Consider the following 288,358-nt stretch of genomic DNA (forward strand, 5'->3'; position numbering starts at 1 on the left):
TTGTACACGCCAGCATACGGGCAAGCGCGTGTTTGCTCAACGATAAGGCACGATTAGCGGCGAAATGATAAGAAACGATCCATCCGCTCGTCCCCGCGCGAATTTCGTGCGCGATGAAGTACTCCGTGGCGCAGTTTGATTTAGGGCAGCACATTATCGCGGTATCCGACGGCACACGAGTCGCAACGATAAAAAGCGACGCGAACAGTTCGAAAAATTGCCCCGTCTCTCCGATTTTCATTTTGACACACGGCGCTCCGTCATTAGCGCCGTTAATGACGGTCAATTAAAAAAACGTGGATCGATTCCACCTCGATAAATATTTCATGTCGTGAAAAAGAGGGACCGTTATCTCTCGCGAGCTTCTCTCTACCGGCCATATCCCTTTACATCCGTCCGACTTATAAAACGAGATTTCATCTTCATTTTCTTCATGAAATAAGCATCATTAATTTCGCGCGTACTATTCCGTGATTTGACTTCGTGAAATTTTTAGTGAGATCATTCCGATATTCACCACGGAATTTATTATTAAAAGGAGCGACAGTAATGGATTCGATCGGAACTACGGACGGTGTACATCTGTTTTTCCTTTTGCCTCTCCTTGTCTCACCCCCTGTCCGACACTTCGTCTCCCGTTGATTCGCCGCTTGTGTCGAGCGGTTATCGATTTTTCGTTACGCCACGCGCAACCTTGGATTGTCGCGTTTTTCGACTTCGTACCGAGCGTAATCGTGAGATTATTTTTGCGTCATGGACGAGCGTGCTACCTGGGAAAAAATGGACACGAAAGTGCAGCGAGGCTGCGCGATCGTTTCGAAATTAACGCGCGAATCTCGCGTGTGTGACGAACGATCGACGTCGCATTTTGGTGATTACATCGACCCCGTAATTTTACCGTCGTTAATATTCCTGATGGACAAGCGCCGACCGAACGGCGCTTTAACGAAGGAGGCGGCATTGATCCAAGTTACATCGGTCGGCCAGACACAGCGTCTCCCGGCCCGGATTTCGAATTCATCCCCTTCCCCCCCCCCCCGCGCCGTCGCGCCCCCGATGCCCGGCTGCGTGACGATTGTACGCGGTATTATCCGCGGCTTATCCTGAAATTAGCCTGCTGGGTATCATTCCCGGAGCTCGAGCGGGCGGTTATATCCACCCGCCTGCGGACAGAAGCCGGACTCTGTATGGGGGCAAGTAAGGCAAGGGTTCGCGAAACAACAACCCTGCCGGGAATGGCCGCTTGTTGCGGTGGGGCACGCAATCATATAACGTACGACATTTTCCCGTGCTCCATAATTTAAAGGGCATTCTGGAGTCGCGTCGACGAGCGGCGTATGACCGAGACTTGTAGGGGGTGCCGTTAGACTTTTTAATCAGATCGGGGGCTCGGCTACATATATTAACCATGCCTTTCCCGGTGATCACCGCACGCGGCTAGGAAACCCGGATATTACTGCAACTGAAACGACTGCGTATTGCGAATACTATTGACATATTGCGCAAGTAAAACACAACAATGGACATGTATCCACGTAAACGCGTGTGCTAACAATCCCTCTTACATGCAAGCTATGTTTCAGTTATATAACACGAGCCATACATCAGACATGTACTTTTCCTTCACGAGGCTTGTAGCGTCAAAAAACAAAGGCTTTAAAGAACGACACGCCCTGTTCCTCCCTGTTCCTCCTAATCCTTCTAATTTTACATTGTAATTTTACATTGCGATGTTCGAGCGAGTCACACGCATATTTACAAAATATGTCTAATTCCAGAATGCGAAGAAAAAGAAGTGTAACTTCGAATAAAATCAGATATAAAATTGTCGAATCCCATTACAGTTTATTACATCTTTGAAAGAATTGTATGGAATCCAGGCTACAGGATACAACGGCTTTCCGAGCGTATTTCCGCTCCCAATATTCTGTAAATGTTTCCGAAGAACGCGCCGGATTTAATAAAGTCGCAAAACAACAGTACGCCAAACCGAAATTTTGCTTGTCTTATTTCTTGTCTCTATTACTGGCGAGATTGGAGAGGGGCCGGGGGCCTTTGTATCCCCTGGCGAACAATGTTGCGCGGATGTGCTGTTATGTTATTTAGAAGGTATACCGCGCGCACGACGATGCTCGTGCATCGCTCGATGATTCGAAAGAGGTAGCGACGCTCGCTCGGCTCGGTCAACGCTGCGTTAACGGGGCCGCACCGCCCCCCTCCCCTCCCCCCCCCTCGCCCACTTGCCGTCTCTCGGTGCGGGAAGCGACGAGCGAGGGTGCGCGAGGGGTTCCACGCGAGGGTGGCGTGGAAACCGTGGTGGCGAGGGAGAGGCGGCGAGAAGTAGAGAAGAACACGGGGGAGGGTAACGATACTGACGCGTTTCGTCTCGACGTCAGCGTCGAAACGTCGATCAGAAATTGCCGTACGTCTGCGACGCGCTCGAAAAACGACGACGAGCCGACAGTTGCTCATTGCGTATTAATGGATCCATCCTGAATAGACATTATTTATATAATCGTAGCGATTTCGACGCCTCGACCCCTCGATACCGAGACAGATAAGACGCGCCGACGTAGGCGGATATTTTCGTGTATATTCGAAAGGTTTATATTCGAAAGGTTCGGGTTCGTTAATTCGTTTAATCGTGATTTTTCCTTCATTGGGATCAATGAGGTTTGTCGTAAGTCGTGGCAGTAATCGTCTCAATCACGTATTCGCAAGCGAAGCTTATTGAGACTCCGGATAAAGAGACATTACAAGGGGTTGCGCTTTTTGTTAAGCGACGATCATAATACGCATAAAATGCGTCGCGACGCTACACTCGTACACTCGGCTATCTTTTGTCCCTTTCTCTCATTCTCCTCGCAAAGTATCGGCGACGTCGGCGCTACGACGAGTGAAAGAACCGTCCGGATCGATCGCGTCGCGATTTTATGATAAACCGACGATTCGCCGTATTATAGCGGGCGCGGTTATCATGCGGCGCTAACTCCACGAATTCCCAAATGGAATTCGCAATTAAGATGTTAAACAGATGCCGAGCGCCGATGGGTATATTAATTAGCCGCTATTCATTCGTACGATCGCGCACCTATGAATCCGAAATGAGATCCGTTGTTTTTCTTTGTCCCTCCCTCCGCGACCGTCGCTTCCCCCGTCGCTCGGCTGGCGGGTGCGGAATGAAAGTTGGCCGCGAACTTTTCCTCGCGATTAGCCGCTCCTCCGTCCTTTCCTCGACGAGTTTTCTTTTAACCGTCCGTCGCTCACAATCAGGTGTATTTCAGCGCGCGACCGGCCCGTCGCCTCGCGTTGAAACGCACCATCCATCTTCTCGCGTCTCATCGGGAACCTTTCAGGTTTATTGCGGCGTAAACGAGACCCGAATGCGAAAGGATCGCACGCTTACCGCACACCGCATAAAGGTGCACGGCTATCGACTATCTTTGCTCTCGGCGATGCATTTTCGATGCATTTTCGCCGTGCTATTCATTCACGATGAGCGAAAACGAGTCGACGCGTTCGTTGCGTTTCGCGTGCGAAAATTTTCACTAGTTTGACACATCGCGGGACTCGATGCGATCGGGAGGCGAGACGCGGATGTGTAATTAGTATTACTCGGAAACGGATTGGATATATGTATATACGAAGTTGTCCGGCATGAATTTAAATTCCCCGACGTAAATGTGCCGCCCGGCAACCGCACCGAGTATTCGTTTGTCGATGTGCTATTTAATGGACATGCAGGTACGTAGACGCGATGATGATTAAAGTTATTTATATTCCCGACGAGGAGTCGGAATATAAATTGGGAACGTGGCGAATGACGAGGATTTACGGTCGAGTTCATTTCGCGAAGAACGTGCGAATGATGGGTGATAAGGCCGATGAAAGGCCGCTGAACCGAGGTGGCGAAAAGTTTTTAAGATTATTTCGAATTAGTTTTAATTCGCGGTAATTGGCCGCGCGAACGCCCGGCCGGAAGTGCGGGGGAGGGGGACGGGAGGGGGAACGAAAATTCGTTTTAATTAAAATTGATAATCCCGAGAGAGAATGGAATATTACGTAAGTCGCCCGGCTGCCATCGGGAATCGAACGAGAATCTCCCCCTCCCCCCCTCCCTCCCTTCGAAAGTTGCTTGGAATTGCGAGTTACGTCCGGCACCGTCGGAGCCTTCTATATTCTATGGCGACGTCCTGCACAATCGACAACACACAAACACACGTCAGCCACGCCAACGCACTTACGCAAGCTGCACAATCGCACGCCGTTAGGATACGACCCTGTTCATCCTATTTTCTTGTACATCGGGGTGGGCGATAAATAATCGAGGATATCTGTACTCCTCGTACATGATACTCTTCATGTAAGTTATGTTCACACATATTTCTGGAGGATAAAAGCTGAACAATATCTATGCCGTAGACAAGTCTCGTTCATTGTGTCACCAGCGTTAACTGTTGTTACGAGAAATAGTAGGAATAGTAGAAAGACAATACCTCTAAGCAAACGGATGAACAAACATTCCAAATTGATTGTACCCTTTTATTTGAACTTTTATTTTTATCGTTCGTTTTATTTATTAATTCTTATTTTTATTTGTCTCTTAAAATAGAGTATACAGAGATATGTAACAGGTAAAAAGCTGTAACAAGTGCGGATGTAAATATTTGAGAATGAAAAAATAGATACAGTATCGATATTGAGATCGATGAAAAAATAATTCAATTACAAAATAAAAATATTACAAAATTAAACGCGATTAATTACAAAGTTAAGGCAAAGACTCGAGGTAAAGGAGACGAGGTAAAGGATATTCCGAATAAGCGGAGCGCTATTGTCTCAATCGAATAGTTACCCAAGTAAAACACAGCGATACAGGATAGTCACGGACCTGCAAATAGACAAACGGATATCCCGATAGGCGGTCTGATAGAATATCGATAGCGGTATCTCTCGAAAAAGGAGGAAGGGAACACATCGCGACAAGACCGCCCGTTTCGTAGCAGGAGTGCGTTCATCCTGTGCGAGTGCATACACACGCAAAGCGTGTACACACAGGGCGGTAAAGGGATGGCGGGGAGGGAAGGAGAGGGAAACGAACATGCCCCGACGCGGGGCCGGGGGGGGGGGGGGGTCGAGGGGCATTAGAAGGCAAGGGGAGATTGGCCTATCGGGGCCGACTCGGGGTTGTTCGGAATCTATCGGTGGACCAGATTTTACTCGTACGTACGCACATTCACCCCCGCGACGCGACGCCGTCGGGGATGCGTGTCGCTCGGCCCGGCGCACGTGTGTGCGCGCCTTTCCTACGTACGTACACCCGTCGCTAAGACACATTTAACGACGCAGGCGCGGTTTCGCGCGGTCACGCGCGCGCACTCGCGGCGCGCGTCGCCGGCGCCGTCGTCGTCGTTTCGCGAGGAAATTGATTCTGCGCGAAACGCAACGGGGGGGTTCCAGCAGCGACGGAGTCAGCGGTGCACCACCAGAGAGAAGCCGGGCTCGGTGTGGGCCGCGCATACTCTGCCGCCGGGGAACAATTTCCATAATCGGGCTGCGTAGGGCTCCGTGTTCGTACACGTAAACGTTCAGCCGACTACCCCAGATCGCGACGTATTACGTAAGGGGAATGTTGCCGCCGTCGTCACCCTCTTACTATTCTCTTACACGCGCGCCGTATTAGCTGCTGCTGCTGCTGCTGCTGCTGCTGCTGAAGAGCTGCACGGTGAAAAGAGAGGGAGGGGGAGAGAGAGAGAGAGAGAGAGAGAGAGAGAGAGAGAGAGAGGGAGAGAGAGAGAGAGAGAGAGAGAGAGCGAGAGGTCGAGCGGAGAGGTGTCTCTCCGACGACATGCGAAGAGACGCGTCCGACGCGACGACGACGGACGACGAGAGAGGATCGCAAGCAGTCCTGGTGAGACCCGTCGACGACGACGACGACCGACAGAAGCATCCATGGAACTGAAAATCTTGCTGTGGGTTCACATCGTGGGTGAGTTGCCTTCTCGACGCGACGCTTTCCGTACCGCCCTGCGGTACTTCCTTACGTATATATGTGTATTACGTGCGCATATACACGTCGTCGGCACGCGTAACACGCAGAATCTCCCTCTGGTTGCGTCTGATAATGATGCTCGCTGTGGTCGACGGCATGCATGCGCTCCAAGATATCCCTCCTTGAATGCTTCCGCTCGCCTTGATTCGCGTGTCTTCTCGCTATGCGACGTCTTCCCACTTCTGACTAGCTGTCTCGCATGTTCGTTGCTCCGATGGATAGTATCCGGTATAGATCCATCCTTGCAAGTTCGTTCCTGTCTGCCGAAGCGATTACCATATCGCTGATGACTATCGGACAACGTGGATCGGCCACTGCGTCGAGAAACGTTCCATCCCCCATCGCGAACAAGATGGACCGTTTACGCGTGGCCAGAGCGACGGCAGGAGCTTGCAGCTGCAAAACATGAAAGTAAACCGAGTTAGCTTAGTAAACAAATGTTTTGTTGAAAAAAAACGTACGTTCGCATAGAACGCAAATTTCAGCGAACCTATATGCCACCACGTACGTGTGCAAAACCGATGTTAAATTTTCTATGCGCGCGTATATTCGACTTTTCGGTCAAGCTATTACATTAAATCCAATGAATTTATTATGTTAACGTGGATTAAATTAAATTGCCGATATTAAGCGAGATTAAATTATCGCATTATCGCATCGGAGCACTACGCATCCGCGCCAAATTATAAAAATTTCAAGTCGGACGTGCGACTGTACGTTACCATTGTTAATTTAGTACCACCATAAAATTCATGCCCGAGTGCTCCCCGAGTCAGACACTTTTTCACGATATCAGAAACTTTCTCCATTACGGTTATTAGCATAAAGTACATGCATACGCGATGCGGTACGCGCGAGGCGATTGCGAAAGCGTCGTAAGGATATGACGCGATACGCGAACGTCGTCGGAGGGAACGTCGGATTGTCGGGATTTCCCTGGCTCGCGAAATGGATTTCGTCTCGGCGTATGAAACGCGGTGGGCGTTGCTACGCGGGGGGGAAACAAAGCGCAAAAACTGTTAGCGGAGAAAGAGACGGGAGACGAGAGTTCTCGTCTCGGGATGAGGAAGAGGATCCTTTTCGCCACGAGCGCTGAACCAGCGGGAGGGCCGGCGTTATATCCGACGATGTATGTTCGTCGGGGACGTTGACGTCGGGTCGTTGCCCGTTTGTCATAAAACGTGCGGGCGTTCCCCGTAATAGGGCATTAACAAAATTTAACGAATTCCCATCACGGTGGTGTATAATCGCATTAATGACTTTCCGGCGAATGCGATTTTACGACGCGCGCTGGAGAGTCCTCCTCGCGCTGGCTGAATTCGCGCTCTGCACCGCGCTAGCAATTTATTCTCGCCAGCCTCCCGTTTGATGTCTCTCTCTTTCTCTCTTTCTCTCTCTCTCTCTCTCTCTCTCTCTCTCTCTCTCTCTCCTCTAACGTTAGCGATCGTCGGCGAGCGAATCGAGTATCTGATTATCTTGACGCTTTGCGACACACTTCGATCGCTACTCGCGACGACTCTTTCGTCTGCAAATGAAGATTGCGTGTCCGCCGTCAATCCCGCGTCAATTTTTCTCTTCTTTTAAAAATACATTTATTCCGGAACAGCTTTTCCAGATTAGTTCTTTTAGTGAGAATATTTTCTTGATACCCAAGAGAGGGTATCATAATCTGTACGTGATAGACAGACATCGATGAAACATCTCTCTTCGGCTTTCAATGTAATAAAAATTATCGAATGAATTTTTTCAAGTCAATAAATCAACAGATTCGAGAATTACCGAAAAATCATTATACTGATATATCGGTAACAAATTTTCGTCTATCGTAAGGCAAATTATATATCGAAATCGTTATGTCGACGCACTGATAAGAAACTCTCTTCTCTCATACGCAGCATATATATATATATATATATAAAATTACATCAAAAGACTCCGATTCTAAATAAATTATCTCAACGCTTCTTCGTTGCGATAAAAATGAATGCCAGGGATAGCATTGGGAGATGAATTCACTGGAATTACGCTAGTTTCAATCTCTAACAAATAATGACGTTTGATAAATGAAGTGTTAAAATGTACACTCCATGCGATCGTCTACGTCATGGAAACCCGCGCATCTGACGTTAACAAACATCTCGCTCGAAAACGAGCACCGTGCTTCAAATCGAACGGACTTCGAAACCCGATATTAAGCGAGAGATATCCCGTCTGCATTAGCGCGATATTTTTACCAGCGGGAATCCATTGTATGAAAAGCGAGTTACATTCTTCCTCTTTCTTTTTCGAAAAAAAAAAAACAAAAAAAAAAAAACAAAAAACGACAGAACTTTACGTACGCGTTACCATTTATAACATAGATAACGATGCGCGGCGGTGTGGCGGCGATTGTTCCGTTATTACGGTATCTCGTTTTATCGGTTTGCGCCAAAAATAGCAGAATACCAGATAACATGTCTGTTCGCGGAATCTCGAATCAGTCTCACGACGCGTGTGTTCTTCCTCGTAATTTTCGTGTGTGAGGGAAATATCTTGCCGGGCGTACAAAAGATAAGCTTCCCTATTCGAGCGTATAGGGAAGCGTCGAAGCGCACGACGATACGGGTCTTCTCTCTTTGTCTTTCCCTCCCTCCCCCTCCTTCTCTCTCTCTCTCTCTTTCTTTCATTGTAAATGCGATTCGTCGCTTCGCTCGGCAGCTAATTAAGCTGATCGCTCTACCGAACGTCATATCCGTTCTGCAGATCCGTTTCACGCGATTGTCCGATCGGACGAAATCGCATTCATTGCGCGAGAGCTGTCCGTTAAACCGAGCGTATCGCCATTAATGTAAGCGAATTAAGCCGAACTCGCTCTCGTATCGGCGTCGAATATTCCGAATCGAGCCGCAGTCGCTCGAGCAGATTGATATTACCCACTTTGCCGGTGAGTACACCGGACGAATGGAAATTATTGCGAGAAGCGCTGTTTGCACATCCACTTCCATTTCTTCTCTCTCTCTCTCTCTCTCTCTCTTTGCGTAGAATACGTAACATGACATCCCTCGCCGCGAAAAACTCGGATGGCTCGAGTGAACTCGACTCGTTAACGTCCTGGCTTTAATCGTCGTCGCCCGAAAAGTGCCACACGAGTGCGTTACGGCGCCGTGCGTGCTTATCTGTTTCCTTCGCACAACGGCACGTTCGCTACTTCCACAGCACGATGCGACATTCTCGAGAAGGGTGGGTCGTCACCTTACCCACCCCTCCCTCCTCCTCCTCCTTTTCTTTTCTTCTTCTTTTTCATCAACCGTCGCTTTGCTTGCCACAAATCCACTTTTTATTAACGACTAACGACCGGCCGCGAGAGAGTGCCCTCGTGGTTTTGTAACTAAATACCGGTAAGCTCCGTAAAGCGCCCCTAAACGGGGTAGGGGAAACATTACGCCCGGATCGTCACACCCTTTAATGCGCTAGGGCAATATTTCCCTACGATACTCCCCGAAACTTTCGTCCAATCCGTGAAACTGCGAGTCGGATTATATCGATCCTGTGGAAAGAAACGCCAAGAATTTCCACCCTGATGCGGAAACTTCGGCGAAAACGTCGCGTTGAAATTGTTGCGTACTGCAAGAATCATTTACACGGAAACTTTTTAATACGCGGACTTTCTTTACATAAACAGAATCACCAACTCGAGTTTGCTGACCATGAGTTTGCCGCCTGATTAAATACGGTAACGAGTCACGACGTTGTGTTATGTGATTCTAAGTTTTAGATTTCTCTCTCTGTCTCTCTCTCTCTCTCTCTCTCTCTCTCTCTCTCTCTCCCTTTTTCTTTCTCTCTCTTTCTCTCGCTCGCTCCATCTTCTTCACCCTCGAGATATATTGTACGTCTAGAAAAGCTAGAATTAATAAACCATCGCCAATAATGAATGGAATTTTTACTCTCGCCGACCGATTCACAGATTTACTGCATAATCCTTTATGTGAAACGCGCGAAACGTAAATAATTGGGAGAATCATTTCGGAGAGGAGAACGCGATCCTTGAATATACGTCGGCACGTGGAAATTCCGCGAAGGGCGTCGCGCGGCGACGAAATCCGTTTCGGGAACGCATAAGTTCTGTTTCTCGCGTGAGATCGATTCCATTCCTCGTGAATGAGAAAATTTGGTCGGCGGGTCGAGGCCCAGGGGGGAGAGGGGAAACGGGGCATAACGCGGGAAGGATTCTATTCGCGATCGATAGAGAATTCCAGCGGCCGGCATGGGATTCGCCGAATAATTTTGAGAGGCGAGCGCGTTGCGCGCGGTCGTTATTATAAGAAACTATTTCTTGCGAGCTCCGTATTATATTCGCGGATGCTTTTCATTACGAGAACTTCCGCGTAATGACGATGTCACTCCGATAACTAGTCGTGGCTGTGTATCTGCCTGCGAAGCCCAGTGGTTCCCAAGCTCACGGCGCAGGATCATTTGATCTAATTAAAAGATGAGGCTTCTTTATGACATTCGCGCAGAAAGGTCCAAGGAAATATAATCTTTAATTAACGTAATATATCTCTCATTGGTTTTTTTCGTTTCGTCGATGAACGTTGGTGGCGATGTAAAGGACGATGTAAAAGAGGGACGTGATATTTCTACAAAAGATCGAATAATTACAATGGTGACAAATTATTATCTTCGTCTGTCATTATTATCTTTTCATGTGTACACCTCGTCAAAAATAGCGAGATGATATTTAGCCCGGGAGATTAAATCACGAAAGAGTGTGGCCCATGTGGAATACCAAATCAAAGTAGAGCATCGCTTGAACTTTAAAATCGATAGCTACAGAATATTATGTGACGTGGCGCCTTTATTCGGAGCGGGCTCTTCCAGATGTAAAAGTCCGTCGTCACTTTGCCTATTTGGGAAACACTGTCCGTGAACGTAATCGATGAGGTATGCATCGCCGGGCGATATTCAGCCGCCTCTCATGACATGACACGGCAGAAATTCACCTTCGGCTTTCATTTCCTCTTTTTCCCCCGGGGGCATGAGTCGAGATTCGAATCCGTACGCGAGTCTCCGCGTTCTCTGCACGTGCCCTAATAACTTCGCCAAGATCACCCGTTCCGATAGCAGGCAACGCGAACCGGACTGCCGTTTCAACGACAAATGGGTGTATAATAGGGTGTACCCTCTCCACCCCCTCCCTCTTCCCTCTTCTCCTCCTCCGACGTTGATGATATTGATAAAATATAATTAACGAACCTTTCTTTCTTTTTCTCTTTCACAGGAATTTGCTCGGGTCTGAGGGGAGTACGCGTCCAGATACCGACGGCCGTGAAGAAGGGCGAGTCGGCGACGTTGAAATGTTGGTATGACACCGAGGGCGACCCGTTGTACACCGTCAAGTGGTACAAAGGGGGTCGAGAGTTTTATCGCTACGCCCCGAACGAGAGCCCACCCGTCAAGACTTTCCCCATCGGCAACCTGACGGTGAAGGTGAGTTCCAGCCCCATCCCCAACCCGAAGAGACGGACGAGCTTGCAAACCTCCGTTGTCCCGCGGGCCATCGCGAAATCTCGAGATCCTTCCGTGTCCCGGTGGGACCACGTGGAAAAAAAAGCGGTGCCAAAAGCAAGAGGGAGGAGAGAGAGAGAGAGAGAGAGAGAGAGAGAGAGAGAGAGAGAGAGAGAATGAGTGAGAAGGGACGAGGATTTATTGCGGTCGAGAAGTTGCGAATAGAACACGATAACACCGAACGCGCCGGAACGTACAGTTCCTGCTTGCTGTATAGCGTGCCGTTCTACATATCGGCTGATCGAAGTTTTTGAATTCGAGCTGTCTCTCTACGAGAGGGGTAACTGATGGCCCTCGTCGATGTGTGCCGCTCGTCCCTCGTGTGGGTGTCGCGTTTTCCCTCCATTAAATTCTGTGTACTATTTTTTTCTTTTAATTTTTTAACTGTACAAGAGTTTTATCACGTTTTTGTTTTCGCTGTAGTCTTATATTCAATTTATAGTATCGCAAATTTTAATTTAAAAAAAAAAGTTTTTTGTGATTTACTAACTGGAAAGAATCGATGACGCATTCCGTTATTTACGTCAGAGAGTTTTTTTCGTGTATATCTATATATATATATATATATATATATAATATTATACGATGTTGAATCGTGCAATTTTTACTGTTTTCAAAGTATTCTCTTTAAATGACATACATTCAACTTCACTCTATTTTACTCCGTGAGCGTTTCGTCGTTTACACGCTTCAACCCAGTTGCTTAAAACGCTGTTAAATATAATTTTATGTGCGGTATATGCGGTCCAGCGGAGTCCAATTTAGAATCGCCGCGTTTCGGGACGCGACAGCTCCGATTACGATCTAATGACGGTTGTTTAACAAATGTCCGCAGAACGAGACTGCATTTACGCTCGGCGAACAGATCATTTTGCATTATTATGCTCGCACGCGCGTTTTTTAACATCCAGGCCGCGTCCTGTCGGCCGCGCATCGCGCATTTTTGCAACACGCACGGTCGCCGAGCCGCGGGCGCTTTTCGGGCTGCAATTCGAAACGCAATTCGGACCTTGCTGCGATATTCATTTACTTTTAACATCGCCGATAACGACTCTCGGCAATCGGTGAAAAAAAAAAACAGAAGAGAGGGGAAAAAAAGCAGATCTCCTTCCCCTCCTCGGTCCGGAGTGCATCGTGAACTATTTAACTCAGATGAACCGCGGGGGAAACGCGAGTCGGAGATCCCGTTTGGGAATAAACTCAGGGTCGGGGATATCGAGTAACCGATCGAGGTCGATCCGCGTGTGTCGCGCGATTTGCGGAAGCACATTGGTCATTAATGGATTGGACGGATTCCTTTCGTAAGCATGCCCATTACGTTACAACATGCCGCGCGTATCATCCTGAGGAAGAGAGAGAGAGAGAGAGAGAGAGAGAGAGAGAGAGAGAGAGAGAGAGAGAATTCCCGAAGTTTTCTCTCTCTCTCTCTCTCTCTCTCTCTCTCTCTCTCTCTCGGTGTCCCCGATAATCATCACGACGAGCGAAGACGACGAATGAAGACGCCCTCCTCCCCCTACCCCTCCTTTCCCCTCGCTCCGTGCCGAGGGCGTACGATCGTAATGAATTACCGTTGTTCCGCAGAAAACGGAGAGCAACGCGACGCAAGTCGTGCTGACAAAGTTGGAATTGGAGGCGGCGGGCTCATACAGCTGCGAGGTATCAGCCGATGCACCTTCCTTCCACACGGCTCTGGTTTACGCGACGATGAACGTCGTCGGTAAGTGTCTCTTGTCTCCTCGCAGCTCTTTCTTCGCTCCGTACGTTAATAACTTAGGACGCCGGTGTCGACTGTGTAAAAACACGTTAGAGCGCTTATTGCCAGCGGGGCGATTTAACGCGCCGCTTTACGGCGCCCGTCGACCGTCTCGTGACATCGAGTTTTTGATAAGGGGGGAATGATAATAAGCGCGCTATTTTAAATCGCATTCTCGCCGTCAATAAAACTTTTACGATAATTCATCGTAAGATCGACGAACCGAAGCGCTTCGCGAAAAGAAAGAAAAAAAAAAGGAAAGGAAAAAGAAAAGGGAAACATGAAAGGAGAAAAACGAAGAGGGGACGCGCCTTGCGAGGCGACGTCTCGCGCAATTTACAGGGGTTGCGCATCGAGTAATATATTTTAACAACGTAAATTGCATGTCGCTATTTTCGAGATTCTTTCATTAAAACATGGCATCTGATAAATCCAGCATCGACAATGACGTTTCGCCCTGGGGGGGGGGGGTTTCTTTTTCGATACACTGTCGTCTATTCCGATTATTTACGGTACGAGAGTCACCCTCGCCCCGATGAGAATTAAATATCTTTCTTAATTACTCGCGTCTCGCGACGGAGAAATGAACAATACGCGTCCGCGTATGAGTTCGTGAAATTTTAGAGATGCGACGCAAATCTTCCGCGGGGTTTGTTCAATTCATGCGTCAGAGGCGCGACATTTTTATTCGTTGCGTTCGCCCGCGTCGTCGTAAAGGCGCGACGAGGCGCGCGAATTTACGTCCACCGTAAAAAGTGAAAAAGTAATATTTCACAAGCCCGGGGCTGCCGGGGCGACACGTGCAGGTGCCTATAACGACTCTCTCGCGCGCGCGCGCGCGTGCGTATTCGGGGCGACGCGTGCCGATAGCGAAACGGCTGGGCGCGCGAATCGCTTCGTCTATCGTAAGAGAAGAATTTTTCGCACGAGGGACGAGAGTCACGAGGGGGATGTTCGCCCGCTCGTATCGACCGACTGTCACCGAAACTTTCGACTGCGTCGGGCTTTGGCGAACGACGACGGGTCCGGTCAAGCCCGGTCAAAGCGACTCGACTCGACTCGACTGCACGCGATTCTCACGCGATGTTTGGTTGCGTGCGTATATACAGGGTGGCCCGGATCTAAAGAGTGACTTTTCACATGCGTGTTCTTTGTCCGATGGCCGCGCGGCGTTTATCCCCTTATAAAAAAATGTCGAGAGATTAGTATAGCTGTTAAATTGCGTGCGATTGAAAAAAGGATTTTCCCCCCCTCTGAGGATTTTCTTATCGTTAGTTTTAATCTCACGCGAGCGAGAACTTTGTTTATGTGCGATTTTTGAAGAATTCTATCACAACCGTAATTTTTTAGAAAATCGAACATTTTCTTTCTATATCGAAAGGAGGCGATATAGCTTTCCTTGATATTTTTGCGGGGCGAAAATCTACTGTCGGCACTGCCGAAATAGTATCTATGCATGGGTGGCTTACCGCTAGGCCAGGGGCTAGATCTGGAGTACCACTCTATGTATGTGGGATATATATATTACCTTCACAGAATTGCCCTCTGAGATGCCGTCGATACAGGGACTAAAGAGGAAATACCGCGTCGACGATCCGCTACGTTTGAACTGCACATCCGGCCGGAGCAAACCCGCAGCGAATCTCACTTGGTATATCAACGATCGACAGGTATGCTCTAACTGCTAATGATAGTAATGCGCGCGCGGTTAGACGAGAGGATAGATGGACGGAAAGGAACGGGAGAGGAGGATCAGATACCTCTATTTAGTTTACCCCGGCTTTGATCCATTATCCCTGATCAAACGTCAGAGACAAGGGAGCTTATGGGATACGTTCCTCCTCGAGATGTTCTTCCAAAGTTAAAGAGAACAGTATTCTCGCAGTGTAGAAAATAATTTGGCACCCCGGTCCGCGATTAATAGAAAATATTATAATGTAAATTAAGTTCTTAATATTTCTCAATTAAGATCAAGCTTAAAAGAATTTATTTATAAATCTCCTTGCATATCTATGTATAATTAAATTTGCTTTTAAATACTTATGCAAATAATTAAAATTTACTATCTATATTTTAATAAGTATCACAAATTAAATGAGAGAGGTTTAATTAACTCTGGAAAAATTTGTCGGCGGCTGGATGTGTTTCTAAAGCTTCAGGTGTTTTTACAAAGTAAATCGTTTTGCAATGTTCAAAATAGATTCCTCATCTTACATCAACGCATCTCTACATAAATAATTTCGCGTGCTAGGCACAAACGCATGATCCTCGGAAAATTGAAATGACCGTACTACCGAGAATTTATATAATAGTAACATTAACGACATGACGACAACGCGAAGCAATACAAATATATAGTTTTTCATTCTTATACCGCAATATGTTTATTTTATCTCGTAACGCCGTCGTCAAACTCATCCCGGCCATCAAATTAATTAACGAAACCTAATTAACTTTAATTTTTTAAGTTAATTACTTAATTAAATATATTCAAGAACATTTATTTCCACGTTACGCGAAATATGTATACACGCTTCTAGTATGAATACGATTATAAATTAATAATCTTTTATTAATCCACGTTCATTTCACGCGCTATATGTAAATATCGTTAGAGTGATGCAAGTCCATTTAGGGAAACTTTGCGTAATCCCATTGACTAATTTACGCTTTTCGTTTTCTCTCTCCGCTCAGCCTCTTAAATCGCACGTCCGCACATACAGCCCGCTCGACACGAACGAATCCGAGTGGCAGATCTCGCAGATTGGGCTCCAGTTCCTGGTTACGTACGACCACTTTGTGAGCGGCAAGCTGAAGATACGCTGCAGCGCGTCGATATACGACATTTATTGGCAGAGCACGGAAGTCAGCGCCGAGGAGGATCGGCCAAGGGTGATACATTACGAGCCGGCTGCGACTATCGTCGGCATCAACTACCTCCAGCCACCGCCAAATTTTCAAACCGGCCAGAAGAAGCCCGACGGTCAGGTCGGAGTGAAAGGTAAAGTTTCTTCACTTCTTTACGCCCCTCGGATCGGCGCGTAGTTTCGTTATCCCGAGGGATTGGTCCTCGATTATTTATTGAAATTCGAGATACCCCGGAAAGTTAAACGCGTGACCCGGACAAGTCCATTTGTTCGGAGAGGGAGAGGAAGAGAGAGAGAGAGAGAGAGAGAGAGAGAGGGAGGGAGTTTTATTTTTTTCGAGTTTAAACAACATCCGGCGAATGCTGGAGTTCTACGAGCTCTTCGGGCTCCTTAACGTTTGCTTTGAAACACAGTCGGGGCATTCAGAAAGCCGCACAGTCGTTGAGTCGCGATCTAAATTCTACCGCTCGCGCGCGACTTAATCTCTCGAGAAAGAAAAGTAAAAACAGAGAGGCAAAGAGAGATCGTATTACCCAGAGCGTCTCGTTCGATAATTTTTCAGTGCTGGGGTCCTCCACGGTGAGCCTGCGGCCGTCGATGAAGATCATTTTGGAATTGTTTGCGCTTCTTCTGATCGTCATTCGTTAAAGGCATATAGTGCATCGTTCGAGAAACGCGCTTTGGAACACTTTGCGTATGTTGGATGTGCTTGTAAGTGGAGGAGATGAAGGCGGAGAAGGAGAAGGCAGAGGAGGGCTCGAGAGGCGCTTTGTGCGATGATGACGTTTCCTCTATGGGATCGCCTCGGATCACCACGCAGCAGCAATATACGACCGGAGCGAATACGGGGAGCGCCTTGGGTCACGTCACGGCGATGAAACCTGAAAGGCTTGTTCGAATGGCGGAGGGATGGAAGTGACGGGGCGCGATCGAGAGCTCGATCAGCCCCGGACGGTGCAGAAAGGGCCGAAAAAAATCGTGGACGAGGACGAACTCCCGTGAGATGATTTATCCGACGACGTTCACTCATCCGACGATCAACGAATGTCCAAAAAGCACTACAGCGACAGACACGGCTGGATATATATATGTATGTATGTATGTATATATATATATATATATACATACATACATACATACTCGCGATATATACTCGGGAGTTATTTTATTATTATTAGACCATGTACTCTTGCTTCCTTCCAGCGGGATAATGTGTTTGCAATGTGTAGGTATACGTACACATACATATAGTACGTTTCGTCGCATCGTATGAGAAGAATAGTTTTTTTTTCGTACTTTTATAATTCAGAAGGAGACTATAACGTAGCATGAATGTACGTAATTCCTTGACAAACCACGCATAAAAAAAAACACATACATATATATATACAGCAATATATGAAAGACATATATATGAACAAATGTATATGTACACGACAAATATGAGTAATGTAAAATCATTCGATACACACACACACACACACACACACACACACACACACACACACACACACACACACACACACACACACACTTGCATACACTGATACGCATACAGATAGACACACATACATACTTTCTCTCTGTACGAATAATTGATAAGTAAAAGTGTTCGAAAAAATATATATTGCGGTCCGCCTAAGTATTTTACAGTGTGCGAGATGATGTACCTGAATCGGATATTCGCGCGAACTTCTTTTTTGTGTTGCTATTTAGGAATTATGTATTACATAATAAGCGAGGAAAAGATGTGCTATATATCGAGTTATATGATACGATTTATGTATCTCGGTCATTCCATTTCATATTAAAGGGTAATTAATTTATTAACGAGGCTGATTTGATTGATGTACAGTACGACTTATGGAGTTTATTATAAATTCATTAAGTAAACCGTCATTGTGTTCCTTTTTTTGAACGTCACCTCTATTTCTTGCATCTTGCCGTAATTCAAATCGCATAATCTAATACCTTTCTGCACAATGCAAATATGCAAATATAATCTACTGTCTGCGCCTACATATACCGTTCATCAAATATCGGCTGATAACATCATAAATTATATTGCGCGCAGTTTGCGCTTATCGATGTTCGATATCATTCGTTTTTATTCTAAATGCATTTTCGATGAATATTTCGATATTCCTATAAGAGCCGTATTCAAACTAACTATTCCATCAAACTGTGTTAATGTATAAGAATAGAATATCTAAAAAAAATATTACTACCAAAATAATTCTTTCATCTTTTTTTTTTTTACTATATTATTAGAAAAATGTCATCCAAATGAATGTAATTGTTTGATCTCTCGTGCGATACTTCAAAAATATATTTGTTATAACAATATAGCGTAACGATGTGAGAGCCAAACAACTATTCCTGTTTAAAGACAAAAGTTTATTGTGTACTAGTTATTTTATTTAACGCGCTGTATCAACGGCGTAATTTCATTTCCTACATTACCAAAATATCTCTATCCATTTTAAACGATCTGGATCGGCGTTAAAACAATGCCGCATAAATAATAGACGAATCCAAAGAAGAGCCTGGCTGGCCGCCGACTATTGATGAAAACACCTGATTCCCGTGAATATTAAATAAAATATCATTCGACAAAAGCGCGCGTTAATTCATCTGGCGAATCGAGGAACGCCGCTTTGTGGATTATTATATTTATTTATGCATGACCGCCGTGTGTGTACGTCGTTAATGTGATAACTCAATTATTGCACGCCATAATGTTTACTCTGTGCCACTATGCGAAATATGTAACCACACGTATTTTTGATACTTATGCACTGCATGTTTGTAATTGCATGCCAGAGGAACCGAATTAATATCCTAAAATACCAAATTTACCGACCATATCTTTTTCTATCTCTCAAAATGCTATTATAATTATTATCATGTTCTAATAGCTTTTTAACATTTCTAAATATTTAATTTTTACGGCTTGCATCTTTGCATTAATTTTGTATTAATTTTTTAAAATATAACAAACTGTGTTAAATGTTTTTTAGAATAATATTTTAATATAATTTTTTAAGAGAAAAATATTGACAATTAAGTTGAGAATTTATCTTTTAACAAAACTTTGTATGCATGCGAATCTACTAAAGATACTTACGACTTCGAAAGTCTTCAATATGCTTTTATCTCAGAAGAATCTTGTTGAATAACTGAAGTATTCGCAAGATGCGACGGTAACAATTCGTAAATATGATTGTTCATTGTACTGTTCTTGTCGTAAGAATAGAAGAATTGTAGTTTTTCAAGAATTTATGGAAATATGACATTCGACGACTAAATTTTACATTTATTTAAAATTGAATAAATAAATTCACGAAACTAAATTTAAGAAATAATAAGATCTTACAAATTATAAAAATACATATGTACGTAAATTTCATGTAAAAATTTCAGCACTCAAATTACGTGATAAATAATCTAGATGCAAAAAATGAGATCACAACTAATACGTTCAGATAGCACATAAAGACGCAGGAATGACATTTAATATAACTATATGTCGACATATAACTATAATGTCGCCGAGTTTAAATCCCAGACGCTGCTCAAGATACACAATAGCTGCCGTATCTATTTACAATGGAATATCGCAAAATTTTTTAGCTATTTACTAGATCGGTACACAAAATTCTCTTTTCCATACTTATCGCACGCGGGGGAAGTTATGCTCAACGAGATATTGCCTCATTCCGATCCTCGGATATGGTCCACGATGCTAGGGGCGGCTGGCAATCGATGGCGCCAGACCGTGGGTGTGTGGGCATACGTCAGGCGCTCACGGATATTGGCGAACGGGATACCGCAGCCCAGTACGCGGGTACTCGCACACGAACGCGGGTTTCGTTGCTTGGCGACGGGGAAAACCGGAGGCGGCGGCGTTCACGATTCGAGAAAGAATGAGGGTCGCCGCCGTACAGTCCGGGCGATCCTTCCCTCAGGGTGGCGAGCGGAGAAATTCGCGTCGCGGCCGAAATTTTCGACGCGGCTCGTCGAGTGCGTAACGCGGAGAAATTCGCGAAAATCCCATTCCAGGATTACGTCGACGTGAACCCCCGGCGTGAAACGTCTCTCGCGTGATACGCGAGAACCCCTCCCCCGCGCGTCAAGCGGTTTAAAGTCTCGTTCGCGAATTTTCGAAATAATTCGACGCAAATTCAATAGTTGACTAACTCGCGAGAAGCCCTCGACCGGCACGGATCCGACGAGAGTAAAATTTCCCATCGGGTTGTCCGTCCTCTCCGAGGTTTGTCGACGTTCGTCCCGGGTGGTATCCGACGTGTTGTCGCTACGACCGAACGCGCGAGCACGCACACAATTTATGTACGCCTCGCGCTCGTTCGCGCTAATTACCGTGCTCTAGAGCTGTAGAAATGTAAAACGGTGCGCCGCCCGAAGACGAACTTCAACAACCGGCGATCTTAATGCAAACGCATTAATGCGGGTAATGTATTCCGTATCCGATCTTCCGAGGGAAATTGCTTTTCGCTCCGGCGTCGCTCTCCTGCGAGTGCATACCCGGGTGTGTATGTGTGCGTGCGTGACGTACCGTGGAATTATACGCACCAGCAGCACGAATCCAATAACCGAGTCGCGGAGTTACTCCTCGTGTGTTTCTTCCCTCTTTGACCTTTGACTCTTGGTCCGATATTAATAAATTTCCCGCGATTGCGGATAAAACGGTATCTTGATATTTCATAGAGGTCGCGATAGATTTCAATCGTGATCGATGAGCATTGAGCGGAATACGTACGCAAAATACTCTTGAATTAGCGAAATACTCGCACTCGACTTGTCTTAGAAAAAAATTTCGCAAAAACTCGTCGGACCTCCGGCCGAGAGATCCCGCTATGGAGTCACTGTTGGAAGAGGGTAAGTTCCGGGGATGCATGCCGCCCCTGCGTGACGCACCTGCCGACTCCTCCCTCGGGACTCTTGGCGTATTTGTAAGATGTACATCGTGCAAAGCGATTGGACACTGTTAATAAATACGCGAACGGAGTTCGCCAATTTCTATGCATAGCAAAGCACTGCGCCGGATGCATTATTCAACATTTATTTTCAGAAATAGGAATCTTCTCCTCTGGAATCTCTATTTTTTTGTTTCTAATTCTACATTTTCCACGAGAAAAGCTCGCAGATCGTATTTATTGACCACATTTACAGTCGGAATTATCGGAAACTATTATTTACAGGTACCTTCTGTCTTTTGATATAAATATAACGCGATAAAAATACAACGTCACAGAAAGAGAAACACACGATACACGAAATTTTATTCTTTCAAATTGTGACACAAAAGCGTTCAACACACGATCGAGTGTGTTGAAGACGTCTATGTATATTCTATATATTTCTCGTCACATTTACGCTTCTGTTCTCGGCATGCGCCGAGGAGAACTGGCTGAGCAGGTCATCAGCGGGGCAACGAGAAAACCGTGTTCGTGATAAATTGCCCAAGCAACATCCGAATTTCGTGTCTGGACAGCACCATCCGCGCTCATCTGGCACTGCGGATAATGCCGACATCTTTCCAGGAATACACACAACCGAATGGAAATATCGCGTCTCGATAGTTCCGTCGCTACGGGTGCCGACGCGAACAGATCGAACTCGCGAGCCGGAGATAATCGTTCCGTAATTTGCGCCGCGACAGGAACGTGACCGCTTTCCCCTCGCTCCCCGCTCGTCTTCCCGGTCGATACGGCATTTGATTAATTGCGATAATGTCCTTCCGGTGTCGTCCGTTCCCTCCCCCCGGAAAAATGCCGCTAAAGAAAAATAAGGGCCGACGATTCGCCGAACGTTCAGATCAAGCCGAGCTGACACGCGCGAAAAAAACACTCGTGAATATTCATTTCCCGATCATCTTCCAGTTGCGACGGCGCAAAAGTGACAAATCAGAGTCAAGCTCGCGCCTATAACATTGCCATGAATAAGTTACGCTCAATTATTGTGCACACGAAATATACGCCGAGCTAATAAAGCGTCGAGCGCAGCATTTCCAGCTGCATTTTACATGACCGACGTAAAATTCATCTATAAATGTGCGCATACACATCGCTCAGCAATCGCGACGATCAAACGTTTTTCGCTCCTGTTTCATATCGAGAACGTTCTAGAACTTCTAGAACTTCCATCTGCTACGTCGAGAGGGGACATCCCGCGCGCGTCTTTAGTCCTCTGGCGCTGAATATCGTCGGACGAGATGTGATCTTTTACCGTGTCATTTCTGCGAAATATATTAACTTTCAGTCGGGTGGAATTATTCGCTGTATATACGTCACCGTTTTGAAAAGTTGATAATTTTCCCGACGTATCGGAATCTGTGATCGTCACCACGAATATCATCTTAACGAAACGCGCACGAATAGACAAATGCGATTTCCGAGGCGTATTCGATATTCCATGTGGAAGAGGTAACGAGACTCCGGAAAATAACAATTCGAGAAGTTCGCACGTTGCAACGATGAAATTACACGCGGAATACGCACAAGTTACATTCGAAATAAAAGTTACACGTTCGTGCGAGATTACGTTAACTCTGGCCGCTTTAGACGATGCGCAAACTCGCGGGAGAAATATAATTTCTAAATATAATTTGATACGAGCGTGCAACATACGGAAAATATTACTTGACGAATTAGAGTTATGCCCATGAAATATGCAACGTATATTACTTTTAATACGCTCGCGTTATATGACAAATTTAATAACTTGTAATTCATAATAAACTTGAGTTACGCGCGCATTTGCATAGATAACAAAGGCTGACTCCGAGAACAGGTGTGAGACTTAAATAATATTTATTCAGATACATCTCCTCTTATTTATACAAGGACGTATATAATTCAAAAATAATTACAATCAAAACTAAAAAAGAACAGATTCGAAATAAGAACTCGATGAAGATATAATTTGATTATATATATGCGTTCGTATAAAATGTATATATCTCATTTCTAGAATTATAATTATATTTCCACATTTAATAATATTTAAAATTACGAACATTCTAGCCCTGCAATTTTCTTTTTCTTTTTCTGAGTCGCGATATACAGTTAAATTTTTAATCACAAAATCACACCTACAATTAAACATTGCAAATGTAGCTTGACTCGCACTTGTAATGACATACTCATTCATTAAATGCTTATCTAAATGAATGATAAAATAAAAATTATTTTCACTTCACATGATTTAAATGTCATGAATGTACATTTGATTTTCTTTTTGCACCTTTTGACTCATCTTTTAAAAAAAAATTTATCTTTTTATTTAAAAAAAAATTTTAATTATATATGTATTTTTAAAATCGCATTTACGATTCAAAACCACGCACGATTTAAAAGTATATCCACCACGTTCACTACGAAGAAAAGATTGCAATTGCGAAATTTAAAATTTTGTAAATCGTTCGCGTGTCTCTGTCGTCCGGACTTCGGTCATCGGCGGAGCGGAGAACGGAAGATGAAAGCGTGTCCGCGCGAGCGCGCGTTATGCCTCTTCATTATTATGTCGCGACACGCATCGCCAAAGGGCGCATCCCCAAAAGAGCGTATCTCGCGGCGGTCTCTAATTGAACGGCTTAATTCGTCACCGGAGGGACGTGTTCCAGCAGGAATTTCAAGGGTTTATAGAGCCGGACGCGATGACGCCGCCGTGCGACGCGACGCGCGCGCGGCCTCCTTAATTTAATGCGGCCTTAAATTTTTCACGAGTCCCATCCGTGGTGAATTATCTCGCGGGCGTGCGTCTGTGTTGGGGGGAGGGGGGGCCTCTATATCAGCGCCGGCACCGCGCGCGGCTGGCTTAACATCGTTTTTGGGGTGCTCGTCCGGAGCCGTTACGCGTGCGTGCTCAGAAGTACGACCTCGTACCTGGCGAACACACCATCGTCGGGGTCACTCGGGTTCGCCTAGGCCACGCCGCGTTTAACGCTAAATGCGGTCATGCGATTCTAATTACGTTTCCCGAAGGCTAATAGCGAATTACGGTCAATTATGATGATTGCCACGGCAGTCTTTGGGAGTAAGGATACGTGTGATTTGAGGGCGGGAAGTGTCTCTCCTCTTCCCTCCTCAGGTGTGTCTTTTTCTCTCTGTCTTTCATTTTACGCGCGAACGTCGCGCGCGCGATTTCAACGTGAGACAAGCGAGCTCGCCAGGCGGTGGGATACATGCAAGACGAGACAGGCGAAATTCACATCTGGCGTGCCATAAATACATACGTATATTCGAGATTAATACGCAAAATACATTCGGTAGCGTATAAACGCGTGATATGAATGCGGGCCCCGAAGTCTGGATTCTAGACGGACGTATTTCGCCTCCGCGGGGACGCAAGTTCCGCTCTCGTTCTACGAGTTCGTCAAGAACAATTTCTGCCGGGTCAACGGACAGCGAGAAACTTAACTCAACGTTTCGGGAATAAATATTTAGGTGGACCCGAGCGAAGGGAAATGACGCCTCTCAGAGAAATGTATTTTTCGATGAATTATAAAATGCTCGGGTGGGAAAGAAGATATGGAGTTAGCGCCTCTTTCGCTAAAAGTTACAATATCATATCTTGAAATTGCACTCGCTTCAGTCCTCTTTTTTATAAAATAAAACTTATCAGGGTATTACTCATCGAAATAGTGAAATTTATTATGTATAGCATCGATAAATGATATTGGATTAAATATTTAGTACTTCAATCTTTGACGTCTGCAGTTTTAGAAAAAATGTGCTCTATATATACATATATATTTCGTTTCCACTATAAAAACAAGTCTCGGAATAAAAAATAAAAAATAATTTATTAAGCTTTTAATAAATACGCGCTAATACGCGTTTCAAATGTATACGGAGACGCGAATAAAAAACATTATTAATTTAGATAATCAAATATAAATCCATAGAAAAATAGAGAAAAAGGAGAAAATAGTTTACGACACAAAGCCTTTGTCATGGTACATGTCATTTAGCGGTTTTTTTTTTTTTTTTTTCTCGTAAATGCAAATTGGTAGCAGGCCATTTTACAAAGCGAATATTCCTCATAATTGCAACGCGATTGCAGAGAACCGGCGATAAATGACGCGGTCCGATGACAGGAGGTAATGTCATTATTAGTTGGACATAGCTGACCGTATATACTCGCGATCGCGAATACGCGAGCACGAGTGAGCGGATTCTGTCGCGAGCGTAATTGCGCTCCCTGCCGTCTATCATGATGTCGCAATTAACCGGTGTCATTACTAATACAAATTACATTCCGATAGGGGAGCGTTTCTCGCGACGTAAACGCAAAGCTTTCGGAATCGAAGCTCAAGGCTCCTCCGGAGGGGGAGGAGCAGCTATTATTTAGCGTTCGGTAGTACATGTTATACGAATTATCCGTAACGCATCGCCCCCGACATGTCGCGTGCCGGCTCGTCCGCGTCGTATAAAAAATTCACGGTGCAACGACCGCTATTTTTCAACTGGCCGCCACCGGTAGACGCGCGTATTGTCTAACGGGAACGGACGCGAAACGGAAAAGTGTCGGCCGGTAAGGTAATCAGCCCCGACGGGAGAGAGGGTGCAAGGCCGATAAAAATTATGGAGGGCTGATTATCGTCGCGCGTACAAGCACGCGCTTGTCTCTTTCTCTCGGCATCCCACTATCGATCGAGCGTGCCTCCGGCATGTCGGGAAATTTCATTTTGCTAATAACATGACATCACAATTTTTCTTTTTTTTTTTTTTTCTGAGATATTTGGAGGAATTGCTCCGCCGAGGGTAGAAGCGGCGGCACTTTTTGGAAAGGACAATTAGATTTTCAATAGATTTATCTCGCGAGATATTCAACGTGGCCTAATTACGTCGCCCTTCCATAGAGCGTCCCTGAAATATTCACCTGGGGCACCTGGTCCCTTTCTTCCTTCTTTTTTTTTTTTTTTTTTTTAACGCGAACAATTTCGCGTGTCTGCGTTCAAAGGCTTTGGTTGGCGTATCCGACGCGCGATGATACAGCGCGGTCTGTTTCTTACAGCGAGTTCGAGTACAGGGCGGTCAAATCCCGTTATGTTTTATTAGCGTGTGCAAAGAGCTGCTCGCTGGAGCGCTTTGCTGAAACGCACTCGACAGTCTCGTTTAACTGATATTAGACGAAAGGGAAGCGCGCGTTGTCTCAATTTCAGGCCGCGACAGCGCTGAATAACGTCGGTATATTCATACAATCTAGACGGCATGATTGCAACACAATATCCGACAATAAAACGCGTATTAAATAGGGGAAAAAAAATAATAATAAAGCCGTGCTTATCCATGTTTTTTTATTACGGCTCTTGTTGTTTCAATTATGTATGTTTACGTGTCCTACATGGACCGCGCGCAGTTAGCACGCATGCAAATCAAAAAGCCCGGTTGACACGTTCGACATGTTTAATGTGTAATGTTATAACGTTCCGTCCATGCCGGATATGCTATAAAATTTTAATGACAAGTTCCACGAGGCTAGCTCACGGAAATTGATTTTTCCTCAACGGGAAATCAAATGATGCATCGAATGCTCGTTGCAATTTTAAAATGTTTAACATCGGATACTTCCGCCGCGTTAAGTCTCCCAGAATTTCCGTTCGAATGAAACCCACTTAAAATCAACCAAAAGATAAACCTCTGTTATCTATTTACATTTCCAAAGAGTAGGAAACTTTTGATTTCTCGAGAGGTAAATAGCTTCATAATTAACAAGTTCTTTGTAATTTTTGCCGAGGAAGAGTCGTCTCAAGTTTCCTCAAAAGGGGGGGAGGAGGGTCTGTCATTAAAATCTCATAAAGGAAATCTCAAAAAGGAATGACGAGTTGCTTCGTGCCGTTGCACGAGATCTTATCAAACCACTTTAAATCATTGCAAAGTGTAATTCAGCGGAGATGGTATTTGTACCGTGCGAAAGTGGCGCGTATCTTATCAAGACACTTGTCAAAGGGAGAAAGAGAGAAAGGGGAGCGTAGAGACGGGGAGAGCGATTCTCGCGAAAATTGTTTCGCCACATTAATTTCATAGCAATGACGTAAAATTATAGCGCAAACTATTAACTAAACTGCGCGCAACTGCTAGCGTAAGACGTTTACGTCGCGCGGATGAGATTGATAAGGTATCGCGCGATGCCCGAAATTGCCACCGACAAGTTGACTAACAAAGTTATCGCTACGATTAGCGTACGTACTCATTAGCGTTCAACGCGAGAGGACCTTGATGGAGCCGGCTCCGGGCGGGTCGCGGATAATTCGTGGACTCGATCGGGGGGAGATACCGTGAGAGATCCAGAGGACGACGCGGGGGAAGAGTCTACGTTTAAAGAGCGAAGCGAGAGAGAAGTAGAGAGGAAAAGACAGAAAGGTCAGTAGTCGAGCTGGAAACCCCGAGAGAGGGACGGAGTGCGTGCGTGACCGACAGACAAGGAGAGTGATTCAGATAGGGAGAGAGAGGAAGAGATAAAGTGAGAGAAGGAGACGGAGAGACAGGGGAGCGGAAGAGGGGGGGGGGGAGGACAGAGGCATGCGGGAGAGGTGGGAGGAGAGCGAGAGGAGCGTCCGCGTGAGAGGAGGACGTGAAAGAGGAGGACGGCGAACGGAGCATGGACTGCACGGAGGAGTATCGTTAACCGGCGGACATACAAGAGAGCCCGTTCTCCAGACCCCGCTGGTAATCACATGAGTCGGCGACTGTTAGTATTGTGCCCGAGCCCGAGTGCGAGCGGACTCGTCGCGAGTCACGCGACGTAACAAAAGCGAAGTGACGTCGCGATCTCTCCGCGCCGTCCGACTCGCGCGGACATTTCCGTTTTGCGAGATCGAGCCACGTGCTCGAGCCGCGGCGTTCCGTCGTCATTGTTGTTGTCGTTCTCGTCGGTTAAACGTTGCTTTCTCTCTAGCTAGAGGATACAGACGATCTAGAAGACTGGTTTGAGAGGTACGTTCACGATTCGAGGGAGGCCGAGGACGATTTGAGCGCGAGGAGAGTCGATCTACGATAAAAGGATCCAACACAGATAATCGCGTGATAATCGGAATAGTCCGTAGATCACATCGCGATCGCGAGTGGACGTTCGTCAAAACATTGGAGCGCGGGAAATGGCGAGCCGATCCGCCTCAGGTGGCACGATTTCTGCAAGCTCGCTCGCCTGGTCTTCTCGTTGGAATGCTAACGGTTTGCCGACTCTCGCCATACTCGTTGCAATCTAAACGAGATAGGCCAGCTTTTCTCGGATGACTCAGTCGTACATGTTTAATTTCGTCACGGCGATAAGACGACGCTTGATACCGTCGAACGGGAAAAAGAGTTTGACCTCGAACGACATTCGTCGGTATTGTTGTCGTCTTCACGCTTAATCCTCGCGCGCTCTTTCTTCCCCGTTGTCCGCTTTAAGTTTACGCCCACAGGTGTGTCACGATCATTACAGCAGATCGTGACACGGTTCACGATTTCGCGCCCGTTGCGTGGCGATGAAAAGAGCCTGCTGCTTTTTGCGAATGCGCGCGTGTCGTTGTTTCGGTGCTTTTCGAACTGGCAATTGTCCACTTTTCAGAGTCGACAAATGACCGACGTTTATTTTTCCGATTATTCATCGTCGGTATGTATGTGTGCTTGATAAATGAGTGTTAATTTCTAAATATTTATTGTTACTCGGTTTACGTCGGTGAGATGCGCGGCCCCGAGAAAGTTTGTTCAACCATTTCATCATATGTGAAAATGTGACCTACATTGTGTCAATATTTATCGACAACACGCGGAATATGTTGTTATCCATAAAGTTATCTCTGTCACTTCTAATATTGACAATTCTTCAATATTTGTCAGCGTCCGTTTGATAATTTATCAGACGACTAATGATAAATATTAATAATTTTTCAGTATTTTTTTTCTATTTTGAGCATGTGCTTCTTATATTTTCAAGCGAATATCGCTGGAACGAATTTTTTCCCTTCTTTTTAGTAATTTTCGCATCCGCAGGTGCGAATTATAGTGCGCAGGTGCATGCGTACGCGCGAGTCCTTGAATGCATGTGAGTGATGTAAGATGAATGAGGCGATACGCGCTCGTCGCGATGACAAATCTGTCGTGACGTATTCAATAAGAAAAATCGAATAGTGTGACGATAATGCTTAATAACAATATTTTCTATTCGCATTAATATTAAAAAAAAATTATTTCAATATTAATGCGCGCCTTATAAATGGATGGAGACAATAATGATTCAACATAAAAATAAAATAAACGAATCACAGATGTCATGAATTACGTAATGCGACATAAAATCGTGAATATATATATCCAAGTTAAAAATACAGTAATGTGTTTTGTTATATCTTTAAACGTGCTTTACATAAGCGGCACTATATCCTCCGGATTTCAACTTCGCTCGCGAGAGCTAATAATCGCATGCAAAATCGTTTAACTTACGCCGATCAATTATGTATGCATATTAACTCTGGTTAACGTTACGTTGCACATGCAAACATTAACTTAACTTAGAGAGCGTATAACTTGTTGCCCGTCCTGCATTTTAATCCTAGGAGCCTACCACATTCGATGAACGCAGACAATGCACCGAAAAACCAAGGAATTCCCCGTGAAGGTTAAATGAATCATATAAGAAACAAATCATATAAGAAAACAAAGAGCCTTGAGCGGAAGCGGAGCAATCTCTCTTCGATTTTCTCTTCGATTTAATCTCCACTTTTCTTTGTTATTCGCGCTAAAATTTTGTTGTCCTATTTCGCAATCCTGTTCGCCGTAATGTTTAATTTATAACACAATAGATTATAAATTTAATATGAATTATTGCTGGTTTAGTATGAATTAATGGCGTGGAACTCCGTGTGTTACATAAAATGTAATGCCGTCGCGGATCTCATAAGATAATATTTTAATGTCTTTGGGGAATTTTCCTTTGGGGACGAAATACCGTGTTTCTTTTTCATCTCTTCATCCTTTCCTTGCGAAAAACGTGTAGCGCAGATACGTACGATACAAATCGAGCAAATGCAAAATGCAAACACATGCCATAAGCCTACCTTCAGACAGTTGTGTTGATAGTGCATCGATCGATAGTGACCCAAGGGTTACGTGAGTTCGAACGACGAGGATGAGCGTAAGTTGCATACGAGGATATTCGTTGTCAGAAATCCAGAAACGCGTGTAAGCTTCGAGGACGGATTGAAAGCTCTGTTTCCGCGAAGAGAAGCCTAAACAGGAAAGTTAGAGCGAGCTTCATGAATAATTGAAGAACGGAGAACACGGGATTATCATAATGCGTGAATGACGCCGAGAGAAATCCTCATCAAGGTACGACCTACATCCGTTTACGTTGCTATAATCCTTATATACTACCATTATCTCTGTCGAGGTTAAGCTTGATACTGAGTAAGACAGAGATTGTCTTCCAACGTATGCCCTTAATAAAATACATTTCCTGGAAATATATCACGAAAAATTGGGAATGATAATATTTTACTTTAAACCGTTTAAAATAGTATCCATATATAAAAATAAAATGAATTGTTATTTATTCAGGAAATATAGAAATTGTGTTATGTAAATTTAGTAAATATGTAACATTATTATTTTTTTTAGCAAATAAAAAATGTAAAAGTAAAATAATGTAAAGTATAATTATGATAAAGTATAATTATAGAAAGTATAATTATGCTAAAAAGTATGTTTTTTTATCTTTTTATAAATAGCAAGTTAATTGTCCAAATAATTAACAATAATATTATTTTTATCTTCCATTATCGAGCTTATTAGCCACGTTTATGAAATTCCCAATGTTACTAAGATAAATTATATCATCATATCTAAAGATTAATCAATCTGATCCGCTATTCGATTATTTGCTCCGTTCGAAGTGTTATACACATGCGGCAGAGCGATTTAACTTTTAAGCCTAATATATCGTTAGTGAGCAACGAGCTTCTTGCGCAATTCCGGGAGCGATAATTTTGCACCTACACGAGAATTCCGGACGTGGCTGAGCGTTATTATTTCATTGAGATAGTTCGTTACGAAAGACTGCTCCGACGAGATTGGTAAAAATTAGTACGGAAACAAATACTAGATTTGAAATCAAAAGGTGCATTGAATATTCGACGAGTCGATGAATCATTATGAAAAATATGATATATCTATTATCATTATTAACGATTGACGTAGGTATGTAATGATTTTCACGTTGAATAATGATGAGTTTGCGTTAGCAAAAGTTATGTCATCGAGATGAGATTAGCGGAAATATCTTATTATGATACATTATATTGACTTAACGTCAATAATATCAGTGATATTTTTTATATGCATAATTTTAATACTATTGAATTTTTTTTATTATCATAATTTTAATAATATTGAAACTCACGTTAGAAATCACAAGTTTAAATCCTTCGGAAATTGGAAACTAAAAATATATCTGAACGTGGAATACCTCTGTCAATTCGAGCAGGTGTGGGATGCAACGAAATCGGGGACAAAGAGGGGCTACAAAGCAAATCGGGTTTTCTCGGTTCTATTCCTCGCAAAACATTCCGTCCAGATGTTTCTTTGGACCGTGAAAACTGGAATCAAGCACATCTTTCTACCTGAATTTACGCATTTCAAGCGTGTTCCATCTTTATGTTCAACCACCATGGTTTACTGGATTTGAAATTACTTTTCTTTTAGTGTAGTGTTGAGATTGTATGTCTCTCTCTAATTTTATGCGTATAATTTGTTTTTCAGTTTTATTTTCATTGTTTGCATATCGGCTCGATAATATCTAATTTTGAACGCGAATACGACGCCGGGTGTAAAGAACGTTCTAAGAATATTACAAAGGATGCAGTTGTAGACATAGCCGAATTGTTATCTATCAGATATCGCTATGTTCAGTTGACGTTATCAGATAGTGTATTATTACGATTGCGATTAAATTTAGACTTATGTAATAATATTGCTCGAAAGATTTGTCATCGAAGTCAAAACTGTGCGGCTTGGAGAGGGGGCAAATTTGTTGAATGCGAAGGAACTAGAAATGCCATCCATTTGGAGCCTAGCGTGTCGTCTGTGTAGTCGGTTTTTGACGCTCGTGACGCACATGTGATTCGATTTAACAAGAAAAAGGTGCGATACTGATTATTAATGTGAAAGGATTAATTGATAGCGCGAGTTTAAATTTTAATAAACATAATTTATCAGTTTTTAAATCTAATTACTTGATAAATCTGATTACTTGAGAAGTGACGTTGAAAACATAGTTATTAATTTGATATACAAAGATAGAGTGACATCGAGTAATAATAGATAAAAGACAAATGTGTGATTTCTGAGTGTAAATGTGTGAGTTGTGCCGTTACACGTGCATTCGCGCGCGCGCGCGCGTGTGTGTGTGTGTGTGTGTGTGTGTGTGTGATGCAGAAGCGTGACTCATAATTCTTAATTTCTCGTATGAGTGTATAATTAGCACAAGGATCGGTTTAAGTTGTCGTTTAGTTATTTTTCCATTGTGCACATTGTCTCTCGCGATCTCCATTGCGAGCGTGTGAAAGATTCGTAGCGACGCGACGGTGTGTTCAATGTGACATCTGTCCCTCTCTTTCCCTCTCTCTCTCTCTCTCTCTCTCTCTCTCTCTTTCTCTCTCCTTTTTTCCCGCATGCATCTTTCGTCCCACGCGTTACTCACACCAACAGACGAGATTACGTGCCTAGCTCGCCAGCTGACGAGAAGCGCCGGTTGATCCGCAAGAAAAATCCTGCAACTTTGTGCCTCGGAATTTTTCCCCCGGAATGCGTACAGCCGCCTCCCTCTCTCTCTCTCTCTCTCTCTCTCTCTCTCTCTCTCTCTCTCTCTCAAGCATCTTTTCACCAAAGTTTCATTGAAAAGATGTATACTTGATGCCTGGTTTAAGTTTTCGAGAAATACGTCTTTCATAACTTTATGCGAACTCCGCTTGAAATCTACGGGCGATGCCTTCGGATACGCGAAAATAGATCCCAGGCTGGCAGACCACCAGCGCGAAAATAATTCGCGATGCCGACGGCTAACGACGAGAATTACCTCTATCGGTGCTCCCCGATTACCGTAGCCTCGCGGGTGTGCATACACAGCGTAATTTCATTGAGGTATGTAAGATAGCGAGGCGTACCGCTGGCCAAACTGTATGTAATACGCGCGACAAGCTGAGCCGTCCAATATTAGCTTAAATCCCCGGCTAAATCTAAGTCAAATAGAAGAGCGTCCGAAACTGCAAACCCGAAATGTCCCATACCGGATTACGATGTGCTCTGTAAACATTTACAGGTTCTTGCGCGCGGTCCGCGCGCAAGAAACGATGCGGTAGCCGATAAACCGCCGGTTTTCCACGAAGAAAGGTGTCCCGGAATAATCAGGCTGGGAGTCGTTGCGCTATTCACGTACGCACTTGTACGAAAAATAGATTTAAATCGATGTCATTAAACTGATCGTCGATTTATTAGGGATATGTAGTTTTGGCCTTGGCTAGCTAGGTTGCCTGTTAAAAAGTAATAGCATGTGGCGGAATGGCAGAAATAAAACCTATTGACTATATGTGTGTGTGTGTGTGTGTGTGTGTGTGTGTGTGTGTGTGTGTGTGTGTGTGTGTGTGTGTGTGTGTGTGTGTGTGTGTGTGTGTGTGTGTTATATATATATATATATATAAATGCAGAAAGTAATTATCAGGCATTAATATAAAAAGGCTCTCTTCCTAGTAAAATCATCGATTTTTAAATAATTATATATCCGGAAAGAAAGATTATTTTATAATATTTATAATAGAAATTTGAAAATATTAAAAAGTAATAAAAATAGATTATTCGCTCGTATAATATAATTTGTACGTGTACGTAATTGTCTAACTTATTGCCGTGATAATTAATCGTTAAATGCATTGCGAAATACATTGTGATGATGATGATTAGGTATTATTATTTGTTTTGAATAGAGAGCTGCGAACAGAATATGTCAGCGATGTGCTGACTTATATATATATCGATATTGGCCAGATCAGGAAAGCGTTAATCTGTCTTACATCTACGTTTTAATGAGTATTCTCTAGTACGACATGATATACATACATGGTGGATAATTTCGTTATCGTGACTCGGATACCGGATTAAAGTTTAATTTCGTGTCGATTATTGATTGATAGTATCTTGATGGTGATCGTAAATTTAACGAGGTGAGATGCCGAGGATGAAACTTCTACGCCATAGCCATAGAAGTAGATAAAAAAATGGGGGAAAAAAAAATAGTACAGTTCCTTTTAATATGTCTTTCGCAGAGATATAATAAGAAACTTATACATGTGGCCATGGGCGTATCCAGCATTTTTTTCGGGGGGCTCATCAATTCTTCAATAGCAATTTTTGCATTTTTAATCAATTGTTTTTTTTTAGATATTTTAGAACTTAGAATATCTCGTTGTTTTTGATTTTGAATGAAAAAATATTAGGTTTTGTAAATCATAACTTTAATTTTTTTTTATATTTCGGGGAGGATTTAACCTCTTCCTCTATATACTCATGTATGTTTCAGCATTCAGTAGAAATATTTTAAATAAGATAGATTAACGATAGATTACATCAACAATAAAGGCCGAAAATAATGACGTAAATGTAACTGTCTTCGAAATGCAATATCCACGACTGTCATTCAATATCGCCGCGTAACTAAAGTTCTCTTTCGCTTTCGTGTTGTGCCTGGTAAAAACTTCTCTCGTGTTTCTTTCGTGACTGAAACACAGAAGTAACATTAACCTACTGCACCCAATATATATTCGGTGTGACTTTTACAGTGTGTATAACTTTAGTGATACATCCTCCGTCGTTGGTAGTTTTTCGCTAAATAAATAACATACATCATGTCATTAGAGAATACGTGTGTTATAATGGACAGTTAATAGATTTATGAACCGTAAACATATTAAATATTCCTATGTAAATATTCCTATTAATATCAATCATTCGACTTGAAATAAATCAAAAATTCTGACCTGATGCGGAATTTGTTATAAATGTAATTCACCTATCAACAGTACGCATGTTTGTTTGCATATAATCATAATAATTTTCGTTCGCCATCACTTTACTTTTTCATCATCTCATAATTTGATAAGAATTAATTGCCAAAGTGTCCATTTCTCACGGAATCTCTTAGAGCACTCGACATATTTCAATCAAAATCCTCTGAAGTTTCATTTCTAAACAATCATGACTATGTTTCGCGCGTGTTACCATGGATGATGCGTGATTCTGATCGGCGTTGTGACAACAATATCCAAGCATGCAACTTTCCCCGGTGTATTGATCGATATCGACATGACCCAAGCTTCGTTCAAGGAACGTGTCCCGGAAAATAACAAAGGCTACCGGCATCGGGTTGCATTTATATCGAAATTATTCGCTTATTTACATTCTATGCATAAGTCGAATCGCGTGTTCACAATTAAATTCTCAATCTGAGAATTAAATTTAGGAGAGAAAATTCTAATTCTATTAATTAAATTAAAATTTTTTTAATCTCAATTTTCTCGAGTAAATTTTGACGACTTGATATAACTCGACCGTCGAAGGTTCTCGCCTCAAGGTTTTCAAGGTTTTCAATTCAAAAGAATGTTGCGCGATGATATTTTTAATCTAGAATTTTGAGTATTTTAATATATATTGGGATTCGATAAAATCATGAGCGCCAAGCGTAAAAAGCATGATTATCTTGCTCACTGACATCTTTATCTTTATCGCATGTGTTGCAAGCAATTAGCGTCCTCGAAGATTCGATTAAATGCCGTGACAAACTGATAACCATATTGTGTTTTTGAAGCTGCTACGTGTTCGGAAGCGGTAGAGTTATCAAAGGACGATCAGAAGGAGAACGAGCAGGGTTTGAAAGAGCCAGTCGCCCCGGTGAGTGTCGAGATGGGTTGCTGCGGTTGTGCGGACGAGCCTTCGTCCAAAGTGGAACCCACGGTAAACATTTTCCCTACACGCATGTTAAAAAAAAAAGTTTTGCGAATATAGCATCGTTGAAACTAATAATAACGCACGTTACGCGTGATTCACCGCGTGAAGTTTAAAATGTCCAAGTTTCTAGTTCGTACGCGCAGCTCAAATTTTTCTGACTGAATTCTCATGATTCGTTACGGTAATCAATCTAATTTTTGTGATAAAAAATCGATTTGCGCTTTCATTTCTTCATAAATCTTTATTGTTATATTTTTAATTCGTTAACAAAATTCTTTGACTTTGCCAAATATTTATTTTAAGAATTTTAGTTTACTCTGTATCAGTTTAATTTTCTTTGTGTGATAAAAAATTTATAATTATCATATATATGTTTTATATGTCTAATAAATTTTTATATCTTCATAAGTGCTTATTGTTGATAAAAATCATAAACAAAAGTAGAAAATGTCGACACAAGTTTATTCTTTGACAACTATATACTTGAACAAATTAAGTAAATGTATTATGTTACAAGTCTTGTGAATTTGTATCTAATATGTAACAATTTTGCAATGTTAACAATTTATGACAAAGCATCAAATCTTGGTTTTATTACTGAAGATGGTCTAATAGCGGGATCGAAACGTCTACAATTCTCACATTATATATTGACTTATTAAAAATATATTCACAAATATAATCACACATTAACAACTTGTGTCATCTCTCTACTTTTACGATTTATTTACAGAAGCTTATTCTATTTAATTTCTTATTGTTAAATTTTTTTATACGTAAGCAAAAAAATCTCTGGCGACTAAATATTTATTTTAAGAATTTTGATTTACATTGTATAATTGTGTCTTTTTTAGACACCTGAAAGTCGAGGCTCGCCATCGAATTATTCAGAGCAGATTTTTGTGAAGGACCGATCATGTACCGATATTCTGGCCTTGATCATTATACTCGCTCTCGTGGGTGGTTTCGTAAGTGATATTTACTTTCTCATTCGCGTCACAATGACGCCAATATATTTGCCGAATGTTAATTTACATATGCAGGCCTTTATGATGACGAACGTGGTGAAGAAGGGTGACATTTACCGCGTGATATATGGATACGACAATTGCGGAAACGTCTGCGGCCGCGTAACCTCGTATGAGCCGAATGACCCGAAATTCCAATGCAAGGGTGGCGACTACACCAAAAAACCGTGAGTGCGCTTTAAATCATTTGTACTAATTGGAAATAAATTGCGATTCGATAATACAATTCACATATTGAGGTCGAGGTTTGTGCAAAAAAATCTGACAATTAATTTTCTTAAACAAATAACGTACGAATTAACGGACGCATTCGCAAATTAATTGATGATAATTAGAGATCTCTCTATTCGAATAAACAAATACAATCTAAAATTAGCAAAAATACTAAAATATCCAAAAGTAAAATATACGTACAATAAAATAAATATACAATCATTGATTTGATCTTGTTTGCTGCGCTATTGTCAAAGGCTCGTAAAACTTGTCCATATTGATTGTGGATTTATATTGTAAATTTATATTCTGTGTCTATTCAGGTATCTCGAAATTAATATCCAACCGAACGGAGTGAAGGACCGACAGTGTGTGGCAAACTGCACGGTGGATGACTCCAAGTTAGTATCAAGACGTAAAATCATCAAGACTCATTACACAGTGTTTCTGATTTCACGTTAAACGGCTATCAGACTCACGATCGTAAGATTCATGCGTTGAATACAAACTCGATCGATTTTTTTTTTTTTTTCGGTTTCTTTAATGTCAATTTTTCTGTTTCGCAGAATGTTATTTCTGAATCGCTGTGTGCATAAGAAGGTGACCGAAACCATTAACTCTATAATAAGAACCCTTCGTTTGGACAGCGTTTACAACGTAAGTGACGATTTATAAAAACTTTTTCTAAAATTATCCTTATTACTTTACGAAAAATTACAAAATTTCGTTCTGAAATTAATATCTTATTTATACACACATACATATATATCTATATTAATAAAACATTAATAAAACATTTTATTTTATTTTCTTGAAACTTCATGCTATCTTAATTCTTTTTCTCGTAATAGAAAGCTATAAATTCCTTTTCTAATATCGATTTAAAGTAGAAGAAAAATATATTTGTTTTACCAAGAAAAGTAATCTGCTTTTCATAAAACTGAGCAACCATTGAACTTTATTTTAAAAATACTTCAGCTAGCCTATTTTAATTGAATTTTATACTGACCTCGTAACATACAATATTACATTTTAAATCGAGTTTCAAATCAAATTACCCCAAATTTCTTTCTTGAAATATATACTTGTTCTTATATATCATTGCATCACATTTATGTGTGAGATGTCCATTATATATACCACTTGAATAATATCCATTATATATACTACTTGAATAATAGAATAGAATCAAATTAATTTAGATTAATCAATCAATCAATAAACGGATGCAGTGAAATAATTGTCAAGTATAATATAGCTCATGTGACACGGAATTATTTTTTAATTAGTTAAAGTAAGTAATTTGTGAATAATCAATATTATATTATTTCAGGAGGCTGTTACTGATCTAGGAATCGCATGGCGCGAATTGATTTATCTTTTACTGATAGCATTGGGTAAGTATTTCAGAAAAAATATGTATCGTATGTTACTTTAGATTTATGTTATTTTAGATTTATATTATTTATTCCAATTTATTACAATTTCCAATTTCTCTTTCTGTTTCTCCATGTGTATAAGAAATCTCGAGCATTTTATTAAATTTAAAAATATTCCAAACAATGTGCACAATGCAATAAAAATTTCGGATAATATTTCTTTTCACGTCAGCAGTATAATTTTTTCATGCTATCGGGAATATGATTTTCTCGTATTAAATTTGGAAGTTTAAATTCTTATATCACATCTCCCGCTGTGCGCGACACAAAACAGGAACTTTGAGTGATTGATTGCGACTGACGATTTTTCAGCACTTTCCCTTGGTATTCTGGTGGCCTTCCGCTATATGGTACAATATGTCATTTATATCGTATTGATCGGCGCAGTTGTTGCTTGCATCGGTGGCACGACGTATCTCTGGTAAAGAAAATTATCCCAATTTTGGAAAATTAAGGCAACACACTAAAGATCACATTTTAAATTGATAGTTCGATCTCGAAGGTTTCACCGAATAAATAGAATTATCTATTTTTTATTTATCTAAATGTAGCAACGCAGATTTAATCCCTTTCTCCTACAGGATAGCATGGTATCAAGAAAAGCAGAGTCTGAGTAAAGGTGACATTTATGAGGAGGATTCTAGCGTGGAGCCCTATTTCGTATACTCTATTATTATGTCGATCGTTACTGTAAGAAAAATTGCCGTATCTGATATTATACGTACGCGCAAACTTTGTGAACATATACATATACGTACATACATGTCGCAGGTTATCGTACTCCTAGTGATTCTGGTGATGAGGAAGAGAATCGAGTTGGTCATGCAGCTTTTCCGAGAGGCGGGTAAAGCTGTGTACTCGATGCCGGCACTACTATTCCAGCCGATCTATGTGAGCATATCTCGTTTCAATTACACGAGCCCGGTTCACTTTACATCGGGTTGTATGTTGACCTCCCGCTAACGCAAGAGTCCTCTATTTTCAGACATACCTGCTTATTGGCGGCACAGTAGTGGCATGGGTTTATTGTATGTTATGGATTGAGAGTGCTGGTGACATTTACTTAAATAGAAAAAATCACATTCATTTCAAAAAAGACGCATTAATCATTGTACGTAAGCATATTTCTTTGCCAATTGATCATATGAAGATCATATTTTTACTGATTAAATAAATATTGATCAAGTGTCAATCGTTGAGCGAGATTTTATATCGAATAAAAATTTATATGAATTTTATATAATTTACCTTAACGAACTGATGAATGTTGGATATATGTGAAATTTATTTAAAAAAATCATTATTAACCATATGTTTAAAATATCAAAATATCAATATTTATTTATTCTATTATATACATATTAGTCGCTACGTTATATTTTTTTGTTTATTTTTATAACAAATGGAATTGATTTAGGCGACTAGATGGTATAATTTGTTTTTATTCTTCGTGGCATGTGAATTCTATTTGGGCTGCCAACATATGGTCGTTGCGTGTGCCGTTGCTCGATGGTTTTTCACGAGGTGAGTATCTTAGCAAATATAAAAATAAAGTGGCGGAGCAGATCAACTTGCAGCTGTATTTAGAAAAAGGATATGAATATTTTTTAAAATCGTATATGAATATTTTTTAATTTACGTTAATTTTTATTGTATTTAATATATTAACTGCTAATTTTTGTGTCTAGGAATTTTTCATGAAATATTAAGTTTTTTTATTTGATCTACTTGATATTGTATAACATTGCAACAAATTTTACATGAAAATAAAACAATTCTTTTCAACAGGGATAAAAAACGTCTTTCCTTACCAGTAGCAAAAGGTTTCGGATATCTTCTAAAATATCATATGGGTACTGTTGCCTTCGGAGCGTTGATAATAGGCATTGTTCGACTAGTTAGAGCCATGATATCCTTCGTTCAAAAGCATTTAAAACGTTACGACAATAGTTTCGTGAAAGGAATACTATGGTGTTGTCAATGTTGTCTCTGGTGTTTCGAATGTGCTTTAAAATTCCTCAGTAGAAATGCTTATATTGAAACAGGTAACTGTGATATATTTTATTCAAATAGCGATTCTTCATCAATATTTTTTAAAAACTTTTTCCAATTTTTTGAATACGCGACATATAACAATTACAAAATAAAAATTAAAAAAACTTATTTATCGATGTCCTAAAGAAACAACATGTTCTGTTTTTTTCAGCCATATACGGATGCAATTTTTGCACAGGTGGGAAAAAGGCATTCCAAGCTTTGTCCAGCAACATTTTACGAGTAGCGGCGATTAACAGCGTCGGTGATTTCGTCCTATTTCTGGGTAAAGTCCTCGTCGTCACTCTTACGGTTGTTTCGGGAATCTATTTGATGCAGGTACAGGTAAATTAATCACTCTGTATTCTTGTATTTTGAGGGCTTTACTAAGCACTTTAGTTTTGCCTCTTTGCAGAAAAAAGATGGTCTTAATCATCCTTGGATACCAATTACCCTCGCGGGGATATTTGCATTCCTAGTCGCGCATTGTTTCATATCCATTTACGAGGTGAGTGACACATGAAGAAGAGATACACATAAGAAATCTGATAGATGACATGTTATTAAACAAATAATGTATTCTCTATGGAAATGATTCTATTTTTTGCAGATGATTATTGACACGATATTCATATGCTTCTGCGAGGACTGCGAAAAGAATGATGGCATCAGTCGACCTTATTTCATGAGCCGCGGCTTAATGGTTCGTATTAGCTATGACGTACTCATTAGTAAGTTTTTTAATAGAGCCATTTGTGAAAAATAATCTTGTCTTGTTCAGGAATTCGTGGAGAATAGTAAGAAAGCTTTAAGACAACTGGAAGAACAAGGTGCTGCGGCTACATAACAAGTATTAAAAATAGCTCTTCCTATTTTGAAATCGTGAATTCTTTCAGAAATTCGACCGATATAACAAGCAGCGTAAAAATTTTACGCTAAAATTTTTCATAAAATATTGGATATTCTTATTATATATGGATCTTCGGAAGATAATCATAAAATTGCGGAAATTCCATTCAGAATTTCCGCAATTTTCAATATACGTACAATCCGTCTTCTCTTAGCATGATAATCGAAGATGTTCCATACCAATGAAGTGTGACGATGCACAATCGGTCGTTTCGATCTATCCAACAGACTGACTATGATTGCGAAGAATGTTAGGAATCATTCTATTTTCGAAGTTCCTATTTCTAAAAATATTTTTTATATGACAAGATAGCTTTTCTATATAAATTTAGTCGAGATAAATGCAACATTCGTACAATAGCTGTTGCGAATACGTTGATTTGGCAGCCTGGACTTACGTGTATCGTCTTGATCGACAAGTAAGTGATGATTAGCGAACAAATTAATTTGTAAGATGATTATTCTACATTCTTAGAGCATAAGTTTACATATAATAATTATATCGTTATGAACACACTTGTTTTCTATCGCTGTAAATATCTTTTTTATGAACATGTATCCATAATAGATAATTTTTCATTTTGATACAAATGCCTTGTAAGATATAATTAGCTCTATTAACAGTTAGATACAGTTGTGCTCTTTCAAAAGAATTGTATATATATATATATACATACATATATATATATATATATACACACACACACACACATATATATAAGATTAATATTATATTACATGTTATAAATGAAACAAAATTTAGGAATACAAAAATTTATGACATATAAATCTACATATTGATTTGTCATTTCTTTTTATCATTTCCATAAAAAGTAAGAAAGATGTTAGGAAAGATAATATTGAAAGAAAGAAGACGACAACGACAAGGAAAGAATACGAGATTTTCATGGACAAATGTTAACTTTATCATTTCAATTTATTTTTTCTGGGCACACAGTGCATGAACGCTCATGCTTGGCGGTTTACAGATCTCATATTATGCCGGTTTAGCAAAGTGGTGTGTCATTAACACTGAGCTGGCAGTAAATCGGGATGAGTCGGACGCTACGTGGATGACGGAGGGGAGGGTGGGGAGGGGCTTTGGTTTATTCAGGCCGGATAGACGTTTTGAGACGAGTGAAAAGAGTAGACCGTTTAGAAAATTCTCTCTCGTAGTTTTGTAGCGGTGCAGCGCATTCGAAACAGCGGCTTTATTCGCTATAATGAAGGGGATAGGAAACGACTAACGAGCAGCGCAACAACAATGAAGCCGGCAGATTCGCAATGGAATTACATGCGTTCGATGTGATACGTCAACTTGTAGTTCTGTTTCGCGACATACATATATGCTTACATACATACATACACATTTGTGTGTGTGTGTGTGTGTGTGTGTGTGTGTGTGTGTGTGTGTGTGTGTGGTGCGTGTATGTATCGCATTTTAGGAAATCCCAGTTCGGTGAATCGACGTTCCGTATTATAGCACGAAAATATCTCATTTTCTCTCTCTTTTTCCCCTTCTTATCATATAATAGTTCTAGGATAAATCAGTTTTCCCAGGATACAGGAAAATGCCGAAGATATGTACATGTGGAAGAGACACTTTGCTCTACTTCTGCAGCTTCAGAATATACATTGTATCGGATTACGCGAGAGACGCCTTCATTTTATTATATAAATATAGGACCGAAACAAGCCGCGCCTGCGAGGAAATCTTTCCCGAGCTTTGCGCTAAATGATTCTCTCGTCGTCGATTACAGCGATAACAATCTTCGCTCGATTGTTCGTAGCATAGAGGCTCTTATACCCTTAAGTCCTATCGTTCCCGAGATAATATTTTCATACACCAAAATAACGTTAATGCCCATGTGTACACCGCGATTGTTAGCTCCGAGTTTCGAAAGTAGATCCCGAGTCGCAATACGCTACAATATAGAGGGTGAAAAAGATAAAATCGAGTCGGATCCTTAAAATCAACGACTACATCGACGCAAGGTACTTGGCTTTGTACGACTTTGTATTGCACTTTGTAGCTAGCGCAAACTTAGGTCTGTGAATCTTACGAATTATTATTTTTGGTCTCGTTTAGGTCATCGTCATCGTGCGACGCATAGATAATTAAGATATAAATCATCAAAGTCATTGCGAAATTCTCAGTCTTTATCAAAGAAGGTCTTTATAATCGATGGATATTGTAGAGACAGTCGCGAACCTAATAACGAAAATATAAAAAGGAGCAAAGGGATTCAACGGTCGTCATAATGGCGATTAAAACAAACCGTCTCATTCGCGACGAATTAGTAATTGCCTCATATTGATATCATATCTTACAATCATGTGTCATTCTCGAGCTTACATCTTTTTTTTTTTATGCCTTATGCTTTCACGTTAATCGAATAACATTAAATGTGATGCATACGTTTCAAACCGAGAAGTTGAAAAGCGCGAGTGAACTCGTGAGAAATCATCTCGATATTCGAGTGTCCAGCACTCCCATCGTCGAGATTCGCAAATCGATAAGGAAACGCAATGAAAGAGGACAGAGATGATATGATACAATATTTTAAAAAAGCGTGTATATCACAACAGAAGGAACAAAGTGCGAAATTCGAAGTTTCCGCTACTGCATTACAAGAAACGCTCATTACATTCGTAATTGAAACGCACTTTTAAGTAGCAGATAGCGATGATGATGATGATGATGATGATGATTGGAAAGAGACGATAACGATAACGATGACGATGACGATGACGATATCCGTTCAAACGACCATCAATACGTGATGCGAACATTCGTGTGAACGTCGCAACGTGCTTTACCGGCAAGCACGCTCAACAGATCTTACATCTTTTGTCCGCTGCCGATCATTTAGATCTACAAAAATGGATCGATAAATGACGATTATTATTATCGCCTTACCCTTAAGCTTCTAATATCTGCGCACAGTATTACGTACTCGGTGGGCTTTACGTCGCGCGCGATGCTTGCTCAAGAACACTTCTACTCCCGCATTGGGTTTAACGTGTACAAACACCACGGAGCAAGCTTCTTCCCCTTAATCCTTTCATTTCTTTCGCTTGAACGTAACTCAGGCTTGTACCGTGCTTGTAGAACACTCGCATTTCTCTGTTGGATGTTAATTTGCGTTAATATATATAATATATATTTATATATATATAAATATAGTCAACCGCCATTTGGAAACTATTTGTTCTTCGCCTTAATAAGTTAGGAAGCTTTGTGAAGGCAATGATGTGTCGTATAAAGAAAGAGAGAAGGATGAAGGGATCACGTTAAAGAAAAAAGGGAAAAATCGAAAAAAAAAAAAAAATATGGGACAAGGAAGACACTTTTTGCATCGCACGATTCCACATCGATCAACCGCAAATTTTAATCACAATGTGAAATTATTTTATCGTTTGCGACGCATTATGCATCATATCGTGCTAGATTTTTGCGTTTAGAGAGGAAAGACGGCGAAAGCAACGATAACGGATAATCGCAATGATAATAATGATAATGATAGCATGAAGATGATAATGATCTCTCGCAATAATAATAGCGACTGTAATAGTAATAGTAGCAGTAGTTGTAATAGTAGTAGTAGTAGAGTAATAATGATAATATAATTATTAATAATAATATAATAATAATCGTCATAAACTCTGTAATATTTAATACATTGTTTGTTCATATGGACTAGATACAGCTCTCTCTTCTCTCTCTCTCTCTCTCTCTCTCTCTCTCTCTCTCTCTCTCTCTCTCTCTCAGAGCGATCGACACGCTCTAGCTTTCTTTCTCTTATTGTTGTCTTGATCCCTGTGCTCTAAAATTAGCGGGGATATGATGTGATCAGTCAAGTACATCGACAAACCAGAGCCACGTATTTTTAATATCGTGATGAGCAAACACCATATAATGCAAATATCAATCGCGTTGCGCATTCTTAATTTAACGTAACTTCGGCATCAGCGAGAAATAGATCATATTTTTTGGAAATACTAATTATGAGAGCAACACATTGCACCCTGAATTGCTTGCGAAACGATTGCTAAGCAGATCTGACTTCAATTTTGCAGAAACTGTTAATTGTTAACTATTGTTCTTTTTAAGGTACGTCACATCTATATCATATTAAAACGCAACGGTTTTCCAAAGAAAAAAAATCAGATCTCTCAAATCGTAAGAAAATTTTTGTGTATCAATAAAATAATTAGCTAGAAATAATACATAGTATAGAAAAAAAGTTTGTCGAAAAACAAGTTCCATGCGCACATGTCGCCTAGCTGCGCCACTACGACCACCAGAACGGATTTGGTTTTATCTGCCCGCGTTTGTACGTCTCATCTTGCGTATATAAACGCATCTTGAATTCCCTGCCTCTTTCGAGCGGTAGCGATTTATCAACAAAGGCTACAACACTTGGAAGCGTCTCCGAGATGAATGTGGCACACGGTAGGCATACCAGTGCAACCCTTTCCGACGATGCTCTCCTGCACAAGATGTGCGAGGCCTAGATTCTGATTGATATCACCGTCGCTACCGCGATGCTGCTTCGTTGCGTCACACCATTGACGACGTTCCCGCCACTTGTCTTCGGCCAGCAACATCGATTTAGGCGACGGTGGACTTACGCGATCGCGAGTGATATTGCCGCACGAGCGAGCTTTATAGAGGCGCCCTTTGCCAAAGATACCTGGCAGTGGTACGCAAAGCTTCTTGTGTACAGCGAAATAACGGCTCAATAACCGTATCTTCCTATTCTTACATTCATTTCGATTCATCGAGCCATTACCGCGATTCTCCTTGTCGTTGCATGTCGCTTGATTCGTGCACTTATAATCACCGCGCCGCTCATCGCTGGCACCGCTGACTGTCTGACAATCGTCCGATTGCCATTGGCAGCCATTACCTTTCCCATCAGGACTGCGAGCGGATTGCTTCGAGCCTTGCGATATCAAGGATTTTCCGGCGCTGAGCGACCAGCTCTGCAGCAATCTCGCTCCAAGACCTTTCGCTTTCTGCACCGTAGTGGTTGCCACTTGAGACACAGGTGGAACAACATTGTGCTGAGAAGCCATACTATTCTGTGATACCGATGACGATGACGACGATGATGAAACATTCTGTGTGCCAATTACAGTCGAATTGCGTGACACGTGATAATGATTGTGACAGGATGAGGGTGCTTCAGCCTCCTGGACCTCGGTAATACGATTCAACGATTGGCTCTCACGTAATCGCGTTTCGCCGGTTCTTCTCCTACAGGCACGATGTCTCCTGCCAAACATTACCTGGTTCTCGGTGCACCGATGCTGCCCTCCTCCATTCGTTGTACTCGTATTTGTCGTATTAGTGCCGCTACCACTGCCGTTTCGATTGCTCTCGGTTGTCGTCGGCCTGTCCGTTGTCGTATGCTCACCGTTGCTCACTCCGCTTCCCCCACCGCTGACTCCACCTCGTCCGCCACCACTTCCTCCTGGATCTTGTGAATCGCTCGAGTCGTCATGACTATCGCGTCTCGGAGGTAAGGGTTTCCCTGTGGACGCGCCGAGTTTATGCGCTCTTTTCTTTCTGCTCTCATTGTCATCATCACTGGCGTCGGAACTTGAGCAGGAGGTTGTGCGCGTCTTGTGGAACTTACTTCTCCGTTGCTCATACGTTGTTCGCCTAACGACGCGACATTTAGTCGAACTCCCACATTCTGTGGAATTTACCGATGCCTGTATGCCATCGCCATCCTCTAGGATTTCATTGAGCGTTAATGGCGTTGTGGATGAGTTACCGCTAGGTGACGGCATCGTCTTGTACTTAGGTGTCAGCGTCACTTGATTGTCACTGATCGGATGAAGAGGTATCGAGATGGTCGACGATTCGTGTAGAATTGTAGTAGTAGTCGTCGTCGTTGTCGTAGATACATCGGACGGTTTGGAAGGAACCGACTGGGATTCCGTGAGCGGTATACTAAACCGATGATGCTGAGAACCCATTCTCCATTTGTTCGCTGGTATCGGTCCAGCAGATTTTAGACACTCCGTCACAGATTTAGGTCTGGCTTCCGTGCTTGTAGCTTTTCTAGCTGCCCATCCGACGGTCGACGAAGAGGTCGTGTTGCTCAATCGGTTTTTTATATTTTCGTCGCACGTCATGGTGATCCGCGGCGATGCTGGCAATTTTTCCTGTGCCTTATCCATTTGAATTTTATCTGATCTTTTCTGTGCTAGTGATGTTTTGTTATCCTTTTCGTTTCTTGAAATCTGTTTCAGTCTTTCTCCCCTGTGCGATGATTCGGCGACGGAATCCTCTTTTTGGTGCGGATGCCGTTGACTCGGCACGGGCTTCGTGCCACTGTGTTTTTCTGGAAGTTGTGATAGCCGCTCCTGCAGAATATGCGAGAGCTTCCCTTCGGAACGGGAACCGCGACGGTTAAAGGAATTTAGCGCTGAATTACTACCGTGCTCGTCTCGGCCAGAGCATATATCATCCTCGTCTTCCTCTTCTTGAACAATGCTGCACTTGCGAGTGCGCACGTTCTGCAATAAGAATAAACATTTTTGTTTCTTATTTAACGGTAAACGATATTTTATGTATTTATTTTAATGTTACATTCGGTCACGTCGATATTTTTTTTAAGCACTGAACATGTAATACATACTTGCGGTACATCACCAGGTGTACGTGGCACGGTCAATAGAGACTGGTTTGTAGTACTCAGAGAATTCTCATTTGTGCATAGATTTGTTGTCAGATTATCCTGTCGGCTGTATAAAATTAACACATATTGGTACGTTAGTGATTTCATTAAAGATGTTGTAGCATAAACATTTGGATTTAGCATATCTCATAAGTGAGTCATGTACAACAGCAGTAATAGATGATTCAGTATATAAAACATACCTTGAAGAAACATTTAAAGCTTCCGGCCGAGTTTTCTGCATCTCTTCTTGTCGATGAACGCGCAAATTTCTCTCAGCTAGCAGGAAATACGTCGCGGTGATATGATTATATTCATTTTTGTCGAGTGCGCTGTAAGAAGAACCATGATGAAAATCGCCAGTCAAACGTCGCGCCAATGACGCATATTTAAAGTATACTAACACGCAAACAGGCACGATCAAAAGGGTCAAATATCTTCTTAATGTCTACTCACTCCAATATTTCTTCCTTGGTGGCGATTTTACCGTTAACCATTTTGGTAATTATGAAATTGTGATGCTCATCGGAGACTTGTTGACGGGATACGAGCGGCAGCGTCTCCGTCGTGTCCAAGTCGGAACCAATCGCCAACCACGGATCCGCGGCAATCTCCTCGAGAGACGCTCTTCCTTCGGGTTCTCGTACGAGCATCTTTGCGATCAGTCGCTTGCAACCGTCGGACACATGCGACGGAATCGAATACTTACAGTCCATAATCATCGTTAACGTTTCGCTGTCATTCGCCTCTTGAAATGGCGCTTGACCGCATACTAACATGTACAGTATTACACCTAAGGACCAGACATCTACAACAAATTGAAGCGACAAACGTAGTCAAAGTGAGTATAAAAATTTCACTTTCACATCTTAAGCGAGAACTCTTTCTCTCAGGTTTATAGAGTTCATTGCTTCTTAGCGGAACTTTTAACAAAGATCGTTAACTTTAAAGTTAACTCTCTATTATTATAGTTAGAATTTAGAGCTCATTAAATAGATAATAGATTCTTAATAACTTGGGTCATCTTTACTCTTAATCGCAATTAATTAATGGAGCTTACCTACTGCGGGGGCATCATAACTATCGCCCAGAAGTATCTCTGGAGCGGAGTACGCTAATGAACCGCACGAAGTCTCAAGTTTCTGACCAGGACAGAATCTATTGCTAAACCCAAAGTCCGTAAGTTTCACCGTACCGAGCTTTTCGAAGAACACAACATTCTCGGGTTTTAAATCCCTGTGGACTACATGTAAACGATGACAGTACGATATGGCCCGAACTATCTGTCGAAAGTAAGTCCTGGCCACCTAACAAATAAGAAGTCAAGCATTACGACATATCATGTTTGTCTGTGCGCCTTTCGTAAGTGATAGTTATAACACAAGACATTAAATCAACGTGTATACTTAGTACAAAAATATAGTATTTAAAAATGCCTGTCCAATTAATATTATTCTTATCAGCCTTATTTAGCCAAATTAATATTATTATTATTATATTTTTTGCATATTATTTTTTTTATATGTATATGTAATTTATATTAGTGCTAAATTCGATATAACGGAAGCTTTTCTCCGAAAAGTTTCGGAGCTTTTCGTAAAATTCATAATAAATTTATGACAGTTTGCAAGAAAATTTACATTCAACAAACATTAACTTTAGTATTAGGGAGCTAAATCGGCGTCCTTTGTTCACGTTGTAATTGCGAGCCGATGGCATAATAAAAACGACAATAGCCGCGCAGCACACAATACCTCTTCGCTGAGGCCGCTGTCGTGGCGCATGATGTAATCGTAGAGATCCCCGCCATCGCCGAACTCTAGAATTAGGTATAGCTTGGTCTGCGTGTCTATCACCTCGTATAGCCGGACTACATTGGGATGTTGCACCAGCTTCATGCACCGCACCTGCGACACAAACGACATGCGATAATAACGATTCTCAGTAACTCAGAGAAATTCGTTTCGCTCAAGCGGACCTGAATCCGCAGGGGTCAACGATTCTGTCCGTCACATCCATTTGCTCATCATTATCTCTCTACCTTAACGAGATGCACCGCTATGATGTCTATCATGCGATGTAACTACGCGCGACTATTCGATCTGCCGGTTACTATCGAACCGGCCATCAAAATGACATTACGCGAAATCGGGATATCATCAATGGCTCTATCAGTTCCATTAGAACATCAAAGAGGCAGAAAGTAACTCTGGCCTGACGCGATTGCACGAGCCATGCAAGATGGAAACAAACAACGGTAGGAATGCCATTAGAGTTCTATCTGTTACATCGAATATCGCGAAATTGCGTTTGAGACAAGAAATAAATTTAAAACTAAGCGATTTAGCGTTTTATGTTGGAAGGCTCTATAGGAAAGAAAAAGGGAAAGAAGGGGGGGGGGAAAGATACAAGACACAATTTGAATTCAGATGCCTTTTATGGACTTTTTTGCGGTTTCCTTTTTCCAATGTTCATTCAAGTCACCTTCGGTAAAGAAATGTTTTCTTTTATTCCTTTGAAAATGACTAAACGATTAAAATGGGTCGCCGAGGAATTTCGGGTATATCGCGATCGACGGAAATCGATCATTTGGTGAAAAGACCATTTGGCTATTTTCCTCACCTCCTGGCAGAGATGAGCCCTCGAGACCTCATCGAGCTTGCTCTTGTCGATCACCTTCACTGCGACCTTCTCACCGGTGAAAACATGCCGTGCCAGCTTCACCACGGCGAAGTGGCCGCGGCCAAGGGTCTCCTCCAGGTCGTAAAGCCCGGCGATCTTGCCATCGTAATTGCTGTATCCCACTCTTCGATTCATCTCGTGCAACTGCAAACACATTGCAAGCTTTCTCTTTATACGCAGCAGTGGAAAAAGACGTAATTCGTCACTTATTTATAACAATTATTAGGCACGATCAAGAAACAACCTAGAAATCTACGAATCAAACTTGATGTATTTAAGAGAAGAAGGGCCTGTTATCTCAGATGAAATTTCATTTTTTGGACGGATCATTTTCGAAAGAAATAGTTTTTATTAAAGTATTTAAAAATTTGATCGGAAAATAATATCGTTGAGCCATCAAAATAATTACGTGGCACGTTCAAATTGATTGTCAGAATATCAAATATTTTTGTATTATTATTATTCTGTTTAAAGCGTTCTACACAATTACTTTGATTTGGCCGAACAATATTTTCAAATTTATATCTGGCCAAATTTGTAGATACATATCTCAACAAAACCGTTTCTCCTGTATATAATAAATGTTTACCTTTCACTTACAATCTTCACCAATTTCTCGTAGCGTAAAATTACATACATTTAAGAAAGATTATCAAGCTGTATAAATAAAATAAGTAGCTTGATGTAGTTTCATCAAGATAGATCTACTATTAACTGAACGCTTTTTCATATTTGCGAGTACTATGACCTGAAAATGTTCATCCATTTTTTTTTTTAGAGCGCTCTTTCCGCATACTCGCGACTATGAAGATAACGTTGAATGAACGGGGTTTGAAATGTGATTGATCGTTTAGAAATATTCAACAACAGTCGCGTGAATCGCCGTTCGGTCCACCCCGCGCGAGAAAGAGGTCACTATTATTTTTAGCGCTTAGTAGAAGCGATAATTAATCGCTTCGCCGTCCGTGCAGATGCGATCGGCAACGGTAAAAAAAAGGTAGACTCGGTAGAATGACAGCGAGAGGAATTATCGCTTCGGAAAAATACGTGGCGGGAAGCTAATGGACCGTGCGCGATGCACGTATGACGCTAAATATAGTTATCCGATTCAAACTTTTACTCGCAAGCGGACGAAGTAGTTACCAGTCGCATCCAGAGTGCATGGCGGCGCGTAGAAATCGTGAAATAATCCCCGACGGATTGATTTTTCCGCGGTGAATATCGGATTAGAAACTCCGGAGTAACTAGAGCGCGAGAATCTGTCGTTGTCCATCGATCGTATCGAGACACGGCCCGGCGAGATCGTTTATCGCTCACGATCGCTTCACTTTCCGAGAGATCGATGACCTTAAAAAAAAAAGAAAAAAAAAAGAGAAGAAAAAAAAGAAAAAAAAAAGAAACACGAACGCGCGCGATCTCGCTTCGGAGCGCTCACCTGCCCGCGCTCCTCTAGCTAGAATGAGGTAGCGCGATAATGCGGACGCGGGAGGAAGGGGGAAGAGGGGGAGAGGGGACGAGAATTACACGATCAAATTTAGCGCCGGATGGGAATAGGAGCCAATGTTGCTGCCGAGGGAACGCATTGTCTTCGCCGGAACGTAATTGCGAAACGCGCCGCTTACGACGCGTCGCGACACGAGGCGATTTGTCAGCGCGCGGATCTCGGACGATGCATTCCGCCTCCCCTTCCTCCACCTCGAGCCTTGCTCCTTTTCTTATCGACTGTATGCGCCATGCGCGATTTTGTCTCCCCGTGATTATTTTGATAAATATTTATCTTTACACATGTGTCTTATCTCGGCGATACCCGAAGGGATTCCCTCTCCGGGATAAATTAATAATGCTCTCGTTCCCTTCTCTGTACATATACGGCATATGAGGATACAATAATGCGACACCGAGTTGCGAAAATCTGGAGACATCCACGATTTTCCTTTGGGACCCCCCCCCCCCCCCACAAAGGAGTCTCTCACTTCCGTCGTCCGCCGTGCGGAACGCGGCCACGCGCGTGCTGCGAATCATTTCCTCGCCGCGCGTGCTTCGGATACTCTTAACGAGGATTACGAAGAACGCAAAAATAAACGCTTCTCGAGCGACGCGGGGAAGGTACCAATAAGGAGACGAACCGCTTCGGGTCGAGTTCGCAAGTTACGTCAAAATTTCTTCTCGGAAAACGCCACGCCGAAAGTCCTCTCCGGTCAGCTCTATGAAAACAGATCGGATTAATGCCTTAACGATCGAATCGTCCGCGCTTGCCGTGCAATTTATAGCGAACGCTGACGCAAGACTGACATTCACTCGCCGAGGTTTACGGCTTTTATTTCACGCAAACGCGTCCATTGCCTATGTCGCGATATAAATAAGACACGAGTATTCTCTCCCATTCTCGCCGGCGTTATTATTATCGACGAGCGATTCCCTGCACCGCCGTCCATTGTTAAGATAATAAATTATCTGGCGCAACGTATTAATCCATTAAGGCAAATCGACGCGCTCGTCTCGTGCGTGCCGATTTATTGATAGATATCAAAAAATCCATGCGACAACAAACGTTTGTCGTGCGCCGAGATAACGCGTGATCGATCGCACGCCTTTCGGAAGCGGATTCAATTAAAATAAATCACAAGCGCGGACGTCACGCCGACGTGTTTGATTTTTTTACGTCGATACGTGAAAAATTAATCGCCGTTACGTAATCGTAATTGGTGTCATTACGGCCCGGAAAGTAACGCGATTACCGCGAGCGCGTGAAGGTTCCACGAATTTTATCTCCTCTACTTATCGCATAATGCAATTAACAAGCAATTTGACTGACACGATTATCTCAATTTCATCACTTCATATCTGTAGATCGTCGAATATCTAAATAATAAATAACAAATATTAGAATTTGCTAAGTCAGGGATTCTTAAAATATCACCTGTGCTTTGGAGAATTACGCTGATCCTGGGAAAATACAGATGTTTTGCACAGAACGACACAAATAATATAGAAAAATGATACCGAGCGAAAAGAAAACAAGTAAAACGTTACACTATCAAATAACGCTACGCAAGGCTTGAAATATAAAAGTGTAATAAAATGTGATATAATTTATTTACAATGTATAATTTATTTACAATTATAATATATAATTAAAATATATAAATTCATAATTGTCATATTTTCTCTACTCGTAGATTAATTTTTAATATTTTTTATTTTTTTAATATCCGCGTTAATAAGATCTCTTTATTTATAAATATTAATTGCATTTCGCATTTTTCCCGGTATTACGGATCCCGGATCGTTTTTTATAATTGTTATCTCGCTACTCGAGCGGCGATATATCGATTCTGGATATTCAGGGCGTTTGACTATCCGCGGTAATTTTCCACATGATGATTTTCCACAAAAAAAACGGGGGGGGGGGAGGAGCTTCACGAATCATCCTTTATCCATCCGGATCCATCACGTCCCGGCGAATTGAATTTGACATTTAACCGATAACGACGCTCGTCCTCTGTTATCAAGATCTACCTGTGCGCGGGCACGTCCCATAATGTCGACTTGACCTGCTTTTACTGCACGTGTCCGTGTAATAATGAGATGCAGGAGCGTCAGTTACACGTAATAAGTTTAACGATTCCTTGAGATGAGCGTCTGAGAGACGCGCTTCACATCAATCGGCGAAATGTCAAGCGACATATCGCCGTCGCCAATTTTTATACCTCGCGACGAGTCCCCTTAAAAAGTGCGAAAGTTATCGGATCCCGTTATCGGGATCCGTCAGACCAGCCAACAAGAAAATTACACCGAGCCGAGATGGCAAAATGAATATCTCACGCAAGATCGCTTTCTTAATATCAGAGTCAATATTTTAAGCTGCTCGCGTAATACGTAATTTTGCGCGGAATAACGCGCGGAGAGACGCGCGGAGAGAATTTTCCGCGACGATGGGATTTTCCCGAAGATATATACGTACGTAGTCCACGAGCAGCCGGAGTCCCGTCGAACGGAAACTTCGCGCTTAGAAAGTATAATTCGTTTCGATGAGCGTAGCGCCGTGTGGACCCGCATTTGAAATTTAGATCGCGCCGCGCGTTCTCCGCGCGTGAACTGCGTTTCCCGGATGTTAGATCGTAAACGGAGCGTCGGAACACTTTCGGAACACTTTCGCGCTCGCGCGAACGCGGAAGTCGCGAATTAGCTTCGAGACTTTGGGCGCGTGCATACGACGCCGGTCGAATTTTCAAGATCCGCAATGAAGTGGATCGGGGAGACCGGGAGGGGGGGGGTGGAAGGGGAGAATAAATCGTCGGTATTAGCCGTTAGTAGGAAATGATAGGCGTATCGTATTTGAAACTTGATGTTACAGAAAGGTCAACAACGTGCCAACGCGGCCAACGACTGTCGACTGACCACTATCCGGGAAATCGAGTACCGATATAGTTGTGTCGGTGCATTCTTTACTCGAATACGTGAACGAAATGTGTTCATCGATATGTTCATCGATTACAACCCTTGCACCTTTCTTTCGTTCAATAAATCAATTAATCTGCCCGATGAGGCATGCATTTTGTGGAAAATCTACTGTCTATTGGAAAATGTATGTTTTCATGTGTATGTGTGTGTGTGTGTGTGTGTGTGTGTGTGTGTGTTTCGTGTGTGTAACATTTAAAACACCTTCGCATCCATTCTTATTTTTAAACATGCATAGATAAGATTAATAATAATAAAATGATTTGATAAGACAAGTTATTAAACCGATGCAACAATGTATAATACTTAATAAATTCATAATGTCATGTAGCAAATCTAAAATACAAAAATATTTAAATCTCGTTAAGTCTTCTACTGATATATTTCTGTTTTTATATAATTATTCTTATTCTAAAGTATTTAATATAAAGTATAATATAAAGTTTTTAATATATATTAGTGTAAGGCACGCTTTAATAAATTTATTATAAGCTTTTTGCAATTAGTAAAGAGAAACTTTTCAGATTTATTCTTTCGATGATATAAATACGATACAAAGATTACAAGAAAATAAGATTACCTTTCAATTTAAATATTATTTTCATAAATCAAAACTTTTTTAAAGAGATATTCCTAGAATTCATAAAAATCATCGAGAAAAATATGTGATGTAATGTAAAATCTGCAAATAGTAATAAATGAGTTTAAGTAGAAATTTTATTGAACTAGAAATATTAATACGTCAAGTTCATTGGAAATGATCATCCATTATAAAAATTTAAATTACATTGATGAATTAAATTTCGCCGAAAGATTTTCAGAAAAAGTTTCTTTAGTATACTTTAATATCACTTTTAATATTAACATCGCTTTAATGATATTTTAGATTACAATTACAACATGGAGTCACGTACATCTGCAGATTATTTCTAAAATATCTCATTATTCCCTGTTGGAAAAAAGATAAATCCTCGGAATTTGACTTTAATATTTTTTGTTATACCTTGAAGAAAATAGGGAAATGCGGAAAAAGTATTTTCCTTCTCTTCAGTCCCTTTGTAATATTTATTAAATGCGGGTCAAAAAGACAAAGATGATCGCAAATTATTAAGGAAGAACTTATATTACGATTTCGTCCTCGCATATTTTCCATCTACGTGATTACTAAATAAAACGCTTCGATTTACACGACATACATTCTTATATTTGAAACTCGTCTGAAAGTTTCATCTCGAGGGGAAAAAAAAAAAAAAAAAAAACATCGTCGAGTCTTTTTAGGGAATCCGTTATTATGATTGCACTCGAGACTTCTAAGAACACTCGGAGTAATAATAAAACATTTCCTTCGCGCCGCGAGCAAAGTATAAAAATTGCGCGGAGGATAATCGGTTTAAGAGTGATACGTACGTTTCGGAGAGGGAGAAAAGGGAAAAGGAGCATCGGACTGAGAAACAGCCGGGGGTGTCTCGCGCGCACGCGTTTTCCCGATAAGATCGCTCGTTTTGCGTAACGAAAAGTACCGGCGGCGGCCAGTAACGGTAATTGATGCGCGCGGATTCGCGATCGAAGCGACGATAATATGGCCCCGTGACGATAATGCGTAACGTAAACGTACCGTGAGCACGTAACAGGTAATGCTCGCGTACCGTTATCGAGATTCCACGGCGTCACCGCGCGCGCCGCCAAGAAATATCCCGCGATGATATCCCGAGGGGCACAAATCCGCGCCCGCAGCCGCCACCGTCGGTGGGAACAACGATTGCGTTCATCCTCACGAGGATGATAATTACAGCCGATTAGAGCGTTTGCGTTGCCGCGCCGAGCGTGCGTGCGTGGAGTAACTATGCGAACGGCCGCGTATAAAGGCGAAATTAACTGTGGTTTCGCCTCGGAAAAGTATTCGAGAAAGAACTTCCAGGAGAATGAGGAATATCAGCTGAATACTTGGACTCGAGTGTCTTTTTTTTCTCTCTTGGGAGGGAGAGATAGCTTTGTATATTAAAGAAAAAAATGTCGACGTCAGAGGAAACCGAAGAAGCGTCATCGGAGAGAATCGATTTATTATTTACGAACGCCGAGAATTCAATCAAACTTTCGCCGAGGAAAACGTCGTCGAAGATCACGCTCTTAAGCATGACAGAAGTTACGAAAAGCATTCCTTGTTTATACGTATCGCCGACAGTTTCGTAAGCTTAATCCGCATTCGCATTGATATCCTTGCTCGATGACATATTGATACTGTCAGATGATGTCAGTAAATATAGTTGCAGACAGGCGGTATCGATAAACTATCGGAAATATGGAGATCTCTCGTACGGATTTAATAGAAATGATATTTTCGCAGGCGCATTCGAATTTCGCGGTGCGTGATGTTTAACAATAGAAAATGAAAAAAGGAAAAAAAAAAAAGACGAGATGTTACATCTTATGATGGAGACGAGTCTATGCATGAAGCGCACCATTCTTAGCTCCTCTGTGTGCGAGCGTGCGTGCGTGCGTGCGTGCGTGCGTGCGTGCGTGCGTGCGTGCGTGCGTGCGTGCGTGCGTGCGTGCGTGCGTGCGTGCGTGCGTGCGTGCGTGCGTGCGTGCGTGCGTGCGTGCGTGCGTGCGTGCGTGCGTGCGTGCGTGCGTGCATGCGTGCGTGCGTGCGTGCGTGCGTGCGTGCGTGCGTGCGTGCGTGCGTGCGTGCGTGCGTGCGCGCGTGCGTGCGTGCGTGCGCGCGTGCGTGCGTGCGTGCGTGTGTGTGTGCTTTGACTACTTTTCTTCATACATTTTATAGACACAGCAGTGCGACGAGAAGCAAGTATTTTTTATATATCGATGTTTCTTTTCTCTCTCTTTCTCGTTCTCTCATCGCAGATGCAACGCGTAGGCAAGTGTCATTTCTACACAGAGTTTCTATAGCGCGAGCTGGCACGGATTACTTTGACGCGACCGGATCTGTGTAATTCGAGATAATGCACTCGACGAGCAGATTGATCTCCACTTCCGAACGGCGTTGTGCTAACATCGCTGGCCGTCTGGCGGTAAACAACAATAGTTAACATGTCGATGAAAGAAAACATAGTTGAGATTGATCTATTATTCGAAAACAAATTAAAAATTTCTTTCGTCTTATCTCGAGCGAAAACAATATAGCAAATAGATAAGAACTATTATTACAAACGATTTAACTTATAAATTACAATATATAAATACAATATATAAATTACATGAAGATATAATTTTCTGTAATTTAAGTTCTTTGTCATACTAAATAAATGTTTAATATAAAAAAAAAAAAAAAAAAAAAAAAACATTTGATTTATATGCACACGATTATAATTAACATCACAACATAGAGCTGCGATGATATTATTCTTATTGATTATTGTTATGGCATTTTTTTTTGGCATTGACAATAATATTCAAGAATTGTATTACATATAACGTTTTTTCATTTAGATATTTCTCCTGATATTTCTCGTTCAACTTGATCATTTATGCTGACGCAAGTTCACAAGAAAATTGCTCTATAATATATTAATAATATATTAATAAATAAATTGTATATGTACTTTATGACAAGCTCTTGTATATTCTGTTCCCATTAAGTATTCCATTCCAACTCTTGAAATGCCAAAAGTCTTGATAATCCCACATGCTTAAACACAGATGAAACATATGAATAGGCATAGAGCATTCCAAGAATATCATATATTACACACAGTGTCCCACTTCTATTTCCTGTCTTTTTAACCTTTACATATTTCTTGAGTATCTTAAGGATAAATCTTTTTTCGCAGCAAAAGCATGTGTTAATAGTCTTTTTCTTTGAAATAAACGGATCAATTATCAAAGATGCAGACAGAAATGTAACTCTTTACTTAATTTCGCTTCAATAAAATTTTAATAGTCAAAGATGTAGAAAGTGTTTCAGTAAAAATATTAGTGAAGGGAAATCCCTTAAATCCATTTAAAAAGCTTGGTAAGATAAATATGCGAAAAGCCCCGAACGGAATTAGCGAGCAGAAACGATCGACGTGGTAGCTTCGCTGAATTTTTTTCAAATGCCTCAGGCTCGACGTACAGGAATGCCAAACCATTCATCTGGGAATGATCGGTTTTTTTTTCTGTCTGTGGAGTCTCTGGATACAATCTGTCTTAACATTTCCGTTTTGTCGCGACGAGAGAAATATCTCTGAGCGCCGCCAATAACGAGAACTTTATTAGCTTCATTATACAATTAATTATATAATGTCTAACTATTTAGTCTGAAATTTCCGACTTGATCTGGTCTGACACTTTGAAGTTTTAACTTTGTAAGGTGAAACGTCCTCTTCCATTAAAGATAATACACAACACTTCTTGTGAAAATATCCATTTCGTGCAAACTTTATAAATGCCTCGTCTAAACTTATAAAAATATGTAAGCTTACGTAATCCTTTATGTGAACTTTGTTGAGATGAAGTTCCATTGATATAATAAATGTGAAATGAAGAAATATCGAATAGCAATGAATTAAGAATAATGCCATCCGGTTAACAAATTTATTCATTATTCACTTTAGTTTTAAAAATCTTGAAATTTAAATTTAAATTTATAATTATAATTTATTAAATTAAATTTATTAAATTAAAGACATTCCATGAAAGCAAAAAATTATTCTTCGCGAATCATTCGCCCAATGACAAATATTGATGTCCGTAGGATAAAACAATAAAAGAAGACAAATCTTATACTGTATGAGAAAAGATGTATTATGTTGATTATCATAATGCAATAATTGATAAATTATATATATATATATATATATATATATAAAAAAATTTATATATATATAAAAAATAGTTCATGGATCGATAATCGTAAATCTTAAATATTAATCGTAAATATTAATTTTTTTACGCATGATATTCGCAGAAAAACTCGAAAGAAATAAAATTTGCGTGACGCAAATCGTTTTTCCTTATTTTTACAACATCGCATCACTTATCTAAAATACTTTTGCAAAAAGTTATTGCAAAAACTCTCATGACGGGAAAAAACATCAAGAGTTATATTTTCATGGTTCGAAATCGTTTCTAACTTCGGTTAATTTTAATTAATCAAACATTAATTTTCCTAGTACATCTGTTTCATTTATATTCGATATTAAGCATTGGAAACAACGTTATTAAATTTCAGATTGTTGTGCGCCACCTACTGGCTTTCAAGCAAATTCAAATCATATTTCTGTTAAAGGTAATTAATGTTTTATATGTTCAATTTTATTGAGTTATTCAAAAGCAAGATATTAATTTACGTGAAAGAGTGTAAATGGTAAACACTTCTGTAGAAACAGAGAACTTATAAAGGGAAATGGGAAGGATTTCACACAATGTTCGTAAAATCCTTTTATATTTTATCAGCATTCTCTGATCCTAATAAAATTCACCCAACTTGCATATACATTAAACAGAATATGCGACTTGTTTATTAATGATAGCCGGCTATACATCAATCGTTATTATAATAATAGCTCCAATAATTATTACCATTGATTATTATTGAATCAAATTAAAAATAAAGCACAATTTATTTATCTCTAGGAATGAATATTTTACTTAAAATCCCTTCCTCCCAGCTTTATTATCGCGATATTGCGCAACGTGATCGCATCCCGGAAAACAAAAGTATAAAATATTCATATCAGCATTATTTCGCAAACGATAAACGCAATCATAGCTCCTCTAGCCTGCTCGGAATTAAATCATCCGCATTCGGAACGTTTCGTACAAATTTTCCCCGTCGCGGTCGTGATAACGAACGCGATTCGCGCAACATCCTTTATAAAGAATCTCGCTAGGATCTACGATCCTCCAGAGATGCCGAGAGTTTCTAGAATTTCCAAGATAATCGATTAGTTCTTATTGTTATGAAAACTTATTGTTTCCTCGTGAACCTCTCCACAATGTACACAGAGCACAGAGCGATCCGAGAATACGTATTCGAGGTTCCCAGGGGGAGGAGAGAAAGGGAGGGGGGGGAGGGACTCTTTGCGGGGATCGTGTTACATTGCGTTCGTGCTGTGTTTACCCATCCGAATGTGCGCGAGAGATCGCTGGACCACCGTACGAGAGACGTTGCGAATTTATCGGATACACGACGGACCCACCCGAATATCTCTCATGGAAGACGACAGGTTCTCCGCGCGATCGATATTATCGCATACGATACCGTCGTAAATAGCGCCCATATTAACAACTGGCGCGCTATTTATTGGTAAATATACTGACGACATATTACGATGTGACCGTTATGCAATCGATGTGCATCGTCGCGAAGTTTTTTTTTTTTTTTTTTTTTTTTTTTCGAAGATGCGCCTGGGAACGTCATCGTCGCAGGCGGGAATCGCCCGACTTGGAGGAATACCAGACGTTTACCTTGAACTGTTTTTTTTTCCTTCTCTTTTCGTAAGGAAATTCAAAGGTAGAAATTCAAAGCGCGATGTCGCATTGATAACGTGCCATTTTTGGCTACCGCCAAGGCGAAATGTATAAACGGTATCATCCTCCCACAAATAATTTAAGGTAAAATATGATCGATACGTTTGCTCTTTTTAACCGTGCTCTCGGCATAATTAATGAATGTAAATTGATTTTTTTAAGAAAAAAGAGATACAAAAATTGGAAAAAATTAAAAAATATTCATTAAAAAATATTTAATATTCTTAATTAAGACGTTGAGAAAATTAAAAAAAATGCTCAGCGTCATTCGATTTCATGTCAGAAATGTCAAATCCAGTAACTGCGATATATCAAGTCTATCGTATAGAAATGGTAAGGCGTTGGTCACTACATTTCGTATCGAATTCTCGGCGCGATCGAAGTTAGCCTAAAAACAAATTAATCCGTTCGTAAATTAACGCTGAGTGTCACACAATTTCGACAAGACGTTGCGATGAAAACTCTAACGAATTATCGCGATGTGACCATTCAGGAAACTGTCATTGATGACGCGCTCGCTATCGGTGTTAACGCATAATCATACCGGAATTATCTTATCGGGAATAAAATCATATACATCATATACGTCGGTGCAACAACCGCTTAGGGACAATAAAACAATTCGCGAACGGCGAATGTCCGAAGCCATTTTTACAGAAGAGTCCACTAGAGACTGTAGAGGAGAGAATTAAGGCGTACAACTCACGAGAGACGGGAGGAGGGGAAGAAAGAAGAAGAAAGGGATGAAGGAGAAAGACACTCACCTCTTTGTCCGTTAAACCGAAGAAGTCGTCGACAACGACGATGACGACGATGACGACGATGACGACGACGACGACGACGACGACGACGACGGCGACGACGACGACGAGTCGAGCCAGCAGCACCTAGCTAGTCCGCCCACCGTCATTTGTAATGTGGATTCATTTACTCGTGTCTGCCGTGCCGGCGGCGACGATGATCGATGCCACGGGTCCTCCTGGTGCTCCTCCCGCACGAGTTCCACGACGCGAACCGTGGAACGGGGCTGCCGTGTGACGGGAAAGCCAACGACATCGAACGTCACTGATGGCTTGAGCCGCTTCGGTTCACTCGAGACGCGTGTTTACACGGCACCGCTCGGTCACTCCTCGCATTCCTCCGTCCGCGACGCAATCCTCTCGCTCCCCCCCTCTTTCTCTCTCTCTCTCTCTCTCTCTCCCCCCCTCTTCCTCTGTATTCTCCCGGTTACCGTTCTCCGTCTCGCGGATGCGTCGTCTCGTGCGCCTGCTGATGGATCACCTCTCCTCTTTCTTGACGCAATCGTCTTCCTCCACTTCGTGGCACTCCGCGTTCTGGTCTCGTCTTTCCCCCTATCTCTCTTTCTCTATCTTTTTTACTCCCTCCTACGTCGGGCTACCTCGCCCACCCGCGGTCACCCTCTCTCCCCTCTTTGTCTATTTGTCTATCCGCCGCCGCAGATACTCGCGCGTGCAGAAGGCGACTTCCGGGCACCTTCCTCGCCGATGACGACGGTGCGTCGCCGTCGCGCGAGCGCGCGACACACTTTTCCCACCTTTTTTCTCTCACCTTCTACTCTCCTTCTCCTCTCCTCCGTGACTCTCCGTGCGCTCCTCTCCGTCAATTCGCCACCGCCTCTCTCGCTTTCTCACGTACGGCTGCGCGCGCGCGCAACACACGCATGGGCGCACGCGAGTGACTCGCTCCGCGCGCGAATACACGCATACATACGCGCAGGAGTGCGCGTACTTCTACATGCGGTCGTCCGTTTCTCCGTTATTTTCTCGCTCTCTCGAATCCGGACGAGCCCGTCGCTCTTACGATCTCGCGCGAGATCCGGGATTGCGGATTTCTCGTAACCGACGCACAACACTAAATCACCAGAGTTCCTTCTTGAATGACGGCGTGAACGGCGCCAAGAGACGACGGCGACGGTGGCGGCGATCACGACGACGACGACGACGACGACGACGACGACACAACGATGACGATGGACGCGCGCACACACATTCACAACGCGGTGACACACGAGAAAGCTGGTGGAACGTACTCCGCGCAGTCGACGACACTCTCGGGACGCGCTCCGAGCGCCAGCCGGTCGCCCGCCGGCGCGACTGCCATCTCGCGGCGAGTTCGTGCACCACCGCATACCACAATGGCGCGAAGTACAAAGGGTTATGCGTTTACGAGTAAAATATAAATTACGCGTAAGCTATGTAAACTATGTAAATTACGCACAAAATGTTATCTAAAATAAAAAATGTAAAATTTCCTCTATGTAAACTGTAATCTAAGGATCATAAAAGATTCATATATTTCATTTATATAATTTATATTTATATATTTTATTTAGACAAATTAATATATGATATACACACACACACACACACACACACACACACACACACACACACACACACACACATAACATGTATAATATGTGATAAATGCATGTGATATAAAATTAGTTAGAAAATAAATTGATATTTTTATTTGAACGTGTAATGATAATTTAATCATTGTTTACTATAACATTTTAATTTTTAATATAATATAATGTATTTAATATAATGTATTTTTATTAATACAATAAAATCAGATATATTAACAATTAAAATTTGACTATTTTTTTCTTGGGTTTTCTATATTGGGTTCTGTATTATCCTATCTATAATAATCTAATATGTTTGTATAGTCTCTGTGAAAATGATTCGTAAACATGACGTAGACAATGTGTAAAAAATCCGTATAGACGTAATCTTAAAATATACGTCACAACTGTACTATGAAGCCTCCGGTTTAGGATTTGGGCCAAAATCCTAATGATTAGATCCTAATACTATTATTAATAAATTGCAAATGCGAATGTGTATTTTGATCCAGAAAACGCAAAAGAGGGATTAATTTAAAATGAAAATATGTAAAATTTAATTTTTTTTACAAAAATACTTTTACAAAATTTTCTATAGAACGCGTTCGATTTTGCGATAAATACTTTCGTACTGATGGGAGAATACTTTAATACGTGGTGGGAGAATTCTTGAATCATACCGAGGATTTTTAAGAATTTTGTTTGTTTTTTACGCTTTTTTTCATGAAAATAAATGCTACTGTATCTAAATAATGTAATAATATCATCCGTACTGGATTCTCGCTGTAGCTACAATATTAATCCGAGAGGGCACTACTGCACGACAGTCTTTTTTTAGAGAAAACTTTGCGCTAATCTTATCAATTCTTGGCGGTTGCTTTTTATATATATTTAATTACATATTGTGCACATATTGCACAATATGTAATTAAGTATAAATAAATTTATTATTAACATTTTTATTAAGATTAAAATTTATTGTGGATAGAGGATATGCGGTTGATTAGTTGAATTTTTCTATATTTATCGTCATGTGATAGATAATTTCAAGAGAAAAAAGGGGATAAAAACGAGAGATACGTAATATTGTAGTTCTCTGAAAATAAACGTTCGGCAAAAAACTTGTTATATTCTCGGTCGGTTAATCTTATTAATGATGTTCTGTGAATCTCCGCATGATGTCGTAAGATGGTATCCAATATGGTGGAGGCATGTGATGCGGATTTGAACCGATCTAAATACGCAGTGACGTATGATGTTTCTTCGAGAAACTTCGAAATTCGTTTATACATATATCTTTAACACATACATCTTTTGTGCATTCTATACATAAAAATAAATAAAAATAAAATATTTAAATATTTTTACTGATTTAAAAAATAAAAATAATTTTTGTAGGTAATAAACTCATAAATTTTCGAGAAGTGTTTAATATTGCTGTGCTATCCGTTAAAAAAAAATCGAAGAAATAGTTTTGCAATAATAACCAGCGTTGATGTATTCAGTGAAACCGGATTTTACCGATTCGATGAATATTACAAATCCTTCCATGTTGATTTTGGAGTTACGCAGCGTCGTACATTTCAGCCGACGTGATGAATGTTTAATTTTATTGCTCGCTCGCATAAATTCGTACTATACGCGTATGCAATGTAAAATAAATAGACCGATCATATAAAAATGTACAAACTATACATAAACGATGGAACAATTCTTTGTGCACACAAATACCACATGAAATTTTTTGGCGAATAATAAAAATTTCTGTGCGTTAGAATTATAAAATTATTAATTTTTTACAATTGCAATTGTTGGTACATTTTGCAATGATAAAGAAAATTCTTTAAATGATACTGTGCCAAAAAAGACTCCCACTTTCATTGCATTTTTCCATTTCGGACATACACGCATGATTATTTTCGCGTATAAATAAAACATAAGTCATTGCTCGTAAATTTTCGGATGGGTCATCAAGAATACCGTTTTATCATTTATTATTATTACACTGTAAACGTCTTGTATCCATAATTTAGAAGTTATGAGTTTTTTAACATTAATTACTTTAACATAAAATTTTTAACATTAACTAGCAGAATTTAAAATTTATTTCAATTAAATTCTTTTCCATTCAAACAGTAAAAAGTTTTAAATAAATTTTAAATTCTAAATGAATTTTTGTCCAGAATAGAAATTAACTATTTGAAATCCCTTCTGTCCAGTGGGCATGTCCGAATCCCGGTTGGCATGAGGTTTAGGTTCACCAATGACCGCAACATGGTGCGCGCCCTTAGGAAGAGGTGGTGGGTGCACGGGCAAACCGGCAAGGCGCCAAGATCAGCTCGCCAACCGCGCTTTCCGGTTAGCGTTTTATAAATACTGCAGACACAGGCAAACAGTGCACCGAACACGGCAGACCAGTCGTGAGATCATTCGAGGTGCGTGGCCGCGCAGCTCGATTTCCGAAAGAGAGAGAAGGATATCTCGTCGTGCATCTCTCAACGTGGAGTCTCCAGACGCGTGTTCCCGCGGCGGATTTTATTCCACAGATGTGCCCCAACCCCCACCCTCGGGGGGAGAGAGACGCGCGCGCCTTCTCGGTGGTGTTAATTGTGCCCCTTCGTGCCTCCAAGTGCTTCCTCGAATCCGGGTGTGCGGACGGATTACGAAAGCGGAGAGGTGCACGCGATCCGTAAATTTGCATGGACAGCCTCGTGCCGTGCGTGCTCGCGTTTCCGTGAATCGCGAACGGCGCTTACATAAATAACGACGGGGGACCGATCCGCCGTGAGCTCCATCAACCGTAAGTTGCGGCGTCGCCGATACAGATGGGATTTGAATAAAATGCATTTGTCGGGTGTTTGCGGATGTTTTCTCGATTTTCGTGTAGCGGTGCTTCTCAACAAGGGACGGGAAGACCCTTGTGCAATAATGCCCTGCAATAATCGCACAGGTCGAGTCAAAAGGACCGATTTAATAAAACAGATTTAATTAAACTGCTACATCTCTTCAAGTTTTAATTGGACTTTTCGAGTTTTATAACATCGCAATTCTCTCGTGCGTAATGTGTATTATCTGTATATATCTTGCGAGATGAAAGAGAGAGAGAGAGAGAGACACGTGCGCGCGCTGATCTTCATTAGGCGAATGGAAAAAAAAGGAAATGAAAATTCTCGCTTAAACTCATTATTCGCGAATGTTGCAATGGCTTTACGTCATAGAATCGGATAAACACGCTCGCTTTCCAGTGGTTAGAAATGTTTCGGAAATATTCATCTTGTATCTATTGTCGATGAGCGCGATCTGCCAAATTATATGTATATGGCATTCCTCGTGAAATTTGCAGCCTCTCTCGCCCCAATTGCGCAACAATTGTACACGGCACAAAAATACTAGCCGGCGTTTCGACGTACAAAATACACTCGCGGAATTGCGATTTCAGGCTGTTAACAGTTTACCGTCGGAAATAAAATGTCGCGTCGTTACGGAGAAAGAGAGAGAGAGAGAGAGAGAGAGAGAGAGAGAGAGAGAGAGAGAGAGAGAGAGAGAGAGGGAGATTCTCCATTTTACAACAGAATACATACCCGTCTGATTTCCATCGCGTCCTACTTCTCGCTACACCGCCACTGTCATAAACAGTTGGAATCCTATTCGTCTTGTTTATCATGCACGCGCGTCGATGCGTGTAATTCGTACAATGCGGATATTCGCCGTGCGATAACTCGATTATTCGTGCGTCAGCTCGCTCCCGGCGATCGTCGTAACGTTAATCTCATACGTCGATCAAAATGTGTTTTGCAGAATCGGCGGGTGTGTTTCGAAGAGAGCGAGAAAGACTTCTTCTCTCTTTGAGAAAGGGGACGATGACCGGCGGACGCTGTGAGATTCATGAGACCGCCAGAATGTAACGTCTAGCAAATTGAATCCGCGCGTCGAACCATAAAACCTATTCTCGGTAATAAAAAGCGACGGATTATCGAGATGAGCGGAATGAAGAAGGCGATCGGAGGGTCCATTCACAGAATACGGGAGTTCGAGCTCGAGAAGGTAACACCGCCCGTACACTTTTCCGCGTTCTTCCGTTCTTGGTCCTCCTCGTTCACGAGCGGTCGCAATTGGATTTACCTTTGTCAGCGTGGCATTTCCCCAAAGTCCCCGACGTTTCCCTCGAGAATAAAGCCTAAACAACGGCGGCGGTAGCGAAGCTTTTCCAGTTTCGAGACATTGAGATCCCGAAATAGGATTCGCAGCATTTCATTATACTCGCTCGACTAACGGCCATTCTCCTGCCTGGCAATGCCCCAATGTTTCCACAGTTTAACAGAGGATCCGTGACGACGACGACGACGACGACGACGACGACGACGTTTGCGACCGTGACTCGTCGTCGTTGTTGGATCACTCCGTGACTTTGTATCTAACTAATTGAATCACACAGACTCATACCTCTGTGATTACATTCTTGATAATGACACAGAATCTAAATGGCATCTGAGACTCAATCGAAGGAGTGAAATATTTTAATTAAATACATCTGCAGATGGCTATTTTATGTTCTCCATATTTCGCTAATAGTAATTTATTCATTTTATGCATGTATATTAAAATACGGGAAAATTTATATATTATCCGTGAGATATTTGAAAATAAATTAAATTTCTCTTGATTGACTTTAATTATTATTGTCCATTTAATTAATTGTGTTTGTAGACACAGTTCATAACGCTAAATAAATGAAGATTCGGCGAATCTTGTCTCGTTTCTCTTATGCCAACACACATTTAAAAATTTCTTCTATTGCATTAGGTATAAAAAAATAATAAAAAATAATAATTTTACTTTTTTAAGCAATTCGCAGTTTACGCTTTTGCCCCATCTAGTCGAAAAACTCGTGGACGCTCGCTCCGCAATAAGATATACGGTTCGACGAAAAACGGTGTTAAGGGAGAACCGTCTTGTGTGTCGAGTTGCGCTCGCATTGGGATCGAAACGTGCGTTCGAAGCGTGCGTCGGTGTAAAAATAGACGTCGCGCAGAGATCGGCGTCAGGCGTCGGCGTCGTATTCAGCGTACGGCGGATAACGGCACCGTTGTCGTGGTTCGGTAGTGTCTAGATCTCTACACACGTTTTCCCTTCCACGTTTTCCCTTGCATTGCATTTCCCTCGTGCGTGACACCGCGTGCGTTCGCGCCGCGTCCTTTGTCCCCGAAGCCCGCGAAGTCTCTCTCGAGCTCCGAGCGCCATTACTGTGATCTGACGCGGGCCTAGGCACTCGATCCGGCTCCGGAAAGTAGCGACGTCGCGATCCTCGATCGATCACGACGTGCACGTCATGTGCGAGAGCGCGTCGAGAGCTAACTGTTCTCTGGGACAGGTGAACCTGATCGACGAGTTCGACATCCTGCAGATCGTCGGCGAGGGATGGTTCGGCAAAATCCTGCTGACCGAGCACCGCAGCACGCAGACCGAGATGGTGCTGAAGGCACTGCCAAAGGCGTACACCGGCCTCTCGGACTTCTTTCGGGAATTTCATTATGGGTTACATCTGTCGGCGCACCGAAATATTATAACCACCTACGACGTGGCATTCGAGACGGCCGGTTTCTACGTTTTTAGTCAGGAATACGCCCCGCTCGGTGAGTGATTTTTTTTTTTTTTTTTTTCTCATGACGCTCGTGCTCGCACGTGCACGTGCCGGTTTTTTATATCTCTTATCCTAAATCAGGCGCGTTCGTTAACTTTTTAATTCTGGATTCCGTTGCGTAATTTAGTTTGTTTTTTTTTATTCGTGTAGAATTCGAGTAGAACGATATTTTATTTCAAAAAATAAAAAGTTATGACTAATTGTTAAAATAAAACAAATGATAACTTATTGTTCGTATAATATTTTACACATTTTACACATTTTACACATTTTTTTTACAATGAAAAATGAGACTAAGGTATAAATATTTTTCGAGACGCGAGATCATTTACAAGATGAGTGTCGAGTGTTGTAAAAAACATGACGTTCATATTGTCACGGGAATACGTCTCAGTTACGATGCCATTGATTTTCAGGTGATCTCACGTCAAATGTGACGGAGACGGGGTTGGGTGAGTTACACGCAAAGAGGGTGGCTAGGCAACTCGCCGCCGCGGTGCATCACATACACAGCCGCGAGCTGGTGCATCGTGACATCAAGCTCGACAACATACTCGTGTTTCGCAGCGATTTTTCGCGCATCAAGCTCTGCGATTTCGGCGAGACCAGGCGAGTTAACACCATCGTGCGAAGGCACAACGAGTGGCTGCCATACTCGCCGCCCGAGGTATTGCAGATCGACACTGACGAGACGTACAAGTAATTATACGCTGTAATTAATATTATAGCTTAGCATTGTTAACGATGCGTGATATTTATGTATACAAACGATTGAAAAAAAGGATTCTAGGAAAATAGGATAAAATTGGATAAAATCTTATTTTCCAGGAATTATTAATCTACTTTTACGTTTATTTCTACCAATATCTATTAATTTCAATCTCGGTTTAATTTTTCCTTTCAATACTTTGAATTGAAAAGTCATAAAAAGTAAGTTAAATCAAGATTAAAGTTAATTTATGTTATGATAAGGAAATATAAATTTACGATTATCTTGGTTCCATCGGTCATAACTGCATCTATCATGGGAGCGAAAATGTATTGCGAAAATGAGTATTCGATTTTACTCTATTTTCTTCGCGCTTCTAAAGTTTCAGAGTTCTATGTTTTTAACATTCCATAGTTCCAGAGGAACGAAACTTTAATTGACCGTAAAACAAAACGCGACGACAAAAACGACAAGATGCGCATGAATGATACTCGAGATGTAGCTTGGACGTTGAAGATATACATTCTAACGACGATGGATGGCTGACTTTCAGAGCCCGCACGTCGCACGACGTCTGGCAATTCGGCATTGTCCTATTTGTCTGCCTGACCGGATGCCTGCCATGGCAGAAGGCGGCGATGGACGATCCGCGCTACACCAGATATCAAAACTGGCACAACGCGACGCTCAACATCGCCAAGAAGCCGAAATTATTTCAGCTGATCAGCTCGCGGGCGCAGAGGTGGGTTTCTACTCGGGAATCCGAGAATGCGAGATTAAGCGCCGCAAACATCTCGAATACGAGACGCGTAATACGATATAGTTGGCTGTTATTCATTCAGAATTCGTTATTGGTTTATCATCAGATTTTCAAGAATATTGTTATTCAAGCAGTGAGAATTTATTAATAAAAAATTATAACAATTTTATGACAAAATGTATAAATAAATAAATAAAAAAACTCAGTTCGTTTCTTATATATTTTTAACATTTTTTTTAAAGAATGTTCAAGAGATTATTGGACCCGAAGGCTGAAAAACGACCAGTCAGCGTGTTGGAAGTAAATAAATATTTAGAAGACAGATGGCTGGCAAAACTCGGAGTCGAAAAAACGTTAAACGGTCAGTTGACATCGCATCGATAGTATCGGCGATATGTCACGATATCTTAGCGACATTCCTTTTTACATCCCGTAGGCGGCGCCGACGAGAAGGACGAGCTTTGTCCGTCTATGTACAGCTTCCACAGTTCCTTGGAGGAGAAGAACCAACTCCTCCACACTCTTACGACGTACGGCATCGAGACGACGGTGGATCGTTCGAAGAAGAAGGACCGTATCAGAGAGTGGATACAAGCTAGCGCGATCGTCGAAGAGAATGAGGGGGACGAGTCGGATATTTACGAAGACTCGGAGTTCTATGAAGATGAAGACAGGGACAACGACGGGAATGGTGGAAGCGAGGAGACCGAGTCGACCTCCATGAGAGGCAGGCATTTCCCGGAGAGGCGTCCGAGCGTCGCGACGAACGATCGTAGAAAGAGAAGAGGCAGCGGTAGGGTCGCGACGGGTCGGGTCGCGTCGAAAAACAGAGTGCCCGTAAAACCCGTCGAAAGGAAAATACCCTTCGCGCCTCAAGTGGCCGAAGAGCGAGAAACGATCGCGCGCTTCGCCAGCTTTCCCAACGGCGATCCGAACCTCGCCGTTGTGAGTAACGGCAGCGATCGGGCAGCTCACGATCTTTCCGCAGCCTCGACGAACGTCGCGACCGACGTATCGTCGATGACGAATAATTTCTCCTCGAGCGATCTTCCATTCTCCGTGCCTAACGTTAATGATCGGTACGTCAAGGATTCCGGGAGGACTAGCGCTAACAACTCCCGGGACGAATCACCTCTTTCCGCGTTGCCGGTTACTGCTTTTTTCCCCGTCAAACAATCGCCACCGAAAACGACGTCGAACATTTTAGACAACGGAAATAGAGCTGCACCGATGAGTCCGCAAATCCCGGCTAGAAAAAATCGCGCTCACACGGCGCCGTTTTCGGATACGCGATCGGCCGAGGTTAATCGTGCCGATTCGGCGAGGAAAGCACAATCCGCGACAGTTTTACGGACCTCGGAAACGGAGGATCCGCGCGTTTCGGGAAAAACGTCCGTCTCCTCGCATTCGATGGCAGCGGATAATTCGTTATCGACCTCACGAGCGACGAAGCCGGTCGCTTCATCGGTCACTCGAGTTGACAGAGCGATACCGGCGATGCCAACGATAAGCGGTGCATCTCCAACCGAGTCTCAGTCTCCTAACAGCCCTCTTCCTGGTCGAGTTGAAGGCTCATCACCAATCTATACGCAAATCACGACGCCGATTGCTCCCGCTAAGACGGCCGCTTCTCACTTAGCAATGCAGAGCTTCAACACACTGCAAAATATCGCGGGCACATCCTCGGTCGCTTCGCCGACAAGCACATCGTTAAACATAAGCAAGACGACCGATCAATGGGTCGAGGAGAACATGAACATGGCTTATGGCAAAGATGCATATGAACACTACGGCATCGCCCAAGGTGTCATACTGCCGATGAGAGTAAACATCGTTAGGCAGGATTCCGCTGGTAGCGGTAGCCGATCTGTGAGCAATTGAGATACAAACTTGAAGGGTGTGTTGGATTTTCCTTGAGAAAAACTGGAAGTCGGGTATATTTAAGCAAGTAAGCGGAACCAATCAATCTTACCGTCAATATACTTGAAAGTACACGTTTGACGGAACATATGAAGTACATGTTACTTTTTCCAAAAGAGATTTAAAGCGAATGAAAGATTCTCAAAGGTACTGAAGCGCGAAATACGCGCATTCGCGAATGCTACATTTATTTGTAATATATATTTAATAACGTCGATATTGCTTCGGTCAAAGATTACGAAGAGTTCCTTCGGCATCACGGCGTGTTCAACGTGTACGAAGTAATGTCGTCGCGAAAATAACGTTATACTAGAACGCCGTAGATGGAGACGTCACGTTACGTACATTATACTTCATTAGTTTCAAGAGATACTTATATCGCCACGTGTCGCTCGCTTCACCAAACATAACGGGATAAAATTAGCGCGACGTCTCGGAAGAATTGCACTGTGCAAGAATGTTCCCGAGGCTGTTAGCGGTCGATCGTTTCCGACCGTGAGAAACGGTAAAAATTTTTATTCGAATGTGATGCGAGCCTGCGCGCGCCTCGTTAACATTTCAATTTTTTAATTACGGATCCTTAACCAATCTTATACTAAGTATCTCTTCGAGCATTGTTTAGAAGTTGTGGTTGCGAATTGTAAGTTAATTAAATATACACGCTGTTGTGATACTAGAGATCCTGTCTAGAATTATCTGACTAATATAAACATAACAGATTTTGATAGATACGAAAGAGAAAAATGTAAAACGTACATAAATGTAATGATTTGTACATTAGTATACACTTTAAAGGCATATTACCTTGAGAGATAATATTTGTTGTTTTAATAATATACTATTTTATTTTTCTTATTAAAAAAATTAAAATATCACCGACTAGAAAAGTATTTAAAGTAATAGTTTGATTTTGGGAAATTGTATGGATTTTTGGAAAGCGCTTGTATAAGACTTGCGATGTAGATAACTTTTGGTCCCGAATGCATTGGTTTGCATTGACTCAGAGTTTATTTTAGGGACCACTTTTGGATTTGATCTAAAAAGCTCTTGTACAGGTTCTTGAGATTTCATTTCTCAAAATCAAACTACCACTCTAGATATTTTCCTAGTGAGTGAGAAATTATTGTAATCTTGATGCGATTTGTGGCTATCGAGAGTTCGTTCAAATACAGAAGAGACAGACGTAACGTTTTCCCACAGGGACGCGACGTTTTGAATAAACCATCCGATACTATTTCAGACACACGCTCGCACCCACAAACATATCGAACATATGTAAACATCGAATATCGGATTGCCCGTGCTAGCTGGGTACGTCATACGGGCCATTTAGATGCAAAAATACCGCATATAATTATTCTACATCATTTTGCACGACGGAATAACAAAAGCGATCAATTTAACGTTACATATTGAAAACCACCATTGCAAAATATACGCGAAATGCGGTCGTTTATGATTAACGACATAATTTCTGCTGATACGTGATTGTCTGGTAAAGACTAAAGACATGCAAGCGCTGCGAAGTTGCTAATTAGTTATCGGATGTTCGATATTACCTGATTTACGTGCGGAGGCGGAGACGTGACTATTAGATAAGCTTCCTTCGACGGCGAGCTGCTGCTTAAACGCCGACGTCGGGAGCAAGGACGACGTGAGGGTGACGAAAACGGAAGGGGGCGAAGAGGATGGCGGGGCGCTCCGACGAAGAGCCACGGAAACCGGGAAGGGGGAGGAGGGGAGGGGGGGGAGGACGACGAGAGTGCGCGAGTTTGACGATGTGGAAATAATTCCCGGGCGGGTCGTGGCACGAATTAATTAAGAGATACGTAAGTAACGCATATTGCGCAGGAGGGGCAATTACCATCGTCTTTGAGGAATAACGCGGTAACGTGCGAAAGATATGGAGGACCGCTGCCTGAAGGTAGTTTGTTGTTTATCGTCGGGAACTAACTGCATGACGATATATTGCGACGCAGGCTGCGGCGGCTCGAAACTTCTTCGACGTGCGCGTTAATTAGTGCCTAAGTCGACGTGATTCGCGGAATCACTAATTAACATTTCTGATATCGTGATATCATTATAGATCCGCTCGTCCTCGCATCGTCAATGTAATAATAAGTTTCTACAATTACGACATATAATACATTTTCGCGTTTATATATGTTTATAATATATGGTTTCGCAGATGCTTGTTGATCTTCGTTGTTGATAAATTAATTCTGGCCAATTAGTTAATTAATATCGGTGCTAAGTGACTGCCATTGGTCATTATCGATTTTGTATGCGACAAATGTGCAGGGTATATATATATACATATGTATGTATATGTATGCACGTGCCATATATTCTGTTCTGGTAACACGCAGTTTCGACGTAGTCAATCTTGGCGCTATAAGAGCCAACGTTCGGGACCACACGAAGCTGCAGAATAATTATTGACTCTACCGCACGCATCCGCTCACGAAATAATCGTGACTGTCCTTGATACGATGGAGCGCAGCTGGTAAACGTGGCTGACCGACGAAAATCGTCGCTTTGCCGAGCGTCACGCTTGACACCTTTGCTGTCCGGTACCGATCCAAAAGCCGCGTGAATGAAAATTGATGAAACCACAATTGGTGTTAATGGTGTGCCACAACTTCCCCCTCGTTGGTACCGTTTAGCAACCTTCTGCATCCTCGTTACGTCGCCGAAAGCGACAGTTATTTCGATCGGGTCTGTTTCCCGAGTTGAAGATCTACGTGAGATCTCGTGCACGACGTACAAGTTTGTAATCGCTAATGATATTGTTAAAATAAATAAAACAGATTTCTTACGGTCTCTGTTTATGTTTTTTCAAACGAGAGATATCTTGCATCTTGACGATCCTCCGAATAAAGAAAATACTATTAGATATTTGATATTTTCAGATTTTCAACTTATTTGAGACGCACTTGAAATGTATGTTTGTAAGTGGAATTATATACATAAAAAAATAAAAAATAATTAAACCATACAACTCATAATTATTTAGCACTATCAAGGACTTTAAATAACCGTTTTAAATTACATCAAATACATGCACTTTCCAAGTAAAAAAAAAAATTGGAAACTAGCTAGTATCTGGTCAGTTTTATTGGTTACTGGATAGTTTGTTTAGATAACAACTAGAGAGTAAATCAATTTCTAACTAGTTTTTAGAAATTATTAACTAATTTTTATATAATCTGTTCCTATTTTTAAAAAATCTGAAAAAATTAAATTTGTATTTAGAATATGATTTTATGTACATGTACATGATGATTACTTTTTATTTAAAAGCATTATACTTTTGTAAATAAAAAAATCTTGAATTTATAGAAAAAGTATTTTTTTCAAAATTAAACTCATTTTATTTATGATTTTAAAATAAAAAATAGAATTTCAGTATTCCTTATATTAATATAAATATTTGTGAGTATAAAATAATTTATAAATTTACAAAATATTTCTTTAAATATAATATAATATATAATATAATATAATATTTGAACAAATACACTTAATAGAAAATTATATCGGTGTACTTAATCAGTTTTTGAACAATTCTCAATTATTTTTTTAACTAAGTTTGACCAGCTTTTTCTAAACATTTTTCTACTTGGGTTATTTTCTACTTGGTTATTTATACATGATTTTTTTTATTTTGTGTATTTTGTATGTCTTATTTTTTTCGTAATGTGATTTCTCTCGCTTAATGGTATTATAAATTGGCTAAAGAGGTCGTAACGTCTGACACGCACTTACACTCTCTCACGTTATGTTTTTTAAATAAAATAATTAATTTGATTACATATAATGCATGTACAAACCTCCTTAATAAATATGGAAATCATAGGTGTGATAACCATCGGGTATCCATAGTCAATGAGTGTGTCACGGCCGAGAATGAGCCGCACGATATTCGCACGGGAATACTTTGAGCGAAGCTTTGACGGGAGGGGGAGAGGAAAGGATCTTTCTGTCGCGGAGAGAGAGAGAGAGAGCATTTCTCGCGCGGGGAATGTATGTGCTCGCGCCGTCATCCGACACGTGGGACGTGACGAGAGAGCGTATTAATCGTTTATGGAGCGTGCAAATGCAACTGCCCGACCTCGCTGCCCTTCCCCCTCGCTGCCCTCCAGCCTTGCTCGCCGTTCGAAATCGGATCAAATCGAAAGCAATCATCGCTCGCCGATTAACCGGGGGGAGGAGGAGGGGGGAGGGGAGGAGGGTACGTCGTGTCGTACCGATTCGAGCGCGATTTCAGCCCGCTAATTCGAAACGCACTATTCGATTTGCCCGGTCGGTCGGGATCATGAAATAAAACGTATTCCACCACGAGAGCATTAACGTCGGCCGCGACAGCACTCCCGAGATGGCAGCGATCCGATGTGTCGACGTCGATCATTATAATACGTCGTAAAATAGAGCGGAAAATGTCTGGCTTTCTTTTTGTGTTTTTTTTGTTTTTTTTTTTTTTTCATAATCCGCGCGACAATAAAATATATCGACGAGCAAATTCCGGACGTGATACTCGTACGGTGCGACGAACTATATCGCTCGTCGCTCTCCCTGCTCCCGCGCGCCCGTTTCTTCTCCTCCTCTTCCTCCTCGTCCTCCTCCCCCGGCTTGTTTCCTGCCGAGTTGACAACCGGGTGTCGGATTACCGTCTTCCATTTCTACGTAGGTGTTCAAAGGGCTGAATTAATCCCGGCCGGTGCTGACTTTCGACGTCGAGTTGCAGTCGGCCGAGTCACAGTCGAAGGTCAGCGTACCAAAAACGGGACGAAAAACGACGATATCGAGAAACTGACCCTGGTCGAAGCTTTCGTGTAAATTTTGTAGAATTATTTCTTGTCATCATACCATTTTTCTTTATTTACGACATCTCAAAATTATATTATGTAAGTTAGTTAATAGAGTTATCGCATTAGTCTTCAATTATGTGATATATCATAATTTATAACGAATTTTTTTAATTATAAAACGAGAGAGAGAGAGAGAGAGAGAGAGAGAGAGAGAGAGAGAGAGAGGGAGAGAATTAGAATGTATTGTGCAGTTTTATCTTTGTGAATGAACGGAAACGGATGCATGAGTTTCATTTTGTATATTTTGGCGAAGTCGTGGAGTTGATGAAAGCATTTCAAACACGTGCGTGCAACCCCTAATCGCTAACTCTCTTCGTCTTTCTGTCACGAAAAAAAAGAAAAGACTGCTCATCCCAAGTAGAAAACAAATCAGAAACTAGTCAGAAACTGGCCAAGAATTATTAGCCAGTATCTGACCAATTTGACTGTTAGACTCTGATTGGTGACTAGATTCTGATCAATTTGGGTGACGTCTGTTTGGTTAGTACTAACTGGATAAGTAAATTTCATCAATTTTTAGTCAATTATTAACCAGTTTCTGGTCTTTTTCTGGCCAATTTTTAGCCAATTATTAATCAATTTTGTATTAATTCCTAGCCAATTATTAATCAGTTATTAATCCAATTATTAATCCAATTATTAATCAGTTTATTGGTCAGAAAAAGCAGGAAAATCTAAGTTTTACTTGATATAAATTAATATTTACTGACCAGCTTAATCTGGTTAGTTTCTAGCTAACTGTTAGATAAAAAATACTAGTCAGAATATTCAGAGTTTTACTGGTCAAAAGCTAATTAGTATTTACTGACCAGTTATGTCTGACTAATTTCTAACTATGATAATTTCTGAATTATTAATCAGAAAATACTAATTAAAATATTCCGAGTTTTCCTGGCAAAAACTCACTAGCATTTACTGGTTAGTTTGTCTTAGCTAGTTTCTTAGATAGTTTCTAATTAGTTGCTGATTTAAATAATAGTATTATCTAACAAAAATTTTCTGATTTAGTTATTGAATAGTTACTGTCCAGTAAATTCAAAAGAATAAAAACTAGCCAATTTCTAATGAGTAGCCAGTTTTTCTTGTATATTTTTGTACTTGAAATAGTATAGAGTATATTACCGAAAATCAAGGGTTACCCTGCAAAATGATCAATTATTTATAGCTTTCGGATGTGAATAAAGGTAATTATTGACAAAGTGGATTGAAAATAAACGTATTGTAAAGTTTCATTGTCATTCAATTAAATATTCAAACACATCAAAATGTAATATTGATTTAAATGGTACTGATATCATGGCAACAAAACGAATATCGATTCTTTCGCAAGTACTAATAGCTAACAATAACAGATAAATGTATAATGCGCAAATCAACAAAGCAAACTAACAAATTTTCACATAGAACAGAATTAAATTTGTGATATTATTATATTGTGATAATTAAATATTATTAAATTGAATGATTAAAAATTTGTTACGTGTCAACTGTCATAAGAATTAAATATTCCAAAGCCAAAAATGAAAATAAAAAGATAAATAAAATATTGCAGAAATAAATTATCATAGTCACTTGAACCTTTTTACCAAATTATTCATAATGAATATTCTAGTGAAAAGGCCTTGAAGGTAACAAAAATATTTTCACAGTTTTCACAATTAAAGGATTAATTTTATTCGCGAGATATCACCGCCTCTATCGCCTCACATACGCTCGATATATTTTGTAATTAGCCTTGGCTGTTCTGTAATTAGCTTAGCCGAAAGCTCGTTAAAGCCGAACTATGTACAATACCACCGGCTTTCAGATTTATTTGGAAAAAGGGGGGGGGGTGGTCGCGCGCGTACATCGAGATACCGGCTAAAATCGTACTCGCCGTGTGTGGGCGCCGTAACTACGTTCCGCACTAACAGGTTCATTATGGTCCGAGTGCGAAGTGCGGATCGCCAAACGACGTTGTAAATTCATCTCGATAATGCGATCGCGCGAGTAACGCGCGTGGCGTCTTACTAAGGCACCAATGAACAACCGCGTGTGAATAGTACGCTTTATACCGTTTCTCGCTGTCTGTCCGAGGTCTTAATAAGCGCAACGCGAAACGAAGGAATTTAAGCTCGGATTTTGGCAACGAGAATGTTTCTTTTTCTAGTGAAATCGAATTCTTCTTGTAATTCCTTGTTTATTTTCAGATTTCACTACGGTAACTACAGTCCCACACACACACACACACACACACACACACACACACACACACACACACACACACACACACACAAAATTCACGTCTCATTAATGCGATAATTTTTGAAACTCCTATCTATCATGTTTTAAGACAAATATTTTTTTCTAAACAAACAAATAAAAATATAGAAGTTTCGTAACACGTAATCCAATGGCGTAGGTATAATATTATGAAAATGTAAAGATATCTGCAAAGTAATAATTATAAATTTTATGTGTGAAGAAAATAGAAACTTGCGATGGCACTTGAAAACAATAATGTCGTTTCTAAACGTTTCCTTTTATTTCAAGAGAAATATATCTCTTTCCTTATTGTATGCAACAAAAAAGTATATACCAAGTATATCAAGCTTTGAAACATTTTTTTTAATAATATCTGCTTATCTATATGTAACGTGCAGTTGCATTTCATGTAATGTTTGCGATACTTCTTCTATTATGCGTCATCGAAATAGGTTCCGAAGAAAGAAATTAGCATACTTAACGGAGATAAATATCTGAAGCACGGAAGGGGTTACAGCGTTCAACTGTCGCCACCCTCATTTGTGTAATCGTGCACGAATGTGTGGTGTAGCACGCGATAAAATATCGCCCACGGGACGCATGCATATGCGAACACGCATCGTTACTATCGCTTTATTTTCCTTCGCTTCACCAGGAAATCGACAGACATTATTGTACCTCGAAATTATTGTACTTCTAAATAAACACGAACACATATGCGGAGAGGATACTTTGCATAACTGTAACATTACACCTGAAATTATACGCTGATCGCGCATTTAGCGCACGGTACTCCTCTGTAGTTTCTGGTTTAAATGTTTCATGCCGCTCTACCAGAACACGAGATCTGGCGCATTTACCTCCCGCAAATCGATCCACGAGATGTCGGTGACCGAAGCACATCGGGACGTTCCGGGGGGGGGGCGAGGGGGGGTGGCGATGAGATGGCTGGTCGAAAAACAGCGATATTGTAGCTGCCGGATTCTGGGTTACGACGCGACGGACAGACGCCCTTGTAAAAATATTGTTTCAACACGTCAACGTGGACAGGCTGATATTATTTCAGGGCCGAAATAACGGCGCTATCTCTCCCCCCTCCTCTCTCCTTTTCCTCTCTTTTTTGTTGGTGTTAACATCGCGGCGATATCTGGCCTAAACGATATTCAGAACCGACCGATGCGAACATTTGATAATAAAATTACAAAACGAAAGTGTTTTATTAAGGGGACCATGTACAAAAAAAATAGCTGATAGCTCTAATTTATTTACTTTTCATATTGACTTTTGCTTTAGGAATTTTTATGTAAAAAAGAATTTTCAATTATTTTTTTTTTTTAATGTTTGTATTATATTTTGAAAAACTATATTTAAAATTGGGAAATTGTAAATTTATATTTATAATAAATAATTACATTTATTTATGATGATATTAATTATTTTTTTTATAAATATACTGCTTCCTCCACAACGTTCTAAGTAATTTTTATTTCTCTGCTGCGTTGCATGAAATAAATGGAAATAATTATTTAATTGATGCGATCTTATGGTAATACGGAGAAGTTGTTCGCCGTCGTACGTCCAAGAACAGACGGAGGACTGTCCTCCCCGTTTAATCACTTCCAGAATGAATTAATCATGAGGGATCAGCGGCTGCCAATCCTTTCTCGCAATTGCAGCGGGGATTAATGTTCGCTTGATCTAATTTAGAGGGATTTTTCGCCGGAAGGCGTACATCGACGTATATCGTTTTTCAGTTAATCTGGTTTCCGCGAACGGTATCAGCGGGTGAACGCGACGTCGTTTCGTTCAATCGATCGCCGATTCGGGTCAACGTGAGGTCGGATCTTTAAAGAATCATATTGTACAGTCTAGTTGTATTATCGTTGCTCGTTATATATTATTACCGCGGCGATTGATTTCTCGGAGAAAAACAAATCGAAAATCGCCGCTATCGCGGCACCCATTCGCGACCTTTGACATGGAGACAAGGATTGCTTGTGCGCTTAAGAGCAATGTACAGGATGTTTCAGTCGTACGCTATAAAATCTTTTTCAAGGTTAAAGGAACCTCTTTGATAAAAATTATATGTAAAATATGTAATTCTAATTGTCATAACTTTACAAAAAATATCGCGGTTAAATTAAATTCCACTATAAATATTGATATTGATTGAAGAATATCATTTAATACGTTATTCTAGATAACGTTGGTTGTATTATTTTCAATATATTTAATTCACAATGTTCCGCAATTTTATTTCGTTTTGTATCTCCAAAACGATTACGCGGATTCTCTTTGCTTTGCGAGAAAGATACATCCAACTGATTAAAGGATTTGTGAAACGCGAGGGACACAATGGTTCTGGACACCCTATATATATATATATATATATATATATATATATATATATATATGCATATGTGCATAATGAATGTACGAATGCAAACGTAACGGCTGGCCGATATCCGATACCGCTAATGAAACTGGGATTTTATGACTCTGCAGAGTCAATATAGCGCTATTATGCGACGCCTTTCTCTCTTGGACAACAATAATTCGCGTCCTGCTGGGTCGAGATTACGACGACGCGAGTTTATTTCAATAACGAGACGAGATGAACGTTCGTCCCGCGACTCGCAATTCAGATTAATTATTGACGGAGGAGCGAGCTATCGAAAGAAACGGCAAACATTTCAAAGTCGCGCCAAGTGACGCGAATCGTGCTTAAAATAGCTGCGTTGTCGATTACTAATATTCTGTCATATAATCAGTTGTAAAAGTTTTATAATACATTTTATTTATATTCTCTATCATAAAACTAATGTGCAAAATGTATTTTTTATTGTTTTTAATTCCCACTCTCAATCCATGTGGCAGCTCGGAGTTCAGATCATTATAAATGTATAATTGTCAATTGCTTATGATTAATTTTCAGACTCCGTTGAAGTATTAATAAATAAATTAATAAATCTTAAATGTTCCCGTAAATAAGCAAACTGGATTATTAATTCAACCAGACGTAGGTCGCGACAATTTTATAAATTGTATGAAGGCTATAATTCTGGATTACCGTCACCGTCGTTGATTTAAAAAGGTCATTGAATAATTTGTATCAATAATTTTATATAAATAGCGAATATTTCGAATCGTTTCACGTGAGTGCGATATTAATTGTGTATTTGATTTTGACGTAAGGAGCGTTTTCGTTCGGAATTTTTGTGATGTCGTGATGACGGTCGATATTTCATCGCAGCGACGTTTTTCGCCTATGTCGTGATGTGTTTTCGACGACGTTGTGACGATCCAATTAGAAGCAACGTGTAACTCGACCGGTTGATCCGACAATTACGAGAGACAACGAGAGACAGATTCTTATCTTTGCCCAAGTAGCCAGACTACAAACGCATAACTCTCGGGGCGAATCATAAATTCGAACCGCACCCCTTCTGCCAGTCGTCTCCTTCCTCTTCAACCCCATTACACGATGACTCACGTTACGGAGGGGGTGGTTCGTCCTCCTCCTCCGACTGGCGATGTGCCCGATGCAGTCGTTGTCTTCTTATCGCCAAGGTTGCTCGAGGAATATGAAACTTTGTAGCAGCGGCGCGACGTAACTTCGCAAATTGAAATAAAAGAACCTAAACATTTTCTTCCTAATGGTTTTCTCAACACAAATTACGTTGGATAGATCAAATTTATTTAAATTTTTAATGCCGTGAGTTAAATAAACAATTTTACATGTGATTGTCAGAATAATCTCGATAGTTGTAACATAGGAGGGATGTTTATAAATTTATTTAAACAAAATGTTTCAAGAAACAATTGAAAAAAATAAAAGAAATGTTTCGAATGTTATGTATATACAGAGATTGTACGTAAAAAAAAGTAATGTCTAATAGACTAAAAATAGATGAAAAATCGTTGGTTTCGCGACATCCAATAAAGATGACAACGTAGATTTATCCGCGAGATGTCAGTAACGTCACGCCTTCTGGCGTCGCGCCGAGAAGAGCACGAGTAAGAAAACTGGAGTAAAAAAAAAAAAAACGAACGAGAAAGGAAGGAAGAAAAGAAAGATCGCGCGCGACGTCGACAGGGGGATAGGAGAAACACAACTGACGCAGGAAAATTAAATAATAATAAAATGTATTAAAAGTCGTATACATTTTGGATATATACGCGTTATATATGTACACGCGGCCATGTGCACATCTATATATACACATATACGTACTTATACTTTTTATACTTTTGCAACCGACAGCGGTTAATTACACCTACGGTTACTATGGCAACGTAAAAATTGTACAAAGCGGTCGACGTTTTGACCGCGTGTAAAACTCGTTGTGCGATCCAGAACATAAATGCTTGAACGAGAAACGGAAAACGCACGAGTGAAAAAAAAAAAAATAATAATAATAATAAAGAAGGGAAACAAAGAGACACTCCGATATCGCGCTTCGGCCGTGCGCGAGGAACGAGCGAAGCAGCAACTCCGTAACACCGGTCTCGAAACACATTCGTTATACACACAGTATTCTCTTTTTTTATTGACAATTAGTGTGACAAAAAGTGGCTTATACAAATACTAAAGACCCATTCTCTTAATGATTTCTTTACGCCACTCTTCGATATCGCAACCGTCGAATACTCTCAAATATCTCCGCGCCAAAGAAACCTTCGTATTTCTAATAATTGCACACCGAACTCACATTCCGCACTCTCTTTTCTCACCCTCTTTCTTCGAGCCGACCTCTCTTTCCGTCGCCTCCGTTCGAACGCGATATCGATCATTTCCTCCCCTCTTTTCGGTTTGGCGTGATATGTGGACACTAATCGTAAGACATCTTTACTCCTCTAATTTACAACGTTACGTGTGTATATTCTTCGTTTTGGCAAAGGTTTCTAAACCGTCTAAGACACACGGTTAACGAATTTAACACATTGACCGTCACGACCGTCTCACACAGCATTTTAATTTTGAAAACTTGATATCATTCATGCGAATCAAGCTTAATATCAAGCTTTTATAAAAAAAAATGCTGCATTTTTCAATTACGTTTGATGAAAGAAAACAAGTCAATTATGAAAGAAACGTTTAGTTTCTTGGTGCTTCTTCATGAAATTGAGTATCATTCATACATGAATCCAGTGGCAGTCAATATGTCAAGTCGGGTGAGGCAGTTTTCGTTTTTCAGTCCTTTTGCTTGTGCTCTGCGCTCGCAACATCTCGTAAAGAAATACAGTGGGCAGTGATCGAAAGTTGCCATACACTCTGTTCCCATCTTTATATTTTAGCTCGAAATCAGATTTCGCGATTATTGCGATTACGATATTCTTACAGGGCTGGATCCCTGAGTCACGGTAAGTGTGTTATCTAAAATTTGCTCAAATTCAGCTATATGTATAATTAAAATTTTATGCGTCCGACCGTAACTCTCTTACGAGATGCTGTAAAATTCTCCGATTCATTTTCTGTTCCTCTACAATTTCACAGTTTCCGGTATTAGAAAAGGGTTCTGGATTAACGATATTGCTAGTGACTGACAACGTCACGCGTATAATACGTACTTAAGGGCTGTTACTTCCGTTATATCACGCGCGTAATCTCGCTCGGGGACTATTTCTAGATCATCGGGATTTACATGAGAATTACATATATATACGCGCGCGTGCATAATTTTTCCTCTACGCACTATGCCTCGGGATGCATGTAGATTTCCTTCCGCGCTCCTTTGCCCCCGTGGAAGGGCGGGTCGCGTTCCTTTCACGTTCTTACGCTATCGCGTCGACCACCCCTCGCGACACGTGGCGCGAAGGAGTCGGCAATCACGGGAAGTATAGTAAAAATAAAAAAAAAAAAATGTCGCGTCTTTTACTCTCCGTTATTATCGATTCCGCATTTGAACATTGCGACTTGGGTGAACTACGACAAGAGAATACGACGCGCCCTTACTTACGAGTATAAAAAGATTCGAACTAGTACACCAACGTATGTGTTAAATTACGTGTAATCTCTCTTCGCGAGGCAGACCTATATATATATAACATATTTGAATTACGCATTCTGAGGACACATATGGATCTAGTTTCGTTGACGATTGTTCTGCTTGTGGCTCGATCCTATTATTGCGAAACCAGATCAAAATCTGTCGAAATTTATCGATTACTTCAAATCGTGTTATGCAATCTGGAATTATAAATTATATTATTTATTTACCGTAAACTAAAAAAATATATATAACCTTTTATGTATATGATTCGATATGATTTATTATATTTATAAATTAAAATCAACGAAATAACATATAGATATATATTGTTAGAGATCTAATCAATCTATATTAAACTTTCATTAGAAAGGATTAAATTTGCCGAGTTTTAACACCCCAACTTTAAGTCGGAAGTAACTCAGCGAATTCTAATTAAACGAAATAAATATTTGATTAAATCTTTCAACAAATTGTCACAAATTGGATATTATCTCGAGGAAAGTTGGCGAAAGTGGCGTGTTCCAACTCGACATTGCATAACGCGGACTAATTAACGGATTTTTCCGTTCGATATATCGAGTGCGACAAGTTTTGGCTGATAATTGCTTGTGAAAGGAAACGACGTAACACTCGCCACAAGCGCAATCGTCTTTCGCGCCCCCATGTCCTATAACGATTCTGGCGACCGTTTTATTTACAGCGTCGAACTAACATCTAAGAACGATATTTACAATTATCCATTCTGCCTACATCGTTACTTTAGTGTTTGTCCTGTACACTCGCTTTCCTTTTATTGCGCCTTTCCTTCCGCGAGCGAGCGGCCTGTTTTCAATCGGAATTACTTTCAAAATTTCGCGATCGAGAAATCGCGGCAGTGGCAAGGGGTTGACACGAGAAGAGAGCCCGGAGCAAGGTATCGAAAACGTTGTGGCAGTTTGCTCTCTTCCGGGAAAGGGGAGGAAGGAAACAGGCTGCCGCTTTTCGCGTACACGTCGCATCCGTATGTGCATCCCCAACGTGGCCCTTTAATAGCTAGATTAGATAAATAGACGAGACGATACACGTTAGACGGACACGGTAGCGGGCTTTATGAGCGCCGCTTTTACGAGAATGTAAGAAAGATTAGAGAAAGAGACAGAGATAGATAGATACGGATAAAGATAGAGAAATCAATCGACACCGTTTACCGTTATGCACGCACGCACGTTTCTCAGTGCCATTCACACTGAATCTTTCTTCTAAATCACAATCTCACTATACCCCGCGACACTCGAGTCACCCTCCCTGCCGATAATATCAAAACGCTTTGTTCTAATCGTCTCCCGGACTCATTCTCCATTACGGTTTTCTCTGAATTGATCGATAAGATAAAGAGACGAGCTAAAAAAATCGCCGAGTGATTCGAGCTGGAGAGAAGATTCCTCGAGGTTCCCGCGGGAGAAGACACGTATACAGGCTAATACGTATATCGGGTAATCGAGAAGCACCGCGGCCGCTCGTCGTCCATCGCGCGAAGGATGACACCGAGCCGATGACGCCGACGTCGGGGCCGCTGAATCGTCTAAATCTTCACGTGTGCGCCTCCACGTGATCCCTTTCCTCACACCTCGGTGGCCTGCGTGTAGGAGGGCGCGATCCCGTGCGCCGGTGTTAACGGGCCCGTCGTGGACGCGAGCGACCTCCTGGAGTAGATGGTCGCCGCCGAGTGAGGCGTATGCGGCGCCGTATGCGGCGCCGTGTGCGGCGTCGCGTTATGCCTGCGCGAGGCCGAGGCGAAGGGCTAGATGGGCCCGTAATTGCTGAGGGCGGAAGGCCTCTCCTGCTGTGGCTGCTGCTCGCCGCATCCAGCGGTGTTCATGTCGCCCCCCGCAGACTGGTGACGTCATACGTGCGAGAGCGGTGGTTGCTTGAGTACATGATGGTGCAGGTGATGCTGAGACGCGCTCGCGACGCTACCCGGGGGTAACAGAGCACTGCCGGGACCGGGCGCCGAGGGATAGGGCATCGCGATTCCCCGACCCACGACGCCTTTGATGCCAACGCTGCCGAGACCGCCGCTGACGCCGGTCACGCCGGCCACCATCCCGGCACCGGCGCCCATGTGGCCGCGATCACGACCGAACAAACGCCTCCATAGCCGTTTCCAAGAATCGACCGTCTTGCCGCTCCAAATCCAGACACCCGACGTAATGCCGACCGCGAGAGCCATGAAGTACTTAAGCATCAGGATGGAGTAGAGCGGTCTCGCCCGTGGGCGGCAGGGACACGCCAACGAGCTGAGCCACTCATCTCGCAGAGACGACTCGTAGATGTGACAGGCCAAGACCACGCTGGCCGGTAGCGTATAGAGTACGCTGAACACGCCGATTCGTATCATCAACTTTTCTAACTTGTCGGCCTTCGCGCCAGGTTGACGTTTGATCACCGATCGAATTCGGAAGAGGCTTACGAAACCAGCCAGAAGAAACGTCGTGCCTAGCAGAAGGTAGACAAATAAAGGAGCGAGGATGAAATTACGCACTCCCTCGGGAGCGACCGTGCAAACTCCAGCTACCGGGTCACCGGCGACGCCACCCGCGACATACGCCCAGACCGTTTGCACAGTCGGAGCCAGCCATGCCACCATGTGGAAATATTGCGAGTACGATGCTATCGCCTCGTTGCCCCACTTCAAGCCCGCCGCGAGAAACCACGTGAATGCCAAGATCACCCACCACACGGAGGAAGCCATGCCGAAGAAGTAGATCATGAGGAAAACTGTGACACAGGCGCCCGGGCCCTGGGCACCCGATTTCAAAGCCAGACCGTCGCAGGCGATTTCCTCGTGGCCGAACACGTTGCGCGACAGATAGCCCACGGAGACGACGAAGTAGCAGGCTGACAGGAAGACGATCGGTCGCTCAGGATACTTGAAACGCTGGGTGTCGATTAAGAATGTGATTACGGTTACGAGAGTGCTGGCGGCGCACAGGCCGCTCCAAAGCGCCAGCCAGACGGCCGCGAACTCGCGCTCTTCGTTGGTGAGGAACGCGCCGCGGCACGGTAGGGCACAGTCCGGCACCTCCTGGATGATGCTTCGGCCGATATTTCCCATCGATGGCGGTGCCGGTATCCCACTTACGGCCATGCCGGCCAGACCAGCCCCCGCGTTGCTGGCCCCGGTGCTGCTGCCGGTCCCGATGCCGCTGCCGCTGACGCCGCTTATCGCTCCTGATATTCCCGTGCCCCCCGCCCCCAGGGGCACGAGGGGCGCCCTGCATCTGCACATGCAGTCCCTCGTCCTCTCCCCCGGGGGGTGCTGGCAGTTTTTTTGATTCTTGCCCGGCTTGCAGCGGGCCGGCTGCGAAGTCTTGCTGGGTCGCGTGGGCCGCGCCGGTTGTCCCGGTGCTGGGACGCCGCTACTCGCCGCGCCGCCGTTACCGCCAGGACCTGTGCTGGTGCTGGTATGATTGTCCTGTTCCATGCATAGGTTCTCCGGGTCGCCGTGATACGGCAGACGCTCGCATGCCATTCTCTCCGGCCACGAGAAGCCGTACTGTTGCATCAAGGGCGCGCAACCCGTTCGCGCTCTCTCGCACACGCTGCGACAGGCCGGCAGCGGTTTCGTATATTCCGGTAGGCAGATCGGCGCGTACATGGAGCACAGGAAGAACTTGAGGTCGGACGAGCATTTTATCTCCACCAACGGCCAAAACTGATGCACTTCCAAGCCGGCCTCGTCCTGCGTGTCGTGGTTCAATTCGTTCGGCATGGAGGTGAGATTGTAGCCGATACCGCGGCACATGGGAATCGTGATTTCTTCGCATCGGCCCTTCCCGTTCCCGAGACCGGAATGGCCACCGCCGACCCCATTTATACCGGAATGGCCGCTGCTGACGCTACCGCTGATACTTCCAACGCCATTACCATTTCCAACACCGCCGTTGCCGTTAGAACTGGAACTGTCGGACACCACGCCGATCACCGACGACGACGAGGATGAGGAGCTGCCGGACGAGGACGAGACTCCCGAGCCCGATCCGACGATGCTGCCTACCGGATTTATCGCCGATTCTGGTAGTACATTTGTAAATGTCGTTGCGAACACTAGTAACGTTAGCAGACTCGTCATTGTTCGCGTAGGAAATAATTTCGTCCGTCGCGCGGGTCTCGTGCTCAAGGACGTTCGACTCATGGCTGCATAGCTCGCATAACTGCAACAAAAAGTGAAAAAAAAAACATCCTTTTATTGTTAACGTTTTTAACAGCGGTGCTGTTTGCGTCGTGAGGAATACAAGAATGTGGCACGATATATGCTAAGCGCTTTTGTTTCTCTACAGAGTTTCAATTCATAGATCAATTAAGACGAAAAGCTGAGAAAATGAAACGTTGCGTTTCTCTCTTAATAGTTATAATCGCCGACCACATGAATTCGCATGAAAGAAAAAAATTTTCTACGTTTTATATAAAAGCGTTAAAAGCATTTATTTCCATATCTATTGACTATTTAAAATTATATTTGTAACACTAATAAAATTTTCTTAAAACTCCAGCCTTTTCTCCCTCTTGCGTACAATTCATCATATTGACTCGAGCCATTCAATATTCCAATAACTGGTTCTCAGCATCAAGAGAGCCAACATCAATTCTGGCTAATAACCCGTTTCTGTATTCGTCCATAGGACGAGGGAGTATTTATCGGAGATAGAGTATTCATCGCGTTTCGGGGAGACTCGGGGGTATCGAGAGTAGGTTCGAATTTAATCCCTCGACGCGAGGACTACCGGCCGATCTGCCGACGGAACGAACGAACGAACGTACGAGTCTCGCTTCGTTTGCAATTCGGACTATCAAAGCAGCACAATGCCATTTTGGTAACCCAGCCGGGTAACTCCGGGGCGAGCCGCACCGTGCGTGTATCCGCTCTTTCGTAAAAGTCCGAGCCGGCGATCGATGCCTAAATAGCCAGTCGGCGCGGGATGCGTCTGGCCGCTCGTTCGACCTTAACGAGCAAGGGCGTAGCGTTCGAATGTCTCGTACATAAATCAACGTCGATGCTTCGATCGTTCGCTAGATACACCGAAACCGGTATGCCTCTCGCGGAGCCGTGGGGCGTCGGCTCGAGAAGATAAATTCACGAATAACAAATAACCAATGAGGAATATAGAATCTCATTCTGAATAGAGATTAACTTTATTCGAATAAGAGCTTACTGTGAATTGCAAATAAATATCGCATTTAAATAAAATTTTATTCAAATGACATGTTTAAGTAGGATCCTAATAGTTGGGATATAAAGATCCTTTTTTTTTTTAGTTTAAGAGTGAATAATCATTGATTTTCATAAATTAAATTTCATTTCGTTTTAGCCAATTTGAATTTTATACCTCTCCGAAATAGATTACGTAAATGTTAATACATATTGTTCATTATTATTTTATTTATACGTAATGCAAATAAAATTTTTCCAAATAAAATAGATAAAAAAATATTATTCGAAAATGCAAATCACGTCACGATGGAGCAGTCGAGGGCTGTCGAGAGAAAGGAAAACGCTAAAAGATACAGAGAGAAAGGACGGAAAGAAAGATGTGAGAAAGAGAAGAAAGAAAGATCGCGGGGAAAGATCGCGGGGATCGAAGCAGTTACGGATCTTATAATAGTCGACCCGCGGAAAACACGTGACCGGAGCGAAATGTTATTGTAGGAGGGCGGGGTGTTAGTTTTACCGTTTGTTAACCGCTAGCGCCCCCGCCCCTCCCTCGACGCGGGCGTCGCTATTTATAAGACGCCGTCGCGCGGTAGACGTGCGTGTAACCCCAGCGTTGGAGTATCAAGGGAGAAGAGAGAGAGAGAGAGGCCCGGCTACGTGTGTGGCTCGAATCCCCGATACGGCCGATTGGCGTGCGCGCGGTATAACGAAATGCACCGGCGAGATGCATCCGCCGCAGCTGCGCGGAAGCGAGGCCCCGCGCCGATGCCTCGCCAATAGAGACGTATGCGCTTTTGATTTTCGCTTCGTTACGGGTTGCCCGCTTCGGAGCATCGTTGAATCCGTCAATGACGCATTATCGCGATCTCTCTTCGACACGACCCCGCTCCGCCCGGCAATATTACAGAGAATGCGTTATTATGAATCGCTCGCGCTCGCGCGCGCGCGCAACGATTGCGCCGTCGTAATGAACACGCGCATCGATCGTATAATCGTCTACGCTTTTCATCCGTCGCATTTAGAGGCTTCGCGCGTATCCAGGATCTCGTTCAGCGATGCAGCAATCGTATCTCGCCTCGTCTCGCAAATAGTTATACCTGATGATCACTTTGCCGATTTGGTGGCGTGGTCACGGAAATCTTTATCCTCACGTCATCCATCTTTCGTCTTTCTATTTTTTTTAAGAAAAGAGTTGCGTGATACCGCGTGAGAAAGATCGTGATATGATTGATCGAAATTGATCCCGCTGTTACATCCGTTACGAGGAACTATATTATATATAAAAAACTTATTCGACGAAACGAATATCCATTAATGTATTGCATAAAGCAGAAGTAACGGTGAGGGAAATAGAAGGGACTCGGCAATGAATCACTTTTAAAGCTTCGCCCCTGTTGCCTAGGATATGCGGGCTGCTGGCCGATGTTGTTTGGGTTACGATACCACTCGTCTTTTATGGAAATTTCGTGCTCTTTTTGCTTCCCGTCTATCCTCGTTTATAACTAGTTTCTGCTAATAACACGCTATTTCATTCGGGATAGCTAATTAAAAATTTATACATATTGATACTCCGCAAGTCCTTCCGTCATTTATTTCGCTCGATTAAGGATGAGATCGATCTTTCGTTTCATTTTGGCGTGACAATCGGCGAGGAAAACATCTTGATACATGCGAAAGATACATTTCTCGCGTTAATTTGTCCGCTGTCAATCCGTCTCTCTTCGAGGCTCCCGATTTTCATTGCATCAAGGGAAGATCGGGATTACATCCAGATTTATAGAAAAAGACAAGTAAACGAGCAAGCAGCGGCGGCCCGTTAAGATATTGCACGTTTCTTCGCGAACGCTCCTAAAGGTACGTAAATCAAAACACTCGGCGAGATTTATAGCGAGATACACGGATAAGGTATAAGGTACGTGTTATTTCTCGTTAGTTGGTAAAACTGACGGCGGTCCGATGGTGTCAGGTTTTATATCAAATCGCGCGTCTCGCGAGCATTAATCATGAATTCATATTCGTGCTCATAACCCTCCTTCCCCTCTCCCCCTCCCCTTCGTTCCTTCGTCTTCCGTGGAGGTAAGAAAAAAAAACGAGGATCGAGAAACGGTCCGTTGAGATTCATCCGCTGTCTCTCGATGATCTTGCATCATCGCCGAGAAGAATTCCTGCCGCTGTTCACGGAAACAACTCGTTGGGAGATTTAGCTGTGTACTAAGTCGATAAACGCTCGCGCAATTAACATCTCGCATAAATTCCGCATGTCGCCTGTGAAATCTTCTCAATTATGCAAATTTCTTGATTTATAGGGATATTAAAATTTTTGCAGACGACAGGGTTGGTTCTTTAACGTTTAGAGTTTCGATTTATGGAGAAGAAATGTAGGTTTTGCGTGTGTGGCAACGATTTTTTGTGGCGAACGAAATGTAAATATTTAGTGTTTATAATTTCCTTTAATTTTATCTTGTTAATCTCTTCTTGTTTATGTTATTTATTATTTATTGTATTAATTTCTTTTTCATTTATTTTATTAAGAATCGATTTTGTATTATAAAGTACCAAAGTAACAAGTTGAAATAAATCGCTATATATTCCTTGTAGTGATTTTTTTCACATGATTGAATAAATAAAAACGTATATAAATTAAAGCGGAAAAAATATATAAAATAAATAAATAAAATAAGCTAATATTTATGCATCGAATAATACAAGCGCGAAAATAATACATGTAAACTCGTTTCAATTTTTACGTCGTATTTCTCTCGCAAAAGAATTTATTCTAATAACAATTCGTGCACTTGTCAGATATCACGTCGCTGAACTTCCGTCCGGGATATGGAGTAGCACAATTTCGGCGTGAACGAAGCGTTTGACGTACAGCACATACATATATATACATACATATATATCTCTCGGGAAGTTAACTCCGCATAGTTTACGTGCGCAGCAAGCTCTCCTTCTGGCATCTATCTCTCCCGACGGGAATCTCTCCGATCTGGACATCTAAACTTGGCCTTCGAAACGCACGCTCTCCTTCTGGACGAGTTTATTAACGGCGTGCAACGTGCAGAGCGTGCGAGAGGCAGAAAGGGAGAGCCTAAGTCGCGCGAAAGCCAACCGATAACCGGAACTATTTGTCAGAGCCCCCGGGTGTGATACGCACATTCGCGCCCGACAACGTGTACTTCGGGCCTTTATGCGAATATAAAGCACGCTTTCACGCATTTCGAACGCCGCGTTCTGCCGCGTGCCGCAATATATAGGGGTATTCCGGTGTTCGCCGCTTAAATATATCGCAGGCGAGCGAAATTTAAGCCACAAAAATTCGATCAAGCCTCACAAATATTAATCGGATAACTCGCACAGAATTTTATTTTTTAAAGCATCTTTCGCACAATTTAAATTTTATCGCGGCAATCGAGTATATCGCCGCGATTATTTAATAGTAAAAAAAAATATCAAATTTGTAGATGTAGATTGTAGATGTAGATTTCCACAAAGGAAATATCCTATACTTCTATTCTCGAGTACACCGCGACGGAATACATTACGGCATAAGAGCTTGTACCTTTTTTACGAAGCGCGATTACGGGACACTCGGCAGACGGCCGTTCTGCGTAAAAAGAGCGGAAAATATTCCCAATATCGCGCGCGAGTCTTTGCGGTTGAAATACGGTCTTTCTTCCCTTCGTATCCGCCGCTGTTATGCGAAACTGCCGCCGCTGTTACTCGAGTCGCGCGCGATTCCCAGAATACACGCGTAAGATCGGATTTACCAAAGCCCGCGTGAAAGCGGCACGTTTGGCATGGCATACGTAGCGCTCCGTTAAATTTTCGTCAAACCGCGGATGGATTCTTTGATCAATTCGGCGCCGGTCTCCTCCCATGGGCGACAGTTTCGGTACGGAGGCGATAATTGATTTAATTAATCGTGAAAATGACGGAATCCCCCGGGAGACGAAACTTAAAGTCTAAATAAATACGCGAAGTGTTATTCTTCAATCAACTTCGGAATAGCTTTCATTTTGACAGGCTCGCAATTTAAGTTTTATCGCCGAGATGTTCGAACGCGCGATCGAATATCGTTGGAGTTAAAAGTGTTATTTCGCCTCGTATTTCGCTCGCGGTTAACTATTTGTATTTCGTAATTGCGCCGACGTGGCGAACTGCGAACGCTTTCGCGATCCATCACCTCCCATTTCCTCTATTTTCACCCGTCGTTCGGGCGCGATAAAGAACGTGTAACAACCGATGATGCATCGCTCGTTCAATCAGGATACGAATCAGGCACGATAATCGCCACCATCGAGAGTTACTACCGAGTCGTACGTATTTGCCCGACGGTACCGAGACACACACGCGCGACGAACGTATCATTTTGTCCAGGATGAAGTTCCGCCCGTAATCGCGCCGATAAGGAGCGCTTGTCAATTGCGCGCAAAGTGGATCTTGATATAACTATTTCCTGCCTCGAGTTTACTCCGGCCTTCCTTTCCAGCCTTTCCGTTCTGTCCGACGTGAAACCGGAGGTGAGGCCATCTTCCTCGCGAGCGAGCACGCGCGCACGGCACTCATCGCGTTCCCAGCAATCATCGCGTTTAATACAGCGAGCAGTAATGCGAGAACACGCTTCTCTCGCGCGAACAACAACATTGGGCGTCGTCGTATCCTGTTCTGCTGTGATACGCGAGATCCGACCGGAAAAGCCCAAAGTGATTATGCGTGCAAAACTCCAAACGATAATTCTTTAAAGAAATTATCTCTCGAGTATCCGCACATAAAAATACATTACAAAGTAGTGCTCGATTGTTTTCTATTAAAAATTCTATGAATTGCCAGAGAGATTTTTTTTTTCACGTTGAAAATGCTTCGAAAAATTTAGATAAGTGACAAGCGGGGAGAATTAAATTGTCAAACAATGCGGAGAAAAATGAGAAAAATTATAATCGGGTCAATCGCGTCTTTTAGCACGCGTGTACAAAGTGTTCGGAGCCCCTCGTAATAACGCTACAACGTTCTGCGAGGAGAATCCCAATTTGATACACAGGCTCATAATAATCTCCCGCGGGGTCTGGTAAGCGAGATTGTCATGTCGGGATACCTTTTATCTCCCTATAAAACGACGCGAGACCGCGCTCTCTCTCGCACACACCTTGCGGCCGCAAATACACGGGGCGAGTACTACACGTAGGTAGTGCTGCTATCGCAAGGTTGGCGGTAAACGCGATTCCTTTTGTTTCCAGCGCGCTTACAAGGCTGCGCACACCTATATACCACTCGCCGAGTACGAGTGCGAGTAAGCTGCGGCCGAGAAGGATTACTGATCTCGTCCCTCACGCCCCTTTCCCCATCGTTTCACCATCCCCCACGCTCCCTCCTTCCTCCGCATCCTTTCCTTCGCTCGCACCTTCCGTCTGTGTATACGCGCGCTAATTAATCAGAGAATGAATTATGGATTCATGCGCTCGTCTAATTGGATCCGTCGGATCCCGCGGAGGCGCGAAGAGCTCGGTTCCAGAAAGCTCTTGTCCGTTCGCGCGATATTCACCTTAGCTCGCGCTCGAAAGAAAAAGAGAGAACCGCCCCGGTGATAATCGGCGGCAGGGCGCGATCTGAATCGCGTTCGCCGTTATCGCCGTGCTTATCGATATACATATCGCGTACCGCCCGAAATCCTCGCGCCGTACAGTGTCCGTCCCTGCTTGACGATTTCGTCGTTGGCACGACGCTTATCGCTGCGACCGTCGAGAGTTTTGTTTGTTTCACGGATAAGAGGCGAAAAGGGAAAAAAAAAAGGTGTCGCCTCGGGAAGATTACTAATGAGAAGCCGTGTTCGGTTCTTTAAAACGTCGCCTCGTTGATTATCGAACTCGGTCATGGAACTCTTGATACCAGATACAAATTAATTCCGCCCAAGCGAGAATTGGCGAGGCGCAAGGTGTGAAGCGAAGCGATCTAGATCCTTTGAGTGGGCCCCCTCAGGGTCGTTAACAAGAATATCGGGTACATTAGCGAAGCTAGAAGTCGGTCGCCGCGCCTGGCTCATCTTTCGTTAAAACCGCAACCGATGGGGAGAAAATGTTGGTCGCGTCTCGTACTCGCCCACGCTTCTCGAACGCTCGACGGAAGCGGTTGATAAGGTACACACCCGCTTTGTCGTGGCTGGGCGGTCACAGGGAAGTCCGCTCGCGGCTAACGGCGGAAAGATGGGAGAAGACAGGGCGGGCGGTCCTGCAAGCCATGGAAGATGAACGAGTCGTTGCCACGTTCGCTATTTACTTTTCACGTGCGACAGGCAGCGGCAAAAGCAACAACCATCTCTCGACGCGTCTCGAGAAGCGTCTCTGCCGCGGAGAAGCCAGCTGGAACCGGCCGAGCAGTTTTTCCCGGAGAAAGAGAAAGAGAGAGAGAGAGAGAGAGAGAGAGAGAGAGAGAGAGAGAGAGAGACCCTCGCGCCTCGTCGGCAACGAGCGGGAGCGAGAAACGGGAGTTTAAAACCGTAAATCATCGTCCTTACACGCCACACGGATGATGGCGCGCGTATGGGAGAGAGAGAGAGCAAAGAGAAGCTCGGGGGGGAGAGAAAAGAGAAGAGATCGAGAGATAAATGGGTAAACAGGTAGACGGGTGCGTGGAGATAGGGAACAGAAGGGTCGCGGTGGAGATATCCACCGCTCGTTATGCCGCTGCCTCCTAAAATTCATATATCCGGAATAATCGCCTACCTGACGTTTTGACTCTGAACAAAGTGTCTCGACGAATCGTTCGGATGATTACGCGAAATCCCGTAAAATTAACTCGCAATTCGACCTTTGATTACGCACGTGAGATAACTCGATGATACGATATTTATCGCCAAGGTAGCCAAGGGATTCTTAACTTTTGATTATCTCTGCATGATTCTAACAGTTCTGGGAGATTTAAGTGCGGTATAATCTTTCCGAATTCTAGATTGTATGTTTTAAAAACCTAACATTTAGGCAACAAATGTAGAATAAAAACTAACGACATTTTGATGCAACGATATTTTTCGGAGCAACAAATATCTGAAATGCCGGGAATGCACATTTGATAATGCGCCTCGCGTAAGGTAGATTCTGCAGTCAGCTCTTAATTAAGATCGCAGCAAAGTCCGATTTATAGCAATGGCCCTTTTATGAGCCCTTAACGCGACGGGCGTAGATAAGCGGACGGCTTGGACCGCGTTTACAAGCACCTTGCGAGCCGTCTCGCGTCGCTTAATTACTTGTAAGAATTAGCGGTAATATTCCACGCGGGCTTAAGTGAAAATCCGCAGTCGAGATAAAAGGAAAAAAAAAAAAAACGCCAGCATAACCGTATTATCCTCCAAGGAAAATTATATCGGAGACTTGCATTTACGTTAAATCTGGCTTCTCGTTTCCGAGCCCTAGTTATCTGATACAATGATCGTCTTTAATGTTACGACGAACCGAGAGCAGCGCGGAGAAGAAACTTCTTAGATTGATCTCTTGCTAACGCTGCAGTCTGATATAAGTGTATCGAATGTATTGTTGGTATCGTCCTATGTTTCGTGAGTCATATTACAGCTCTGTTTTGAGCTTCAGATTTCGATTTCACTTTAACTTTTTCATCCGCGATTTATAATATAATTAATTATATATATATAGATTACAACACGATTATTAATTTCAAATATAATTAATAATTTTATTATTTTATTATTACAATAATAAAATCTTTTGATTTAATTTTTTTAAATTTGTTTTAAAAATTATCTCTACCTCGTTTCATGCGTTCGATCAAGATCCTTCTGTCTTCTCGTTATTATACTGTATTTGTATATTTTATACGTACAAATTACTTTAATCGATGTCACCTCGTTTTGCCGTGCTGATTATTTTCCGCGCCTTAGAAAGTTACGACGCTGCAAGTGTGAATGCCAGGCAAGAGCGCGTGGGAAGCGCTTTCCACGAGACAAATTGGCGACATTATCGTGACGGCTATCTACGGAATCCGCGAGCGTTACGATGAGAATCTGACCGTTGCGAGAATTTTTACAAGCTCAATGATAGATGAATCACACGTTAGTTTTGCACTGCAATTTACGAGTTTACGAAAATAAGTTTCGTAGAAAGAGAATTTGTCAAGGTTTTTGCATAAAAATATTTACATATGAATATTCTTTCAATTTTACAAATACGAAAATATAATCATTAATAATATAAATGTAAATAATATAAATATAAAAAAACATTGCAATTAATGCAGAATATATAATAATTAATTAAAACTTAAATTACAATAATAAATAAGCATATTAATAAATAACAAACAACAATAATTGTCGAAATAATCGTACAATTAAAACAAATGATAAAGCTAAATTGATCGTGGTGACATTAACGAAAATAACCATGAAATGATAGCAAAGTGTATATTGAGTAACTTGTTGCAAGTATTATGGTTTCCTCGCAATCACGATTCCATAATTGAACCAGTATATGTCGTGTCTATCCTATCCGACTTTACGTCAATATTGCGGGGAATCTACAGGAAGGTCAACAAAGTTAAGATACGGTTCGCTCGTTTGAAACTGTTTGCGTTCGAGGCTGTTTGAACCTGAAAATCAATTTCTCAGTGGCTTACGATTATTATTTCTATACATCTACGAATAAGACTGTCGGACAATTTAATGACAAATATTTTTTAATTTCTCCAATCCATTTGTAATTCATATTAAACCTAAATATATATATATATATAAAATCAAAAGCAAAGCATATCAACACTAATAGTTGAGCAATTAAAGAATATTAGTCCGTTTAATTAAGATCTATATCTTTGATAATTTCAAGTTAAATATTAAGTAAATTCGAACTATCCTATAAAATTATCTTTGAATTATAATACAATTATCGTGGTTATATAATAATAAAATGTAAAAATAATACATCAGTACATATTTAGGGACATTTTTGAAATTTTCGAAAAGGTTTCCGAGGACTCGCAAAAATAAATTGATATATAAAGAAATATGAATATATTAAAAACATTTATATTCCTCATATCGTTATCGCCGCATTTAGCGTGATCTAACGTAATCACGTCTTTTCCAAGCGTGATTTATTTAATGTGAAATTCGAGGTAAACGTGAGATGAGAATTCAGCAGCCTCATTTAGCGATAAACGGCGCGGCCGGGGAATACCGGCCGAAGAATGGTGAGAATTTCTTCGTCGAGCGTTCGCAGCCGGCTCCCGTGCGGTCGACGCCAATGCAAATCGCTACCGATGCATCACGGAGCTGTCAACCGTTCGTTGCGTTCGCGATAAAGTTTCCCCGCTCGTCGTCCGCTTCAACGGGCCCGAGGCCCGGGGAGAAACAGACCGAGCACGACCGATACGCAACGCCTGCGTCGTCCCTGTTTAACGTGCCTAACGTGGAGCAAATCCGACGCGTTTACACGGATTATCTGCAGGCCGACGAGATAAAGCGCATAACGCAATGTCGACGCACGATAATATTCTTCGAATATCTTTTAAATATCATTCCAAATTTCGAAAAGATAAATCAATATCCTAAAAAACGTATCAATTTTTTGAGAAGTCGATCGAAAAAAATCTAGCTAGAAAAAAGGCCAAATTACATTATGTATAATTTATAGCGTAACGAAAGAGATAAGATAATATAAAGGTGTTTTATATTTTTTTGTAAAATCTTACGCAGCTTTACAAAATTTATATAATAAATAGATCTTATACGTCTCTGACGTCTCCTCGGAAAATTTTTATATGTTTAAAGACTACTGCTAAATTTAAAACGTCGCATTAGTTAATACGTTTATGAACTTGTTCATATTAAAAAAATGTAATCTTTCTGGAAGATTTCTGGAAACTTCTTTCTGAAAAGTTCGCGCACCTGCGAGCGCGATAGGATGTTTAAAAACAACTTGCTCAGACGAGACGAGTAAGTACGTCATTATTTTGCGCTTCCCTTAAGGAAACGGTGACTTTTTTGCAGGGACAAGGGACGAGGGGAGGGAAAAAAGTCGTCGCCGCGGCAGCGTTTCTCTGGACCTAAGCTCATACGTATGCACGCGCGCGAACGCGATCGGAATTATTTGCACATCGCGCACGTCGAGAAATATTACTTTGGTAGATCGCAAACTCGCCCGGCGAAGATTAATTAATCGCGGATAAAACGTAACCCGCCGTCGGGAGCAGTTGACCAATAGGGAGGACGGCGGAGTAGCTTCTATATCGCCGCCTCTTGTTCCGCGGCTTCCACAAGGAAATTAATTAAGACTCAGTTACGTTGTGCACGTTGTGCACTTGCTTCCACGTCGATCAACATGGCGCTGTCTGTCGTACGGTAAATATGATCTGGTTTGCAAATTTGAAGACGAAAATACCGAGATGCAGCGATGTATTTTCCTCTAACGAGAAGAATATTTAATAACGTAAGGAACGTAAGGAACAAAAGTTTATTATCATTATTATTATTGCAAAAAATCTACAGGAAGCGATAAGGCATTTATCTGTCTAGAAAGTTCGCCATCATTTTTAGCGAGAAAGACAGAATCTTTTTGGAATTCGATAAAGACATGAATATTTCATTGCGACCATTCATTTTCTTTCTGATAGCAGAAACATAATTTATAAGGAGATGTTCTGGGAAAACGCCTGATTAAACTTTCGGCAATAAAAAAAAAAAAAAAGGAACCGCGTGAGACGGTAAGAAATCTTATGGCGCGACCACGACGACGGGTCACACCACCATCAGCGTAGCGTAACCACCACCTCCACTGCCGGCATTACCACCACCGACGAGCCACCCCACCCATCGTAGGGTTCACCCTTGAAAGAGCTTTCCAAGGGTGGTGTTGCTATCGACCCAACTTTGCTTTCCGCGAGAGCTGTATGCTAAATTTTCAGAATCAATGATAACCAGCTTTGGGCATAAGAATAATTTAAACTATGTGTTTATGTGAAAAATACATTTTATTTTTTTAACGCCGAGTTACACTATTCGAAAGCTTTGCAGTATCTCACAAATAAATATTATAAAAAAAAAAATACGTTCACTGTGTCAAGAGAGTATCGACGTAAAGTTTGTTATTTTTTATTTTTAAATAGAAATATGAATTTACAATTTTCTGCATAAAACAGTACATTTTTTTATATAACAACAAATGGAACAAAACACAAACTGAATAGAATACAATTGCAATATTTACAAATCCATAAAAGCTTAACAATATCCATAAAAGTTTCATGTTGTTTGTTATTTATTAATAAAGATTGAATTATAAATCATATCGCACATAATATTTCATCGTCATATTTTATATATTTTCTCGATAGTCTGTCATCAAATTTGTATTTCTGCATACGGAAATACAAGTTTTTCATTTAATTATTTATCACAGAAGAAATATCCTTTGTTTAATAAAGAAAGAAAAGCTCTTTGATTTTAATTTGCAGCATAGCGTTGTTAAAGTGTTTCTTAAAGCTACAATTTCGAAAATTAGCTTAAAGCGATTACACGAACATTCTATTATTATGTATTACGCGACTTAAAGTACAGGTTGCCGCAGAAAAGCGAACAAAATCTCGCGCGACAAAATCGCATCTGCCCCTGCATTACGCTTTCCGACAAAATAACAAACTTATGATTTCGTGGCACGCGATCGAGCTGCTCCATAATCTTTTTTTCCCGTTGTTCCCATTATGTGATCCATGAATGATCATATAGAATAAACCAGACGCACACAGAAAGATCTTTTTTTTTAAATGACACAGCAAAAGAAACTACTAAAAAATAATTAATTACTATATCATTTTAATTAATTACAACATATCTGGAATGTAGAAACATTTTATTTTTCTGTATTTTTCATATGAGAGCTCCATGTAATTTTACGTATTTTAAACCTAATCATTGTAAGAGCAACCAAATAAACAAAGCAGCCACTCCATCACACATGTATACGCGTTTGGTTGCTATTGTGTGTAATATTGTATTTTATATCACCATATATACCAATAATATTGTATTTTATTCCTTTTCTATATTCTATCTTTATATTTCCTGACTTTCCTCTTTTTGCGTCTGTATACTGTTTTTTGCTCCCCTCAGCGAATCAGGCAGCCTGCGGCGCAAGAGGCGACACTCCGTTCTTTTATTCGCGGTGCACGCTGCTTCGTGGAATGGGAGACCCGCAGATTCCCGAACGAAGAATCACAATCGGAGATCTCGCGGCGATCCACGGGGGTCCTCTGACCCTCCCTAAGAAGGGGACCTTCGCGTTTCGATGCAGATTCCTGCGGTAGTCCTGCCGGGAGGGAAGGGGAGACGGAGAGAGGAAGCGACCGATGTGGACGAAGGTGAGCCCGAAAAGACAACGAGGGGACCGATCGATTCCCTCTCTTTTCTCCTCGAATGTTAATTCGCACGAAATTAACGACGAATGAAAAGGTCGGTACATTTTTCCCTCCTTAATTCTTCTCAATCACATGTACGATTATTATTACGTAGATACATTCGCGATTCCGCGAAAACCATCGCGACCCACGCGAGCGAAACGTACGAATTACGCGTTATTACACAATTAAGATGAGAAACAGTGATCTTTTTCTCGTGTGGGCTCTTGTTTCGCTATGTAAGAAAATGTGGAGGTGGTGTCCCGTGCATATCGTAACAGCGAGAGCGGGCGGACGCCATGGGGCTGGGTTGCACCTACGCGGGTTGCTATTAAAATCCGTGCATTATCTTAATCTATATTTAAGTCTATAAATGTTCATATGCACATTCACCATAAATTCCTCTTTAATACAAATAGTATAGAGTTTATGCTGACTAACAATGCGCACGACTGAAAATTAATATTTACGTGTGTGTAAAATGCTGTGAAACCATATCGCCATATCGACGTGGTAATTAATATAACATTCGTTTGTAACAACGTTTTTCATCGATGCATCATTTATATGTTATTAAATTCAATACCATTTATCGAAACAATGAAATATAAGCAAATTAATTTCAAAGTATCCCGAAACGATCGCTGAGCAGGAAAAAGAATTAATTTCTCCATTCATGTGTGCAATCTACATCGCGGTCGGATGCGAAAGAAATTAATGGCGCGTTTGTATTCTCGATTTGGTAAATTCATCTTGGACCTTTTTTTCGCGTATTACAGTTAATACCGTGGTGTAGAGAGGCGTGACGAATCGCTAACTAGGCGTTAGCTCAAACCGAACTGTTGGTACAACCGATTTGTAATAGCAAACGAAGGGATTCATGCGCGGTTCCCGACATTATCTCACTCCACACTGGACGCTTTGTAAGGTAAACAAAGCCTGCGGGCTGCCTGGAATCGGCGATAAATCCTTCCTAATGGCTCTTTCTTCCGGTCATCGCGACAAGGCATGCGAGATCATGTTGCCTCGGGCAGAGCCGAAAACACACACACACACACACACACACACACACACACACACACACACACACACACACACACACAGAGAGAGAGAGAGAGAGAGAGAGAGAGAGAGAGGGGGGGGGGAGGGAGAGAGGATGATTCGCCAGTCTCCTCATTTTCTCCGGTTTAAATGAAATGAAGAATCACGAGCGCCAACAATCTGGCCGCTAACGATAACGCAGACCGGTTTAACAACGATGTAATTGTTATGTGAAAACCGGCGCGAGGTTAACGACGGTGGAGGAACAAGAAGCGCGTCGTCGACGCGTGTGGCTCGTTTTCGCGCGGTGATTATCGGAAAATAGTAGATCTAATATAAAACCGGTTCGCATCTCCGGAAACCTTATTATTAAAATTATGTCTTCACTGTCTGGGAGGTCGCAGTTAAATATACGTATAGTCTCTCTAATTGCTATATAATTATCTATTTTTCAATATTCGATAGTTTTTTAAATAGTCTTAAAATAGAAGATCCTTAATTATTTTATTATATATCAAGACTGTTGTTGTATGTGTATGTGTAGAAGAAATAATTTCGTCTTGGAAACAAAGAGCGAGCGTAATATGAAATGATCTGATTTAACGATAAGCGTAATAAAACGCGAGATCAAGATGTGCCTTTACGTTTACATCTGTCTACTCATTAGGCTACGTTACAAATATCACAAAAAAAAATAACATAAAAATTATAAATAAAGATAACGAAAAAGTATAGATAATAATGGTAGAATAATGCAATGAGAGAGGAGGGAAAAAAAGGGAGAGAGGAATTCGCCCCTATTGTCTTACTATAACTGTACACACAAAGTGACTACAATATTCCACACCACTGCGGGCAATTTATCGCGAAGATTCGATCCTCCACCTGTAGTTAGTGAATAAATAATGTTCCAGCGAGGAGATGCACCCGCACGCGCGAGTGAACGCACGCACGTACGCACGCACGCACGCACACGCGCGCGTCACGATTTCACCTGCCTCAACACAAGACAAAGGGAGGGTGTCGCTCGCTTTCGCTCCTTCTCATTTCTCCGTTTATACCGTGACGAACAACCGCGAAGAGCCGCGAGCGACGACGGGTGGTTCGGAAGTGGGCTCGGTGCACGCGGATTCTCTCGTAAAATGCTTCGCCCGCGAGGGAAATAGCGGTGGTAACTGCGGAGAGAATAGCGAGGACGGAGGGGGGAGGGAGGGGAGGGGGGAGAAATCCGGTGAAGCAGGACTTCGCTCGTAGAGCTTTTCCGCGAAACAACAGAACGGAAACACCGTGGCGGACGCGCGTAATACGCGAAAATAATTACATTTAACCTCCGCACATCGAACCTCCAACGCGAAAAATTCGCGTCCGTTACCGCGAACGTTAACGACGTCGGGAAAAAAATGTCGAAAGAAAGCAGAGAGAGAGGTTTCTGTTCGCGCAACCTCGCGTTACGACGATAGACGGCGTGCTGGATGCCTCACGCTGATTGAATTCTATTTGGAGAGACGTTGATCTTGATTGTCTCCCGACGTATTCTGCATGCTGATTTTATCCGAAGGCGTTACCTCGTAGAAAAAAATTTCACGACGAAGACGTCATAAAAGAACGGGATTAAAAGAGTGTTAACAGTTTGTAGGAACACGCGGCCGACGAATCATAGGTTCTCAAATATTGGATTTGATAGACGATGGTATCTCCATTATCGCTACTCTTATCGATAAATCCATATTATCGTTGAGCTATAGCACACGAACTTTTGATGTTTATAATATTTTATACTCTCTTTCTCTCTTTCTTTTTTATATCTCTTGTATCAAGTTTGATGATTTTTTTATAGATGAATATAGTGAGACGTACTGTCAATACAAATACAAATATAAATAAAAGAATTTATTTTGTGATTTTTACAAATATTCCTAATAATTAAATTTGACGAAAGCTTTTAGCAGAGAATTTAATATAATTAAATAAAAAATGTAGGTAGATAAATTGCTGAAATATTAAATATACATAATTTTACGTTTTTATGTCACAATTTATCTTAGGATAAATAAAAAAATTTAAATAGAGCAACTGATGAAAAAAAAAAAGAATAACATAAAATGAAATTAAATTCGATATCATTTTCAAAGATGCAGTTTCACTCGACATTTTATTATCCATAAATAGAAATGAGTCAAGTTTCGCCATAAATAATAAGGCTTTAGAGATCACAAAAATACGACAATGGCGCTCTTCTCCTAATACTTCCCATCTAGATTGCCCAACCACGATATAACATAGCGAACAAACTTTTGTCGAGTATTCGAACAAAAAAAGGGAACAAAGAGTGCGCAGCCGACAGCGCAGATTTAAGCGCGCACCCCCTTCTCGTTCTTTCTCTTTTTCGGGCCTCCGTAAACATTTTCCTTCTCTCATTAAGCCCCCTTCTTTTCACAGCTCCGAATCGCCTTCACCATTCACGGATTTTTTTAGGCGCAGGTCCCGACTCTCGAGCGCGTTAAAAAGCCACTGGAGTCTCCGCGAATCCATTTGCAAAACGGATGGACGCGTCCTCCAACGTCGCGGAGGCCGCGCGCGTCGAGTGCGCCAAAGTACACTTTTGACAAAGCGGACAAAGCGAAATGTATTCTCGCCCACCGTGTCGAGGAATCTTTCGCGAAATGCGATACGAACATACATTTCATGCATTTTCGATCGATTACGCCGGAAATTATAGACCGAGAGCGAGGCCGATGTACGATTGAAGATAATAATGCATCAGACTTTAAAAATGCAAACGTTTTTTACGTAAAATAAAATTACATAAAATGACACAACACACATCATTCATCTCACGGATGAAATAAAAAGATCTGTAAAGAAATTAAAAATCAAACGTCGACGAGGTCTAAAAATCTTTATCCGATAATTAAGTAAATTGGCATTTAATCACTTGATTCGAAATTTACAAACAATTTGGAGATAAAGAAGATGAGTACAAGAACCACAACGGCGAACCCTCGATCGTTAATGATTTATAGTCTCTTTCAGCGGGAGCGCTAGTCTATAAAATCGCCCTATGCGGCTTAACGCGTTGTCACCCTAAAGCCAACCCCCCTCTCCCCCCCCCCCCCGATGAAGTGCCCATAAAGTAATCGTTGCGCCGAGCGGCGAATTGTATCGCTTTTCGATGTTAAACGCCCGGCACGCTCGACCCGGTTTCATCGTTTATCCGAAGCCGACATGTTCGCAACATAATTCACCTTCTCGCCGGCATTCGGAACGAGTCAATTATAGCGAGTTCTAATTGCGCCGAGCTACGTGGCAGTCTCGCTCGGGAGAGTAGTAAAAGGATCTAAACGGGCCCTGAAATGTCCAAAAGGATCGCGAAGGAGAGAGAATCGCCCGGTCGTGGACGTCTCCCACCTGCACGGGGCGATATATCACTACAAACGAGAGAGAACTCGGCCTTTTTACTGCCTCGCCAGGCGACGATCGTCGAAAAAAACGAGTTCGTGGTAATTATTGCTTGTCCATAAGTGTCGTTGCTCGCGAGGCTTTCAATTTTATCCCTAACGAAAGTCCACATCTTCCTCGCATTTAATCTCTGATAGAGATAAAATATGCTACATGAATATTGTATTCTTTATGGTTCTTATTATGGTCTCACAGGACAAAGAGATAATTCCGGACGTATAATAAAATATATTTCGTACTCTCTGTTTATTCTCCCGAGCACACTTCGATTGTTTCGTTAATGTTACATTGTTTAAGTTTTTGGTTTACGTAAGCGATGCTACGGGGAATTTAACGAGTTCTGCACATTCCGAAATTGCACGGCTTCGGCTGAGGGTTAAACTTGCGACTTCGCGGAAACAGTCGAGAGTCACGCGAGCTCGGCAGACGATAAGATAATATCGCTCCAACAACGATCGGGGCGATTGTCCTAAACGCGAGATCAAGAATATTCGAGGATTTTCCGTTATGGCGATACGGAATTCCATCGAGGGTTTTGCGGAAATTCCGTCAAGAGTTTTATGACCGTATAAGCAAGAATACTGCATAATGTGGTCAAAATATCGATATTTCTGCTTCAATATTCCAATATTTTAGGAATGTTCTGATATTTTGAAAGTATAATCTATCAATATCGCAGAGAGGGGGAGAGAGAGAGAGAGAGAGAGAGAGAGAGAGAGAGAAAGAGAAAAAGAGACAGCCTCAATATCGAATATGTGCTACTACGATATACGATATCGTAAAAAGAATGGCAATCCTCCTGTTTTCTTTCAAGCGAGATATAAATTATTAATATCGCAGATAACAATCCTCTTCGAGTATCTTAGGATTTACATTTATTATTGCATATAACGCGATGTTCCACATCTCGGAATTCTCTGTTTAAGGACTTAAATTAAAAAGCAATTCCGACAAGTGCAATGCTATTATAAAAGATATTTATCTTTCGCGTACACGTTTTTTCGATATTCATACGGTATGGTGTTGTATGGTCTTGACGTACTCACGCGAGGATAACGAAATTAACAACGTCGGCGGCTGTACCTGCTGGAAGATTTGCGATGCAAATATGTACGATATGTCCGCGGCAAACGTAATTAGGCGCTACGACGCACGCTGTTGTAAGTCGGCGGCTCCTTTTCGGCTCCCTACGACGAAACTTCTCGGTTACAAAGCAGTACCGGCGTCGTCCTTATCGCCGGTTGTAAATATCCGATTCATCCGTTGGGAAAATTAAGGCGCGATAAAACTTTAGCGGCGCTATCGCGCGCCGAAATCCGTGGCGGCCGGAGAGAACGCAAACGCGAGCGCGAATAATCGCGCGACTTCGAAAAATACGCGGACCGCATGCAAATAGCGTGCATACGTGCGTGCGTGCGTGCGTGCGTGCGTGCGTGCGTGCGTGCGTGCGACCGTACGCGCGCGCATGTGTACGTGACGCAAATTTAACGAGAGCGCCGGTATACACGCCGGAAGCCACGCGCGATAGTCGTAAAAAGCCTGACAGATAAACGTCGGATGCGGTTTCGCGGCGTTTCTTTTCGCCCCCGCGGTCGGATCGCGTCCCGCGGGGCGTGGGCGTGCGCGCCCGGATTCAAATAAGCGCTACGCTCTGTCATTCGCGCGCGAGTCGATTTTTTTATCGTGATTCAACATTCGCGGTAGCGGAGCCGGCGTATATATGCGCTCTCTCTCGTCGGATTCGATTGTGCGGACACGCCCCGGACAAACGCGATCGTCGTCCGCTTTCTCATCGGCGCGAGCCCTAACCAAGGACGACGCGAGGAACGACTCCGCATTGTCTCGTCAAGGTATTTATGGTAATACGTTACGCGCAATCCTACGCTAGCAGGACACGGAATCTCGTTTGCCCCGGCACGACGTGGGCCGCTTAAATAAAACGGAAGGCTGCAGGAGCAATGGTCTCATTCCGTAAATTCCGTAAAAATGCTTTATTTCGTGCTAATGATGCAATTTGTCTTTCACAATATTGGCCCCCTGAGGAAATAATATCGACAAATACGAAGAGCTTTTTGAACGGAAAATCTACTATTTTGATTGTCCTCCATCCCTGTATGGTAACCTTTTGTATTCGATACCTGACTTTTCAGTGGCACCCTGGTGATCCCTTGTGACCGTAGCTGTCAAAATCTTTTCAAATACTTGCAAAAAACAAAAACTATGTAACTTAAAACTTTGAATAATATGATAACACTCAATCACTTTAATACTCGATAGGCCAAAAATAGATATAAAATATAACATACTAAATTTAGAAATCATTTTGACCTGAAATATCATAAATATTGAACTTAAATGGGAAAACTGGTGAAATGCATTCTGAATATATTTATTTGATAAGTTTATATGTCACGTTTCATTTTTTGTCTAGCAGTTGTTTAGCAGTTGTCAGTTATAAAAAAAATAACTAAGTGACTAAACTTAATCGAAAATCGAATTTTGCGACCTGTTGTGAAATATATAATATGTTAGAAATCGACGACTATAGAAAGAATAATATCGAAAGAATTTTGAGAACACTTCACAATCTTTTATGTTGGACAAAACAGCATCTCATTTAAATCTTAGCTGACCACTTGAGATCTGTGTAACTGCATGACAAATTGTTACAAATAAATTTTTTTTATTAAGAAAATTATTAAGAAAATTATATAAAAATAAATTATATGAAATACGCTCAAGAATATTAAATTAATTTATCAGTTTAATAATTTTGATTTATGATTTGATTACGATTACAGTTTTAGCTCAAGACTGCATTTAAAAACAAGAAGTCGACGTAGTAGACGTGTAGTTTGCGGAGTTGTAAAAATTGTAAAATACAACTTTAAAAAAGTTGTAAAAATTCACAAGTAAATGATGATAAATTATATTTACATATCGTTAATATTCGATATACTAACAGTTATTTAATACGCCTACAATTATGACAGCTTCTGTTTAATTCATCGTGTTTCGTGTGTCATGTAATCGCGCGTGCCACACAATGTTACTTGCGTTTCGTTAATATGAACTTCCATGTAGTCCAAGACGCAGAAAGCGCAGCAGCAAATTCGTACAGTCAACTGAGATATTAAGCAAATAAGCATCCGCCATCCCGCGGGATAACAATGATTGCACTGTATTAAGCACTCTCGGTGTGTACGTATCCGATAAATCGTAATGCATCTAGTCGTGAATCGCGGAGCATCCTGTGTCTGCGAATTCATTTCGATTCTCGGAAGAGTTGATAATAAAACCCAAACAACACGTTATCTAAAAAAATGTTTTTCAAGACATCGTTAAGCATAGTTGTTTCTCATAATATTTCATGAGCAGTATATTTTAAGAAATTCCATATCTAAAATATTCCTCATGCGCGAGTACATTCGTCCGTATTACACAAGAAGTCTCAAGGTTAATTCATATTTTTCTTATAAATAGATGATTTCACTTGGCGAGTCGTACTTTTTTAAAACACACATAGTATGTTCCGATTCCCGATAGTCACTTGTTATTATCAAGTTTTCCGTTTTTCATCATCGCATTGCGATAGATGTGTCCGGGTGCTGTCTCGAACAGCGGAGATTCGTGAAACATTCGCGGATCATCAATTTTTCATGTCACGTTCGAAACAGCGAACTCAATTTTTCGCGATTCACTCGAGGCGAGCGAAGGTTATCGAACTCCGTTATGTTTCGCGCAAGGGAGGACTTATTTAATGGAACATAGATCCTCACGCTTTCAACTGTGACGACTTTCCACCGGCGTGGATTTGCATACAGAGACGGCGGCGGCGTCGTCGTCGTTGTCGGTAGAGAGCAGAATCGTAATCAAGATCCGTCGTCCGAGTCGAACCCGGAGAAACTACGTACTCCATCTCTTTCTCTACTCCTCTCTCTTTGACCTGTTCTCTCTCTCTCTCTCTCTCTCTGTCTTGTTCTCTTTCTCTTTCCCTCTCGAGTCCGCCTTCGCACGCGGAGCGGCGTACGGTTTCGCGGAGAGGATGAGGACAGGAGGCCTGCGGAATATATGCTCCGCGCTCGTTGGATGCTCGTTTGCAGCATTCGCAAAGGGCTCCGACAGAGAGAAACGGGAAAAGAGTCGAAAGGGGAGAGAAGGGGGGAGGGAGAAGGAGAAAGCCCCCGGTCCGAACGGGCAGGCCAGAGGAAACGAGACGCGGAGAGAAGATAAACAGTTCGAGAGACGAGGATGCGCGAAAGGGTTTGGCGGGCCGATTCGCCTGGTCAATGAAAGACCGCGCGGCTATATCGCGCAACCCTTCTCGAAAACAAAGCCGGGGGATTCTCACCTTGATTTATCGCGCGTACTCCCGCTGTGCTCCGTCCGCAGCCGAGCAATCGCGGCCGCCGCGCCTGGTAGCTGTGCTCGCACACACCCCGGCGAGAATTAATCCATTGTCCTTCGGGTCCTCCTGATAGAAATGCAACCGCGGCCAAACGTTTCGATTTTCCGAACACGCCGGATAGAAACACGCTACAGTCACGACGATAGACGGAACCAGTTTTGTCTCGTCCGGTAGTCGCTTGTCGTGTTGCTGATTTACTGGACAGACGCGCGCGTATCTGTACACGATACACGAGCGAGCCGATCGAGCACACTACATCAGATCCGTAAACATCAGACAGGCGTTGTACGTCTTATGTACGCGCGCGCACATGGAACTTCATGGGCGTTGTTGGGTACGTACTCCGAATCGCGCGGGACACACAACGCAGGACAATTTCTCCAAATATTTTGTTACGTCGGAGCAGACAGCGCGCGCTTAGCTCGCTCGTTCACGAATGACCGGAATACGACGAGAGAAAGAGGAATACGCAGCCGGAGGAAACGAGCCGCGATCCTAACGCGACGACGGACACGTACTCACTGACTCCGCTCTGTGCGGCGACGCGAAACCGAGCGAGAGTACAGCGAGAACGAGAGCGAGCGAGCGAGCGAGCGAGAGAGAGAGAGAGAGAGAGAGAGAGAGAGAGAGAGAGAGAAAGTTACGGAGTCGACGACAAAGTCGGGACGATCTCTGCCGACTGCAGAGGAAGAAAGAGAGAGAAACGACGTGGACGGCGGAGAGAGGGAAACGACGGAGCGGCGGCCGAAGCGCTCGTGCGTTCCCGTCGATTCTCGGCTGCGACGACTACCGGCCCCTCGATTCTCCCTCTCCCCCTCAGCGATGCTCGGCCGGTATACGCGAACAAACCGTGCAGCGTCATGCGTCTCGTTCCTGCTTGGACGCTGCTTGGCCGCCGCGCGCCGCGCCGCGGCTTCGACTCGGACTCTGTTTAACTATGCACGCACGCTCGTTCGTTCGTCGCTCGCTCGCTCGCTCGCTCGCTCGCACGCGCTTGTATATTTGTGGGCTACGTATACCTGGGCTACGTATACCTGGGTACACGCACGCGAGGAGCCGCGGCGGCGACGTCCCGCCTCGGCGTGTGGTGCGCGCACACCTGTGTGCACACACACACATACGCGCGTGTGCATCCACGATGTGGAACGCGCGCGATGCATCCCATCCCCCGGTGTATCGCCAGGGCCACACACCACACGCGCGCGATGACGTCACGCTGAACGCTGAACGCCGTGTGGCGTGGATAACAAGAGACGCTCGGCAGGATCCCTCCCCGTCTTCTTCTCTCTCTTTCTTTCTCCTTTTTCCTCGCTTGCGCCTCTCCTTCTGCTTCGGCTCTTCGGGATTCACGACCACTTATTATCGGTTCGCGATTCTTCTTATTCTTCCCCCTTTTCCCTCTCTCGCTCTTTCTCTCTCTCTCTCTCTCTCTCTCTCTCGTTTTCTCTCCATGCTCAGCGACTTACTGCTTTCTTTTCGAGCTGGTTACGAACGGGCGAGACGCGGTCATCCCCTCGGCTCGTAGGTGGATTCGCTCTCGCGCGGTATTAACGACGTCTCGCGTAGGTACGGTCACGACCGGTTCCGAGAGGAGGACCTACCTACCTCTTCGTATCGAGATCGGGGCTCGAGGACACGAAGCGGGCGAGTTCGACGATCCCGGGTCCGCGTGCGCGGGTCGACGCGATAAACTTTCCAATTCGCGCGTCGCTGCCGGGCAAATGACGACCGGCCGATGTCGTTCCTGCGAATGATTCGTTACTGCTCAATCGTGTACTTTGCTGATAAAGGCGCCTGGCAATCTCGCCATGATTAAAACCGGCCGACCGTGTCGAGAGGGATGAATTAATAAGTAACACACAACGAATTAATAAGTAACACTGCCACCGTGTCATCGTCATCTGGAACACCTGCAGGATACGAAGCCACTTAAACGCGATGCGCGAGAAGTTTTTTGTCGCAGGATTCCAGCTAAAAATACCGTCGGCCTTCGTTTTTTCTGCTTGACTGCCCGCCATTCCGTTCGTTATCGGGAGAGTGACGCCGATGTAAAATGGAGCCGTCCAGCATCATTGAAAGAAAGAGGGAGAGAAAGAGAGAAAGAGAAACGGACAGAGTATCGCGTAACTGTCCACCACCGAATTTTATGCGCTTTCGCGAACATCACGTTGCGCCCACGGTATGGACGTTCGTGGTAGACACGCGTGCGAAAAATTAAGCGCGCGAGAGGTGTCGTTTATGTGTTTAAAAAGGAAAAAAAAAACTGGGAACTGGCATGTTTATTATGGTCGTAAACCGCGCGCAATATGCGAGGAGCCGAATATCATTATATTGTACGTCGGATTCTCCGTAACTCCAAATTTTGTAATGTATGGATTCCAGATTCTTTTTATTTTTACGCGAGACACTCGCGGTGTGTGGACGACGCGACAATTTTAAAAATGGAGAATACTTTTATGTACCAATTTATTGTGACTATAACTTTAGGTTTAGATAGTCGAAATTTAATTCGGAATGGATATGATGTAGAAATAAGAAGTAGAGGAAAAATTGTAAAAAATTTTAAATCTTTTTCATGTAAATAAAAATCAGTTACAAACATGTCAAAGAGGTTTTGAAGCTGGATATTGGCGATATCGAGTCTTGCATATGTTTCTTACAGATTCATTCGTGCTGAGCATTTGTTCCGACGCTCTCGACGTCAAACAAATTTCGTATCGTATCGCGACGATCCGACGTCAATCCCTCGGAAATCTTTCTTCGTCATTCGCACACAGACATCACTACAGATCACTATTCCTCGCGAATATATACATCGTTGCTTTCCTTTCGAGCGATAGTAATATCCTCATGGTGACTATTCTCGGTATTCGCGACAGAGACTGCGAGGGAGGGCGATGCATAGCCCTTCGGGCATCGGGCTTTTCTCCGAAGGGTGGACGAGGAAATGACAAGGGAAAGGGTCTTGGCGATTTCTTCTCAGTATTTACCTCTCGACGTCGCAAAGGAATGGCGACGATCGATTCGGGATAGATTCCGATTACCATTTCGCGAGGCTTCAGACGTAGAGGCTAGAACGCTACTCTCGACCGGACGGCGAATGTAATTCCCCGTACGAGCCAGGTGGTCCGTGGCAATCTCTCGACTGGTAATCGGATCGAGAGAGAGAGAAAGAGAGAGAGAGAGAGAGAGAGAGAGAGAGAGAGAGAGAGAGAGGGTGGGTGTCTCGACGTGAGTTTAAAGGCCAAAAGACGAACGAGGCGATTCCACGAGGCTGCGCGAATTCCTTTTCATGAGTTTGCGACCGCAGCAGCAGTCGCAGATCCAATTCCGACTTGCATCCGTGTATGATGCACCACCTCCCATAAGATGTAATAAGTGGTTTAAGATGCGATGGATTTATTTCTAGTCTACACGCTGATAGTAATCTAACGTGCATATGGTGAAACTCGCATAAAGCCGTTTCAGGTCAATGATCATGCTATGAGAACCGCTGCAAGCTACAAATAATAGCGTTTGGCTAATGCGATTTATCAGAATGTGCTATTCGCGAAAGTGATTTACAAGCGTAGAAGCAATTTCTTCCGAGAGGCGATAAGCAGATGTCGCGTAGTCTGATAACATTTATGAAAATCTATTTGTCTTTCAGTTTACTGCTCTTATAACTGTCGTACTATCTTTCTATTATGAAGAGAAGTTACAGATGCCGTAGAGAAATATTCATTTTCATATAAATAATGTTTATCCTTTCCTCATCTACATGTTATATATGTTTTTATTTATTTACTTCTTAAAAATTGCTTTAAAGCAATTTTCATAAATTTTTTCTTTTCGTAATACAAGAGTTAAAATTCGATATTACTCGAAAAGTTTTAAGTCTCAAAAAGTATTTTGGATATTACTATCTCAGAAAATCTCGGTGTGAACGTTTCCTATAGAATAGATAGAGACGTTGTTTGGCAAGGTGAAGTTTTCCGAAGGAGTGCAGGATACTCAATACCACCGAGACGCATAGAGATGGGGGAGACATATAGGGATGCGGAAAACGGTTCCCGGCCATATTGAAGTCTAGGTTGAGATATTCGCCCCCTGTGGATTTTCGGTTGCGTATATTCGCCTATGCCCACGCTTATTGTTGGGTCACGGTTGACAGTTACGCTCGGCGTCCACCAGCCAACGAAGCCAAAACGGGAGATTTCTCGGGGGAGGTCTCGTCGGGGTCTCTCGCAAAGGAACTCTGTCACTCCCCCCTGAACTTGAAGCAATGTCGCTTTAGAAAGGCGTCCCCCCGCTTCTCGAAAAGCAATTTATCTTGAGAAGCCGGAGCGAACGTTAAATGGATTTCCCTTTCAGAGGTATTACGCGTTTTTATTCAACGTAAAATTAGCTTATAGACGCGGGGTGTGGCTTTCGCACACCCGGTCGCTCGAGAGTGAATCGTCTCGAAGACTTTCTTTCTTCGGAAGGGGGAAGGGAGCGGGCGAATCCCTTCGAATTTCCCTCCACGAGGCATTGTCTCACGGGTCGATCGCGCGAGTCGACACGCGATGCATGCTGCTGCTGTGTTACTGTTTATCGTGTGAATCGTCAGAGCACATAATGACGAAGGGGCGTGAATAAATTACTTAGGAGCTTGTTTAAAAATCTCACGTTGTAAACAATCGTCGGTTTTGTCGGGAGATAGCGAGGAGAGGAGGAGGGGGGGGGGCGGGGGGTAGATTACGACTTCCTGTCACCTATCATCACATGTGGTATGCGCTACATAATGCGTCGTGCTTACTCGGCAGGGTCGGGTGGTCAGAACTCGTAGATAACACCGTCGTATCAACGTGAATATTGCACTCCAGTTCCAGGTGCACTTCGTGCTTTTGACGTTCTCATAATAATGCGTCATGCTTCGATCGTACGATTTAGTCTTGGGTCCGTCCGAGTCTTGTAAACAACGACCGAGAGAGATTGATTATATATGCCGCTTAAGTGAATCCCGGCGTAAACAATCTCGAGATGTTTCTCACAGAAACTTGTTGTTTTTCTATAATTTCTCGAGCCCGTTTATAAATGAGATAATAATAAGAGTAAAGCAATAGAACCGTTCATTAAAACATCGGTCAGGATGCTCGAGCAAATACATATTTAATATCAGAGAAATATGGTTCTCTGATCAAGTCTGCGTTCCGGTTTTGGACGTGGAGAATAAAATTAATATAAATTAAGTACTTCCCAAACGAGAGACGAGAACTCCCTCATCGGGGAACCCTCATCATATATATGTTAGGTAGAGACGTTTCTTTTTTGAGTGCCATCGTTCGCAGATTGATATTAGAGAGTCAAGTGACCAAACGTTCGTTCCCCGCCCGCAGGTCAGACAGTTGCGTTGAAGATGGAAAGACAGCGAGGGATACCACACGAGCTCTCCGAGGGGGGCATTTGCAGCCATTTTTGGGCCTCACAGCCTCTCACACAAGATCGGAAGATGATTTTTTTCGGTTTTGAGTCTTGAACGGCAACTTCCGTTCTATTATATCGCTTCTGGAAAGCGTGCAGTCATCCCTCTAGGTAGTCCATTCAACAAAAGTTTGCAAACAACGTAAAAAGGTCAGGCCCACCCCGCTCGATCGAGCTCGCAGGTCCTTTTTGGACAATTGAAACCGGAAATCAATGTATTAATGATTACATATTAAAAAACTCAAATAAATAAATACGATACAAAACTTTCTCCTTGATCTAGATAACATTTAAATTGTTGCTTTACTTTTACCAAAAATATATTGGAATTTAAACTTTTTTTTAAAAAAAGAGATTGCATTTTTATTGCATGTTATACAAAAAAATTCGATGCTATCCTCGTTATTTTTAGAAAACAGATTATTCTTTTTTATTTTTAACAATTGTTTCAACCTTCTGACTGTTGAAAATGTCTAAGGGCATACTGGAAATTTTACAAGACGATTGTTTCAAAGTTTATTTCCGTCTGTATACGCTGTATGAAATATTCCATGTGCGTTTACTTCCATAATTTACACGTATCGCGTAAATTTGTATGTACCATGTAACCCCGTTGCGCAACGTGAGTCTATAGGAAAACTGTCAAAGAAAATTTGCAGTGAAAAATCTAATAACACGTTTCTCCTGACGAGCCGGCACGCTCCTCCGCCCTTCCGATTTTTCCGACGTGCCGAGGTGCACGCTTACCTTCGAGAGGACTCGTTTGATTCCTGCGTCTCGTGCACACGCACACAACCGTGTCATCGTGCGAACGTTGCACGTGATAAAGGCGGATGAAATGTAAGTTCGTAGCTGTCGACGGAGATATAAGGCTAAGGCGACCTCGGTGAATATTCGAGTGAGGATGAAGCATTCGGAAACGGTGTGCGCGCGGCCCGAGAATAAAAGACGTTGATTCCTACAAATCTCGCGACGAAGCCTGACATTCAAGGCGTAGGCAGCGCGGTTGGCAGCGCGAGCGCGCGAGTACTGTCGAGCAGTAACCCGAGATGAAAGGTACGAAAGGCGAAGATGCCAGAACGAGATTTAATAAGTGCCACGGCACACAGGTAGGCGACACGTCTTAGCATTATAAAGCCGCCTACGGGGAGTCGGATTTCTTTCCCCGAATAATTCTGTCCTTGTCGCGCGCGCGGGCGCGATGGGGCGCGCGATCGTGTCCTCCTAACGAGCCTCGTGGGATGTGCATCCGGCGATCGATGTATCTTACCGAAACGTAACAGTCCGATCGGAGGAGCAGTAGCGACCGCTGGCGCGACGGTCGCGAAAATACAGAATCTCGATTCTATCTCCGTGATCCATTACAGCGGTTATCGAATTCTATCATCTGTGTTACTAGGCTGCGCTCGAGTCCCTTCCCACCTCGGGCTTGTATCGATTCGGGGACAAAGGTCCTAATTAACAATTCCTATGGCGACGATTCGGCCGTAGACGATAAGACACGCATAGGCGTAAATAACGAGCATTTTATGGGAAAGTTGTTCGATGTTATGGAAAAAAAATTTATTGATTGATGACGTTTTATATTATAAAATTGTTTAACAATCGAGTAATAATCGTAATCTCTTCATATCTTTAGTTCTATAAATTTTTTTTCTTTTATTAGACGACTTTCACGATCTCGATATTTCTATATTTTTTTTCCATTTTATCACCTTTATATATATATTTCTACATATTTTTGTAAATTGAAACTTGCAATTTAAATCGTATTTTATATTCGCGATGTTTATTTCTCCCGCATAATTTTCACATGCTATGAATAAGACAACAAACTTGTTCGGGCATCCGAAAAGAAGCAGCACGTTATCTCACGGCGGAATACAAATCTCCAGTCCGGTTTCCAAAGCTGTAAACACGTAAAACAAGAGGTTTTCTCCGTTTTGTGAGAACTAAAGATCTCTTCAGTATCTCTTTTGGTTCCTCAGGAGCCGAGGCACATGGCAAAACTTCCCTTCGACATTTAAAATATATTTCAACGGCACTCCAGTGGCATGGCCGTCCTCTGTCAGCTTCAATGGATGCGACTCTCGAGATCGTTCCGGCAGCGGGCCCTCCTACGTCGTGAAATTATGGACTCTCGGATGAGGCTCTTAATTCGTCCTCTATTTTCATGTAAAATTATATTCTATTTTCCCCTTGTCGGATGACGTGACAGTGAGTACTCGTTATACCGGTCCGTAACGCGCAGCCAGTTGTCAGCCTCTTTCCACAAATAATATCCGTGCGTGGCGACGGCGGTTCTCATCGGTTCGCGAAAAAAAAAAAATAAATAAATTTTCATCTTGCGTAAGGAACGCGTCATAAACTTGGATTGTCAATCAAATTGGCGATGCACCAATCGTATACGTGACTCGAGGTTCATCAAATGACGAGGCATTTTCATTAGTATGCAGCGCTTATACGATCGCATCGTGCATGTCGTTTTGGCCATATGTCGCCAGTTAATTAAAGAATTTAACGATAACGGTCGCAGGCGAAATTAATTATGTTTTATCCACAATTTCTTATGGGAGAAAATTGTATCGCGCCAATAGTTTCTTTGACCCGCCTCTACCAATGATGAGCTACCGGCGACGGCTAACGAGAACATATTATGTTTCATAAATCAAAATTTACATGGAGTGCGAGTGTATTTATTTAGCATAATTGCATAACATCTAACGTAGTCGGTGCGATGAATTAACTTAATTTAAATTTAATTAATGTTTCAACAGGGTAATAGCGCCGTTTTAAAGTTATAAATAATTTTACAATAGATCATTGTGTTACACGTTAAATTGCGGTATATTTAAAAAAATACATTCCTCCCAGTGCATATAATAGCGTTAGGCTTTCAGTAAAAACAATAGAGAATCTGAATTTACTTTGCGTAATGCAATATCCATGTAAACCCCCCTCGAATCGCGTACCGTTACGTTTGTTAAACAATGGGCCACTAAAATCCGTAACGAAATCTGGAAAAAATTACCGCACGCCACCACATGACACGCAGCCGCGTATAAAGGGTTAACGATGTCGACTTTATACGACCGAGGGAGCGTCGTAGAGATTTGTACGACAAACAGATTCCTCGTATGCCATTTCGCGTTGCGACACAGCACGGCCCGGCTCCTCGATAATCGACACGACGAATCGAAGAACCGAGAGAGGCGACTCGCATTCCCACGTCGAGAGATACGTACGTAACATACCCCCGTGGCTTACTCGCGTCGCGTTCTGTAATAAAGCCGTAAAGGACGGCGCCCCGTAAATTCGACAGAATATTACGGTACACCCGGCCAAGCCCCTTTCGTTTGTCGTAAGACCTGCGGCCGGTGATCACGCTGAAATTTACCGACGTGTCGACTCTCCTCTCGTATAACCGCGCGTGCATGCCACTCTCCGCCCTCGGCGTGTAAACGCGCGTATATTTATCAGAGAAACGCGTCGATTCGCTGGTAACTACACACCACCGGTATCCGCATCGGACACCAGGGACGGATACAGTGTAATCTTCCGGAACGCTTCTCTCGCCGCGCGCGTGCGCGCGCGCGCGCATCGCCGCCGCCGCCGCGGGTCCGCCGCTCGCAATTAATTTTGCTCGCTCGTCGATGGCCGTTTTTACGCCGCTGCATGTTTTTTTATACGCAGCAAAACGGACCATTAAAAGCGCGGACGCGTGGAAAATGTAGTGCGTAAAACGGAAATTCTGTTACACGGTGATATGTACGTTTTTGTGCGCGCCGGGTGTCCGCACCCGTGCGATATCCACAGATTTCTCTATCCATTTGGATTTCGGCTTTCCTCAACGAGGATATTTCGATAATTCGACGTTAAATTAAATTTTTATTCATCTTTACAAGGTACACTTGATATATAAGTTAGAAATTTTACCAGAGTTTATAAGCTACCTGTAAGCGTCCAATTTTTTATAAAGTACATATTGATGTTCCAGTATTATGAAGTAATGGCTTTTTAATTTGAGAGATCTTTAGACTAAACTCTTTCAATATTTTTTATTAAATATATTTTAATAATAAAACTAATATTATTTATAACTATTACGTTTTTATCCTTGATGTTACAAACTGTGTAACGTGATCAGCTTTATCTTCAGCTATTCAGAGTTGCTATGACTAAAAGAAGTTTTAAATCTTAAAAAGGAAGGAAGTCTTTGTAGAGGATAAGAGATTAACTTCTATTGTAGACATTTCTTATCCTACGAGCAAAAAATACGGCCGGAAATTGACTTATACTTGAAATAACAAATAAAAAAACGATTGCAAAAAGGTCGAGCACGGTAGATAACGCCAACAGTGTTGCGAGATTATCCAGTTTGGTAAGTATTTTGCGAGTAAGATAAACCTTATCTATCATCGTGTAACGACAGTAGTCTCGAGAAAAGATTCGAAATCGCTATGTAGGCTATCTCCGAAAGCCCTTCTCGACAATCGAACATAAAGAAATCTCTGTATCATTGTGTATATATATATATATATATATATATATATATGTATATATATATATGTTGCTCGGTGTCGCTGCTTCATGGTGGCCCTATTTACTTGAACATCGGTCGAACTTGGATAAATAACGATAAGGCGAGAGAAGGTAGCGAAGGTGCGACACGCGTCACGAATGGTCGTAGGGAAATTCCGAGTCTCACTCCAAGAACTAACGTTGTGGCTTTAATAAATACGTATGCAATGTAGATAGCTGATTATCGTATGATTTATAACAACGCCCGACTTCGAAATTGCGAAACGATGTGCGCGCGAGATGTTGTACGCTCGGCTACAGATTACGACGAAAACTACCGGTATCTACAATGCGCGCGCGAGCGCTCATAAATCCCGAGATTACAGTCGAAAGTTTTCTTTTCAGCGTGGAAAAGTTTGTAAAGTCAGTCCAAATCGCATTTGCCGTCTCGGTAAGCTGCCTTAATTGCACTGCTGTGAGATGCCCTTGTGCCCTTACCCGCAAACCGAGTCCTTTATTTATGGCGCGCGGGATATTCTCCGATGAACTTTAAACACCTATAAACCATAAATTTCAAAGCCAAAGAGGTACGTAAGCACAATGTGCTTCGTCGATACCGAGTAAAAAAAAAAATTTCCCTGGAATTTATAGTCTTTTCGTACAAGTATGTTAATTTTTCATATATTCCGAATATCTCTTTATTTCAATTACAAGAATATTTTTAGAAAGAAATTAAAGTATAATTTATTAAATTATTTATTCATTTATTAACGGCAATAAAATTGTCAACAGTGCTACTTCGCGTTGATTTTTACCGAAAATTTTTTGTGATCGACTATTTCTGAGCTATATGGACACTCAGACACTGTTTCAAAATAAACATTTTCAAGGAATATATTATCAACTTTCTGGAGTTTCTTGTTAGAAATATATTAATGATCCTGTTGTAATAAAACTTATATTCCTCCAATACGTTTGTTTAAGTTCTCTGTAACGGTTTACAAGTTAAATAAATTTTCCATCTACAATAATATCATAATTAATATTCTATAGTATTATTCATTTAAACTTTCATTTCTAATTTAATATTGAATTATTGATCTTTTTGTTTATATTTTTCTTTACACATCTCATTTTCTAAATTTCCGTCTTTTGTCTAAGATGTTATTAATTTTTATGATTTTATAATTGAGAATAAGAAATCTTGTTTAATTGCGTCTAAAAACAATTACGCTTCGTATGTCAATATTAAATCGAGAGACTCTTTTGATATACGGATCGTTTGTGCGTGACCTAATTCAGTAGTTAATATTACACAACGCCTTTTTGTGCCAGTCGTATTAATAGCTTATAATGCTTACTGACCGTATTATGAGACAATAATCACGAGCGAACAGCATTTTTTTTTCTTGATAACGTCTTGAACTTTTACGAACGATATAATGTATCTTTGTATTTTTGAATCGCAAAGTGCCATAGAATATTGCATCGAAGAAGATTGGAATTCAAAACTATCTTTTAGAGAATATAAGTGCTATTGAGAAACATCTTCTACCTATTGCAAGCTTGAAACTTTGTTTATACAAACCAAAAACAGCTAACTCCCACGATATCCTACGGTGAGATCGCTTCGATATCGGGATCGTCGTTACGTTAGGCATACATCGCGATGAAGTGAAAAAATCCTATGAATTATTTAATATCACACTCCGTAGCTCAATGTTATTTTAATTCGTGGCATATTTTCATATTCAAATGCCCGCTACGCGCTAGCAGGCCCTTCGAAGGAACGTCCATCTTCAATCGGCGATGAATAGACATTATGTGTTCTCTCTTTCCTTCTCTCTTAAACTCCTCCCGCTCCCTTGTCTACCTCTCTCTCATTTCTCGCCTTGTGAATGATCGTCATGTCGACTTCGAGTGGCAAGCGGAAGAGAGCACTGATCTGACAAAGAAAATGGGAGAAAGAGATGGAGAGAGAGAATACACGAAGAAGAAATGTGTACGACGGGGCGTTTCATATTCACGAGGCGTAAAAACAATCGTGTAAGTAAGAGCGCGTCGTGCCACATATAAATTGGATGCTAAAGCAAAAAGAAAATTCGATCGGAGGGTATGGGATTTACATCGTCTGGAACAAGTCACACCGCGCCTGTAAATTCCCGAAGATACGCACAATCTCGAAAAGATGAATTGCAAATTTAACGTTTCTCGACCACGCGCGAAATTTCATAATTTATGACGTTTTCTTTTTCTTTTTTCATGTATATTTTGCCAGTGGGGCCCGCGAATCAATTCCACGACAGTCTTAAAGCAACGCACCAGATGCCTGAATGCTATTTCTGAACGATACTCGCGTGAGATTGCGCGTCTTCTTCGTGCCGAAGATATCGACGCAACGCGGCGTTAACGTGCGACCGGACTGCGGGAAAATATCTTCGAAATTCGAAACTTGATTTAACTTCCAGGTGCCGCACGAACTTTTCTCATTCGCGTTGGGGGATCGATTAAGTATTGCCAGGGAATTCGAGACTCGGAATAAACTGTTACACGACACCGCGCTGTCACATCGAGCTCGGAGCGCAAGAAATTTCTTCTCTCCTTCCAGGTAGCGTTGGATCTCGCAGAGAGAAAGAAATCTCGAAATCGGAAACCTCGGGACATACCTAGGAGTACCTCCTGGAGTTCTAACCACTTGTCTTTATAGTCTTATGACTATTGTAAATCGTTCTTCGTTCTTGGTTTTTAATCATTTATTGCAAATAGTCGATATAATAATATTCCATCTATCATACGTGATTATTTGATATTTAAGAAAACACTATCATTTTTCAATACAAATATGAATATAAAAATATAATATGACAGGAAGGACATAATAAGGATTATTTTCAAATTGCTATATTTCGAAAATGAAGGATTATTCCGAAATGAGAAAATACATTTTAAAACTAAAATTGATAAAAATTGATATTTTTGTGTGGCATTGAAATTTAAAAAGAAAATTTTCTGCCGATATAATACGTCATCACAATCTGCAAAATCGTCGTTTTTCACTTTTTTGACTCTATTTTTCTTAAAATTATAATAGCCAAATTTGAATAATGGATTTCTGTTCAGGAAACAAAAATACATTGGAAATGATTACACTTCTGTTGAAAAAAAAGATCAAATCATTGTTGGAGTATAATTAATAGCTTTTCTTACTTAATATATATTAAGACGTTTCATTTTAAACATTAATATAATCATTTACACAACATTCGAAAGCGAAATCGAAATTCGAGATAAATCATTTTTATGACGCTATACAAAAGATCAAAGAAGAATAATCTTTCAATTATGCTATTAAGCTATTACTTTAGAGTCAATTTTTTTTAAATTTGGAATTACGTTTATTTTAATACTATTTTAATACTTATATAGGCCATGAGTCATTACATATTTTAATATAAAGTTTTTGGCAATGTTTTTATATCGAAAGATTTTTCGTGCCACGGCTCGTGCAATAAATAATATCTCGATTCATCCTCGTCTGCCTTTCTCGCGTGAAATTTATCTGGGTGTAGATCGTAAAATGAATTATTGGCGTTTTCTCTATTTGTCTTGCTTAACGACTAAGCCAAACCGTATTGTGGAACCGTCTTCGATGGCGCGACTGGATTAGCGTGCGGGACGAACAACTTGCTCGGCGATGGAGCGCCCAGCAGGGTAGAGAACGCGCGATGTCCTGGATGTAGTCTGGGAGTTGTCCGTAAAATGCTCGTAGGATCAACTGGTTGAATGTATAACGAGAGAACGGGTACGCGAGTACGACGGAGAAAGGGAGGGCGACGGACGGGTCGGAGGAAGACGGCCGATAAAAAAAAAAAAAAGAGAAATCGGAGGCCGAGGAAGGGAACGCGAGAAGAGGGACTAAGGAAAATAGAATGAAAGGGAAGAAGTCGAGAACGGGCCTGTAGAGATTCTACGTACGGGTCCGTGTTCGTTGTACGCCACACGCTGAGTGACTTATGACAAGCGATCTCGCAGCGGTTCTCATCGTTGAATTCCCGCCGTTGCTCCCCTGCCGCAAATACGGTGCCCTCCCCCTTTTCCCCCGTCTTTCCCCTCCCCTCCCCCCCCTCTCTCCCGGGGAAGACGTCGGTGCAGTGCGGGATTTATCGGTGTCATTAGCGCGGATGGTTTTATAGAGGAGAGCGGAGAGCGCAGCGCATTTCTAATATTCCCCTGTCGGCGTTTCATCCGCGAGAGACTTCCGACTTTACTCGCCGGTGGTAGATCCTATTACCATTTCGGTTGCCGGTCGGTTTCGTGAAACGGGACACTCGGGCCACGGGCTTGGATACTCGGGCGAGGAGGTTGTAAGTGTCGCGGAAGATTTATGCGAGCGAAAAACGGACGCGACATACGATATGACGGCCGTTAAGTCCGAAAGAAATGACAGGTACGGACATGGCCGTTGTCCGACCGCGCTGATAACTTTGCACTTCGCGTCCGCCAGACGCGAGCGTCGCGTCGCGTCGCGTCGCGTCGCATTGCGACAACGGCGGACGAGGAGATTGTTGGAGCAGAATTGTTAACGAAGAATAGAAAGTTTTGAGAGTTGTTGAAACTGCATTACCGATATAATAACAAACACGCGGCAGAGCGCACCAACGGCGATAAATAAACTTTGTTTCCCCGTCGTGGAAGCATTAAGATGCAATCTCGCCCTACAACTTCCCACGGAACCTCTGACTGTGTAATCATCTCTCGCTGCTGGCAACGACATTTTTCAAGCGAGAATGAGCTTGAATTCATCGATGTTATTAACATTCTCCTCCTCCTCCTCCTCCTCGGGAAAGAGATTCATGGTTTAATCTTTAATCTACCAATTAATCTCGGATGCGGGATGATTTGTAATAAATTAATTTTACATAAAACAGTTACAATCGATTTCTAACGGAAATACCCATCTTCTCGATTCGTCGCACGTTGTAGGTTTACATTACTTACATAGTTATAGATTATTTACACTTTTTCCGCATCTTTCGGAACAATTGTATTTGGGTTGTTCGTTCCGGTTGCATTTTCCATTTTGAATGCATTTTCTATATTTAAAGCGTACGAATCTTCTTCGGTCTCTCGTTTTATGAATCGTCGATCGTAAAGGAGGTGCTACCCGTAACATTGAAATTTGTGAATGTAAATCTGAAAAAAAATACGGTCTACTACCGCAGGTAGGTAGCGAGCGAGTCGGAGCAACGAGCAATACTTGAGACTGCCAGGAGAAGAGACGCCGTCATTTCGAGGACAGCTGGCTGGCATAGGTGCATTTTCACGGTAGATGACGGTGGTGGCCGTTGTTAAAAATTGTTTTGAGATTTTCTACCTGGGTCCTTCTCGAAAAACAGCTCGACATCGTCCCCCGATCTCGATGTTTATCGTGCGTCCTCGCGCACCCCGGGAAACAGCAAGATGTTTCTCTACCTACACCTCTTGTACCTCATGGTTAAGCATCACTTAACGAGAGACTCGGAGAAGGAGTAAGCCATCGCTTGTTGGGAACAGTTGACAGGTCTCACAAGGCTCGCTCGCTATTAAGTTTTCGAGAGAGCCGTTATCCCCTCGAGACGCGCGCGAGACAAAAAAACTACTAACGGGCCGTCCGAGACGATCGAGTCCTAATTTCTCTAATATAAAGGGGAATTTGTGAAAATTCCGCGTCTCATGGCGTGCGTGATGACGCGTCCGTCGTCATGAGAGCTTACGCATCTCGATTCTACGAATGAAATGAATGACCGGCTACCGGCTGGTTTCAGCCGATTAGCGGCGTGAAGAAACCTTTAACCTGCCGTCTACCTGCGAACAATAATGGTCTACGCATGTGTGTCTTGTGTAAATTTTCTTTTCACGCGTAAGCTACGTAGGCGACTAATGACTTCTAATGACTGTACTTTCTCTTCTTCCCTCCTGTTTTTAAAGTGCGGTCTTTATTCAAATAAGAGCTGAGCTTGTAATTCTTTTAACTTGTAATTCTTTTATGCTTGACTTAAAATATTACACCTAATTACACAAAGTTATCTTAACCTCTTCGGAGAAGAAAAAAAGACAAAAAGATTTAATGTCTAAATTGAATGTCACAAATGGACACTGTTAAATAATAATTAGCAATGATAAGCAATAATAATTAGCAATGATATTTGATAATAATCAAATAAACTAAATAGAGAAAACCTGGAAACGCTGATAAATTTGCGTTGTGCAACGTTTTGCTCAATGTTGACAGACCAAATTCCGTGGTGAAAACTTCAGATGGTATTCGCATTCGTGCCCAGAGTTCCTGCTCCGGGATTATTTGAGTGTACTCGACGGGACGCTTTGGAGCGAGATAATGGCTGGGAATTGTGAAACGCGTACGCGAAGTGTTTTAAGGCGCCCCTTTCGTTTACGCACCCATAACAGAACAGGTGGCCACAATTGGCCCGTTCGTTTCTCTTCCCAATTATTACGTCGGCCGGTTGTCGGCGCGGTCGCGGAGGCCGTCGTACGCCAATTAATTTTGGGAGGCAGCTCTTTAATCCGTGATACTCGTTACGCTTTAACTCCATACCTGTCACACGGCCGTCTTCGAAGTCTCGATAAATTTACTAACCAGCGAAATGTAGTACTTATATACGAATTGTGTACAAAAAGGTAATGGAGTTCTTTCTTCCTTCCTTCCCATATCCTTTTTTCTTTAATAATATATATATATATATATATATATATATATATATATATATACTTAAGATTGCATACAAATTATTAGTGTACGTCAGCGAATAAAGACACGCGTATTTTAAACGCTAAATTAATATAAACTTTTTGCGGGATCTTTTGAGAGATTGACTTTGCCGCTTGGTAATTAAATTGCATATTAAATCTCTGAAGATAAATGGGCGACAAGTTATATGAAGATTAATGTTCTGTTAGAAATAAATATTCCGTATGTACAGTCATGCGGGATATATATGGTACGTGTATAATTTATGAAATAAGAAAGTATACAAGGAAGAATATATATGTATGTAAAAAAAAACCCAATGATTATTTTTTCTAATCCATCTTCCAAGGTCTGCCTATTGTTCCTTTATTCTTCCTCCCGGAAGAAAATGCTGACTCACGGACTAGTCGCAACATAAATAAATACATTTGTCTACAAGCACGCGGGGGGAATCCAACGTCTGGAAAAGAATTTCGTAATCTTCACTGCTCTGAGATTAAGTGATTCGAGCAACGCGATGTAGATAGTACCACGTTCACCGAACGATTCGGTCTGCCTATTGAAATAACACGGCGGACTGCGCTTGGCTGTTTGATGTACATACATACGCCCGCGGGCCTCCCTAGAGAATTCCGCGAATTGCGAGGTAACGTTATACGACAACCAATTACTGCCGGTTAATTTGTTGCATCGTCGCTCGGTAACTGCTCGCTCGCGCGCACCGTGAATCACCCACCGCGCCGTGATATCTCCGCTTCGGCTTTTCAGGGGGAATCCTGGCGGTTCGCCAACCCCCTCAGGCCCTGTTTCCTCTCGCTCCGTTCCTCCCTCCCTCTCTCTCTCTCTCTCTCTCTCTCTCTCTCTCTCTCTCTGTCTCTCTCTCGTGTGCGGCTTATTCCCGTGGTGTAAGGGCGTAGTTCCAATCGACCGTGGCTGATCGGACCTCCACCAATGCCCCGTATATATCGAATGTAATGTTGGCAGGAAAACGCGTAACTCCGTGAAAGTCGCGGACGACGCTCGGGTTGACCGGCCGGCGGATTGAGTTACCATCGGGGGCGAGAAGGGACGCCCTTTCCGGGCCACTTGTGGTTCTTCGTTCACACCTCGTCCCTCCGTTAACCGTGCGGTAAAAGGACTCCCGAAAGACGCGAACACGAACGTATACGGCGTTTCGGGGACGGTGCGACATGGCACGACGAGAGGTGAATGGTAAGAAGAAACGGTTGCGCCACCGGGGGTGGATCGGAGGGGCGGATAAATTGCACGCATAGTCGGCGCTGGGCTATTCTTCGCGTTTTATACGAGGTATCAAGTGGCGTTGTGTTTCAGAAAAATGTAGAAAAGTAATGGATGTGCACGGACAGAATCGTTTTGCTAAAGTATTTAAATGTTGAGCCAGATTATGAAAATAATTTTATTCATTAAAATAATTATATGGAACATTTAAATTATTGGAATATATAAAATTTGTGAAATATTAGATCATCATATTTAATCATTCTTTATAATTACCTTGATTATAATTATCTTAATGAGATTATTTTCCATAAAATCAAATTTTAAGTCAAATTTTAGGTCAAATTTTTAAATATTTCAGTAATCGCTCTTTTTATGTATTTCGGAAAGCTTTTTATATGTATTGTATATAGTTACTCTTCTAATTTTTTATTTGACTTCTTTAGAAGTAATCGGTGGTAATCTTGCTCGGTGACGTTTACTTCATACATTTTCCATTCGGCCTTAATACATGTCATGCTAATCGATCACAACGACGATGACTTTCCAATTGCGCTTAATTGCTGGAATTTAACATTTTATCGTTTAATGCAGAAAATAGAAGAATATAATCAAATTGTGTTAGTTAATTTCATCGAGATCAATCTGCCTTAGTTCAGCTAAACGATTAATGACTTCCCAAAATTATTTTTCGATTCTAGCCATTTTCATTGAAGAATTTCGTTAAAAATCTAAATCTTTTGGTTTACATAAAATATCATCATTTGAAGAAATATCAAAGGAAATAAAAAAAAAGATATTTATTCAGGGTAAGTCAACCTGATCGATAATGATCTATAAATAGGTAAATTCTACGAAAAATTGATCAGGTGCAGCGGGATGTCTCAGCGGGGGTTAAATTCACATTGTGAGAGCTGGCAGTGCTCTTTGCTCTTTGTACCACAGTAAAAACCGCACGTACATCTTTGATTGACATTCGTAGCTGAAATCAAATGTTCCACTTCGACGATCTATTCTCGCTGAAGTTTATTTAAGCGACATATACCACCACGCGAGAATCCCTAGTGTAGCGTTTGCCGTGTCTGCCGCCGTGACTTCAACGAAAGTTCGTTGCCCCTCGCGTTTCAACTCGAGCCCCGCCGCACCGCTCGCCAACCAGTGGCGACGGGGAGAGACAGTTAGAAATTCTTTTGAATATTCCACGGCTTTACGCGCTACCTACCGCGCGACTTATCGAGAAAAGTTGTTAGCCACGGCGGTAAAGTGGTCGACGCATTGTTACCAGGTCCGGGCCGCTGGCAAAAGCGAAAATTCTCGATGATCGACCACGGTAACTACGTCAGCGTCTCGATCGTCGAGAGAAAGATCGCTATTCGCCGTTCCGTCGGAATCGAGTAGGAGAGACGTAGACGGATGTTGCATTTTTCCTCTCCTTTGCACCGCGAATTCCGCGAAACGGCTGAATTCGCGTGTTCCTGACTTTGGAGAATCGATGATCGTCGCCGGCGACGGAAAACTGACGGGCGCGGTCCCATTGGGAGGGGGAGGGGGAGGGGGAGGGGAAGGAGGGACAAAGGGAGGAAGGAGTCACGCCGCCCGCGGTTGGAAAAGGAGCCGCCGTAGGCTAAGTGAAATGGCGCGTGCCTAGTAGATTTCACGGTGCGTTAGTTACGGGCGCTCCCTGTCGCTACCTTGCACCCCTTTTCCTCGCTCTCACCCATCCGCAATCCTCACCCGCCCGCGGACCGCCGGTCTCTTTCTTGCATCTCGCCGTCCGTTCCTCTTCCGCGATCTCCTTCTTCATCGAGCGCGCTTTATGCGACGCTGTGGCGTGCTCCCTTGCCGATAAATCGTCGACACGAACTTGTTCTTAAACCCGTGCTAGCCTCGTTTAATAACACGCGAAGCGACCGATAAACAGATGAAATATTAGAGAAATCGAGCTGTGCGCCAAATTCTTTTTCACTAACAAGAAAATAAAAAATACATAAATTTTATCATTTTTGCACGGAAAATGTAGCATTACGATAACATAACAATCTTATTGTAACATTTTTTCTTGCCACGTTCATTTTTTTTTTTTTACACGGAAATTTTAATATTTATTTTTACAATTGATATAATTGATTTTTACATTTTATTATCGAATTATCAAACTTTTTTTTTAAACCTTTGTTATGTCTCATAGTTTCTTTTCTCTTTTAAACGGCGAAGGATTTTATCATGAATTCTACGTGTACTTCTCATTGTCAACCCAACATTGGCATTTGTATAATCGGCTGTCGGACATCGTGATTATCTTGCACCGAGCAGTGCAAGCGCGCGCGGACGTTTCATTATTTTATTGCCGCATGATAGACGATCTATCCGGTGAGCAACGAGACAATGAGACGCGTGCCGCGCGTATAGATAATGGCAATTTAACCTCGGTTACGGGATACCTATCGTTCGTTCGTCCGAGCAAAAGTGCTGCGAGGTAATCACAGGAACAACAAGGATCGACAAGGAAAGCGGAGGGACAACGTGATTTCAAGTCACGAAGTCACGACAAGTCTCATTACGAGACAAGTCTCATTACGAGAAGTAGCATCAACTTGAAATGCGAAACTCTGACGAAAATAAGATATTTTCATCATAAAGATATATTGGTGACTTGTATCAAAAACACGAAAAATAAAACAGTGAGATATTAAAGTGTGTAAATAATTAAAATAAGATTAAAAATTTCACAATAGGAAAAAAGGAAGAATTTAGAAAGTTAAGCTGGCGATAATAACTTGATGTATCTTAGTAAGTTATATTTATATTTATCGATGAAATCAATAGTTCTTTTTTATGAAACCAATTTTTTGCTTGTTTTTTTAATATAATTTCTTTAACAAATTTACTTCGCTAATGATGGATTATACATCATATCCGTAATTGCTTCTTTATTTTACATAATTATTATAATTTATCATACAAATTGGATATTGCAGGGGAGTTGTTTGTCGCATAAAATCAATTTCTTAGCACGACGCGGTTTAACGGGCCGATAGTTGGGCTCATCAATATGTGTCACGATTGCTCGGATTCATATCCGAGCGCGCGACGTACCTGTCCACACATAAAACTAATCTCTCTGATGTGCCTAAAGACCTGAAACGATAAGACCTGCTTTCAGGCCACACGCTCAAAATCCTGTTTTGACAGGGATTTACGCACTTTCGACGCGTCCTAATCTCGTCTACTCGAAAGCCTCTTTCCGAATAAAATCGTCGTCGTTTCTTTCGTCTTTGCATGATGAGACATAACAATATTTTTACAGAACGATCGATACTTATCAAAGCAGAGGGAGATAGAGATAGAGAGAGAGAGAGAGAGAGAGAGAGAGAGAGAGAGAGAGAGAAGCATCTAGATAGATAACCGGATTTTTTGGTACCTTGAGAGAGAATGTAAGTGACATGTATCTTACATGTAAAATTCGAAACAGGATAAAAAGCCGATAATGCGTTCTGATAAGTGAGAGCCTAACCATCTGAACCTTTACAAAATTTATATTTATGAAATCTTCTCTTTTGAAATCATTAACTCGTAAATCACCGTGGGTAAAAGTAACAAAATTTAAAAAGAAAGGCATCTTAATTTCGTCGAAGAAAAATCGCAAATCAAATAATTACGTGAAAGTTTTATCTTTACTTTTAATCTGACTATTTCTTCTTACTGCAGCTCATTATTGTAAAATGTAATGTAGTCACGTCAATATTTCTCTCGTGTGGGCGCACACAGCGTTTATCGTGTAACAGTTGTTTCTATGCTGAGTGATGCGTTTCCACTGGTGGTGGTTGTGGTAAACGATAATTTGCATTCGAGGTACGTCCGGTTCAACATACGAACGAGTGACGGCGCGCATCTCCCTCCCGGCGTCAAAAAAGTGGGAAAAGTCGTAGAAAAAATTCCGTCGTTCCCGTATGTTTCGTCGGCCTCGGACCTGCCCCGCGGCATACGAAAAAAGGCCGTGGAGACGCGGCGTCGAATACTAATTCCTGAACGTTCGCACGGACCAGCAGCAGACAGACAAAAGGCGCGACGGCGACGACAACGACGACGAGGAGGACGACGACGGGGGGAGGACGACGCGTTGCGACGCGACGCGGGTTAAGAACACCGAGGCAAGAGCGAACAACGTCGTGTCGGAGGAGAGAAGGAGGGAGGGAGGAACGCGAAACCGCGGCGTCGGAAAATTTGCATGAAAATACGGGAATTTTCGGTGACGATGATTTCTCTCCGAGCGATTCTTCTCAGCGTTCCCGAACGCGTTACCGAAATTCCGCGACGTCAGCTAGACGACGCCAAGCGACGCCGGCGCGACAAAAGCGTCGCGGTGCTCTCTCATTTGCTCGCGCGACGTGTGTATGTAATACATTACGCGTTTTTTAATGAGTACGCCCGTGCTTTGCGCGAGCTACCGTGATGCATTTATGCGCGTGTGTATGCGTGACCGGTTTACCCCCTTTGACGTAGCATTAATGGCGCTACCAGTAGTGCGACTTCTTCGTCCTTCTCGTTCTGTCGGCACTTCCAATCGCAAGGTGGCATAAAACTGTACCGTACGCGTGGCCAGATGAGAAAGCTACTTGCCATAATAATATCAAGCGGATTTACTCCAATATTGCACCGGAAATTTCGAAATATCTTCCGTGATACTTTAGCCAGTATTCTAATTTCGTCCTGACGGGAGATATAAAAAATATTGAGTAATGTAGAATATATTTTCTGCAGAGTTCGTTGAACGTAATAACAACGTATGACTAGTGAAACAAGTAGTGCATATCATAATCTAAGTATTATAATAACAAATTTGTTCATAAAATTTTTTCATGTTTATTTTTTATATTAATAAAAAAATGAATATTTTAAATATTAAGAGTATCTTTTTAACGTGAATATCGTTTCAACGATCTCATGGTTTTTAGTGTTTTTAGCCATTTTTTTCAGTTACCGCTTGACTTGAAATCTGGTCACGACTAAATGAGAATAGCGGAGATGCAAAAGAAGAAGGAAGCGAGAAAGGAGTCTCTATCTATATATAGTCATGTCTGATATACACTTTATGGAAGTGCATGTATTAAACGAGAAACACGTGGGAACTTGCGTTTCGCTTATTTTGTATGCCATGCAAATACGTTATCTGCCCATTATATAAGTTCTTCAAAGTTTCCATCTTCCTGGAAGATAAAGAACCGAGTCTTTGAAAAAGAAAATATTGATTTTCACTTATATTTCTACTTGTAAATTGCATAGCAAACGCTTGATTCGCTGCTATAACCGACAGATCTGGCAATAGATATATTTGATCAGAAATAAGATACGTAATTTGCAAAATAAATTTGAAAGGAAAAGCGTAAGAATTTTATGGCCAAAGATTCTATAAATAATCCGTTGCGTTGATAATTAAAAACACTTTTAATAAGCGTTAATAATAAGCGTTACCGTCACTATAGACGATCGATATTATTGAGAGGATTCAAGGAATATCAACTGGATTGAATACTTGGATTGGACCAAACGAGCAAAAAAGAGAATGATATAAAAAAAAGTTTTTTTATCCTACGTATCCGAAACGTAAGTAACGTTCAGTTACAAAATCGTGTGACAATTATTCGTTTCCAATCCTCGTCAATGCTGCATATCATGACGTGTCTTAATAATAGTAGCGTAATAAAAGCTGCGCGATGTGGATTGAAGAGGATGAACGTGACGCACGTGAAATCGACAGAAGGGATCAGACGGGATTTCCACTTGGTGCCGGGGAGGATGGCGATGCGACTAGGCTCGGATGGCCGATATTATACCCCCGGGCGGTAATTCGTATCGAGTTTTCCGCGCTACCCGGGAACTCGATCAGAAATGCGATCAGGATGGCAAAAGTAATCTTCGCATCTCGTGTACGATCCTATGGTAAATAATCTATATTTGCAGGGATTCATCGGGGACTTTTCCTGAATTTTATCTTCGGCAAATCGTATTTTTTTCAGCGATCTTTTTCAAAATAAATGCCATTCCCAAAATAAATTTTACGATTGCTACTATTTGCGATTCAATATGTCACTAACATCTACATATTTACAGTGGTTCAACGGTATTTTTAACAAACTTATCCGCTTGTAATATTATAACTCATATTATTGGTTTGGCGAAATTTTGAAGATAAACTCTCTTTTTTTTTTGCTTGTTATATTTTTAGCAACAATAAATATCTTTCTATTTGCATCAATTAATATAACTATATTTTTTACGAAAATATTAAAAAAAATTGGAATTATATAAATTAGTTTAAAATATAAATCGATTTTATAATTCATATGTTTTTTTGTACGCTTAATATATTAGTTTAAAAAGTAAAGTAAGTTTAAAATAGAGACATCCAGAATATACTAAATTATATCGCACATATTTATCTGATAAAGTATAAAAAATAGATTTATTTAATGATATTTTCTATATTTCTTTTTTATATGTGTTTTTCCCATCTTTTTCACTTAGAAAAACTTTAAATATATCTGATTTATTTCATTTCAAATGCATAAAGTGTACACATACATGCAGATACGCGCAAAGAAAGTGCAGTAAAGAAATCTCGTTGGAGAAGCGTGTCGTTGGCTATTTACATGCTGACTTTCGCTTCAATGGAATATTCTGTCGTGACTATTTGCGCGTATAAAAGGTATGGATGAATGGAAAACGAACCGAAACGAAGGGAAACGACGTTCGACGATATACTAAAAGTGACACGATGGTGTCATGTGGAGCGTTAGGATATCTCATCGATGGGGAGTCAAAGCATACAAGACGGACGACATATATCGGACGACAGTCAGCGGCGAGTACGAAGCGCAAGCGGGGACATTCCCCGACCGACAAATGGCAATTTAACACTGTCGACCGTCTCTCGGTCGATATTCGAGCGACCCTTTGACCGTCGACGTTAATGCACAGCTTGCCCTTTATTTCCTGCTGTCACACCGGCGCGGCGATACGCGCCCCCCCCCCCCTCCCCTCCACCCTCTCCGACATCATCGCTCGTCGGAGCATGCTTTCGAGTGCTCTGGCCGCCCACGCGAGAGCCACGGTATGTATACGAAAAGGGGGAACCACGCCCCCTCTCTCCGCCGAAAGGATTTAATTACGAATTAATTGTGATGTAGCCGCGCCGCGGCTAATTCCGCCGGTAATTCGAGGAACGCCCCGGCTAGCCAGTCCTTTTCCTTCCCTTCCGGCGAAAATCCCTTCCCCCTCCCCGTGACGGCGTTTACGCCGATATATCGGGAAAAATCGTGGAGTTTATCTCGCGCGTATTTTCCGATCTCGATACGGCCGACTTCCAAAGAAGTCACAACGACAATCTCGTTTTCCACGCGCGAACGTGAGCTCGTTCGCACAAGGTACTCGCAAAGATAAGATCGACCAACAGAAGCGCACTACCCGGTACATGACGCTAATGAATGATCGGATGCGGAACAAATGTGAATGATAAACCGGCGAGAGAAAGAGAGAGAAAGAGAGATTTTAGATACCGCGCGACACGTACGGATAATGGGAACATACACCTGAAAGGAATCAGGATATCCTTTATCACTGCGATTCCATTCAAAGGAGTAGGAATAATTTGCGCGGACAATTCGTGTACTACTATTTGTAAATATTCATGGCCTGCATGCAACGTTGATTTTAAATAAACCGTATGGAGCCGCGGAGCAGCGCAACATCGAGAGATTGAAATCTCGCTAATCTGATCGAGCCCGATTGCTATCTGCACGCGTGTTAATGGGCTTTCCTCATTAATCATTTTAATTAACAATGATTAGATATGGACGGGTTATCCGTATATGATTTACATTTACACATTACGGCCGCGTGTATTTTTCTTCCCCCCCCCCCTCCCCCAATATAACGAACGCTTATCGTTAATGTAATACGGAGTAAAATTTGTTATCGTTTGTTTATGTCATCCACCTGATACTTTCCGGTTCGCGATGCGAGGCTGGAGATAAGACAACAGATAGGTCATCTCTCCTTTACGTCAAAACGAGAACGAGAATTTTGTCAAGATGAATATCTACGTTCCTGCTGCTTAATTACCGTGGAAGACATTTGTCTTCCTTGCGAGACGGTCTTGCTTCGAGGCAACGACCGAAACGAATCTAACGAATCATCCAACGAGATAATTTAATCGCGTAGCAACCAGTTAATTTCGATAACGCGCCGTAACGGTAAAGTAAATCGCGGATTCCACATCTCGCTATCTTGGATTCTCACCTGACAGCCGGTTCCGATTAGATTACGTCGCGCAACGTTGGCGGCCGGACCCTCCTTAGACACGTGATTTCTTCTCGGCAATGCCTGTCGCCTCTCTTGTACGAACTGTCTACTGATAATGTATCGATGTAGCCTGCAGTGTTATCGCGTCGATTATCGGCTAGCTATCCAATCCATTGGACACGTCACGCGTCGAACAGTCAGTGTGGATGAATGTCTTTTTTTGTATTTTCGTTCTTTCACGAGTCTCTATCCCGCTGCGTTTGACGCAGCTGGTGGTTCTCGTCAATATCACGGTCCAAATGATATAGATACAATTTTCCTCTCAAATAACTCCAGATCCTGGCTCGAGATACTATCACGTTCTACTTGTCTTAATCATGGACGTTTCCCAATGGAAAATCACGCTCCCGGATCGTTCGCTACTGTCTCACACCAGTTGTCACACCATTTTTAACAAATACTTATTGACGCGACGAGACTGAAAATCTCAGTTGAAAAATCTCGAGGAAAAACGACGGGCGAAGGTAAATGAATTGATTTGTTCTCTCGAACGCGTCCGATTTCGAGCGCAAAGTCACTCTTGATCCGTGCTCGCGCGGATTATCTCGCATCGAAATCCGTCGAAAGTAGGATGCGGTCGATCGTCGAGCGATTTAAGGGTACGTCGTAGTTTACGAGACGCTCGCGCTCGTCTTCCCACGTGCCGCCATCGTCCTGGTTGATGGTTTCGTAGACGCGCGATAAATGTACGCGCTGCACGACGACGCTCGCTTTTATCCGTCGCTTGCGTCAGCTGCGCGCGTCCGCGTGCCGTCGCGGAACCTCCTTTTGGCTCTCTTCTCCCCCATTCGACGCGACGTCTCATCGCGAATTTTCCACCGACTGGCGTTCGATCGCGAGCGCGTGCGTGCCTCCGCCCGTGATTGCGCGGTAACGCGACGGATCAGAAATATGATAAATTTATATCGCCGCCCGCGATCGCATGCTATAACCCTTTGTCACGTCTCCGCATTGCCGTTACATCGCGATGTAAAATTATAATAACTCGCAATTTGTAAATGAGAATAAATGCTGCTAAAGAGATAAAATTAAAAAAGGATTAAAAAATTGCAGTTGTAGTGGAAGCATCGAGCGACCTGAAAATGTTAATCCAACGGATTAATCTTATTCAACTGGGACCAATGCTCAAAAGATGTTTTTAATTGTGATAATTTATAATTTAGTTATATTAAAAAAGTAAGATATAATTAGTATGAAGATAATTATAATGAAGAAATAGAAGAATTAATAAAGATTACGTGCAGATTATATATAACGCTTCTGCTGTTAGTAGAAGAAGTCGTGGAGACAGACTCTTGTCTCCTTTGAAGAACCGATCGACCAGACGTCCTCGCAAAAACGAGAGTCTGTCGTAATTAAGATATTAATAACTTTCGAGTGCAACTGTTATATTTGATAACCGAGAAACCAGTTCATGGAATCTTGGACAAAACAAGCCGTTGAAAATTCCAATCGAAATTTTTAGAACGAGGAGTTAGGTTTAAAAATAAATCAAAGTCATCATAAAATATTTTTTCAATATAAAATCGATCTGTTAAACGAAATTCATCGATGATCAAGTAAAGTAAATAAATGTAAAAAAATTGTGAGTAGTGTTGAGTTATGATTTTATCAGTTATTTCACAGATTTGTTCAAATATTATAACTTAGATTCTTACACTGTATAACAAAAATATTTTTTACACGCATGAAAAAAATCAACATGTTCGTAAAAGTAGAAACAAAAGTATAATGTAAAAGTGCGTTCCGTGCTGCGAGATTAAGTTATTTATGTTTTTATGTACATTTGAAGTTTAAAAGAAGTCATTTCGACCGTGGTGCAAAATAAAATTTTGCGATTGTCTGAAAAGCATTTATTCTCAAGTAAAAAAAATTGATTGTTGAAAAGAATAAAATTAAAACGATTGGAATAGAGCAAAATAGTGAAAAAATACATTTTTAGTAGTAAAAAATCGCTCAAATTTCTCCCTTTTTCCGACCTTTCTATTTTCCCATTTTCTTTGTGGATGAACCATTATGTAACATGAGTGTATTTTAACATTTTAACAGCAGTTTGACATTTCATAGCCTACTCAATTTACATTCAGCAAAACAAAAGCAAAACAAATTGGTAAAACAAAGTAAAACTTAATAATAAAACAAATGTGCTCGAATTATAATAATTTATATATGTAGTGTTTTTATGTAGTATTTTCGCTTCCAAAACACACAGTATCTCAAAAATTAAAATCTAAAAATTTTTTTATTAATATTTACAAAGAAAATTGTAGAAAAATCAAAAAAGGAAACATTTGAATGATTTTTGATTAAAAATACGTTTTACATTATTTTGCTTTGTCCCAGTCAAAATTACCCTTTAATTTTATTACTTTCGGATTCAGTAATTAATTTTACATGGAAATTCATGATTTTCAAACAATCGTAAAATTTCATCTTGTACCACGGCTGAAATGACCTCCTTTAAATTTTAAATATGCATAAAAAATATAAATAACCTGATCTTATTAGAATGAAACGTAATTTTAATATAATAAAAATATTTTTTACTAGGCACGCAATTTTACTAGACTTCATCTCTATTTTTATTGGACATATTGATTTTTCCGTATATGAAAAAAAATTTTTTTATCAAATAAATCAATGGACTATCTATATTCTCAAAATCAATAAAATAAAAAGAGGACGAAGAGGACAAACACGTTTTCTACTTTATTATTATGCCTAAGTTGAAAATTGTTACACCTAATATGTATCATAATAGTATACATAATAGTATACATAAAAAAACATATCATAACATTAGTACACATATAAAAGAAAATCAAAATTTGTTTGTTACACAATGTTACAAATGTAATCATCTCATAATTGATCCTCGCCGGAATGCCGGGCACATATCGAAACGGCGATATCGCTTTTCGGCAAAAAGGGTCGTATCTCTCAAGACACGACAGTTCGAGGATTCACTCCGAGCATTACTCCAAATGGTAATGACGCTCGTAATTCTCGACGATACTACTCGCGGTCGTTGCAGTCGCCGAATGATGTCTCTTTGGAGCGATACTAAGCGAGTTACGATCCTCATCACGGATACTTAAGCCTTATTCACAATGGGTATCAATGAGTGGGCTGACTTCTTGGGACAGGTAATCGACAAAAGTTCGACAGGAATATAATATAAAGTTTCACTTAAATCGGATTATTCGAAAAACCTTAATCAATGGTATCTTTTCGCAAGAATACGCGTTTATAATGGATGATGGATGAAGGATTAACCTGTCAAAAGAGAAAGAATCACAATGTTACAATCAAATCTTTGAAGCTTAGACGGAATTTATGAATGATTGCTCGAACTGATCGATTGCTTCAACTTCAATCAATAACTTTCAGATCTTTATAAAGATTTGTATAAATAAAATTACTTGCATCCGTTTTTCAAATCGAAATGTGTAGACATCAAAAATTAATTATGAAATTATTATGATTATATATGATAATTATTATGAAATACGGTACGAAAAAAGTATCCACAATCAATTAGTGATAGATAATGATAATTCGGATAATTCTTTATGATTCAGAAAATGAAGGAAAAGAGTGAGATTCAGTGGAACATTAATTACTCGTCGATGTCTCTTTCTCGATCGAAGGTTAGGAGGATATCTATAAAATCAATGAATTCGTTCTGTTCTAGGAAACAGACGCCGAGTACTGTACGACACTCTTTGTCTTAATGCCTTCTTCTTCACTATGTAGACTTTTTTCCCTTTTTCTTCGTTTACGCTTCGCGCACAAGGAACACGGTGCGCGTCGCGACGCGCCTTTCCGATGTGTTTCAGCCCTCCTTCATCGGTTTCTATCCCCGCTGCTAAGAGAGAAAAAGAAAAAGTGAGTGTGAGAGAGAGAGAGAGAGAGAGAGAGAGAGAGAGAGAGAGAGAGAGAGAGACGAAGAAAGAGAAAAGGAGTTGGAGAACGAGTAGTTCGAAGGTAATCAAAGGGGTGGGCGCGCGCGTTTGCTTGCGCCCCTTCGCCTGCCTCTCGAGGCGCATACGCACGGGAGCGTCGCCGAACAATCGTTTCGGTGGCTTTGAAGTTTTCCGTCACCGCCACCCGCACGGCGCCATAGTCCCTCACTGACTCTCCTGAGGTTCATATGCGTTGCGTTCGCAACAAGAAAGAGCGACGACGGGCGACGCCGATGACAACGAGGGACGTAGGTCCTGGCACTCTGGCGCATACACATACGCACTCACATCCCTCCTCCCTCCCTCCCTCCCTCCTTTCGTTCTTCAACTTCGTTGTACTTCTGCCCCTTCTTCGAGTACACGAGATAATATCGTCGAACATGCTTCCGACAAAACGGGGTCTAGGGATGGGGAATCTTGAAGAGGCTAATTACAGTACTTTTCCCTTGGAAATTCGCACGATGGTCATCGTGGCTGGATGATGATACCTGCTTTGATTTATCTCTTTGTACGCGCAGCATTGCACGCTAAAAAGAAAAAGTCGAGGGACGATGAAACTTTTGAGGCGACAATATGAACGAATCCATTCTCTTTTTCGTTCTCTCCCTTCTCCGGCTTCTTTCGTATCGCGGGTCTAATCAACTGAAAGAAAACTCTCCTCGTTCGTGCCCTTCCGTGCCGTCTCTGTCGCTCTTTTGCGGATTCTTTCGTTCTTGGTTGGACCCTCCGCTGCCAAATGTTCTTTTCCTCTTTCTCTCTCTTTCCCTCTGCTCCAGATTTCCCCGCTCTCATTCGCTATTCCTCTTTCTCCTTTCTCCTCTTTGTCATCTCATGTCAGAAGGCGAATTCGCTTCCGATGCCACGTATGCAGAAAAGTTCACGAAAGTGTCCACTTATTGTTCCCTAGTGGCAGTCGAGTACAGCTTTGACGACGAAGAGGTAATTAGTTCGTATTAGACTTTGTGACATCGCAGAGAACGGCCGACCAGAGAGCGTAAGAGGTCCCTTTTTTATCTCCTTCTTCTTCCAACTTTACTCGTGGCTTTTTCTCTCTCTCTTTTTTTTTTTTTAAATCGTATCACAAATTTGGCCTCACGCACTCTTCATCTGCTCGACGACAGCCCTCTCGCTGTGCGTGTACGCCGAGCGCAATCCATTCTTTCCCCCCTTCGTCTTTTTTACTATCTGTTCATCGTTTGCACGATAATTTTCATACAGATGGATGAGCAAAACGGAAAGCAACGATCGCTCGGCCGAAAAGTCTTTGTCATCGACAAATGATGGTCGAGTGCGCGGCATAAAGTATATTCACTCGCGTACGCGAGAACAAAAGAGAAAAAGAAAAAAAAATCACGATGAGACTTTAATGAGTGCTTGTTTTTTCATGAATTTGTAATTCTCGAGCGCGTATCGCGGTGGTGCGAGGGGATGGTATCTCAATCTCATCGAGGCTATTACGAGGAGAAACCCCACAAAGACAACGCGCGCGACTGTTTGCGCACCGACGAGCGCGCAGAAATAATTTTGTTTTTTTTTTTTTTTTTACCGATGCGGAATGTTCTCGTTAACGTCGATGCGGGATAGTCGAAGCTGATAGTCGGCGGACGGACGGCGGGGGGGGGGGTGAATCCTCAAAGACGTCACGCGGCCTAATTTTCCGACAGAAGGAACATCCCTGCTTTGATGCGTCGCAACTCCAAGTCTCGCTAAAGCTTCCTCTCTTTCCCTCTGTATTTGCATCGTTTCCACTCGTTATGTTTGCCTGGTGAATTTCTTGCGAGAAAAAGACCGCGACTACGAAGAGATCGCGTTGATGAGTCGCGACAGGTTGGTTTCCGCACTAAATCGCATTGCGTCGCACAGAGCTACTTGTGGCAAAGAAAAAAAGTTCCGACTTTGTGTTCTCCTACATATGAATTCGTTTATCCATCACGCCTGATCGGAGGAAAAAAAAAAGTTAAAAAGAAGAACTAGATGGAAAATGGGACGACAGTAATGATGACTGAAACGAATCGATGTTGAGTGTGTTCCAAGAGGGGAAAAATATTCTTTTAGGGTTTTTGTAAGCTTGTCAGAGAGACTCATGCTGCTTTCTCATGACTTTTTATCTTGAAAAGACAAGCGTGGATAAAAAACCTTGAACGGAAACAACTGTGGACTGTAATAATTCCTAATGCTGTAATGATTCTTCGCGAGGTAATTCGATCACGGCTCCATTACGATTATACCGGAGTCCTCTGTGTCAACTGGCGGATTCGCGAAATTTCGTTTCGCGAATCTAGGCATTTCGCAAACAGCACGCGAAACTGCGTGGGAACGAATTTATCAGGGCTCTTTTGTGGCGGTCGTTAACGAGACGGGCGTGGTGCACAGTTCGCTGCGTACGCGCACGATGTAATAGCGGAACCGCGACGTGTTTCTTTGGTGTGAGTACTTAACCTAACCTAGGTGAGGAGTACCTATAGACCCGGGTTTTACGCGGAACGTAAGGTCTCGGCACGGCTGCCGCTCTCTCTTGCTCGGCTCAATTTCTATGTTTCTCTCGTATATAACGCGATGCGACGTGACGTGACGCGGCGCGACGCGGGTGCGGGAACGACGTCGATGAATTCTTTGATCCGCGCTGTTAATTAGTTGGTAGCGGGTAGTGCAACCGTCCACGCCGCTGTCGCCGCGTAAATAACAGCAGCTACTATTGGTGGTGGCGGTAAGGCAAGGCACGGTAAAGGAGTCGACGGATGGAAGAAGGGTAGCGAAAATGTTTTAGCGGCGATCAAAGTAGCCCGACTGTACGAGGGCTGCCGCAATGAGGAAATACTTCGGAAAGAAAGGATCTCCCGCGTCCAACCCCCCACTGCTTCTTGTCCTCCGCGATACCGTCATCGTCGTTGATGACGTCGGACAATATAGCAGATGAATGGTATATCGTTACGTATTCTATCGTTGAATAGACTTCCTACGTGTGGAATATCAACAAATATTAGTTAGTTTTGAATTAATGAATTAAACCTATGTATTTTAATATATTAAATTTTTATATAAAAGTTATCTAATTTTGCATCCTCATTAAAAATAAATCTCTACATAAATACTGTAAATTATTATTAATAATAAAATATTAGTGTACATAACATATTAATAATTGTTAATAATAAACTAATAAACATATAATTAATTATTAATAATAAATTATTAACGCCGTCGATAAAAATATGAAAGAAACATTATTAATTATTCCGTATTTTTTTCCTGTTCGAGTAAATTTACTCTTCGCGAAATTCATAGATATTTAATACGGGAGAAGGAGAGGGGGAGAGAGCGTTTGGGAACGTGAAAAAATAATATTCTTGGGCGTAATACGCGCCAGTGGCAAAGCTCAGTGGCGCCTCTGAGGCGCTTGTCGAGTGTGGCACTCCGCACCCTTAAAGTACCGTCATCGTTCTCGTCGTTGCCGCGATGCGAGACATTCTGTGATGCCGGATTGCGACTCAAGCGTCTCAGAGTGGGAATTTAATGCATGCGTGTAGAAACCGAGCGCGAATAATCCGAACGCCATTTGAATTTCTAGAGATCAGTTCCGAAATCAGTTTTGGTTTTGTATACATAATTTGCAGTTTCGAATAGCCCGCATTGCTGTTACCCAACAATCAGAATCCCTCGAGTGATATGTATCTTGAAGATATTTCCGAGTGATATGACATGTTCTATTCGCGCTAACAAATTTTATTACTATAGTTTCTGTTACAAAATTATTAGCACGTCTAATTAAAAAAGTTAAGATTTCTTTTTATGAAATTAAGTTTAAAAATGTCTTAAGTTGAATTGTGTTTCTATAATATAAAAACTGCTAAATATTTAAATAATCCTCTTAAATAAATCCTCGACTAAATTCCGTGAAACAAAATATAACTAGATAAAAGGTCAGATATATGGCGAGTAAGATCAATAAAGATGCGTGGAAACTGTTTGAGAAATAACAATCGATTATGTGCTTTGCGGATTGCTCCATCTCGCGATGTTTACCCAAGACAGATATGATATTGGAACACGTAAAAAATAGGTAATTGATAATAAAACATTCCCGTCATGTATGTACGTTACACATTGTACACCTTATAAATAATATAAATATATAATTGTAGTCTTAATATTATTATTCTATTTTCCTATTCTTGCGTGTGATAATTTTGATGCGAGACGCGTTCTCGCCAGTGGTTTATGGTCAACACAATTCTAAGTCCGTTTCACTACTCCATCACGTCTCCCTCAATCTATTCCTTGTTCGACGATTACGGCGAGGTTACATCCCCGAGCGAGCGAAGCGATCAGGCTGCTGTAAACGGCTTTCTCTCTTGGCGCACCGAAAGCGACGGTGTAACCGCGATCGATTTGTTACAGCGAACGGCCGCGCCACGCCGCCATGAATTCCGACGAAGTTCCAACCGGGGCCCAACCCCAAGCCCTATGTCGCATTAATGCATCGAAACGTAGTTACAGTTTCGTAACTCTATTTTGAGGGACGCGCACGGGTAACGTGTACCCCGCACCCCCCCGATTTTCGTATAATATTCCGCGGCGCGCAGATAACTACGGGAGCCCGGGCGGCTAGCTCGACGATGATGATGGGGAACGTCGACGTTCATCGACGTCGGCGTCGACGCGGAGTCGAATGTGAAGTGCGTCTGGGCGGGCGTTTCGCATAAATGGGAAAATGTCATGAGTCCTCTTTTTACCATATATCCTGCCTCTCGCTTCGACATCGAGGGCCCTCCGTTCTGGCTCGCTTAAAGATCGGTTTAATTACGCCTATCGTGGGGTGGCGGCTATTTTTAATATTGACACGCAATGACGCGGGTATAGAAATATTTTGCGAGAAAATCGTGAAATTTGATTGATTCAGATAGACGTGTTCATTTTACATACGGTACGTATTATGATATGTTTGACTTTTACTGGGTGATGTTCACGAATCGGTTCGACGAATGTTCACCAGCGACCTAGTGACGAACGATTGAAAAGATAATGCGATCTTTTATCGGTTCCACAAGCGAAATTAGAATGTCACGAGACAACAACAGAAGTTGTCCGTCTGGCGCATTTACCGCGACGCAATCGGAAGAACCTGTTATGATTTATTAATGGACAGAGTACTTCGCTTAGGCATTATGTGTCATAGGGGCGACTACGTCGGACGATTACGACCGGCTGTTACATTCCCATCTACCATCAGATCGCTGCATTGTCCGTCCGCGCGCACGCCCGGCGCGTATTTTTTTCCTCTTGATTAATTTCCACTAGAAAATTAATCGCTTCCAGAGTGAGAAAGGGGATTTGTTGTCGGTCGTACATTGGTGATGATCGCACACGCGGTCCTACAGATTCCGCCTAGCCAGTTGACGCGCACGCATGACGCGATCACGCACGCGAAAGAGAGAGAGAGAGAGAGAGAGAGAGAGAGAGAGAGAGAGAGAGAGAGAGAGAGAGAGAGAGAGAGAGAGAGGGGGGGGCAGATAGATGAGGACACGCATGGGGATAGAGAGGCGGGGGACGATAAGAGAGGCATGAACAGAAGGTTGGTTGGGGCGGAGGAGGGAAGGAGGGGAAGAGCGCGTACGAACCCCACGAAATATTGATTGACATCCGGGTGACAGATTTCACTGGCCACACACCCCTTCGGTCTTCAACTGGCAGCGTATACCGAGCCGAACGCGCTCGAGTACCACCTCTTCCTTCCTATATTCTTTGTCATGCTGATTTGTTGCCAACCACGCAGAGGTGCTCAATCGTGCACCCGCCTCGATCTCGCTTCATAACGGAATGAAGTTCGCAAGTTTGACGAACGCTTCATCATTCAGACGCTTCGATTGGCGGCCCGCTTTACCCTCCTGCGCGCCTTTCTCGCGTAGGTTCATCCGGTCGTTTTGCTACATTCGCAACGAGCTTACGGGGAATTCCGAGAGATTACCTCGTCGGGTTGCGGTTACTCTACCAGCGCGCCGATCCGGCGCGTCCCGTCGGCGAAACGAGAACACCGGATATGCGGATCTCGCCACCGCGTGCGATTGTTTGCCAGGTACTTGACGGGCGTCTAATAACGTACAATTAGCGCGCCGGGTATAATTACGATTAAATGCCAGTCGAGAATTATCATTTCCGACTAAAGGCTTTGATAAACAAATTCCGGGGAGAGCTCATACCGAACCGAACACCGGTAAATCTCGTGTTCCTTCGCGGTCATCGCCGTCGCTCGTTATCGCGTAAGGTTTCTATTTGCCATCGAGTTAGATCAGGTGTAGCGTCGACCAAGGTGCATAATAATGTACGTTACGGACGAATTTTTACCGTTATCGATACCCGGAACGCCGTCTGCGATTGACATATCGATGGAAAATCTATGCAATGCGATTAACCTTTCGGCCGCCACGATCTCTCCCTAACGATATTTCATCGTTTTTGTATTTACCTGGACAATTGACATTAAAGAAAATGTCAATAGCATGCCTGTTTTTTTTTTTTTTAAGTTACGATCGGATTCGTACAATGATATATTAATATTCTATAATACCCAGAGATAAATTGATCTTACTGATTTTCACGAAAATATTGAACATACTTATAATCATTGTCTTTTTAAATTTTGAACAAATATTTTGTTTATGAAACAAACTGCATCGTCGATTTTGCCCAAAATGTTTCGTGTTCCGCGAGACACTTTTAATAAAGAAAAGATCATCGTTTGTGTGTTAAACGAATGTGTGCGTGTCGCAAGATGAATTGCTCAAGTACATCGTAGAAAGAAAGCGGGCAGTCATTGGGCCAAGCTTCGAAGTGGCAAACAAAAGAGTTAAACGACAAAGATAGCGGTGGTAGACGAAGATGACGGAGGCGATGCGATTCTTGTTGATCGCGGGACGCTGATTGCTCGAACGGAGGAGCCAATTGAAGATGTGACAACGACTCGACGCTTCTGAATCATGTCACATGTCAAATGAGTGACTCGGAAACTGTCAACCGGCCCAATTACGTCTTCATATGAATAGCCGACTCACAGAACCATCGTCCCACGCGCAACGATGCTCAATAAGTCGACAGGTTCGGCATAACCGACAAAAATGACCCGATTGCTCGCTACCGAGCCGCACCAAGCATGCACTTTCACACGTTCACCCTTCCCAACATCCCTCCTAATTTTACATTACGTAAGATCATTATCAAAGCGAGCCTGTCACAGGAATGAATTTCGAAAAATAAACGTTCGATTTTTATTAGATTCTTTTTTGTTTAATTAAAATGTAAAATCTTAATTTTCTAATTAGAAAACGTATCTGCATATATAGCTTTTGCGAATCGTAAAAAAATATTTCACAATTCTTATTAAAAATTCTATTAAATTCTACTAGATACATGTGAAATCTTGTAGATTTTAAATAAAAAAATGCTCGATAAATTAATAATTATAACAAATATAACTTGTATGTAACAAATAGAATTTCATTTTTTACATCATCTTTGAAGAGTAGAGTGTTGAAAAAACAATTGCCAATGGCCAATTGCCAATTTCGTCTTCCATACAGAGGAGTTTCGCTCATAATTATTTCATTAAATTCCGGTGGTGTGTTAACCCGCAAGGGCTGCGAGTGTAAGCCGCGGTAACCCTCCCGCGTACATATCGCAAATATTGGTCCATTACGAGATCACAATGCTCTCTCACCTCATGTGTACCGCGCATAGCGTTAACCTCAAAAGAGCTTCTCATAGGGCGATTGAAACAGGTTGTCTCGCACGAACTATTGACGCAATATTACATAGAGTTCGGACCGGACTAGAATCGATCAAATTAAATCAGAACACGCGAGAGCGATAATACCTGTATAGTAAAAGTGTGAATAAAACCTGAAGCTGAAAAATACGCTTTCTCTAAACCGGTGCTCCGTTTACTTTATCAAAGTATAATCAGTGAACTTAATAAAAAACCAATATAACACAAATATTTTTCTGGAAAGTGGAAAGTGTAATAATTTAGCTTCGCGATTAGTATGTTGGTATTTGCGGGAATTAAACAATTTCAATTTTGTTAGAAAAATTGTTATAAAAGTTTTGTTATCATCAAAAGTTTTTTGTGACAAATGGTAGAGGGGAATAGTCGCGTATATATTTATTTTTATCTATCCTGTTTTTATATATTATTTAAAGCTACGTAATTTAGGAAAAAAAAAAATTTTAAGTCTTTTCTTTGGTTGTTTGTTTAGTGACTTTAAAACAAGTGGAAAATTAATAGGCATGAAATATGTGTCGAACGCAAATATTAGACGTTATTACTAATATTAGGGACGATAAAACAATTTATAAAAATTTGTTTGTTTTCTGATATTAATATTCTATTCAATATTTCAATTTAATATCCCACGTAATTGTATAAATGTTTTACATATTCAAATAAAATATATCGAGAAAATAAACAAAACCGCAACCGTACTCGCGATTTACGGGCAGATGAAATTCCCATCAAACGTTGCAAATATCACGTGAATGTTTCTGCTGTCTCCGATGCGAGCAGTTCCTAAATTTATTATCGGAGAGCAAATGGGACATAATTGAGACGCATATGTAAAACGCACATGTGCCTCCCACGCCCACCACGTGATAAACGCCTCCGTGTCTCCTGCTGTCAACGTACTAAAACTACACCTCCTCCTCACTTTGTACAGTCAAGCGCCAAGGATGCAATTAACGGCGCACCATTGACGCAAGATAATAATCGGGTAGACTCTTTTTGATTATTGCGCATATGGCTACCACGTGACAAGAATTGAAATTGAAATATTCTTCTTTAACCACGAAGATTGCGTTAATAGTATTAGCTATCAAATTGATATCTTCATCATGATATTTGCGATATTTGTCATAATATTTAAATCGCAAATAAAAATTTGTATCATTCATCAGCGCTTATTGATTATTCGTTATAGTGTAGCTTGGTGATAATTTTCTTTAGAAAAGGATGACTTTAAATTTCGAGAATTTATTCCCAAAGATAATTTTCACACTGATGTTTTAATACGATACATGATTCAATTATGCACTAACCACATATCTAAAATTATCGGTGTTCGCGAACAGTAGACGGCAATATGACGAAGGCAGAGCGCATGATATCGCCCCCGGGTGGATTTGAGTGCGCACAGCGCAAATATTGCCTTAAGATTACAGGAGCGCAAGCCTGACGGCAGCATCGTATCTAATATCCGTCGTTTCTTCCGAAGTGTCAGCCCTCTGAGAAAAGGGCGCGATTGTCCCCGTTATATGACAAATCCGTAAATGAAATTTTCTACATGTAATCTAAGAAATAAGAAATGTATTCCAAGTATTTCAATAGCTAAGCACAACGGTTAATAACTGAGAAATAAATAATCTTTAAAAACAGAAAGTTGAAAGAAATATTTGTGTTTATGATGGGTTTTACTTCGAACAACAAAGGTATACATAATTTTTTTCCTTTGCGTCCCATTTTTGTAACTTGGTAATAAGGAAGTAGGAGAATCAAAAATTTTCCGGTCAGGAATAAACCGCACGGATAGGGACTTTACGGTATTATTGATTTCCGTCCTTTGTGTCGCGTGATCGAGAAAATTGCGACGGTGCGGGGCAAGGAGGCGCAGCTGGAGGGGTCGAGCAGGAATCGTTGATGCGATTACTCGTAGTACCCTGAGTAATGCACGATGACGCGAGCCCGATGATACAATAACGTTATTATCGTTCTTTCGCTTGCCGGAGCGCAGAGAAGCTAGCAGAGAAACCGGCTGAATATTCATCATTCGTCAAGTGATATATTATCCAGTGGCATAATCGTTTGACTGTGCGTTTCGATTCCTTGTATTTGCACCTCTCAAAAAAAAAGAAAAAAGAAGAAAAAAAAACCGTCGAAACGCCTGTACTGATCACGCTGCAAATACATGTGGGACTATAATAATACGTTACCGATAAGCAAAAGGCGCGATGTGCCTTCGGAATGTCGCCAGTCGATTATCGATTAGTAGGATTTATTTCAAAAAGATTCATTCGGTGTGATAATATATATCGAAATTACACACGCGACGGTAGTCATTAACTCGGAATGATAATCGAAATGTGCAAAATGCACTATACATTATGGCGTGCTGCTAATGATTCGGTAATGCGTATAAATGAGCGGACAGAGAAACGTCCATAATACAAGCGGTAAATAACTGAGAGCCGTTAATAAACGCGGAAAGTGCTGATAGCAGTATTCAGCGCAACTACTCATTCGGCCCGTCGTAACGGTTCGCGAAAACGGCTGGATTGAGTATCACGAGATGAGGATCGCGCGAAGAATGCGAAGGGCGAGAGCGCGGCGATTAAGGTAAAGCAGCTCGTTGCTCGAAGGAGAGGAATAAAAGCGAGTAGCGGTAGGTGGTATCGGACTGGGAGAAGGAACACCCGGCCTCTCATTCGGACGAAAGACGAAGAGGGACACGCGTTGTCCCGTGGGATCAGCTCGAGTATTGTTGAGAGGGTTGCTTGCTTCGTCGCCCGTCGCTGGAGGCCGCCACCGTTTGCCGCTTGCCCTCCCTCGTCGCCTCGGTTACATTCACCCTTCCTACACCGTCACCCTGTCTCTGTCCATTCCTCTTACTAAAGGAGAAGCACGGACGGGACAAGAGAGGAGAGAGGTGGAATAGGGTAGGTAGCTCGGGACTGTCACTCGGTGATGGATGATTCTACCCCAACACGATCAATTCGCCTGGCCCACGCGCACATGCCTCGAGGGTGAAGCTTACCCTCGTGCCTCGTGTGCCGCTCTCTACGGGAATCGCGACGCTTCCTCTCGATCTAGCGAGAAGGTGCATTCCTCTCTCGCAAATACTCGAATTGACAGGGTGGGATCATTCGTTCCACGAAATCGATCGGCAGCCACGAATCGTCGGATTAGTATAAAATAACGTTTCTACATTCTTAGATTCTGAATAAGAATTGGATGAAGAAAGTCAAGACGGAAAAGAGAAAAACGTACCTGCCTGAGACAAGATTTAATCAGATTTAGTCGTTACAAAGAAGATTCAGGCATTTCTCATGATTGCCTCTATTATTTATTGCTGTACTGTTACAACTGCAGATTAAATCATTCATTTTAAACGAATCATAACTCACACACAAAAATTCAACATAAAATCTTATTTATAATTTTTCGAGTCGCGTAATAATTTCATTTAGGTGAAACGTATGTCAATGAAGAAGCTATTTTCTCACAACATAATGTCTAATAAAATATTATATATAGTTTTATATTTATTAATGAATACACTTGCTAATAACTACAGTACACTGGATCAAAGATTATATCAAAATAAATCATTGTCACTGGCGGTAATTAAGAAAATTGTGTGTTGTTAAATTACAGCACGGCAAACTGGAGATAAAGAGGACTTTTTACCTGTACGCCGCGACGGCGTTTAAGAACAAGCCGCTTATCGCGTATACGCCGACGAAAATTTGTAGACGAGCCACTAAAAACGTTAACGACCGCCGCCAAGCTCCTCTACATTTCTCCGAAGAGACGTTTGCCCTTTCGTTACTTCCTACTCTCCGTTCCGGCTCTCGCGCGCGTCTCGTCGGCGTCTCGTCGCCTCGGTTCTGTCTAATTTGCATAGTAATTTTAATCAACGTTCATCGCAAACGGCGATATATGCGCGACTACACGAGCACACGTGTGCCTCTCGCATAGATTACGCATACAGTCGGACAGGCTCGTACGTATCGCGCAATCCCGGCCACGAGGAGGTCCGCGGCTCTCTCGCGAACGTAGCTCGTCACTCTGTAATTACTTTTCTCTAGCGGTGCAGGCACGTCAATTCAAATTGCTCTCGAATTACCTAACGCCAAGAGTGAGCCTTTTCACGTGTGCGGGAACGAGAGAGAGAGACGGTGCGAGAGAGGAGACGGTACTAAAAGAGTGGCAAAATGAATGACGAGCGCGGGAGAGCTTGGGATCAACTTGGAGGAGATAGATCTCGCAGGAAGAGGAGTAAAAGCGAGAAAAAGGGCTCCTTTCGGGACTCGCAATTTGCGTAACAAGTTCGAGGATTACTTATTGCACGTTTTCGAATGCATTTCGAATGCATTTACGGGCCGGTAACACGCGCCCGTAATCCTTAAAAGAGCGAAATGGTCCTTCAGATTATCCGCATGCGGCGGAAGATAACGGTAAGAAAAGGGGGGAGAGAATTACCGTGGAAAAAATCAGCGACGGTGATATCGTCACAACATCGGTTTACGGTTGCGTTTACAATCTCGTATTTATAACGGGATTTGCCAGGAAAGATTGTCGCGTGCCATTATACAGCGATTGAATACGGCGAGGACTTTGTTATTAATGACGCCGTCGTTATTAAGTCGCATCAGTAAGACATTCTCTATTTTTTTTGCATAGATAAGATGTAAATGAAGTTGGTGGCAGTTTGTAAAGTTCGTATGTAAAAAGACTTAAATCTCAAGTAATTTCAATGGGTAATATGCTAAAAAGTACGAAACAAACTTTCAAGAATAAAGTAAGAAAAAAATTTGTTTCTGGCTACGATAAAAATAAATGCCAAATTTTGACCAACGTTTTCTCTAATAATTAAATCAAAATTTCTCAACAGGTAACAACTACTCGTTAAACAAACTCAGATTCCAAGGACTGAATACTTACATATCATTATCTTTTTTGTATTGTCACATGTGAAAAGGAGTTTCTCCACTGCTAACTAACGCTAATACATGACAACTAAAAAATGCGTTACTTTCGTCGAACAGTCCGTACGAAGATGTCACACGGTCACAAAGAAATCTATTTCGAGATCTGAAGACTGCCAACCGGTGATCCTCAATTTTTCTAACTAATTATTGTAAAATCAGAATTCTCGATGTAGAAAATCTACGTTATTAATCATTATGTTTTGTTCTTTGGAATGAAGTTTATTAATATATGATTAAGACGTTATCGCTTATCGTTCAAAGTTTAATCTCATCGTGAGATTACAATTCGATCTCTATCCTTATTTTATCTCATTTTATCGAAATATCTACTTACCAAGGAGGAAAGTATGCGTATTACACTTGGATACTGGCAGTTACTGGCATTCCCTCGCACGAGAAGATCAGCGTGTCTTCTCGATCGTGTTATCTACGAGGTTCGCTGTTCCTTCAAGAAACCGTCCTTGTCGCTCGCACAATCGCGCCGCACAATCGCGGAGCACGAGGGATAGGAAAAGTCGTGTAAAGGACAGAGCGGCGGCTAGCCTGGATTTCCAACCGGTGTTTGTTCGGTGTGTGTGTGTGTGTGTGTTGAACGATGAGTTAACGGGTTAACCTTGAAAAGGGAATTTGGTTGTGCCGTAACCACGTACGTATAGCGAGGCCGTTTCGGGTGGCGCGTATAGCACGGCGGGAGAAACACGGCGCGACATACCGGAGACGCCTCCCCGTGACTACCGCGCGAAACAGAGAAATCGATAGAATGGCCCTGGCACATGCGTGCATCGCGGCCCTTCCTCACCGCCTCTCATCTATGGGAGAAACCGGCGAGAAGGATGATGACGACGACGGCGGCGGTACGAGGCGAGGGTGGTACGCGCGCGGAGTACGAGCAGGAAACGGAAGAAGAGGAGGACGCGCGCGGGAGGGCGGCAGGGTTTTAGACGTCGCCGGGGCCAAAGTAATGGGAATTTCTTTCTCGCGCGTTTGCCGCGCTCTCCGCGTGTGTCTCTTCTCCTTCTTCCTCGGTATTCGTCGGCGAGCTTTTTTTCCGGGGACCGCGTCCCGCCCTCTCTCTCTCTCTCTCTCTCTCGTTTCTCCATTCGACCTCTTTACGAGGATCGAGGAGCGTGCACCCCTCTCGAAGGTGTATTACAATCGTCCGCGCAAAGAACGCATCCTTTTAGAAATGATATTTCTCTTTTAAGGATCTCGCGAAAGTATATGCACGGCTCGGAACAAATCGTTTACATATTCTGTAGTAACGCACAACTTTCGAATATTGGATTTTTGCATTCAATAACAGTAACAATGGGTGCTTTCCATTTAATGACACAAATCGACACAAGTATCGTTCTATCTTTCTTGGCTTTCAATGATTAACAAGGACAAAATGGAAAGCATCCTATGTTGCGATCGATGTGTTCACTGATGGCATAAAGCTGTCCTCGCGTTAGTCAGTTGGTATCATAAAGGGAATTATTCTATGACATTATCTTAATACCCAAAAGACTAATTTCTTAATACATCGCATAGCCTTGCGCATCTTCAGATAACTTCATTTTATGTATATTTATAAAGTTTCTATGTTATTTAAATTTACAGTCCGTATAACTTTTACTTTAACTTAATGTAATACAGGTCAAGTAAACTCAAATTTACGACGTACTATCTTTTTATAGACTACAGCATTGCTTTTAGCAAAGATAAAGAATGGAGATTGAGTTTTTCTATCAGCCTTTGCGCTCACTAGAGGTGCGACTTGAGATGGCGGAATTTGTTTCAGCTCGTTCTACTTCACTCGAGGGTTAGTGCGACGAAATATTGCGACTCCGGTGACGCACGATGCCGGAGAAGCGGTAAGAAACCAACGGAGCGGCGAAAGGGCAAACTAAAGTAGAACAAACTATGCGTAAGACAATCACGGATAAACGTGGCTGGATAAAGTCCAAGGAATTTATCGTTTGGAAAGGTCGGCCGCGACGGACTGCCCATTCCGGTAAATTCCCGCAGTCGTAAATTTTAGCGCGTACTTCGGCACATTTTCATAGCGGGGAAAAATCCTGAAATTCATTCCGCGTCGCTCCTTACAAATATGTTTTGCCGAGCGAAGATAAATTTTCTCAGGTACACAAAATATCTCGCGGTTTAACCGCTTGACCGCTGAAATAGACTCGAAATTTATTTGCACGACCGCAATAAAATATGTTAACGCGGTTTGAAACATCTCGGAAATTATATTAAATGTTTACGGCTCTTTAAATAAGCCTGCGAATTTCTGCGAATTGAAATAAAACGAAATTTGCGAAAAAGACAATTCAAACTGACAATCTTTTATAATAAAGTTATCTTAATATTTAACTAACTCACTTATTAATTAATATTTTTATTTTTTAAATTAATAAATGTTGGAATTTCTTATGTTGATGGACGCGTAAATATTAAGTAAGAGTAGTTTAGGAAAAATTATATATATATATATATATGTATACTGGTTTACTACCAGCGAAGTTTCTTCCATTAACGGAAGTTCGTAGCAAACTTCTACCGCGTGAAAAGCATTGATTGCGCCAGTTTAAAGATAGTTTTAACAACATTGCTCTGACCGCGTCAGCTTCGAGTCAATCGATTCGCTTACACCGCGATAAAAATAAGGTTGACATCAATAAATCACAACAGACGAAGCGTAAATATAGTGAATAAAGCTCCATGGCGAATCAAACAGATTCAGATTGCTTCGGAGGCAATTGTAAAATGCATCGAGCTGCGGACGTCACGACGAGATGGGAAACAGCGGAGAAGAGTCGCGTCGTCTAGTGAAAAAAAAAAGTCGAGAGATAGAAAAGGGAATCGGAAGAATATATCGCTGGAACGCGGCCAGGTTGCATTTTCAAATGGGTAGTAGCGCTTGCTTGCTGCGATCTCGTGCCAGAAAGAATTAAGCAGCAGCCTTTAAACCATGAATGATAATCGCGGTAGATTTTGCCTAATGGAAACTGTTCATTTCAGCTCGACAACTACTTCAGCAATTCTTACGCTGCACTGCACAATTCCTGACGATAATTCATTATAAAGATTCGTTACGAGGATAAAACGCGTAGACACATTTCCTTACAGATTTTGCATTGTTCAAACGCGATTCATACGCGTACAAATTGACGATTGCATTATTTTTGCACGTCTTCAGACGTCTATCGAGTCCGAAACTTCTCAGGAGAGAATGCCGCGGGGGAAAAATGTGCGCGATTTCGAAGAGATTTCGACGTGGGTTGCAGGTTTCACGGTGTCATGGCAACACCCGTCGAGAACGTCTTTGGCGTTTCCCCGTTACACTGCCAATGCGCTGGCTAGGAAAGAAAAGGGAAAAACGTGCCGCGATGATGAAGAAGCGCAGTCGACGGTGGCTTCTTCAAAAGGAGAATCGGTCACTCGATCGAGTTTCTATCCCGTGCCGGTGCTTGTGCCTCTTGCTCGCCATCTTATCGAAAAGATGGTAGCGTGTGTTGAGCATATTGAAAAAGCGATAAGAAGGACGGACGAGAATTGCGTCGCTTTAACATCCGCCATCGTTTCGCGAGATTTTATATAAAGATTTCGATGAGACAGTTATTAGTCTTTTCGTAGTTATCTTTCGACAGTTATTAGACATATCGTTTTTTAATTGTATCGAATCAGTAGATTTATTTAAAATGTATCATTTCTACAACGATTTATATTTGAAGAGAAATAAGATTCGTTATGCTCACATCGTGTTTATAGTCCGTAAATTAAATCCGTCTTTATTATTGATTTTTTTTTTAAATAAGTTTCTAAAATAAATTTTATTTTGGAAAGGCGGGAGAGTACGACAAAATAATTATAAAACGAATAATTATAGTTCAAGCTTCAGGTATTAAATGCGGTCGTATTCTCCTCGCTCGTTTAACCTCGCGAACTTTCCCGTCATGTTCCGTGGACACAAAGTCGAAAAGCCGGCGTTGTTATCTAGGAAAACATTGTTGTCAGTCGCACGTAAATGTACTGTACTGTAAATAAATGTACTTTTCATATGTGGTTAAGTGAATTTTACATTATATATAACTGGAATATTTTACGTAATAAAGAAAGGTTTCAAAATCATCCAATAATATTATTATTGTTTAAACATAGTCACCGAAAATATATTTTTGTTTTAAAACGAAAAGATACATTTTTCTACAAGCATTTTTATCTTGTTTATATCAAACTGGTGGAGTGATTTAATACCAAACGGCCTCGGTTTCGTATTGTGTTTTCGTTTCCGAGGATGAGCGCAAGGATATCCATTGGAACAATATTTGTTACAATATCCGCGCAAATGTATCACGTTTTCATCAGACCATTCTTTTTTTCAACGAATCCATCGATTGAAAGCCGTGCGCTTACCGTCACACGCAATGTGTCATATTTCGCCCTCACGCACTCCGGGCGAATTTAGAATGCGCGAGGAGGGACGGGAGGGGGTGAGGGGACGGCCGATTTGAGTCTGACAAATCTGAATTGTAAATCCGGACGCAATTAAAAGTGTATCACCCGACGAGCGAGCCGTGCAGTCCTCCCGCGCGGATAGCTCGGGGTTCGAATCCCGCAATTAAGGCGAAACATTATATAACGATTGTCGTAGAAGGGTCGAGGGGGTCGCGCGCGTATCGAGTTCTCGCGCGGTATGCGAGTTCTTCCTTTATCGGCGGAAATTAGCATCCGCCCGGAAATCGCGGCACGACCGATAGTTATTAACCGACACGGCGATATAACATTTTCCGCATACAAATTACGTATTCTCGCCCGGAATTACATGTTGCAAATTTACGCAGCCGTCAAAATTAATTATTTGCTCTCGGTGAGAGAAACAGTCAATTAGTTGCATTATCGTTAAATCGATTCTGCCACGTGATGTTATGAAAATGCGATTTTAATCGCAAAGTCCAATAGCAAGCTCGCTTTAATAAGGTTATGACTGAGCAAAGTGGAGCAAATTTCCTCATATTTATATTTTGATAAATGATAAATCTATTATATGTTATATATGTTATATATGTTTTTTTTACTATTTTTACATGGCACGTTAAACTATTTTTGTTTTTTCGTTCGATTACATTTCGCAAAGTGCATTACTCGATGCACTTCGAAAATGGAAGAGTGTCCTCAACCGGCACCTAAATTTAAGCCGATGTAAATGTGGATCGTATGAAGTGGCTTATCGAAGTGGCAAATTTCATTAAGGTGGAAAATTGCAGGTAAGCGAACATCGATATAGGTCGTCCGTTGCGTTAGTAGTTGATAGTGAGCAATTAGGGCATGCGATAAGATATCGTACAATCTACTTTTGTAACGCTGTTATCAGTAGTTTGCAACAAAAGCAACGACCAAATTGGCGGGAAGATATTACGTTATATATATATATATTTTTTTATTTTTGTTGGTCACAGCGTTATTTTCCTTTTCAAGGAAGGGAAAGTTAATTTATCGATTGTACGGTGTAACGAGCTTAATCGAGCCTCTCGTTTACCTTCAATATACGCCCGAGGCGTGTAAACATTCTATCACCTCGCAAAGTTGTAAGTCATAGTATGCTGCTGCACGTTCGCGCCATCATAAAAGATGACAATGAAACACAATGGATCGCGCCAATCGCTGTGTAGATTATTATCTCGGCGATTATTGCAATATAATTTCATTAACAATTAGCTTAAAATATTACAAAATTTCTTAGATATATTTATAAAATCCTTAAATTAATTCTTTGTTAATTTTTAACTTCTTTTTATTAAATCAATAATTGCAAATTTCTTATATGTTATCAATTTTTTGTTACGTTTTTAAAGATCTTTGTTGCATGTGCGTTGAAAATAAAAAGAAGATACGTATGTAAAGTGACCATTAGTTATCTTCTTTGTAAACGTTGTACGACAAGCGTTGGGCGATATAGCGCATTACGCATCGAGCAGTGTGTGTTCAAGGCTTGGGGGGGAAGGGGGTGATGATCGGTAGACGATGTCCCAGACAGTTTTATAGCGACACTGGAAAATAATCCACGATCCGGTATCGTCTTCTCCAGACTGTTTATTATTCCAGCCCTATCGCGAAGAGACAGAGCTACGAAAAAAGAAACGCAAGACTTGCCCCCATAGCATGATTTTAGATCATGGAAACGGCTCGTTAAATCGTCAACTCCAACATCCGGTATTTTTTTCTATATATACAGACTTAGCTTAAAATTCTTAACACTCATCAGTTTATGTGACGATAGATAGGATTTAAATCAGTTCAATTAATCTTTCAATTAATCATCATTAATTTTCATAATTTTTTTATATAAAAAATTATATTCTTATATAAGTGTTATATTAAATATAAATGTTAGTGACAAAAATGACAAATCAAAATTATAAATGTATTGTTTGTACAACATTGCTGTCGCAACTGATTTTATTTTTTCGAGTTATTTAAGAAAACTTCTTCTGGGACAAAAAATATCATATTTTCTAGAAGAAAAGTATACTTTCCTCGGAATTACTACAGTACATTATTTACTTAAGAAATTTTAAATGACATTAAAAGTTTCCACGGAAGACTTTGAAAGGATCTACTTAGAAAGTGTTATCGCACAGCACACGATATGAAAGCACCGTTCGTTCTCTAACGAGAAGGAATCGGGAAGGATTACTAGGGAAGGTTTTGTACGATAGAAGAATGAGCCGAACGCAAAGGAAACGTGAGCGAAAAAAAAAAAAGTTAAAAAAGAAAATGGAAAAACGGAGTGTTGACTTTGTCGCGTCTTGATAAGACCACAGATTGAATGTATTAATGAAGCCGCACGCTTTGACACACGAGAGCGACGACTGCGTAATTTTTAATTACTGGAAAAAACCGCAGCTCTACTCGTCTTGCTGTTTTTCTTTCAGTCTCGTATTCATGGAAACCGAATGCTCGTATTATGTAGGCAAATATTTGTAGAAAATATTTTACGTATGTGTACGATTCCAGATAAGTACATGTACACATTCTATGTCATGCTTCGGTGTCAAAGTGCGCGTTTTTACTGTTTATTTAAGTGGTGACATTTTACGTAAAACATTCAGCAATGAAATGTAATTCCCGCAACAAATCACTTTCGATGCACTTTCGATTCGTTATATTTGTTAAACCCTTATGAAATTTATTGAAGTGTATGAGGATTTATGTTAACTTATAAATTAGATTAATAGCACAATTATCTCGTGAAAGAGGTCCGTTTAATCGATTAAAAATTAATTCTTATTTATATTACATTTTTACATTTGTGTATGGTTTATATTATATTATAAAAGTATCAAATTGTACAAACTATTGTTGTATAAAGTTGTATAAAGTATGTATAAAGTTATTTATAAGCGATATTATTATTGTTGAAATTTAGATTGATATATTTAATCTTAAAATGAGAAATCATTAAAGATATATTTCTACTATGAAAATTTGAGATAAGAGAATAAACTCCATAAATTATTCTTTTAATTTGGTAAATAACAACACTATTCCTTTTTCTGTTTCTAAGTCCGTATCAATAACTCCAAGACGGAGCGATAAACGAGAAAAATCTCGTTCATTCTCCGATTCATATTCGTTTTAATGTCGACATGTCGCCGTCTTGAAAGTTCACAGCTGTGGCTGCAACGTTCGAAAAGGGTGAGTCCTCGTAAGGCGCACGTCGGATTAAAGGATTAAGGAACATATGCGCTTTGACATTTTCGCTTTGCGTCACTTCCTTTTTCTCAGTATTTTGCGATACGAGCATCGTTTCACAAGTAGATCTTCTTTTCAATCACACGATCGTTCTCTCGTCGTATGCCGCTTTTCCTCATATTTCTCATTCACACCCTCGTTTTGCCTCTTCGATTATTCTCTGCCTTCTCGCGCTTCCCTTCTCTTGCGTCGTATTTTTTTTTTTCCCTTTTCAAGACGTAATCCACGAAGCTTCATTTATTCTCCTTTGAAGCTGTTTTCTCCGAATCGCTCTTCTGCAGTTCGCATGAGCATTAAATGTCATCCGTGTGAAATGGGATCTCTGCAGCCTTTTCGAGGAACTCACGTACGCTGCAATATCACATGACTTCACCGCGCGCGGTCCGTTTGACAGATGAAAAATCGAGAATGTGGGATAAAAGAAAATCAGAGAAAATTGAGCCGCTGCTAACAAAAAAATATGTCGTTTAAACCTCTCTTTTAATCGGATATTTTGCTACACTTATTATATGAAACGTGGTAAAAATTGATTCTAACTTTTTCATTAAAATTTAAAGACCAATTCTTTTTGTAAATATTTATATATTTAGTATAATGTTGCTAATTGCTGTTAAATTTTCTTTAACTTATTCGCTAATAAACTGCGATCTTGATGACATTTTAATATGAAAAAAACTGGAAACTTGACACTTCATTTGTTTAATTTATAAAACACAGGACTTGTACCATCGTCTTTATTTAAATAAGTCATAAAAGCGATGCGATCACTTTTAATCCAATGAATGCAAATAAGGATCGATATTATATGCGTAGTCTTGGAATTACGCCATGGAAATTTGAATCTCGATATATATAACAGAGTTCTCTCTACCTCTCTATACGAACCTCGACCCGCCCCATGGGAGAGGGTGCTCACCGCCAAAGCGGTATGCCAAATCGAATGTGACGTTATAATGGAAGCGGTATTAGTGGTTTTACTCGGCAGCTTCGGCACGAGAATTACGACGGAGAGTGTCGTCGTTTCCTTGAAATCGGGCGGATACCACCTTCCCAACTTTCTTGTAAAAAACAAGATTCCTTTAGCTATGAGTGGAAAACACGATTAAATTATTCATCGAACAAAAATCGAGGAATGAGCGCGTGCGTATACGATGCATTAATAACAATAATAATTACATTGAAATGAGGATAAATGACATGCAATGAACAATTATTTATGGAACGACAAAAGTCTGAGATAAGCTAAATCATGTGTTATAAGTTGCGAATTATAAAAGATTTGTGTAATTGTATTTATGATAATTATTATTATTGTCATCTAAGTTCACACACAATTTACATTCTGATTTTAAATTTAACTGTAACACGAGAAAAAAAAGAGAACAAATATTGTAATGTTGAAATATGAATACGAATTGAAATATTTCCGTCTTTTTAATGTAAAATCTGATAAATTTGCACTCTAGTCTCTGAAACAGAAAAACATATTTATGTATTTAATTCGTTCAGCTTACAAATGTATATGAAAAATACCTCGAATTTTTATCTCATAAATGTATACCAATAAGGAAATTTGAAAGAAGTAACTATTCTCTAAATAAATATAATCTTTTTATGTATCTATAATTTAATATCTATCTATATCTATCTATCATACATATTGCATTATGAAATTTTGTGTATAACTACGAGTAATATACTATATTACACATACACACAGTTTGCACTTTATGCGGAGGCAGGTGATGGTCGGCAAACTCTCGGCACGATAAAGTTTTTGAAATAAGAACTAATGTTCCTTGCTACCGCCAGCGGAGCATGCAATTGTCCGCATATTCGAGCTACGCTACGGGAGCCGTTCAAAGCGGAAAAGTCAAAATGAAGTAACGATTTTGCCTGAACGGAGCTCTGGCGTGCGCCGGCGAGCTCTTAGCATTTCTTTGGACCCCTCGCGTGTAATTGGTCGCCGCGGGGGGCAAAGTCACTCTTCGTTATCGTCTCGTACGTTTCGGTAGTTGCACGCGTACGAACCGGAGCAACCGCTGGCAACCCGCAATCACGTTTCGAATCTGCTTCTCGAGCGATCGGAGGATCGTACGTATGTACGCTCGCGTCCGTCCCTCGTGACGTCACGAGCGACGCGAATCGCTCTCGATGGAGCGATCGGAGGGTTATTCTGGTGTGCTTGCCTGCGAGCAATCGCGAATCAAAGAAAATAATCGGATTAACTCGAGGGCGAAATAGCGCAAGCGATTTAATCCACGAACTTGGGATGGAATTGCTCGCGCCCGATTGCCGGCGCAAATTCGGCTCTTCGACGCGCATCCATTCAAGGTTTCAAAACGTATCGATAGCGGCGATAAAAGAAAGTGATCTCTTCGAAAAATAGAACGAATAGATATCAAAATTGTAAAATTTTATTCGTTTTAGAGATAAATGGGATTTTGTTTCGACGAAAATTCAATTTCAGATGCGATTGTAGCGTGAGAAATGTTTCATGAAAAATCTAGCAGAAGCACCTCTGCGTAAGAATAAAAAAGTCAGGAAATTCAATAAAGTATATTCGTTTTGGCTACAGTCAAAAAAACGCAGTTATGAAAGATCCTTCATCGCGGACGAACATAATCGTGGCTTTGCCACGGACACAAAGATCTCTCTTGAAAATCTCATGAAGATTTGACGGTTCTCGTCGCAACTATGAACCAACCGCGTGAATAACCTGCGGAAACCCCGCAACTCCTACCATCGCGTCTCCGCGCGCGTCCCGCGGCCCGCGTTATTCCGATCTTCAGCTTCTGTCGATACTCTCTTTCCGTTCAAGTACGACGTCAGTGTCAGCCGTGAGAGTGACAGCGGCAGGAGCCACCGGGAAGAAAAAAAGCTTAGCCTCAACGTGTGTCGCGAGCCTCCATTGTCGAGAGGCGTCGGTTCCCGCGCGTCTCCCCAGCGCGCGGGGTGGGGCCCCCCTCTTTCCATTGACAACCCGAACAGAGGCGAAGTGTCGGATCGGGGTGCCGATTCGAATCTCGTACTCGAACGCGGACTCCATTCACGCCGGCATAATGGCGGCAACAGAACGCGGAAGGGGACACGGGAGAGGGAGAGATAGAGCCTCGGCGAAGAGCCGCGTGTACCTCGTGACAAGCGAATTCGCGTGTGAGCGCCTATGTCCTGTGGGACAGAACGTTCTGCTCTCCACGAGCTCTATGAGAGCGGAGCTCTCTGATGCTCTAGATGCATCGGGCTCCGGAGCGAGGGGCGCCGGCGACGCCCGTCGCGTTGACGCGTAAGCGGAAATATACGTCGATATTCCTCCTCTATCCTCCTCCCTGCCTCCTCTCCCTCCTGCCGTCCCCGTCCGCCGAACTCTCCATTAGCGGCCACAATAGCACGCCACCGAATATTATATGCGCGGAACGCCTCGTCCGTTTTCGAGATACACTCGGCTGTCGAGCCGACGGCGGCCGCGTTTATTTTGCATACTGGACCATTGTTCATATATCACGGACGATCCTCTCTCGTGTCGCGTAACACGCGTAATTTTCGCTCGTGCACGCAAAATTTACTCGATCGCGTCGCCGTGTACTTTCGCAAACGTCCCCGTTGCGAAATTAATAAATGCGGGTGGCAGCGCGTCCGAATGTTCCGCTCTGTCAACCTTACATTTTTCCTTTTTCATAATTGATCGGGACAAATTAATTTTTGCTTTTAACGCGACGGAAATAATTTCGTTATCGCGCATAAATTACATTCCTATGTTCACTATGCGCGCAGCTTTGGCACTTGAAAGTCATAAACGAGTGATATATCATTCGACAAGCGCGCGAGGATTAAAACCAGTTTCCCGTTTGATTAATCGTCGATACGAAATTCGCTCTGCATGGGCACGTGTACACTCCGGCGGTTCTCCGACGAAGGATCGAGCCTCTCGTCATCTACGAAGAGCGAGCAGCTCGGTCGAAGAGGACAAACGGACAAGTACAAAGTGGACGTTCTTGAAAAGATAATGGCGTGGGTCATGCGTGAATGTGAGAGAAGTCGCTGGAAAGCGTGTCGAGTATTGTCCAACTTATTACGCATTCCCTGTGTCCCGTCTTTAGAAGGAAAAAAAAAAAAAAAAAAAACGCGCGCGTTCGTAAGATGTGCATGTCGTCGCTGCGTCGTCCACTTCTCTTCCGTGATGCAAGTTTTGTGTTTACATCGTAATAAGGAAAGGACGGATGTTACACCACAGAGTGTAAGATGAATGCAGGGATGAGGAAGGCATGAGTGGAGAACTTGCAAATTAATTCTGAAATTCATTGTCACTCGTTAGCCACCGACGATACACAAAAGACAAAAAGCTACTTTGTAAATGTGTGCTTTTCATATTAACTTATAAAACAGTTTAATTTTATATTATTTTAATTTTATCAAATAGTACTTTGAATATTTAGATGTAAATCATTTCAAAGATCTTTTTATGATGCTAGCTGATTAAATCGCAATTAATGAAAACGTATGACCTATACAAAATGTAAAATAATTTTTAAATAGAATTATTACAATATTTAATATGTATAAAATGGAATGAATAACGGACATGATCAAAAGGAGATTTTTTTTTGAATTTTTTTGAATAAAATTTTATTAAAAGAAAGTTTTTTTGAATAAAGTATTATAAAAGCTTCTTCCAACAATTTTTATCAACATTTTTTCACAACTTATATTATATTATATGATACATCGAGTTGCGAATATTAATCGTGATTTACGATAACTAGTACCGATGCATCTGTTGTTAAGCGAATAGTGAGCCTGCCTTTACCATTATTCTCGTAATCATTACAGTGAGCGTACCAAGAATAAAGTGTGCCGAGCTACAGAAAATTATTCGAGATTTATCGCTAGTTATTGAAACAGCTTTTTAAATAACAGCGATCGTCGATATTAGAGAAATGGTTACTGCCGTATTACTTTTTGAACGTGCACACTTCACGGGATTTCCAGGACAAAGCCATGCCGGTGATAGGTGATGGCTTGGGGGTACGCGGGGGCGGAAGAAGGGCAAATAGTTTGCGAGAAAAGATTTCTTTGCTAGGGTCAATTTGCACGAAGAAGGCGACGAGATCGAGGGGCGAATCGCTATTGCTTTCTTCTGCTGTTCTGCTGTTCTGTTTTCTTTCTTTTAGCATCTGTTACTTATTCTTGCACTGAACCGATACCGACTTTATCTTCAGGAGTAAAAGCACCCCACCGCGAGTAGTTGTGATAATTGAGTATCTACTTTGCCCTATCGCAATTAATCATTCGCTGAGAATACTCGTCACTCCTTGAATTACTTTAGTATTTTAATTGTTTCGTTTTAGTCACCAAGATGATTAAGAGAAATACATTTACTATTCTATTGCTTCTGTCTTGTGTTTAAAGTTCCACAAAGTTCCACAAAATTGAAATTATTTATCGCAGCTATACGCAATTAGCGACGTGGTCTGTGTCACCAATATTATCTTTCTTAATAATAAAACGACAAACTTTCTGAGACATAAACTTCTTTACGTTAATTACTGACAATTAGCTAATGCCAAGGATTAAAGCTCTTGATGCGAGTTGGAATATAATAGAGTGTATCTCGAGCTTCGCTTTTCAATCCCCACGCAAATGGGGTGTATTTCGAGCTTCGTTTTTCAATCAATTTAAAATAGCGGTTAATTTGATAGAAATTTAGTTTGAGGTTTAATTATTAAAGCGGTTAACGTCAAAAATTAATTAAACTGCGGCAAATCATCATTCCCCGGTCTCATTTTCGGATATCCAACAAATGCTTCCTCGGTTAGTATTCCATTACCATTTATTGACTCATGTATTTCATATTAGTCTTTAAATCGAACACTATTGGAATTCCCGCGAGCGTAACTCATCCTGCTGATCGATGTCGCCGACAAGCAAAACGAAATTTGGTGGCGTAATTTCGAAGAATGGCTGCGCGCCATGGTATTTGCGCTGGTCGACTGTGAAATTTCAATTACACGTGTACCCGGTCTGATTCGATTATCGAGGCCGGCTTGATTACCGATTCGATTGTTACGTCGAATGCGCCGAGGAATTCGTTTCTATTTGCACTAGCGTGCAAGCGGCACGGAATCTATTATGCAAAACGATTCTCCACGTCTGTTAGGCCTCTTTCGTTAGACTGATTCGTCCAAATCCTATATGAGGCATTTTCCCCCAGTCTCTCTTTTTATTCCGGATCCTCGCAATTTCCGTTGCGGTAAACGGTCTTAACGCGGCAACCTCGTTAACGGTCAAAAGAATAAATTTCCACAGTTGCAAATAATTATTTTTGCTTTTTATCCCAGAGGATTATTATGATTTTTTTCAAAATTTTACGCATGGCTAATAATATTTCTATAGATTCATTATTTTAAATTAAAATATTTCCTCACTCGCCGACTACGTAGCAGTGGAATTATGTTATTGAATCGTGAAATATAAGTATGTCCAAATTGCACGAGTGAAATAATTACGAATAATTAATTTTTCATTTAACAAACAGTATACTGAATAATTTATTCATTCCGCAGTTATGTTCGCAGTTCTGTCGTTCCAGATTTGCTTCTCTTGCTTGTCTTGTTTCTATGTTCTTTTTTTGTTATTTGATAAGTTTTGTAAGTTTTATAAATTAAAAATTTTATTCTGTAAAAATGCTTATTATAAAATTTAATATAATTAAAAAAGAAATTAATTAGTTAGAGATGAGATTTAAGAGAGATCTTTATACAAAAATTAAAATTTACTATTTATAAATGACCTGCCAATATTGATTAATTGTTACAATATATGTAATAATTTAATACAAAAACAAGAAATATGTAATTGATTAATGCATTACTTGGTCAGATAGGATCTTCAGTGCTTCTTAATTTCTTTTTTTTAATTTTGAATTAATTCTGAAATTTATTAAATAAATTTCAGAATATTTAGCCTTTGTTAATCGAAAATTTTTTAAATTGAAAAAAGATTAGTAAACGCCAAAAATCCACTAAATTTAATACTTGAATTACCTATTTTCTATTTGAACATACCAGTCTACACATATTTATTTGAATATAAAAACATTAAAGACAATTGGCTGAACGTAATTATTTTTAAATTGATCCAAAACTTACTATTGAATCTGAATGATGAAAATTAACAATAAATGACAAATCAATACACGTGTAAGCGTAATTACGAATACAAACGGGCAAGCTGTAGACGGTATTATTGGTCAATTCTGATCACTTATAACTGATATTTCCATATTAATAATTTCAACTCGAATTAATCTCGAGGATATTTTACAGCGATGTGGAATATCTTTTCAATTTAATAATATTAATTAATAATTTAATATTTAAAGAATTAATAAATATAATTAAATGAATTTTAAAATGTTTACGAAAATTTTATTCATTGAAAAATTGATCAAACTACTTGAAGCACAAAAATACGCCTTTTCTACATCAATATTTAATTTTTAGAATCTATATCGATCTATATCGATCCATCTCAACAGACTAAATTTGACCTTTTTGATTATTCAATATGAATAATAAAATCAATGATAGCGACTCATGTTTGTTGCATGATCTAGTCGATGCGATCAATGATCAATGTTGGACATCTATCGAGGATCGTGAAAATTTTAAACCTGCTTTACCGTCGATCGATGATTTCTTCCAATCTGGTAAGACCGGTTCTTTATATTCTTCGGTGTACCCTCGAGCGACTTCTCGTTGCATTATATCTGTCATAGCTGCAGTATCTTCGGATTCGCAGGAAAGGAAAGTAACAACCACGTGTATAAAAAGATTAAGACAATCGAGAAAAGAACAAATATCTAACATATAATCGTATTACGGATTTTATTTTAGAAGTCAAACTAAATCCGATATTACACGCAAAACTATAATAAAACTATAATAAAACTATAATAAGAAACTACATAAGAAAATACAATAATGCCTTTTTCTCTCGAAAATAATTAACTTCTAGGTTGAATGCATCGCATCCAGATACTCGTATATCACAAAACATAATTTTAAGAAATAATTATATAAAATTTTAATTTGAAAATTTTTTTACTTTTGTTATGGAATTCTAACATTCTAATAATCACATAAAATTTTGCAACATAATGACTAATAGAATAGATTGTCGAACTTGACAATGATAATGTATATACGAATTTCTAGGTGCAGTGATTCGACTCGGATGAAATTATTTTCATACTTGAAAGCATTAATGACGCCTTCTGTTCAATGAAGTATCTTTTTTTTTTTATATTTTATGTATTATTTTAGTTCTTATTTGAAAAGATAGGAAACGCTGAGCATTTTTAAGATTTGTATAAATATAATTTATTCTATTTGTTTTAAATAATAAAAGAGAAAATATCTCAATTATATTATTCAGTGAGTAAGAATTCCGAAATCACAATGATGATATAACAGCGCTACAGTTTCCGGGATTTCGAGCAATTGATTTTGAATCGAAAGAAAGTTGAATGGCCACAGTGGTAAAAATGAACAAGACAGTCTTCCTCGTTCAAGAGATAAACAACACCGCATCGTGCAGGTTCTATTGCTTTACCGCAAAACCGCAAAATATGAAGAATCCATTTCCGAAATGGTATTAACCGTCATACTTCCTGTCATGGAATCTCAGATTCAGAGATAAGCGGGATTTCTTTCAGGAATACACGAATTGCGGTTGCAATTCAATTGTCAATCGAACATTTCGGTGGAAATTCTTTGCGATGTGAATTTTTCTAAATCCCACCTGCGGACTTTCAATTCATTTTTATATCAGAAATATTAAGTCTGTCTAAATTTGCATGCGCAGAAAGTGTAAAGTTGTAAAAAAATGCGAAAATGTAATGTTTGAAGAAACGGAAGGTCGTAGTGGGAATGTAGTATCGCAAACGCTTTTCGAGCGTGTGATTCACGAACGATCTGGCAACAACGGGGCCCAAGGAGCAGCGATCTTGCGGGAGTACAAGTCTCTTGGGATAGAGACAGAGAACAATGAGCGGGAAAAGGAGCCGAATAGGCTCCAGCTGTAGTGCGACTGAGTTAAAGAGACGACGGGAAGGCGGAAAGAGAGAAAGAGAGAAGAAACGACCGGCCGCTGAGAGTGCCCGAGAGGTAGCATAGTCGAGCGCAAGGACCCTGGTCCAGCGTTCGTAAAACGAGTTCGTCTCGCGAGATACGAAAGTTTTCCCCAAGATTTTCTTCTCCACGGCGAATTCTTCCTGTGAAGAAGTTACGAAGATTCGAAAGTGACCGAAAGTAAAAACGTTCGTAAACAACAGTTGCAAGAAGGGATACCCAATACAAGATTCGACTGTCGGCTCATCCATGTGATCTGCCAGGAGTTAATTTCTCTCCTGCTCTCGACGAGCGTCTCGCCGATCCGGTCGTGCGCGAAGGTAAGCGTTACCCGATCGGACTTTTTGGCGATTTTAAGAGGAGAAATTGCCGAATCCTATCAAAAACACCGTCGATTTGTATACATGACAAGTAATCGTGACAAGTATACATGACAAGTCGTGACAAATAATCGATTCCGATTCGTAACCGGGTTCCATTTGTATATGCGAGCACGTGTCAAGGTATGGGCTTCAGACGATGTGATATGTATTTTTTGACAAGCCAAAAATAAATGTAAATGTGTTCGAATGTTTTTCAGTAGGTGTTAAATAAAGGAAAACAAATTTGATATTTCGTAATGTAATTTTTATGAAACCATAATTCAATTCGATGCGTTAACGAAATTAACATAAGTAATTGATAAATAATAATTGATCTGTTTTGCGATCTTCAACTTTTCGAAGTTGCAAGTTAAAATAAAATTTTGGTTGGATTTATCTTATTATATTACATGTATTTATGCATATATTTATTATGTATTTGAATGTATTGTTGTCCATTAATTATGTTACTGCAAAGACGATTGTATTGTCAGATATTTATAAAGCTTCGTTCTTCTAATCTATGGCAAATTCTAATTTTAACACTTGACGAAAAGAATGGAAATTTATAACCACTTGCAGTTATGGTTGTTAAATCTTTATAGCTTAAATGTTATGTTCAATTTTATCGCATACTTCAATTTTATTACATACTTTTATACCTACATTTTCAAAATTCGTAAAATCGGTAATTCTGAAATCTTGTTATATTTATATATATATATCGATTTATATTATAGCTATATTTTATAATTAGCTTAAATGTGATATATGGCTAAAATTAAAAATCTCAAATATCAGGCTTATTTTAATACATATATATAACAAATGTATAGAAATGTCAACTTCAATCGTAATTATTTTAATTTCAATTCTTTTTAATTATATATAAGCATTTAGATAATATTTCAATTAATTTATATTTAAAATCTCAATGAATTTTTAAGAAATTTCTTTTATGAAATAACCATTTCAATCGATGTAATCGAAAATTTTAGTAGTTATCGTGTAAATTTTTTAACTCAAGAGTCATTATTATTCATCATCATTATTACACTTGACGTACCTTAAGATAAAATCTTGTCAATGCTTTAAGATATCTCGATGAGAAACGTATACTTTAAACATAAGACTATCCATAGCGAAAGGCAGTAATAACCAATTTTACACGTGCACTTCCACGATCTATTCGAGTCAAGCTGAACGCTAATTAGTTCTTTATGAGATCATCAGAGAGACGTACGTTAGAGCATCCCTGGCAATGACATTTTAATCGAATCATATTACCCGGAATACGATACGACGATGCGTGCGGCGGAGAGGCGCATCAGAAGGGTAATGATTGCCACTGATTGCGAGCTCTCGTGTCGTGGCACAATCGACGGCCGATGCGTTCGAAAACTACAAAACCCCAACTAATTAAAAGGGAATCAGGAGGCTCGGTCGCCATTGGCGTCGCACCGCAGACACAAAATCCCTCCTAGCTGTGGACCTCGATCGAACGGGATGAATCAACGAACACGCACGCTCGCACAAATCAAATATTAATGGCGCAATTAGCACCGATTGTACCTTAATCGGTTTTGTCACTTTTTCTCCAACGTCCGCGAATTTTCGCGTTCGTGGCGCGGCGCAACCGACTTGTGAAAAAAAAAAACGCGACCGGCCGCGTCGCCATCCGCTGCGCGCAACTGTCAACTTCTTGCTGCTCTCGCAGTCCTATTAATTTCGGATTATCGCAAATTGCTACTGTTGTCTTCCATTACGAGATTTTCCCGGCAACGGGGCCGCGATAAGAAATAAATGATAAATGAGTACTCCCTTTAGAGCAAATACTCTCTTCGTTCACGTTTTTAGGACTGGATCTAGAGAGAAAGAGAGAGAGAAGGAAGGGAGAGAATATAGATTAATTATAAATATATTAATTTTTCTACCATACTGTATAAAGATCTTTAAACGCTACAGTTAAATTTTGTTTTAGAAAATGTATATGTATATAAATTTTAATTTTTAATAGATAAATTTATAGGTTCTTTTAGATAATTACTTTATTGGAAAAAGTTACAAGACGCGGATAATGCGCGGAGAGTTTTTGCTATATTACAATTTTCAAAGTGCGCGACGTGTCCCCTTTTGCTCGAACAACAAGATAAATTAGAAGAAGATTAACTGTGATTTGCTGAGATTATTTCGATCCGAATCATAACAAAAAACATCAATAGACACAGAGCAACAAATATCCATTTGTTCAACACATTTTAAATATATATATATATATATAATCCGGTCGCATACGACCTCAAGATAATTACAAATTGAGGCTCCTACAAATTATAGTTATTTGTACTTTTAATATAGGAATTAAGTTGGATTTGCATGAACGTGTACAATAACGATATTTATGGCGCGGGTGACAAGTTTGTGCTCTGCAGGATTTGTTTTGTTAATTATTCGAGTCGATTACTTAATTCACTTTTGATTAACGATCGTCTGTATATACAGGGGCAAGCACGAGAACAATGGGAACTAGAGCTGTTGCCGTTGCGGCGGCGGCAGGTGCTGCTGGAATGTCTGGCGAGGCGGGGTTGGCTGGTGTTCCAAGACTGCTGGAGGATCTGGCGCGACTCTCGGAGGATAAAGACTCAGCTGATATCGTGTTCCTCCTAGGAAGGGACGAGACCCCAGTTTATGCCCACAGAATAATACTTCAAGCCAGGTCAGCCTTAACGAGCCATTATTTATGAAAACATTAATTTTAGTCTTAATTCGAAGAAAATAAGATCTCGCGATATTGTTACAACGTTACGTAATTAGCAAATGGAATTTTTAATACCTGTGGAAAACCCAAATAAGATTCAAAGATGTTTAAAATATCAGGGATATTTTAAACATCTTAAATATAATCACGATAGATTAGAAATTTGAGAGATTTGTCGATTAAATTAAATAGATAGATAAATGTAAAATAAATTTCCTTGAGAAATTATTTGTAGCAATTATTTTCGATATTTTCTGATACCGCTAGGAATTCAAACGATCACGTGCAATCGGATTACTTCGTTAAAGATATATGTGTGATGCCCTCTGGGTATTGAAATTTAATTGTTAACAGCAGTTTTCAATAACGATCCGCTGTTATTATGTCGATCAAATTGCTACGAGTAAGATTTCCTTGGAGAGTTTAAAAGCCGTGAAAATACGCAATTAATTGTCATGGGAGAATCAATATCAATTTTAAAGTATACGAGTTTCTGATACAAAGAAAATATTGCAAATGTGTCTGCTATAAAATTCTCAACGTGAACATAAATGCGGAATTAAATTTTAATTAAAACATTTTAATAGTTTAATAGTTCATTTAAAAAGATTCTGATACAAACTGTCTTTAATGAACAAGAAGTACTATTTTAATTAAAAATCACTAAATAGGAATATTAATGTAAAAGGTAAAGTGTGTTTTTTGTTCGAAATTTTATTTTGAAAAACATGGCAAACATCTCTCCCTTTTATACGTGATAAAATGAACAAAGTCTGTTATTTTAACTCGCGAGGAATATTATCGGAAAAATGGAAAGAAAGAAGCGACGACTGAAAGAAACAGCGACTTATTGAACTTCCGCGGACGGCGTAGTGCAGGACGCCGGAGTTCGTGCTAGCGATGAATTTTAATTAAGCCTGTTATGGTTTATGAAGATAGTTACGACGAAAAGGATCGATTGGCTACTCTAATTAATTAGACAACGAGAGAAGCACTCTTTTTCTCAAACCCCATGCCACTTTCATCCCTTGGTATGCTCTCCCTCCCTCCCTTCCCCCCCCCTCTCTCTCTCTCTCTCTCGCGTCAGAATTTGTAAGGAGAACTCGGTTGATATTTGGAGAGAAAGTGAACTTGTCCGAAGGGTTGGCGCATCGTGAGACAAGGCGGCGCTAATTGTAAAGTCAATTATGATATTTCCACGAATCCCTTTAATATCAGGCGCGGAAAGTAACGGTGGGACCTTTGTCATCTCCACCGTCATTTCCACCCTTTGGTATTACTCTCTCTCTCTCTCTCTCTCTCTCTCTCTCTCTCTCTCTCTCTCTCTCTGTTTCCGCTTCTCTCTCCCGTACTCCCATTTCTCTCATACACAATTTGACTGTCCGCCAACATGAACCTGGGAAAATTAAGTTACGCGTGCTAGTGACAGATGTCCGCGGTCGAAACGAATGGACAATGCGTGCTACCGCGCGCTCAAACTCTTTACGACACTCTTCCGCATTGAAAATCATGATAAAGAGACGCGCACTCGAGGACTCGCCCGTCCGCGACGAGTAGCGGAAATAAAATTTTCTAAGAGCACATATTACCGTTTTCCGTGCTTCTCTGCAGGCCTCGTAATCTTCACTTCGGAGTTTCGACGAAGGGTAGAGCAATTTATAAATGTAAATTAAACTGAAGAGTTGGATGACAGTCGCAGATACGGGCAAAGAGGCACCGGAAATACTATACTGACATTTAAAATAATTTTTACGATATGTCATGGCTTCTAAAACAATTAAATGTTTTCAATTTATTTGAGAAAAAATTGAACACACTTTTACAAAAAATTGCAATAACATATCATCGCGTTTAATGGCAATTACATTACATTATTACACAATTATAACAATTATGATTGATCACTAATAGTTCGATAAACGCTTTTTATTATTGTTTAAAACTGTACGCAAATATGTTACATAAATAACAAGTACTCATAATCCCATGCTATATACCCGAATCGCCAGATATGATAATGTAAGTTTTTATAATTTTGACACAGGAATAAGTTCCTGCGTGTATTTTCCGATGTAAAACCGTGATTTACAAAGCATTAGTTTATTCGGGTAAACATCATTTCAACCTTCCCTGATTTCGTACGTACCGTCAACACTCTCGTATTTCGCGTCGAGTACTCTAAACTTTTGCCACGTCCGTTGAAAACGCTCAGCTTAACCGAGACCGGTGCGCTCGGCTATATTTTCGCGCTTTTCATCCACTTTAACTCCGATTTTCTCACGCGACCTAGACTTTTCATATATTTCGCGTGCTTTTCTAGCACCAGTTCGCGATCTATGCCATGTGACTTCAAAGACTGCTCCGTCTGTATATCTTTACAATACAATTCTTTTTGTATTCGACGGAAAGCGCTAATGTACTTTATGCGATTATACGCTTTGCGTATAATCTTGATATGGATTAAATTCTATTAAAAATAATTCTTTAATTATTACATTATAGATGTCTTATGTATTTTTAGATAGAAACTAATCTATTTTATTATGAAATTTTACAATAATTTCAAAATTGTTTTTTGTAACAGTATAGATTGTATGATATAATTTGCATTTAGTAAATAATTTTTTTTTAAATTAAAATAATATTAATGTAATACTAATACTCATATAATACTAATACTCATGATGGTGAATCTGACATATCACATCATATTAATTTGTACACAGCTAAATTGTAATTATATTTTTCAATAATCACAGATTTGCTATTATGTTAGTTGCATAAAACTATTAAATTGCACAATATAAGTTCCCACATTTAAAATAATAAGAAAAAAAAAAATAAATCAGTGCTAAATTTATAGTCAGATAATCTTACAGAGCTCTCTTTGTGAAAAGAAAAGAGAAATTACTGCATGGGGAGGCAAGTTTAATAAAGAAAATGCTTGCGACGAGTGCTCGTAGAATAACAAACGAAGAGTATAATACAAGGGCTATTAACGGATTTAACTTCCGAGCGTCGTTATTGAAAGCATAAATTATCTCATGGGTTTCTTTTTCCTTCTATAGAACCGTCTGGCAAAAACTAATTAACGCTGTTAAGACTACGCGGAATAAAAACAAAGTCTGTCTGTGTCGATTGAAAAAACGAATCGATCTACTACGCTCGTCTGGCACTTGTAACTTCGCTTCTCATTCTTTCTCGTTACTAGAAAACTGTCTGTCTCTTAAATCCAATTTCAGTTCAACATATCGATTAGGGTACTATTAAGATGTCAGACTGTGTTTTTTCAGGCACGCGACGTTTATTCGAATTTTATTTTATTGCAAATCAATTCTTGTTTTGATTTATTTCGTGATATTTTATCTCTTAGGATATTAACAAATGTGAAGTGTGTTTGTCTCGTATACCATATTAAAATTTTACATATTAAATATTAGTAATAATATTAATATTATTAAATATTATATAATATCAATATTTGAAATTGAACTGTGTGTGTTTAATGATCTAATACAAACTCGTTATTTATCAGCATTATATGAATAATATTATACATATATATACACATCTCTCTCTCTCTCTCTCTCTCTCTCTCTCTCTCTCTCTTTCTAGAGAGAATTTAAATTTTAATTTTCCTAATTTTAAGTGATAATAGAAATAACAGCAATGCAGCAATTTTACAAAATTACATTCTTGAAATAGATTTTAATCAAAATGAGTCGGAATATGCTGCCAATGATGGCGACCTATTTTAGTCTCACCCTCACGCATATCTTTCCGTTTATTACGCCAATAGCATAATTTTCTGTACGATTCGGAGGGTCTAGATCGAACAATTAATGAATGACACGAGGGGTTTCTCTCGATCTACGCATTCTCGTCTGCTATCTTGTTCCCATCCTAACGCAGAGGGATACGCGGAGTGAGGGTGCTTCTGAAGGTTGCCATTAATTTCTAAGGATAGGGGAAAAGCACACTTCTACCACGCTATACCTCGGTTTCGTATGTCTCGACAATTTCATGACAAAGTCAATTAAGCCCTTTTGTTACGCGGAGCATCGTGTTAAAAGTAATGGCGGAAACGTGCTTACTTATTTTAAGAAAATCCGCTAGCGTGACAGATTGTTCTAAGTATTAAGTTCTAATGAAAGCAATGCTTCCTTTCAATAGACATTGTTGTCGAAAACTATTTCGCAGGTGCAAGAATTTCACGGCCGCCAAGAGGATCGGCACAGCCAGTAATCCGACGCCGGTACGAATGCCGCACGCGCATCCGGAAACATTCCGCCAGTTTATTCGTTACATCTACACTGGTATGGTAAGTATCAATTGTGCAATTTAATAGCTTTTTATGTTCAGCCAACAAAATAAATCTGCTTTTACAACATAATCTTGTCACACGGCACTTTTTAACACAATTCTCATTTTTTCCATTTGAGTTACAAATTCTTTCTTCATCAAAAAAGCTTTTTTAAAAATTTACAAATCTAAATTGATTATACTATCTATAAAATATAAAATATTGTTTTATATTAACTGGAAAAATGCTCTCAAAAGAAACTATTAATTACTGTAAGTAATGTTTTTGTAGGGGTTTTCGTAAGCTTATATAAAAGTTAATGAAATTTTAAAGTACTTAGTAGCTTTTTAATTTGTTTTGTGTGATATTTAATATTTTCTTTATTTCTGACATAGAATTCTAGCCTTTAAAATTCGATATTATATTTCAATTATTAGGCAAATAAAACATGTACATTTTTATTTACATATTTTATATGATAACATTTTGACATTTATAACTTTTATATTACGCGAGAAAGACAAGTGAACATAAATTCCCTTTTAAATGATTGTAGATAATATTACAAGACAGTGGGATTTTTGAAATGCTGGGTTTGGCACAAGAACTTGGCATAGAAGAACTTTGGAGAAGTTGTGAGGAACATGTATCTGTTACTTTAAGTCCCGGGAATGCATGTGCACTTTTAACCGCCGCTTTGGAAGCTCAAGAGCGAGTTCCAGGTATTTATTTAAAGATCTGTGTATTGCATGCGATAAAATCAAGATAAAATAGCATGCCGCAAGGGAATTTTCGATTTCCCAATTGCATTATGATAATGCAAATGCATGAAAAATACGGATTAATTTTACTCGCCGTAACAAACGAAGAAATACACTTTTGCCGACCTATGTATCTACATTGCCTACATTTCTGACAGCATGTTACAGACACGCTGCATCCATTCTAGTCACATAGAATACGAAATATGGATTTAAAATGTACATTATTAATTAAAATAATCATAAAACGTTATTTAATAAAACAAAATTAACTTTACGCACTGTGCGTTAGGCGCGTGTTTATTAAATCAAATTACCAATCTGCAGATTCAAAAATATACCATATAAAATTTGCATCAAAGTAATGAAAATATCAGACAAAATTAATAAAAGATTGCGTTAATGTGTTTTAATTAACTCATGCGCTTAATCGTATAAAAGTAGTATTTGCAATGTTACTATGATAAACTACAGCATTTTTAATCTATGAAATAACTGAAAGCAATAATCGTTGTTAATATGGGAAATAATCACAATCATTTCAATTTATCACATTTTAATTAACTCACGCATATCCATTTCTAAAAAAATCATGTTAAGTCGATATTCTGTTTAAATCTATTCCTTTTAGGGTAACGAATCTGTGAAGATCCAACTGCAATACTTTTATAAATATAAATATGTAATAAAATAATCTAAGACAAGTTTCACAGATTTGTAACCCCATTAAAAAAATTGTGTCACTCACCAATCCGATGCGCAACAGCGGAGTGAATCTGCCACGTAGCTACGATGATTCTGTAACACAGAAACAGAACATTCAATTTATAACAGTATTTTAAATGATAGATACAGATAGATTTTACAAAATAATTTTTACGTATATTGAATCTACATATTTGTTTTTCAGTTAAATATTCATTAAAATAATAAAATAATTTTCAATAAAAATCTTTATAGAAATAAAGGCGTATAATATTTTAAACTGTTTTTCTTTCCTGAAAAAAAATTATAAATTTTAAATTATCGAATTTATTAATCCAAATAAATGTGAAACTGATTAATTTTATGTTGAGAAAGAAAATGTATATTTACCGCAAGGTTGCTCCGCCGGTGCTCGATGCCTCTCCTAGGCTTCCTCCTCCTCTCCAGATGTCGGGTTGTCGAATGTCCTCGCAGCACAGGATACTTGCGAAAAACACTCGCGAATTATTATAATCACGCGCGGACTAATTTTAAATTAAAGTCTTTTAGTCTGATCACTTGTACGGCACTCCCGAAGTAGACGTGCGGCGCGACGAACTGGCTGCAGTTCGTTCATTCACTTGAAAATCGACAGCGGAAAAATGGTCGATTAAAAAAACTGATCGATTAATTTGCCACATAAGAGCCATTGAACGACTCGTGGCTATGCTGTGTTAGTACGTTATTAATAACAATATTACCTAATGTTAATATTAATATTATTAAAAACGGTGAAACGTGTACTGTTAACTTCTTCTTTGGGATTCCGTTGGGGAACCCAAAGAAATCCCTCGGAATACTGAGCTCGTCTACCACGTCAAGGCCGTACCCATTGGAGAGGTTATCGTTTATAAAAATTCATGAATATCAAAGGAATCACGTTAAATATATATATATATATATATATACACTTTGTTAAAGATTCGTCATTTCGATAGCTTACGAATCGTTAATTACGCGCGTTAATAAGCATTTATTATATTCATAAGATATAACACGATTTGGTATCATTTAGCATTGAAGAAATGCAAAGAAATACGGAACGATGCGTATCGCGACCTACCCCTACGAACACCAATGAGACATTAGTAGCGCGTGGAACGCTCGTAAACACGTGACGTACCAGCCGCGGCATGTAAACTCTTAACTAAACAACAATAGTTTGATTAGACGAGATTCAACACATGTTACAAATCAAATTTAATTTCTTAAAACAAAGCGTTATAGCATCTTTGATAATGAAACATTAAATAATATAATTGTTATATTTTACTTTCTAAATTTCTATTATCATACATTTGCTCTTTCATTTACAGTACGTTTGTTTAGACGCTCGTGCGTTGGAAGCATTGTTTTATTTTTCTTTGACGTAAATATGAATTAATAAAAGTAAAATGATGCTTATAGCGTATGAGCGTCCAAAACGAACACACTCTTAATAGACTCGTTACAATTTATTTGAGATACATGCATACCCCCCCCCCCCACACACACACACACACATATATATTTTACGATACAATAAATTAATACAATAAACTAAAAAATATATATATTGCAAAATGTAAACTACATTTAAATCGAGAATGAGAATTTCAAAGCAAAGAAGCTCCATTTCAGGAAAATTTATATTGAACGTCAAAGATACTCGAATTAGATCATTAAAAGAAGCTCCTCGAAGTACGCAGCCTTTCCGTTAGAGCAATACCCGCCGTATCGTTTACAAAAATAAATTATCACTATGCTTTAAAAAATAAGTGTTGATTAATGAATACGAGTTCCGCCCAGAATATTCAAATGAAACATGTTTATTATAGGATGCATCAATGTTTTGAACGTCATTTAGAATTCGTCGCGACTTTGTTTCAAAAAGAAAACGTGAAAACGCAGAGCGATACGTAACATTACCTGCCCGCACGAGCGTCGGTGGTTGAATAATAACGCGTTGCTTGCGCGTATACAATACCCGTCGATATAATAAACATTGTAAACAAAGTACCAAGGCCGCGCACTATTGTATCGCTATCTCAAACATAAAGGTTTCAACGTTTATAACAAAATTATATGTATACAAGGTATATATCTTTTCGTTGAGCTTTGTATACGAAGAAAATATCAGGAACTGGAATAAATATTAAATTTTGAAAATGAAAATTCGGAGTAACGTTAGTTAACATTAGTAATTATGTGAGATTTTAGTAGCAAGATTATATAATATGTGATGTAAATATTTTATATAAAAATATATAATATTAAAAAATAAATGGCGCGCGCGAAGCACGCGTTTTGTACTGTTCTAGTAATGATATAAAAATAGCGTTTACAAAATTATTGACAGTAATCAATAATCAGTCTGTGAAAAATCGATAGTATGAAATGGATAAAATTATATAATCGCGAAATTCACTCGACAAATCTTTCACAAATTAGCGTTATCAATCATAATAATCGATAATGATATTTAGTGACAAGTTTTCTTGGGTATATGGATGCGTATGATGGCATTATGATGATTTAAATTTTTTATTCTACATTATAGTATATTAATTTTTTATTGAATTTTTATTATCAATCAATGATTTTGCGTTATCTTCTTGATCAACCTCAATTAATCAAGGGAGTTTTTACTCGAATTTTTTGAAAGAAATGTAAAAATCATTTTCATGTGCCAATTTTGTCGGAATCGATACTCATCAAAACTGTACCATTTTTAAACCGCGACGCAGTGCTATCTATGATTGATGAATTAATTCACCATAATTGCAATAACCGATATGCTCCGATAATTGCTCGTCACTTTAAATTAACATTTCTGACGAATATTCGCGTATGATATGTGTTTTTAATGGATTAAATTTATGATTAATTGTTAATATTGTTCTCACTTCGTGTTCTAAACTGCATGCATCGATGAAACTGTTATGGCAGTCGAATGCGCTATTCGAATCTGAGGATCAATTGTGTATTTTGAAGCGAGATGAAAATTATAAAAGTGAGAAAATGTATTAGAATATCTGCAACTTTATATGTCGAAAGCTAAATTTCTTCGCTTTTATAATTTTTTGTAACCTAATTTCAAATGTATAATTGACCCTTTGAAACGAACAATTAGGATTCGTAATAAAAATTAGCAATCATTTTCTTTTATCTCGCAAACTACATTTAAAGATATTTTTTGTTCAATTTTTTATAAAGATTTCAATAGACACAAAAACTGAGATAAAAACAATGATAGAAACAATGAAATGACTTATTCAAATATCACACTGGCGCGTTTAAAATTTTGTTTGAATAAAAAAATGATAATAGTTTGACATTATTTGAATTATATTGTTCATTAAAAATTTTAAATTAAAATATATAAAAAAATTTTTTATTAAAATATATTTACAATTATTTAGATCAAATACGGAATTATTTATGTATCAATGCAATGACATACAAATTATTTTAGTATTATGTGCCATCTAACAAAAGCTCAGATTACTGATCACCTTAACCAACTTTAGATATTGTAGAAACTTTATATAACTAAAGATATCGAAAAGATATCAAGATGATATCAAGATTTACAATCGATAAAACTCATTACTTTAATTAATTGCGATTTCGATACAATCTTAATTAATGGTTTCCAAAAAAAAGATATTAGGTAAACATTTCCATAAAAAAATTTTCCATAATTATATATAATCATATATAATGATTGGGATGTATTTTATTTCATGGAAGTTTGCGAGTCTTAAAATATCGAAATGCAATAATTATTTTATGTCGAAATAACATTTGATATGTTTTTATAAACAATCATAATAATTAATCATAGCATTAATCATAGAATTAATCATAGTAATTTTAATTTATTAAAAATGTTTGATTTTCTTCTGTTCTTTTCTTTTTCTTCTTTATTCGGAAAAAAATTAGTGATTTTTATGAAAGTGATTAGGGCCGATTAGCGCTGTTATGTTGGCATCAGTGGTAGCATCATCACTGAAGACGCCATATTTTTCGGCGTCCCACGCTTACGGAATACACTCGTGAGATACGTTCTTTGTTATTTGGCGTTATCCAGTTATCAAGCATCAGTGCGAAAATGTCGTACAAGGGGCCGCAGAAAGTCCAGAAGGTGATGGTCCAGCCCATCAACCTTATTTTTCGCTACCTGCAGAACCGCTCACGCGTGCAGGTCTGGCTGTTCGAGAATGTGAACCTACGAATTGAGGGACACATTGTCGGCTTTGACGAGTACATGAACCTGGTTCTGGACGATGCTGAGGAGTATCATCAAAAGACGAAGAATAGGAAGCCACTTGGACGGATCATGCTGAAGGGCGATAACATCACGTTGATACAAAACACCAATCCCACGGCGAGCTAAGGAGGGAACATAACCTCAATCCGGCGTCAGAATCGGCGGGCGTCGGTTCAGAAGCCGACTACGAGTCGGAGTCTCATTTTGGACTCAGGGAGATTGTTGAAAATTGATAACTTTCTAAGCGTGCGAGAAAAATGTATCGCGTGATTGATGAATGTATCAATGAAGATTTGTATTGATTTATTCTCTAGATACAAAGTTTTACTTTATGTGAGACTCGATGAATGCGAGATTAAAAACTGTTGTGAGAAAAGGACTTTGATTGTTTACATAAACATACATCCCGCTACTTAATTTATGCAAACGAATAGTTTAATGATATAGAATTGCGTATTGTGAATCCTGTCTGAGAACATAAATGTCATCTTGGTTTATACATTGCATCATAATTTGATATTTGTGAAAAATGTGTTTTGTACGTAGCCACGAAAGTGATAGATAAAATGAACAGAATGTATATAAACAATTTATTAAATAGTTTTATATTCTAAAATATCTGTTTATTTTTATATCTAAATACCTAAATATTAAGTATTAACTGAAAAATGTAGAAATAATTTAATTCTATTATTACATAAACCCATAAAAATTATCTATAAAGATAATATATTTAAACATTTTAATAAAACAAATGAGTTAATAAACACTTTTTTTAACTGCGTCAAAGAAAAAATTTTATATTTTATAAGAAACTGTAAAAAATGAGTAATACTTAATAATATTTATGATATAATCTTTTCAAATTTATATAATTTATAGAAATATTTTTAAATTTGTAAAATTAAAAAAGATTTCTGAAGATTTCTGTTATTTATTGTGCTATTTGAACAAATTTAAAATGAGAGTTATTTTGACAATTTAATCCAAAGATTATGAATCTGTTGATATTATTATAAATTTTTTTATTATTATAAATATATAAATAAGATAAAAATTAAAATTTAATTTACATTTTCTTCTGTAATTTTATTTTTAAAAGAGTCATTCAAACCTAACTTCAAGTAATATTTTTTACTTAATTTTATTTAATGATTTTATTTAATAATGAATTTTTTTAGGAGAAAATATTCATATATTAAAATATTCTTTATTACCTTATTCTTTATTCATATATTAAATTATTCTTTATTACTTTTTACTATTGTTTATCTTCATGTTTCAGGCGGGAAGGCTGCTTGCTCATCTTTTATCGAGAAATGTTTCACTTTTATTGGCGAAAATGCTATGGATACAGTGAAAACGACGGCATTCTGCAATCTTCCGAAAGACGCTTTAGTAAAATTAATATCGTCGGATTATCTGGGTTTGGAAGAAGAGGATGTATGGCGGGCAGTTCTAAATTGGGCCAAATATCAGGTTCATTTATCTCCTATTTCAGTCCTATTTCATCTCTTGTAATTTACTTACGAGAGATAGATAAATTTTCTTGACTGTTACTTTTAATTAATAATACATTACTCTTAGGCAGGAGTTACGCAACCCACACAACACTGGACCGAAGAAGAGCGCATGAGGGTGTGCCAGCATCTGTCTGGAGTAATAAATCACGTACGACTGTTGTTGATCGACAGCCAGGTGTTTGCGGAGGAAGTAGAGCCGACCGGTGCGGTGCCGATAGAGATGTCGTTGGAGAGGTACGAATTTTTCACTCCCGATCGATCGAGCAGCTCGAAATTTCTAAGGTACGATCTAACGGGGCGGCATTCATCGTTTGGCGGTATCGCCTTCGATCTCGACGTTTCGCTTTAGGTATAGGTATGCAGCTCTGCCGAACAAATACTCGGAGGTCTGTGCCGATAAGCGACTCCAGCCGCGAGTAAGTCCGTTCCTCTTCCCGGGTTCGCAGATCCTCTCCAGAGACAAAGTTGGTTTTCAGCGGGTTCTGAATCAGTGGTACGGCGTGTCGAAGCAGGGTTGGCGATTGGTCTATCGGTAAGTTAAGAATATTGTATGCAGAAAATGTTTCAGATGCGAGATATAAGACGGCATGACATAAGATATAACATTATAACAATATAATGTAATTATATTGTATAATGATATTCTATATTTTTATCTTTTTATTTTATTTCTGTTTTCTATATGTTTCGATGATATGCTGATGACTTCTTCTTTAGTTCTGTAACTATTCTGTAACTATTAAATTATTAAACAGTATTTTAGACATTCATTATTTAATTTCATTTTAATTTCAGAGCGTCTACTCATGGCTACTCAGCGGCGTCTTTTCATCGACACTGTGATAATATTTGCCCGACATACGTAATAGTGTTGGTAAGTATAGTATCTTCATTCAGTTTTTTTGTAACTAAATATAAAAAATATACTTATAATATATCTATATAACCAAATATAATTATATCAATAAAATATATGTATAAAATGCGATCTTATATGTTTCAGGGTGTACGCGGCGAGATATGCGGAGGATTCAGCGATGTTCCATGGGGTAAAACTATTTCGAAGGCGCAGTACATTGCTTCGGAGAAGAGCTTTCTTTTCACATTGACAAATAATCAAGACATACCGCCAACGAAATTCGATATCGTGAAGAAATCCTTCGCGATCTGTTGTCATCCGGAGTAAGAATTTCTGCGATTTTTGCAGGAGAATCTTCTCTATTCTATTCTCAAGCTAATTGCATTTGACGTAATTTGTTGCAGCATAGGGCCAATCTTCGGTGCTGGAGCTGATCTGCTTATATCAAGCAACTGCAATGTCAACAAGGAAAGCTACAGCAATCTTCCGCATAGTTATGATGGAGATCACGCATCTAATCAGCTACTTATGGGAGACTATCATTTCTCGGTAATCGACTACGAAGTTTTCACTCCAAGTCATCCTGCTCCCAAATCCAATCACTAAGTTAATTTAATTATCATTATAAAACCAACATTTACATACACGTCGCTTTTTCCTAGATTTGCAATGAATTTTCTGTTCTCCGCGATCATTATATTATACACCGAAAAATGTCAATAATTTACCTATCATATTTTACTCTTATATACGAATATAAAATATATATATATGAATATGTATGTGAACACATCACTGCAAAGCAACGGCAAAAGACTGATTATTTTTAACCCTTATTTACCGCATACATACTTACATTTTTTGTAACAATATCTCGAATAAATGTCATGTTTACGATATTTGCGTGATATCCATTTGGCTTAAGCTTCGATAGTCGACGAAAGTAAATACAAATGTGATCTCGCAAAATTATATATGTTGGAAGACGACTTGTATGTTCGTTAAACATTGCGAAAAGCACACACACGTGTGTATAACGTTTACGAACGTATTCGTGAAATTGTTCAAGTATTCTTGGCACATAACATTCATGTTTTGAATATTCATAATGAAGTATTATAACTAAATGCGATCGTTTGTCATTGACATTATCGCGTTAAAATTACATTTGTAAATTCAGTCTAGCCGACTACATATTTTATGTTTTTCACTGTTTGAATTCGTGTATATATTAACATCAAAATGTGAAACTCAATTTTTTTCGTATTGATTTCAGAACAAAATTATTTAATATTTTAACAAGTAATATTATATTTTTTTTATGAAATTATAAACATTCAAAATTTTATTATATTTTTGGATATATTATATATTACTAATATTTATTTTTAAAACATTTCTTTATATATTATAATCGCATAATTTAAGATAATATTTTTTATCTTTTCTTTAGTGATGCTTGATAATTGTTTACACAAGCACATACATAATTAATAATTACGATTAGATTACATAAAAATTGAATAAATTTGAATAATAAAGCGTTTAAAATTTGAATAAATTTTTATCATAATTATAATTTGCATATCATGCAATATCGCATTGCATACTTTGTAATATAATCGAAATAGGCAATTACTAATTAAAAATTTCCATATTTCTATTTTTAATATTATTCAAAAATCGAAAAATTAAAAATTGAAAGAAAAATTATATAGCAATGTTATAATTTATTTATATAAGTTTTATTTATATAATTTATTTATATAAATACAAAATTTATATATATACATTTATATATATATATATATATATATATAATAATTATGTATATATATTTATATATATATACAAAATGAAAAAATTCAAAAAATAATTAAAAATAATTACTGTATTAGATGTTAGTCAATTTTATGAAAAAGTTTTTATCAAGTATTAAGGGAATGGGTACATATTTTTATTTTATAAGCAGATTATATTATATCTCACAATAGTGATAAAAAATAATTTTTTTATTGTCATGAAATCTTAATGTACAAACAAGTACTTACTGGCCCCGGTCCCCTTCCCATAAAACATGCCAATCATTTATTTACAAATTATTCCCATCGTTATCTAACAATGTATATGGGATATTATTTTACATATGTTTGACTAAAATGCTCAATTAAATACAATATGCGGGATAAAACGATTTCTTATAACTGCTGGTACAATACTGGCCTTTATTGACTATATTCGATCTACAAGGAGTGCCTAATGAGACGCAACAGTGATCAACAAGAACTAAATTAATTTCTTAAAAATATGTATCTTACAATTATACAACTGTATTGAGATACAAGACGGGAGTCTAAAATTATGATAAAAGTACAAGTGTGAAAGGAAATAGTAATATACATTTTATATATATATATATATATATATATAAAAGTCGTTATATACATTAACTCATAATATCTCTTAATCTCATGTGAAAATAATTCAGAATTCGCAAGATACAAGATTAATTTTTAAATATTCTAGAATATTATTTAACACACACATGTCACGTAGGAGAATTTAATATCAATTGCAATAAGGCACAATTTTATCTTTGGCACCAATGATGGTTCAAACTATGAAATATTATTATGGTGTATTCCAAGTGATATTCCAAATTTTGTAACAAAATTAAAATCATTTTTTTTTTCTTTAATTATCTAATTTCACCGATGAAAATCTCAAAATATTAATTGGCCACATCGATCCCACACGATTCGGACGATTTCTTCGTCTACCGAATCACGGTGCCATGTGTGCATTCTTCGTGCAACCTTAAATTCCACAAAGGCACTACTGGTTGCGAACGGGTCTACAAATCGCACCGTGATTCCGCCTTAAAAGCGAAGTTGTGTTCGGTGGTTTACATTGCCGACAAAACGACAGCGAAAATCGTTTGTGACACCTATGAGAATTCAGAGCCAAACAGATAGAGACAAAATATATTCTCAAAATTCTTGACAATCACGATGACTCTTCGCATATTGATTTCTATAAGATTTTTGAGGGACTTTCGAAGAATATTCCAATTTCAAAGCAAGAATGTTTTCTTCTAACAATAAGTTGAAATGAAAAATTTAAAGCTAAGACAATCGTAATATCTTTATTTAACCGTAACCGCACGATTTACACGTGTATGATATTTTCAAATTTAAATATTAACTTATAAAAAATTACAAAGACAAACCACTTTTCAAAAAAATTAAAGAGCAGACATTTATTATAAAATACTTTAAAATGCGATGCTGATTAAGTTGCAACTTTATCTTTTTATTTTAAATATTTGACTCATTCTCATAGGAATTGAAATAAATAAATTTCACAAGTCTTTTTTCTTTTTATTTCTTTCACGTTAAATAATGTAATTTATTACAACGTGTTGCGCGACCGTTCATCATTAAAAAAAAAAAAAAAAAAAAAAGAAAGAAACAAATAAGATAAATAAATGAACAGAGAAAGAAAAGCAATATTGTTGACGTTTTCTGAGGTTTCTGAGGTCACATCTAGACACCTCCTCCTCGCTACATCGCAACGGAGCGAGAGGGCCGGCCACGAGGAGGAACATCATCTCGGCGGAAACGATATCGGCAAGCGCGTGTAAGATAAAGCGGCTACCGACGTCGTACACATTTGTACGCCGGTGCGTAAGCGTACGCGCGTACAGGTGTGCGCCGCGACGTGTTTACCGGACGACGTTCGCGTCCTCCGTCGTTCATCTTCGTCTCGCGTGATCACGGCGAGCGAGCGAGCGAGCGAGCGAGGTTGGCTCGCGCGCTCGTTAATTAAAACGGCGGAATCTCGTTAAAGTCGATTGGTTGTTGCGCAAGCGAGGATCGATTGGCGCGGCTCGCTCACCTCGGAATTGAGATGTCGGCCGTCGCGAGTCTTCTCTCTTTTTTTTTTTTTTTTTCCTTTTTCTTTCTTTCCCTTCCTCCATGGCGCGCCTGCTCGCGCGCGTGCTCGCGCGCAGAGAAAGAACGATCGCGGGATTTTGATTGTACCGCGAGCGCGCGGGGTAATTAAGGGATGCTGCGAAACATGCCGTTCACGCGGCCATTCAACGTGCGCGTATCTTAGATCGCTACATCGCTCTTTTGTGCCGGTTCCTGTGCCATTATGTTCGCCCTATGAGCACAGCGTCCGAGTGAAAAGAAGTTGATTTCTCCTTACTTCATGCGCGGCTTTAAAATATCGACTTTCTAGATAATAAAGAACGCGAAAAGTTTATTTGTATAGAGGCCTCCGATTGTTATGGAGATTGAAGAGACTTTATATTATAGAAAGAACGTAATAAAATATAGAATAAAATAAAATATAAACTATATGTGTAAAATATAAAATATAAATACAGAAAATTGTAACATTATATTTACATTTATAATATTATATGTACATATTTTTTTGTTTTAAAACTGTGTAATGTAGCATGTGCAGCTATGCGAAACGCTCTTTTCTTTAAATTTATCTACATTATTTGTTTGCAATAAGGTTGGAAACACGTCATATTTGGAAGTATTGCATATTCGTACGCGAATGATTATCTAATTTCTTGTAACACGAACATTAATCCTACCAAATGTCAATTGTCAATCTTTGTAACCGTGACAATATTATGGCCATTATGTCTACTACTAATCACTAACGTCGCCATCAGTGTTTATTGTTATTACAATCGAATCTTACTTCGCTTTCCTATTGTTTACTGCTGTTTCTCTTACACCATCTTTCCCATTACTTCATGTTTGCGTGACCCCGTGACCATGCTTAGAGTGAAAAACGAGCTACTTTAGATTTGTACCTTTCAAATAACATATATACAAGATCTAACATCTCTATCCCACGCAATATAATTTCATGCTAAACACACGTACACATACATGCGCACATAAACATATATGTATATTAATATATATCATATTATATGTATATATTGCATATATGTCCTGCGTCACATATGCTTTTGAATATAAAAATAATTCTAAATTCCATTAAACGGCTATGGCTACCTTGCGTCGGTATTTATTTAGCACAGTATATTACAAATAAATGAAAATAGCTACGTATGTATAATTTTTCTACAATATAGATATTGATTTTTTTTCTTAATAAAAATATGTATTTTTGCATTAATCGTTGCGAAATATTAATGGAACAAGCATAAAAGTGTTAAAAACATCAAGAAATGGAAATAATATAAGTTGACATTACAAATTATTATATAGTTTATTTTGAACTAAATAAGTTAATACAAATTTAAATTTTTATAAAATATTCAAACTAATTATAGATTTTACTAGAGTTTATTGCATTTCGATTTCATTATAAAGCTTCTATAAAAAAATCTACATTTTTGTACATTATTGATTTTACAATATTTCTTTTGAATATGATTTGATTTTACAATTTCTTTCTTTTACTGAAAGACAAATTATCTTTTTATGAATACTTCTATAAATGAGAACAAAGATTCATAGAACGTCCGAAAATAAAATATTAAAAACATTAATTACATTTAATTTTCCATAATCACAAAACAATCATCAAAATATTTCTCTACACTTATTTTAATATTGTACGCAAAATTTGTTCAGGTCTCACTAATTTTATTTCTTTATGAAATCTACTATTTTTACGTTCTTCGAATAAAAAATAATATTCTTCAATACGACTAGTTTTCATGATTAATATAATTCAATTTAAATTATGGAGAAATCTTGCGACAATAGTAACAATTTATTTAAAACACTGTTACAATAAGCATACAAGTTTTTTCTTTGTAAACTTTGCATACAAATTTTCAGTTTTTACTTTGGTTATCATTAATAAACTTTCAAACTCTTTCAATAACTTCGCTCGTGAATCTGTACTGTGATACATACAAATATGATTTAACATTAGATTGCATTAAATATTTTCAAAACGTTTCTAACATTTTGTAAACGTTTTTTCTTTTTTTTACGTAATGCTTAATATATTACAACAAATGCGATTACATAATATTTCATATAAACTCAAATGTAGTAATCAATTAAAATTTTACAATTAAAGTTTTACATTAAATCTAAAGCCAAGACTGTGATATCAAATGACGCAAGTAAAGTACAATTTTATTTTATAACGACCTGACACGTGATATGGTGGATCTTTTGTGATTTATTAGAAATTAAAAAATTCTCCCTGTATTTTTATTTATCTTTCGCTCTTTCACTTGTGGAATCATTGAGATTCACGATAAATAAGCAATTAGTAACGAACAAAATCATAATGAAATTTGCTTGTCATAAATCCGATGTTTCGATTTTGGGCATTCTAAAAAAATTTATATATTCTAACGACGGAATATAATCAAACTATTATTCTTATTAATTTTCCTAAATTACTAGTTATGACTAAGAATAATCGTATACGTAATCGTACATGTCATAGATTTATGTACAACGATTTGTATATGTCAACTTACTTTCCAACTCCATAATATCTCATAATTTTTTAAATCAAATTTTTTTGTGTTACTTTTTAGTCGTGTTACTTCCTTTTTTGTTTAACACTTTATTGCTGATATTCGGTATACATTAAACCAACTTGGAAGATTAGAAAAATTGTACAAAGATGATGTCAAAGCTTATTAGAATTCGTTGTTGAATTTTGTATTAAGGAAATATGCTCTTCTATAATTCTAATATGAAAAAAATGCCATGCGAGAGAAGCATAAAATAAAAATTAGATCCTTTGTCCTGTATGTATTAATAAAAAAAATTTAGTAAGTATTCATTACACAATTAGATCACAAATTTCTATATAGATATCTAAACTATATACAATTAAGTGTATTAAATATATATATATATATATATATATAATATAGAAATTTGTGAACTAAATATATGTCTCTTTTATAAAATATAAATTTAATTTTTTAAATAAAAGAGAGCATTAATCTTTGAAATTGCCTTTCTCGTATTTTGTCATATATAGAATTTAGTATACAAAACGTGTGTGAGATATTTTTTCTCGCTAATGACAATATAAATACCAACGCAAGTGTGTTATTAATATAATAAACTATTTTATTTCACTACTTAACGATCTAGACGAATCTTATCCTTCGTAACTATCGAGTACATCGAAATGTAATTTTCGTTATTAGCGCATAATAATAACAACGATCGATTAAATAAAACTAAAGATAGGCTGTGAAGAAATCGTGACGATTATATGTGTTCCATTTCTAATCTCAAACGGCACACATTTTTCATTTTTTCGAAAGACTTGAACTTCCATACAAATGAACGAAACAATTACGTGACGAAAAAATTATTTGTGTGAGATCTTGTAATAAAAAAAAAAAACGAGATAAAGAATATTTTTTTCTCTCATATGAAAATAATAATAATTAATATTACTATAAAATATCTCTCTATTTTTCTCATCAATTTATATAAAACTGAAGGACAACTGGAGAAATCAGTATCATATTTGATTATCGATTTATCAAGCGAAAAATTTAACTATAACTTTGAGCCGCTATGTTGCAAGTCCATTTAAAATAACGGCACGTGATCGATGACATAAATGTTTATCTCTATTTTTGAATTTATATATATATATAAATTCAAAAATATAACAAAAAGATTATTACGTGCTTAATCGAGGTTTGTTGGTATCGCTTATCGAAATTTATTCGAATCTTTTTCTATTTTAATATCTCATTTCATTTCAATCGTTCTTATCCTTTCAAATCAAGTTTTGGTCAAGTCTTAGGACCTTGTCGTTAAATCTATCGGTTTCTTCGCAGCCGAGTTTTCTACATCGCTAACATTATCCACCTCCTCGTTTCCTACTTCGTTTTGCGAATGATTGCTAGCGGATGTCGCGACGGTTTTCATAGAGAGATCCATTGGATTATCTTGCGGTGGTGGACAGGCGACTTCCCGTTCCGGACTGCATTCAGTCGAACCACCTTCAGAAGTTCGCATCCTCTTCGGCGTCACCGACCTCTCCGACAGTGTTCGTTCTCTCTTTAATACCATATCTAGGCAGAATCTATTGTTATTGTTGTTTCTCTCGTAGGAGTCTTTGTCGTCGGCTAACGACGTCGAGACTCTCAAGGCGGTCGTTGTGGCTACGGTCGTTGTCATGGTCGACGTCGTGGCGGTCGCGGGCTCATCGTTCTCATCGCTCGTAGTCGCCGGCGAGCGTTGCAATATGCTGGACGGATGATTCGCCATGAAGGGATGGGGTGCACCGTGTGGGGTCGCGTACACGTGAGCGTAGGGTGAGAACATGGTGAGGCCGGGCGGCGGCAGGAAGGCCGACGGCAGGAGCGACATACCGCCGAGAGGGAAGTTTAATGGCAAGCCCAGGGTAGACAAATCAACCGGTGGTATGTGCGGGAGAGGCCGGATGCTGTGATGGCCGGCGAAAGCCGCCCTCCTCTCGGAGACGTCGACGGAGCTGTCGCTGTTGTGTGACTCAGGCGAGCTTATGTTTGGCGAGCTGGAGTTCTTATAGTCGTCCGCACTCATCATCATGGCTTCGTCCCGACATTGGTTGCCGTGAATGCCGTGGATGGGCGAACTCGGATTACGTTGCTGTTGCGATAGCTGATGCGACATGAGAATAGCCGGCTGATAGTGTTGCTGCTGATGCTGCTGACGCGGCTGCAGCGGTTGCTGCTGCTGCATCTGTTGCTCCAGCTGCTGCTGCTGCTGCTGCTCTTGCTGCTGCTGCTGTTGCAGCAGACAGTGAATTTTGAACCAGTTCGATCTGCGGCCGTACCGCGAGCCGGACTTTGACATGCCGACGAGGAGACATTTTCTCAGCCGGCAAGATTTGCACGCGGTGCGATTCTTCTTATTTATTACACACTCGCCGCCGTTCTTGCAGTCGGCGATGCTGTTCAAGTTGTTGTACGACCGTCCGAAGAAAGACTGCAACAAGAACCATGGTCGAGCCAATTAGCACTAATGTACTGCATGCGAAATGCGTTCGCTCGCACGCGTTAAAAATTAATATATCGTGAGTGAGTCGAGCTAGCGCAGCACGCGATGTTAAAAAAAATGTGTATGGATTACGCTGGATGGCGGACGCGCGGGTATAAACTATTTTTCACTGAGGAATTCAATCATCTACAAATTTAATTTTATAAAATACCAAATTAGCTATCAAATTAGTATATCTATCACACAAGAAAAAATAATAAAAAAAATCTATCTGTTGTATCCCTATGAGGGTTTTTTCTCTTTATCTAATATTGTTAAATCTCGAAACTTCAAATTCCCAAAATTACTAAGAACTTGAATTGAAGAACATTTGCCACATCTTTCAACAATTGCAATTTTCATCATTATATATATTTTTTACGTATTTGAGATATATGCTTCTTATAAATAATATCAATTGCAATAATATCGATTCGTCATCATCGATAATATTGCGGAATCATCATGCAAGCCACGTCTCAGCGAAGACGACGACGAGAGACGAAAGACTTGGAAACTATCGACACGACACACTGCAACAAACGGCATTGTAACACTTGTAACGAGCACAACGCCAGAGTCGTTAGTGTGTAACCGTACGCTCTCGTTGTCTCATTCATGGCGTGCGAGCGGGGGAGGTGTGGCGGGGTCGATGGTCGGAGGCGCGTGCGGCCTGCTGTTCTCGTGCTAATTGCCCAAATGGTGCAATTCCACGTGATTCTGACACCGCGCTCGTTGCTTTCATGCCGGCCGAGAGATGGAAAACAACCGGCCCCCACCTCGTCCGCATCTGCGTTTCTTTCTTTCTGTTTCTCTTTTTTTGTTGTTTGCATAGAAAGAGAGAGAAGGGAGGAAACACACATAAAAATATAATCGCTGTATATATCTCAATCGTAATGAAGAGCGCGGTTTCAATTTTTATTCCGAGATGGATTCTCTCTCTCGCCTCTCCGACAACAAGAGTTGTCAAGAGCCAAATCCCGTTTTTCACGCAGAGAAGATATTTTACAGAAGTGGCAAGAGAGAGACACTTTTTAAAATATATATCGCACATCAATTTTACGTAAGATGTTAAACGGTTTTAAACGTATCGTCATTGCCAACTGCCGCTTTTTATAGTCAGACCGTTGCGAGACAACAGTTTCGGCTCGCCTCGCTTGGATTGATAGCTAGAATTTCCCAATCGTCGCGCGATTTATATGTCGCTCGGCGCACCGACGGCGGACCGACGCCGTCACATCGCGAATCGGCGAGCGTTTAAAGGGAGGCACGCGGCCGCGTTGTCCACTTTCGCTTTTTCTGCCCGTACGCACGCTATATTATTAATCGTTTCTGGTTCGTTTGTCCTGGAAACGAGCTCTTCCTGCGCGGCCTGGTGGTCCCGATGCGCGCATTGCCGAGACCTATGGGGGCCGGCATCGCGTTCCACTTATTTTCGCCGTCGATGTCGTCGTCGCTTGTCCTCCACCTTCTTGCCGGCGACGGCGACGCTCGCCTCGCGAGGAAGAAAAGGAACGCGCGACGCGCGTCAGAAGCGATGACACAATTGAGAAAATGCTACCGTTATTATCTGGTTCCCCTTTCCCCGCGTCCCGCGGCCGTACGCCCTCTTCGTCCGTCGCGCACGCTGATGTTATGCAAACGGTCCTACTTGGAAGCCACGCTACGCTCGTTTCGTATAGCGCTTGCCGTTGAACAATTATCGGATCCTCGGGAAGCTCGTTCGGTATGCTCGGGAGGAACAAAACAAAGAATTTTTGGAATTGGAACGGTGATAAACGTTATTTCTATTTCGTGATTGTATCGCGGTTGAATTCGGAATAAACTCGGTGAACAACGGCCGTCTCGTGCTAAACGACCGAAAGTTCATTATTTATTCGGAATAAACTCGTCGTAAACTTCTTTTAATTTCTGCCCCTTTTGTCTTTCGTGGCGAGCGCTCACCTAACTCGCCACGTTTTAGGAATTTAATTGCAAACATCACGAGCTTGTTATTCAACAGGAAAAGGGAGCAGGGCCTCGGGCGCACTCGAGAGAAAGAGAGAGAGAGAGAGAGAGAGAGATTCCCCTTTTCGTTCCGATCACCGGATCGCCTCGAGACGCCACTTCCGGCGCTTCGCACTTGTCCGCCACAATTGTTTCCGCCCTAGTTCACGGTTACGTCAGCACGACATTGTTTCATTTCGTTATTTTCGTTTTCAGGCCCATCGTAGCATGTCAGCTCTCCCTCCTCCGCGCCGTCCCGCGGTTCTCCCCCGTCGCTGCCACCGCTGCTACCGTCGCTCTCGTTTTTCTCGCTCTTCGAGCACTTCACGCTTCGAACGAACGCGGTTTTTTTAACGTTGATGCGATGCGGAGATCGGATTTGTTGCGTTCCAACCGAATCGCGCGCGCGCGTGCATTCGCTGCGAGAAGCCACCTCGGGCCAGGTTGACACGCATGCCTGGCCGAATGTTTAACCTCGGTCACGGAATGGCTCGTGAAAGCGATCACTGGCTGCCGGCTCGTGGGTTCTTTACGAAATCGCGGGAAAGAACGATCGCCCCGACGGCACAGCTCTCCGATCGGTGTGGCGATCGAGATAGAATGCCTACTGACGGGAAAAACGACGGACGTTGTTGTTAAATCAGAAGCGAAATTCTTTCCTCTTTCTGATCTCGGACGTGTCGTGTTTTTTCGATGGCAACCGACCGATTTCCTCTATTGCTTCTTAGTAGATCCCGGAACGTGATTTCCTCTTGCAATATCTCGAGCGTACAATGCGAGGTACAAGATACAAGTTCAGATTCGCTCTCTTATGTCATCACTTCTGTTTCGTCTAACTTACATGTACTTTTCAATCTCGATGGTACACAATTACATGAATCTTAAGTACCTTAATTATCTATTTAGAACGTAATGGTTTCAGATAAGAATTGTAGAAAATCTTTTTATTTCGAAAAATGCGAAACACTGATTTAAATTTGAGCGATAACTGAGAGAATTTGCATTGTATATAATCTCATCGTTAATTGTTTTTCAATTCTCTCTTACGCAGTACAATCGTGTCTTATAAAAGAAAAACAGAGTAAAAGAAAGATATCCAAAATCAGACGGCAAGACTCACCTTGCATCCCTCGCAGGTGAATGCACCAAAGTGGAAGCCAGCCGCTGGTTCGCCGCACACCTTGCACTGCTGATTCATCTGCAATAGAAGACAATTGATTTCGTGACATCGACAAGTTACCTATATAAAAATACATTATTTCATATTTTACAACATCACTTCCGTAATTAAACCAGAGAAAAAAAATTTAGGTGTTTTGGTTAGAAGATATATTTAAATAAAAAATCTTAATAAGAGCAATCTCATTTACACTAATTTAAGTATCTAAGTATAGTTTATTTCTTTAATATTAATTCATAAGTGATTAAATTCAAATCTGTTATTAATACAAATTATAAACGCGATTTTTCTGGCATGTTTATCACTCTAGTTTCCAAATTTTTTAAAGATAAATAAGATAAATAATATAAAAATTAGTTTTTTAAAAGATACTAAACATTTCTAATTGATAATATAATGTGTGTGTTATAGTCAGAATTATTAATTAATTGTGTAGATAAAATCATATCATGTTTAAATTGATTCCATTCACTAAATTTATTTGAATGTCTCCATGACATTAAAAAGCAATGTTAAATTAATAATAGAAAGATTAAGAAATTGTTTCGAGTGAAACATTTCATTTAATCATTTAGTATTTCTATATATCATCTTCATTCTTGTACACACATATGTATATACATCATACACCCCCCACACACACGCGCGCGCGCGCACAAATTCATATATATATATATATATATATATATATATATATACAATATAATATATATACAAATTCAACTCCTACCTTCATAATATCTAATTTCCAATTTTCTCAATAACATTTACAAGTCAAATATATTTTTTCAAATATTTCGTTTTAAATTCCTTAAATATATAACTTATAATGAGTTATAAAAAGGTTATTGGGAAATATTAGAAAATAAGACTATTAGGTATAGTGAAATTATTTCGAAGGTTGATTAAATTCCTTGCGAAACGATCGGCGCGTGCGACGAAGCTTCTTCTAAGCGAATCGCTTCCTACACGACGGAAAGGAAAAGTAGATCGGACGCGCGGTATCTTTGACAAGTCGACGATGCAATCTTTATCGTGCGCCTACACCGATCGAGCGCGCGATTGGGTAAGAGAAGAAGCGCGTTGCATAATGCGCCGCTTTGCAGTGCAGCGCGAGCGCGAATCGCTGGATCGTGGCAAAGCGGTGCGTGTTACGTTCAACGAGCGGAAAACTCTTGCGCGCTTGCTTTTTTTTTTTCCTTCTCGTCTATCTCCGTCTCCCTCTTGCTCGCGGCCGTTCCTTTTGAGTTCCTCGCCGACTCCTTTCGCCTTCTTTGGCCGATCGTCCAGAAAACGGACCGTGGCTCCGCGGTCTCGTTTTCACACCTCGTCGCTCTTATTTCACGCCGTGATCCCTTGCACAATGTGCATTTGCGTAGGCCAGCGGAACGACGACGCCACTCGAATCGGAAATCAGACGGGATGGACTTCTGCTCTAACGTTTCTCCGCGTGTCCTTTTTTTCTTTTTTCTTTTTTTTTTTTTTTTTTTACGTATGTATCATCTCTCGTTTCTCATGCTCGTCCGTTCGCGCGACGTGTTTCTCTAACGTTTTTCCCATCGAAATGCCTGGCAATCACGAATATGGGACAAAAGCGGTGACCCAGATGTTTGTCGCGGCCCGGAGGGCACAACCATATCTACCTCCAGCGACTTTCATACGTGACAGACTGTCGCTAAATGGGAAAGTAAATTTCAACTAATGGAAGAGACATCCATGTTGTTTGATCAACGGAGTCTCTCCTGACCTACACCCAACAGTCGTTGACACTTATCATTTGCGGATGCCGCCGTTTCTGCCGTGCGGCATACCTACGTAGCTTGGCGCTTGGCGATTCCGTATTTATATTTTTCTTTTTTCTTCGTCTTATCCTCGCATTCGTACACTTCTTGCCACGGAAGCGTAATGCGAAGGGGAAATCTGATCTAGATCCATTTCACGGTTGTTCGATAATTTACCCCGCCTTATTATTTCGAGTTGCGTCCAGCGCACAGATATCTCTTCTTACGTGATCGTTCTGTCGCCACAGTTTGCGATATTTTTCTAACGACGTTCGAAAAACCGGCGGTGTCCGTGTCGTGGCTTGCTCGGTGACGCTCGACGGCTGACAAAACCGAGCGACATCGCCGGGCGTTTCTCAACCGTGATCGAATTATTCGGTATAATCTCATTAGCGACAGCCTCAAGGCTCCCCATTTCGTAAGCTTAATTGCTCGACTTTTCGTAGATTATGGCCTAATGATAAATCGCTCGACGATGACACAGACACGGTCCTGTGGCGCCTGGCCAATGGCAACCGATGCTGATCCGTAGAGGTGTGCATCCGGTAACAGGTAAGTCTCACTTGGTGGATTCCTCTGCACGGCAGTGCGTTCCGTGCCGATGCAATTGCGATGTTTAAATGTCGATATTGTTGTCGTGCCGAGATGTCGCAACAGAGTACAACACAATGTCGACCGATAAGATCAAATGAGGTTAACGGATTAGGATCCGCGTACGAATGGAAGAAATCATCAAATACAAACAACCGCATATATTAGAATTAAAAAAAATTAAATTAATAAGTTACATCTAACTAATAAATTATAGATTCGCGTTCTCTTTTGATCTTTTTAAAAATAATTCTTAAGATAATGCTATGTATATAATTGCCGAGTACGTACGTATGCGTAGAACTGATTAATTTTTGTCTGAAAAATATCTGAAGATTTGAAAAGAATTGAAAAAAATAAAAAGATAGTAAGGATTGCGACATGAATGTTTTCCAATTGCAATACATTGTATTATCCTATATACAGGCGTCTTGGTTTTACCCAGGCGATTAATAAAAGCTATCTATCTATCTCGCTTTGCGAGAATTATTCGGCGTAATTGGGAATTTTACAATTACGTCCGGCGACGATAAGTGGTCGCCGCGCACTTGTTATGCCGATCTCTGACCATCGCGGTTGGCGCATGTAAATAGCTGATTCACGGCTCGGTAACCGTAACAGCCTGCTCGACTCTGCACGCGGATTTAAAGATTACAAGCTATTATCGTGATCTACGTGTCGTCTTCCTTACAATTTTCCTACGTTTCTTCGTTTCCTCGTGGCAATGAGGGATTTCGGCTTTCGTGCTTTTCGTAATGTTGTTTTCGGGATGTTGCTGCAGAAGTGCATCACTTCTGTATTACAATATGGCTCGTGCCCAATTCCGGGAACGAGAATATACGATTCGAGATCTCTGGCAATGAAAATCATTTGAATTCAGATCTTCGATCCGAGCCGATGACGGAGGTCCGCCGCTATTCGAAGGCGTGAAGACGCTCCGTAATAAACGCTCGTCTCTCGGCATACGAGACTCCCTCGGCGACGAGACTCGATCGGCGATTATCGCCGAGAGCGAATCTCGGCGGCAGTGATCATCGCCAAGATCATTGGGGACCACCACGAGACCTGACCTTGCGGATCGCGTGCAATTGTTGCGCCAGGCAGGCCCAGGCCGAGCCGTGAGAATCGTAACGTAACTCCCGCGCAAAGTCTCTGCCCGGCGATCATTGACGACGGTAAAGAGGTGAGCATCTGTCTGGATGCCTACAAAGCGATCGTTCGTAATTTCTGCGAATCGCGCCGCGTTTATTCTCCTTTCCCATGCTGACCTTCTCAACCACCCGCTATATCTTTCATCACGAAAAAAAAGGACTTTCCCGTCGATCGAGGAGCGGAGTAGAGTAGAATTCACTTTAACCTTGATACGAGATACCCACGATATCAATTAAAAGAAAAAAAATTCAATTCAAACTCAATCAAAAATAAAATAAAACGTATGCACACACATGCAAAATAAAAAAAAAAAAAAAATACACATGCAATAATGAGAATGTAAAAAGCGGACGTAACATTACATCATATGTCCTCATAAATTAAATGTAAGAGTGGGATGAATCTTTTAGTAAGACAAATAAACAGGACTTCATGATTGCATAATAATAATTATTGCGATTATAACAATCTGGAGCATGCGATAACAGAGTTACGTAAAAATGCGCACCAAAAATGATATAAAATTGTAATCTAGCAAGTCTATATATGCTCAGCATTTTCTGAATGAAGATAGCAGCACCGATACGAATGATATACATATATAAAAAAGACAGAAATAAACTATATTTTATCAGGCAGGGAATTCCAAAGGCAACTATACAAAAGAGACGGAAAGCATTATCGTAAAAGGAAAACCTGCCGTCTCATTATCCTCATACTTGGATTCTACTTCGTATGATTAAAGGGAAAAGATATAAATAAATTGAATTCTATCCTTTCACGCGAAAAAAAGGTTTTTTTTTGTCAAAATGGCATATAATAATAAATAACCGAAAATGTGCGATTTTTTTGCAAGGGTTTGCAACCTTTCTTGTATTGAGATTGTGAGATGTGTTATAAAATAAAAAGGTTGAAATGCATAAAGAAACTATAAAAGCAGAAAGATCTTTTTAAAGTCTGCAAAATAATGGTCAATACTATTATTTAATGCTTAACTCTTACAGATAGTTCGTTTTTTAAGAGAAAGCACGCATTCTTACTGGAAGAGAAAAGCTTTCCTATGCCATTTTCGTTATTTTTTTTAGCTAATAAAAATATATTTTCGCTTTACTTTTTCCCTAAATAAAAGGCTTGGCAGTTTTGGATCGGATGTACGAAAATTAGCAACGGGGTATAGAAATCAACAAAGTATTTTTTTTTTTACGGAATGGTTACATTTTTTTGTGGAAATGTGAAAGCTAAAGGGATTAAAAAAACAGCTCATGCAATATTGTAACCTTTGACTTATCAAATGACGATTTTCTTCTTTCCCTCTTTTGTTGTAAACCGAAAAAATTCGTTTCGACATCAAAACATCGTATGGACCAAAACGATCCGGCGGCCGACGGCGATTCTCGCTATCTCTTGATACTAACCGTTTGAAAGATTGATCGTTCCATCGTTCGATGTACCTATTCGCCTAAATTAATCGACAACCTCGGCTCGAACGCGTCTATCGACGCGGCGATCGATCGGCCTGCGGGGAAGCAATTCCGGCATCGCGCAATCTCATCTCGCGGCGAACGATGCGATGGCTCCAGTTTGCAAAGAGTAACTTCCGTTCTTTCGAAACGGAGCGGCGTTCCGCAACGCGCATTCTCCGCCGATCGGCCTTCGCATTGCGCGCGACGCGACGCGACGCAACGCAACGCAACGCATCGCGCGGCGCTATTTCCGATTCTATTGTCGTAACCGGCCCTCGATAGACGCGCGGGCGATTCGTCGCGGCGTGATGCCGCGAATAAATTCCACGGTTTACGAAGACGAACGGGCCGCGGCAACGCGCGCGCGTCCATCAGAACTGACGAGCCGCGACCGAAAACTCATCGCGGTGCCTAATCCGCGACGAAACGATTCCGCGGCGGATTCTCATTGCTCTCGCGTGCTCGATCACACTGTCGTTTCCGAGGCATGACGTGAAATTACACGGTCCGATATCATTAAAACTGCATCAGTTACGATTGCGAGTGCGGGTATGCCTAGTAAACCAGTTAATTGCGTAATTAATTGAATGCGCGATAATGTTGAAAATTTCTCGATCATTAAGTATGCCGAACGACATCGTTAATGACTCCTTCCACCCCCCCACCTCATTTCAATCACCGAATGATTCAATTTCTTCCAGACCATTCTGATTTTTCGATACCGATTTCCGATTTCCGATACCGATATTATTAAAAAATTCCTGAATGATAATTTCGAGACTAATAAAATGACACATTAGAAACGCCGATATTGCATTTTAATATCGCACGGAACTCTTAGTTCGACGGGAACTATCGCAAAGCATTACGTACTTTTGTAATTACAGTGAATTAACGTCGTGCAGATATGAGCAGCATTCGGCAGCGATTCGATTCAGATGGAGCATTCCACTGTATCACAACTATTTCCCGAAGACAAGTCTCCCGAGGCACTTTTCGCCATTCGACCGAATATTAAACACTCCGAGATCTTGTCCATCGTCCTCGGTCGGCTACAGGCAAAAAAGTAACACGACACAAAACCGCACAGTCAGTCACACACTTGGAAATAAATTTTCATTCCCGAATGCATGCGTTTCGGTGAAACAAAGTCTCTCGTCATACTCAACGTAGCAACCCTGTCATGCACTTGTCCTACTCCGGCGATGCACCCGCAGTCGAGTTCTCGGGTAGAGAGATCTCACCGCTTTCATTCGTGGTAGGTCAGTCCTGGACCGCGTCACGAATTTCAGATTAGCCGAAATCTGTATCTTCTACTTACACCACGCGGCACCTTCATTTGGAACGACAGATCGCGCACCGACCGCCGCGATGGCAAGCGCGACTTGTCGCGATTGGCAAGACCGGATAACGGAAGAAGAAGAGGACTCTTGACGCGCCGATGACCGTTAGGTGAATGACTTTGGTAGGCGAGGGTGTCCACATCGATTCTTGAATCGGCCCCCACTTCTGCACGTTTATTTTCCGCGGTCCCACTTCGGTTGCCCGATCGGTTCTCCGCTCGCTCGCTCGCTCGCTCGCTTAACCGCGCGCGGCTCGCTCGTGCGCTCTCGTAAGTATACCTCGAATGGGCCTTATGGGCATACTGTGCGCCGGATCAGCGGAGAAGCGTGCACAGTCTAACCGAGTGGTACAGGTGGGTCCTGTCAGACTAGTTGTGGTGGGGATCCTGCTGGGGGACCGGATAATCCTTCTCCGTTGCACGGTGGGGATTGAGGGAGGGGCCTCAACTCTATGCCCTCTCTTCTCGCCTTTTCCTACTCCTTTCCTCGCGTCTCCTCCTAGTCTTTTCAGTATTTTTTTTTTTTACGATATACAGACACTTGCGGTCTCGCAAAGTTTGTGACATCAACAAGATCCGCTTTTTTTCTTCCTTGGAAAAGATCAATCTTGATGATTTTTATTAACTGATTCTAATCTTTCAGTCGCTGAGAAAGATCGATTCTCATAATGAGGATGAATGAAAAAAAAACACAATGATTCAGATTGTTATTTACGGTGTTGATTTACATCTTAGAAAAATTCCATATAAACGGTAAATATAATAATCACCAAAGAAAAAGTTACAAATTACTCTATCAAAATCGCGTGTTTTATAACTGTCATTAGAGTTAATCGGCGTCTTCCATGTTAGAAAGACAAATGTAAAACTTAATAATTTTTTCCCTCGAAGTGACACCGATGTTTACCAGGTGTTACCCAAGAAAGAGGGAACCAGTTAAATATCCTAATTTTCTGATACAGAAAAAGGTCTCAGAGGTGTGATTAATCGTCAAGAAAAAAAATCTACTTTCGTTTTCGTCGCGGTTAATGCCTCTTTTTTTCTTGCGGTGGCCTAATGTCGGCGAATTAGGGTCATTTTCGTGACTTTCTTCGAGCAAGCGGTAACGTGGGAAAGTCCCATGGCTCCGGCGGCAGCGGCGACAACGACGATACGTACGCTTCGCTTCTGTATCAAGGAGTCGATTTACGGCGGTTCGCTTTACGTAATGGTTCGCTATTTAGAATGTGACATTTAATGCGAGTCGTCGATGCTCGGCACGGCGTGCGTCGAAACGATTGCGTTACACCGTGGCTCGGTATTACCCGGTTCTACGATTCGACCAGAGCGGATACATCACGCATTTATACGCGTACGTACGTACGTACGCATGTAACGAGATGACTCTCGAGACACGTCCTTGGAGGAACGACCGTGACGACGACATGGCGATCTCGACTCGTGCTTGATGGCCGATTAAATTCAGTGCTTATAACGAGCCGGAGATCACGTTTGTTCGCTCGTTCGCCAATCGAAATTTTCCTTTGTGCGTGCATGCCTAAATCACGTCGCGTTTCTCTCGCGTGCGTGCCGCGAGCGATATTTCAAAAAACGAGCGCGTTAAACGAAAATTCGCTCTCGTTTGCACGAAAATTTCACCGTCGCCGGAGAAAGATGCGAAATTAGCGATGAATTAATGGTATACGCGGCGCAAATGAAGTATCGAATTTCCATTACCCCCATTGTAATTAATGTGGCAATTAATTGAATTTAAAGATTAAAATGATAATGAATTCGTGTCAACCGAAATTGGATTTGGACTTGATTAAATAAATCAGAAGTTTCTCTTCACAACGTGCAATTTCCTTCTATTGTTATCGAACCCTTTTTCTATAGATGAAACACATGTTTTAACAATAGAATATATTTTTTTTATCTAACCTTTGTAGTTAAAGCATCAAAGGGACCGTAGCTTTTTGGTTAGCTTATTCCTAATGGATTTAGCCACCTTTTTCTCAATAAAAGTTTCGGACCTCACATCTTTAAAAATTATGTTTATATATTTCTTTTACCTGCAGTAAAGATCTTTCTTGCCTTTTCCTTCGGATAAGCTTGTTCTACTTTTGTTAACAGGAACTGAACTAAAAACTCTTTTCAAATAATTAATATATTATTGATTATTGATCTAGCTGACCTTTCAAAAGAATTTTTTTATTATGATACATACCAACCAAAGCAGATTATTATGGAAATAAGTTTTGTGTATAGTCTAAGAGAAAAACGATAGAACTGTAACAAAGGCGGTCTGTGTATCTTACCTATTTAATACCAATACTAAAATTAAATAAGTTTTTAAAATTTATTTTTTGTGAATAAATATTCAGATATTTTTTGTAATGTTTTCGATGAAATTTGATTGACTATTAGTGTGTGAAATAATTCAAGTCATCATAAAGTAATGAGGGGATTATCGAATCGCTTAATCGATATCTCAGCCTTTTACGATCAAAAATCACTCAGTTTTAATTAAAAAATACTGCTTAATGCAGCAATGTTATGAAAGTTCATTTTTTTTATGAGATTACCCCAATATTCCTGTCTTCCTAAGTAGTAACTAACATTATTTGGTGTCATTTTAATAACAAGTAATATCTATTGTTATCTGAGATTTCAAAAAGAGATCGATTTTCTTTAAAAGAAATCGTTTTTGAATTCTCTCTTTTTTTTTATTCAGAGGATTAGAATAATCCTCTTCGCTAGAATGTATCATTTTACAGCCAATAGAATTATTGCAATAGTGAAAGATTTTCATTTATTTCTCGTTTTCTTTTGAGAAAAGGCAAGTTGTCCCAAAGGAAAGATTTTTCTAACCCTTGGGTTGAAAATTTGCCTCACGAAACCCTCATCGTTTAACTCAAGTCTCGGGTGGAAACGGGTACATAAAGAATATTTCCCTTCTTCCTCCCTCTTCTTTTCTTCTTCCTCCTTTTTTCTTCCCTTGCGCGAACGAGTCCCGCAATTACGTTCGCGCGATGAAAAGTAATTGCGCAACCCACGCTTCGTGACCTTTCCTCAACTTTGTTGTAGGCCACATGCATTCCTCAAAACACGTTGATTATTCCACGATGAAATGATGCGCGCAGGTCGAAGGCGAATAGGCACGCAACGCGAACTTACTTCCCTGACTACAGATGGAGCCACGGGCTCCACGCTGTCTTCGATTCTTCTCCCGCCATTTCACTACTCGTCACCACACGTTGTTCCGATCAATCGCGCGTATTTTACGTCCCATGATTGTAAATAATACAGTCTCTTTCTTTCTTGTAAATAATTACAGTTTCATTTTATTTTGTGCTACTTCATTACATCGTCCGTGTATTCAAATCGTAGATCGAAAGGGAAAAATGGATGAAAATGGAATAAAGGCGATATAGAATGAAGACAAGAGGTTTGTAAGTATGTTGCAATTCGTCGCTTATGATCTCGTATTATTAAATTACACAGCTATAAATTTGAGATTTATAAGGAAAAGATTTGATAATTGGGAAATTTTTATTTCAAGAATTAAATATATTTAATCGAATATCATGTTATTAAATAGTAAAATAGTTAAATAGTAAGCGTCAAATATTAAAATCGAGTATTATATATTTAAATTTGATCAAAATAATTGCAGTCGAGGACATTTTCGGAAAAAATAAAAAGAAAAGGATACTTCAGATTTGTAGATTACGTTCGTAAACGCGCCTCGTCCGAAGATATAGAATATTTATTTCCGTTTCTTGTGAGATAAACACAAATCCGAATGCACACGAGCGTGACTGGACTTGCGCGGCAGGTGGAACACTAATCATACATCTCATACAATTATGTTGTAAGATCACTAATTAGTTTAGCATAACATTGTAGCGTGTTCCACTAGTGTTCCCATATGAAGGAGAACCTGTCGAAGCGGCTCGTTGGTCTAGGGGTATGATTCTCGCTTCGGGTGCGAGAGGTCCCGGGTTCAAATCCCGGACGAGCCCGTGGAGCATTTATTTTTACTTTTTCTTTTTCGAGTCATCAAACAGTTACAATATTACATGTAAGGTAGACGTGTTATCTTTATAAATCTTTTAGGCATTTTAAATCACGTTTTCGCGTACCACGAGCGACCATAGTGTGTCTATAACGAGATGTCGAACCGCTTTATTCTTTCACTTTCGATTTCTTATTTACTGTTCGCCGTGACGTCACTAATTATGCTACTCATCAATGTCAATTAACTCCTTATCTGACATGCGACACGCGAGATAAAAAGAGATATACTGAGAACGAATACCCTCGACGTTGCGTAAATGCGCATTAATCGTCTGCCTCGCGAGGCAGACAATTAATGTATGATCTCAAGGGGTAACGCCCTTTTTTTAGCGCAATGAGGACTTGTAATCTGTGAATTATATACCATTAACAACTTGAGTATACGTCGGGACACAAGTATGCCTGAACTATGCGGTGCCCTATAATTCATCGGTCCCTTTGAAAGTCCTAATGTGTTTCTAAAGATGAAGTTTCTATTCGGCGTATAACGGAACATTCATCTGACATTCTCTTAGAAGTTCATCAATAGTTGTGCTAAACGTTTCGTTGTTGGTTCCCGAATCCATTAAATCTTCGCTACGATAAATTAAAAAAAATGTGTTACAACAGATATAAATTATTTATATGTAAGATGACTTTCTACAATTTTATATTTTTTATAGAAATATTTCTCAAATCCATTGTACGTCTGGGCTAGATCTTACGTTAAACTACAAGTAAAATATGATTGCTGTTATGTTCGAATCTTCGCACAATTTGATACGTCAAAAATGCACGCGATTCTCAACGATGAACTCATTTATGCTGACTAAACCTTAATGCCGACACAGTTGGTGAACGTTAAATACGCCGCGTAGGCATCGCGCAGAGTCGAAAGCAGTACGCGAAGACATGCGATATTGAAGGACCTTGACGGAAAAGGATTCTCTTTGCCTCGCAGATAATCGCGAATATTGAGGATGACGATACGCGTGTGATCAATCGTCGGCCCGTTAAGGATGACGCGGCGTCTAAATTCAACGAAATGCCCGTTGCCACTTGGCGCGTCTTAATCGCGCATGTCGGACGTTGTTGCAAGATCAATCAATTGCGAACGGCGACAATTATTCCTTTCTCCGACTTATAGCGGACCGAAATGAGCGTATCGTATCGTTAAAAATTCATCATTTGATCGGCTCTCCGTTGATGAGAACCGTTAATTTTCATCAAACGCGGCGCTTTAAACGAAGGCCACGCGGGGCGAATTATAAATGTCAATCGATGGCCCAGTCATCTCGCGGCGGCTCCTCTTGACGACAGCGATAAATATGAAAAATCGGCCTACGTCGGAATGCCGAATTAGCGTGGAATTGAAATTTTGCAATATTGAGACGAGCTTCGACGCGCGACAATAAATTCCGTCGGATAATATACGCAAGCGAACACGCGTTCGCGGAGTTTCGCAAGATCGCGGCGCATCGTGATCGTAAACCCCGGTTATTTAAATCTCCGGTCCACTACCGTGCACGCATACCTGGACACGTCCGAAATCGTGTGAGCCGCTCGTGGAGAAGAATATATTTGAAACGCGACGATTTATGCGAGATGCGACATCCGTTGGCGCGTTGGAAATGGAGCCTGGACCATTAATTTCTTCTTCCTTTTTTTTGGTTCGTTACGAATATGTATGCGATGTAACGCGTGGATTTTTTTTTTTGAGAAATTGTTGCGCGACCGTTCCCCTTTATTTTGTCCTGGCTTCTTTATTGGATTCTTGAACGCAAATCAACTGCTTTATAGGCCGGCATAATTAACTTTAAGAAATGTTAAATAATGCTTCGTGTCGTATATTAATTTTATGTCAAGTCTGTTCTATCTTGTAATATTTTTGCATCAGTCTTACTTGTTTATTTCATCTACTTTCCGCTCTCTCGCACATAGATCTGTTTTTTTTTTTGGAAGTCTCGAAGTCCCATCGCTATTTTGTAGGATTTATGGCTCCATGGAGCATACAATTCGCAGCTAATTCGGGGCAAAAGTTTCGACATTTGACAGGCCGTGTTGGACGCATTTAAGAAAAAAAAATTAAAAAAGAGAATTAAGTTTTATGTAATCGTAAGGTTACACGATACAAATAGAGTCGTCTCCGATTGCTTGTAAAAGCGAATATTTCGGCAAAAAAAGGTTCATACAAATTCGTGCTCGTACGGATGCAATCTTTTAAACCATAATCGACAGGCGAAGATATATGCGAAATGCTCGAATGCTCGTTTCTATTTTTTACATTTCTTTTTTGTTCCTTTTTTGCTCAACGAAGGAGGAAGAAGAAAGGTCCGCGATTAGGTAATAGATAATTAATAGAGGTACTGATTTATCCCAATTTTTTACCATGTCCTAGGACACGCTCATAATAATTATAGCCCTATGTCATATATTCTCTCGCACTCTTTCGCTCGAATGTATATGTAATCTCACATCGCGCGTAAGACAGGGTCGCCCGTAAAAATCTGAACGTGCAATTAGGGCCAAGTCGTTAATTTATTTTTCTCTATGTGTGGGCTACGCTTCTGGTCGATCCACGAAATTATTGTCTGATACACGTTACCGAAACGCGAGCGACAGCAATATGGATTATGAGAACAATCTTATGTACAAGCACAAGTTACTGTTTAGTTTTTATATTCGAGGAAGAAAGAAAAAAATTAATTCAACAGTTTATTGGCAATAAATTAATTGCAATTAGTATTATAATAAATAATTTTCAATAAAATTATGACAAACGTCTTTTTTTGTAAGTCTTTGTCAATTTCAAGGTTACATATACATTTTATATGAGTGTAGGCATAAGTTTCAACAAATATAATATTTAAATAAAAAATGTAAAATTTATCACCTGTAAAAATTTTTTTGATATAATGATTAATACACGATTTCATATTATATCTGATATTTTATACATCAACAAATTGCCAACAAGAGGTGGTAAACTTGCACGTCCTGTAGTGAACGATCGGTCGATTCCGAATGTTTCCAGTATGGCGCGGACCTCGGGGTTAAACGTCCGATGTATCTCAAAGCGTCAGGGGGACGAGCCGTCGAAGGCATGTCGTAATAGGTGTATACGACACGCGGCGGGACTGACCGGCCAGTTTCGTGATTTACGCAAAGTAATCCCATTACGGGTCGCGTCGCTCGTTAACGTCATACGCGCGGCTCCGCAGGCCTGGACGCGGCGTCGGAAGACGCGCGAATTACGCCTGTAAGCGAGTAATGAACGTCTCGATAAAATTCTAGCAAAGGGAAAATGTCGCTAGAAAAATGCGGGACTCACACAAACCAAGATTAATTCTTTTAGGTCATTTTATTAAAGAATGCTTTTACAAATATTGAAATGTGCTTTTACCTTTAGTTAAAATATAAAATGCCCAGGTTTTTTAACGGCTTGGTTTATCTAAACTTTTAATTAAATAAATTAAATTAGATAGTTTTATATCAATTTCTATGTAGCCCTTTTGAAATTCTCTAACGCAGAAGGTTCTGAAAATTTAGGCGATGCTTCTCGCGGGGCAATAATGTCGCGATTAGAGGGAGAATAATCGTCGGGGAGGTTAATATCTAGTCAGGTATCCGAGAAAACAAAGTGAAAGGAGCGCCATCCTTCGACGCGGTGCATACACCGTATGCGCCGACATTCATTCTACGATGCGCACAGTTATATGGCCTATGAATCACGAGCGGAGACGCTCACGTTAAGTCGGGAGTTAATTGAAACTTTTATTCGTAATTACGTATTTTTCCCTACCTTTAATACACGTCGCGCCTAACCTGCATATTAATTCACCCTCGAGACACCTGGGAGACACGGAAAGACGCTCCGCCTGACGCGTGCATCGTACTCAGAGATTCGTCCGTGCGGCTTAATTGCTTCTTGTGTCATTGCTAATAACCATCCTCAGGAATGGTACACCACCGCGGATATTTGGCAATGCAGTTTCCGGCCGTTCTTTAACCGTTTCGCAGTAACCGTTTTACGCAGCGCGACGCTCTAGGGTTGAAATATCTGAATGTCTCAGCTGCAAATAATAACAATGGACTAATGAATATGTTTACAAGAAGATTGGCCGTTCCTTCTTACATAAACCTATTTCTGATAAAATATGGTTTGTTGTTTCGAATTAAATGTCCATAACGTAACACGTTTCTTGCAATCTCCGATTTTTTCATCGTTAATAGTCGCGCGTGTGTGACTTAATCTTTAAATCAATTTCACGCATACGCGAGCCATCACGACAGTTGTAATGGACGATAAATTTACGTAGCTAATCGGTATTTGATGTATACAATTATTCTAGTTTTAATAATTATTTTAATTTTATTTTTCTGAGAATATTAATTATTATTCATTTTGTTATGCGACTTGCGTATTATTATTACTTAAGGAGTACATCAAAATGCATTAATTAAATTAAGAAATATTATATTAATTATACCGAATGATGATTACCGATAAATATAACATAATTTGTTATATATTAATTTTTCCTTGTGTCTTCCTCTCGTCTTATTACAACAGGAGGCGACCTAATAGAAAACTCATTTTGCTAACGATGTCACGAATTCCTCGCGAGCAAGAAAATAAATGAGAATGCGTGAAAATATGAAAAGACAGCGTACGGCGTAATATTTCTCGACTTTGACGCCGGTTAACATGTAACCGGATGTCGCACTTTGACCGCTCGTTTAAACGGCCGGGATCGAGCCTTCCCCTTCGTTCGTGTTAAAACGCAGGATTAAGCTAGCAGCACGCGGTCAAGGCTCCCGCGGCCACCCCCGTGAGGTGAAGCCCCAGGTGAGACCCAGGTGAGGTCTTCATCAGTTCGGTGCGACATTGAGGAATATTCCCCTCTGCACTTATCCGCTCGGCCGCCCTGAGGAATCGCCTCATCGGCCGAGGCCTGCATCGCGGAGCCGATGCTAATCACTGCGCGGCGTCCAATGTTATATTATCCCGATGGAAAATAGAGGAATGCTTCATTAGCATACATATACGAACGCCGCGTGGTCGTCATTAGTGCTAAGTGCGATTAATAATTGCCGGCGAGGGGCAAGAATCGACACTTCGTTCTTTGTCATGCCTCGTGAACGCTTCACCGCGTCTAATCGCCTATGATTAGGACGAAGATTCCGAGGCGCGGCTGTCGCTCGCCGAGCATAACTAAATTTAATACGTTTCATAATTACGAGACTCCGCTTATTTCGTATCGGTAGGAAGATTTCGCTGTAATCCTGATATTTCGCCGAATATAAAATCATTAATTCTTAATGTCTTTCGTTTTTACCTATCCTCACTAATATTTCACCCGGCACCCAAAGAGAAACTCGAAAGGCAAAATCATCTCGTATGTCTTTCCTATCTTTATGTCAATCTATCTTTTTAACCTAGTAATCTCAGATCTTTTTTAATACACGTACAGATTATACATCAGATTATTCTGTAAATGCATAAAATGCATAAAATGCATAAAATGCATCGTGTAAAACGCATCCGCTATGAAAAAAAGCACAAGGTAAAGAGAAGCAATTTTTCCATCAGTGAAACGAGACGTGCGCATCGATAAATCGCGAGGAACGAGATAAACGCTTTGCGCGGTTACGTTAACCGAGGTAACGCACATGCGAGTTGTGGAAACTTCAACGCGTGACGTGACAGACATCGATTGTCGAGTCGAACGAAGGCGAGACGCTGGTCGTCGCGGCGGTCGTCAGAAAATTAAATGTAGACGCTAAACTTGAACGCCACGCTACATGCCAGACGACGGCACACCGAATTATTACGAACCTCCTCGATACATCTTGCCCACGAGATAGCTGCGTGGTTTCTCAATTACTTCTTACGTAAGTGTTAATTGCGACACGCGCTTGCGCTCGCGCGCCCGCGCGAGATCATTCTTATAATGCACACTTGCGCCTATGACCAGCCCCACGTGCATATGCCTGCATGCGAAATGATTCGATACACGCTGAAAAATCTTTTCCTTCTCGGCGCATCGCGTCGAATTCTACGGGGAATCGCCGAGATGCCATAATTAAGATTATACCGGAACGCACCGGACAATCACCGGTCCTTTTAATAAACATCGTCTGCGATCGTACGCGCGATATCGATGGAAGATCGAGTGCCGACTCGACCGAAAGTCGATGGTTTCTAGTATCTGAGAGAGGAAAGGCGAATTCTCTCTCGGAGAGATGACCGTGGACGATCTCTGTGCAGCGTTCCGCCGCGACTCCGCTGGATCTACGCGCTCGTCGTCATATCTTCCTCTTCGTATCTGTTCGCTGGACATCACGCGACGCGATATGTATAATATGACCGTTTCGCAGAGAAGGTCCATTTACCAAACCGTTACGCGATAGGCGCGGCGGAGGCTCCATAATCGTGCACCTTGCATCTTTGCGCCTTTCTCCGCCGTGCGCGCGCGAAATGGCGTTTTAATTATTACTCGACGCATTAACCCCCGCGAACCCGTGGGCACGCACCTGCATAGAAACGCGTGTCCCTTCGCGTGGGTGTGCGCGAATCTCCATGGAGGATCGCTTCTCTCGCGCGAAGATCTTCGAGCGTCGATTATTTTTATTCCCAGTCCGCGAATCCATTGGCGGATTGTGCTTATCGCACCGCGGAAAGCCGTAGGAAAGTGTGAGAAACGGTTTCCTGCGCTGGGAGAAGCAGCAACTTTACGATGGCTCGATGAGATTACGCGAGTGACGCGAAAATCGTCAATATATCGTAAAAAAATCGTCGGTAATCTAGTCGCAGGGAGATCTCGCGAGGATATAAAATCTTTTTTATTGGTATTTCTATTACATAGAAACGGTCGATTTGAGTATATTTTTCTCAGTTTTATTACCGGGATTATTTGAGGAAACGCATTAAGGAAACGCGGTCCTCCTTGTAATTTATGAAAATCCTAGAAAAATGAACTTCAATGAAATATTGCGACATTGCGTCTCTACTTCTTGTCTCTCGCGCTAAGCCGATGCTTATGAAACAGTTTTGCATAAATTTGAATTGACAATAAACGACATTATCGGCACAAGAACCTGGTGGTATTCCATCAATTTTCATACTTCATCTTGCCTTGAAGTAAGATTTGCAAAATAGCTTGCGGGCAAAGAGAAGGAGAGGTAGTCCGGTTTCTCGCTGACAATTACACGATCATTGAATCCACTAACTGTCGCCTGTGTTAAGCAGGTCGCCAATAAACGCCCACGTGGTTGCGAATACGTGTCGCTGCTCGCGCGGACACGTTAGCAGTTTCCTCCGAGAAAACCTCTTATTCTTATAAAGTAATAATTTGGGAATATTCTCGCAATGTTCTTGCAAAGTCCGCATCGGCAGTAGCAATTTTAGTAATTTCTAAAGTGGACAAAGAACTCTTCACAAGAGACAATTCATATTCTCTTTTTAATTCTTAAACAAGAGCTAATGCGACATATCTATAATATTTATTATTCGTAAAGAAGTCATTTATTAGCTAATATAAAAGAGAGAAGACACAGGATAGAAAAAATATTTTATGACAAAATATATTTCTCTTTTATTCATTGTATTACATAGAAAGTAATTAGATTAATTCACAAAATTCGGATTATTGGACCAACTTATTGCTGGATACGTTGCTGGATTATTGCCAAATTATCGTGAGAAAAACAAATACACCTTGAAACATCAGATAAAATACAAGACTGATTAAAAACGACGCTTAAATATTTTCTCCTTGGACGTTTTTCGATTTGCGAGATGTTGGCAGTGTACATCGCAAGTTTCGTCAAGAGTTTAATTGTTCTTTAATAATTCCTCGTTAAGAGGTTTCCGACGTCAAACACGGTGGTCCTCGAAACGCAAATGCAAATGAGGCACGTCGTTCTATATTGCGTTCGCCACAGTGGGTCGCATTAATCATATACAGCCGAGACCCACAAGCTGACTCGGACTTTGTTGGTCCATGCGACTCACTTGGCCTGTCTTCCCATTGCGAGTGATCAACAAAAGCGGACGACGTGATATGACCGCTCTTATCGAGATCGCATGCAAGACTGATATCTCCCTGATAAAATTTAAAATACATTTGTATTATACTGTTACACCGTCGCAGATATAAGCATTATAAAAAAAATTAAACTTAAACTTATCGTCTGAAGCGTTTATTAACGAATATTAGGTTCGAATTGTTAAATATACAATATTTTGATCATGTGATACAGTATCGAACGTTATATTAGGCAACATTTTAATTTTTATATCTCCGATTTTATATATCCGCATTATCTTCCTAACATGTCAGATTACGCTTCAAGCTACTAGAATAACGTATGCGCATAAGTGTGATTGTATATCTAACGCTTAAGCGTTAATACGTTATGATTAACGTTTCAGGTTCGCCATTGGGATGAGCGCTGGGTCGATGGATCGATTAAGGTGTCGGATTCTCCACTCCAATCGAAGCTGTGGGTAAGTAGACTTTAAACGCGTCTTTTCGTATATTGAAGTTACTGGCACGATCGGCTCTCGCATACACGTATATACATCGCCAGTGCCGAGGCCAGGTTGTACTTACGTGTCCCTATTCGGCGCCACTTAAGTGCCGACAGGCTCGTCTGTAACTTGTAACCACTCATCGGCCGATCGGCCCTCGCTCTGTTTTCTTCTTGCCCCCCGTCCCCGAGTTCTCGACGGAGCGGCTGAACGTATCGAGAGCAAACGGCTCTTCCGGTAGTCTTATATGGCGTGGAGTTAAGTGAGCGGCGAACGGGGTTGGGCATAACTCCGCCAAATAACCTTTTGCCGAGCGATGGAAATCAGGAGAGAAGAAAATGATGCTTTAACGAAGCAATAACGTACATAAAGAAATGGTTATAGACTCGTAAGTGATTACTTACTGCTAAATGAAAGCTTCCTCGCTTAATAGCTTCCGCTCGCGAGCTTCCGCGCGCAGGACACCTGATTGAAAAATTAGCAAAAACTAAATCGTCGCGATTTCAATTGGAAAAGAAAAAAATTTGGGAAATCGTATAAAAGTCGGTCGCAGAAGTGTCGATTTAAAAATTTAAATTAAAAAAAAAAAAAGAAACACTAATAAGTACTTCTGCCGATCGGAAATTTTCTTTGCGACGGATAAACTTCTGTCGTGACTTGAACAAGTTTAGCAAACGTTGCTTTACGCAAAGCATCATTGTATTTCGCAAATGTGTTGCTCGAGACAGACTCTTCATTCGTCTCCGGCTATTACCTTCGTGCCTTTTCTATGAAACAAAGCGTTTCCTTCCTGCCGAGCAGTCACATAATCGGCGGGTGCCCGCGCGAGCTCGTTTCTCCGTGCGTTTCGCCGCGAACGATTATTCCAAAAAAGTCTCTTCCGATTACGCGCACTTAATAGGCTGGGACTCGCACGGTAATTGCAAGGTTAACTGATTTTTAATGATGGGTCCGCCGATTGCTACCGCGATCTCACGCGCCTCTTCTTTACGTTCTCTACTTCCTTCTCTTTTTCTCCTTCTCCCAATCTCCTCTACGCCCAATCTCCTCGTCTGTCGTTTCATTCTCTTCTCTTGTTTCTTTATTCTCTACGTATTATTATTATTCAATCTCGTTTGCGTAATCCGTTTGTGTATCTTTTTATAGCAATAATAATTGCAATAATTGTTTGATAAGATGGACAAGCTTTGTGAAAGTTCATGAACAAAGAATAAATTTTACCAGAATTAAAACTAATTTTCCATTAATTTATTATAATTATTAAATAGTTGTTATTTAATAACTATTGTTATTATTTGTACATCTTTATTGTTACTTTTTTTTTGAAAAAAATCTGAGAATGTCATATTTTCTTTCGTAATTTATTTTGAATTTAATATTTCTATTTCTTCTAGAACAATGCAAATTATAGTATTGTCTCGTGCCATTTATTAATTTTCCTTATTGGCTTTTTGTTACTGAAGTCATAAAAAAGTTGGTAGAAAAAGTAAGACGATTCTATTAGCGCTAAAGTACCGGTAAAATACCGCTCTATATATCCGTAACGCGCGGCTGCACGTAATGATTCCTTGTTGCGGCCCCGGCAATGAATGCCGCGTAGCATACGTATACCGTCTTGCGTAATCGCTTATCGCAACACGGATACTACTCAAGCCTAGTCTGTGAATTCTCAAAATAGAATGCAGTCCCCGCGTTGACCGTAACATGTAACGTTTATCGCGCGAAGCGATCGTGCGAATGGGTTTCCCCAAATCGACGGACCCAGTCCTCGCATGGGGCTGTGGCCTTGAAGAAATTAGGATAAATGAGAGCTGAGAATGGCGCGTTATTCTGTCGTATTCTGTAGACGAAACAAGACCGCAGAAGTAGATTCGGGACCTTGAATTTTAGTCAAGTCTCGCGAATTAACCGCTTCGCGAATCCGCGTGCCGGCGCTGAAGTTGACCCGTTGGTCAAAGTGTCAGGGCTAATCATCTACGGACAATAGTTTTACGCACGAGCGAAATCAAGGTTGCGCAATGCAATCGCCATTACGTAGCGTCTGCGTGCCAAGTATATGTATCGGCTCGTTTAATTGGCGTGGATGTTCCTAAGAGTCGGCCTCGTAACTTGCTCATATTTTCGACTTGCTCATATTTCCGTAAGACACGAATCGCGTTGAAGATTACGGGATATCGGCAAAGAATTGGTTAATCGTGGAACACGGAATTTACGGCCTTAGGGAAGGTCTGAGTCTCAGTCTGGATCTACATATGCGATTTGCGATTTTTCAGCAAGGGCAATGACGCGAGGCGCGAAGTCACTCGGTCCGGAACCGAATATCCAGGAACGGTCAACAATGTAACGGAAATCGCTCCTAATACGTTAACACCCATGCACGTTATTATCGTGATGTACCTCATTGGCTTTGGCAACCCGTGTCTGCCCTTCGGCCGAATGGTCCATTCAGTGACTCCGGACTCCGAAATCCGGTCGCTGCTGAAACGAGCCATTGTGTCGTCGCGAGACATCCGCGCAGCATCCTCACACAAAAGAAGTCGCTTGTTGCTACCGCGTGTTGCTACCGTGTGAAGGTAGCAGGGCACAATAATCGTTGCAATGTTGCAGCAGCGGCCGGAGGACGATGGCCCCGTCCGTAACCATCTAGCGTATGTAAAGCAGAGAGAAAGGATGAAAAATAAAGAGAGCAACGGGCTAAACGCGGCGCGGCCTCTCGTCTCGTCGCTTCGACGAGACGCCCTCGACGCCGACGAGCCCTCAGCTCGTCCCATGCTTTTGCGACGCTTTGTCAATGCGACTAATAATAGTACGTCATTAAGCTTTTTCATTCAGGTGGTGTCTCGTGTCTTTCACAAAGTGGATAAATGGATGCTATTTAGGCTGCAAAATATTTTGGAGCAGTACTTTCTTTTGGTAAAGATCCAAATGTCCCTGTTTACTTTCTCGGTTCCTCTGATTTGCAGCTTGTTTGATTTAAAAGGCCTCGCACATCAAAACGCAATTTTGTGAAGATTAATAGATTAATAAATAGCGAAACGAAAGAATTTTTCGATTCGATTTGAGTTTTTTCGTTAAGTAATCCGCAAAGCTATAAGAGAAAGTATACGCGAGTAAGCCAGGTAAGTGAGTTCTATTCATTATACCATAAAATGAGAATATTTTAGATGATGTTATATTGTACTCAGTAAAGTAACGATAATGATTCAATTGAAATGTTGAAAGTCCCATTATAGAAATCGTGAAGGCTGGAAATAAAATACATCACTGCAAAGGCTCATTTATGTTGATGTTGCATGAGCAGTATTATTAATATTAATATAACATCAATGTTTAAATTAGTGTTTCTTCCGCAAAATAATTGCAACGTGCGAGGCAACGTACTGACTTTGCACGACGAAATGCTAGAGTCGTCACTTTGACGCGCGAGAGATGAAACGAGGTGGATGCTAAAGATGATAAAGACGTCGCCCAGAGCATCCCGCGCCCTTCTCATAAGGGATCTCTGAAACAGGGTTGGAGTAGAGAGCCTGCGGATCTCTAAGCGACTTAAGCGGCTAGTCCGCTCCGCATCCTCGCGTGCTCGCACCAGCTCTATTCTCGACGTGGACGTTAGTCACAGGATTAGAAGGGTGCCAGTTCGCGCGCCTCGAAATTCGTTAACTCGTAGATGTATTCACGAGCCGGGCAACGCGGGGAGGAGGGGAGGAGGGAAGAAAAAAAAAAAGGTTAAGGGCAAGCGGGAAGAAAGAATGATCGCACGGAGCGTGCACGACCTTCCTCTTCGAAGCGGAGAGGAAGAAGAAGAGGAGAGATACGACTCGTATGCCGCATTCCGACCGATCGAAAGGAAGGCGCGGAGAGAAATATTTAGGGCTCGCCGGTATAATTACGACGTAGCGAGATATATTTTATTGCCGACCCCTCCCCCCCCTCCCTCCCCCTCCCCTTCCTCGCGAGTACCGTACGAGTCGTTTTGGGTTCTTGTTTTTTGTGAATGCGAGCGGATTCAAAACCACGTACTCGGATTTGAACCAGGTCCTCTTTCTACTTTTGTAGATTAAAGATTAAAAAATGTTTATTTACTTATCTATCTAGTATTATTTCCCTATCCGTTTTAGTAGCTAAAATATAAAATCTTATAATTAAATTTATATGTAATTATGAAACGAAAAAAATTGACGACAATACAAAAGAACTATTTTTCTTTGCCATACTTATTGCTTATTTGTCGTTTATCTGTCTCTGTCTATTGTGAGCAAGTGAGCAATATTATCCTGAATTTATTCGATTTATTTTTGTTTTTATTAAACTTGGTCCAGATGTAAACCGCGCATAATGTATATAGATATCTCAGGTTATAAAAGATCTCGGTCTCAGATTAATTCGCGATACGTATGCGTACAACTTGCAGATAGTATCAGAAATGGATTCTTTCCACACGGATTAAAAGCTTAAATATCTAGATCTCTAGTGAAAGAGCTAGGAAACTAGTTTCACCCGTTTTGTCCCTCATCGTCCTTCATCGTCCAACCTTCTTTACGTCGAGAGACGTATGTGCTTTGGTCCACGGTGCTCGGTTTCGACCGCAAAACTCGTCTCCGGCTTTCCTGCGCTAATCGACTTACGTAGCGGGTAAGTATATCCCGTGAGTGATATCATCGTATTAACCCCAGGTCCGAGTCGGTTGCGCGCATAAATAGAATCGTCTTTGCGCCGCAATGTGATCTCGTGGCAAAGGGGTTAATGTAGATGCGTGTGTGTGCGCACGAGAGGAGGGTCAAGTTCTCCTCTCCTCTCTCATGCGTTAACATTGATACTTTACGCGAATCCGCTGCTCATTCATTCATGTATACGAATAAGAGGGTTGACGGTGTCACAGTGATCCGCTTACATATTAATATGGAGTAGAATCTGAATGCGCAAAAGAACCGAGAGAAAGAAAAGACAGTTAAAATCACGGTATAATTTTTCCAAATAGATCTTTCGCATTGTGGATCTTCTAAGGCCGCAAGGTCAATCATTTGCATAAGTTCCTATCGAGGGGGAGGGGGGGAGGAGGGATTTGACATTCACTTTTAACACGATTTCACTCAGAAACGCGATGTAACGCTATAGAAACGTACGCGTCTTTTCTTCCTACGTCGTCTCGGAGATTAACAATCTCCTTATCGCATTCTAAATCTAGCACTCGCGTAATATTTTATCCTTGCGCATCTGCAGCAATCTGCACTGCCGGATGAAGCTCGTCTCGATTATGATCGTGCCACCCGACTGCCTTGGAGCGGTTCTAAAAAAAATATGGCGCGTCAGTTTAATCCGCCTTGCCATTTGTACTCACGATAAGTGTGCTCGTGTGCGACTCTACTTCGCGTTTAATTAATCGCGACTTGGTCGGCCACGTTCCAAGAACGGCGCCGACCGAGTCGAATCCACATTTCGAGCGGAGAAAGTGTCGCAAAAAAATCAAAGTGCATCGCCAGGAAATGCAGGGAAACAACAATCGTATGATCGCGTAGAAACTCCATTGTAGAAAAAAAAAAAAAAAGAACCGGACAATTATCCGTTAGAAAGGCAATAGTCCGTGACGGAAATAGTAACCGCTCATTAGGCGCTTTCGTTAGCGCTCGGTTGGACCATTTTGCCATTTTACGCACGTAGTCGTGAAACATTTTCACCTATTTTACTTCTATCGCGTGCATTCTCGAGGCCGGCCTTTTACATAATCCTCCCACGCGACGGAGTAATTGGCGCGGCGCGATAAACGCGTTCCGGTTCGGCGGAATTATCCGAAGAAGAGACGCGTCTAAGGATCTTATTTACCGGCTTTGTGTGCGTATATATGTATATATATATATGTATATATATATATATATATCGGTCGGCGCGTTGGTGATTCATAGATTTCACACGCGCGGCTTTTCTGGCGCCCGACCCACGCCGCGGCGTATCGCGGCTACAGCCGTATGTGCACCACGCAAAGTGTAAAATTGCACGAGGAGGAAATAGTGTAGCAATCGTTCCGCACACCTTGTCGAGCATTATCTTATGCCTACGCGTCCTTCGTAAAATTACTCGTACTTGTACGTAGAATCGCGTATTCGACTAAGCGCGGCTAATAGAATCGCAATTATGAGGAACGAGAACGGCACCGAGCACTTCATTAGACCGAATACCGCGAGATTGGTTGACGTCGTAAATTACGCGATTACATTCTGATACTTGAAAATGGCATTGGCACGACACCATGCAAATACGATTTAAAAAGAAAGTAAAAGATCTCCGTTGGAATAACAATCGACCAGTTCTAAAAGCGCCGGCGCTGTATGCAAGCGAATGCAATTACACGATAGCTTTGGAGGTAATGCACCGAGACTATTTCGGTCGAGGGAATTAATGACGAAATAGCCGAGACGAAATCAACGTAAGACTCGAGTGATTGCAACGCGGTGTGTCCGTTCGAAATGCGATCGATACGCTTCATGGTAAGGTCAAGCGTGACCCGATAGCGCTACGAGATGTTCGCGTCGGTTAGGAGCGCAGCGTTAAAGACGTCGATGTTGAAGCCCGGCAAGTCGACCCCGGCGGCGGAGGATCTCAAGACAATGGGCGGCCCGATTGCGCAAGATCTGCTTCCGCTCCCGAGACCCAGTGTGTTTTCCGTGCGCGAGCCACGGAGCCAATGTCGCAATCCTGGCAAAGGCAGGATGTCGACGAGGCTGCTTAGTGCACGGTTCTCTGCCCATGCCGATCCTGATTCCGTTTGGACATCCTCCCGCGTACCTCGCCCCCCCTCGCGCCTCCCTGCTCCACGTTTCGTCTCCCTTTCCACGTCATCCGCCGTCTTGTTCTCGATCGGTCCCTACTCCGCGGCAGGTGCCGCGCGCGATCGTGATCGCAAGAAAGTTCCGGCGAAGGACATGCTCGATGTAATTGCGATTAGACAAAGCGAAATCCGGCTGCGAGTAGTCGTACAGCGTTACTGCATGTGGATTAAGCGATATTTTCGAGATGCGCTTCTTATTATTCCGCTTTGTTCGAGGATGTAATTAAGTTAATTAGAAATACTTATTTTTTTTAATAGAATATTACTCGTATCTTCCTTTAATATTTTTCTTACACTTTGCTCTTAAAAATATCCGAGATAATAATTGAGTCCGTCTTAAAAAATTGTTTAGGATCCTATATAAGCGAGAGCAATTACCAGATTCTGCGATCTAGATAATTCTACTTTATTATTATAATATTAATGTTTTTTTTTTGCCATTATCATTCTCAATGCTCAAACTTTGCATACAATTAATTGCAATTTTATCTAGATCGCGATCTTCTTCGACAGGATAAATCCGAGCTCTTTCTAAATGTGATCTGCCCGTTTGCCGGAAGTGTTGCGCACATTGGGCCGGGAGAGGGGGGGCCAAGAGGCTGCGTTTCCGGCGACGGAATCGACAAGGACGAGCCGGGACCTCGCGCCAGATGCATCCTTCGCTGCACAAGCTGGCGGTTTCTTCTCTTGCGCGCGCTGCGATCGCTGGAAACGGAACTTCGCGGCTCGCGGCACACGAATACCCCGTGCGACTTGTCACGACGATGCGCTCTTAACAATATGGTTAGGCTGTACGTTTTTCGTAACGTACGGAAAGGGGGACGCCGGAGATAGATGGCTCGAGAGCCTGATGGCCGGGGAACTCAATTATCTATTCAATTAGTGGGATACGCGATTACCCATTTCAAATGCCGATGCCGCGATTTTGACGGCGCGATAAGTAAAAGAGCGAAAATAAAATAAATGCGATACGTACTATTAACGAATGGGAAAACAAAGTGTTCGCGCGTAATGACAATTGCGCAATCTGATCGCACGAGCCGAAGAATGCCGTATCTCCATGCGATATATCTCGTAAATTATATTCACGTGTAATTTATTATGGCTATACTCGTGAGACTCGGTATACGAACGAATGTGCTGTTTCTCGAGCTGCTCCTTCTGGGTTCTTGTACAATCGTACGACTCCGCAGGATCGTAGGCGCGATTTACTTTCACCGAACGCATCGTGATGACGTCTCTCCCGAGGGACATTATGCCCTCTTAATTTCCGACAGAGCGCTCGGGCCTTGTGCACTCGTTCGTCCGCGGACCATAGCGTTTTTCGTATTCATGTATGCGGCCACGCCCCGGTAGTGCGGTATGGACCGTGCTTCTTGCCCCAGTGTCTGGTCTACTTCATTAGCGCGGGTAGGTATACGCGCTTAACGCGACTTTACATACAACCGGGAGAGACACCGAAAGCTGGTCGAGCACGACTTTTGTCATATTGGGATTTTGAATAAAAAAAAAAAAAAAAAAAAAAAAATCATCTGCCTTTACGTTGCAAGATCAATATGTATTTAAAAGAAATTTATTTTATTAGTAGCATTTTATTAAAATTTCATTTAAAATTACAATTTTATAAAATTTTATAAAATTTTTATTTTACTGCAGTGATTGGCAAATTATAATATGCATTTTTTAACTATATAAGTAACGTAATAGAAACAGATAAGGAATTATTTTTGGGCAATTAATTCTTTTTCAGAAATATAATTGAGTTACCAGTAAGAAAGGTAAGAAAGATAAGAAATCGCTGAACAATGAAAAACATTCGCAAATAGATTTTTATTCTATGGCCGATGTTTTTATTGATGGAAAGATGATGAAAAATAGTAGTACGAAAATATTACAAAATCGCGCGAGCTTCGTAGAATCTACGACGTCCACTTTTTAATTTTTTTTTTTTTTTTTTTACCGCATTTACGCAAACACACTCGACAGATGTTCGCACTTTAATCGCGGTGAAACGCGATTTTGCAAACGACCTCCGTACTGCCGATGCTTCTAATTTGCCAGCTAACAAGGGTACCCGCGTGTACTTAGCCGCGACCTGTCGTAAAGCTTTCACGGTATGATTTACGCACCGCATCGCGCGCCATCGCCCGTCTCAAAGAAACGTCTGATTTTATACTTTTTCCTCTCGAGTGCGATCCCGCGTATTACCTGGTAATGGACATATGGCAATTATTCAAGGCAGTTGCAAGGCATTACGGCATTCGCGCAACGATAGTTCTTACCTGACAAGAGAAGAGAGACTCCTAATATTCATCAATTCCAACGGACGCAATTTGGCGGATAGCCAAGCGTGACGGTTGTGTCACTGATAAAGATATCGGACTTCGGTCTCACATTTTTTTTTTTTTTTTATAAGGAAAGTACGTCACAACGAAAGCCTAAATAACTTATCTAATGATCTTTAAATGACGATAGCATGCTCACGTATGCGTGTGCGTAATTATGTCACATGAGAAAATATCAATATCATTATAGAAATATGAAATACTAGCTGATCTTTGATATAGCTTGCTTCACTCAATTTATTTTGTAATTTTTACATGATTTTACATTTCGATTTATGGCACGCATGAAAAGGAATGTTTTAGATAGTTCAACATGTTTACCATGTGTTCTATTTCAGCGCGAGAGCGCATACTCAGCTATGTGACACGTACGGTCGCGATAGGGGACCGTAGAATAAATGGATCGAGCTCTGGGATCGATCTGTGATATCCTTGCATCCTCCCGCGGGATCGGATGCGAGGAGAGGATCGCAGGAGGTCGGATCGGGACGCGCACGGCATGCCGTGCATGCCGTACATCGTGTCGACCCGAAGATTAATGGTGCTTTAATAACGTTAATTGAAGCCCTTAGAAGAATCGATACGACGCCGATCGGACCGGTATCGTTTCGAGATACCGATCGATCTTATGATAAATAGTCAGCGGCACTGCGGGCGACCGTTCCAACGCCTTCTTCGCCCTCGCCTTTTCTTTTATTCTTCCTATAAGGATCTCCACTTTTTTTTTTCTTCTACCTCTCTATCTCACTCTCCCCTGCCCGCGCGTTGTCCTCCTGCCACAGGAACTATCTGCGGAGCAATGCGATATCGCTTAGTAATAGTCGGATGTATGTGAATAAACATGTCTCGAGCGAGCTCATCTATTTCCTTTCTAATCGATATGATTTATCGCAGTGAGTATACTTCGACATTATGATACTACAAAAGTATAATAGATGACAATTTCGGTCATTGATTTTTTTTATTTCTCGATGATATTTACGTGCTGTTAAGACTATATCAGTGTAAAATATTAAAAATGGAGTATTATAATAATAGATATGTGTTACAAACAATTTTGTTAAAATTGATTGTTAAAATGTAACATTTTTGAAAGCTTAATCACAACATGCCTTTTTGTAATTTATCTTCTTCATCTTTTTCGGAAAGAACTTTCAGAACTAAAATAGAATAATGACTCTTTTTGAACAAGGAAAACGGAAAAACATTTGTTACTTTCGTTCGCAGAAGTCGGAAGACAAAACAAGGTAATTATTTCAATAGATAATCTTTTCGAATGGTATATATAACAGTGATCCCTCCGATTTAAAGTAAGAACGCTGCTCGTCGCTTTGGTTAACAAATGGCAGAAATCAGAGAAAGGTAGAAGGGAACCTTTGAGAAAGCTTGTAGCCATCTTTTTTTTACCACGAGATTAGGCAAATCTAAATCGCAGCGGTAGGTTTGCGAGACATTTGAAGGTGCATGCTTATTTAAAATAATAGAATTAGATGGTAGCGCGATTTCGATTGGCCAAGCCAAGCCGGCGCGAGCGACCATGACCCGGAGATAATAAAACGGGCAACAATAGACAATGGCGGTCCCATGCTCTACATACGCAAAGCGCGGTAGGCACGCGCGAGCGGCGGCGCGTAGGTAAGCGTAAGCAACGCACACACGAACGGCCGCGTTAGCGCGCACGAGTGCGTCCGCGCTCGAGCGCGTACGTACGTGCATGCGTGGCCGCGTGCGTGCGTGCGTGCGCGAGTGCGTGTGGCGCTCACGCGACGCTCGCCGTCTCGCTCGCGCGCCCGGCAACATTTCACTCTCGTCGGCCGGCAAAAGTGTTGTCGCTAATTGTCATGGCGCAATTGCGCATTGTCCGCGGATTAATCGTCATGAGAAACGTCAGAGCGTGCACTGCCATTGTTACACGACAGCAGCCGCTCAGGCAGGCGACCCGGTCGCGCGAGCCTCGTTGCAAGTGTTACGCGGCCTTTTACAATAATTCGGGACGCGCGAAAGTAACAGAAACGGGGGGAGGGGAGAGAGAGAGAGAGAGAGAGAACATATTAGACGTTAGGATGGACGGATAGGCGGGTAGGTGTCAAATAAGTAGGTGGATGAACGAATGAATAGATAACTCTCTACGCGCACGTGGGCAGGCACTCCTCCCAACGTATCTTCGTCTTCGTCTTGTCGTCATCGTCGTTTCATATAGGCGAGCAGGCGCGCACGTGTGCCGCCTAGAAATCAATTCTTACTGGAGCGCGATTAGGGAAACGACTCTCAGTCGCGCGACCCGCTCGCGGGATAACGATCGCTTCCGGTGAGGAAAGAGTTATCGTTGCGCGGCCGTTAGACGAGTCTCGCGTACGTAATCGGCGTGGGAGATGGACGTGGTATGCTGTGTGACTCAATCGGATTATTTCTATAAGAAATATACGTCGCGTGATTATAGAACAAACGTAATTACTTGTCGGATCCGTCATCGAAACCCGATCTGCACCCCGATCCGGTCGCGCGATCATCGATTTTCGGACAGTCGGCTTCGAAAGAAGCACCGGGCCTCGTGCCACCCACGCGAGATGCTTTTCACGCCTCTGACGCGACTAGTTTCCTTTGGCGGGGCACCGCGTCCCGACTGTTGGCCCTTCGGATATCTCCGACATGACAGATAACACAATGGCTCTAATACGCCGCATCGTGAAAAGGGTAAAGAGGTGCCCACGACGATGGCGCCGATGAATGGTGGCTACGAGCGATACAGAGACCCTCTCCCTATCTTATCGGATCTCCCGCGCGAGTTGCGGCACAGCCAGGCAATGCCCCGGACAGTGGTTCCCATTGTTCCACACATACTCCCCCGCCGCACATCGCCCCGCAATCTTGTGGCAATTCTCCTCTCTCTTTCCTTCTCTCTCCGTTTGCCGACCTACGGCTCGACATCGATCGGTCGGATCTGAATCGCTCGATTGCGCTAGATAGGTACGCCAGTGTAGGCGATCGCTTGTAGAGCGCGATTAGATTATCGTGCCGGAGCGGAGATCAGTCACTTTTTTCTTACCTTGGAAAGAATTTCAGGCATTCGATAGAAACGTGAAGCTTTGAGTTGTTTAATTAAAGAGTAGGATGAAAAGCAATACGATATTACACGAAGAAAATAGCTAGGTAGGTTGTTAATTTACATCTCATCGTGATTTCTATCGAGAGGATTAGTAGTATTCTATCATGTTCTATCATGTTAATAGATCGATCGTATTGCAATAAACGATGCGGCCTACGCTCGTCGAAAAGTCGAGCATTGCCTCGCGGCGCGGATCGATCGAGAGGGAAAAAAATCCGGTCGTCGGCACCCACGCTCATTTAAAGCTTGTAGGGATCCTCGTTTTCCGTCGGAGGCTTCTCCGGTCGAGTATCGCTCTTAGCGTGGACTGAAATGCGCTTTCTACGAGCACTGGGATTCACACTCGTATACGTTCGCTACTCAAGACGATTCTCCCGCCGCCGCTCCCTCCCGCTGGAGGTATCTCCGGTTGATATCGAATGCGAGCGCAACGCCTTCGATCACATGAGTGCATATAATGTAACGCCTCCTCGTTCGTGCATCATCAGTGCTGAATGACTTAATAAAAGAATCTCGATTACGCCAGACGAGATTCCATCCGCCGCGGGCGAACAAAGGGGCGACGGACGGGCCTCCCACCGGCCGGCCGCGTTCATTTAGCCGGCACCGCGCGAGACTGCCGCGAGAAAAGGCCTTTCCTGGACGACTAACTGCCACGGATTTATGTGGGTTAGGGCGTCGACTCTCCGCGTGCACGAGCATGCAAAGAAAATCTCACTCGCTTGCGCGGGGCACCAGGTGACTCATACGCATCTACCCACCTAATCCGGCGTTCGCCATTCGCCCGTCCGCTTGGACGGAAGGAGCGAGCGAGTGAGCGAGCACGGGAAGGACGGGCCGATGTGCGAGATGGTAGAACACGAGGAAGAAGAGACCCGTGCACAATGAACGGGCGAGAGCGACAAGTTGGAGTCGGACGCGAAACACAATGCGGGCGTGGGTCCTCGCGTCAGGCGACGCGACGGCCGACGAGGCGAATCCGATCCTTCTTCTCCGCGTTGGGCAGGTACTCTCCTCTCCTCTCCTCTCCTCTCTCCGCCGATTTCACTCTCGGCGAGCTCCTCCACTACCTCCTCCGACGAGCGCGATGCGCTCTGTCTTGTGAGATCTACACTTTTCCTTTCGTTCCGGACGTGTCGTAGCGGCGGCGAACGGGGATACCGGCTTGTGCAAGTGTTTTGACCTACCTGTGCCCCGCGGAGACGCGCATCGCGCCCTCGTTACCTCGCGCGCGGAAAGCTCTTAGAGGGAACCTTGAAACCGTTTTGCAGCCATCGAGATTGAGAGACCTACCGCTCGCTCTCTCGTTGCTCGGCAGAGCGAGGCGAAAATACGCGCCATTCTTTGAGAAGCGGCGGGGGTCATCGTGCCGATTGCATTTGTTGCGATTATCGAGGAGAATTAAAGTACGATCTCAACGTACGAAACGTTTGTCATTTAACGTGAATTAATGAAGTAATTACAAAAATTCTTAATTAATTATTCTTCAAAATTTTATTTACATATATATATTATATTATTAATTTGTCACAATCAAAAAATAATATACATAAAAATGCAATTTTATATAACGAGACGGAAAAGTGGTGATCAACGAAAAAGTTAATTTTGTTACCAAGATACACATTGAACGTTGGTTCTTTGGCGAGCTAAAGCTCTCACTAAAGCTTATTATCGATGTCACCTTAATCGCTCTTATCGTGTTCAGCCCTCAGCTATACCACACGTCATCGAGTTACAGCGTGTACATTCAAGAATGTAAGTATATACACGCCGTGTGCCGTCTCGGCCGTGATTTACGATTAGGTAGTCCAGAAATCGACAGTACATGGCCAATAAGAAGAAAATGCTTTCAACAAGAGCTGGCGAGCGGCACGATCTACAGTCTAGGTAAGATGATACGCTCCCGCTTGAGCGAGTTCGATCCGCGAGCAGGTTTCGCGAAACACGACGTGGCCTACGTCCTAAGGTAAGACGTATCGCCACGATTACACGCCACCTTACTCCGAATTCAGTGTCCGGCTTTCGGCTTTGGCAAAGCGACGTCGCATCCCGCCGGCGCGATCTTTCCGCAGCGTTAATACGACTTTCACTCCAAATTGCGTTCGGCGGTGTTTTTTTTTTTTTTTTTTTTTTTTTGGCGTTCGTTAGAGACGTCCTTTTCCGTAACTTTATCTGCCCGCCATCTGCCCGCCTGCAATAAACCCTTGACGAGCCGAAGCTCAAATTGATTCGTCGGTGCCGCAAACACGGAGGTCGTCCGCTTCTATCTTATCTGCTCTTACCTGTCGAAGAATCCGGATTTTATAGCCCCGAGGAAGCTGGCGAGCACCTGCCCGTCCGCCCGTGAGCGGCGGTCGAGAAGAAATGATTATGGACCATTGTTGAGTAGTGTGTTTAGGATCAGTTTTTAGCGCTTGGTTCACGTACGTATTAGATCAAGTCGGTCGGCGTCTCTGTGTTCCGAAAAACTTCAATGACCTATTATTGTCTGTCTCACCGCGAATTTCGTTCTGTGAACTCGGCCGAAAAATTTATTACGAGCAAAGGAAACAATCATTTTTCTTTCTCTATTTTTTGTACGACAATGACAAAAAAAAGAAACGTGTATAATTTTTGTTAATCATTTCTATGAGATATTGTACAACTCTTTTTTTATAGATGAATATTCGAACGGGAACGTACGGGTCGTATTTCATAGCAAAATTGGCTGGATTGACTGGCTGAGTATGAACAGCGGTATGCGACACTTGTCACCCTGATCACGTACAAACTATATTTGTCTCACGAGTCTACCGTGAGCGTTCGATCGTACGTAACGCGTAACCGAGCATAAAGAAGACTCGCTAGCAAAAGGATGAAGACACTTCAGGGTCAGCCGTTCGCGCATCGATATGTGGCCCTCGTATATTTCTCGTGTAAGTTCATACCACACGTGAGTTACGCATAACTATCCGTGCCGCGGCATGATTAAGATATTCGATTTCCATCGGACGAATTGTTCGTGATAACAAGCAACCTATCTTATCAATTATATTTGGAAAATTATATTTCCAAATTCAATTATATTTTGAAAAATTATCAGGACTATCATGGGATGAAATATTCATGCTTAAGAATCAACGATAATTATATTAACATCAAATTTGCGACTAATAATAATATTTATCGCATTCCGCACATATATTCCGCTACAAATGCACGCTGATTATTATTTATTGCGTTTCTTTGTACACCGCGAGAAGAGGTGGAAAGCCTGCTATTTTCTCCGCGTTCGCGCAACGTCTTTTTGCTTCCCTCTCGAGGGGGGCACAGAACCGCGGGAGGAAATCGTGGGGGCAGAGGCATTGTCATGCGCCTCGCCGGCGTGCGGTATAAGAGAGCGCGATACGCGGGCTCGTGTCGCGTCTAGAACCTATAGTTAGGAGTTAGAAGCCCACACGGTAGCGAACATTGTTATTCAAATCAGCCATTGTCTCCCGGCCCGACAGATGCTAATTTTTAAGTCCCGGCTTATTACGCGCACGGGCGTTTCCAAGTGCGTTCGGATGTAGAGCGACGGGCTCCCTAGCCGCGCTTGCGATCCGCTCGCGTTAAGACGACGCCCTAAGTTTCTCCGCGTGCTTATCCGATCGATATCTCGCGCGATCACGCCCGCTCGCCAGCGTGTCAGATCTTAACCAGGAACAAAGGCACCGTCGCCTCTCCTACGATGCGTTACACCACTTTCTCTCCGGAGTTCAGTCTCGACGAATTCCCCAGCGGCCATTAGTTCGATCCCTCGACGAACTGTCCCGAACTGTGGATCCCGTTTCGATCTCTCACACGGCACGCTAAAAGTGCAATTTGAAATTTTACCACGGGAACACTAACACCAAATGATCGCCAATTAGGACTAATGGTTTGCTGAAGATCGCCGGAAGATTATACGGCTCGAAACGCAAATAAAACATGGCAAATTAATTTCACGCAGAGAGCAGTTTACTTAAAGAATCTGTTAGTTGTCGAGTCAGTTTTTCTAAATGACGTTTATGAGACGTTTATTTAACAGATGTCACATATAAAAAAAAAAATCATTTTTTATTTATATAAAATTACATAAATTAATTACATAAATTTCAATCGTACGAAAATCAGATATATATATATATATATATATTGGAAGTTCATTAAAGGTATTTACAAATTTCATGTGTACATTCGTCAACTTTGTTGACATTCGTTTCCGATGGATTCGTTTGGCGCGATTCGCGAATACGTACGTGTCAAACCGCGCTCGCTCGCTCGCTCGCTCGCTCGCTCTCTCGTTCTCGCGTTCCGTGCGCGCTGCGGGATATTTTCGAGACAGGCGATAAAGATATAAAGAAGGGACGTGCGACATCCTGCCCCGCGGGCGGGCATTGGCGAGGTATAAATCATCCGCGCGAGGGATTGCATTTCAATGCCCGGGGCTGGATAAGTAACGCGCCCGCGCGCCCGCGCGCGCGCGCGCGAGCGCGCGAGCGCAGGAGCGAGATCGCGAGCGCGACGACACCGATGCAACGCACCCGGCGGTTTTATGCAACGCGCGCGCGTAGTGGCGCGATGTGGCGCGGCTATCAGAGGTGCACATCCCTCGTTACAGATGCAGCAGGCGCGTATCCGGCAAGCCCGTGTAGGACGACGCGAGCGGCGACAAAGAGAGTCTCGTCGCCGCTCCGAGTCCTCGCGCGGATTCGTCTTTTTCTCTCGTTTCCCCCTTTTTTCCACTCTGCTCTAATGTATGTCACTGGATTTCACGTCGATCAATCGTCGTCTCGTTGGTTGCGTGCAGCCGAGACACGCTACGGTCGCATCGCTATTCGCAATTGCCAAGAATTGTCTATCTCATTCTCGATCGACGGATGGAAATACATTGTGCCATTAATTAGAATCGTTTGATGATAATCAAGTTGTAAATGATTTCGACTTGATGGATATCTAATATTATATATATATATATATATATTAGATATTATTAGAAAATTATTAGTGACTTTTAATATTTTGTTGTTTTGTAAGTAAACGCTTTATCACACTTAATTGTTCTCTTATTTAGCTACAAGCTCTTTTCATTTTTAAACCACGAATAAAAAATAATCAAGAAAAGAACGAGAGGGAGAATTTTTTATTTATTTTGATGATTTCTGAATTATTTGTATAATATTGAAATTCGTATGCAATTTTGATAGAATATAATTACGATGATTTTCGAAATTTTCGTAATTTTGTTTCGTAATTTTGTTTCGTAATTTTGTAAATAGCGAGGAGAATGCGTTGATGATCGGGAAAGTAGCAGCGATCAACAGGCGTGAAAAATCGCCGATCTCGTCCGTGGTCGAATGATAGATCGAAAGATGGTGTCGTGCCGAACGAGCTTCGTTCAATCCGCACGCGTGGAATGGTCAGCTGCCGATAAACGCGACGGTGCACGCTTCGTAGCCAATGGCATAAATCTCGGTCCGTGCGGCACGTATATGCGTGCTCGAGCCACGCACTGGGCGTGTCGCACGCAACGCCCGGCACGTGGACAGTCGGATATGCATCGACAAGCTCTCTCGCACGAGTTGCGCGCTGTGCTGGCTGTGTTCGTGTATTGATGTCAACGGGATGCATACAATTTGCGAGTATAAAAAATTCATTATTGAAAATTAACGTAACGTAAGAGTTTGGCGTCAAAGATATTTGTAGGTTTTTGCAAAATCGCTCGACCGCTTATCTACGATCCAAATGGAAGACGAATCTCACTCGCTCTATCGCCGTTTAACACGGCGTTATTCGTATGCCGTACGCGTCTGGTTTATTTTCAGAGGCCGAGCGACACGTTCGTAAAATTTTTCGCGCTGCAGATATAAATGTATCCTTTTCGATCCAATGTTATCCAAACGCGACAAACGACTTATTGTTTCTTCGCTTCACTAGGGAGCTCGTCTAAGTGTCATTGCTCGTACGCGCGAGTCGTACGCACCTGGTTACGACTTTGGCGCGTAGAGGCGCGTACGAAGGGTGCGTAATGCACCTTTCCGTAGCACGGGACGTGACCAGACGCGGAGCGTCCTGTGTCGACGAAGAGGAGGCACTGGACTCAGTGGCTGAGTCAGACTCTTAGAATGTACGGTGGCATTGTGCCTGACGTTGGCACGAGAATACGAAACGAGTTTACGTGAAGAGAGACGGCGGCGTCAGAATCGTCGTTCGGTCAAAATTTCGAAGTGTTTTCGAAACTTGCGCTCGATTAATTTATCTTAATATAATAAGAGCGAATTAGATCAGAAATAAGATTTCTCGCGCCGCGGACTTGTTCTAGCGAGATCTCTCGCTATCACGGGCAAACGTGGGCCGTTCTCTCTTTCGCCATTCCGGCAGACACGGAATATAAAAGTGAATTAAGATTGCCTCGATCCACCTCTGGATCGTCGATCGTCTTTGCGCCAGTTCGCACGCCGTCGTTCGTGGCATCGATCGTAGGACGTTTGTAATAGCGAAAGCATCGCCGCAATGCAGTCATCGACAATCTTTCAAGTTTTGCAAGCACCACATTCACCGCAAGCAAATGTAGAACAATTTGTAATATAATGTTTCAATGTCAGATTTTTTAAGCAGCACACGTATTTATAGATTTGAGCTTAATATTTGCAATATAGTCTACAATTATTTGCAATATTTTTTAAATTTTATTTTATTTTATTTTATTAGAATCGCGAAAAAAAATTTAATTGTCAAAAATTGACTTGAGATTTTAATATTAATCTTAATTTTTACAACTAAATTAATATTTTAAATTTTCAAATAAATATAACAAGCATATTAAATATTAGGGCCAATAAACGACCAAATAAACAAGTATCGTTGATACAATAAAAATATTTATTGAGACGAATCAAAATAACATATCAACAGACAAGCAAATTGAATACTTGAACATTTCGGCTGATCTTCTTTGGCAAGAAAAATTCTCTTGAATTAAGTATTTTTTAATAAACTTAAATTAAATATTCCTTGATGCTTAACATTTCTTAATATTCTCTTAATAATCGATGTGTTATGCAAATGGGTTAAGGACTTGATCGCGATAGGACAAGTGATGCCAGGTTCCCGCGAGCCTCGCGTCGATCTTGGCACTCGTCGTGCGCAGGTCGACGTACATTCGTTTTCGCAATCGGCATCTTGAACTTTCGCACCGGAGACGTTCGCTCGTCGCGCGAATGAAAACGGATGAACGGACGACGCGGTACGGCAATCGTCTTGCGATACTATTACGCGATCGCTACTCGTAAAAAGTGTGTCCCAATGTCGTAATCAATATCAATTTCCAAGGTAGCCTATTCGATCCGATCCGAGAGATCGTTAACATCGATTCGCGTGAATCTAGGCGATAATAGCTATGATAATCGCAGGTGTTATTTTCATGCTTTACAGACCGGCGAGCTGTGGACGTCGGATCGGATCTCTAAATCGCCGGTTACCACGGTTTCGTTCATCCGTGATCGTCGATCGAGTGAACAGATGGTTGAAATGATGATCCTACTCGCGCCAAGCTTCCGAGCGCATTTATCGAATCGGAAATATTACGCCCGGTCCAGTGCGATCATTCAGGATGCCTTTGAATGAAATGAATTTCGCAATCGTGGCGTTTGAATGACGTGCATGTATATTCAGGATCGTTTATGCAAAGTAATCCCAATAAATATGCAATGATGTAAATGTCAGATATCTATACCACGTTTATGACCGCAGCTTTGACATTAATATAGTAGACACATACGTTATACTTTCAAGTTAGATGGATGATTATCAGGATAGCCGATGAAGGACAAGAGGGACATGTATCCTTGTTACGTTGCCTTAAGCAATAACTTAAACGGATGAACGTTGCAAAAATATTGTCATTTATCTATGTACATATATACGAGATTTACGTTTTTGGGTACTAAAATCTCAAGTTTCACGATCGCGATGATGGAAGGGAGATTGACCCCTATTTTTACTTCGAAGTTCAGAGATGAATCGATCGGTAATTGAAAAACGAAGTTTATGTGTATATTTCATAAAGATAAGATCAGCAAAAAGAAAAAAATACAAATGTATGATGTAATAAAATAAAAAAGTGTCTTTTTCTAGTTTTGAAAATCAATAAATATAAAATTTTTTTTAATATCTAAACTATTAAAAATTGCCGAAGATCACAAAAAATGATTTAACATTTCGGTACATTATATACATTACAATTTTGGTACATTACAGTAGAACGGATATCTTCACAGACAAAATTATTAATAATATAAATATGATTTTCGCAAAATTTATTAAAATATATTATAAAAACTTTTATAAAAAATTAAATTTATAAAAATTAAAAAATTTTAATTTTCATGATATTATTATATTTTCGTATAATTTTAGACGGATATTTAAAACTGAATCTTAGAATTTGTAAATCGCAAATACGCGACGTTCCGATGCAGGAGATCTTGCGAGTCCGCAAAAACGATAGCTGTCACTGAACGCGGGAATTATAAATATGCAAAAATCTAACAATAAGCGCGCGGTTGCAGTTAAACAGGAACGAGAGATCTACACCCGCAGAATGTTAATACGTACTGCGCGTACACATGCTACCGAGGTAAAAGATATACAAGTAGGCGGATCCGGGAGAGATAGCTTTCCCTTTGCTCGAGCTTTTTTCGCGCCTTTGCGCTTTGCCCTCCTCCCGTCTGTGTCCCTTTTCCTGTTTGACTCTCTCGCCAAGGCTTGTCACCCCCCCCCCCCTCCCCCTCGCGCTCGCATATATATGAACTCGCACATCACACTAGCGCGACGTAATGGAAATTCAAATTTATTCCCGTCGCCGTATGCGCGGGACGCTTCATTAGCACGATCTGTATGGGAATGCACGCCTTTAACTGCCTGAACGGCCCGCACGGCGATAATTTAATTATTACGTTAGATTTGCTAATTCACCCTAAGGGGGGCGGTGCAGCCCAGCGAGACCGCTTTTTCTTAGGGGCGGTTTAAGCAACGAAGAACGATCTTCCTCTCCCTCTTTCTCTCCTCGCCACTCTCTTTCTATCTTCTTTTCTTTCTGCATTTCTCTCCTTCCTCCTCGTATCTCTCTCCCTCTATCTTCCTTCATCTCCCTGCCTCTTTTTTCGACGGAATTCGCTCTCGCTCGAACGACTCGGGAGCATTCCACGCCATCACCGGGTGTTTCATCGCGAGGAGCTTCGTCTTCTCCGTTACTCGTTTTTGCCATCTCGATCGAGCGAACTATCGATTAACCGATTGATTGCCGCCGCTTCTTCCGTCGACACGCCTTCCGTCGTATCCTTTTTCTGTCGACCACCCTGCTTTTCTGTCCGTGAGGTCGTGCGCGGTCATTAACGTGAAATTAAATAACGATATTACGAGAGAATATGTGTCTCCGTTGCGTATTCGTGGTTTCTTTTCCAATAATTTAGAATTTTAGCCATGTTTTTTTTAATCGACTAAAACTGTGAATAAATGAACATGCTCGAGTTTAACGTCAAACATATGAAACTCGACATTTTTAATGTAAATTCAAGTTAAAAATAGTTAATTTAAAAAAAAAAAAATTTTGATTTAGCTTTTGATCAAGATAAATAATTAATCACTTGATAATTGATTTTTTATACATTACCTCTTGATCGTTTACATTTTTTTACTAGCGATCGGAATCAATTATTTTTTGTGTAACGTATCTTTCACTCTTCTCGCATACAAATTTATTTGAGGCACTTAGCCTCGCTCTTTCGATCTGCTTATCGTCCGCAACGCGCCGTTGACATTTGCATAATATACCGCTTGCTCTTTGGCGTGACTTGCAGTTATCATAAATTGCACTTATCTGCTTGTTAACGATAGGCATAGATTTAAATGACAAAATGTATCATGTACACGCTCTGTAAATCGCGTCCTGTTGACGCGAGCAAACTGCTCAAGAATCGGAGGTAATCGCGCATCGCGCATCGTACACAGCGTAATGCCTTCATAATATCCAGACGTGCTTCGCGCGGTTCTCGCTTGGAATATATATATATCGTTATTTCATAATGGTCGCGGGTTGTGCGTCCGTCGAATATCATCGAGGCGAATTACGAAAGAAATCGCTCGACCTCGTGTCGCAAGCGGCAAATATTTTGACCACTCATGGTCAATTGTAGGATTCAACAAGCCGCGAGAAGAAAATGAGACAAATACGTCTCCCTCGAAGAAGGAAAATACGAAAGGGTACATCGATATAAAAAAAAAAAAAAATATTTATATAATAAAAAGTACTCATTTATTGTATACATAGTGTTAGCACAATACAAATGCGAGATGGACGATTTTTATTTCCAAAAATACGTTCGCGTGAAAATAATTTTCCATAATGCTAATGATATTCGATGGCGGTTTCCTGCGAAGCACGCTTGACCAATTTCGAGCCGATCTGCCGCGCTGTGCTCGCGCGGGAACGAGCCGTGCTTCCTTCGGTGGCGGACAATACGTTTCCCGCGACACAGTTTGCAGTATCGAATCAAAGCAAATTGCTGTGCGTACCGGCCGAGCGAGCGGCCCGCTCTCGCATGCGTGCGGCTTACAAATGTCTGTCGGTGGCTCCCAATTACGTAAGATTATGACATCCGTGACACACACGCGCACGCGTGTGCGTAACGCCCTCCTTCCGTGACGGGCACTCGTCGCCCGTCATCCACCGTCCGCGAGGCCGCCCCCGCCGTTCGTTCCCTTCGCTTTGATCGCGTCTACAACAACGGGGCGGCGGGGCATGGGTGCGGGGATCACGTTTTTTTTCGCAACTTTCGGACCTTTCCAGCGGTGCGGTTAATTGCCGCGAGCGACACCCGCGATCTCCAGGCTTGCACGCGGGTTCACGACCGCATCGCGTTGCGCTGTCACGATTCACACAGTCCCTCATTCAGCGCGCATCCTCTTTATCTGCGCGCGCGAGTGGCGAATTCTCACATTTTAGCGTCTGACCTATAACGACGATTCGTACGATGTACGTTGTACATCTTGTAACGTCATTACACTATTTCCCGAGCTGTGCTATTAAGTGTTCCATATTTACATAACATCAACATTGCTTTGTTATTCCACCAATTTGTTATTCTTGCAAAAATAATATCTATTTTGTTCGTCATCAATTTCCATCTGAGGAGGTTCGCTTCCTCGCTTATTCGTTTTGTAAAATATGTTTCGAATGTTGTCGAACGTGGTGTTCGGAGATATCTCTCGACTCGAGATTGTCGTCTTGCCACATTCAACGTAAACTCGAGCAAAACTACACAATTTGCCAAGTCTGTTCCGCTCCACTGGCGGAAGATCGACAGAATTGCAAGTGCGCTGCGACAGCTGGTTTAAACCGTGCTAAAATCGGTCGAGAGCGTGACGTCCGAGGGCACCAGATGCGCTCCGCGTTCACGATCGCAAATTGCGGGAAGTATTTGAAACGCCATCACTGGCTGTCGCCAGTACGATGATCGTTGCGATTCTTTCCTCGCGCACACTTTCACAATAGTCGACGCGCTCGCGAGCACAATTATTCACCGCGAACGAACGGCTCGATCTCGCGTGTTCTCTACCGGATCGGATTAATTCGCCGGGTATCGCTTCGTATCGTCGTCGCGTGTTCCGACGAGTTAACTCGTATAACTAGGGTATAATGAAGTATAACTTCGATTCTGATTTACGATTCATCTTACTTCACCGACCGTTTCCAGTCCTTCATCGCCTTGGAATTACGCGCGCTCAGGTTCGCATTTACTTGGGAGAGTCATTTTGCAAGATTTCGCCGGCTCCGATCTCCCTCGCGCGCTTGTAATTGGATCCGAACTTAATACATTTATAATGCAAAGTTATTAACCCAACTAACGTATGATCGCCGTAATTATCCGACCCGTGTGTTTTGCCGCTTAACGAGCGATCTTGAGAAACTACGTTGCCCTGACCCGACTCGATCGCGGCTAGCTCCCGATACCGGTGGAAAAGGGCAGGTGGATCTTTACACTTGTATAAAAGGCGACAAAGATCGCGGCTTGAATGAATCCGACGGTGGGAGCGACGGAAGGAGAGGCAGCGAAAGCGATTGAGGGAACGGAGAAAGAGAGGCGGCACTCATCGGTAAGCGACAGACGAGAAATATGATTTTGTTTTCATATTCCGAGGGCAGACGAGACGAGGTGCATGGCAATGAGCCTAAGCGGCCTTACGACCGGAAGCGAGGGAGGTACACGCATATCCGGTGATGCGAGACGTCTCAGAGAGATACGATTCTTTTTTACCGGTTTAAACGTTCCCGCCGTGAAAACGACATGTTTACTTATACCTTTATCGTCCGGAGATAAAATTAAATGCATGTTTCGCTCTTTTCGCGTGTAACGAGCGGTCGAGAGTACAAAGATGGCTTATTCATTTGTCTGTGTAATTCGTGACTCGCGTCGGAGCAAGCGCAGATGCAAGCGATTTACGCGAATCAGATAGTTTCTCTAATTTTCTTCACTCTTCGTGGCTTAGGTCTATATCATTCGCGACGCGTCATTTATCAAGCCTTCAAACTACGAACTTCACGAGCGGCAAATCGCCAACTCTCTCGCACTTCGGAATCGCGTGCTATTACCCGAGTAATCGCTCCAAAACGACCGACTCTTTACCGCGGTGCCGCGGCGTTAAGGTACGCTCTCGAGAGAGACAATGTACCACTATGGTATTAGCGCCGTTTACCTCCTTCCATCAAGCGACATTCTTTGGCCGAGCGACCTGCTTGCCCGCGTCCCGACTTCGAGCTCGAGAGCGCTCGAGCGATCAAAGTAAATCAGTCGCGTGTTATACCTAACTCGCCGGATAATCACTTTTCTCTCTCTCTCTCTCTCTCTCTCTCTCTCTCCCTCTCTCTTTTCCCTTCCCTCTCGTAACTCAAGACTCGGGACGAACGTTTCGGATCGAAATGGAGATTTCGTTGCGGCATGCCGGGCAGACCCGGCGCTGATCGTTTCTCGCGTGAGGGGATGAGTTCTATGTATTTCCCCCCCCCCCTCCCTCCCTCCCTCCCTCCCTCTCCCTGATCTGTCTCTTCTTCATCGCTTCTCCCGCGAGAACCAGGCACCGCACCACTGACGATTCTGTTACGTAAGACGCGGCGCAAATACCATAGTTCTCGCAATTAGGGTTGCCAATAGGAGGAGACCGTTTCGATCGCGTGCCACGAGGGAACGATGTAACATTCGTATTGCTACAGTGTACGGCAATTGCGCCGGGTGCGCTAAACGACCGGTGGACGCGTGTTGCAATTTCGCCGATATGCGTGCACGCGCCGCCTATTTTCCTTATGTCTCCTCCGCGGGCGGCGCGAGCGGCGATTAATTCGCTCGATTATTATCAAAAGTTCATTCTGTGTTCCATTCCAAAGAGTCCGGCTCCGCCAAACGTACGAATCTCGCACAAATGTTTTCGTGCTCACTATTCCCTGGCATTTCTAAGTAATCGCCAAGAGGTAATGACGATTACATTAATTATCATAATCCGTCAAGAGGCAGCGCGGCAGCGATGTAACAATGTAATCTTCACTCGCGTTGAAGACAAGACATGCCTTATTTCGGTGAAGGACGCAATTAACGTTTTCTACTTAAGATGCGGAAAAAAAATTACATTAATATAAAATCTCTTTGTATCTCTGATACATTAACTTAGCAGAAATGACATGTGAAATGAAGACGTTATAAATTCAATTAATTTCAATTAATAGCCGATACATAATTCTAGTTCCTAAAACAAATTCGTCCTCATTTCTTTTTTACAGGTAATCACGGAGATATGAAATTGTCGAATCTTCCGCGACTTTTGTCTCGTTTCTCGGGCAAAATCCAGATTTCATTCCAGATTAAGTTGCATCATGTAAAACGACGGATTCGTAGATAATCATCTCTCCGTTTCGCATTTTCTTCCGTTCAGCTGCCACTCGTCGAGATGCGACGGGGACGATTCGTCTCTTTCCTGCCTTCTAAATCGCCTCGAGCCGTTTCCCTTCCGAGTGCCGTGGACGGGACGTGAATTCTTTATAAAATCACGTTCAGTCTGGGGTTTCAGGCTGGAACGCGATCGTTTATCACCGCTATCGAAGCGGCGCGGCTACCGTACGGCGCATAAAACGTGGATGTGACGCGTCGCTGCAATTCATATCGTACGAATCGACGATAAATTGCGCGGTAACGCGGAGTTTCGCGCGACCGGGCCGTGCGATTTATATCAAGGTTGGCGAAAGGCAGAGATACCGTGAATCTCTCATCGACCCACGTTCCAACGGCCCGATATTCGGAATCGATTCACGGCCGTGCCTGGCAAATTCGAGCGATAGATCTCTCGCCTCTCCAAGCGAGATATATGCTTAAGCCTCTCTCGGGACGTGCTTCGCACGTCAGCCGAGCGCCGTCGTGCATTTACAACGGCGCGAACGGACAAACTGTTTCGGGCTACCGAGCGATAAGACCCCGTGTTTTGCCGTGAAGACGCGCAGCCGTGCGGAATATATTTGTCGTGTTGATGCTGTTTTATTCTTCTTCACCGGCGTTTAATCGCTCCCGGCGATCGCGATCCTGTATACCGCGTTCGCAGTTCGGTCTGGAACATTCCGGTTGTATCTCCGTTAGACTTATAGAGAGAGAGAGAGAGACTCTCATAGATGTACAGATTACAATTACGCAACCGTGTTTAACGCAGCTTCCCACACCACCTCTTTTTAAAGCCTCTTAACGAACGTCTCGAGATAATGGACGCAGCACGGAGGAGAGAACGGTCGAACGTACAACATATTCAAATACGGTCCCGCTTATGCTCTTCACGGCCGGCAGTTCCAGGCCGAGCGCCGGCGTCGTCTCGGCCGCAGGAAGCTCGTAAAAAAAAAAAAAAAAGATCCAGGACTCCGAGTAAGACCGGTGGCGGTCGTGTAACGACTCCACGCCTCACCTCCCTTTTTCGTAGCCCTCACCATAGAGCCAGAACGCACTCCCGTTCTCGGCATTGCATTCAGCGGAAATATTAAAATGCCCCAGCGGCCGCCGCACATGACAATAAGTTGTTCGCGCTTTGGACGTGCCCTGGATACTGGGCGCTCGCTTTTAAACCACCATCCGCGTACGTGCAACCGTAGCGTTTCTCCTCCCCTCTCTCCTCCTCCGCGCGGTCTCTCCTCGCCGACGCCCTCCCCGACTGTCTCTCGGCCATATTTCGTCGGGGTGTCCTCTGAGGATTGAAATGCACGCGGTGCGCATCCTTTCCGGGAAAATTCAAATGAGCCTCCCGACTGCGGCGAGTCTCCACGTCTTCAAGCGTTCAAGCGGCGACGAGATTTGGAAATCCGCTCGGCTTCACGGTGCGGTAGATCGTGACGATGAATCTTGGCAAATAGTCGTTAAACACCTGTAACTCCGAGCATGCGCGGGTAAGGTAAAGGAGTTATTAATTACTATTCACGGAGGAGAAAAGATATAAGAGGAAATAAGAAATCTAATATAGCATTTAATTATCAATGTCGCAGTTTGTGCGTGATGGAAAGGAAGACATATTCCCCGTTTTATTATGTCATATTATATTCGTGTTATTGTCTAAGGACAATGGAAGTTGCAACGTCCGTTTCTTGAATCCCATGCATTATGTGTATCCGCCGACTTTTATGTTTGTGCTGTTACAGAAAACACACGAGTCGATGAGACGAAAATAGAGATACGTTGAAATGTCAAGGAATTGTCTATAAAATACATATATATATATATATATATATATATAAATAAAGGAGTTATAAAAATAGTTTATAAAAAAATTCTTGCGGAACTTTAGAAATAGTTTGTATTGTTTTCTATTTGTTGAAAATATTTTAGGGTTACCTACTTTTACCTTTCTTTGAAACTTTTCGCAACTTGACTTGGTCCATTGAAATGTGTTTCGAAATTTGTTACCCTTCGACATGGCAAATCGATACTCAATCTGGATGCTTTTTATTGCTTTTTTCCTACTTTCACAACGTGAAAGATAAAGGATAAAGTTAGTTTAGAAAAAAATAAAAAAAAAAATAAGGGAAAAGAAAGGGAAAAATTTTATTTCAACTTTCTCTTTTAGTTTACAATACTTTTTATAAAATTTTACGAACGTGCTAATCGCTTACTCGATTTGTCACCGCCAACCGCGTCAAAGGTCACTCGCGATGACCCTCTTCGTTCCCACGAACGTTCACCGATCAGCAGCTCGTACTTCTACCGGCTGGTCATTAACGCGGTATGTTTCGAGCCGATCAAGCCAGCCATTTGCTCCTGACGTCGCTAGTTAAGTACACCACCGGGACCTAAGACGCCGCGTTTAGAACGAAAGGCACTCCGGACACTCTCCTCATGGTCTGATAAAAACAAGAACGGGGCTATTCGATGGCGGAACCTAATTAGCGGTTTGGGTAATGCATGAGCATGGACCTAACTCGTTCTTAGTTTTTTCAACTGGCTTTTAATCTCCGCTTTCAGTCGAATGTCTGAGCATCTGCTTGGGCATTCGTTTTTATTCGAACATTAAATACCTTGCTCTCGAAAGAATCATTCGAACGTAAGCGTTTCAAGGATATTCTGGTTACTGGGACTTTTGGAGTCAGAGACGGATCGCAGACGAAAATCTTTAAAAATAGTAATATATTTCTTAATAGTAATATATTTCAGGCTTTCATTCACGCTTCGAAATCGTATCGCTCTCGTTTTGCCGCACCAGATTCTCGGTCGCCCTCAAGCCTGCAAGTTCCTCCAACGTGAGAAACGAGCCTTTTCCCACTACTACGCCGAAGGAGAAGGTGGCAAAGAGATCGCGCGGAATGCATGTGAAAAAGTGCAATCGCGGATTCTTGCGTTTCGAGTTTCGAAATGGCAGTCGATAGAAAAATCGGCGTCGTGCGCTATCGCCTTCAGCCGTGAGCGAGCTCGTTACCTGCCACAGGCTTGATAAATGTAACGTGAAATGTAGAGCTCCGCATCTTGCATTTAAAATTCCTCGCCGGTGATGGTACTCACAATTAGAACTTACAACTGATTTGCATAGAACTTATGTAACGTAACGTAATTATTAGCGATTTTGCTTTTTAACGTTGGATATGGCTCACAGATTTATCAGAGTTATCAGAATTTCAAATTCTCATTTTCGCGGACCAATCTTCAACTTTGTAAAATTTTCACGCTCACATTGTTGTTACTTCAGGCGAACCGCTTTCGATCGCGTAATCAAGAGCTACATACGAAAGATGGATGGAATTTCTGTGTTATACCGAAGACTCGCATAACAAACCGACTTGCCGGTACTCGCTGCTCCATTTTGAGATATGCCTCGGCTTTACGGAACGCCCGTATTATCCACGGAAATTGGTTCTAGCGAACGCGAGGTCAGGAAAGACCGTGCCGACGCGAGGATCGCGTGCAGGACCGACTACTCATCCACACTCACGTATTAAACATAAGTGCCACTTACCTATGCCTGATCTTCACGAGCCGCGAGCGTCTCTTCTTCTTCCTCTTCGTTTTCTCCTTCTATTCTCAGAGACGCCCCGTGCTTTCTTTCCCGCCATTCTTCCTTCTCGTATTTCAAGATCCCTGTTGCCGTTGATTACTTTACCTGCCCTTGTTGCCATACCCGTTATACTTTCTCATTGCTATTTTCTTTCAAATTTTTTTTCGGTTAAGGGCTATAAAAAAAAAATGCTTATAATCGAAATGTGCTTTAATAATATATATCCTTCGATTCTTAACACATAAAGAATTATTTCTCCGTAACGAAAACATTGACAATGCGAATGGGCAAATAATCGTAAAATAGAATTGTCTCTATTTTCTCTTCTTCAAATGTTATTGGAAAAAAATAATTTACATCTACATACAAAATATAATTTTTGGTAACACATTTATCATTTATATTTTCAGGTGACTGATCTCAGCCGACAGTATATACGAATAGAATTTATTACTCGATAGAGAAGACTATTACTATTAGCTCACGATCTTTTCCGCAGTAATAAATGTTAAATAAAAGATATTATTTATTAAATTGATGATATTTTTTACTTTTAATAATATAATTGTTAAATGTTAGATTACCTATCAATGCGTAAATATATACATATTGTCGATGAAATTTTTTTTCACATAAATCAATAATTTCATGCAAATGCTCGCAATAAGAATTAACTAAACTTAAAATAACAACTATTAGTGAATTATTATTCTTAGTTGTCGTCATTTCGTTATATTTTTTATTGCGAATCTCGGAAAATCGTTTCTTTATTTTATGTCCGCCGTTCATCTTGGTATACTCGGTTTGAAATGCAAGCGAGTAACGTATGAGAACGAGCATAGCGAAAACTCCCAGGCTACGGTTGAGCTCTTTTAGTCGATCACGTTGCGCGAAAGAGCCCGGGAAGAGGGTGAGGCTCAGGGATGCTTCATTTTCACCTGGAGTTACCTTTGGCACACAATCATCCGCCATTAAGGCCGTCTGCAAAAATATCCAAAGCACCGGAATATCCCTTTACATGAGACGGTGGAGGCGATCTCGTGGTATAACCCGTCCGCCCGGGTATATCACGAGCAGCCCCGGCATCTCGCGGCATGATCTTTCGAGATCGGGAGGGAAGAGGTCGGGGATCTCGTGGGCGGACGGCGGGGAGAAAGAGGGAGAGACAGGGAGCGTGAAAATAAGACGGAGTCGGGAGGGACGGGGGGGGGAAGAGAGGAGGAGAGTGGCGTGTCGGGAGGGAGGACGATGAGACCAGGAAGGAGGAAGAGAAGTGATGGCGAGAAAGGGAGAACGACGAGTGCTAGATCTCGGGCAACGATCGGAGATCATCTTCCCTCTTCGGCCGCATTCTTCGTTCTCGATCTTTCAGGTGGAGGTAGCGAGAGGGCGAAAAGAATACGACAAGACGCTTCGCCGCCGCCGCCGCCGCCGCCGCCGCCGCCGCCGCCGCCGCCGCCGCCGCCGCCACCGCTGCCATTATCAAATTATTCACTCACACCGAGCGCTATCTATCTTCGAAGCAGCGCGATCATAACGTGTTATTATTTGATCCTCACTTTGTTAGCGATCTGAGTTTAACAGCCAGTCGAGAAACGATATGTACCTGGCAGATCCTGCTCGCCCGAGATCTGGAGTACTTCTCACGATCTCGCGCGGCAGCTCTTCTGGTGTGGGCGAGCGGGAATCGCATGCCAGATAATATTACATGAATCTTGCGCGCTGTGTATTCCGGTTCGAATCGGAATTCAAACGTGCGCGCTGAAATCGAAAAACGCCGCGAGTAATTCGTAGAGATCTCGGCTGTCGATCGCGTTGATCGTATACGGGAATGCGTATGTCGATCCGTGATACCTACCCACCGGGAAATCAATTTCAATCCTAAAAAAATCTCGCGGTGTATAAAGTGACTAAAGAATAAGATTAGAAAGAAATTGTTCCTTTTCGAGATATTTCTAAGATCCATTTATTATTTCCGATCGATCAATTTCGAGACTGCCACGGTGAACTTGATCTTTGGAACTTCTCGCACGACTCGCGTAAATCTTTTTAGATTAGATATGCAAAACTGTGCGTGCAAGATATATAATTATCAATATCTATAGCGTTTGAGCAGACTCTAATTGCTTTGCGTAATTCTTATAATTGTGGATGTATACGTCGGTCGAGATGTCGAAAGATGTCTTAACACTTCAGTACAATCTCAAAGACTTTGAGACGATAAATAAATCACGGTCAGCCAATGTACAATATACGTGATCCAATTCCGCGATATGTGTAGCCAGATAACGAACCGACTTCCAGCCGTGACGAAGTTGGACGAAGACACTCGTCGAGAGAACGTCTCGTGGATCAAGGTGATCCTTACGTTTCACGATCGATTACGCAAAGTTGCCGCCAGAGCCTTGCAGAAAATAACTTCTCGGCTACATTACATAAAACATATCGCATGTGCGATATTAGACAAACATTGTAAAAAAAAAAAAAAAATGTGATGAAATCTCACTTCGGTCGAACATGCATCGAAAATCGCATGCCGAAGCATGCTCGACTTACCTATGGAATGCGTTTGGGCCTTATAATGCGGCCTTGATACGATGACGTAGTCGGATGATCTAAATCAATCGAAGTCATTGTTTGGCAAAGGACGCGACTAATTCTAAAACGTTTCTAACGATCTCTCTCTTTGATATTCGGCCGGCGTGCGCGAAATGGTGGCTTGGACTGGCGCAGTGTCCGGTCGCTTGTCAAATTCGATCACGTAGCGCTTTAACGCTTTACATTGAACGGCGCGCGTGCTTTGTGTAAGACGATGCCCGTAGGGGAGGCTTTGAGTGTAAGCGCGAGCACTCGAGAGCGCAAGAAAGGTGCGTGCGCGCGCATAGATACGACGAGACGTGGGTGTCGAGTCGTGAAACAAAGTAATTTCCAAGGGGAGAGAGAGAGAGAGAGACCTTTCTAGCTCCTTGATGGAATTTATGGGAGACGCGCGATCGATGACGATCGGACGTCGTCTAAATAATTTCGAATTGCGACGATTGCCCGATCGATTTGCTCATTCACCACGATGTCGTCTTTGAGCGTGATCAAGTTTCCTAAGACCGAATAGCGAAAATTGAATTCTTTCCAAAAGAACGATAGTTTAAGCTTAGTTTTCTCATATTTATATTAGTAATTTCGTTTCACTTATTTGGGATTTCTTATGTAAACTTATTTACTACTTTTTCAAATAGTCATTTTTGTAGTTTCACAAGAAATTATTGGAAAAAGTTCGACGAACTTTTTGGGGAATTTTTATGATTTCTTATAGGATACGTGTTGTGATTTTGAGCCAAGACGTGTGCTGAAGCTAGTATACGAGAATATTTCTACAGAGCATTAGGTATTCTATTTAATACGATCGCTAGTTCGATTACCAAATGTTCTGACGTAACGGCAATAATCTATTAATCAGATAACGTTTCCGTAATATCAATGACCGAATTCAAAATAAATTCTCTTGGGAATTTTTATTGGCGTGGCGATGGGCTACGAAATCGGAAAGCGTGACGCGCGACACGTGTAATATCGAAGAAGTTCGAAGAAAAATTACGCCATGGTGTCGGTCGGGCGGGCCATTATTTATCCGCGCTTCACCACGCGCTTTTTCGTCGCTCGAATAAGGAACGTGCGGGGCGATATGTCGAACGTGGCTCTCGACCGGGACTCGCGCCCGTGAAAATCAATTGATATGTGTCACAGCGCACCGAAAGCTTCCTTGAAAACGCACCGGATGCGCCGAGGGGGTTCTCGGGCGCGGCGACGGGCATTGTCTCCGGGACTCCTTCTTTTATCCGACCGACATGTCGAATGCTGGATGCATAATAATTTATTGTCCCATCTCAGAATTCACTATCCGCATCCACGGACCCTCTTTCTCGCTTCCTTTCTCCTCTCTCTTCGTGCTCGCGGCGCCTGTTTGGCGCCCGTTGGGCGAGAACATTTCCGACTGCGCCCCAACGCGGGAGTGAACGGAGTGGTGAATCGACGCTTGTGTCAGGATGATTGTGCCCTGGGTAAACGCGGTATCACGTGAATACGTCTTTCTCAAACCGTCGAGATCCACAAGTCCGTTCGACGGAGCGCGTACTCCTCGGTAGGAAAGTAATGGTTCACTCCCGCGGAATGAAATGTTCCGCTACGTGGCGGCCAATTAGATAGGGTGATTGATTAACGCTCGAATCGCTCCGCGAAATAATGATAGGGCACGCGTGTACACGCGCCGCGAAACGCGTTGCGTTTTCGAAGGAAAGCGAGACGACGATGGCGCGGGGGAGGAGAGGAATGCGGGATGCTGGTGGCTCGCGGTGGATCCATCACAGCGACCGAGCGGGATGCGCCGGTGTGCGTGGGAGTTTGCGGTTCTCCATGGATGACCAGGAAGTGGGTGTTCCCGCACCCCATAATTCAGCGTTTGTGCGCGCGCGCGCGTGTGTTTGCGCTCGCTCGCGTGGACCGGGCCTGCTCGCAAACCGCGACCAGCCCGATCGCGGTTCGCGTCTCGTGTCGAAAGTCAGATCGAATGAAGATGTCGGTGCTGACGCACCGAGAGCCAACGTGGAAAGATACAAATGCGCCTATGCGAGCACGCGGTTATAACAAATCGTCGACGCGTTGAGATGCCGCGGGATCAGAGGAAGTGCGTGAACGGCACGCATGGCGAGTACGCGCGTACGTGCGTGCGTGCGTGCCTGCGTCTGACGAGATCTTTGACAAGATCGCGCGTAATTTTCAATGCGGTCGTCGTCTTTCCGTGCGATCGCTTCTTCGATGTTACCGATCGATTCGATTTTATATCCGATGCTTTGGGAAATACTCTGATTGATTTTCTGGCCAGACGCCCAGCGACGCGCTAGATATTCATTATAATGATTTTTACTCTATTCATATCTACAAGATTTTGTCTCATTATTATTTGAAATAAAAATCAATTCTTTTGAAGATTAAAAAATGTTACACGTATTCATTTTTTTAAATATTAGATTTGTTCAATGTATTCATCTTTCCTGTTTGTACTCTTGTTTTTGTGAAACTAAAATAATAATAAAATTCTTAATACAAGTATCAATTTCTTTAAATCTTTTGCTTTGAGATAATTAAAAATGCAAAATTATTTCGACTTTTTAAATATAATTCTCATATATAAAATAAAAATAGAAAAGAAGAAATTAATATGTATTTAATATGTAATTTAAACTATTTAGCTACATAGAATATAATTTAAGATATATATATATATATATATATATATATATATATATATATATATATATATCTTATATATATATATATTGCATGATTATACATAGGGTATTGTTGAATGCGAATGCTCGTGAGTGAAATCCGGACTAATTGCAAAAGTGCTTGATCTAGATGATGCCCGGTAAAAGCGGCAGGTATCGTTGACTTCCAATAGTTACCCGGATCGATTCTTGATTTATACCTTTGGTAACCAGTCGATATTCGTGATCTCAAACGGGATTAAAAATGTTCCGGCAGATAACAGCGAGCAGGAGTGGCAGAAAAGGAAGCGCAAAGTCGGGACACAAGGCTGCGGCGATCCGGACGAGTGAGGAAGAGACGAGGCTATTCTACGATCGGCTCCGGGACGCTTTCGAGGCCCGATTCGAACAGGCGGCTATCTATGATCGTGCTGGCAACCAATTACGTTTCCTGAACCGGAAAACATCGGGTCGGTATGTATTCCACGGAGGTGCACCCAGAGCCTCAAATTATAAATCAGACGATAACCCCGTCGGTTTTCTTCCTCCGACTCCGTTCCTCGTTTCCCTCCCACCCTCTCTCGCTTTCTCTAATCTATCTATCTATCCATCTGCCTCTCTCGCTCTCTCTCCTTCTTCCTCGCTCTTCCTCTCTTTCTCCCTTTCTCGGTGCCGTGGCGTAGGAGAGAGGCTTCTCGTGGCCGATCGCGAGGGCTTTTAAGCTCGTACATCACCGTGTGGGTTACGCCCCCCGTATTTGCTTAGTCGTGCAAACGGGGAGGCGCGGATAAGGGCCGAGATGAAACAATTAATAATCCCCACGAGGCCACGAAACACCAACACCATGGGCCAGATGTTTCAGCTCCGTGACGTGCTTCTTCTTCCTCCTCGCTCTCCCGTCTCCTTCCTCTTCGTCGCGTTCATTCCGTTCACCGAACGTTGCCGATGTGAACGAAATAAAAACGATGTTTACGCGAAATTTAATATAATTGATGAAATGCACACGGTATGGCGCATTATGAAACTTTCACTATCGCGTCTTTCCGCGCGTAGTCGCGAATTTTGTGTGGGCGCTACTCGTATGCAGCTGTATGCTGCTTGTTAATCGTAGAAAACTCATCGATTTAAAACACTATATATATTTATGTTATATCCGAGAAAGTGCAACGTGATAGACGATGACGCAGTCACGATTTATCGAGCGTAATCGGGCCATTGAAATGCCATTTTTTTACAACGGAAAAATGCAAATGTATGGAATTAGCATAGGCGCCGGCTTATATCTTTACATATCATCTACAGCTGCGCATTTAAAAATCACGATAACAAAATGTAATTCTGGCGCCTTAGGCCAGTGCCTTTCCGCCATCGCGGCTTCGACATGGTCACTGGTGTTTTCAGGCCACGCATAGCGAGAGCACGCGATACCGGCATTTGAAAAATTACGCTACCGCAGGGTATACCTCAGTGTCTGCTCTCGGGATATCTTAATTATCAAGCAAAAATTAATTACCGTAACGCCCACTGCGGCTGTACGCCCGGACGAAGGCGGCAAGGACTTTGCCGCAGGCCGTTCGTGGGAGTGTCGGGTGACTCGCGCGTCATCTCGCAAAATGCCACAGGACTCGTTTTTGGACTCGTTTCGGAGCTATCTGTCTTTCCGTCCGTTCTCTTCCGTTTTCTTTCTCGTCGAGGAATATGCAAATGTGCTACGTATGCGCCATAAGCGTGCGTGTTAAAGATCCTCTTTTGCGAGAATCGTTTCACGACGTCTCACTTGTAAAATATCGCGTTCAAATATCACCCGATAAGTCGCGATTAACTTTCATCACACGTCGTCTTTTTTTTATCCATATGAACCGGTGAATCTCTCTCGTTCGGTGGGATAGTAGGAGCGAGACTAATCCCCGAATTATTTTACGTCTACGGAGCGTAACTTCGAACTACAATATTGCGCGATTCGAGGGAAATGCACGGGAATTATTAGACGAACTCGACAGTGCCGCCGCGCGTCGGCCGGGACGCTTTCGTGGAAGCGTATCAGCGATACCGGCGCGGCATGAAAGAGAAGAGTAACACGAGTAATTTCAACGATGGAAACGGGGCCCGGCGCTCGCGCGATCCCCGGGTGGTGTGGGAGTCTCGGCTTTGGGTTCAAAGGTTCGCGATTATAACATTCCGGGCATGCCGTTTCGTGTGCATCAATTCGGTACGCCAGTTCCCTCTTTGCGGAGTTCCCTCTTCACAACGCCGCGTGCGCGAGCGCGAGCGCTTCTCTCCCTCTCGCCCTTCTTGCTTGCCCTCGCACTTGCAGTCCGTCCCAGACGAATGCGAAGTTTCCTGGAGGCGCATCACGCTTGTACCCTCCCCCCGCGCTTATGCTCATGCTCGAGAGAACGAGCGTGCGGCCTGATCCTTCCTTTCCAGGAAGGACTCACTATCCGGGAATCGGTAAACGCTCTCACTTACTTTTCCTCGCCTCCTTTCCCTTCCTTCCGTTGCCCATTCATTCGTCAATTGCACAAAATCGTTTCTGGAATTGTATAAGCATGGGATTGCAACATTGGTCAGTCCTACGTTCCATTGTTCGTTAGTCCTCACAGTTTGAGATTTATTTGCGGCGTTTCGAATATGTGCAATGAACGTTTATCGCAAGTCTTGTGAAAATCTTGCGATACTTAATTGTAAAAATATACACAATTTATAGATCATTGCGAATTCGGCCGATCGAAACCGAAAACTAAGGGTAAATAACGGTATTAAAGATTGCACGAAAGGAATTTTCAATTCTGGACTTTAGCTCATGAGAAATTGTTCAAATTGACGTAAGTCGAGATCACAATTCCGATGTTAACCGCATCTTGTATCCTGCAGCAGTGTATGTACGATGTAAACTGGATCAACGCAGAATTTATAGCTGACGCTATTGCATTTTATCCAACGGCTTTATCGCTCCATTGTTCCGTAGCGTTTTATCGAGCCGGTAATTTAAACGCCCGAGCAAGCGAGGTCGCCAATAGCTCGTCGTCGACAGCGGTTGAAATTTGTAAGCGCAAAAAAATGTATGCTTAATTGACAATAACTTTTATTTTTTAAAACACATTAACTTTCTAATATTTTCTAAAACTTTTTATCTTTCTAAACGCTAACATTCTTTTTCCCTTATTTTGAAAATTAGATATTCTGTCTTAAATTTATTTGATATTCTGTATCATAATTATCTCATTATTTAAAATAAGCTATTTAAAGAAATTTAAAGAAATATGAAATTTCAATTTAACATACATAATACCTTTTAAAATTAAGTTTTAATTTAATTTCTTTATTTATCTTTATCCAAATAAATATTTTATTTATATAACTTCTAATGTAACTGGCTTAATTTTGTAAATCGTTAACTTTAAATTCATTTTACTGAAAATAAAACTGATTTATCCAAGTCCGTTAGAAAGATTTAATTGCTATAAAATACTTCGGAAGGCATTATCCTATTGACTAATTTCGTTTTCTAATGTAACGGCATCGAGTACTTCGCGAAGGTCATTTCGCGCTTCCGCGGGAGCGACGCGAGTGGACCCATCAGGGAAAAGCCCGGCTGTTCTCTCGGCCGCGGTTCGAACTTGCGGTAACGCGGTTCAGTGATGGGCGCATAAATAACGCGGAAAATGGACGACAGCGACAAAGCTGGCGCTGATTTCGCTAGTAAACCCAGCGGCGCGCGAGCCGCGGCGATCGGGCAAACGGCCTACCGAGATGGATTTATGCCAGCGTCATTAGGGATTAATTATACGCCTTGTCAGGCAGCTGATGCCTGCTCTAGCGACCAGAGATGGCCCCGCTAAGAGTTGCTCCCATCGTGGACCGTGGATAGAGAAGGCTGGAAAAGAAGAGGAAGAGGGACGAGGAAAAGGTATGCGCGGAGAGGAGAGAAAGAGGAACAGAGAGAAGAACTTTCCTTCGAGCGTGCCTACGTTCTTCCCTCGTGATTTACACCTCGGCTAAATCGTATGAACCGAGAGGCGCTGTCGCTTGTACGCAAATCTTATACAAAGATACATCGTTATGTCGCGCCCGTTTGGGATTCGCGTTCGACTATCATTCCACGGAAACCATCACAATACGATCCACGAACGACGCGTTACGCAACGCACGTGCAATTATATGGCCAAAGATGTTTATCCCTCCAGCACCGTTAGAATATCCTCCTTAAGGGCTGTGCAAATTCTAAAATAGTCAGAGCTTATTCCGTTCGTTTTAACGAATAAGAGAGATTGGTTTGACAAATAAGAATTTAAAAATACTTCCTTCCGAATTATAAATTTTGACAACTTTGTTATTTGAACTAGAACGATAAATCGTAGCGTAAGATTTAAGAAGATACTAAGATTTGCGAAATTATTCTACGCACGAACGGAAGGAGGCTTACTGGATGATATTTCGGGCATAACGGGTTAGACAATCCATGGAAAAGGAAAAAGGTAAAGAATACGCGGAGGACGTGGACCTGTAGGAGACGCGCACCGCGAAAGAGAGAGATATATATATATATATGAAAACGCACCCATAAGTGCCGCGCGTTCTAGACTCACGTACTTCCTTAATGCCGAATGCGCCATCCGCTTCCTTGCCATATAAGTTTCTATCAAAGGCCCGGATCGTACGTAATCCAGAAATCTGCCGCGTGACCCCATGGGAATACGCGCTCGGTGAAACTCACGCACGTCCTCTCCCTCGCCTCCCTTTCTTCTCGGCGTTCGCGATATGCCCGTGGGCTCTCAAACGGGCGAAACTGCGGTTGACTCATCGCTTCTCGGTTATATCGAGATTAGCTCTCTTTGAGAAATTGAGGTCGCTTCTTTGATGATATGCGTTTAATGTGTCTAAGCCGTGCGTTGAAATTTAATTCGCGATTTTTGTATATTAATTTTTTGCTATTGGGAGATAGAGCCGAATAGAGAGAAACGTTCACCTTTAGCTTTGACGTCAAACCTTTTCGTTAATGCAAAACTCATTGTTTTCAACATTGAAACAAGAGTTAAGATACGAGAGTCTGATTACAGCGGGAGACACTCGCTTATTGCCCGCGAGCGGAAGTCACCAAGATATTTGACAAAATGACAAAACTTAGAAGTTAGTCTAAATGCTCATCTTTACGGCGTAGATAATCCATTTCCTGAGAAAGTCAATGACAATACGGTCGATACTAAAATAAACGTTGCGTTACGTTTTGTTCAAAATCATTCGCGGTTTTGTCCGTCCGGCTGCCGCGCGCACTGATCGCCGTTGCGAGCGAGTAAATTCTCCTCTTGATCCACTGTTTATGCAATATGATTGATGAAGTTGCATTAATATTTTCGTAGCAGGGACGGCACTCAATGCAGGTACGTCGATGCGTACATGGCACGAGGGCATCCATTCGTTACGTCCGCGCAATAAAATATGTCTCACTCGGTCAGATTTACGACGTCGAGCCCCGGATGTTATTTCTGCGGGCATTGCGTAGACGCATGCTGCTCCGATATTTCGAATTGTTCGATAACGAATGATAACGTCGCTGCTTTCGAATATGCCAAGGTAATTCTCTCAATGCCGCGATTCAGTGTTGATACAGTTACAACTTTAATTGCAAGCAAAAAGAATAATTTTACTAAATATCTGACTAATTACAAATCTAAAAGTTATTATATAGAATATTTAAGCATAATAATAGCACTGCAAAAATTTTTGATATTTTCGCATGTAATTTTAACGTCCATACATAATTATCTTGACCCGACCAAATCAATTTCAGATCTCAGATATTAATAATCCTAATTAATACCCTAATTATGCTTCTCTTTGAAAAGTTACTTTACGCGGCGTTTCTGGCATTTCATTGCGGAAAATACTTAGCATTAACTTTCCAAATTCTCTCTCTCTCTCTCGTTTCAAGCGAAAGTACCAAAGCTACGATATGACAGTGAAATTGATGTAGACAAGATCTCAACTAGCGATTACTATCGCAGCTGTGATTCTCGAGATTCTTAAGAGTCTCTTCTTTCATGTTGAATCTTGCAACAAGGAAAGATTATCCACGAAATATTTCGAGTCTTTGGGCGGAGGAAGAGGGGGGGGGGGGCGGAGGGGCAACGTAAAACTTACGACCTTTGGACTCCCGAATTTTTTTTCATATGTTACGACCGAATAGTCTAATAATTAAAACGCGATTAGTGACTACAGCCGGGATGTGTTTCAATAAATCAGTATATGGCGCCCTGCCCCTTTCTGGGCATCGCGAGTAGGACGTTCTCCTTTGATCGGCACGAAGGGACTGCGCTGTCTGCGTGCACGCACGCGCAACCTGTAATTACGTGTATTGCGGATCTCTCCCTCCTGTCTGCTTCCTTTTACATCCGGTATCGCTTTTGCGGAAGGTATATACATTGGCGAAACATCTAATCTCGAGTCTTATTTCGCGATTTCTCTGATCGATTTAAATTAGAGCAATAGAAAAATTGTCACGTGACACAATATTTACTTTCAGTGATGCTGTATAGACTTTTGTATTTAAAAGATAAAACGATAAGATAAAACGATAAGATAAATCTTCTGGTATACATATCTACTCTTAACTTTGCATCTTTTTCTTGTTTTTTTTTTTTTTTTTTTTTTTTTATTCTGGTATTATCTGTCGGCATCAGATAGGAAGCAATCGTGAGATGCGAAGTAAGTAAAGACAGCTTGGGGCGAGCGGGCGTCAACGGAATCCGGATTTTGGAATCACCCGGTACAGGTAGAAAACACGGCAGGTGTAGCCTGCAGGCGATGAATCGCAAGCGAACCTGAACGTTGCGTGGGCGCGTTTCTCAGGGTGGCTGCGATGCGTCACACGCGAATCGCGCGAGAAAAGACTTGACGGAGAAGCAAGGGGGAGAGAAGCGCGCAATGAGACGAGAGATGAGATGGGGCGAGATGAGATGAGACGGGACAGAGGATGGACCGAGAGAGAAATGAGGGACAAAGAAAGGGGGAGTGGGACATACATGAAGAGTGAGAGCGACATGAGGAAAGATAGGGGGAGAGAGAGAGAGAGATAGAGAGTGGCGTTTTATCTCGCTCCGAAAGGAAGAGAGGAGAGTGCACAGACGCCGAGTGCAGGACCTGTAGGCGAACTATGCCGAGTATCCAGGCTGAAGGTTGGGCAGTGAACTAACCAGCTGAGTAAAGCAGCCCAGGATATATCCTGAGAACAATCGGACCTACCGACCAGCTACGGCGTGGGCGAGCCACCGGCGAAATATGCATTCCTAGCGTGTATCTCGCGCTAAAAGATTGTTGCATTTACGTGCGCCACACCGCGTCGAGCCAATAAATAACGGATGTTTAGCCGCTTTGCTCGCGGCGCGGATCGCGGATCCTGAGAGCGCCTTCGTCAGCCTCCGAGCCGACCGCCGTCACGTCGCTAACGAGATTCGGGCTCGTGGCAATCGTTTACCGCGTCTCTCGTGTCCTGCTCCCCAAAAACGATAGATCGCATGCCTTCTTTTTACGCGCACGTGCTGTAAATGATCTCGCTTTCGCCGCGCCGATAACTAGAATTCGAGTGTTGCGGACGAGAGTTACGGCCGATGTAAGTTGTCTGTTCCGTTTGTCAATCCGCGAATTCCATTACACGCCGCGGAGTTTTACTTTACCGGTTCGGGCAGAGGGACGATGTCGTTAACGACGACGACGACGACGACGACGAGAACGCCGGTGGGCATGCCTAAGATAGGAGAAGAAAGAGGACGAAAATGTTGCTGGGGAATAATAGGCTAGATTTGCGGTCACCGCAGTCGCCAGGTTTGCGGACGTACCAGCCGTATCGAGGGACTCGCTCGAGCTTGTTGAATTGTCGTCATGAGAAACGCGGAGATTGCCGAAACCCGCAGTTTAAATTAGAAGCGTACAAACTGCAAATTGAGATTGTAAATTGCCTCGCGGTACACTTACGTATCCCGAGATCGGGGGACGATCCCAGCTTCGTGCAGATAACTAAACTGCCATCTCTGAAAGCGGAAATGTCTTTCTTATCGTTTAACGCTTCGCCCTTCCATCAAGTAAAAGCAATAAAAAGTTACATTCAATAAGATTTGTAACAATCACCACTTATTTTATGAAGAGCGAGGATGTCGAGCAGGAGAGAATTGCATTTTTTTATGGCATCTTTCTCTTTTTAATCTCGTCGAAAGATGAGTGCCCTTCGAACCGAATCGTAATTACCCACCCATCACTTACCGTTTCACACAGTTTCCTTTTTGTTTCTCCGAATCATTCGCGCTCTCATCCGCGGGACTCTCTTGTCTCTAACGACGATGGATCTTCAACTTTCTAAACGTGGACCATCGCGCCGCGATTACCGAAACCGGTCATTTCGACGTCGTGCGACATCGATGATGGTCTTTTGCTACTTAATGAAACCTCACCTTTTCTAGTGATCATTGTCACGTGCAATTTCTTGGAGGAGTGTCGGGAGATCGAGCCGGCAGATTGCGAGAAAAAAGGCGGGCATGGCAGACAAGTCGAGTAAGAAAACAAAGGAGAAGAGCCGTGAAAGAGAGCGAGCGGATCTCGAAAACGGAAACGTGTTAGTGGACGGTCGATTGAGTACGAGGACGCTCCGAGACACGTTGTACCTATTATTTATCATTAATTTTTAACTGTCTTAAGATTATTCGATTTATAGCTCCGTGCGAACGAACGCGTCTCTTCGATTAGTCAGCTCTTTACCGGTGAAACAGTTTTTTTTTTTTTGCTAGGACATAAATGCGGACAATAAGTGATTGTACGCCTATGGGCCATCTCATATAAATCGACTTTCTTTCAAATTATTGCTCGCGAACTCGCAAGTGAATTGGACTTGAAAGTGGATTTATACGCGCCGCTCTACTCTCCGTTCTTGACGAGAAATTCGATAAAGCGTTATACATCCGTCTTATCGGAGATCGTAATTACTCTCGTTCGCTCGTATATAGTCGTAGCGGAAGCCTCCTACTATATAATCGCTCTGACTGACAGTCGTTTATACGAACGGCATTTAACAGTCCAACGAATAAATTGTAGGCAATCAATCTTGAGACAACCAGTCGGATTATTAGCAGGGTTTATGTGATTTGTAGATCCAGTCTCTTTTTCGCTCCTACATATGAGTGCCTCCTTTCATTCGCTACAATGCTCTCATTTTTCTCGTCGCTTATTCATCATGGAGCTGTGCGACAATTACAACGATTGTTAAAAGCGAGAGAGAGATTAACGCCACGAGAGAGACGCGATCATCGATTTCCAGAATAAGACAGAGTATGGCAGCGACACGCGTCATACGCGAATCTGACGAAAATCTGACGTTTAAGACCTTGACATTAAGGTGATGAAGAAATTTTGTATTCAATAATCTTCCAGATTATTTATGACATTACGAAATTAAATCCAGCATATCAGATTAATCTCTTTTTTTTGTTTTATAATCAAATCTGCATTTCGGAAAAAAAATTTTTTTATAGACACTTGATGATTAATTGGTATGGAAAATATCATTGCGAAGAAAAGATATATCGTCGTATTTATTTACAGTCAGATTTCAAGTGTAAATTTGACCGACGCGTTGCGAAATATCGCGAGGCGCACGTGTGGATTCTAATTTCCTCGCGTAAATCGCCGATAATACGTGACGTCATCGGGTTCATAATGCTGATTGGGTGCGAGAATTGGAGCCCGCCAATTACCAGGTGACCCGAGCGCGATTTATGGGGTCAGCCGTAACTCATGCCAGTTCTCGTTCTCCCCCTCACGGGGGGGGCCCCCTTATTCCATAACTCGGCACCCCGTAACCCTACGATGGCGCTATAGATAGACGGCCGATGCATAAGTCTAACTGAAAGTCGGCGATCCGGACGAGACGTAGGATTTATTGCTTATAGCTCGAAGATTGGTATATCGTGCCACGACTCGATGACACGCTAACACATAAATTAATTACACAGATTTAATAAGATGCTCGGATAACCGCGTGATATCGAACGCTTAACAGTTATCCCGTGTTCCATTCAGAGAAGTAATGACAACTATTTAAAATCGTAACACAGAGAACTAATTGTATACGGTCCCTCTATATATTACGAATACCTCTGTCCCGCGATGGAATTAGAAGACAATGAGATTTGCATCTCCACCTGAGCTTTCACCTGTCACGAGGACGTGACTTTGTTGTGTCGCGGCGCGTTTGCACAAACCTGATGGCTCAATAAAATAACTCGTTGGATAATACAATTTCGCCGGGCCGCTTTCAGCGGGAAGCGCAGGCAACGATAACCTCTCGCGACGCGACGTTGACTTCCGCGTCGATTCGTTACGTAAATCGTAGCAGCCCGAGTACGATCGATCGTTTGTGCCGGAGGACAAGTACCGAGAGTCCTTTTCCGGCTGGCGGTATCATCACCACCGGAGCACGCCGCCGCGGCGTATCATTCATCGTGGCACGAACTATGGCGGCATATTTCGCGGGGCCTATAATATCGGTGTTGCTCGACGAGAAGGAGGAATATCCCTCTGCAATTCGGATTGACTTCGTGGCCGATCTCGCGATGAACACGCCATCAACCTCCCGATCCCAAAGTAGGCTCTAATAAGCGCCGCGATATCTCGCTTCTGCTCCGCTTGCTCCGGGGAAAACGCGGCACGAGCGACAATCGACCACCGAATAGAAAGTGCGAGTCGTGGCCGAGCCGCTCTTGGTCGTGCGGGTCCAACAATAGGTTTCGTATCCCAAAGACCAGGCGAGAAAACGACGTCCAACTCACGCCTGCACTATTATTACTCGATAAACAATAAAATTTATTCTCGAGAAAACCATAATATATTTTTTTACCTAACGAAACCTTCTTAGAGTTTGTTTCTTCTAACAAAAAACTTGGTTTAACGTGCAAGTTATATATTTTTTACGTATTTTGGAGGATTATTACAAAACAAAAACATTTTGGACGAGTGCAATCGTAAGAAATTTGCAAGAATTTTTTTTGTTCGACCCAATTTTTTATTCGTAATAAAATGTGCTGAATTATGACTGCGCCTAATGGCGGTCTTATGGTGCCGGGTTTATAGCCTGCGTCTCCAGTTACACCGTCGTTAGTCGGTCGTCTTTATGACAAAGTTGTCACGCTCGTCCCGTTGGACGAGTTCAGTCGACCCACGACGGAACGGTCCAGCGTTAAACTCTTTCGCGTTCCGCAAGAACGTGAGCAAAACTGGTTCCCGATAACGGACTATCGCACTGGACCTATTTGCCCCTTAATCAAGCGCCGATTACCTTATCGAGTTGATAGATACATCGTAAATTACTGATACGTTACTGACGGCCCATTTAAAATCACATTTTATCGCATGATCACTATTTATCACTATGTAAAGTGTAAATATAACATGGGATTAACCATATGTATCGAACGATCGCTCGTGAAACACATGTAAGATTTGTTCCCTATCAGATTTGTTTCCTATCAGCGCTAAATTTGTTACGCGATCAATTTTCACAAATCACATTTTCACAAACGCACTTGATTTTTTTATTTACACTCTGCACGTTTTTCATTTGATTAAGATTTAATTTTTATTATTTCGAAAATCTTTTGCATTTTGTACAAAAAATCCATACGGTTAAACCTAATAAAATCGAATTACAGTTATGCTAAACATTACGCATTATATGATATTCTGAACATTATTTCATCAATAAAACTTGAATAACACATTTTAAACGAGTGGTTACTGTATGTTTTAACTTACTTCCCTGTTTCGATCACTGTCCAGTTAAATTTTCTCATGGCGGATTGGCGAAGAGGCTAAGGCGAGCTTTAGGGTAAAGCCTGCCGGCTAAGATACGTACGCGGGAGTGTCTCGCGCGAGGGAGAGCATTTTTGCCGCTGGTACGAGTTTGCAGGTTGCGCGAGGCGATGTGCGCGCGATCGGTTTGCCTGCTCGGGCTCGGTGACCGAGGGCACCCCCGGGTCCCCGCGGGCTCCGTTGCCGGGCCCTACGAGCAGCCGCCCTCCCACTAACCCCTCCCTCTCCTGGCCTGCGTTGCATCGCGTTGCATCGCGTTGCTTCGCGTTGCGGTGCATGGCGTCCTCGTGTGGGCGAAGGGTCACAGGTCGCAGACACACCGAGATGGTTCTCAACGTCGAGAGTCCTCGCTCGTCGATCGACGTCGTTTTGAAAAGTGTAAAATTTTCCCTCGAGAGAGGCGGTTTGCTTGAATTTCGATTCATTGAAAATTTTGCGCGTTTTGAGCGAATTCGCAAAGCGGATCTCATTTCTTACGATTCTTAAAATCTCTTCTCGTGATACATCGTGGATTTTGAGCACCGCGGTCTTCCGCCTGCGCCGGTTCTCAGGATGGGTGGAGGACCTCGTCCGAAGGATACATATGGAAAAAACGAGAGAGAAGGAGAAAGAGGGAAAGAGAAGACGAATAAGAGAGGAGGAGGGAAAAGCTTGAAGGACGAGGGAACGACGAAAATCGTAATCTTTCCGCATCGCGAAGGGACAATTGCGTCTTATACCTACCGGCTCGGTGACAATCGCGTGGATATTTTGCTCGCGGCTGGCGACACGACGCGACGCCGCTATATAAAATGGCACAACGGGTAAGAGAGTTTGTTACACACGCGGGGAAACTTCTCTCGGACCCATGGGGTCACGAGAAAACCGATGTGGTTCAAGCACGGTTCGAGGCGATCATCCACGGTAGAGAACTTGTAACCTCTCTCGTGCTAAGAGTCGCGTGCGTTTGAACGGCCCTTATTAATGTCTGACTTCTTTCCGCCCGTTGCTTTATAGGCACATTAATGATAATTATTATTAGCGATTCGCGGTTTATACGGTTGTCATCCGTTGGTTTTGCTTTATGGATATGGGGACACATCGATAGGTTAGTTAACGTTGTCGATCATCCGAATAATCAGGCTCGTCGGGCGCCCTCGGAACTCCACGGAAAGGATCATCGCCGTGGAATTTTAAGATTCCGTGGGCATCGGGGGAACCAATACAGGTCCGTGCACGGAAAGTTATGGCGCGAGCGTTTGCGAGGTGCCTCACGAGGGGCTTCTGTCCTCTCGTGCGAAAGGTCACGTACGAAGGAACTGACTACCCTCCCCACACATCTTTCTTCCACACTGAGCCTTCTTCCTTGATCTTCTCCCTGTGTATCCTTTTCTCTCCTCCGTGTCTTTCCCACCACGTCCCTTACACCTCGGACACCCGCCACCTTGAGGGAGCAACCCCCCGGCGAGGATTTGGAGAGCAGATAAAAATCTCGGGGCGGGTCTAGCAAATTGAAAAATTATGCCGACGCGCATATGCAACGTGTTTTTGGCGAAGATTCGAGACAATAGGACCTCCAGATAAAAAGCTGAAGAACGTTCGAAAGGGTAACGACATTACGGGGGCGCTTATATACGCGGATATCTGCGCCGATCTACGGAAAGGTGCGCGCACGAGCTTGATGACCGGCGTGCTCATGCATAAATGCGTCAACGTCGCATTTCATCCTTATCTCCGATCTACATCGTGAGCCACTCGCGTGTCCGTGACATCGGTCAGATTTCCGATCGACTTATCCGCCTTCGCGTTTTCATCGAATGTAACACGAGGCGTTTATTTCACATCGGCGGCAAGAGATACGCGGAAAACGTGGAAAACGCGACCTTCTCGACATTCTATTTTCTCCCGTCGTTACAATTGCGCGACCAGTCGCGTGTTTTTAGATCCCTCCCGACACGCCGAGTGTCGAGCGATCGCGGTCGCAAGAAAGCCAAGATGAGAGACGATAGCTATGAATCGGCCTGTTACCGCTCGCCGACTGTTCTGATTTTCCGGAATTGTCTGCCCCGATGCCTACGACCCATTCGTCCATTCGTTACCGTTTAGAGTTACGCTAGGTGCTCGTAAAATCTCATCAGTGATCGAATCGGGCCGCGCTTGATGCTGCAAGTGGACGAAGTGGTACTGGAAGCTGCGAGTTGATTCGCGAGTGATGAGCCGCCTGGAGTGACTCCTTTTCTCACTCCCCGGTCTCGCTCCTTTTCCCTGGATTATCTCCGCTTCCTCTCCCTCTTATTCTTGTCCTGCTCCTCCTACCATGGTTGACCACACTCGTCTACCTGTACGTACGTATGTAACCCTGTACTGTGTCTGCGGACTCGATGAGTTTCCCACGGACGGGACCGGGAGGAGTTCTTTCGAGTTTGAAAACACGGCAATCAGTGTAACTGCTTCTGGCAAGAAGGTACTATGTCTATACGTGCATATTATATATCGGTACGCACGCGCCTATACATATATATTTATATACACGTGTGTTTGTGCCGTCAAGCGCACCGTCGATCTTTCTTTTCCATAAGTGATGGTAGTAAACAAGTTGCATCTAGATCCGGATTGTTTCACATTTAGCGAGCCCATTCGTCATGAAATATCAGTAGTATGATGACTAGCGGCAATAATATATACCATAAGCTGCGGAAGATTGATGCGTGATACGTCAGCTTGATTACCAATAAGATGCGTTTCAATAGCCGGCCTGAGAAGATCCATCATGAAACCTCGCGGGCAAACTTCCGCATCGTATATTTACGGATATCACAATGATCATCTTATTAGCGATTAAACTGATGCAATATGTATTGTTTCGATCATCTTTTATAATCAATACATCACGAGTATATCCTTCTCTTACGCGTTTTATACTATTTCTCCTATACCCTCCCGTATATGATCTCTCGCGGGAATCGACGAATCCGGAAATCCGATCGAATGCGAGACGCCGCCGGGTGATTCATATGCGTGAACTCGCGAGAGTCGGCGGCGACCGGTAACGCCGCAGTCCACGTCGATTCTCTCACGCTCGCACGATGTATGGCGGTGACTAACTCTTCGTGTTTCAATATCGGAGCAACATACGTGCCGTTAGATCTCGTAATATAGCCGGCCGCGGCAAAGTCAAAAGAAAGTCCAGGCGCGTGGGTGCGTACCTTGTGAAGGAGACGCATGGACGTGTGTGTTGTGATAATTGCCCGGCTTAATAGTTCGCGTATATCGCGAGTTGCGAAGTTCAAGCCGCGTAAGCGAGTAGGTAAATTACGCGAGCGATCGCTGAACGCGTGTCACACGATCGATATCGATAGTGATCGATCGATCTCGTGGGGTGATAGGCGAGAACCGGTAAGTTTCTGTTATTTCCAAAATGGACCGCTACCCGCCTCGTCGAGCGTGTAAGTAATACTTCCATCGCTTGCTACTTTCGCTCGCCGCGCCGAGCTGACGTGAACGCGGACGCGCTCGATCTCTTAATTGATAGGTGACGAGCGAAAGGGCGCGCGTGTGAATCACGCTTTGGGAGCTCCGGACGCGCGCGCGTGCGCGCGCGCGATTTATGTAAGTCTCTCTCTCGAGGCAGATCGCACGTGGGTGTGATGCCTTTAATTATTTCTCGGCGCGCGCGTTCCGAATACACACGCGGGACATTAGGATCCGTTAAAGCGTTTCGCGAAATTTAACTTGACGGACAACTGGTTGATTAAACCCCATGAAATTGCGCGGCGTAATAGATAAGACGATGACGGAAGATTTCTTTACGGTTGTGTAACCGTGCAGATTATTTAGAAAAATTCGATTTTTGTCCCGTTACGCAAGAGGCGAGCAATTGACAGCGTTTAATTAAACTGTTCACCCATATGTAACGCGATCCGTGTGGAATAATAAATTTTATAAATTGTTTAATTACACTAGTCACTCTCTCGGGCCGTGCGAAACCCGCCTTGCACAAGGATCCAGACAGCGTCGGGCAATTTAAATCCCGCTAATTGACAAGTACGCCCGAGCGAGTGCGCGGATATGAGTTTCTACGCCCCGGTGAGACGCGCGAGAAACGAGGCGGATATACGATATCAAATTATGTCTGTGATGTCGGGCCGGTGACTCGGTGCGGTGCGCTCGAGTTGGAACTACGAAGAAGCGGTGGCGAAATATATAACGTAATATGAGGGAACGTGCATCGACGGGGCGACGCGCACGTAGGTAAACGATCGTTTGTCCTCCCACCGGCCAATTGTCGTCTCTCCTCGGCCGTTGCATCCTCGATGCGCAAAGGCAGCGGCGTCGATCGGCGCGGATGGAGGTGGAGGTAGTGGAGGTGGAGACCGAAGGTGGGTGCCCTCGTGTGTTGAGTAATTGGAACACGACCTCCGTCAACCCCCGCCGGCCCTAAATGGCCAACGGAAACGAGTGTGCACCGTGGAGGAAGCTACCGCTACCACTTTGTTGCGCAACCGCATGCAGATGCAGTCCTCTCGAATGCGGCGCGGTAAACGCGCCCGGCGCGGCGCGGCGCGACGCGGCGCGGATCTCCTCGCTCGCGGCGCGTTGGACGAACCCTCTTTATTGTCCTCCCACAATTTATGCTAATTCAACGCGAAACATCGCGCGTGGATGATATCGGAAACGGCGGAGGAGTGTCGCGACGTATTGCGAGCAATTTGCCCGTCCCGGCCGTTGTCTCGCGTTGAATGACTGTTCTTTCTTTCGACTCGCCGATCCTCATTCGCCGATGCTCACTGACGAATTACCATTTATACAATACGTAGTTGAAATTTCGCAACTTCTAGTTCAAGAGAGAAATGTAAAGCTGACGCTACCGTGAATAATGTTACGATGACTTATTGATAGCGTTTATCGCTTTTGCGCGTCGGATATGGTTAACGACGGTCCCGACGACAAAATGAGTTTTTGAGGACAGTTTTGAGTATTCTGACGCCTCTTAATCGCCACTTTTGAACAGCTTATTCCGGCCACAATATAATATAAATACGAGGCAATAAAAAAGTGTGAAAGTCGCGCGGACGAATAAGCAATCATTAGCGGATCCAATTCATATGCTGAAAAATTGGTAGTAAAACGTCGTGTTACGTCACGTTTTAATGATCCTTGCCCGATCGGCTTTATCCTTCGACGAGGAAGAGAGAGAATCAACGTCGTACGTATCAACGATAAATTATCTCCTCGATACCGTTGAAACGCCGATAAACAAAAAACGACGTTTATAGACGTGCTTTTTGGAGTATAAAATTTTTCGAGGAAATGAAACACAAAGTAGCGCGACGATCTTCAAGGTAAACATGACGGTATGGGAATTTCGTGGGGCTCGTCGGAGCGTTTCGACCCATAAATATAACGAGATACCGCGATGCGTGTCTGGATATGTGCCCAACGGCAAGAATCGCCCACGTCGCTCACAGCCATGATCAAGGAACAATGTATAACAGTTTCTTCACGGCTGTCGCGTCAAATCAAGGATTACTCATCTGCCGGGAACGGATTTAGCGCCGGGCAAGCCGTCTCCGTGCGGCCTCTCGTTCTCGCGCCGCTTTTTACTACTATTTATTCGCGAGCTTATTACGGCGGTTTCGTAATCGCATACAGGAACCAAGCGGACCGACCTTTGTACGTGCGTTACGTAACGTAACGCTTAATGCAACGTGCTGCGTTATTGAACGCGTCACGTAAATTCGCACACATAAATTTGAAACAGTGTAACTCCGATTTCGTTTATTGTATATACGCGAAGTTTTCTACGAACACGGAAATATAATTCATTCACGCATATACACATACGCGAAAGTGTAGGCACTACACGTACGTTTGTAATCTATATCTAAACGTGTCTGTCTGGTCCACATAATTTAACCAGCGAGAGATCTGAGCGTAGATAGCCGATCTGACTCAGATTAAGGGTAAACTATGACGGACTTTACGTACACGTGTCATTAGATTGTATGACGTTTTTGACTTTCGTCGAGACATTATAATTACATAAAAATTCTTGGTCTATTAACTGCTACATTAGCCTTAAAAGTGACGTATCAAAATTCGTTTACGCGTGACGATCATACGGAAAATCCATACGCCACGTACGCCTCGTGTAAAAATCGCAGGGAACTTTTATCCCAATTATGTCAGAGGAATATCGTGTCGAAACTTCAAACGCAAACCTCAAAAAACATCTTGCACACTTGCGATGTAGCCGGTTTGGGAATCCACCGACCACCCGCCGGCGACTGCCAGGTCGCGTCGACCTGTTTCCAACGCGTGTTCAGGATCCATCGCATGAGGAAGGTATCGTTCGCGGATTGACGTACGCCGACCTTCCTCGAGATGCGTATCTGACAATGAGAGTGGTCCACACGCAGATCGTGGCGGACTGCCGCGGGGTTTGCGCGGGGGTAACTCAATTTGTAGTTACAAACGAGCATAATATGATAATGTCTTGTGGCCGGGTCGCGCGATATACAGCCGGATCTTCTCCGCTTTGTTAGCCGTGGCTCCTCGCCATGGGCACCCCCCCCTCCCCCCCCAGCTGCGCCGTGTCATTTGTTCACGTCTGTCAATACGTCACCGATAGGTATACCGACCCCTCGCTGCCCGCTGCCAGGATACTCACCGAGGCCGAAAACCGCGCGCGACCGGGACTCGAGAATTACGAATAACGCGCGAAACTGGGACCTTGCATTTGCGATATTCTTGCATTTTTTTTATCGATTCGCTCGTCGGCGAATGTAAAGTGCGCCTTGCGTTCGCTTTCGTCTTGATGCGCGATGATTAAACTGATACGACGCCTACGAACTATGATGTCATGCTTCCACGTGCGCGTCGTAATTGATCCGAGAAACTTTCATTTGCGTAAAACTTTTTTTGAAAGATGATACGATAATCAAAACCCCATTCATATATATATATATATATATATATATATATCATTATACGTAGAATGGCATATTTTTCTGGCATATTTGTAAACATTTATTTAATAAACTTAAATTTTATTTTATTTTTTTTTCTACAAGACAAATTTACACAGAAGTAAATTTATTATACCAATTTTTCAAATATAATATTATTGATTTTGCGAATCCTTTCTCCACGTGAAGAAGATAAATGGGCGTTTGCTATAGCAGAGGGGTTGCACGCTTCGCGTTTGAGATGAAGGAATAATACTTGGCACGTACTGTTACAGTTTATTCGGTGTTACGAGGTGCTCCTCGGGTGGTTAAATGATTCGTAATGCGCCTCGAATACTACTATCCGCTTCTCGTTGTTCTCTCGGCTCTCTTCACGATTTCTCCGGCCGGAGATGCCGACGGCTCTCGAGTACGCGTGATTTAAGGCGCATCGTAAATAGATAATAATAAATCGGCATCGTGGGGCTCATTTGCTTCGGGACCAATTTGTTAGGATCGTTCGCCCTCGCGACCCGAATATATACACCTACGACGCCGCGGGGTTATTTTTCATACGCCGAACCGCTGATTTATTTTGGCACGAACGAACGCCGCCGTGCCGCGAGCGGATTATGTGAATTCGCTTGTACACGGCATTCGTGTATCTTGTTCGGGTTCGAGGCGCTGGCGACCAAAAGTTCCGTGGAAAGTGCATTTATCGCGCGCGATCGTGAAACCGAAGAATATGCATGATTGGCTGCGCCGAGAAATTGCGCTAGCGGGGTCTTTTCCTAGAAATAACAATTGTACATTCATTTGCATTCGCTTTCTACTTAATTGCTCTTAGGATATTTAGCTTCGCTTCTCGTCAAATTAGACATAATCATTTTTATTCTCTATTATTTTTATAAGCATGCATAAAACAAATGATTTGACAGAGATATCTTCAATTTTATTTAAAGATGACCGTGACTAAAGATATTACTTTTAAAATTATTGTTTAAACGTTGTTTAAAATAACGGAAACGTATTCACAAGTGAATCTTCTAGTTTATGTAAAGTGAATTAAAAATTTATTTAAAAATTTCCAGCGGTAAAGAAAATTACACATGGGCGACTGTGGGGAGTTATGTGAGCTTCGGGAGTCTTAGGGCCGTGGCGAATGCGCGCGAGATGAAAGGATTCTGATTAACTACGAGCCTCCTTCCGCAAACAGTCGATGGAGCTTCTGTCACTGCGAAATCGATGATCCACGCCTGTCAGGCTATTAACACCTCCGACGTGGTTCGTTATCATTATCGCCTGACATCGGCGGGGATTTTAATTTGAGTTTCACCGCATGGGCACCGCTCACGTGGTAGTCGGCGCCGTACAAGGAAGCAATCACGATGAAAGGCGAAATTGGCGCGAGCCGCGAAACCCTGCGGTGATTTTCAGAAGCGACAAAGGCTGCCCGCTGGTGCGGTCTGATTAACAATTGAAATTTTGCATTCGCGCACCGACGTGGTCGTCGGTTGACGCTAATACCGATCGGCGACGCGGTTGACTTTTCCCGCGAGATCGAGTCAATACCGTTCCTCTTTCTTCCTTTCCTCCTTATTACTTTCTCCTTTCTTCACAATCGGTCGCTGGCCTCGCGGCGGTTTGACTATGACACCTGCCTGCATATCGGGGATATGAAATATGCGACTTCCAGATCCAGGTTCGCATCGGTGCGTAACGGTGCCTGCCTGGCGGAGATTTGCCTCGGAGACCTGCTCGTCGTATAAACGAATCGACGTTATCCATTATCCAACGACGCCAGATTACGCCGGAAGAGGTTGACTTTCCGAGACGGGAGAGATCGCGCCGATGCTTTTACGACGATTGATGCATAGTCGGCTACTTCGTTACACATCGCTCACCCGCGGGCATGCAATCGTCGTTTGTCTCGCAGCAAGGTCCCGTTGCGCGGAGCGCATCCCAGCGCTGAAGTCTTATCACCATAAACTAATCAGCCGTCAATAGGCGAGATCGCCGCGGTCGTAAGTAAGCCGTGCCCGTAGAAACCGCAAACGGCGTGCTAAAATACTTATAACGTGTCCGGACGGAGGATGCGCGACCTTTAACGGGAGAGAGAATCCGCGCGAGACTCTTCTTCCCGACGGCGAGTGCGTGCACGAGTGCGTCCCAGCATCATAATCTAAAACGCACAATCCTGTTGTACACGGAACTCTCTCTAATAAACTTGTCAACTTGTGAATTTCGCGTTGTAATCGTGTAAAGCGAGGGAAAATGCAAATAAGGAAAGCTTAGCCGCGAAGTGTTAAAAGTGTCTCCTATTGAATATCTCGCTAAGTAGATTAAATGATCGACGCGTTGCAAAATATTTTTGACCTAAATATGATATATCCCCGGGTATCATCGTAGATTCGAAAGCCGTCCTCGAGAAATGAAAAATAATACCGACACGTGAGCACAGAACGTGAAACGTCTTCGTGTAATGAGTCGACAGCCGTGGCAAATGAATCCTTTCTCTCCCTAAACGCAAGTGGCCGATCTATCGATCACATCGACCTATTGGCATGGCTATCGATCACCACATGTCGCGCGGTTGAAGTCGAAGTTCGTTAGGCAGCTTGAAATTAACAGCTTGGTCCTGTAATAAAATGTGACCGGGATGTCCTCGTTTCTATTTGACACGCAACTTACAATGTGCGTCTTCTATTATATATTATCATTTGATTACAGGGACTAATTCGCCGCTCGCTCTTGGATATGTCAGTTTGTACCATATGATGAGTCAAAGGTCGAAGGAGAAATTTTTGAAAAGAAATTCACGCTGAGTAAATGAGTCTGGTGTTTAATTAAGAGGGAATGTGTAATAAGGCGTTAGAAAGTACGTTCGACATAACGAGTTTACCGATGGATTGATTTCGTTGCCCAAATAAGCTTAGCTCTCGCTTTCTATATTTTATATTTGTTCTACATTTATTTTTATATTTATCTTAAATAGCCAATTTTAACTGTAATAATTTTCAATACTAATAATAAGCTCCAACATGACAGTTATTTTCTCGAAAATCAGAAAAATAATGATTTAAACGAATCTAGTAAGGGTTTTTGTTTTATTTAATTTTTTTTAGAATTATGTGTGTATGTGTATACAATTTCCTTATCAAAAATTTTTATTATTATATAACAGAATTGAATAAGGCTATTTACGTAAAAGATCTAATGAATTAAAATTATAATATCTTTTGAAACTATTAGTGGCATTGGAAAAAAGTTGTAAAAAATAAAGTTGCTACACTCGTCATTTAATATCTTCAAGCCATTGTATATCCAAATATATCCGTAGAATAAATTTATCGCTTTATATTTGCGACTGTGAATGCAAAGATCTACAACTTAGTAATACTTAAAATGATGGTGTTAGATGCTCTTAAAGAGTGCGTTATAAGACCGGCGAGAATAAAATAACGCGTGCAATTTGCCGCGATACGGCGCGATCGCGCGACTAGCCGGGCAACTGATAATTCATTATCCTTGTGCGGCGCGGACTCGTCTCATTTTCGCCACACGGGGTCCTCGATCACGCCTAACGGCACCGCATCGGCGTAAATACGTTATGTAATTAATTTCGCGCAAAGCACGGCTCAACGGCGTTATATTTATAGCGGTGCATTAACCCCGCGGGGTTTTATGCGGCTGGCTCGTTCGCTCGTTCGCGTGCGCGCGCGGCCATATCGCGAGCCATAGTCGAGGCAAAGAGAGTCTCGGAATAAAGAATTTTAGCGCTGCTCCTCGCAGGAAGAGGAGTCTCGCAGGCTCGCTCGTTCGCTCGTTCGCTCGCAACGTATGCGCGCGCGAAAAAATGGAATTCTCAGGGGTCGGACTCCAGGTGGAAATATCGATAGGGGGTCAGCACGGGTTAGTTAGCCACGCACGAGCCGGTGCTGCCGCCTTTCTCCCTTTTCCCCACGCGGCCATACCTCTTCCTTCCTCTATCCCGACCTGTTCTTCCTTCTCATCTCTCTCACTCTCTATCTTTCTCCTTTACTCCAACTTCGTCCTCCAGATTCACGTCTCTCCTCTCTCTCTCTCTCTCTCTCTTTCTCCAGCTCTCTTATTCTTCTTTTTCTGCTTGCGCTCGTCGTTTTTTGCCTACGCTCCTCGTTCGGCGTAGGTGCGGATGTGCTTTAACCCGGTACAGAGTCCACTGATGGTGGACCACTGACTGCGCACAATTAGGCCTCGGCGCAGAACGAATTCATCTTCGTTGGATGCGCGAGACTCCAGCCAGTTCGGCACGATCGATTATCAATCATTCTACCGCGAGCCACTCGAGCCTCGTACACACGGAAATATCGTAACCTTGTGTATACACCGGACTCGCTCCAAGTGGCCCGCGGGATGTTTCCACCCCCGCGACTGACCAATCCCTCGGTCCGTTTCGACGTTTCCTGATAGACGTTTCCAGTGCTCAACGAGCCGGCACGTCGATCGGGATAAAGTGGCTGTCGAGATACCTGATGATGCGTGCCGGATCTTATCGGGTCTGAGCAGAAATCTAATTTTCGGGCGTCGTGATTAATCGCACCTGATATTTTTTTGGAATATTAAGCGTGTGATACCTCAGCGATCACGATCTCGTCTGCGCCTACTTTTTATCTTCACGCGGAGAATATGTGTATACCGTAGTTACTAACTCACATTAGCACAAAACTATACACGCGAAGGAAGGTTTGGGAATTAACTTCGATGAAATACAAAGCACGTGTTAGCATGTTACGTATACGTTTCCTGCCTCGCTTCTCATCAAATAGGCCACGTGCGCTCGATTTTAATGTACCGTGAAGCCGCGCGGCGTACCACAGATTTCTTAATGATTCAAAAGAATAAACATTATCGTAACGTGACCTTTGTTCCTTATTTTACGCGTGTACAGGGATAATTTGCTCAATGCTTATATTACAGTCTACGCGCTCGGAATGCATTATCCCAGGGAACGCAACGAAAAATCCGATCGTCGTGGGTGGCGGCTCTCCCATCGATCGGAATTTCGAGGCTCGCTTTTTAAATTAATGCTTCGATCGATGTGTTTGTGTTCTCACTTAATCACCCGTTAGTCACGTTAGAATGCGTTTATGTAAATAAATGATGCGAGATTTGGCTACGTGCCCGCGAGGGAAAACCGAAACATCAAAGGAATGCTATTCCTTTATTGTACGATTAATTATTATACAATTAATTAAAATGTACATTATTTGTGAACTTTTTTATATTTTTAAGTTTATAAAAAATAGAAAAATTTATTTGTTCTTTTTTTAAATATTCTACAAAGATTTATCAATATAAATATTTTGTTCTATCTAAATATTTTTTCTATAATCTTACAGTGAAATGTAAGATAATAAATTGCTCAAAGTATAATTTAGTTCTTTAGGTATGATAAGATCAGAGGTGACACAAAAGTGAGAACTTACCAGAGAGGCTGAGGAGGGTGGAAAGGTTGATGGACACTGGAGAATCGAAGGTACCGATGGAACCGTCATGCCGATGTCATTCTGCCGTGATTTATTGCTCGAACGTCAGTTCATGCGCATCGTTGCAACTAGAAAATCGTTTGCATTGCGCAAAATTTAATAAAGCAATCCACGCATCGACATCTCTCTTCTCTCTCGATTCTTCTAATCTTTCTCAACTACGATCGCGCATTCGCGTCGGCTCGGCCGATGAAAGCAACTGCTCGCGTGTCATAATTGCGCAACTGCGTGAGTAATACAAAATCTGTCTATCTCGCCAAATATATTCCTTTTATTGTGTCAAATTCGTTTACTCATCGAGTACAGAAATAATTTTGTGCGACTATTTATAGAAATTGCACAAGTCATACCGATATATTAGTGCATATAATAAATCATTTTTTATTATTTCCATGTCTGGAAAGTACATGTTTAATATTTTAAGTGAATAAGAAGATGTAGAAGATGTAGAAGATAAGGGAAAAGTTCGAACTTTGCATATATAGACTCGCGCGCGCGTAAGATAAGATGTTTCAAAAAAAAAAAAAAAAAAAAAACAGCGAATAATAGCAAATGATATTTACATAAGGACGCGAGGATCGATGGCTGGAGAACGCCAGCCAGAAAAATAGGTCCTTAGGAAAATATCGCTTACTATTATTTGCACCTGACTCAAATGTCGATAGAGTCGCGCCGCACGGCGGACAGTGATAATAGTCAAGATTAATAAATTCTGCTTTGCGCGGCCATCAATCGCTGAACGCCGAGGCGAGGATTGTTAACACGTTCCTGCTTCAACGTCGACGATAGAAATATCACTCTCCCAGACGAGATACAGTAGGTGCAAGGAGACTTTACCGTCTTCTTCCACCACCAACATTACCGTTCGTGCTCCTCCTCCTTCTTTTTCTTCTCTCTTGTGCCTCTTCTTCTTCCTACTCCTACTTCTTCTCGTTTGCTTCTACATTTCCTGTTCGGTAATCTGCGGTCTTAGCGCGCGATAGCCGCTCGCGCCAACGCTCCGCGCTCGCATGCGGACGTTCTCGCTTGACAAATGATCGTTGGCGATTCGATTTGTATGCTTTCTATCCACACGAGCTACGGAGCAACCGCTGTACGTTGTGACGCAATTGTGAAAACGAAAAAAAAAACGACAATGACGCCTCCGCCCGCGCCGGCTCCTGTCGCACGCTTGAACCTAGCGCCAGATTCTACGCGCGAATCACGATTTGTAATTTTTAATTCGCAGTTCATAGCAAATTTGCGGAAATTCGATTCGTCAATAGTCTTTATATTATATCAATTTATTGTTCGTATAGCTCCATAATCTATATATGTATAAATTGTGATGATTCGCATGTTTCGATTTCGTAAAAAATCACGATTTCGTAAAAAATCTGCTGGTGAATTGTCGCAAAAGGCAAATACCGAACGCAAATTCGATAAATTTTCTCTTTCAATTTTTGAATCTCAATACGAATTGCGAAATCTCGAACCATGGAATCCCGCATAATTTGACGTCAGTATATAATACGATTCAGACAATTATGATGCCAACGACAATAGTAACGTAAATAAGCACAATAAGTACGTACGTATATACGTAATGATGTAAATAAGCACAACGGAAAAATACTATTATTTCAGAATTATTAAAGCATAGCAAATATTTTATTATATTTAAGAATAAGATGCTCTCTCGAAGCGCAAAGTGGCTTGCGAATTTCTGAAATGCATCATACGACTTCAAAAGATTAAGTGAATCTATAAATCTCAATTGGAAAATATAGCAAAATTGCATTTTCAGATGTATCAGATAATAATTAAATGTAATTACTATAATATTATTATTATTTTAACTTGTTTATATAAAGGTTAAGTTCTTTTTTATAGATTGCACTTATGCAATTACAAGAGATGTATATGTAAAACATCAGTCTGTTAAGAGTTTCTCTATTCTGAAAAAATTTGACGCTGATTGGGAAAAAACACATTCACTGAAGAGTTAATAGCTCCGCGAAACGATTTTTAAGGCAGTACCCCTGTGTCCCCGCGTACAAGTGGTGGTACCTAATGGCGTTAAACGATCAGACGGGTGGTATTCGCTTGACTACAAAATGAGTGGGCAACAAGTAAAACGAACGGCATCCTCGTTAAAAACTAGTCAGCGACTCCCCCGCGGATGGTAATATCACTGCTATGGAAATTTTTTGCGGTGAGCTTTGGGAGGAAGGGGAGGCCTTACGCGTAATTCCCGAAGCGGTGGTTGGGCGGGCATGCACGACCGACGTAATAATTTTTGCGAAATCTGAACGATCCCCAGGCATTTGCATACAGGTTGGTCGTTATCCTCATTCCTTCCTTGCGCGGCGCAAGATGCGGGGGCGGAGATCCCAATTTCGTATCAGGGGTTTGACTCGCGCAGACCCGCCGGAGCCCGCTGGCTGAGAGTGGTGGATCCAACGCCGCATTACCCCTGCGTAATATTCGACTGGCGGCAAAAGGCTGGCAAAAAGGTTATTACGTTTTTTGCCGGTTGTCCGAGATTAAAATCGACCGGGGGCGTTGTAATTGCAAGTGATAGCGATGGCACGGGGGACGATGGCCGCTACCGGGTAGCAACAGGGGCAGAAATAGGGTACAAACCCGCCTGTCATTCTATCCTGAAAGAAGAGAAAGAAAGAGAGAGAAAGAGAGAGAAGGGAGTGGGAAAGAAAGAAAAGAAGAGAGAGAGAGAGAGAGAGAGAGAGAGAGAGAGAGAGAGAGAGAGAGAGAGAGAGAGAGAGAGAGAGAGAGAGAGGAAGAGAGAGAGAATATCATTCCGGGAGGACGATGAAGGCAAGGTGGAGGATGACGACGCCGTAGATCCTCGGGGCACGACCGCGCAAATTACAGACTAGCGCCAGCAGAAGCCAGTAGGAGCCAGCGGGAGCGTAGCGCCGGTGTAACACGGAAGCTTGACCACGCTCCTCCGCGTTCTCTCCTCTCTTCGCAGACGCGAAGAGCTCGTGAACGACGGACTCCGCTATCCCTGCGAGAGAAGCCGCGCCGCGTACTAATTGGACGGCGTTATGCATCACTTCACCGAGCGTGATTACGGAGATTTTCACGCCACACGTTGAGGGATTTGTTGCCGATCGATTTAAAGCTGTTCTCGCACAGATATCACCGCTTTTATATTTGACGTATTGTAAATTGTATTAAAAAAAAAAAATTATATATATATATATATATATATATATATAAAATATTACGAGTATTCTGTGAAATATGAGAAACGTCAGATATAATATCGAACTATTTTCATATTAGGCAAAAAGTATTTTAATGACATCCTGTTCCAATCAATTAAGCATATCATTTAGTAAGCAATCAACAGCACATCTAACAGTTCAATCGACTGGAACGACGTGCCATTAAATGATTTTTTAACGGTGCGAACAGCGTACGAGAGAGGTCAGAGTACGCTTAAAGCTACAGGGAGTCTTACACACATATATACCACGTACGCATAGGCCCGAAGAAAGACTCAATCGCTCATAGTATTTGACACGCGCGTCATTAATAATATTCAATATTATTACGTAAAAGAGTCTCTCATTTACATTATGTCGCCCTATTGAAGACTACAAGCGCTTCATTTTCCTTCGTCATAGTACATGTCGGGGCCACTACATGCCCGGGAGATTACATTCTCCTGAAAGAATGTCTAGCCTAGGTAATCGGTCTATTCGCGCGATAACCGATACCCGATACCCGAGCAACAACAGTTTTACTGTCACTCCCACTTGCGTGAACGAACGCGCGAGGAGTCGCCGTCGAGAGGGAATAGGATTGTCGCCGGTCGGTCGAAAAGAAACGGAAAATTTTCACCGTAGGCCCCCGTTGTCTACCTGTCACCCCTCTCCTTTACGTAATACGTATTTTCAATTGCACACGCCCATCACGTATCCACACGGCGCCTTTCTATTCATATAATCTTGGTCGGGCATGTGCAGGAGCGAGGGCGCGGGGAGGACGCTTTTGATTATCGAACCGGGGAGAGGCGTGCGCGAGCGCGCGAAGCCGTAATACTGATATACCCGCGTGCTTCTTAGCGCGCCTGCATTATAATGCATCAACAATGCACCGGCGCGGTATACATCAAAGCTACGACTACGTGAGCGACTACGAGCGCCGCAACGATACGGACCGTACGGCCGTACGGCTCTCTCGCCGACCGCGATGTCGATACGCCGCATTGATCACCAAATAACACATTGTTCGGCGCTCGTAAGATGTCCAGAATGTCTTTATATCCGCCTTGCTTTAACGTGATATTTAATACCGATGTATGTTATATTCTCCTTATATACCTTTTCCCGTTGATACATCGTATGATTTATTATACATTTTTTTAATTGGCTTCTTATTAATTTTTTATTCGCTGTAATTATCAAACGATCAAATCTGACTTAATGAGACCGAATGAGATATCTATTTAACTTTGGATATTTAATATTTTATTTGTCTTAAATCAATTGGATTTTACCATTGCGTGAAGAGCATGAGAATAAATCGCAGATTTTCCCACAGTATTCGTCTTAAGCGACTGTTTAGTTCTCGATACTCACAAAATAATCGCGGACGACACGCGACATTCGGGCATGAAGAGGTATATTTTATCTATGCGCAGCAGAGAACAAAGAGGTCTGAAGAACTCCGCGCGCTCGCTGACCTAATACCGTACGTACCAATCCGGCGATGCTGGGAAATGCTCGACGGAAACGATCCCGTAGAATTCGCAATCGGCAGTGCGTGGACGTGCGCGGCGCATAGCTGCGAAGCGAATCGTCGTCCGTATCACAACTGATTCAAGATGATGCCGAGAAGAGGATACCAAGAAGAGGATACGACAAACAAGAGAATTGTACGAGGGAAGATGAGGAATTGCTCAAACGGACGAAGCGAACGGACGAATGAGGTTGAAGTCCGATGTGTAATATGAAATTATTTCTACGCAAGAAAAGATTGCAAATTTCTCTAATTGCAGGAATTTTATAGAAATTCTTAATTTTATAGAATTTTCATCAAGTTCTCTTCTGATGTAATTTAGGGGGTAAATATCTTGGAAATAGAATAGAAATGTCAGAAATATTATTATTATCCGCTTTTTGTTTTTGACTCTTTGAGATTTTATACGTGTAAAAAGCTTTTAATTCATAAAAGATTGAGATTTTTATTTTTTAAGATGTCTCGAGCATATCTATAATAAAATAATTTTTTAAATGGATTGAGTCAAATCTGTTGAACAATTGGTACCTTTGGATTCCATTGTTTATTTCCAGGATTAATTTCCATAATTTTTGCAAGAGATAATGTGGTAGCACATAATAATCAATCCGCGAACAAAGAGGAAACGAATGAACAATTTCAAAGGAGAAGACACGGGGTGGTGCGGTCTCCCCCTCCCCCCCCCCCCCGCGTGCAAGTCGAATGAGCGCCATGGAAAAAGAAAGGAAGGACAAAGTAGGGAGGACGAATGAACGAAATAACAATCCGTCGCGCCGGCCGGATCATCCCAGGCGGCGTGTGCTAACTAATGGCATTCAAAATTAGTCCTACTGGTTGCGAAATTATTGAGTCCGACGTGGAGTTCGCGGACGTGGTGGCCGATACCGGCGGCTTCGTCGCGGACGAAAGTTCTCCAGGCGTGGGACTCACGGTAGCCGGAGCCGTTCCTCGCGACCACAATTGCCGGGGGTCTGCCGGGTTTGTTCGATATTAGTTTTCGACCCCGCTTCACGTCCTCCCCCTCCTCACCACCCTTTCTCTTCCGTTTCCCTCCGCCTCGCCTCCGCGAACTCGATCGCGAAAACGTTTAACTGGTTATTACGGTTATAGAGAAGTGGCACATTCTCGCGATATAATCTGTATCCCTTCTTATTTCTTTAATCTAACCGACGATTCCACCGCCGCTACCGTCTATTATGCGCCCATCCGAATCGCTCGTCCGAGTTATCTTACTTTTGTTAAATTATTCCCCGCGGATTAAAAATTGAGCCCGCACCGAGAGATAGAAACGGATGAAAATTGCGTCCCGAGATGATGGCGAAATTATGAAAGAGAATTCCTTTAGAGTATTTCCTGTATAATTGTGTCATTTAGCTCAGAAATCATATTTCTAAAATTTATATTAATAACTTCCTTCCTATCAAATAATTAATTTTTGCGATTTTATACATCAAAGAAAATCTAAATATACGACATAGTTCTTTCACATATGTAGTTGTTTTAGAAAAAAATCCTCGCTATGTTGCGTTATCGACATTTGATTGCAAAATGGTTTTTTGCTTTAGATGATGGAAATTGCTGCACAAGTCGAATAGTCTTGTAGATTTCAGCAACCATGCTCTATGAGAAAGATATCTTTCTTATATCGGTCATGATGATGCATAATTAATTGACATTACCGGTTACATTGCGGACGGGCGACAGTCGAAAGAACGAGAGGGGCGGCCTGATGAGGCGGAATTTAATGGGGAGGCGACGACGAAATCGTGCTAACGATGCCGCCGCGTTGATTGACTCGTGCCCCGATTTGACACGTGCTTCGTCGCCGTTGCTGTCGGCGCTCGGCTAATTTGAAACGAAGCGACTCTCCTCGGCGTTAACGAGTGTCTTGTAACGCGTCGGATACCGGTCATATCCTCGGATCATGACGCAAGCCCGCCACGCATACCCTTTCACCCCTTCTCGATCCGTCCCATGACGTTCTAAGATGACTCAACTGTTCCAGGATACATTTGTTTAACGCCTTAGATTTCTTAATTAACTTTAACCGCGCTTTAATTATCTTTCTGTCTGTTTCACGATTCTCTAGAATAAAACGGTCTAAAAAAAAAAAGGATTGATTGCCGGCCTGTGATAAAAAGCTAATTTGGCTAAGCCGATTTGGGTCACGATTCGATTACACGTTTATAAAAAAAAGTACAAGACTTCTGTTTTCTAATGATTAATTTTCTTTTCCTATGCCATCTCGCGCTGCTATCATCTTCCCTTTTAGCATCATTCTTGTTCCAAATCTGACGAAGTGATATACATCCTCTCGACATTTCGCTCTGAACGATAGTGATGAGATCATTTATCATCATGGAAAAATACGAACATCTTCCGAACACCTCTCCCTTCATACTATGTCTTCCGCGTAAATCGCCTTGTTCCCACGAAGAGCTAACATACTCAGAGGCGGTCCATCCGACACGGATCTCATCTTCGTCTAACGTGTCCCGCTTTTACCTGCCTATCGGCTGCTACGTCTAGGATAAGATTTTCGTAACCGAAACGCGGTGAGACGATTCTCTCGCTTAGCGTCTTGGCCGGTCGACGTAGATGTAAGGCGACTTGCGGAAATTTAATTTGAAGCTTGGTTAGCCTTTTCATTAGAGAGTCTCCTCCGCTGTCACGTTGCTTAGTTGTAGAGAAAACATTTTCTCAGAACGTTCAAGTAGACGCGTCGTTATTGTAATAGTGCTCTCGCCAAGTCTCCTCTAATCATTACCTGGTTGTCTTCGAGTCGAAAAGGTAAATAAATGCGCGCCGTGTGTCTTATAGTTTACGATCTCTGCTTCGTTACGTATTTGACGCCGTGCAGAAAAGGTCCGCGCGGGAAGATAGATGCCAATGGATAAAAGTAAAACCTTCTAAACGGGTGAAAGTTGAAAGACGGTGTCGAGTTTTCAATTTTCGTTGGCTCAACTTCCATGTTGATGAATTGAATAATTATTTTGTGCATCGTCTCTGTATATTTTTCATCATATCGTGCAGAGAGAGAGAGAGAGAGAGAGAGAGAGAGAGAGAGAGAGAGAGAAGGGGGGGGAGAGAAAGAGAACCGGTATATGTTATTTATGAATCCTCTCTTAGGCCAATTCTGCGAATCACTTACATTCGCGTCAGCTGCTCCTATGATTGTGTACACACGCGCGCGCGGTTTGTTACAGGAAGCGTCTCTAATAACATCGGCCACGCCGTTTCAGTTAGCTTTAATGATCGCGGATTAATTGGTTCATTAGGAACGAGATTAGAGGATTTAGGATGGGGAAAGTTTTCGCTAATCACATTGAGAGAGACGGCGCTGTCGATGAGGCTGAAATTATACGGCGCATAAGGAGATATGTGCTTAACGTTGGAGTTATTACGCATCAATTTTGCGCGTTAACTCGCTGATCGTTGTCACCGTCGCGGAGTAGTAATTAGATAGAGCCTCGCAGGTGTATTACGCGCAGCGAGTAACGCGGGCCGGGTTGCCTTCCTCGAGGCTCGTCGTCTTCGTCGATGTCTTCTCCGAGAGAAAGTAATGCGCACGGCTCGCGGCTACGATTTCCCGAACAAACGAATCGTAATGACGCGGATGCGCGCGCGGCGAGCGCGCGAATAAACGAGATCCTACTTTAAATGTTGAACGTGCGCGGCAAGGGAAAACAAGCCGCGTCTAATTTTCCAACAGCCGACTTGGCTGTCGCGCGGCGCGCGCGATGACCGTGATCGGCACGCGTGAGACAAGCGGAGATCGAACAAGTACGATTCGTTCCGACGATCGTCAGTCGGGACGACCGGTCAATTAGTCGACGAGGCTGATTGTAAGCAGTCATTTGTTGGTCGAACGTTGGCACAATTACGAGCCGAGTTGTGGCTATACGACGTATGGTGCCGATCACGTCGATCTCGGCGATCGGTTATCCACCGACGTGGCGCCGATATTTCAATCGCCGCGATAGGAGCAGCTTTCTATCGGGTGCGACCCAGGCCGGATGTCATTGCGGCATTGAATGAAGAGAACGAGACGGCTCGCGACGGCGTATAAATTTAAATCAAGCATTCGCGACACCATAACGCATTATGCTCCACGATCGGAGCTGCTTACCATGAGGCGAACCACTAGATACCATTAAATACGACCTACGCGAGGCTCGAAGGTGTCGAAGGGTGCCACTTCGATACTGCGAATTCGCATGAACATGACAGTGGTGGTTCGAGTAATGTAGGGCAGTAAAACGCCCACGCGCCCGCATGTTCCCGTAAGTCATGGAGACACAATGCCGATATCCATTTATGTTTTATTGATTTGCATGAAACAAAATCAATTTTGCAGATCTTGCTCACCCGTGATTGTACCCGAGCATTGAGTTGACGGTCACAGTCTAGTGACCGATGAAAGTGCATACACATTTATACAAGCGTTTTTTTTTATTTCGAATGTTGTGATTATGTATACTTGA

The 288,358-nt window shown here is 41.8% G+C and overlaps 8 protein-coding genes, 1 long non-coding RNA gene and 1 other non-coding gene across 36 annotated transcripts in view; 7 read left to right on the forward strand and 3 right to left on the reverse strand.

The window, feature by feature from the left end:
* The first annotated feature begins 5,852 nt into the window (after positions 1 to 5,852).
* On the forward strand, positions 5,853 to 18,115 carry LOC105433924 (uncharacterized). The gene is made up of 6 exons (XM_011649423.2): positions 5,853 to 5,989; positions 11,310 to 11,518; positions 13,178 to 13,313; positions 14,886 to 15,019; positions 16,044 to 16,350; positions 16,779 to 18,115. Exons 1-6 carry the CDS (start codon positions 5,953 to 5,955, stop codon positions 16,862 to 16,864), a joined length of 909 nt encoding a protein of 302 aa, XP_011647725.2. The 5' UTR covers positions 5,853 to 5,952; the 3' UTR covers positions 16,865 to 18,115.
* Positions 18,116 to 20,949: 2,834 nt separating this feature from the next.
* LOC105433925 (choline transporter-like protein 1) lies at positions 20,950 to 42,433 on the forward strand. Of its 15 annotated transcripts, none has more exons than XM_089077538.1 (18): positions 20,984 to 21,115; positions 33,542 to 33,664; positions 36,080 to 36,225; positions 37,074 to 37,187; positions 37,263 to 37,414; positions 37,784 to 37,861; positions 38,027 to 38,117; positions 38,794 to 38,857; positions 39,212 to 39,320; positions 39,481 to 39,589; positions 39,671 to 39,790; positions 39,885 to 40,010; positions 40,317 to 40,423; positions 40,688 to 40,944; positions 41,106 to 41,278; positions 41,349 to 41,441; positions 41,544 to 41,636; positions 41,715 to 42,433. In XM_089077538.1, the coding sequence occupies exons 3-18, from the start codon at positions 36,175 to 36,177 to the stop codon at positions 41,778 to 41,780; spliced, it is 1,803 nt and encodes a 600-aa protein (XP_088933664.1). In that variant the 5' UTR covers positions 20,984 to 21,115; positions 33,542 to 33,664; positions 36,080 to 36,174; the 3' UTR covers positions 41,781 to 42,433. The 15 variants fall into 15 exon arrangements, with proteins under 15 accessions (XP_025075815.1, XP_088933664.1, XP_025075817.1 ...); XM_025220032.2 differs by having other exon boundaries at positions 33,542 to 33,654; XM_089077533.1 differs by lacking the exon at positions 20,984 to 21,115 and adding an exon at positions 27,764 to 27,912.
* Positions 42,434 to 42,760: 327 nt separating this feature from the next.
* Snrk (SNF related kinase) lies at positions 42,761 to 156,665 on the reverse strand. Of its 4 annotated transcripts, none has more exons than XM_089077524.1 (8): positions 156,525 to 156,665; positions 51,160 to 51,363; positions 50,292 to 50,444; positions 49,598 to 49,844; positions 48,994 to 49,345; positions 48,741 to 48,869; positions 48,499 to 48,604; positions 42,761 to 48,376 (listed from the first exon to the last, which is right to left on the reverse strand). In XM_089077524.1, the coding sequence occupies exons 2-8, from the start codon at positions 51,352 to 51,354 to the stop codon at positions 46,247 to 46,249; spliced, it is 3,312 nt and encodes a 1,103-aa protein (XP_088933650.1). In that variant the 5' UTR covers positions 51,355 to 51,363; positions 156,525 to 156,665; the 3' UTR covers positions 42,761 to 46,246. The 4 variants fall into 4 exon arrangements, with proteins under 4 accessions (XP_088933650.1, XP_088933651.1, XP_088933649.1 ...); XM_089077525.1 differs by lacking the exon at positions 156,525 to 156,665 and adding an exon at positions 113,099 to 113,241; XM_089077523.1 differs by lacking the exon at positions 156,525 to 156,665 and adding an exon at positions 62,913 to 64,304.
* Positions 66,916 to 76,372, forward strand: LOC105433928 (uncharacterized). 3 transcript variants are annotated; one of them, XM_089077529.1, is made up of 7 exons: positions 66,916 to 67,319; positions 68,318 to 68,563; positions 69,891 to 70,152; positions 70,577 to 70,859; positions 71,423 to 71,611; positions 71,872 to 71,990; positions 72,066 to 76,372. In XM_089077529.1, the coding sequence occupies exons 2-7, from the start codon at positions 68,498 to 68,500 to the stop codon at positions 73,508 to 73,510; spliced, it is 2,364 nt and encodes a 787-aa protein (XP_088933655.1). In that variant the 5' UTR covers positions 66,916 to 67,319; positions 68,318 to 68,497; the 3' UTR covers positions 73,511 to 76,372. The 3 variants fall into 3 exon arrangements, with proteins under 3 accessions (XP_088933655.1, XP_088933657.1, XP_011647738.2); XM_089077531.1 differs by lacking the exon at positions 68,318 to 68,563; XM_011649436.3 differs by lacking the exon at positions 66,916 to 67,319 and having other exon boundaries at positions 67,873 to 68,563.
* On the reverse strand, positions 84,794 to 156,664 carry fz2 (frizzled 2). 4 transcript variants are annotated; one of them, XM_089077528.1, is made up of 2 exons: positions 156,525 to 156,664; positions 84,794 to 90,850 (listed from the first exon to the last, which is right to left on the reverse strand). In XM_089077528.1, exon 2 carries the CDS (start codon positions 90,829 to 90,831, stop codon positions 88,540 to 88,542), a length of 2,292 nt encoding a protein of 763 aa, XP_088933654.1. In that variant the 5' UTR covers positions 90,832 to 90,850; positions 156,525 to 156,664; the 3' UTR covers positions 84,794 to 88,539. The 4 variants fall into 4 exon arrangements, with proteins under 4 accessions (XP_088933654.1, XP_011647741.2, XP_011647740.2 ...); XM_011649439.3 differs by lacking the exon at positions 156,525 to 156,664 and adding an exon at positions 139,407 to 140,246; XM_011649438.3 differs by lacking the exon at positions 156,525 to 156,664 and adding an exon at positions 113,099 to 113,241.
* Positions 156,666 to 172,846: 16,181 nt separating the features above from the next.
* Positions 172,847 to 189,522, forward strand: LOC105427675 (serine-enriched protein). 3 transcript variants are annotated; one of them, XM_011639532.3, is made up of 10 exons: positions 172,847 to 173,381; positions 175,926 to 176,139; positions 180,382 to 180,502; positions 181,041 to 181,206; positions 187,527 to 187,720; positions 187,829 to 188,046; positions 188,114 to 188,296; positions 188,560 to 188,638; positions 188,768 to 188,946; positions 189,028 to 189,522. In XM_011639532.3, exons 2-10 carry the CDS (start codon positions 175,943 to 175,945, stop codon positions 189,227 to 189,229), a joined length of 1,539 nt encoding a protein of 512 aa, XP_011637834.2. In that variant the 5' UTR covers positions 172,847 to 173,381; positions 175,926 to 175,942; the 3' UTR covers positions 189,230 to 189,522. The 3 variants fall into 3 exon arrangements, with proteins under 3 accessions (XP_011637834.2, XP_011637836.2, XP_011637835.2); XM_011639534.3 differs by having other exon boundaries at positions 172,848 to 173,381; positions 187,829 to 187,998; XM_011639533.3 differs by lacking the exon at positions 172,847 to 173,381 and adding an exon at positions 173,435 to 173,564.
* LOC105427674 (Small ribonucleoprotein particle protein SmE) lies at positions 185,963 to 186,857 on the forward strand. The gene has a single exon (XM_011639531.3). The coding sequence runs from the start codon at positions 186,083 to 186,085 to the stop codon at positions 186,365 to 186,367; it is 285 nt and encodes a 94-aa protein (XP_011637833.1). The 5' UTR covers positions 185,963 to 186,082; the 3' UTR covers positions 186,368 to 186,857.
* A 1,780-nt stretch (positions 189,523 to 191,302) lies between the features above and the next one.
* LOC105427673 (uncharacterized) lies at positions 191,303 to 207,826 on the reverse strand. The gene is made up of 3 exons (XM_011639530.3): positions 206,673 to 207,826; positions 200,753 to 200,830; positions 191,303 to 197,595 (listed from the first exon to the last, which is right to left on the reverse strand). Exons 2-3 carry the CDS (start codon positions 200,828 to 200,830, stop codon positions 196,423 to 196,425), a joined length of 1,251 nt encoding a protein of 416 aa, XP_011637832.2. The 5' UTR covers positions 206,673 to 207,826; the 3' UTR covers positions 191,303 to 196,422.
* Positions 207,827 to 210,349: 2,523 nt separating this feature from the next.
* LOC112552669 (uncharacterized) overlaps positions 210,350 to 288,358 on the forward strand; it is a 206,307-nt gene continuing 128,298 nt past the window's right edge. For 2 of the 3 annotated variants that reach the window (XR_016139091.1, XR_016139092.1), the window contains exons 1-3: positions 210,350 to 210,572; positions 219,617 to 219,691; positions 255,093 to 255,289. This is a non-coding gene — a long non-coding RNA (uncharacterized LOC112552669). The remainder of the gene's footprint in view (positions 210,573 to 219,616; positions 219,692 to 255,092; positions 255,290 to 288,358) is intronic. The other variant, XR_016139093.1, reaches the window with a different exon arrangement.
* Positions 211,074 to 211,145, forward strand: TRNAP-CGG (transfer RNA proline (anticodon CGG)). The gene has a single exon. It is a non-coding gene; the product is annotated as a tRNA-Pro (tRNA).

This window comes from Pogonomyrmex barbatus, unplaced genomic scaffold (assembly GCF_055798465.1).
Source record: "Pogonomyrmex barbatus isolate J1 unplaced genomic scaffold, ASM5579846v1 scaffold2, whole genome shotgun sequence".
NCBI lineage: Eukaryota > Metazoa > Arthropoda > Insecta > Hymenoptera > Formicidae > Pogonomyrmex > Pogonomyrmex barbatus.

What these genes read in the sequence shown, in the direction of transcription:
- LOC105427674 (XM_011639531.3), top strand. Translation starts at nt 186,083, where the DNA reads ATGTCGTACAAGGGGCCGCAGAAAGTCCAGAAGGTGATGGTCCAGCCC.
- LOC105427675 (XM_011639532.3), top strand. Translation starts at nt 175,943, where the DNA reads ATGGGAACTAGAGCTGTTGCCGTTGCGGCGGCGGCAGGTGCTGCTGGA. An exon ending in AGCTCAAGAGCGAGTTCCAG is followed by an intron (nt 181,207 to 187,526) that starts GTATTTATTTAA and finishes TTCATGTTTCAG; the next exon opens with GCGGGAAGGCTGCTTGCTCA. An exon ending in GCGATCTGTTGTCATCCGGA is followed by an intron (nt 188,947 to 189,027) that starts GTAAGAATTTCT and finishes AATTTGTTGCAG; the next exon opens with CATAGGGCCAATCTTCGGTG.
- LOC105433928 (XM_089077529.1), top strand. Translation starts at nt 68,498, where the DNA reads ATGAGCGGAATGAAGAAGGCGATCGGAGGGTCCATTCACAGAATACGG. An exon ending in TCAGGAATACGCCCCGCTCG is followed by an intron (nt 70,153 to 70,576) that starts GTGAGTGATTTT and finishes ATTGATTTTCAG; the next exon opens with GTGATCTCACGTCAAATGTG. An exon ending in ATCAGCTCGCGGGCGCAGAG is followed by an intron (nt 71,612 to 71,871) that starts GTGGGTTTCTAC and finishes TTTTTTTTAAAG; the next exon opens with AATGTTCAAGAGATTATTGG.
- fz2 (XM_089077527.1), bottom strand. Translation starts at nt 112,666, where the DNA reads ATGGAGTACGTAGTTTCTCCGGGTTCGACTCGGACGACGGATCTTGAT. An exon ending in AAGTCGTCACAGTTGAAAGC is followed by an intron (nt 90,851 to 112,526) that starts GTGAGGATCTAT and finishes TTTTTGTTGCAG; the next exon opens with TTATGCGAGCTATGCAGCCA.
- LOC105427673 (XM_011639530.3), bottom strand. Translation starts at nt 200,830, where the DNA reads ATGAATCAGCAGTGCAAGGTGTGCGGCGAACCAGCGGCTGGCTTCCAC. An exon ending in TCACCTGCGAGGGATGCAAG is followed by an intron (nt 197,596 to 200,752) that starts GTGAGTCTTGCC and finishes TTCTTGTTGCAG; the next exon opens with TCTTTCTTCGGACGGTCGTA.
- Snrk (XM_089077524.1), bottom strand. Translation starts at nt 51,354, where the DNA reads ATGAATCGAAGAGTGGGATACAGCAATTACGATGGCAAGATCGCCGGG. An exon ending in ACAGCGGCCTCAGCGAAGAG is followed by an intron (nt 49,845 to 50,291) that starts GTATTGTGTGCT and finishes CTTATTTGTTAG; the next exon opens with GTGGCCAGGACTTACTTTCG. An exon ending in GCTTTAAATGTTTCTTCAAG is followed by an intron (nt 48,605 to 48,740) that starts GTATGTTTTATA and finishes AATTTTATACAG; the next exon opens with CCGACAGGATAATCTGACAA.
- LOC105433924 (XM_011649423.2), top strand. Translation starts at nt 5,953, where the DNA reads ATGGAACTGAAAATCTTGCTGTGGGTTCACATCGTGG. An exon ending in CGCGACGATGAACGTCGTCG is followed by an intron (nt 13,314 to 14,885) that starts GTAAGTGTCTCT and finishes TTACCTTCACAG; the next exon opens with AATTGCCCTCTGAGATGCCG. An exon ending in CGGTCAGGTCGGAGTGAAAG is followed by an intron (nt 16,351 to 16,778) that starts GTAAAGTTTCTT and finishes ATAATTTTTCAG; the next exon opens with TGCTGGGGTCCTCCACGGTG.
- LOC105433925 (XM_025220030.2), top strand. Translation starts at nt 21,094, where the DNA reads ATGGAGTCACTGTTGGAAGAGG. An exon ending in GGTGGCACGACGTATCTCTG is followed by an intron (nt 39,321 to 39,480) that starts GTAAAGAAAATT and finishes TTTCTCCTACAG; the next exon opens with GATAGCATGGTATCAAGAAA. An exon ending in TACTATTCCAGCCGATCTAT is followed by an intron (nt 39,791 to 39,884) that starts GTGAGCATATCT and finishes CTCTATTTTCAG; the next exon opens with ACATACCTGCTTATTGGCGG.